At 42.5% G+C, this 268,984-nt stretch overlaps 1 protein-coding gene across 1 annotated transcript; it reads right to left on the reverse strand.

Annotated features, from left to right (window-relative positions):
* Positions 1–20,308: 20,308 nt before the first annotated feature.
* DRC11 (dynein regulatory complex subunit 11) lies at positions 20,309–205,851 on the reverse strand. The gene is made up of 20 exons (XM_090041693.1): positions 205,840–205,851; positions 203,841–204,190; positions 180,950–181,277; positions 174,977–175,096; positions 173,325–173,516; positions 170,807–170,878; positions 150,466–150,671; positions 108,029–108,113; positions 95,861–95,998; positions 86,023–86,098; positions 72,250–72,356; positions 71,678–71,764; positions 60,474–60,544; positions 57,505–57,587; positions 52,378–52,485; positions 46,655–46,854; positions 37,476–37,562; positions 31,344–31,521; positions 27,356–27,594; positions 20,309–20,901 (listed from the first exon to the last, which is right to left on the reverse strand). The coding sequence occupies exons 1-20, from the start codon at positions 205,849–205,851 to the stop codon at positions 20,764–20,766; spliced, it is 2,877 nt and encodes a 958-aa protein (XP_089897819.1). The 3' UTR covers positions 20,309–20,763.
* Between the last annotated feature and the right edge of the window lie 63,133 nt (positions 205,852–268,984).

Here is a 268,984-nt window from a genome sequence, read left to right on the forward strand (position 1 = left end):
ACAAAAAACTCTGAGTAGAAAGCAAGAGCACTGTCTGGGCCTGAGCTGAAGATATTTGCATTATCTCTATTACTTCTTTCAGTTTGTCCAATCTATTCCTAGCTCCAATTATTCATAATAAGAATGCTGTATTCTACCCAACCTCTAACCTCTGTGCACTTTGTTCAGGGCTTGGTCTATATTATATACTTTCCAATCTTAAACATCCTTTCCCAGGTCTCTGCATTTTCTCTTAATACCCTTTGATTTTTTCCCCCTCTCCCCACCATCCATAGTCTTTCTTCTAATTACTTGACTTTTTGGTACCCAATATCAATTAATTTTTAGTCAGAAAACAAATGATTCACTCCTTAAAATAGCTCTCATGTTCAGATACAGTGTTTTCTCTCTGCATTTCAATAGGATTTTTGACAATTTATATTCATAAGAGCAAACAGCATGGTTATGGGACAAATGGCATTATATAAGAGAATCAAATAGAGATGTGTTGATTCTCTCCAGTATAAATTAACCTCTTGATGTGTGGAATCTGGGCACTGGGGCATGGAGTAAATTATGGAAGTAGGAAAGATTAATGTACATGTCACCCAACTTAACTTCTGTTGGACTGAGATTCTTGTAAAGTTGGGTTCAGTCAGCCATGTTTTCAGTTTATACTTTGGCCAAGTATTATCCTTGTGCTCTAGTCTGACATGAGGAATAATATCCACTCTAGTTTTGAGCTTGGATCACTGGTCTGCGTGGCTTTCAAGCGTCGATCACTTTTAGATTCCTTTGATATAATCTAAAACTCTTCCTTCTCCCTTTAATATATTCCTAGTACTGTGAGAGGATTAACATAAAGCCTCTGTATTATAAACCTATGAAAACGTGTGCAAATAATAAAATGCATCGAAAAATCTGTTCAATGTCGTGTGCTAAATCCACTGAATCAGTTATTTGGAATAGGTGATGCGACTATCTTAGTTCTAATGTCTTGTGATAGACAAGGTCCCCAGTGATCCCATTTTATAAGTAGAAGTGGGAAAACTCTTAGGTCATCACTGAAATAAAAATCTCTAGTATTGCCACTGTACAGGCAGGAGCATGTGGCAAATGAGCCCACCTTCTCCCTACTTCTGTGAGTGTAAGAGAATGTTTTGGATTTGAAATTTTGGGTTGGAATCGCCTGAATTTCTATACCAGACTTTCCAAAATCTTGAAATCTAAATGGAAGACATTCAGACAACCAGAGCTGCTTCAGATCACTTAATGTTCTGAAATTTCTCTGCTTGGAAACACCTCATGGGCTACATAAGCAGATATAAAGGGGAAGGGAGATGGTAGAAACAAATGTAATTAGTAATTATTATTGTAGTGGTGAGGAGTCCCATCACCACAGGACCCCTTGTGCTAGGCATTGTACAAACACAGAATAAGACCATCCCAACCCTACAACTGTTTGCCTAGGAAGTGTTTACTTGGCCCTGATGAGGCCGCAACTGGAATACTGCATCTAGGTCTGGGCTCTGCAATTCAGAAAGGAAGGAGAGTCCAGAGGAGAGCCTGTTGGCATGATCAGATGGCAAGAGAACAGGCCTTATGAGGAGAGGCTGAGAGGCATGGGACTCTTCATCCTGGAGAAGCGAAGGCTCAGGGGAGATTTGGTGGCAGCCTGTAGGTATATAAGGGGTGTACATCAGGAACTTGGAGAATGTATGTCTGTTCACCAGGGCACCCCTAGGGAAGACAAGGTCGAATGGTCACAAACTCCGAGAAGAAGGTTTTAGGCTGGACATAAGAAAAAACTTCTTTACTGTCTGTGTCCCCAGAGCCTGGAATAGACTCTCTCCGGAAATGGTGTAAGCTCCTACTCTGGACACATTCAAGAAACAGTTGGATGCCTGTCTTGCTGGAATCATTTGACTCCAGCTGACTTCCTAGCCTTGGGGCAGGGGGCTGGACCTAGTGATCTTGTGAGGTCCCTTCCAGCCCTAATGTCTGATATCTGTGATAGAGTGTGTGCCTTGCAAGGGACTAATCTGCTCAATACAGCCTTGATGGGGGCCAGGGGAATCAGAACTACATTTCCATAGCCCACATCATACCTTTAGTCGTAAGTCAGCCAGTCACTCATTGCTTGTTTATGGTGAACTCTATCCTGATGGCAAATTCTTTCCTAATGTCAATATTACAGTTATGATTCAGTACTGGAATTTGGCACTCCCCAGTGGATGGGGATGGGGACTAAGAAGACAGGGCTTTGGGAGAAGGTCAGTCTCTATATGTGATTATCAGCTATCACATGTGATTTCAGATCTCAAATCTGAACCTGCAGAAAGAGGTTTGTTTTGTTTCAGTAGGTGAACAGATTCAATCAGACCACAGGCTGTAATGAGGCAGCCATGAGGATTCTAATTAAGGAATCTGTTTTCTTCAGCAAGTAACAACTGGCCCCATATACAGCCTCCTTTGCCCAAATGAAAAAATGAATTCCTGGCTGCTGAAGAGATTGATACAGATTGTGCAAAAATGCGGAGGCCATGTTAAATGTTAACATTCTCTGCTCATCCTTTGGAAAAGTCTTCAGTCTCATTACTGCTCCCCCTATCCCTCCAATTCCATTGCTGGTCTTTTCAGAAGTTGTCTAGGAAAAAAGGGAAATAATTTAGTTTGGAAGTGGATTTGCCAATATTTTCTTGGGTGCTTATTCACCAAGGAACTTTGGGAACTTACATAGGGACAAAAACTGTATAGGACCAAGATCAAACTGTAGCTTTGCCCTTCACATTCAGAGCAGTTGTAATTCCAGTCTCCTGAGGGCAGATGGGGAAGGAGTGAATTCCCTTGACTCTGTAACCATGAAGGATGTGAGAAGTGATGAGCTGATTTGTTTCTCAATTCTTGGATTATCTACTATGGCTTAGAGGTGGGAAACAAGGAAGATGAGCAGGTCTAGACAATTGAAAGTCAGTACATCTATTTCATTGCAGCATCTCTGCATGAGCATGTAGTTGCAGGTGGAGATGAGGTCACCGAGGTATGTTTATTGGTTGTTTTAGCAAGTGTTAATGTTCTAGCCCAAAGTTGCCTATTGATGTTTCATTTCCAGAACTCTATTTGCTGGGTTCTGCTGTAAGTTATGTGAAAGATTAAGAGAGAAGTCCCTTTATTGGATTGGAAATAAAACTACAGGACATGATAAATTTAGGCTGCATTTTCTTTAAGTGTCCCAACTGGTTGACATAGGCATGGGCTGAGAATTGGTAAGTAGGCAGCAAGGTTTCTCCTCACTGGGCATGCTTATATGTTTTAAACAGGGTCTCTGTTACTTATGCTCCTGTGATGGCTCAGGGGGATATCACGAAGAGCTGCTGAGACCTCTTGGGTCAATAAAGCCCAAGGATGCATGAAATCTAAATAGCACCTGGGTTTGGTCCTGCCTTTCTGTTTTTTTTGTCTCCCTCCCCCCCTCCCCGCTTTAGCTCTTCAGGCCCTGCAGCAAGACACAGATCCTGCCTTGCTGCACCTGTCTTGAGACTGGAAGGCAAAGGGCTTCTTGAAAGTGCCTCAACTGTTGTTACCAAAATAGCAATTTTGCGTAATCTGAAGGAGAAAAGTAGTAGACAGCATTTTCTCAGTCCTGGGTCCCTGACTGCAGCCAGTCCACAGTTAGCCCTGCCTGGGGGAGCTGTGACAGTTCAGTTGAGAATGTGAATGCACAACAAAAAATACCAATAATATTTGTCCTTGTATATGAAGTAAAAATGGAGGACCTGCTTGATATACAGCCTTATTATGTAATACATTTCTCAGATCAAGGGTATAGGTGCCCCTTTGAAAAAATGTGTAGTAACTTTACTATGTGAGAAGGTTACAGCATAGAAAATGTGTGCTCACTTCCCTAGCCAGCAGCTCCCATGGGGAGCTTGGATGCAAACCAGTTTTCTTGCCATCTGGTGGCCAGATTATGTAGTAGCAGCTACTGTGGTCAGCTAACGTGGGTGAGCTAGTTGTGTACGCTTTCTGCTTACGAGGGAGTAGAATCCAGGGTAAATTCCTTTGTCGAGTCTTGTTGGGCGTGCACGCTTGGGGACCAGGGTGATGCATGCAGTACAAGAGGGGCTAGAACTGGACTTGTTTAAAAGACACAGGAGGGAAAGGCTCACCATAAAACAAGTCTCCTCGGATGACAGCTGGCATGGGTTGGCAAGACGCAGCATTTTCGAGCACTGCACCTGCCCTGGGACCTGTCCTTCATGGGTGTGTGAAGGAGGGAGAAAGTAGACATGGAAGAGGAAATTGATCTTCCAGAGCAGTGTTTCGACATTGCACTTCCCCAGGGAGCAAACTGCAGAGGCTTCTTCTTACTTCTGCAGGAGCTGCAGAAACTCCTGTTGTTCCTTGCCAGTGTCATTAACCAGCATTCTGCCCCATCTCTAGGCCTGAGCAATTACCCATTGTAGCAAGGTCCTAAACCTCTGTAGCTCATTACACATTTAAGAGTCCCTTTCTCCTATGCTGCAGTGTGTTTCAAGCCCTCTCTCTCACAAGGCGATGCATCACATCTAACTAGAACTATATGAGATAGCAAACGGGTGACATAATTTGCAGAGAATGTGGCTGCTGTCATCGGATCAGGTTAAGCGAAGCGGATGGAAATAGCTTGTCCTGGTGTGGAAAGTCTAATAGCTTGAAGAGCTGAAGCTGCTTGCTGGAGCATGTGACAGTGGTTCATGCAGTGGAATCTTGCTGGGGAGGGAGAAGGGGGCATGCCAGCAATCCCCTAGAATTGGGGAAATAAATGAGGAAGACAAACCTTATAATAGCATCTCCCTTAATGATAGCAGAGACTTGCTTTTGACCCCTTATTCAGGTGGAGTAATGCCCCAGTGAGTAGCCCCATTTATTTAAAAAGGATTACATATGAAAAGGTAGGAGGAGGAGGAGGGGCGCATCACAGTAGCATGATTAAGGCATCTTGCTGCCAGACTAGAGACAAGTTCAAGCCTAGTTCTGAACCTGTGCCGGCAGCCATCCCCAGTGGATGAAATTGCAAATGGACACCTGGGTATTCAGGCTGGGAGTCAAAGGCAGCTGAACATGATGCTGGCTATGTTTCTCCCTTGCGTGCTGTTGGCTATAGAAACCAGTATGTTTTTAGCATGCTAGCTAAAGGCGCTATCTGGATTTGAGACAGACCTTCTATAACCTGACTCGTGGAATAAGATACTACTCGGTAGTAGAGCAGCAAGGGCAATAGAAACTAGACCATAGCATTTTACACGTTCAAAGTGTTTGCATTAATCTTCACTCTTGGTAAGGATAGTCCTTATCTTCCTTTTCCAGATGACAAAACTGAGGCAGAGACTGGAGCAACAAACAGATGTTGCATTTGAGGTGGTTTTGATTGATCTGAGGCAAAACCTGGGACAAGAGAAAACTGGCACAACTCTACATGCAGTAGCTTATCCTTGAAATGAATGGCACTTAACTTGAATGAGCTAGGATTGTCCCTGGAAGCAGCAGTTAGCACATTTAATCTTGCATACATCACCAGCACTTTGGCTTATACCTCTGTAGGATCCCAGGTCAAAACAGCTTTCTCCCAGGAGAAATACAAGTTTGTTTTTAGCCCAGGTGTCTAAGGGCACAGACGGAAGTGAAAATTTGCGCCCAGTCTGACCTATCTGGTATTTGATGTATAGCCATGACCAACCACAAAATGGCTGATCAAGCAAAAATCTGAAACCTCATTGCTCACGGGGTCAGATGAAGATGTTTCAAAACATAGTGCCTTCTGTTACATGTGTCTGCGCCTCTCAGCCTCCAGCTGTTTTCAGAATGGGATGGAGGAAGGGAGTGGAGGGAGTTTGGTCTGGGGGTTTTTCAGCCTCCCTTGGAGGGTGGGTCGGATGTATTGGAGCCCACTCGCCAAGGTAGTGAACCCCTAGAATGAGCCCCCTCTGCTCCCTTTCCCCCAGCCCCATTCTGAAATGGGGACAGGCTGGGAAGAAGAGGCTGTTGCTAGGGCAAAACAGCTGCAGGCTCCCAGCCAGCAGCTTGATTCCTGCCCCCCCCCCCCCGGAACCAACAGAGATCTTCTGTTTGGTTTGGGGGATCGTTGTACCTCAGAGCACTTTGTGGAAGGCATTCTCTGTTACAGCAGGGAGCTGCACTTCTGTCTGCATCCCTTAGTCATTCAGTGAGTCAGTGCCAGGGGATGGCTCTAGAGGTGTGTTTGCAGCCATAATCTAATTGGCTGGCTGGGGTTTTGTAATGTCACACGTAATCATTGACTACTACAAGTGCACAACTAGATTTTCATTTCCCCAAAATCCCAAGTTGCCTCAGTGAAAGGGGTCAGAGAAGGAAATGTTCAGTATTAAAGTGCTGCCTCCTTGCAGGGAGTCCAGCTACCCTTGCATCCTGTTTGTGACCTGCCAGGCACTTGAAAACAATTGACTTGTGTGTCTGGAAAATTGTATGTAGTTGAAATTAAGAGAAATAATATAGAAAAATTTTAAGCACCCATTCCCTTCTTGCCTGAATATATGTAAGGCTCATCCCTGGGCAGAGGGGTGGGAATGGCTTAGGCTGACCTTTTCTTTCTTGATCAGATTAGAAAGGCTTGCTAGCTGGGTGGGTGTCTTGAGATGAAGGAAGGGCAAGGATTCTGGGTAGGATTCTTTAAATCTTTCCTGTTTGATGCTGTCCCACTTTACACAGAACAATAATTCTTTGGGCCAGAGAGAGAGTGGGACTCATCTGAGAGGAAGAGATGTTGCTCCAATTAATATCAAAGTATTTTATACTTCTACAGGACAGACCTCCCACATCAAAATACTTAGCAGCCTGTGGTACAAGGCACTCTGAGAGGTGGGAGAGGTGAATTCAAGTCCCCTTAGGAGAGAATGATTTGAACGACATACATCCCAGCTGCTAGCCACTAGGATGTTGGTAGAAGGGTTTCTTATCCTTCTCCAAACGTGCTCTGGAAGAAAGACAGGGTTGGATGTGCTTCAGTTGCACCAGATAGGTTGGGCCTTTTGGGTTAGAGAGGGGGAAGAAAAGTTCAGTGGGGCTTAAGTGTGAAATAGGCCCCAATTTACTTTAGTGTTTTCCAGACTTAATGCTTTCTTCTGCCCAGTGGCAGAAATGGGGTGATTCCAGCACTGAGTAGTGATTTTTTTTTTTTTTCTGAGCACCTGAATTTTTGATTTGGAGGAAACAGGACATGTTGCTTCCAATTCTGAATCTAACCCTCTAAGATTATGGAACTTTTGAAATTGGACACAGGCTGCTCGAGCAGCGTTTTGTAGATCAAAGTTTAAAGCAGAACAAAAATCGTATTAGAAGCATATGTTCTTTCTTAACTATAGATAAAAGAACAAACACTTAAAGAATAAACGAAGAACAACAGCTTTGCAGATTTGCCTAGCCATTATAGACTGTGTAGGTTACAAGTGTTATGGGTGACAGAGTACTATTATATCAAGTGTTAGAGCTATTACAGGTCGATTTATCCCGGCATTTCCCTGAGTGTGTTGGTTTATGGCCTGCTGTAGTAGGGTTGGGCACTCTCATGCCCCCCTTACTTCAGCTAATGCTTTTCCTCACTTCTGACTGCTGCTGGTGAGGGGATAAATTAGTGTCTAGGGAAACTGCCTACTGCCACTGACTACTGCTGATTTTTTTTTTTATTTTTTTTTTTCCTGCTTGCTAACAGTGGACGGAGGCAGGGAAAAGTGGCAGTGGCAGGTGATGTGTATGGGGGTGAGCACATGTTTAGAATCATTGCTTCTAATGTGCCTGTTCCCCGCACTCCACTGTCCCCTGCAACCTTTGGGAAACGTTCATCAAGTAAGCCAGTAAAATAATCTACCTCTGGTTTCTGTATAACATTATAGGCTCAGGCCTGATCCAGACAGAGCCTGTGGCAGGAAAAAAAAGGGTCCTACTGTGGGTTGAATCAACCTGCTATTTCAAGGTATGAGCAATACATTTTCACCGGAGAACAATAGAGGCAAGACATTATTTCAAAACTGTACTGTGTTAGAGGTCTTAGTTGAACCATGCAATTGCTCTTAGCCAGCACAGTGTTTGTTTCATGCATCCTGAAGAATTGAGCTGAATCTACCAAATACACAATGAAAAAAGCAGGATATCCGAGATGTTCAGTTTACCCGAAATCCCATCAGCCCATTAAACACTACTCTGTCCTTGTGAGGGTGGGCTGAAAAATCTGGAGCAACAGCCATCTTGAGACCATTGTATTTTAAATCTCATATTTGCCAGGCTGCGTTTAGTTTACAATTGGATTTTAGCACTTTTGTCTCAGTCCTGGGCCAAGAGGACTTTTCTGCATCTCTCCATCAATGCATTGTGCTTGTTCTGTGTTAAGTAGAGGGAGCTATGGGTTTAAGCTGATAGGAACAGTGAGAACAGGGAGTCTTTATCAGTACTGCTAGTCTAACATGGTAGAAAATTGAGTCACGTCCCTAAAAATGTGACTGGCTTAAAATCTGTGATTATTATTATTTTTTTAAATAACTATTTTAGATCCTCCCCCCCCATTTTCTTTTTTTCAGCTCTTGGGATCTGTAGAGGTCTCTTAAATAAAAGCTGAGAGCCTCAAAATCATTTGACTCCAGCACCTGAGGCTGCCTGCACACATGCCGGGAGGTTGTTCTGGTGTGCTGTAAATACAGGTCAGAGCAGACTTGATGAATTGAGTCTGCTGGAGCGTTCTAATTAGCGCGCTCCATCCAGCCTCCACTTCTCATGCATTAGTATCCTTGTGCTTCAAAATGGCAGGAGGGCACTTTACCTGAAGCTCATTTGATGAGCTTTAGATAAAGTGCCCCGACACCATTTTCAAACGTGGGGATGCTGATACATGAAATGCTGAGGGCACTTTAATGAGAGTGGCCATGAGAGCCCTGCTCGTCAAAGCGCTCCCTTCTCCCCCTGGAGCACTTGGAGAAATGCCCAGTTTTTAAGGGGAACCTCCCCCACCCCCCCAAGTCCCAGATAGTGAAGATATGGAGAATTCATAGTTATACAGCTTGGATAGACTAAGAAACATAGCTTTTCCTATTTACCAAACAAAGCTTACTCCAAATAGACTGCAAAAACTATGTCCAAGCGCTGGAATTAGGTTGGAGAGTGAAATGCTACAGCTGTTGCTCAGCAAGCCGCTACACCATACAACATCAAAGTCTGTAGTAGTAAGCAAGTGCATTTCTGGTTTGTCTGCAAGCACTTAAAATACACCAGGAGTCCATTACAGAGAAGGATGATCTTCTGTTTGAGGCATGAGACTAAAGGCCAAAAAGCCAGGATTAGAAGGCTGAATGGTCTGAGTGGTCTAATTCTGGTTCTGATAAAAACTTCCTAACTGAACCTGCACTCAAAAAAAATCTTCCATTGGCCTTCTACCAGTGATGGCCAGGGCAGACCTGCCTCAGGAGTCTTGGTCAGACTGTTTTTGCAGGCTGCTCATAGCAGGCTTAAGTGACATGCTGGTGAAGACTCCTTCAGTCAGTCTGTCTTGCCCATTCTACTGTGCGCTAGTGGAGATGCACAGTTGACTAACAGAGTAGACCTGTGTATAACTGTCAGTATAGACAGCTCCCTTGTGATATTGGCTCAGTCCCCCAAGCTTTGATTATTTCTGGGAACTGTTTATCATCTCCAGTGTAGTTCCATCAGGCAAAGCAATAACAGTGGCAGGCAGTGGTCTGTGGTTCTGGTAAGGCACATTCCTTTTCCGTTTGCCTCCGTTTGCAGGCCTGTAAAAGGGTGATGATAACTCCCTACTTTACAGGGCCACTGTAAGAAGTACATTATCAAAGAGAACTAGGGATGGAAGGGACCTCCATTGGCCATCTAGTGCAACCCCCTGCCTGAGGCAGGATTATCTCTATCCAAACCATCCTCTGCAAATCTATCATGCTAACCTCTTGGAGCAAGTGTAGACAGTCAAAAAGCCCAAGGCTGAATGGATTCAATTTTCACAGGTTAATCATAGATTGAACTGACAAGCAAGTGAACAGATGCCCAGTTTTGATTCTAGAAATGCAGCCACATGTCTGCAGCAGCCTAGACCAGAAGCCAGGGGGTGCTAGAGCACGCCTCCCTGCTCCACTGGAGCAGGCAGCTTGGGTCAAGGCTAGTCAGGCCACTTTCCTAGAAGGAGGTGTGGGGAGGGACTTGCAAGGGAGGTGCAAAGAATCCTGGGATGCTGGGGGACTGAGTTAACTTGAATCTGGAGGGGATCTGGGACAGAAGAACAATTAGCCTATTTTACTTAAATCAGTTAAGTCTGGTACTCATCCATCCAGATTTATCTTAAACCAGTTTTGGCCATTTTGAAAGTGGTTTATGTGCACTGAACTTCTGTTGTGTTACAGATTTGAACCAGTTTCCGATCCCTTAGACGGGTTTATGCGTAATTTCTGTCCTTAGCTTTAGTAAAACTACTGTCAACCCTGACGCAACATACAACATTACACCCTATTTATTTGAGTTGCCAGCCAATTGATGATAGGCAGTATGGAGAAGCTTTAAATAAAACAATAGCACTCTGTGTTGTGTGGTGTTGCTGTGTTTCTCCTCAAAGGTAGCTTGTATTAAAATGTGTGGATAAACATTTTCCTGCATATAATATTTATGGCTCTGTTAATAAAACATGTTCATCCAATAGCTGTTACATGAATGTGTGTAATTCTCTCTCAAAATGACATTCTTCTTCCTTCAAGGCACTGCCATGTTTGTGCTGCATGTCTCTACACAGAATAGCACCCATTTTATCCTCATTACCCGTCTGTCTCTCTTGGATGCTGTTTTTTTTGCCTTGTCCACTTCCCCTTCTAGTCCCTTCAGAGAGCTAATGCACAACACGGTAAGTACTTCCATGCAGGGAGCAGCATGCCAGTACAGGTATTATGACAATTTTTGTGGCTATTAGTTGGAGATGGCTGCCTCTAACTGGAGAGGGTCACCTGTAAAGGCACCCTTCTGCTGTGCTGTGGCCCAGGAAATCTCTTACCCGCCTTTACAAATCAAGTGATTTTCCAGAGAAGTGGGAATCCAGCATAGAGGTCATAATGCTGAAGGGCCAACAAGAGGGCAGGCTATGCTCTTTCATGAAGGCTAACGCATACCAAAAAAAAAAAAAAAAAAGTGCTAGCATTTGTTTGTTCTGCAGGAGAAAACGCCCCTCCTTTGCAGTGTGAGGGCAGAAAAATATCCTTGCAGGATGCAGTCCTTTCATTACACAGCCTTGTCAATACCTTTTGTTGGAAGAAGAGTTGGAAATTAGCTAGAACCACGTACACTTTTGCCTTTGATTGCTCTGCTGCTGTGATTTTATCAGCCAGCCTCTGAAAAGCTTCATCAGCCTGACGTCGGCATTGTAGGCCATTTTCTGTTGCACATCAGGGCACTGGGAGCAGGCTCTTGTCCGGACCCCAGACTCTGAATTGTGGGAGAATTCTGGAATTCCAAACTAGGCCTCCGCTCCTTGTGAGCTGAGCGGGGTCAGCCCCATGGACGCTGCACAACCAGGAGCAGGCAAAACAAATGTGGAACAGAACAGAGCCCTAAATGATTTGGGGTTTTTATCCAGCTTGTTATCTTATGTATTTTTTTTAATCCCAGCAAGAAATAATCCTTTTTTGTAAGAATAAAAATGGCTTGATGCCACAAGAAAATAAAAGGAAGCCCTACATAGTGCTGTGATGATTTGCAAGGCTAGATAGAGACTCCATAAGGCTTTTTCAAATAGACTCCAATATTTTCAGTGCTTAAAGAGGAGCAAGTATGTGATACTTTTTGAAGTGCTGATTTACAATGGACCCTAGCTGAGTGCATTATAATTTGCTACCAGAAGTTCCAAAGTACCAGTACTTTCAATAATGAGAAGAGAAACCCTAATATGACAAGACTTTTGTATTGTGTTTAATGAAAAGCTAAAATGTGCTAATTTGTAAGTCCTGTTGTGGTAGGGGCATTAGAGGCTTTTGAAATGCATTACTGACTTATGAAGTATTAAGAAAAAGTGACATTTTGCTACTAACAGAAAAGTCAATTATAACATTTCAACATTTTAGAAACTTGCTGATGCAGGAGGGAAGTTAATAGAACAGTCAGTTTCACTTTGTATTACAGAATTTTGTTTTTGCTGCAGAGAAGCATGTTCTGTTTTTTTAATGGCCACTTAAACAATAAGTTGCAACAAGCTGTGCATGAATGAAAGGCAGCTGCATGCCCGTTGGGTGTGCTGTGAAGTCCACATTGGCAGTTAGATTTATATGAGTGTGCCTACAGGCCCCAACCCACTTCTACCTACTGTTCATATCATGGAAGAGACAGTCTATGTTCTGCTGAGCTTCCATTCCAATCAGTAGTAGGGTGCGACTGGAAACCATCCTGCAGGTAAAGGGACTTGCCCAAGATCACACAGTAAATCAGTGACAGGGATGGATGGAAATTGAATTTAGGCCTCACAGTGAGGCTTAAACAGCATTCCATTCTTGGATGAATTTCACCTTGATGTGCACTTAGCAAAAGAGAAATAAGATTTTTTTTCAATGCCCTAGCCCCACCCCTATGCTACTTTTGAACACTTTTTTTCTTTTCTGCCTGGGGAGAACTAGAGCCACACGTTTGTTAAACTTCTTGAAAAATGAACATTGAAAGGTAAGTGGAAATGATGTCAATCTTATTGTAACATTGCCAGAACACTTCAGTACTCCTTGGAAGATCCCTATGAGAAGTAGCTGACTTTCTCTAAATCGCTGTAAGTACCAAAGAAAAATGCTTCATGTGAAGCTGGCAAGGATAAAAGGCAAATGTTGGTTCTGGTTCTACAAGGAGTTATGGTATCTAATTAAATGTTTTTGGCACTGAAGAGAACCAAAAAGCTTGACATAAAAGGAGGGCTCTAATAATACTGTAGGTCTATGTTCTGAAAATATGACTTCATAACATTTACAGTCATATTTAACTAGCTGTTTCTATTATTAATAAATTATTGCTCCTGGAGCAGACCAGTGCTTAGAGCTTAGATACTTTGGTGTTCCCTCTTTTGCTAATTAGGATCTGGTACATGTACCATTTGTCAGGATTATAAGGATATGTGTTATGGTTGGTCAGATTAATGAATGGTTGAATGGGATCTTGAGATCCATGATTAAAGATGGCAGATAAAATCACTCTTGTTATCTTGGCTGTATCCTTGAATTTTCTTCCAAAAAAGCAGCAAGGAGACTTGCAGTAAAGGAGCTAGAAGGAGAAGAGTGCAAAGCAGTTGCACCTGAATCACTCAAACAATGGATACTTTTTAGGTTTCATAGGGTTAGTGCAGGTGAGATTTGCATAGCTACATGGGTCACAGACATGTGTTCCCACCTGGCCTTTCCATCAAATTGCTTTCATTATCTTTTCCTTAAAATGCTCAGTTGCCTCATTTCGAGTTCTAAACAGCATTACTAGTTTAGAACTCATTACTAGTATCTAGATACCATGGCTGAAATTTTGTCCTAATGCTTCTCCCATTGAATGAAATGATTGTATTATTATTGACTGCAATGGGAGCAAAGCTAGTGTAGCACTAAATGCTCCTACAAAACCCATGACATGTATGTGAGAGTTATACCACACTGGTGGTGATACAAGGACTTAGCATGAAGGTAATTGCACCTCTTATTGAGATGGAATTTTTGTGGAGCATTTTTATTTTAAACATTTTCATGAAAAGATAATAAAGCAATAAGTGACTTTTGTTAAAGTGATATTATTATTTGGTTACTATATAACCACGTTATACTGTGGTCATTATGTAAATCTCTTCACATGGGTGAACTCCTGAAATGTCAGGTTACCATTTGTGAGCAATGGTTGCCACTGGAGTTGTAAGTGCTTTAATGCCACTCTTACCATTCAGATATTTTTGTATTTTTTCATCATTTTCATTACTTAAAGGCACCACTTAAAAAAAAAAAAAAAAAAAAAAAAAAAAAGGCAGTGCAGATGATGCTTTTTTGATGCATCTTTCTAGATCTGCAAAAGTTGTGAAAATTTAGTTATTTTAGTTAGTGGCATATTTCTTTGTTTCTGTTTGTTTATTTTACTGATAGCTATGTCAATTTAGATGTATTTACATGATGAAAGCTTATTTCCCTTTCTGGATAGGAATAAGCTATACTGTTATAACCGTTTCCATATCTGCAATTGTGGGAAATGTTCTCCTTCAATTAAATAAATATAGTTAATTAAAACTATACAGCTGTTGAATAGGTAAGGCTTTAGTATAACATCTGGAAATTAACACCTGGTATGCTTCCTCAATATTTAGTTAAAAATTATTTAAAAAAATACTTTCAATATGCAAAGGTATTTCCTAAGCCTTAAAGTATAAAATGCATCATTAACATTTGACTTAAAAGGTGGTACTGAGGTAGGTTATAAGGGTTTGAATTTCTTCATACTTTTTCCCAGTTTAATAATAGTTTGGGAGGAAAATGAGTAAATAAAAAGCTTATTGCTCCTGAGTAGCTCTTTTGTGGCCCTTTGACTTCCCAGCTCTGAGAGATGAATCTAATTTACAGTTATCTAATTACACACCAGCTTGTATAGGAGTCTTGTTTCTGAAATGTAAATAGTGTTGTTTTATGGACTTATCAGCCATCAGAATTATCTTAGGCATGTGCTATCTAAGACAATTTCCTATAATGTAAGGATCCATATGTTTCAGCTTTTTGTCTATCCTTTTTCTGAGTATTGTTGGTAAATTATTTGTATTTTCTGTCTTAAACCTAAAGAATGTTCAAATTTCTTTTTGCCAATGTTTAATCATTTAACACAAATCTAAAGCAACTTGTGCTTATGGGGCCTTTCAAGCAGATAGCCCTTCAAAGTGCTGGACGAGTGCTGACATTTGGATCATTGCTGTGGGGGAGACAAAGAGTATTTCACACAAGAGTAAACTGCAACAGCTGAGAGCATAATTTTCACCAGTCTGGTAGATTTGGTTGGCTTTGTTTTTGGTGCACAGTTTAAAATGGCTAGAAATCTTAAATGAGGCACACAGTATTAATGGGTTTCTTTGGAACTTGGAGCAGCTTTCCTGAAGTTATATAGGTAGGGAGGTGCCTAGCCAAAATTAGACCTCTGGGTTTATGATACTACAACCAACCTGTGCTCTGACCACAGGATAAGCCACCTGTGGAACCATGCAGATTTATCAGACTGAACTGTCAGTACCAAAGTTTGCACTGAATTTACACATTAGCTCTAGAGCTGTTTCTAAACCACATTACAATGCGAAAGGCCAGATTGCGGCTGAGCCTTTAGACATTTTGGGGTTGTGTCCTGCTCCCTGTTCATGACTGCATTTTAATGGTGCATGGGGAGTCTGGAAGAAAAGTCTGTTTTATCTGTTTTTCACCTCCATGTGGTTAAAGAAGAAAATAGGAAGGAAGAACGAACAGTTTAAAAAGTCATGTCATATGCAGTTCTCTTGGGTTTGTGGAAAGCAATTAAACCAATTAATTTATTGGTAAATTATCTTATGATGAAGTACAAAATAACTGCAATGAAACTGACATTCACATTAATACCAAATTAGTTACTGTATTATGACTGTTCTTACAATGAATGCCCAGTAATTTAATAGTAATGGGACATTTAAATAATTTAACTGATAATTCTGCAGATCACTTACATATATAAATGAGCGTGACAGCTTCCTTTCTCTGCTTTGCTGGTGCTTTTGAATTAGCTTTCTCTTGCTAGGACTGCAGAATGAACAGTTCTGGTAGGTGGACACCTTGACACATTTGCATTGGGATTCCACTGGGAGAAATCAGGAGGAGATGGTTCCTCTCTGCCCCTTTCAAATGCCCTTCACTGAATCATTGCACACTACTTAAGAGTGGTATCATTATAACAAATTGTACTAATCCTGTTGGGAATTTTCAGAATGAGGGATTCTACTCCACCCAACCTTTGAGTTGTGATTCCATTTTCCATAAATGCAAAATGTCAACAGAAATGCTGGTAGTGTCTTGAAACGGAAAACCCTAAATGTTTACTGCATTGCCAGATCCATTCCTAAAATGGTATGTGTTACAAGAAGCCTTTGCCACAGATGCATTCTGTTGGGGTCCTGGCTATGACCAGGGCTTCTAGGCATTGCCACAGTACAAATAATTCATGCTTCACGGCATCTACCAGTTGTATATTTAATTATAGTAGTTCTCTGAGCAGAAAAATCAGATCCCCTGTGTTAGAAAAGCTGGCCTTTGTATAGACAAGCCTGCTTTGGTAATTTGTTTGAGCAGATACTGAAGGAGAGCTGGCAGTCCTGACAGCATTACAGTATTGCCACTGTTGGTGAAGACACAGGTGTGACTAATGTAGAGCTTTAAAACTAACCAGCTTGAATACCAGTAGCAGCCAGGCTGCAGCAGTCTGGAGCTCAGCACTGACTGAGATACACTTGAAAGAGCAGGGTAAATTAACCCACCCTTAGCTCCATGCTGCTGTAGCTACAGTTTGTTTAAAGTTATCTTGGATAACCTTTACACTACCCTGTGATTTGTTTTAGCATAGACATACTGACATAGGCAGGCCCCTTTTTCTACAAGACCCACAGTTTAGAGTTCAAAATATTTTCTTAGTAAACTTATTTATAAAAGCAGCTATCAGAATGTTATAAACGAAAACCAGTTTTACATTGAGTGTGGAGTGTAATTACATTGTACCTGGCATACAATTTAGAAGTAATTCAACCTGTAATTTTTGCAAATAATAAAAGCCAGACAAAATACCTTTAGCAGCATTGCTTTTGTGAACACTATTATCCTCACAGTGGGACTTAATGTTAGAAAATGAAATAGGGTCACTTAATTACATAGTTCTGTCATTAACACTGATTGCTGTGTGCACTGCCTTTGCTTCATGCAACAGCTTTTTCTCAACTAGCTACACTTTCCCTAATAATGATTACATCGAGTGCTTAGATAGCATTAAAATTGCTCCCTAATCTTTTTAGAGGACTGAATCGCTTTTAAACGAGTGTTATAGGTATAAGGCTATGCACCTCAGAGTGATCTGGCTGCTTTCTGCCTTTCTGGCAATGCAAGTCAGCTGTAAACCCAGTTTAGCAAACCAGTTAAATGCTCCCACAGTGTTTTCTTGCTATGTGGATATGCCAGTTGTGGTTTCTACACCCCGGTCCTATTAAAAAGCCATAGCTTACAAGAATAGAAGCGGAACAGCATTATTAGGTACAGTTGAAAGAGAAATTGTGAAGATAAAGAGATAATTTTATAAGATGTTGAATACTGGAAGGATATGTGGGAAAACTGGAAGCTAGAGTCTATCCTGACATACACATCTGTGCAAGAGTATAAGAAAGCATAAAGTACTTTGTGCCCCTGTAAATGGAGTTAGGAATGGGGCAGCATATTTTTTCCTGCTTTTGAGTTGAATACTGGCATTATGGGTGAGCTTGCTTGAATATTATATAATATCCTTAGTTACATCTAGCTTAAATTTTAATCTTATTAGATCACATCATACCATCAACCCTGTTGAAGTTGAACATAACTATTATGTTTTAAGAAGTCAAAGGGGTTGAGGGTAAACTTGTCCAAATGAATATTCCCAGTGACTGTAGACAACAAAAGGTTAAAGCCAATATGGCAGTGCCACTTAAACTTCTGACAGTCTTCAAGAAGGATCATTGGCGAATGATTATTTGGAATATGATGTGCTCGGGGCCCCAAAATTTGGAAAACATGCCGAGGCTAGAAGTCTCTGCAAAAAAAAAAAAGACACCAAATTTTGTAGCCATTCTGTGTAAGTAATTAAATACAGGGCAGTATAATTTCATGCTTATAGAATTTCATTGTTCAGGACATGACAATATTTTAGCAGCCAGGGGGCTAATTACCAATGGGATTCTAACTGCTGTAGATTGGGGGGGGAAATCTATACAAAGAAAGGTCTTGCTTTTCTGCTCTGAAATGTTGTCAGGCTCAGGTGGATTTTTGTTGGAATTATTTCATTTCCACTGAATACAAGTGCTGTTGTAGAATAGATGAACCAGTACCTAGGGCACTGAAATAGTGTCCTCTCCATTAGAAAAAATGTGTGTTGAATTCCAGTTTTTCACTGTCACACACAGGTCCTGTAGGACCTTCATGGAGTTGGTCAGTGAACTTTGTCTCATCTCTCATTGGTAGAACTGGGAACACTATTTATATAACCAATTAGAGCAGCTTGTTTTAGCCCTACTTCTAAACTATTCTAGATGCTAGTGACACAAGAGGCTTATTTTTGAGATAATCAATACTTAGCAATTACTAGTAATGAGTTAGCATTCCCCTTCCCCTCTTATTTCCCTTTCCCCACCATGCCTAGTAATATTGTTAAAGTCTTGTACAGTTGATCTTTCACACAAGGCTCGTCAGGCTTTTCCGAAGTTGTATCACCTTCCACATCATCAGCTTTTCCAGCATTATTTTGGGGGTATGGAAACTTGCATTTCCGACCCTACTTTGCTAAGAGAAGTTAGATAAGTAGGTTTTTGCTTTCTGTTCTCTGTCAGGAGAAGTATCTACTGCAGAGCGATCTGTGACCAGTTTCTAGGTAAAGATGAATTTTCTAGGATTTATTTCCCAGTATCTTTTTTCGGAAGTGACTCTTGACATACCTTTTTATGGGTTTGGGTTGCAAATTAAAATAGAAGAATATAATGCGTATTACAGCTACTCCTTGCTTAATGTCATAGTTATGTTCTTGAAAAATGCGACTTTTAAGTGACTCCAATTACATCATAGTAGTTACCTACTAGCAGGCAGCAGCCAAACAATGTTATAACTGAACACTGCATGACTTTAAATGGGTATGTTCTCTAATAGATCAACAATGTAATAGTGAAAAATGTTAACTGGGACAGCGTTAAGTGAGGAGTGCCTGTACAATGTTTTGGCTTTGAGCTAACAAAGGTATGTTCAGGCATTTGGATACCATGGTTATGATGAGGTTTTCATGAGCATGGCATTAAAACTTAAATAGATAAGATTTATTTGTTATGGATTCCCATTGTGAGAGGAAAGATTTTAAGCCCCTAGTCACATAGAGATAAAGGTTGATATTTGTGTTCATAATTACTACAGTATATAGGAATTTAGGAATACACCTGTCGTACCTGTGACCCCCTCCCCGTTGATCCTCAACAGCTGTGTCCACTTAAACAAAATGTAGTTATCCCATTTTTCAGTTCTTTAATGTTTTTTCCTAGGCCATGCCCCTAGCTACAGAGAAAGTCAACCCCCACAGAATCTAGCAATCTGACCATGGGATAAAATTCCCTCTTCAACCCAAAGGTGGCAATAAGTCTGAGCCTGAGAAGAAGGGCAAGACCCTCTAATGAGGTACCTTTGAGTTTTAATCCCAGCGGGAACGGTAACACATCCCAGTAAAAATCCCCAGCTTTGGCTGCAGCCAACACCCAATACTTCTGAGGCAGGTGAACCCTGCCCTTTCCCTCCACCTGCCCCTTGACACTGGTAGCAACAGGAGGGGAAAAAATTCCTTCCCAGCCCCATGGAGCAATGAGCAAATCCAAGAAGTGTGGAAAAAAATCCCCAAACAGCTTCCATTGTGTTCAGCGAGCTGGTGTGTTAGCAATTCAACTTTTCAGCTGTGTAGTTTGATCTAGTCGGTATCACATAACACTCAAATAAATACTGTCAAGGTAAACTTCCTGCTTTGATTCTTTTGTTTGTTTTTTACTCACGTTCAGATGCATGAATTTTTGTACATGTGGTACTTGTGGACAGGCAAGGTGCTATTGGTCCTCATATGAAAAGAAATGCTTTGTGACTAATGGCAAGGATCTTTGGGTAGATGTGATATCTTTTATTAGACCAACTGGGTAGTTGGGGGAAAAAACGTTCTTTGCAAGCATTTGGGCACAAGCACCCTTCTTCGGGCATAGGAAGCCTCTGCCGTTCTGAGGTCCCCAAGGAATGAACAATAGCAGAGGCTCCCTATGCCCGAAGAAAGGTGCTTGTGCCCAAAACCTTGCAAAGTCATTTTTTTTTCTAATGACTCAGTTTGTCTAATAAAAGATATCACATCTACCCAAAGAACCTTGCCTCCCTACGTCCTTAGACCAACATGGCTACAACCAAAAACTCTGTAACTAATGTTGTTTAGTCTGAGAGCAGGCTGCATTAAGAGCCTTGTAATAGCCCCTGGTCAGACAAAGATTAGAGACGGAGTTCTTACAGTATCAACTGTTTTATTGGGAATTATAATCTATTAGACACACAAGTATGTAAAGGGGTTAGTTTTAGAAAGTATACAGTTTGTTAAAATAATTGAAGAACTTTAATGTGACATCAATTTTTAAACAGAATTCCTCATTGAAATAAATGAGGAGTTTTGACTAAATATTGATGGACTGATAGAGTTTTAAGTAATTAAAAAAACAAAAACAGAAACCTTAACCTGTTAAAATTAGTGATACTTGAGAAATTCAGTGGTCATTAACTCTTTATCCTGAGAGTTAGAAGTCACACTGGCGTGTTATTTCATACTGGAACTTTTTTTCTGGAACACATTTAGAAATAATTTATTCGGTGAAGTCACACACATACTTGGGACTTGCTTGCACCTCTCTTCTCTTTTTAACCTCCTCCTTAGAAACATGGATTGGTGACATTTGTCGATGTGTTTCTTGAGGAGTTCTCATCTAGGAAATCACTTCTTCTTTTTTCCTTTCTTTTCTCCTTTTTTTTTTCCTTTATCCTTTCCTTTTCCTTTTGCCTTTTCTGGTTCCTCACCTTCCATTAGTGCTTTGGCTCGTGCTTTTCCCAAGGGTGTCTTGGCATACCAAGCCTGGATAACAAAAAATAAAGCATGGGACCATTTAAGGTATTTTTTTCCTGTACAATGGAGTATTTCTTACAGAACCTTAAAATCCTGCTTGGCTCGTGGAGAAGCAGAAATGAAGTCCTTAGATCTCCCAAGAACACTGTTATAACAAGTGTAGCAACTGTCTGCTTGAAGGGTCCCTCATTAACATGAATACATAGCTGTGCCATTTGTGTTGCTATAGTTATGGGAATGTTAGAACTTCTATGATCAACCCTATTTCCAGGGGTGTATAGTGCTTGTCAAAACTCCCTCTGGTCTGAAACTTGGCATTATAAGGAGCATAATTTTTGGTTGTTCTACAAATCTGTTCATTTGCTTTTAATTTCACTGGGAGAGTAAAAAAATCATTAAAAAGCTGTTTATTGGTTTCAGATGCTTGTTCATAGTCCTGTGACTTGTAAATGGCTTTGTTTTAGTTGCTTTGCAAATTTGCCAGGCTCTCAGGCTGTAATGTTAGCAAGGCCTCACTAAGCTCTGTTAAAATAATTTAAATGGTTGAGTTGGGGATGTTCTAAAATTGGTGATGTGGATTAAATGGCCTTTTCCCAAATGGTACTCACAAAATTGAAGGCTGTACTAGGGACCAAAATGTTACTAGATATTGTTGTCCATAATAAGGTGCTTTTATTTTTGCAAAGACTGGCCATTCCCATCTTTCACATTACACCAGGAATGAATTTGCCTCTCTCCCCTTCAATCTGAAAGAGCTGTATTTTGATGTTTCTGTCTGTTTTTCACTTTAAAACCTCCACCAAAGCACTCATCTCTCTTGTCTTGCACTCTGGTCTTTTTTTGAATTACATCTGCACCTTCTTCATCCCTGTTCTTTCCTTATCAATTGCACACCAACTGTCCACAAGGCTCTCTTCCCATCTGTTGTAACTCAAATACTGCCTGTAAACATAGAGTAGTTTCCTGCAAGTTGTGCTTGATATGGCTGCTAAAAGAAGCTCATTTTGTCTCACTTACCAGTATGGGACAGGAACAAGCAGTAGTGAAAACTATCAAGACCCTCTGGCTGTGAGAAGTAAGGCCAGTGAATTTGAGGAAATGCTGTTCTTAGCTACTCTTTTTCCCAGCCACAGAGCATATTACTCATCTCCCAGGGAACTCGCTGCTCCCAAAGGTGTTCATCTGATCAGAACCTGTAGGGCCTTATGGATTAAAATGCCTTAAAAAGGTAAATGAAATCTAGCATGTGCAAAATGTCCAAGCAGATGCTCAACAGGTACAACTGATTCTGGCCTAGCATCCCTGGTGTACAGGCAATATCATTGTCCAACCATGCTTATCTGACTCCATCTCCTTAACTTCATCTTGCACTAATTCAGGACTTATCTAAACCTAGATGATCTGAATAATTAGATTCTGCCATATCTTGTGGGCATGCAGTGCACATACACTTGGGAAGTACCTGAATACCTTTGAGAGAATGAAAACAACATCTCAAAAACCTTGAGCTCTTGAAACCTGCAGAATTTCTGAAAAGTAATGAAACAATGTGGCAGGTTCCACAGCCCCCTCTATGCATTGGCAACAAAGGCCTTGCTTTATCTGATTTGTAATGTCTGGTTCACTTTTCACTACCTTTTCTGTATTTCCAATTTAATTAAACTATTTTAAACTGCGTGTAGCATGATACATTCTCCAGAAATTCTTTGAACAGGTGGAAATGCTTCATGAAATTATTGACAGCGTCGTCATAGCAAGAATAAAAAAAGATTAGATATTCTTATGAACAACAATAGCCAGAGTTAGGGTAACAGTTTATCAGGGATCGAAACACTCGAGTATTGGGACATAAGATAATAAATAACTGCCTGGAGCTAGGAAAAACTATGTATGGAGTATGCTATTTCAGTAAGGGGTTTCTTGTACCCTTTTCTGACAGATCTTGAAATGGCCACTGTCAGAGGCAGCATGCTGGACTGGTTGGTTATAGCTACCCATATGTCTCTGTTTTAGATATTTGTGGGTGCATCTACATGTCCAATTAGTGTGGCTGAATGAACTCTGGTGCAGTATGAGCCAGAGTTTATTACTCCTGGGCTCACATCTGCACCCAGGACCACAGCATGCTGAGCTGTTGGGGTGGTGCCAGAGGCGATCCAAACAGGGTGTGGGGCCCAGGGCAAATCAGCCCATGCAGGGCCTTGCTCCCACTCCGATCCCATGGGCCATGGATCTGAAAAAGCTGCCATTGCCATTGGTGACAGTGGTGGTGGCAGCTGGGGGGGGAGGGATGACTTTAACCAGCTCCACACTGCTGCTACTCCGCTGGGCTCCACAGGGCCCCCCAAAGCATGGGGCCCAGAGCAGTTGCCCCGATTTTGCCCCCACTTAGGGATGGCCCTGGGCGGCGCAGCCCTGGCTGGCAGAGGGCGAGCTTAACAGTCTGGGGCTGCTCCACCCTGCTCAAAGTGCTGCAGAGGGGCTGGCTGGGGCATGAGGGCACCACAGTGTGGGGTTAGCTGGCAGGCAGCCCCTGCACTGTAGCATACTTGTGTCCCAGCCAGCCCCAGTCGATATCTATGTGTGCACTACAGTGCACTAAACAGCTCCAGCCTAAGAGAGTACTTGTGTTGGGCAGTTCTATTCTACAGTGGCATTAGTTTACTCTGGCCTAATAGTGCTGCATGTGTAGATGGTGACACTTCACAGTGGAGCCAGTAAGTCAACTCCACAGTAGAGCGTACATGTAGATGTCCCCTGGGTTTACATATTTAAAGCAGACATTTTGAGAAAATTCATTTTAAGAAATCATATTATGATTAATGTTTGCATTCTTTATATTCGTTTTTGGGAACAGTGGCAGAATAATAAAGGTCAAATGAGATGAGTATTCAGAGTGAATTGAAATTAAAAGATTTTTCACAGTACTAATCCTCCTTTTGAATACTGCCTTAAGTTTTAGCCATTTCACTTCAAAAAGGACAAAGCAAAGCAACGAAGAAGGTCCAGCAAAGAGCAATGAAAATGATTAGAAGCTATGGGGAAATGGACCTCATATGCAAAGAGATTAAAAGACGTGACTTAATTAACATTGAAGGCTTTCTTGACAATTCTTTCTACTAACCCATAATACCAGGATTACGGCTAAAGTATGTGACATTTAATGGAAACAAATGTTAAAACTGATAAAAAGATATCTATTTTAAGGAAGTAATTAAAGCAAATAAGTAACCACCACAGGATGTTGAAGAAACTATATTTTAGTGAGCTTCAAAATTGAGTTTTATTATTATACTTTCTGTTGTACAAAGCATGTATACTTATGCTAATAGGATTAATGTTTGCCATTTTACCAGTTCAACTAAAAGTTACAACAAAGACCAGGCCTCACACTACAAGGTACAAGTAGATTACTACCTGAGGTTGAGAATTATGATTTTCTTTCTATGCTATAACATTCAGCTATTGTTACCTGAGGTGAGATGCTTAACTGGATGGCAAGTGTGATCAAATCACACAAATGTTGGCCATGTTCAGTGTGGCGGAGCACCTTTTGGGGTGCTCGCCACTTGAGGGCTCTCACAGGCTCCAAGGGGAGCCTGCTTTGGAGCAGCAGCTGGGAAAACTTTCCCCTGGTACCATTTAAAGGGGAAGATGTGTTGCAGGGCACTGTGGGTGCCTGCCACTTTAAGACCAGAACCAAGCGGTGAGCAGGTGCTTAATTGAGGCAGCCATTTTAGATCTCTGACTGCCTATATAAATAGCTCAGATCCCTGCTGGCTGGGAAGGCAGCAACATTGCCTGGCTGTGAGGTTCCATAACATTCTGGAAGTAAGGGAGGACCTGTAGGGGATGGTTAGGAGGCTCCTGGTCCTGGGCTTGACCTAAAACTGCACCCTGCCAGGAGCGGGTGGCCTGGTGGGGCTTTCAGTGGTGCAGTAGCCCCCAGGAAATGCCAGGCCAGTTACCACTCTGGTGCAAGGTGGGTTGGGGGGCCTTAACCCCCAACTCCCACCCTTGGGTGGGTCAGGTGGCACTGGAGGTAGTTGGGGGCCAAGCACAGATGAGGGCACCTGAGCCCACTGGGGAGTGAAGCCCTGTGGCCCCAAGTGAGGGGGCGGTGTAGAGCCCCAGTGAAGAGGGCAGAAATGAGGACCCCAGTGAGGGGGTAGCCCTGAGTGAAGGGGGCAGTGTGGAGACCTGAGTGAGGGTGGGGGCAGAACATTGCACATTGACATGTTGCTCCAGGGGAGAGTGAGAGTCCCCTGTGAGACCCTGGAGCACCAGTCATGGCGCTGGGTAAGAACACCCTGGTAAGGAGTAGCCCCAGTGAGGGGTGGAAAGAACCAGAGGGAGGAGTGCCCAGTGTGTCTACATGTAGTGAGTTGCCCCCAGAAGGTAAGCTTAGGCCTGGTTGGGGAATTGGCTAGCCACTAACTCGGTGAGGGTTGTGGGAGAGGCCAAAAAGATGGTACATCTGCCACCCAAGGGATGGACTAGCTAAGCCTATGGCCTAAGGGGCTTGCTTCAAGAGGGAGCAAAGCAGAATAAGTTGTCGACAGATGAAAGAGACCCTATGAGAGAGCGTGGACTGTGTGAGGTCTGAGTGAGAGGTGGGCGGTATGAGTGTGCATGAGACTGAGGCCTGACAGCATGGCCTAAGCTTGCTCCGGCTGTAGGCTAGGAGCATGTTGTCATCCGGATGGCATCTGCGAGGCATGGGCTGCGGTATAGGGAAGGTGGAGGGGATGCCCAAAGGGAAGTGGGGCAACTAGCAGTCTGACTAATTGGGGAGCCCCACTTCACCACATTCAGAAAACCAAATGTTTCTAAATGGAGTTGGGAATACATTCATCAGGAGGTGGGAGAGTACATGCACCAGGATGATTTTTAACACTAAGATACGAAGGTCTAGACAGATTCCATATCTCATCTGAGCTATCTGTCCAATGATGAGTGACTCATTTTTGTGTGTTCAGGTTGCTAGAAACTATGTGCTTTTTGTTGCTAGAGGAATAAAAAAGAATCACATTAGGGTTCTAAATTAATATTTAAAACAAACGGATGAACCAAATCCCCTTCAGACTGTTGAGAGAGAGTTTTTTTTTTTTTTTTTCTCTGCAGTGCCAGATAAGCTCTATGCCAGGTACAGACATTACACTTTTACAGGTATAAGTGACTGGAAACCAATCTATACCTATAACAGAACAGAAGTTTGGCACACAAAACCAGTCTATACCCATAACAGAAGTTCAGCACACATAGATTGGTTTAACAGTGGTGGAACCCAGTCTAAGATTTGCACCCCCCACTAAAGGATGAATGTGTTTTCTGTTTGCTAGTTATCTAAACTATGCAGCTTACAGAAAATAACGTACCTTAGATCAGTTCTGCCATGGGCTTTTTGAAAGTTTGTACCTAGCCCTAGTGCTCTGCTGTGGGCTGTAATAGAAATACCCTATCTTGCAAAGTGCTTGATGACTGGAATCTGAGCTAGCTAGTTTAAAATTGGCTTTAGTATTTCTACTGCAGTCACTATTGTGTCTTCAGTATGGACATGTGTGTTTTGGTAAACTATCGCTGCCAAGAAAGCAGAAAGTAACTCAGTGGGTGCATCTACGCATGTAGCTTATGTGCAGATATAAACTCAGGTGAATTTTGCGCTGGAGTCAGCTGGTCCTTAGCACAGTATCTGCATGTATACCCAGAACTGCAGCACTTTGAGCCGAGGTGAAGCAGCCCCAGGCTGCAGGGGACCCTGAGGTTCAGCCCCAGGCTCTGGGTGACAGCATCTAGGCTAACTGGAGCACGATGGTACTAAAGTGTGGGGCTAGGTGGCAGGCAGCCCCCACACTCTAGCACTCTCATGCCCCAGCCAGCTCTGTCACTGTCTACACATGTTTTGGTGGAGTAAATTACTCTGCCATAGGATAGTAGTGTCCCTGACGGTACTATTTTATGGCAGAGTTAATTAATTTACTGTGTCCTAATATCGGTGCATGTGTAGACCGTGACACTTTACTGTAGAGCTAATTAGTCACTCCACTGTAAAGCACATGTGTAGATGCACTGAGTGAAAGAAGACTTAATCCCTGTGTAACTATATAATCCTGGTCTACAGAAAGAGAATCCTGTTGCAAAATGTTGCAAGTGATCCATGTGTACTTGATGTGTATGGGGGGGCGGTCTGTGTACCCTTCAAATTCATTTACTTAGTGAAATTTTCTGGTGCAGAAATATTTTTCTTCCTCAGTAGACTAACTAAGAAAAACAACCATTTTTCAGAGAGCGTTCATGCTTTCCTTCTCCCACCCCTCCTCTGAAAATAGTAGAAAGTTATCATTAATAAATAGAAAGAGTTTTTGAAGAGACAAAGCTGAATTCTCTCTATTATTAAGCAAAAACCTCAAATGTGCTGGGGTGACAACATGAGAAAAAAACATTGTTAACATGTTAATTTCACCTTGAACATATCTTCTTCCTCTTTGTACACTGGGTCCTGCCTAGCCAGGGCACCCATGAGTTCAACAGCTGTTAGTGGTTTTCTGTTCAACTGCCTGATGCGTCTTTCAGTGAGGACAGTTTGCGCTGCGTAGATAATGTGTCCCTGGGTGAAACCATCAGACATTTTTGCCAGGCAACTAATGGTTGGTGATTTGGACAGAGAGCCTCCGTTCTGCAGAATGATGTGTTTCCATAAGACTTCATCACCAACGGGAGAGGAAAGAGAAACCCAAAAACATGCATTAAAGAACAAGAGAACCAGTATAGGTGCCTTGACTAATCGCATTGGCTATGGACAGAAATTACACAAAAGTATAAGTGATTTGAAACTGATTTAAATCTGTAACGCAACAGAAGTTCAGTGCACATAAATTGCTCTCAAAATGGCCAAAACTGGGTTAAGATAAACCTGGATAAATCAGCCTTAGTTTAGATCTGTTTATTGAACCTCTTTCCCATCTCCCCTCTAGATTCATGTTAACTCAGTCCCCCAGCATCCCAGGATGTTTTGCAAGCTCCCCCACTTGCAGGGTGGGTGGGCTATCCTTAGCCTAAGGTATCTACTCCAGCTGAGCAAGGAGGTGTGCTTTAGTGCTCCCTGGCTTCTGGCCTGGGCTACTGCAGGCATGTGGCTGCATTTCTGGAATCAAAAGTGAATGTCTGTTCACTTGCTTATCAGTTAAATCTGTATAGCTTAGATTAACCTGCAGTGATTGAACTGATTCAGCCTTGGCTTTTTGACTATCTATACTTAGCCTTTGAGCTTCAAGTTGTGGGAGTGAAAAGAAAACCATGAACTATCAGCAAAACCTGATCTGATTTGTGAGTGTAGGCACACTGTACACATGGAACAATATAGCTTATATATAGGTTATAACATGGATACATGCGATAGTTTGATTGTTTTTCAGAGGTGTTGAGTAGTAAAGTCAGTTTAGTTGTAAGACTTGCTACTTTGATTAGATGTCTAAGGCTGTTATTAGTAGCATAACTGGGGGGGTTGGGGAGATGCAGAAATAGCTAGCACTGTGGTGGAAGCCAGTGCTACCTTGTGAGTCATGGATGCCCCTGTCATGGAAATGTCCTTCTACACATCTGGTCCTGATTCTCAAAGACTGGCGCATTTAAAAAGATGCAAGTTTTTGGGGACAGCACTTATGTTTATATATTCTAAAGTGCATTTATCTCGCATCTGTCTTCTAACTTGTGCCCACTTCTGTTGTTTGGAAAGTACTTAGTACTCGGGGCCTAGTGCACTAGGATTAATATTTTTTTTAATATACCGGGAGCCTCAAAAAATGGAAGTTGCCCGGGCCTCTCTCAACCTCTGAGAGGGCCTGTTAGTACTTTATGGATACAACAGAAAATAAGACTGGCAAGAATTACTTATTTGTAGTTTCATCCTTTGTAAATGAATGCATACATCTCAAAGACATGCTAATTAAAATCTTTATCATACAACCCATGCATTTCTTATATTCTTATGTATCTCTATAATCTTTTCTAATATTTTCCCTCATCTGAAAAATTATGAGATTTGAAATTATTCCTTCATACGATAGTTTAGTTTGTCATCTGAGTAACTGGGGTTTGAAGACACAGTGCATAATGACATGCAAAGGAGAAAGTTAAAATTAGAGGACTGTTGCTGCATCTAGTAATAGTCTTCATGTAACAGAGATAATCTGCTTTCCCTGTTCTTCTATTGTTATGTATATGTTATGGACTTGTACTCATACTCATTGACAGCTTTGTATCACATTTTTCATTCTGGCAAACGGTGATCTCCAACTTGATTTATAACTAAGTTCAATAACTATTGGCTAAATCACTGATTCATAATAGAGAAATTGATGCATAAAGCAGTCGAACATTTATTTTGTATGTCAGGGTTGTGTAGTGCGGGGACCCTCTTTTGAGGTGATGGTTTCAGATGGAGTGAAATCTTTGTTTGCTAATATTGAAGATTTAATAAACTGTGGTTGGAACTCTCCTTTTGATTTCCAAATTCACCATGAATAAAACCCATAAAATAGTGGGCCAGTCCTGCTGGTTTAGATGTATGTGGGGTTTTGTTTTTTCTTCCTTTTCAATTTCCAAGCCATGCCCTCATTCTCTTAAGGGAAGCTTTCTGTTGTTAATTTGTTAGGTGTCCAGAATATTGCAAAATGTTATAGCTCTGCATAGAGTCCATGTCCCCTCTGTTCTACAAAAACTATAGAGTAGGATGGAATTACAAGACACTCTCTTCTTAATACAGATAAAATCTGTATTTGCCTGTATGTTCACTGGAAAGGCAGCATCAAACTGTTTTGACTATTTTCTTCAATGCTGGACTTCACAGGACCATGGAACAATTTAGTAATACGATAAACATAGACTGTAATGCTGCTATTTTATTTAGGGTATGATCATTGTGTAAATGTGTGCCTTGATCTAATTGTAATTGCAGCACAGCTTGGAATGAGGAGGTTTATCTTAATTCTGTTTTCCATTGGGACTAGAGATAAAAGTGATGGCATAAGTATAAAGAAGGACTGTTGTAGCAGTTGTAATCAGCTTAGGGGTTCATGCTTCTTTCTTTGGGCTGAGGTTCTTGATCCAGTATCTTGGTGTGTATTTTTTGTTTTGTTTTGTTTTTCCCAAGTCCAATCCAACACAGCACATCTTTCCAGGCAAAGGTAACTTACTGACAAATTAAGTTGTTCCTGGTTTTTGAACTTCAACTCAGTCATCCATATTAGTTTAATGGCTTCTGAGCCTATGAAAATCACTGGGCTCTTATGAACCATGGGAAAGCGATTTCCAAAGCTGAAAAACTCACCACTTGGAGTGCCTTGTCACCCCAATTCTCTCTCTTTTTAAATGAGGAATCCATTACAATGAGTGATGTCTCAACTGCTGACTTAAATTTAATGGTATCAAAGGGGGAAAAGGTCTTTTTCATGGGTGGTGGGGGGGATTACTGGCAGTTTGCTTTAGTGCTAGTCACATCTTTGAGATGGCTTTTATAAAAGTCTGCTTGCCATATATGACTCTGGTTTGCATTTTGAACTCTGTCCACAAAACTGATAGCCACAGTGCAGAAATGTGCACATCTATATTAATAACTAGAACCTGTTAAGCTTTCAAGAAACCAGAACTCCAGGCAAATCATTGTTAAAACTTATATTCTATTTCACTCCTGCAAGAAGGAGGTCGGCCAGACGGCAGAAATGCATTAACTGAATACAGAGTGTAAATCTTAATTGTAAATATTTTCCGGCATCTGTCAAGTTTGCCTTGGAAGCTTAGACTTTGAGCCAATTTTTTCTCATGCATCTCTGACTCAGTGGCAGAATTTAGCCTTCTATTTTAAAAAAATGCAAGACCATAAAAATAACTAACAATGTGAATTAATGGTAGTTATGAAGCACCTGTCAATCACAGCAAAGATGTCAGATTTGACAGGCTGGATGTATAAAATCTTGAGGTTTTGTAATTTTTTGGTGATCTGTAAACGCAAAAAAGATTTTGATAGTGATAAAACAAAACCTTCTAAAATTTTTTTTTTTTTATAATGGAAAAAACAGCTAGAAATAACAGCAATTCAGATTTCGCTTCCTGCTAAAAAAAAAAAAAAAAAAACCTGTTAAAAATAAAAATGAACACCCAGATGAGTTCTCTTCATTCATACAGATAAAAATAATAGTCCAGGTTCAAAATTCAAGGTAGCTTAAACATAAATACATAAAATGAAGGATGGTCACAGCAGAACAAAGATTTTTTTTTCTCCTTTATTTTTGTGACATTGTGTTTTTTAAGTGATCTGTCACTGTGTTAACTGAAATCTCAAATGCCAAGCTGCACAGAGTGTGTTAATTGAATTGAACACAGCATGTTGTGATGATAAAGGATTTGGATAGCGGTCAGTAGTAAAATGCTATATAGTGACTTAATATACTTGCCAAATCTTGAAGCATAGTCTGGCCTGGGAATCAGTATGATTTTTTTAAACACTTTGCAGAAAGGTCTGAGGTCAGCATCAAAGGGTCGGGTGGTGGTCCCCACAATCAGAACTCTGTCCTCTGCTTTCAAACTTTTTAGAATTTTGGGGAGATTCTTCTTCAAACGCTTAGGCTCCATCTTCGACAGCATGCATATAAATACAGGGAACAATGACATGTTAGCACTGATACTTTAGTTAAACAGATGAAATAACTCTGGTTGATGAAAACAACTAAAGGGCTCAGTATGCTTTGCACCTCTAAAAAGCAAAGGCACATTTACATTTAATGTAAACAGAGTAGATGCTCATCAAAAATCAAACTTATTGGGCCTTTGTCTCCTGGACTTTTCAAGGTGAAGCAGCACTTGATTTGTATTATGGATCTATGGTTTTGGCTGTTAGTATTACCCTGTTCTAGCTGCTTGCACTGACTTATGGGAAAGCAGGAAGGAAGGAAGCCTGTTCAAAGGAAAAGGTCCCCTCTTTGGCCTGTGGATGAATATCACATGGAGCTCTGTGGACTTGGCAAGCTGCAACAGCAAGAAAACTTGTTAGGATTTATCATCTTGTTTGTGCTGCTTGCACAGGTTGGAGATACAGCTTTACAAACAGGTAACTGTATTTTCCATGATGGAAATATGCATATCCTCAAACTCTGCCCCAATTTTACCTTAGTGAGACTCAGAATTTATAACCTGAAATACTTGGCTGCATAAACTCAGTACTTGCTTACCTCAAGTTGTTTGCAATCAGATTTTTATTATAAACGTTCTTACACCAACTTGCAGGGAAAGCAGAACTTCTTATTGTTTAGGAATTTATTGTGATATTCATCCAAATACTGCTAAAACACTAAAATCAAGTTGCTGAGGTGTTACTGTATCATTACAATTTATAAGAAGATATATGTAGGTAAAGTCACAAAATAACTGTGAAGCAAAAAGTGGGGCCAAATTTCCAAGAATCTAAGTGACCTTGAGAGGCAGTCTCATTTTTTCAAAAGTCATTTGGGAGGGCAATCTGGATTTTGCCAATATCCAAAATTTGGGCAACAAAATGCTTAAAAATGAGGTACCTGGCTATAGCGGGGTGATTCAAGGAAGAGAAGTTACATCCCTAGGTTTCTAATCAAGCATCTTTGAAGGAGGGGATGTTTAAAGGTAGCCAATTTAGAAATGCTAAGTACTGGGAAGTGTCTGAACTCTTGCCCCTTTTAGAGCTTAAGTGCCTATATCTGGGCTACACATTAGGTCAGGGATGCCAGAGAATGGCATGTGAAGGCAATGTGCTTTCATATGCACCTTAGGGTGGATGGTGGGGAAGGGGCCAGGGCTGTGCTGTGCTGCCCCTCGACACTCCCCTGCCATCTGCTCCAAGGTATGCTAGCATCTTACAAATTAAGGTTGCAGCTGTTTTCAGCACTTTGCCAAAAAATGTTGCTGGCCCCTGTGTTTGGACATTTCTATAGATTTCATAGATGTTAGGGCTGGAAGGGACCTCAGAAGATCGAGTCCAGCCCCCCACCCAAAGGGCAGGAAGTCAGCTGGGGTCATAGGATCCCAGCAAGATAAGCATCCAATTTGCTTTTGAAGGTGTTCAATGTAGGTGCTTGAACCACCTTCGGTGGCAGGCTGTTCCAGACCCTGGGGGCTCGGACAGTAAAGAAATTCTTCCTTATTCCCATCCACTTGGGACCCAGTGTGGGGTCTTCTGAAGGTGGGTGCCTATCTGAGAAGGATTTATGTGTTAGCAGTATCTGTCTTTTGTATAAAAACCTAGTAGTTACAGTATTTGCCAAGGAAGTGTGTGGAATCTAGATTATGGTTCCCCTCAGCCTGGGAAAGGATTCAAATCCACATACTCCTCCTCCCAGGAGAATGCCCTTATAAACATCAGGCAGTGGAATAGTCTGGGTGAAGGCACTCTTCATTCCTGCTCTTGAAGTATGGCCACTGGGCAGCCACAAATGCAAAAGTCATGGAAACAGAAGGAGAGGAAGTAGAAGAAGATCTGGTTCTCTCAGAGTTTAGGGAACTTGGCTAGTCCTTTCAGGACTTCTTTTTGCAACTTAGGCATGTAAGTGTCAACTAAGTCCTGTTCAAGGATCTACTTTACCACAGCCAGGCAGGCATTTAAGTGCCAAAATCATCTAGGCTCTTAAAAATTGGAATCTGGGTTGCTCTTCACATTTTACTGCATACCAAGCAGCAACATTTTACTGTATACCAACCATGGAATGGTTTCTTCAATGTAAAGTATCTCAGTTTCAGTATTATATAGTTTATGCCATGTGAATCTACATCACACCCTTGTCAGACAATAAGTTATTTGCAGCTCTTTGTAATAGTAACCATAACGCCCACCTAAGAGGAGAAAGTGGGAAGTCAGGGAAACACCCCAAACTCAAGGGCCAGAGGATTCCCCAACTTTTCTAGCTTATTTTGTAAACCCCCCCCCCAAAAAACATGTACCCTAAGACTGTGCAAAGCTTTGGTCCCTGATTCAATTCAGTGGAGATTTGGCCCGATTCAGTGGCTGAATCTGAATCGAATTGGGAGACCCTTTAATCTCTCCAAATCAATTCAGAGATTTGGACATAGAGGCAGCTTTAAATGTTTTTTCTACGTACCTTTAGGTACCAGGCAGCTTGTGAATGCTGAGATGCTAGGGCAGATGGAGCCTCCCACAGCAGCACAGTGGGGTCCCCAGTGTGCTCAGCAGCAGACCTGGAAGTAGACCAGAAGCACTTCTGGGCCACCTCCAGGTCCACTGGGGAGCATGTTGGGGGGCTCCCGTGTCTCAGCAACTGGTGCCTCCTGGGTCTGGGTGTGTGGCACCTGGGGTCCCCCACAGCCAATTGTTGAGCCAGGGGGGTTTGGAGGGGACAGTGCATTCCACAGTGGACCCAGAAGTGGACCAGAAGTACTTCCGATCCACTTTCACGTTTGCCACCAAGCATGCAGGGCGGTGCTCCATCTGCCCCAGCATTGCAGGATTCACGAGCTGTGCCTGGTACTTCAAGGTATGTAGACAAAACATTTAAAGCTGTATCCATGTCCAAATCACTGATTCTCCAAATCGGCATTGAATCTTCAGATTCGGATTCGGCCAAATTGAATCGGGGACAGTGATCCGAATCACTGAATTGAATCACTGTCCTGGATTTGGGACGAATCTGAATCAAATACGGCCTGCTTTGTACACCCCTATTGTACTCTCCCTCTCTTCCTAGGTTGCTTTTCAAAGATATGTTGAGCATCTGTTTCTTAGATTGCTGACTGATTAGTAAGCATTAATAAGCACTGACATGTTAATGGATACCACAGCTTGGGGAACTAAGAATAAGGCCTTTGAACCCCAAGCTTCCAAGTTCTTAGCTTTGCTACTGATATCTTAGGTGCCCTTTAGTAAGTAATTTTATTTCATTGGTCTATCCATATAAGACTGTCACTGAAAGAACTTCAGAAAAGAAGCGTGAGTTAGTAAATTTGTTCTGTTAATAAGGATTGGCCCTTGGTGCATTAAAATGGGCTTGTGCTTAGCTAAAGATATAGAGTGTCTATCACTAATACATAGGGACCTACCAAATTTGCAATTTCATGGATTCCACAAAATCAACAGCAGTCCTTAGCATGCTGTGGCAGCTAGGTGGGAGGGGAAAGGGAGAGGGTTCCTGCTCGAAGGGCTGTGAGCAAGATGGCTGCCATCCCCTGACACCTCACCACTGACTGGCTGTGAGGGCTGCCCATCTCCACCAACTGGTGGTGCAGGGTAGGGCTGCATCATGGGCAGTCTTTGCAGCTAATCAGTGGGTGAGGGGCAGGACAACCTGACAGGCAATCCTGCAGCCACTCAGTGGTGAGGGGCAGGGCCAATGGGCTCCTTTAACTAATCAGAGACATGGGAGTCTTGTTGCACTCTACCTGCAAAATGGCCTGCCTTCTACCTGTGAAATGGAGGGGCAGCCTCTATGAATTAGGTAGATCCCTACTAATATAGCCATATGGGTTGATGCTTGATTACTTTTTAGAGGTGTTGGAATGTTAATGTTAAATTCTTTTGAAGATAAAAACTTCTACATCAGTGAGATAATAATTATTATGATTGCATTCAGTGGGTTTAGAAATTAACACCTCACTGAAATAAGTGGTAGAGGTTAAAGATACCACTTGGTTCACAGGCAAGCAGTACATCCCCTCCACTGGGAAGATTGTAATAGGAAATATCAAACAATTAAATTCTCACCTGCTATTTCCCCTGGGACTCATGCTAAGTCCTAATTTGTCAATTACATCTTGAGCAATCAATTTTGTGACGGATGATATTTTATATATTTCTACTGACAGAGTTGGTTACAGTAAATGCTTATTCTGTAGACATCCTATTCTTAAAATTTAAACAACTCTACCTGTGCCAAAAACGATCTAAATTTTCTCTTCCTGTTAGAAGAAGTTGGGTGTATTGTGAGGGTGACCCTTTTTTGTTCCAAAAGACAGTTGGTGATTATTTCTTGTCAAATATCCTTGGCAACTGGGTTACCATAACAAATGTGTACTTTACTGTCTGGCTGTCAACTATGGGAAGATAGTAAAGAGCTGATCTGGCCAAAGGGACAATGAAGGCCAGTTATATAATGGGCCTTTAAAAAATTAAGGTAATTTATTAATGAAACCTAAGCCACAATGGCAAAATTGTTTCTGGTTGCAAGATTGCCTTTCACTGAATTCATATCCATTTGGGGGCAGAATTTAGCTCACATTCTCCAACAACTTTACTGCTTCTCCATATTTCTTGATTCCATTTTCCTTATGCTGTCACTTCTTTTCTTTTGGGCCTTTCTTACTGAGCCCTGCACTGGATAACTGTTAATGTTAAAAGGAAGAATAGGTACCTTTATCTGGTTCAGATTATTGTATATAGCTCATGCTATGTATACAGGAAAATAAGCTTGGCTGATGAACCTGTCCACTGCCTCCAAAAGGACTGGTGATTTTCTGCTAAATATTAATGCATCTGCACACAATTATGCAAGTGCCTCTAGTACAACATTTCTTTTTGAAGTTGTATATCCACCAGAAGCTTTCCTTTGATCACAAACATAACTGAAAAGTATACAATGACAAACACTCCAGGCAGTATTTGACCTACAATCTTATTTTCAATAGTAGCTACTATCAAGATTTGAGACTAAGGAAATTATTTGCTTTCAGTATAGTATGTTGACCACCAGAGGGCATCAATTACTACATACACAGGTCATGCAATAAGCAATCTAAACAGTTTTCAAATGATAGGCTAATCTAACACAATTAGTATTTCAACAGTTTCCTAATATTATTACTTTTATGTCCAGGTAAAAATAGAGCCATTTTAACTAAAGAGAGACTTTGTAGCTGACATGGGACTCCCAGGATAAAATATATCTGGAGACCTGCTGCAAACTATGTGAATTTAATCTGAATATCCCATCTAACAGATTTTTTGCTGTTGTATAAATTGCTCAGGAAGGAGCATTGTTCTTATCTACAAATCTTTGACATTTCTTGCTGGTGGGAAGTTGCTAATGATGGGAAGGAAAGGAAGTAATTGAACAGTACTCCCAGGTGGCAAAGAAATCTGTAAACTTAACTGTTTAACACGTGTTCTTTGTTTTTACAGTGGGAATTTGTCCTCGCTACGTTATTGTTGACCCTAATTAGGCCCAGTTTCTAAAATTAATAAAGCTGAACCACTTGAGTTTATTTTAATTCCTAGTTTCTTGCTTCATATTTTTAAATTCTCCCAGATTTTTTTCCCTTCTTTTATTCAGCATTATTTCTGTTGCACTTCCATCAGCACTGAGCAGTGACTAGATTACTTTTAGATAAGACTGGTATAAGTGTGCAGAGAGATGTGACTTTTAAAGCCTGTGAGAGGTCACAAGAATATCTTTAAAAAAGTTAGTGAGACAAGCTATTATAAAGTGAGCATTGGCAGGTCTGGTCATACTGGTACATGTTAAGCTAGGAAATGCACCTGTTCTCTTTTTGTCAGTTCTAATATAGCATGTGAAATTTATTATAGGCACTGGAATCAAACAGGAGCATTTCACCTCTTTTTCAGCCTTCGGCACTTTTTTGTAAAACGTTTTTTCTGTGTCTCCAATCCACACGACTGAAGGCTGCAGTTGCTTAGCCACCTGAAAGAATATGGTAGAGGAAATTTGTGAAGTTGATTAAAATGCTTAATATGTCAAATCTGGGTGTCTCAAACTAAGTTCTAAAATTCATGTTTAGGCTGTTACACAAATGTAGTTTGACTTTTTTTTTTCTTCCCAGAAGTGCTGAGCACTTGCAATTACCATTGCTTTACTGACAAGTTAGGCCACTTCTATTTAGGAGCCTACTGTTATGGACTCAGCCGATGTTCAAAAATTTTTGGCTAACGTGTTTACTGCACATCTCCCAACTCCAATTTGATCTTTAATTAACAGGTAACATGGTTTTATTTTGGCAACAGAAGGTCTGTGTTCCAGAGTTGCATAATACGTTTAAGCAAAACAGGCTTATATAAAATGACCATGTGCACAAGGCATTGCAGATTTAGGAGTTTAACATAAGAAATAAAACACCATATATGAAGTTTTTGGAGGTGCTTATCAAAGTCCTTACTAGCTCAAAATGTGGATGCACTATACTGCTGGTTCACAGCAGGATGGCAGCAACACTACAGATTTTTACACATCTGCACGCTGTCTATTGCTATAGTAACACCATTGGTTTAGAAATTTTGCTGCCAAATATTAATCACATTTTTAGTTGCTATTATCACGGCTATGCTAGTTTGCCCAGTGACAAAAGAACTGGTTGTATGAATAAATTGTACCACACACCAATTAAATATAGTTACATTTTTCCATTCTGCATTTTCCAGCTGAAGCTCTTGCTACTGAAAAGGAGCATATAAATATTATAGGTTATATGTATCATAATGCTTGATTAACAACCATTCTAGGATTTTCAGTCAGTGAAAGAAGAATTACATGAAACAAACATTCTTTTCAAAGTGCGTTAGCCTGGTTAGATCATTAAGAACAGTAGGGAAAATGTGATAGGTTAAAGTGCATTTTGTAACTCGAGTTTGTCTTCAACGCTGTTGATAAATAAAGAGGGACTAACGCTATTACGTTAAACAATACTTCTGTTGAGATTATCTAACAATTGTGAAATATGACAAGTGGTATCCCTGAATTCATTACTAATTAAAGGAACAGGAAGCTTCTTCACTCACTTTCGAAAGTGTAAAATAAGTGCTATAATTGAAGAAGATTCATGATTAAAATATCGGAAAATTGTAAGTTGCAAAATTTCTCACAGGCAGATATCCTTGTGTCTATGTATCCATATATAAAGGAAAAGAGAGGAAAAGTCATCAATTGCACAAGAAGAATATTTAACCTATAAGACAAAATGACCTTAAATAAACTAGCTGGTATTTTCATAGGCATATTTTGGGCACCCCACAACTTAAACAATGTAGGGATGTATTGAGATGGTACTCTTGAAAACATAGTCTCTATTCTATTGTAATAGCATAGCCAATTAGAGATACAGGGCTCTTCTATTGAGCCACCTTCACACCAAATATTTGATTCCTGCATTGCTGAATAATACTAGTTAGGTAGATTGTTAGCTCTATGAAAGGATGGTCTGAGGTAGACAAGTCATGGAGTGGGGAGAAAAAATCCTAGGTCTAGCCAAGCTTGCAGAAGAAAATTTAGGCTGAAATTTAAGTAGTCTTATTGTATGTTACCTACAAAGCTAAATCTCCTTGAAGGGATATGTTTGGGCAATATCAAGCTTGTGTACAATTTATTCAGAGATTATGTGGGAATCCTATGTGTTTGTTTGAATATAGCATAAAATCCATAGCAAACTGAACAACTAACCAGCCTGCAGTCATGAATTACTCTATATTAGTTGCAGAGGGAGTTTGTGCTTTGAATTGTAAAAGAACGCAGGGACTGTACTCTCCTTACTTCCCTGGAAAGGCAGCCAGGGAAGATATGGGCAGTGGGATTTAACAGAGGGACTGTGCTAGCCTGAAGTCGAGTGTCTTCTCTTTGTCCCCTATTTGAGGCTGGGGTTAGTTGCTACAATTTAGATTTCTATTTATGGTCATATGCTTGGAGGAATTGTAAGTATGCACTGACTGGAGAGTAATTTTCTGCTGGTATTTTTATTTTACACGGTAAGCTGGTCTGTCTTAAGTCTGGTTATAAGTCCAGTCTTTCTAACTGTTATAGAAAAATATATGCTCTGTACCCCTGATTAGAAGGTACAGAGCATACGAAGCATGTCTAATAGCACTCTGAAGGTTAAAATATGGGGGATAATGATGGCAGTTGCTTAACTGAGAAATGGTGATGGGGCCAGCAGCTGTGGACACTGCCTTTGCGGGGGCATAAGGGCACAGAAATAGCTGCAATCAGTGCTGGTTGATCATGATACTGTGATTGGCACCATGGCAGCCAGAGCTGCCCCATACATGGATGAAGCTGTTCTACCATGCTTCAGAAGGATGGGGATTTACCCAAAGTGTTTGGCAAATAGTGAAACACCCATTACCATGAGTGGGCAGAATTAGGCCAATGCTGGATTCTTCTGGAAATCCCACCGTAAATGTGGTATGTTTTATATATACATGTCCACATAATTCATATACAAAACCCCATTTTGAGATGTTCTCTGGTATCACATAATTTCCTCAGTTATCCTACTATGGCCTTTCTTGAGGCAAAGAACACTGGATGCAACTTCCCCTGGTTCCCCCTTGGTTTTGTCCCTTCACTGAAGATGTTGGAGAGATGAGGAGCATTTGTCTCTTCCACTCACAATTTTAGTGGATTGCTTTTACAGTACCATCAAACTTCAAAAACAGAATGAATGAGACCCATACGTGTTGCAGCACATTGTTTGCTAGCTAGGCAATAGTGCCACCTTTTATTTTCAATAACATTTAACACTATTCTTTCTTTTGGCATCCCCATTACTTTCTCTTCTCATTTCTTTCTCTGCTGCCAAAATTAACTGGAAAAAACAGAGCAGAAAGTGGGTTCACTCACTGACTCTTGAGTGAAGCAGATACTTAAACGATTTCTGCTTGCCAAATCACAGCACTGATTTTTATGAACAGACCAATATATGTGGAGTTTGCTGGTTTCATGTTATACACTGGTGATTTTGATTCAACACACTGCTTTTGTGCTGATTTTAAAAAAAAAAGAAATCAGACACCCATAATCCACTAGTATCTAATTTAAATTGTTGGCAGATATGAAGCAGACTGTATATCCCCATGAACCTGCTTCATTTGAATTATCCATGGGTAGTTTGAATCCATGGCTAATTAAATGCACTTTAAGTAATTAATCTGTAATTGAAATTTTATTAGCATTGCTGCATTCAACAATTTGTTGGAGTCACCAGCAGATGGCTCCTTAACCCTTCTAATACTGCATTAATGTAGCAACAGCATTTGCTAAAAACAGATGCCTATTGTTGTTTTAGCTACTAATCTGATACAGGTTTGAGAACAAATGTTCTTTCCTGTAACTCTTGCTCCCTGAATCCACTCACATTAATAAAAGGTGCATAAATTCAGCATGTGCTTAAACCTTCATTTTTTTTTCATGACAAGCCTTTGTGCAAGTGCCTTACCTGGGTTGTCTTGCACTTCTGTATTAAACGGAATATAAAGCAACAATTCTGGTGATTTTTTTTGTCTCTGAATTTCTTATAAATTACATCCACTGTGATTTCTGCTCAGGGGTTCTCTTGTATTTAAAAAAAATACTGTCACAACATGTTGGAAGGGGTGGACATACGTTATCTTAAAGCTATTGTTTCAGCTAAGCTTTAGATTTGATGCTTCCTAGCTTCAAATAGTATTATAACTGTAAAAATGTACACTAAAATTTTCAAACTTGCATCTCAGTGTCTAGTCCCCCAAATAAACGGCCTGATTTTCATAGTTGGGCAAATGGCAGTTTCCCCAGGCTTGAAGATTTCAGCTTTAATTAAATAGAAAGCTTCTGCAGAAATTGATGGATCACTGAAAATTAGATCAGTGTATCCACTGATTATTATAAATTATACAGCTGCCCTTATTTGAGATGATGAGCCTACATAAAGCAATACTGGGTTAAAACTGATGAAAATCGGAAACGAATATTTGATCAGAAAAACATGAGGCTGCATAGGGCAATTATTTAATTTTTATGTTGATAATTCAGGAAGCTTAAAACAGAGTTCCTTTACCAGGCATTTTAAAAAATAAATAATATCGTGAGCGTATAGAGTGTAATGATTAAAATTCTTGAAAAGGATAAGTTATATTGTGCTTTAACTTTGGGGGAAAAACCCAAGATAAAGTTGACTTCTTTAAAAAAAAAAATTACTCAAATACAAGATGAGGGTGTTTTTGTTACATTCACATACAAGGAAACCTCATTAAATACACTGTCTATCATAAAATTGCTTCCAAAAGCAGCATGTGCTCAGTAATGGAACCCAACTATGAAGCTGATTAAATTCAACCAACACTAAGCGTGATTTTAAAACATAAGGCCCATATTGCATAAACATACTCATAGAGGCGTGTGTGTCTGTGTCCTTGTCCCTTAAAAAAACAGAAGTTGCTCCCTAAGGAAGGAATGAGGACTGGGCCTAGAGGTACTGCAATACTAGGCTGACACTCAGAGAGGCTGAAGCAAGCTCCAATACCCTCTGTGGGTGCCAAAAATGCTAATTAAAAAAATAAAAATAAAATTTGTTTCCAAGGGGCAACCTTTTCTGAATTAAGTTCCAAATTTTGACTAAGAAGAGCTCAATTGTTCCAGTCTGTGTGGTCCTACCACAAGCAAGTAGCCAGACTGACCCAGAGTCATCAGTCTGGGGCTTTTGATACTCCTAAATCCATGCATCCTATGTGCAAGCCCTGAGCCCAGGGGCCTTGCCAAAAATGTTGAAAGGAACCTGTTTTTTGTGGCCGGGGGTTTGGCCCGGGTGTGTATTCCCTTCACAGGGAACTGACACCAGGCCTGGAGGTACTGCAACACTAGGTTAACACTGGGAGGGCCAAAAGCAGCCCTGACACTATCCCCTTGTGCCAAAAGTGCTTGACCTTAGCCAAAAGGCCCAGATTTATTTATTTTTAAATTTTTAATGTTCCATGTCAAATCAGCTAAAATGATTCCAAATCTGAGAGTCATTCAAGAACCACATGTGGCCCTACTAACCAGCAAACATCCTCCATCTTCTCCTGGGGCTTCAGATGCTTCCAGATTCTTTGGCAGGCATCCTGTGCGCAGACCCGAGCCTGGAAGCTTATGGTTCAGATGCCCCCAAGTTTGACTTGCCCTCAGCCATATGGAAAGCTAGAGAGGAATCTCTTATTTCCATAAAGTTGGCATATAGCTGAGATTCTTCCACTGGAAGAGGCCAGTAGGAAGCTAACTATGAGGGTCTCATAGGGAATCCTGTCTACAAGCAGACAAAGGTGCAACCCTCTACGATACAATACCATTTGAATTGCCTCTGTCAGGGTATTTCCACTGCCACCATCGTGGTGATGGTATTTCCCCAGATCATGGTGTCTCCCCTGCCAGGTAGGTTTACTGAAGTATAGATTAATACAGCCCATCTTAACATAATATATGGCAGTGCCCATTGCATTCAGCCCCACTCAGCACTCTCTTTCAAGTCATGGTGAGCCACTACATTGAACACATTTTGATTTCTTCTTTACTCCCATAGATGAGCTATGACTCTGTTTCCCATTTCCAATGATTTCTGTTCCTTCACCAGCCTTAGATGTTGGGAAAACATCACCAAATGGGGCCACAAGCAGTTCACTCAGAATCTCTGTTGCCCCCTCTCTCAACCTGTTGCATATGAATAGTGTGGTCCTACCTTCCCTGAGGTGGAGCCGAACCGGATTGTTCTGCACCTCATCTCCATATATGTTTTTGGAGGGTTCTTCCTTAACAAAAAACACCCACTTCTAGTCATGAATGATGGCTAATTAGCACATGGATCGTTTGTGGGGTGGTATTTGAAGTACATACACATAGTGAGCAGTGTTAAGCTGTGGGGTCACCGCTGTTTGAAATACAATCTTCTAACAGTGAAGCTGTTTGAAATACAGTACAGTAAATTTCAACTTTAGGGTGCATTGTTCTGTATATCTGACTGTGTGATATACTTTGAGTTGCTATACACACAACTCCCATGTTGGTATTTCCTCCTTGGTATTACTTTCCCCACCCCTTTAGCCTGGCTAGGATTGTGTTAGTTGCCCTTTTCCATCCACATGCTATTTGCATTCTTGTCTATTGGTGTTGATCCTCCTGTCAAGGTTGTTAGGTGCAGTGTGACTGTATTTGTGACTTAACCTGGTTGCTGCCCTATAATATTGATGCAATGCCAGTTTTCATCATTTTTCCTGCCTTACAACTTTTGCTTATAAATTGCTTGCTTTTTTCGCTTCCATTACAGACTCATGCCTATTTTCTTGTTCTTTTCTGGGCTTGCTGTTACCATTTCTATGATGCTTTCTTTACTTTGTCAGGCACCAAGCTCTTATTTCTCCCTTGCAAAACTGTGTATATAAGGTGCAACTTTGAAGTTATACTCATGCGCATTAATGGGAACAACGGAGGGCCAATTCCTCAACTAGTAAAAGTTGGCAGGGCTGCCTTGTCTTTAGTCTGGCTCAGTGCATGGAAAATATTCTACTGTATTCTGGTTTATGCTTGAAGGATCAGATTTTTTTTCAGGGCTACTTGGGCACAGTCAAATATCAGATAAAGGACCTTCTTTTTTGCCCAAAACATTGCTACCGCTTCACTATATGACTTTTCTCTGCCATTTAAAGAGTACACAGGAGCTTAGTCTTTGACATTCACAATGCCTTTTAGTACCCTTGCTATTGAATATTTAATTTCTCATGCATTTTTGTGGAGAGGCAGAGTAGAATCTCTGTTTTCCTACAAAGGTAATTTAAGTCAATTCTTCTGTACGACATTCAAGAGTGACTGCTTTGAGTAACATCAGCCTCTCTCTCTCTCTTTCTCTCTTTGGCAGAGCTGGTATACATCTTGTAATAGACCCCACCCAGAAATAATGATCTGAAAAGTATTTGCATTTTTGCATCTGACACAAATTTAAAATCTATTTTTTTCCAGTGTTATTTCTTTCTTTAGCGTGTCTCTCAAGAAATGACTGCCATCTGCCACCAGCAGTTATGGACAGAAAGTATCCCAGTGGTTTTTTTTGTGATCTAGGGATTAGCAGAGTTGTTCAAACTCCTTTGTTTGTAGAAGTGATTGGTAATTATGAGTTCTAGGTTACTGTACCTTCATCATAGAGCACCATACATTCAGAGAAAGTAAATCTCATGTATTAATAGTGATTACATGGATTGCATAATAACATGAAAAATAATTACTGTTATGTTTCCTGTTATTTACTTAGTTATATGTTCAAGCGCCTAATTTTGTTTGACTAACTATATAAGAATTTTTTATAAATGCTTCTTATGCCACTGTCACTAGTGGAAAAAAGTGTGGATGTGTGTAAAATTTATCACTGAAACTATCTGCTACTGAGGCCTGTGAATCTTTCAGTAATCAGGTACATGGACAAGGATCAATTTAATGAGGCACACCGTGTGTCAGGCAGCAAGACCCAGAGCTGTGAATATATATACCATGTGTGCTGCTGTTTTCTGGCTTTTCTCATGTCAAATGTTTATACCGTACATGTAACTACTATATCCTTGTAACAATAGTATAGTAGGATCTTTAATCAGCACTGTGAAGAAACTTCTGATGGAAAAAAATAAGTTTCCTGCTTATTGATTAAGAATTCATTAGGCGGGGCTTGTTTCTCCTACATGCAGTCTTGTTGTGAAGACTTAGAAGAGAGGTACAAGTTGAAGAGCATGCCAGACTACTAAAGGATGAAGCAGGATGGTGATGTTCTCAGTGAATGAGAAAGGAAGTATCTTAGAAAGCTTGGAGTGACAGGAAATTAGGAACTTTATTTTAGCCATATGGACCTGGTGGTGACTACTAGTTATCCCTATGGGGATGTCAAAAACATAAGACAATATTTTAATTTAGACAGAGGAAGACAGGTCTGGAGTATGGAGGTAGATCTGTGAGTCATCAGCACAGAGATGGTAGTCAATTTTGCATTTATGAGATTACACAAGAGGAGAGGAGAGGAGGATCAAGAACAGAGCCTGGTGGGAGCTTCACAGAAAGGTGAAGAGTGTGGGGGGAAAAGGACCCTTTGAAAGACATGCTGAAGAAGCAGGAGGAGAGGAGAGGCAGCAAAAAATGAAGTCACAGAAGCCAAGGGAGGACAAGATTCAACATGTGAAATAGTGGTCAAGAGTTGAAAGTAGGTGACAGGCCAAGGCTAATGAGGGTGGATATTGGTTCTGAGATCTAAGCAAAAAGAACTCGCTCATTTGGCAGAAGCATTTGCAGCAGAGTATAAGGGGTGGAAGCCAGACTGCAGAAAAACTGAAGACTGGCCGTAAACAGTATGTTGCTTAGGAAAAGGGGTAGTGGTTAGAGAGAGAAGGAAATAGGAGCAAAGGAGATTTTATGGAGCCATGTTGATGTAGTAGTCCAATGTGTGGTTACAAAGCAGTTGGTCCAATAAAGAAATCCTTTTCTTTTGAGTTTTTGTTAATGTAATTCTAAGGTAAGACACTGTCTATCAAAAGGATACTTTTTAGATAATCAGACAGCTTTTGCAGTGACTGTCCTGTGCAACAAATATATATAACCAATAGCAGCCAGCATTATTTGACGAAATACTGTTTGTCAAACATTCTCGATTAACGTAAACATGAACATGGAACAGACTCTTATTTTACATAATGCTTTTCATATTCAAGGTAATGCGAGATTGTTCAAATAGTGCTGCAGACAAATGTTACATGAAGTGATTTCCCACAGGGCAGTAAATCCTCCACAGTGGTGAACACAATGGCTGTTCACAAATTGTTTTAAAGAAGTTTGAAAGCAATAAAGGAATCTCAAATATGTGCTGACACTTGTTTGACCGTGGCCAGTTCCACCACTGTATTGAGCTGCGTACCTGAAGAAAATTAAAATTTATTTAAAAGAGAGTATGTGCTGATCTGACAGGAATCTTAGAAAAAGACATCACAAAGAAACCCACAGTAAGATAGGGCTGTTAAAAAGCATAGTACCTTAAACACCATGTTGAGCAGCATTTGCAGGCCACTCTTGCCTGGGTATTTTCCTGCAATGTTAGAGGCAGACAAGTTGAAGAGGTTGGCTCCTGTTTCTGTGCAGAGGGCATGAACTAGCATTTTCTTTCCTACTCCTGCAGGACCAGCTAGCAGTAGAGCTTTCACCAGTGGAGCCTTCTCATGTAGCACTTGAGAGCCTATAAAAAGTCATAAGGAGCTATTATTGGTTTCATTTAAGTCTGCCATAAATGTAATGGTGTATGATTCTTTAGTTTTTCTTCATGATAAATATTTCATAATGTGAACTGTGTCTCATTAACATAGCACAAGTGGTGTAGAATACACTTTTGTATAAACGAGAACTATAGCCATATAGTGAGTTAGCTACACCCCTCTTGTTCCTGAAGAAAAAAGCAATAGTAATGAACTCATTTGAATTTTAACTTTCAGAAAAAACTCGATTTTAGCTGTACACACAAGTCGAGGGCTAGTGCTTCACACTGCTAAGTTATGGAGTATGGGCGGTAGGGAAACTTCAAACTTAACAGGCTAAAGAGCACTGAAATGAAAGTGAGCCAATACAGTTAAATGCAAAAGACAAGCCCAGCTAGCATTATGTATAGTACACATCTGCCTCCAATTACACTTAAACTGTTAACCCACTCTCTGTCAGCTGTCACACAGATGGATAGTTGTAGATATACCTGTGATCTAATTTAAAAAAGACAAGCATTCCACCTCAGAGCTGTTCCCCACTTTCTTTAATTGGACAAGGGCAGGAAATCCATGTCACATGTTAAAAAAGCAGAATCCTTCAAACCCACCAAAATGACACTCTCCAGTTCTCCTTGTGCTTTGTGAAAACAAACTAATTGGAATATTTTCCTGACAGGCATTTGTCAGTATAATTTAAAATCTTCAGTGTTACTTTCTCTCTCTTCCTTTCTGCTGTCACACTTTTCTTTGGGAAACTTCCTTTTATATTATATTGATGCTGTTTAGTAAGAACTGCAGAGTCTGACGATTTGTTTTTTAGAATGTAAGTTATCTGAAATGAGCTAGGCAATGACAGTGCTGTTGTATGTGCCATCAAGTCATCGCCCAACAGCACTTGACTACTGCACTTTGCAGTACAGGCATTTTACAGCCCTGCTTACTGGCTGATTTGTTTTCTGTTTGTTTCCTCTGCTTTTTTTTTGATGGAGGTGGTAGTGTATATAATCTATATCCTATATTCCTTCTGCCTACTTGCTCAGATAGGGTGGATGATGCTCAATCTCTAAGATTTCCCATTTTCTAGGGCTCTATCCTTTGCTTCTTCTGACCTGAAGAAAGCTGGTCGCCCACTTTGCCCTGCTGATTCAAGCAGTGAGTCTTATCTAAGTCAGATTAGGTAGGTATCTGTGTTGTGTTGACAGAACAACAGAAAGAAAAGCAATTTAACTGGTAAGTGAGAGGAAAATGTTTTCTGTGGCTGTCTGAGACTGCAGAGAGTAGATACTCTAGTTGTACTGTATCCTCTGGAAATATCCTCTTGGGAGAAAAGGAAGCAAGCTGCACTAAAAGGAGCTTGTGGACATGAAAGGGTGGTACCTTCAAACTTCATGGTTAAAGGGTACTTTTGTTTTCCAGAGCTGTAGCCACCTTATCCACTTCTTTGGGGGAGAGTCTCTGCTCTGGTGTGTATCAATCTTTCCCTCCCGAATAGCTGTTATCTCTTGCACCTTCAGACATTATTTCATTCCTGTCTGGGGAACTGGAGGGTTCTTCAGTGAAGGTAGGATTAAATGCTAGATGTTCCTCTACAAAAGTGTTGCAAGATGCAGAAGCAGGATTTCTTTTTTTTCTTTCTTTTGTCTTTTTTCATTGACAATTACCATACATGGCACAAGATGCTGCAGTACAGGTTGATTTCCTTTCTCATGCTGACAAAGGAGGAGGAATCAAAGAAGAGAGACTAAGAGCTGGGAAACGCTCAGTATTGTTTGTCATCCTGACTTGTCTGTCAAAATGGGGAGGAAGGATGTAGCACTTGTGCTGTCAGGGAGCAAGTCATTGAAATGTTTTATTTTGATATTACTTTATCTATTATAATACAATGTGTGTACTGGGCAGTGAATGTCAGAGTAACTGTATCAAATGCCTGTCATGCCAATATGTGGTCCATTAAAATGGTTATCATTTACTTGCTAAATAAAAAGGGTCTATATCCTTATACAGTAACTACCATTTCAACATTGCATTTAAACAGTAATACCTGCATCATGTCTAGAGGGCTTATAAACTAGGTGACTAACAGATTATTGGGGTATGGGAAAAAGTCCCAAAGGTGAGAGCCCTCTGTGGGGATATTGTCAGTAGGTCTGTGCGAAGTGGGTAGTATTAACTTCAGATTTGGATTTGGCTGATTTGGGAGACAGTGATTCAATTTGGTGATTTTGAATCACTGTCCTGAATTGATTTGGCCAAATCTGAATCATAGATTCAGCACCACCAAAACTCCAAATCACCCCACTCCCGCCCGCTCTCAATGGCTTATAAAAAAAAAAAAAAAAAAAAAAGGAAAAAAAAAGCCCATACTCGCTGGCTGCTGCCAGGCTGGGGTGGGGGGGGGCGCGAGCTTTTGCTGCCCCCCCACTGCCCTATGCCGCCTGGGGGGCTCTTCCACCTGCCTACTCTCTCAGCCTCGCCCCATGGCTGCCTCGCCCAGCCCCAACTCCCAGCCCTTTAAAAAGAAATTAAAAAATCCCCTACTCACTGGCTCCTGCCAGGCAGGGGGCAATCCCCACTGCCCCCCACTGCCCCATGCCATGGGGGGGGCTCTGCCACAAGCCCCGAGGCCACTGCAGCAGCTGGTGAGTGGGGAATTTTTTTTTAAAAGGGTAGGGAGCTGGGGTGGGAGGGCTGGGACAGCAGGCAGGGGTTGGGGTTTGCGGCAGAGCCCCCCCATGCAGTGGGGGGCAGCAGGGATTGCCCCCTGCCTGGCAGCAGCCAGTGAATGGGGACTTTTTGTTTAAAGACCTGGGGCTGGGTGGGGCAGCCATGGGCGGGGCGGGATGGGGGACTGCCGGAGCAGGCAGGGGATGGGGCCTTGCAAAGGTCCCCCTATGGTTCTCTCCCCCTACTCCAGCCCCATCTCTCCCACCCCCTACTTACCAGCATGGAGTCCAGGTTCAGCTCCCTGCTGCAGCAAGCAGGGATTGCCCGAATCACCGAAGCTATCTGAATATTTTCTGAATTGATTTGGAGAGCTTTGTATTGATTCGGACCTTTTAATAGGTCTCCTGGTTCGATTTGGATTCGGAGGTTTGGCCACCGAATCGGGCCAAATCTCCTCTGAATCGAATCAGCACCTGAAGCTTCACACAGTCCTAATTGTCAGTTCTAGAAAACTTCCAAAGTTCTATTCCAGGCATCAGGAACAAGAGCGACTCTGCTTTCCTACCGCCATTAGGCTTTATCAGCAAAGAAGATGATAGTTTAGAAATGATGTTAGAAGGAAAGCAATAAGCCTACTATTCAGTGAACTAGTGACTTAAAGCAATGGTTTTCAAACTGTGGGGTCTGCACCACTGGTGGGGCGTGAAGGAACTTTGGGAGGTTGCGAGAGGCGCGGACGCCAGGGCAGAGGGCGGTGTGAACAGGGCAGGCAGATGGTAGTGGGCAGCAGCAGCAGTGGCAAGGTAAACTGTTTGCAGAGAAGCAGGCAAGCCCTTCACATTAATTGATAAGCACATTATCTGTGATTTTGAAATGTATAGGTATAGGTAATTTAATTAGATAATGTAAGTTGTATTAGTCTGTTAAGTTTATGAAAGCATATTTTGCATGTCTGTTTTTGTCTGGGTTGGGGGAGGAGGAGCCATGAACAAAATTGTAACTCAAAGGGGGCTCAGCTCAAAAAGTTTGAAAACTGCTGACTTAAGATATTATAAGCCTTACTTCCAGTATCATGAAGTGTGTAGTAAGATTGTTAACCACTAAAGTTTTATGAATATATTTGGTCACCTCATACCAATCTACTATTATTATAAGTAGGCTTATTATAATGAGAACAGTAGACACCTCCAGAGTTAATGCAACTTCTATTGTAACTTCTTTCAGCTTCTTTCAGTCTTCTCAAATTCCTTTTGAGCTGAAGTTTTCTCTACCATCATGTGAATATTTTTAAAGAAACTCTCACCTACAGACACACAATTAACTAGTACTGAGGGCAGTTATCTAAAATATTAACCATAAAATATAATTCAAGGATAAAATAATTTCTGTGATTCTTTTTTACCCTTGGGCTATATATACATAAGTTTCTTTTGCATAAAGGCATTCAGACTGCTATCACAGTCTGAATATAACATGTTTTACTAATTCAAGGTCTTTTCCTCAGTTAATCTCCAATTTAAAAAAAACAGTAGAAAGTATATGGACCCTCTTAACTCCATAGGAGGAGCCTTTGGCTTGATTTAACTTCAAAAATTAGCTACTCCAGTGTCATGATTTAATACAATCTAATTGATATGTGAAATAAGACGGGAGTCTGTGCAGACAGGCAAGAGTCATGCTTAACTTGGTGTCAGTTAGTTGTGGCTAAACCTCTGGCTCCAGTAAGGTTTACCCATGATCAACTGACATGCTCTGAAACATGAAGGTCCTGGTTTACTCTCCATTGCAAAGTCCCTTAACATATTAGTTACCATGATTCTTCAAGGCTGAGTGCTAATGCTGAAGACTAAGCCCTTTGAGGGAAAACTGTCATTCCTCCTCCAAATTCTTGGGTTTGAAGCAGTGTTGTAGGGTCAGCCACCTGCTATCCTGGGCACACCCACTGATATTTGGAAGGGACTAGAACCAGAGAATGCTTCTGAATGTATATTGAAAGAACTGTTGAAGTACAAGGTCCACTATCGATCCTGGTCTTTGTGAAAAACATGAACAGGGAAAGGAAGGCTCCTTCTTTCTCTTTGTTTTGCACACCAGAATGTGAGCCTGGGACAATCTGGCCATCTTGTACTACAAACTGGATGAATGGCCAAGAATGATGCTATGTGGGGCTGAACTGGGTGAATGAGGATTTGCCTCTTATCTGACTGGAAATTTTTCCCAAAGTGAAAATAATAAATACCAAATGTAAAGCCTCTTGCTGCATTAGGAACCTGTACTCCTCAAGGTTGGAATGCTGCAATAAAATATTGGTATAGACTGTATGTTTAAACCCCCCCCAAATATCTTTTTCAATACTAATAGTTGCTAGCACTTAAAACTACAAGAGCAGTTAGAAGTGTGCTCTTTCAAATATATGAAATCTACTCAGACTAATTCTTTAAATACTCATATTGTTTAGTACCAAGTAATATTAGCCAGCTTGTAAAAGGTAAATTGTAACCTTAGCTTTTCCCTTAACTTGATTAATTTTAATCACTGGAGCTTGTTTTAGTTATTATCTTTCCCAAGTGATTTCCTTTATGTGCTGCCATTCGCAAAGTGTTGAAATGCAAACAGAGATGGCAAGTAAACGCAGTACCTGAAAATGACATGTGCGTGCTCTTTTATGCTCTATTAAAATGATATGGTCTTCACTCAAAATGTTTAATTGAAAAACAATTATACTGCAAAATGCTTTAGATTACAATTAATCAACACTGTCAAAGCTAGTAAAAATATATGTTTCTGACAGGAAGCAAACCATTGTATTCTGCCCTCCAGTAATTTTGCTGTGCTCTTACCTAATGGCAGTATTCCATACAGTGCTATTAGCTGTCTGACATCTGTGAGAGAGGGCATTGGCTCTATATCTACCTGACGAAGTGTAGTCCCCAGATAGCTGTACTCGCCTGCAGGGAGGAAGCATGAGCTTAATAAATGTGACACCGTATTGTTATAGAATGCATAACTCAAGCAATGAAAAACTATTATGGAATACAAATTTAAAATGCTCTTCTCAAACCAGTAGTGTCAGGGGGCAGGGATTTAAAGAGGGCAATATTGCCATGGAATGCAGGCCCAGGAAACTTTAAAGGTGAACTGAAAAGAAACATGGAATTAAGCAGAATTTCATCTCTGCTAACCAGGTTCTGGAGGGCATTCAGCAAAGCAGTGCTGTGTTCCCATGAGTGGGAATGTGTGGTTTGCGGTGCCTCAAAGCCTTTTGAGGCATCGCAAAATGCATGTGGTGCACGTGAATCTGTTCCAGGAAATCCCAGTATCTAAAAAAAAAAGACAAACCAAAGGGGGGTGGGGGGAAAGTGGCACAGCACACGTGTCTGCAGTGTGTGCCACCAGAAACCGCAGCCTGGCTGGGCAGAGCCACGCTCCAGCTGCTGGCCAGGCTCCAAGTGGCTAGATTGCTGCTGCTGCTGGGGCCATTTGTCCTGTGTCAGAGCTGGCGTGTCCCCAGGGACAACTAGCAGTGGCAACTATGTGCTGCTGTTACTTGTCCCCAGGACAATGCACATTCCCACTCATGGGGACATGCCTACTATGTCTTAGAATACCCCTTGGAAAACGTTCTTGGTTCACAAAAAAAATCATTAGTGATGCTAAGAATTACAGCACTGGCAAAATCTTGGGATGTGAAAATGTTGTATGTTTGTCATTGCAATGGAGCAATATGACTCAAAAGGATTTCAAGGCTGGAAAAAATGCATGTTAAAAGGCCAGCTACCTCATTCCCTCTATCACATTTTACCTAGTTGGGACACTTAGTTCAACAGTCTTGTTTTCTTTCAAAGTTTGTGTTTTGCTTTGTAGTATACTTTTTATTTTTAAGAAGGAGCAAAATGTACTGATGCACATTGGAGCAAACAGACTGATATGAACAAGATGGAGCAATCTGAAACTCAAGTGCCTGTTTCTTCTCTTATTAGAGCTGTAATCACACTGCTCACACTGTCAGGGTCCCCATCCAGAGCACAATGTAGGACAGGTATCTGGGAGAGTTGGACTGGTACTAGAAAATTTAACAGTGTAGGAAAAGCAACTTCAGTGAGGATTAATTTCTTAAACATAAATAGCAAGTTTTTTAACTAATATTATTTTGTATGCTGATGTAAATACCTTAGAATAAGAAGGGAGAGCACCTAAGTTATCTGGAAGGGATGCAAGATAAAGACAATTGAGAGGTAAAGCTTAGTCATATTCAGGGCAATTTTGTGTGCATGCAGTGATACAATTGCCCCCTCCCCTTGGATGGTTAAATTCATTTCACATTTTTATCTCTTAAGAAGAAACCAAAAAAAAACTTGGATAGGAATTAATCTTCAGAGACTTAATTAGAAGGCATCAAATGGTTTAATTGCAACTAGGCATAAATCACAGTGGATATTCTCCGACTAATTTAGATAAGGTCACCAAGAAAATTAGCTCACTGATGTCAGTTTGTCACATGGAGGGACATTTCAGTACCTTCACTCAGTGTGACTTCTTGCATAATTCCTCCCATTGTGGTTCCCCAAGAATTGTGAGCAAATGACCTTCCTCGGTTTGTACTCTGTATTGGTTACAGCTGAAATATGCACACTTATTTCTCAGTAGGCTTTGAACTGACCTTGTAAAATTCTGACCTTTTTAAATTAAGGGTGTGTGTGTGTATGGGTTTTTTTTTTTTAGCTTGATATTAAATAACAAATTTTAGGGCTGGGCACAGGGTCAAACTTAATTACTCTTTGTATTACTCCAAAAACCATGATTTAAATCTGCCTTAACTGGAAAGCTGAGGATTCCACTATGACAGAATCCTATCCTGGTGCAACATTGGCCTTGAGTAGCAGGTCAGGGGCTATATGGAGACAATGGAGTAGGAAGAGAATGGTTAGAGTATTGGGTGCTCCAGAAATTCTTTACTTATTTAATGACTCTTGGATGATGCAAGTATTATTTGGAGCAGCCTTGAAGCTGCTCTAAGGCGTGGTGGGGCCAAGCTGATGCACAACAGCCTAAATACTGAAGGAATATAAAGTTAACTTGGACATCATTGATGCTCTAGGAAACATCTTCAATCACTGGATGTGAGGAACTAGTGCTTAGTGTATATGAAATTATAGGAGAATGTTTAGATTTTTACAAAATTGCAAAATATCACAAGCTGCTATTTATTATTCTGTTGGCTGAGATGATCTCTTAAAATATCCTTGTTGAAATGTCTGTTAGACTTCAATGACCTTGACAAGGACAGCTGGTACTGGTTGGGAGAGTGCAATAATGAAAAGCTTCCATCATTGCTCACAGTACTCTCTGCTCTTTAACGAGTATGTAATGCATAGAATACTGGTTAATTTAGCTTTTGCTAGAGCAGCCAAGGACTCTATTGCCATGTTACTTTTAACAGTTTATAAAAAAACACCGTGGCACTTGGAGGTGATTTGAAAGACTGTATTTTTTCCTGCTTAGGTATATAGCATTTTAAAGGCCAAATGCATTGTATGTTCTAGGTACTGCCAAATTCTTTTAAAAAAAATGTGTAACCCCTGGCTCTGTTACTGGTGAGGTCAGAGATTGCAGGTGGACTGAGCGTGGTACTAATGAAGGCAGTGGGTTAATGAGTGACTGACTCCACCTGACCACGTGGAGGGGAGGAGGTGGAAGAGAGAGTGGGGCAACAGGTCTGGTCAGGTGACCAGAAGTAGGTTGGATTGGGGCAACATTTCTCAACCCATGGGTTGTGCCCCAAAAGTGGGTTGCAAGAATATACGAAAGGGTTGCAAACAAACTTTAAAAATAGATCAACAAACTTAAAATGGATTCTCCTTCAAAGGAAAAATACATGGGAAATCATGGCTTTTCCCTTGCAGGCTGGCAGAGTTTCAGCTCTGGGTATGTGGGCCCCCCCTACCCCACATACCCACCCACACACTGAGGGGCTGGGGCCTGGGAGTGGGGGGCAGCAGGGCAGGAGCGAGGGGCACTGAGTTGTGACTGGCCATCAATGTTTACAAATAGATCTTGGTACAAAAAAGGTTGAGAACCACTAGATTAGGGGATTTAAACCTAGCACAGTGCTATACTAGGAGGGCAGGAGGAGAGGAGTGTGATGTATGCATTGGTGTGGAGGCAGGTAGGCAGGCAAGTAAGTTACCCAGGGAAACTGGAAGAGGAGGTCTCCTAGACAGGTAAGGCCTACAGGATGCATTTACAAAGAGGGAAACATTTCTTTTTTGGAACAGATGTTTTGTTCTTTTGGCTTACTTTTTGGCTTGATTTGGACTCGTGAATGGGAGGACTGGGTTGCAGCTACAGGGATGGAGGAGCTGTGGATAGGTAGCCCCCAGGGCCCCCCCACTTTTGTTTTGTCATGGGGTTAAAAGACAACTGCAAGCTGAGGAGCAGACCCTAAAGCACACAGAGATGGAACTTTCAAAAGGTGTGAGACAGCTGTTGAGGCCTGGCCTAAAGCCCAGAAGCTGAAATCTTTACCAATGGACCAAGGCAGGCATGGCCATGGAGGAAAAGGGGGATAGGCTTTAACATCTGAAGCCTTGGCAAGCCCTCAGAAACCCACAAGGGCAACCCTATGAAAGGAGGAACACTGTGTTAGGTGCTCAGGGGTAAAAGGACCTGAGTAGGGCAGTGAGTCCAGTGGAGCTGACTTAAACTGCCTATGGAGCTGCTACCAGTCCTAGGACTTCCTTTCACTTCTCAATATCCAGTAACATCAGAGTTGTAGCAGGTGAGTAATGGAGGCATAGGGAGACCAGGAGAAGACAGCAGCAGAGCAGCACAACCCCCCATATCCTTTAAAAAAAAGTCTCTTTAAAACTAGGGATTATTTTTTGGTGGGATGCTACAGTGGAGAATGCATCAGGCATTGGTACCCCATGCAGAATTGCATTTTCTTTTTGCAAGTGCTAACCTGAGTGCACTCGAATCTTTCCTTGGTAAATGCTAAAAGGAACAGATCTAGAAAACTGAAATTCATCCCAAGGTCAATTGGGAAATACAAGGACTGTGCCTCTTTTAAGCCCTATTTTGATGGTTTACATGGCATTTAAGTGATGCATGGGTTTTGCGTTGCTCCTTTGCATAGGGGTGAATTTCACCTATGGAGTATTAGACTATACACATATAATAATTTTTCAATTTTATTTTGTGGAAGGTGTTTTGGGTGCAATATAAAACACGAGGCTGCTATGCAGAAAGGCTTCAGGGTCTTGCAGACATTAACTGATGGCTCACATCTCCTGAGAGCTTCTTGTGATTTTCCTAAAATTCAAGCTTTCCAGATTTGAGTCCATGAAGTTAAGCACCTATTTCTGTATTTAGGCACTTAGTTTACTAGTAGAAGTTAGGGTACCAGGTACCTTTTAAAATCTGGCCGTTGTTAATTTGGGTGCCTAATTTTATTTAAGTTTGAAAATGGTGGCCTAGAATCCTATTGAAATTGCAACTATGCTTCATTTAATTTTGACTTTACTGGTATTAGTAATTAGCGAACCTGAAAAAGTTTGCAAATTAGATTAAACATCTGGATGTTGCAAAGACTCATCAGACATGTGACCTGGACATCCTGTGCAAAAGATTTTTTCAGCACTGTTATGTCTTGACTGTAGACATGCAAACAGCTTTCTTGCTGTACTCTGATATTTCTCTTTCTGGTGCCAGGCTAACTCAGGCATGACAGTAAAAACACACACTGTTTAAGGAAAGGGTGGGGGTGGGAGGTGGGAAGAAGCAGAAAAATGAACTCAGATTTCAAATTTCAGAAAAGTGAGTTCATGCTCACTAGTTTTTTTTGGTTTAGTGTTTCAGTCAGACTTGTCCATTTAAAATTTGTTTCGATTGGGGTTGCACTGTGGATTATGATTATCTATCAAATATACATTAGGTCTGATGCAAAACATTAAAAATGTGTACTTTACCAACATAATCGGAGAGTTTCACGGTCTTCGGCTTTATTAATAATCCTCCTTCTACTAGCTCTTTGTAGAGAGAATTGATGGTTCTATACACAATATACAAAATTTAAGAAAATTCTAGGGATCTGTGAACAAAAGCCCAGTACTTCACTGATAAAACTGTATTGAATCACATGTCCTTAATTTAATAAAAATGTAGCTTTTTATTGGGAGAACAAAAAGATTAGTTTAGACAAAATTTCATCAACAACTGTCTTTTCTCAAGTACTTCCTCAGTATTTTCTCAAGTTATTGTTTTATTTCCTTATATGCCAAATGATTTCTTAATACTCATGACATTACCCATTTTCAGATAGTACTATATCAGTTATGACTTCTTGTAGCAGACTCATTCATTAATATCAATTACTGAGAAATTATTTTTAAATGATATTACAACAGCAATCCTAACACAACTATACTTGTTCACTTGGCATCTGCAATTAGTAGCAATTCATTAATTCTTCCCGAAATTAACTTCATTTTCAATAAACCAGCTATTAGTCAAAAAGATAGGATTAATCTTTTGAGTAAATACACCAGTTGTCACTCTAGTCCAGTACCCTGTGTGAAGGTGACCAGAGCCAGATGCTGGAAAGGAAGGTAAGAGAGTGGGAAAACAGGTGGTTGAAAATAAAGAATAAACCCCCATAGGGGAAGTCCCCTCCCTATTCTGCCGTCTTCTATTAATGGTTGTCTTGTGTCTTAATAAACGAGGATATACATGATTAATTTTGATCCTATGTAAGAGTATCTAATATTTTCTCTTTTCTAATGTCATTAGCCATAGGAATGAAGAAGGAGAAACTTTTCTGATGTTGTGCCTAATAAGTTTGCTTCAGTAATATTTTGTGGCAATGAGATATACAGATCAATTCATATTGTGTCGAGGAAATAACAATTTATTCAATGTGCATTTACTACTCTAAGATTTATTAACATTATTTTGGTATTAGAAGGGTTAATAGGAATGCTTCTATTGACCTCTAAATCTTACGGGATTTTTTATATACATCACTTGTACATCATGTCTAAAAGTTAAATAATTCCAGTTTTTAGTCTTCTAAGAAAATCGTTTTGTGCCTTTAATTATCACTGATCTTAATTTGGGCAGGTATCCGTTTCATTTTCAATAGATTTTTGCTATTTCACTTGAAAAAATTAGTCTGTGTAGTGTTAAGGCTGTGTAGCTTAATCTATCAGCATTCTGGAATATAAAACTTAGTGTACTTACAGCAACATTAATTCTGGCACTTTGATTCGCATTTTCATTGCTGAGAAATATAACTTGATGCTTTTTATGGTAAGCATATATCATAAAATGTACAGAAGGTAGAATGTGGTGTTAATGTTGCTGTAGGAATCATAACTTCTGCATTTCCTGTCTTATTATTTTAACTGTTCAAATTTAATGATACGTGAACATTCAAATAATCCTCCTCTAAATAAAAGTGTGTTTGCGCCCTTCTGTTGACTGAGGCCCCTGTGTTTCTCTACCATTAAAAATGCACAAAGGTGAACATGAGCTTCTGCTGGCTATTTCTGAAATTCTGTCCCCTGCTTTGCACAGCAGGAAGGAACAAAGCATGGCTCTCACAGGCCAAAGAAATCATCCTCACTATTTAGCTACTAAAACCAGATGTGATCTTTATAATATTATAGAATGTATATACTTTAAGTGTTTGTAATCAAGTAAGTCTCTTCTAATTTAGAGAGAACAGAAATATGCATGTATTAGTTACTTGGAGAAACTATGATATGAGAAGTCATTTTCTATATGCAGCTGTACAATTTTTAGTTTGGCTTGAGAGGTTTAACATTTTAAACCAAATATGATAGCATGATTGATTGTATTACTTGGGATGCAAGAGGTCTCATTATATTAGACTCTACACAAATGGACTGGATTCAATATAAGGTACTTCTGCCTACCAGGGGCTAAGCATGACTATCTCTACAATGTTCTTGGTTTCTGCTGCCCTATGAGTTCCCCTTATCCCCATCCTAACTTGTCACTAGATTAGCTGGTGTTAGTTGGTATGTCAGCTTTGGCTTCTGTTTTGTAATGTACAGTTGAAAATGGGAAGATTGTTGTAAATGTATCAAATGAACATTGAAAATGCAGGTGTCAAAATGAGAAATTTGTTCATATCCTTTAAGTAAAAAAACCAACCTTTTGTTCTCTGACCAGGAATATTTAACATTATAAGGTGCCTTCAAGAATTTATATAGATTTTTTAGATAAGTGAGATTGATTTATATAACGTGCACGTTTTGCATGAGAAAATGTGGTATTTCATGAGCTCTTATCTCAGGGACTTTAAATTAGATGTAAAATCTGACGGACACCTGAGACTGGATGTTGCTGCACCTGCTGCACAAAATAGTGATCAGTAACTTTTTAAAGAATTGGGTGAAGATGCTGGAAATGCTTTGCACGTGCATAGTTTTACATATTTAATTGGTATAATTTGAAGTCAGTGAAGTCTGGTTATTGATGGATTGGTTTGTATGCATCATTGAAAACAGTACAACAGGACTATACATTATCAAAGGAGCATTTTGTTATCTTATGTGTGATGCAAGATCATTCCATTAGTCGAGAAGGGAAGTGGTATTTGTTGAGGATACAGTAAAGACTTCTTACTTCGAAATGTTGAAAACATTAAAGGAGGTTATTTGCAGATTTGTGATGTATTGTTTTATCTAGGCTGGCACGTATGTTTCATAGCCGTTATTAAACAGGTTTTATTCATTGTAGGGTCCTTCATGACTGCTAGGCTGCTGACACTGCTAGTTTGAATTTTAAGCTTAACAGCAGTCCACTGTTCTACTATAATTAAACAGATCTAAAAGGGATGACAGCATGGCAAATCTGAAGGATACATAATTTGTCACCTTGTGAATCTTGGGTAATCTGGTCCGATATTTACCTGTTAGGAGTTAGATCTTTCTCTTTCTTAGATTTTTTCTTCCTTCCACCCTTCGTTCCTTTTTTCTTTTTCTGAGGGCCATAAATATGGACAGTAATTAACTACATGCATAACATGACTGTATATTTGTGTTTGACAGGAACTGAACTGACATGAATGACAGAGCAGCACTACTAGTTCAGTAAATGTCAATACATTGGTACCTGTTGTTTACTAACCTAGCATTTTTATATAGTCCTCCACAGCAAAAGATTTGGTTCTTGTCCTTGTTCCACTCCTTGAGGTAAGAAGGTTGTAACCCCATTTCTGAGTGAGAAACTGAGCAGGAGGGATGACTATGCCTGCATGGGAGACTTCCTCCTAACAGACATAAGCAAATCGGTTCCTAATTGTGTCTCAGCCAATGGGGATCCACTGCCTAGGTGCTCCTCTCTGGTAGGTGTTTTCAGAGTATACCTACCAGATTGAGCTAAATACAAAATGTAGTGGTGGTTGCTGCTTTGTTTATTAAAAGATATCTGTCAGAAGAAGGTGGCAGAGGACTGTTTTGATACAATAGCTTACTGATTAGATACTCACCCAGGAAATGGACACAAATGTACTTCTGGATTTCAATATAATTAACTAAAGAAAACCATTTGTTAGTCTCCCTTGTCATAGACTAGTGCACAACATTGTGAAATTAAGCTTGGTATATTATGCCACTGTCCAGCAAGGTATTTAAGCATGTGCCTAACTTCAATGCTTCACATGTTTTAAAGTTAGACACATGTGGTTAAATGATTTGCTGGACTGATGTGTTGCCCTTCAGAAAAAATAGACTATATACATAATAACCTTCTAAGCAGGGATTCATAATTATTTTATTTTCTTAATAACAAATGCCTTAGCAGAGTTTCATGGATTACAACTGTTTTTTAAAATCTTATCTGGCTACCTGAAAAATGTTATTTTTCGTGGAGCAATGCAGCAATAATGAAAAAATATTTGAATTATAGTTTTTCAAAGAGTGAGTTATAATCTATAAAATCTACTGTGCAAACCACCTGTAACAAATGTTGTACAAAAAATTATGTGGAAGCATATGTCATTTAATTAAATCCAAAACTATATAGAGAAGAAAACAAAAAGGTTTAATATTTTTAATGATCCTGTGTTAAAATGCAGATATATCCAAACATGCAGAACTATGTCTCTGGTGTCTTTACATGAACAGGAGTAATTACGTGGCATCATAGGGCAAGAAATATAGACAAGCTGGTCCCATGAAAGATATTGCCAAAAAAATCCTTGCCTTATATATGTCTTGGACCATCACAGCTACAGCCCTGTTATCTATAACATTGTCTTTCCAAAATTTCTAGCATATTAGAAAAGATCACATTATGTGGATTAATTGGGAAGGATAGATTAATTTTTATGTATATGAAGACACTAACCATATGTTGAATTTATTAGGCAACTAGTATCTTCCTTAAGGCTCTTTGACCAGTAAAGTAACGCAAATGCTAAAAAAAAAAAAAAAAGGATTATGTAGAAAAATGTTTTTTGTAACTAAAATGAATATTTCTGGGAAATTTGAGCAAACAATCAGATAAGATGAAATATGAATTGCTAGACTGGCTTCCTCCAAAATATATATCTTACTGAAAACTGCTTTTAGGAAAGGATGGTGCCAAATGAATGAAACAAGTTAATCATTTAGAATAAAAATATATTTGATTCTCTCTTCAAATGCCAGTCCATGGTCCATTCCTTTTACAGTGCCTTTCAGTTTTCTGTACTGCTTATTTTATATTAAAACTGCATTTATTTATTTTGGTTGGTTGGTAACCAGTTCTAATTCTAGGAGTGGTACGTACAGAGTCTTGTTTCTCGCACAATCACTGAACCTGTTTTGGTTAGTTCAGGTACTGATGTAAGCAATGGGCTGTGTGAAACACCACCATTTTGTCTGGATTTCCATTTCGCCATTTTGAAGCACTGTTCCATTTTGTTTCGTCAGAACTATTTCATTATTTCGACACATTTTGACGTTTCGCCCATAGGCTATAATGGGGAATCGTGAAAAAACTTTGTCATTTCTGTCCTGACTCAAATGAAAACAGCAGGGATGGTATCCCCTGCTGAGGCTACAAAGCCTGTCAAGTTTCAAGGAGATGGGTGTAGGGGTTTCTGGGAAACTGCACCTCAAGGTGCTGACAAGCAAAACTTGTGTCAGGTGTGTGTGTTAAGGCTCAGGAGTTTCAGGGAAACTGCACCTCAAACTGTTCAGAGCAAAACTTGTGCCACTAGAGAAATCTCAGTTCAAACAATGCTTTTTAATTTTATGCTGTTTTTCTGTCCCTTCCCCAAAGCACTGGGATTGGAAGGGACTTCAGGGAAGGATCACAGTCACTGGCCAGCTACACTGTCAATATGAGAGCAGCCCTTCCTCCCTCTTCCCCCGCTCTCTCCTTAGTTTCTGTCGAGCTGCAAGCAAGCCTGGCTTTGAAACTCGAAATGTTTGGAAACTTTTGAAAGGTTTTGAGTGCCCTTGTTTTGTTTCGAAGCTGTTTCAAAGCCCTTTTGTTTCATTTAGATTTTGCTGTTTTAAGCTCGAAACGGCTTTGAAATGAAACACCTGTCGAAATTTTGCACAGCCATAGTAAGCATATACAGCAGGGGTTTTCAACTTATTAAAATAAGTATACCCCTTTTGTCTCAAAGTTTTAGCTCATGTACCCCTTTATATTAACATTATTTGGGGGAGCTGAGTGTGTGCATAAGCAGCTAAGTTTGTGGGGAAGGGGAAGGGGCCATGGAAGGGTGCAGATTGAGGCCCCTGTGGTGAGGGAAGGAGCGGGGCATGGGCAGGGGCTGGAGTGAACGGAGGACAATCAGAGCCTAGGCAGCTCATCCAGAGGTCCGGAGGGGAGCTGCCCTGGGAGTGGTGCAATGCCATGCGTGTCCCGCTGCCAGGTGGGCAGAGGGTGCAGCACAGCCCAGCGGTGGCAAGCACTTGGCATTGCACTGCTCCCGGGGCAGCTGCAGCGGTGCGCAAAGCCCACCATGCAGCGGCAGCCACCTCCACCCTGCGCACAGATCGGGGGGCATGTGCCCCCCAGGCTTCTGCTGGCATGTGCACAGCAGCAGGAGCCCCCTGGTGTCTCATGACTTTTTAAAGTACCCCTGGGGGTATATTTACCCCGGGTTGACAACCACTGATATACAGGATGAGTTGCAGCAAAGCTCTACAGCCTGGGTTTTCAGATATCATAAGATGGAGCAGAATTTAACAGTGACATAGAAATCCTTTCCAAGTCAAAATTTCATCAGCTGCTTTTCTTATTTGTAGCTGTGTTTACTACTACAGCAATTGGTAGCTGACGACAACAGGTTATGTGAAAAGTAAGAGAAAAAAACACTTGAATAGTCTTAGGGTTTAGGACTTAGAAACAACATGTGCTCTGAAGCCTGACCATGAGTCTTGCCTAGATGGTACATTAAGAAGATCTTTCTTCTCATGGAAGGTTCTAGAAGCATGTCTCCCAGTAAGTGTGTACCATACCATATTTAATTAATTTTCATGGGAGATTAGAGAAGGAGGCAAACTGTTAAGAAATGACAGCAATTGATTCCAAAATTAAGCTCATTAGCTAACAAGCTCCCATGCAGATTTGAAATGATACTGCAGCAGTTATGTTTCCTCTGCATTTTTCTTAGTGCAGAAAAACAAGATTGTACAGCACTGTGATGAAGCCTTGAATACCCTAAAATGACTTTCGGATCTCTTCCTGGCAAATGCCACTATCCTGTTCTGTGTCCCACTCTGCTACAAGGTTAATTGTGATCCCTTTTATTTAAACCATGAAACAAGTAACACATGCATATGCTGTAAGTGGATTTATGTGTAAACACCTGTCCACTCTTGGAATCATTTGCTTTCCTCAAAACTTCCTGCACATTTTTCCTTCAGACAGATCAGATATTTTGCAAAAATGTTACAATCCTGTAAACTGCATCCTGTTCAGCTGTTAGAGGCACAAATACTTACAAGATAAGAACATGCAGAGAAGGCAAAACTTGGCTTTGTGTGTGCACCAAGTACACTAGGTCAAGGGTGCTCAGTCACTGGATTCATGGTATTAGGTCTGTAGAGCTCTCCACAGGTCTGGAAATTTTGCAGTGGGGAGCAGTGGCACCACTCCCCTGTTGCCAAATTTCCAGACAAGTGGGGAGCCCTGCAGGCTGGATAGTGTGGCCATGCATACACTAGGAAGGGCACGCAGGGTGGCACAGGGCCCAATCCTACCATGCAGGGCTGGGCAGGGGCAATGCAGGGCCTCCGAGCCTGATCGTGGCATGTCAGACTGGGTGGGAGCAGCATCGGGCCCAATCCAGATTGTGAACCAACCCTGTGCCATTCATCTAGCTCATAGGGTCAAAAGACTGAGTATTATTGCTCTAAGTTAATAAAGGCTAAAGATTCTGAAAATGACTAGCACCTTGTCCTATGAGTGCTCCATTTACTATTAAGTTATTTCTAAACTTTGCGACTTTATTTTTGAACATCTTTCAAATCCATTCTTTCCTTGCTGCCCACATAGATTATATATCAGGCTCACTGCTGTGGAATGGAGGGAGCCCCACTACTCTCAGTGCTCTTTTTGCATCTTGCATTGCATAGTCATGGATTAAAATGCATAAACAGCTTTGGGGGCAGAGAACATACTTCTTCACAGGGTCCTTCATCTGATTGCAATTTCCTCCTATGGAGGATGGAAGAGTGTTTCAGTACTTGGAAAGGCTTCTAATGGGAGTCCTCACTACAGTACTTCATGCAGGAAATCCCAATAGAAACACATTACCAAGAATCCTCAATAGTGAAAAGTATGTGCCTGTGTTCAGGGAGAGGAGAATAAAGCCTGGTGTCTGCAGTGGCAGTGATCCCTCATGGTCAAGGATGGTCACTCCCATGGGTCAAGTAAAGGATGTAGATGAGTCTGTTGATGGTTAAGGAGGTAAGATGGCTGATCCTAGAGCTGCAGACTCTCTGGCAGATGCCACAGGTAGTGGTTAAAGGGAGGGAGAATTGAACTGTGGATTTCTTAGTATTGCTTCCGATCCTTCCATTTCTTTTGTTTTTCTGCCTCCAGTGGAAGACGGTTTTCCTCAAAGTAAGATGTACCTTCTCTCTCACAGTGTCACCATGTAGCCCTGTCCCAGGTTAGTTTGTCCCAATTTATGATGTCAATACTACACTTAACATTTGCCTTGAGATTGTCCTTGAAGCATTTCCTCTGGCTCCCTTGTATCCTTTGTCCTTGGCTGAGTTGGGAATATAGCAATTGTTTTGGTAAACATACATCAGGCATGCAAACACAGTGCCCTGTCCATTGCAGCTGATGTTGAATAATCAATGCTTTCAGGTTGATGGTGTTAGCATTGGAAAGGATAACTGGCATTTGTGCCATGATTTTCCCACTTTATGCTAAGGTTATTCCAGGGGTAGTGCTGCTGAAGGTGTTCCAAGCTTTTCAGGATGTCCTTGTAGTTTGTGAAAGCCTGACATATATTGTTAGTAGGAATCCTTAAAGTTTTTGACTTTCCTTTCATAAAAATGAAGTCCGCATACCTATGATATTCAGGACTGTCTAGCATTCTATCACTAGCCCACCCAATCTTACGGGTTCTCTGCCTATTCCCTCCATTGTAAAATATTTCCTGAAACCACACTTCCGTGATGGCTTTCATTGTTCAGCTACCTTACATAGAAGTATGGAGAGAACCTGTACTGAGGAATGTCAGTCCACTTGTTTTTGGATCCTTATTTGCACTGCAGGCCAGAGCCTCCTTTTGCTTGCATTGATACAACTCCCTTGGGTCAGATCCTGCTTTCTATTATGAAACATATTCCAGAGTAATGTTATTACATACAGACTCACATCAATAAGTAATTGAGTAAAATACATAAACAGCAGAGGAGATGGGGCCAGAAAATGGTGGCCACCTCCCTAGGCCAGAGTTACTCGCTTGCTCTTCTGCTAGTCTCATGAATTTTTCCTTTTGGCTGCACAGGGGGCAGCTTCAATAGGAGGTGAGGAACATGTTCTTAGCCATGGTTAGCCCATAGCTTAGTAGTTAGAATACTTTTCTGGCACATAAGAGATGGAGGATTAAGCCACCTGAAACTGATCCAAGAGCATAGAATTCAGGTCTCCCAATTTCCAGGCAAGTGCTCTAATTGCTCAACTAAGGAAGAAGAGAACTTACTTTATGCTGAAGTCAGTGAAGACGGTGTTGCTGTCTGCAACAGGGTTGCTGTTACTTATTCAAGTAAATACCTTCTCATTCAGTACCAAGCCCTGCTAAGATGTCTTATGCCACATGCTGTGACAGAGTCACAGGGCTCAAAAGCACAAGGGCTAAACAAGGGGCCAGTGGCCCCAGATCCACAGCCCCAAAAAGCCTAGCAGAAACCCTCCTTACCCAGGTGTTTCTGGAGGGGAGGGGCTGGGAACTCCAATGCTGGTATAAAGAAGAGCCCAGAACAGGCAAGAGCGGGGAGCGTGGAACTGGAAGGAGGAGGATTGAGCTGAGCCATGCTGCAGGGAACCTTGAGAGCAACATGGAGACCTGGTAGGAGACTCCTGCAGAGAGTGAGCTCCCCAGAGGGAACTTAGAGCAAGGACTGTTGACCCGGCGGGCAGTACTTGGAACTGCTTGTTACCACGCTGGAGCCGGGGGACCCTGGCAGAGTTTGGTACTGTAAAGTCCCCAATAGAGGGGCATTCTAGAATTTTGGTATCGTGAAGTCCCTAAAAAGGGCACAAGCCAAAAACAGTGTCACAGATGGACCTAATAGGATAAGGGGAATCATGACGACCCCAATAAGAGGCTTGGGGACAGCCACCAAAGAGACGGTAGTGGAAGAAAAGAGGGACTGACCTCACGACTGTCAATTATTGTTTGCACTCTGCTAAAAGGAGCTGGAACAATAACCCAGGCCAGCAGTGCTTGGTTTTGTTCTTTTTGTTTTTTTCTTCTTGGGATGGAGGTCAGGTGGAAGGACCAAGCAGCCAATCAGAGACCGGTGGAAAGGCAAGGGTGTAGGGGTGGCAGAGCCATCAGGAACATAGGACCTTTGCGGGATGGCTATGGGATGGCTAATGGAACTACACATACAGGTACTGAACCAACTCCTTTAAACACCAAGTCATGGCAGGCGAAAGCGTGGGTGTGTAGAACTCCAATTAGAAACTGTCTCACTCGAGTCAGCCGGCAGGCAGTGTCCTACAGGCCTGCAAGTGACGGAGATACTTGACACATGCATCAAGTAGAATTGCAACCAGTTACAGTTGTTGTAACATGAGTTAAAACTCCACATTGAGAGAATGGAGAGGTATATGCCTCCTTGGAAAACCAGAATCCATCTCTGTAGGTTCCTAAATGCTGCCCAGTGAAAAGAATGGGAGAGCCCTGTGATTCCATAGGGCAAAGTATGGTGTCCCTTCAGAGATACAATACACTCCCCATTGAAAAAATAGGAGATCTGGACATCTTCACAGGTGACATAGGATTCCTAGTCATACTGGATTAAAACAAGTGGTGGTTATGATGGAGATGTCTTGGCAGTGAAGGAGGACTTGTGCCTTAGTATTTACATGTAGCTTCATGGAATTGGCACATGCAGAGAACTTTGTAGTTCCATGATGCTCTGCGAACTGGGCATACACACTTATTTTACACAGGGACTTGAATTCCAAATAATGTTGGTGTATTAATCACCAAAAGCATATATATTCTACCATGCAATCTTATTTCTGAATGCTAAGGGCAAATGGCCAGTTCTAGTCTAGGGTGCTAGTCTCACTCTTGTAATCCTTTTTGTGTTCAAATACTTAAATCTATGGTACTGCCAGTTAGATATTAGTTATGTTCAGTGAGTCAGTGCACTGGTTGTGCCTGATACTTAAAAACCATCAGACAGGCTTTGGGGCAGCCGACAGGTAGGTTCAGACCCAATTAGGTAGTCACCTGACTGCAAGGGGCCACCTGATTGGAGGGGGGCTGGGCAGGGAGAGTATAAGCCCAGATTCTGGGAGCAGAGTGGCACTTGCATTTGGGGAGTTGGATGAGTGATGTTGTACAGCCTGAAGACTGCAGCTCTGGGATCACCCGGCGGTTAGGAACTATGGGGATGGAGGAGGTTCTTTGTGGTCCTGAGTAAGAATCATAGAATCACAGAATCATAGGGCTGGAAGGGACCCTGAAGGATCATTGGAAAGACATCTGGGGTCAGATGACCCTAGCCAGCTGACCATCTTCTTTTGAAGACCTCTAGGGTAGGTGATCGCACTGTCTCTGGGGGAGCTTGTTCCAGTCTGGAGTTTGTGACCATTGTTTCTAGCTTTCCCCAGGGTGACCTGATGAACAGTTGTTCACCGAGCCCTTGATGTATGCCTCTGATATAGTGGTAAACTGCAATCAGGTCCCCTCTCAGCCTTCTTTTCTTTAGGTTGAAGAGTCCAAGATACCTCAGCCTCTCCTCATATGGTTTGCCAAGTCCCTGATCATATGGGTGGCCCTTCTCTGGACCCTCTCAAACTTTAGCATGTCCTTGTTGAAGTGCGGTGCCCAGAACTGGATGCAGTACTCCAGCTGCAGCCCCACCAATGTTGAGTAAAGTGGGAGGATCACAGCCCTAGCAGCTACTGTGCTGCATTGCCGGCTAATTCATGCTGGGGTCTATTGTTACCCCCATATCCCTTTCAGTTGTAGTACTGGTTAGGTTAGCGATGCCCAGCCTGTAGATGTGCTGGGGGTTCTTCCTTCCTAGATGCACCACTTTACATTTATTTATGTTGGACCTCATCTGGTTCCGTTCTCCCCAACATGGCAGCTTGTCTAGATCTGCTTGTATCTGCAGCCTATCTGTAGGTGCGTCCACACAACCCCATATCTTGGTGTCATCTGTGAACTTGGCCAATGGGCTTTTCAACCCCTCATCCAGGTCCTTGATGAAGATATTGAACAGCACTGAGCCAAGTACTGACCTCTGGGGTATGCCTCTGCCCACATCTCACCAGGATGACACTGATCCATTCATCTGGACTCTCTGTGTCCTATGCCGCAACTAGTTTCGCACCCACTTGACGGTCCCACAGTTGAGCCCAATATCTTCCAATTTTCTGATCAGTACCTCATGGGATACCAGGTCAAAGGCTTTCTGGAAGTTGAGATATATGATGTCAACCGCTTTTCTCTCATCCAGGTGACAAGTCACCTGATCATAGAAAGAAATAAGGTTGGTCAGACAAGACCTGCCCGCGATGAAGCCATGCTGGCTGTCATTCACTATCATTCCTTCTGCAAATTTGTCACATATCTCCTCTTTGAATGTTTCTAGGGTTTTCCCTGGAATAGAAGTTAAGCTAATTGGCCTGTAGTTTCCTGGGTCTTCATGCTTCTCCTTCTTGAAGATGGGCACAACATGGCCCTCTTCCAGTCCTCTGGGATTTCTCCAGAGGCCCACAATTTTTGAAAGATCTTTGCCAGGGGCTCTGTGATTACTTCATCCAACTCTTGCAGCACTCTTGGGTGGAGTTCATCCGGTCCTGCTGATTTTATACATGTCTAATTTCTTTAATTGATTGTACACCAGTTCTATGGCAATGGTGGGAACAGTGTCAATCCCACCCTGCTCGTTCTGTGCCCTACCTGGCATGTTGTTCCCCTTGGCCTTGTGAAAAACCAAGGCAAAGTAGTCATTTAGGAGTTCTGTTTTTTCCTGAGTGGTAGTGACCAGGGATCCTGAGGTATTGAGCAGTGGCCCCACACTCTCATTAGTTTTCTTTTTACTCCCTATGTAGCTAAAGAAGGACTTCTTGTTGTCCTTGATTCTTTTAGCTAGTTTTAGTTTGATTTCTGCCCTAGCTTGCCTAATCTGTTTTCTACAAGTGTGGGCCATTGCCAAATAGTCTTCCTTAGAGGCTGTCACAAACTTCCATTGTTTGTGTGCCTCTTTCTTTTTCTGTAGGAGGGCTGCAACTTCCCTGCTTAGCCAAGAGGGTTTTTTTTAACCCTTCTGCTACTTTTTCTCCATAAGGGAATGGATTTTCTCTGAGCCTTAAGGATTGTATCCTTAAGGAACAACCATTCTTCTCATGTTCCCTTTACCTGTGGTCCTTGGTTTCTCAGGGCATTCTCTACTAGTGACCTGAACTTATTAAACTTTGCATTTTTGAAGTCTAAGACTTTGAGCTTGGTATCTGTTTTGCCAGCCTTGTGACAGACTGAACATAATGATTTCATGAAACTATACCTTGCTGGGGTTGGATGGTGTGGTGGGGCTGCCCCCAGGAAATGACACACCTGTGCCTCCTCAGTGAAAGGCGAGGATGGGGCGCTGGAAAGCCTCAGCCCCCACTGCCTTGTGAGTCACCTGTAGAGGGCCAAGGTCCACTGGGAGGGACCTGAGGCCTGAGGGGTGAGGTGCCCAGTGAGGGGCTAAGGCCCAGTGCAGGTTCTGAAGTCTACAGAATGAAGTGTGGCCGAGTGAGGGATCAAAGTGGTCCAGTGAGGGGCCAAGGCCCACTGAGTGGTGCCTAAGGCCTGAGTGGGCCAGAGGCCAAGTGCAGCTTAGTGAAGGGTTGGGGGAGTAGTATGTTGAACAGGATGCCATATGTGAAGCATGGGACATGGTGCAGGGCTGGTCTGGAGCAGTAGGTTTGGCTTAAGACACCAGGGCTGCAAATGGGGCAGCCTCCTGCATCATATCTATTCATTTTACATCAAAGGCATGGCAGGAGAGGGCAGGGCAGACTGCCCTAAAACGGGGGGAGGAGGGGCATCTATCTCTTTGGGTGCTTGGGGACCCCTGCTGTTACATTTAGAATTGCCCTTTCCATATGACAAAGTGCTGAGCACCAACTCCCCATGACTTTAGTTGGAACTGTGGGTGCCTGTCACTAGACAGTGAGATCAATGTTAGCATTCTTCCTTCAAAATCACTCATCTTGTCCTGAACAATATTTATAATATAAGCTAGTTAGTACTACAAGTTAAAATACTATAAAGAAAATGGCTTGAAGAGAACTTACATGTGACTTAAGGTTCTCCAACCACTTAGGTTGGGGGTTTTGCCATTGACTTCAATGGAACAAGGATATCACTCTTAATATTCAGATTTACGCTGGCTAATTACAGCTTTCTGCACCCACCTTCTTTCCACTTCTTTTCTTCTTGTCCTTCTCTCTGTCTACTGCCAGTTTTAAATTCTTCAGTTCCTGTCTCATGAGCTCATCAACCTATCAAGGCAGACAGATTAAGTGAATCTTTTTCTAAGTCTCCAGACAACTGAATCTTTTTCCACTACTTAGACAAATGTTCAGCCAAACAAGCATATAAAGAAAAGAATGGAAAATGGAATTCTAGAGAAGGCAAGGTTTAGATGTCAGGGTCACCTCTTGCAACTGGAGAGAAACTCTCATTCAAAGAGCTGTTAATACAATTGTCTTGTTATTGTAAGCCGGTGATTTTCAACCAGGGTGTCACAGCCACTGTTAGGTATGCAAACATCTACACATGATTCACAAGATAAAACTAGATTTCAAATGGGAATCCATAGTGTCAAAACATTTTAACCTGTTGTGGTCCTTCTGTGTTCTTTGCAGCAAAGGAATTTCTCTGTTGTTTTTTGATAGTTAAGAAATGAGTGAAAGTTAAGAGCTGGCATTTTCTGGGGGGGATGCCTTGATTCTAAAAAGACTGAGAACTACTGTTGCAAGCACACCTGCACTCTGATTTCTTCCTTCACTTCTTTCCGCTTTTCTTCTTTGACTAGTTCTGGGTCATACTCCTGATGAAAATTCCATCCCTCCTCTCTGTGCTGCCAAACATCTGGCCATAAGAAAGAGAGGGAAGAAAGTTATTGAAAACATTGGCTTTCCAACCATTTCTAATGGAAAATTTGGTAGTTGTAAACATCTATTAAATTAATTATATAAAAGTAGGAAGTGCTAGGGAAGCCAGCTAAAATTAGAGCTCTTGTGTCTGTCTTAATGCCCAGATTGCCATTGCTTGAGGTTATTCATGTATAGTTTTAGATAATGATACAATACCAGGTGAATTCTGTCATTCTCTTTCTTTTGTTTGAATACCTTTACTGCCTCCTTTTTGCCTACTGCATGAAACCTAGAATTTAACTATGGGGAAGTCACAAAATGTACTCCTGCCACAAGAAACATATATTCCCAAAAGACATATACACATAGGAGAAGGCAGATTGGGAGACGAGAGGGTTGGTGTTTAAAACATTAACTGTTCCTGTTCATTATTGAAATTCTTGCCGTTTCATAAGCCTGAGGTTGAATGGACATTTGACTGATGTAAGTTAGCATTTGTGCCTCACTGAAGTAGTCTTAGCAGTAATTTGAAGGAGATGTACCTGTGGCACTGCCATTGGAAACCATTCCATTTTTAAGGGGAAGCATAGAAAGCATGAATGTGAGATTTGACATATGAACAGGGAAGTGAAGATAGCATCAACGGAAGAACAAATGGGTCTCTGAAAAAACATCCAACCTGGAGGTGGAGCAGGGCTATGCAGAGCCTTAAAAAGGAAGACAAAAACTTTAAACCTGATAAAATAGGCAAACTGTGTGTGTCTGATCCTAGGCAAGGGTTCTCTAGAGTTTTTTTTTTTTTGCTCCTGGGAGTGTTGTTTGAAAGTGCGCCTGGGAGAAAAAAAACTCTGGAGCATGTTGCTCTGGAATTTTTTCATGCACAGCATGTGGAGCCCAGTTGGAGCATCCTGGACTGGCAGGAGTGAGTCTGCCAGCCCAGGGCTGCTCTGACTGGGCTCCATGTGCTGCAGAGGGGCTGGGTAGCAGCCAGCCCCCATACTGAAGCACCCTTGTGCCTCAGCTAGCCCCCCCCAGCAGCACATAGAGTCCACTCGGAGCAGTCCTGGGTTGGCAGGGGACCCATGGTGTTGGCTTGCCAGCCTGGGTTGCTTTGACCAGGCTCAGTGTGCAGCAGTGGGATTGGCTGAAGCCTGAGGGTGCTTCAGCATGGGTCTGTCAGCTAGCCCTGTGCCAAAGCACCCTTGTGCCTCAGCCAGCCCCTCACTGTACATGGAACCTGCCTAAAGCAGCCTGGGCTGGCAGGCTGACCCCTGAGTCCCCTGCCAGCCCAGGACTGTTCCAACTGGGCTTCATGTGCTGCAGTGGGGGGGCTGCTGATGCCTCAGCCAGCCACTCTGCAGCATGTGGAGCCCAGGCTCACCTCCAGGTCCCCTGCCAGCTTGGTCTGCTTCGACTGGGCTGAATGTGCTGCCTAGGAGCTGGCTGGGGCATGAGGGTGCTGCAGCGCAACGGCTGCCTGCTGGCTAGCCCAGCACTGAAGCACCCCTGGCCCCAGCCAGCCCCGTCACCATCTACACATGTACTGTGGTGCACAAAATGCTGCCACCACAGGGTAGTATTTGTGTTTAGTCAGATTATGCTATGGCAGCATTACAGTGGTGATGTTTTATAGCAGCGCTAATTAGTCTGATCTGCAGTCTCATATAGATGGACCATATTATTTTTCCTCTACTTTGGGCACGTCTGACATTGCACCACTGCTTTTTAATGCTGCATGTTCAAAGCAATAAGTAGACTGCATTTCAGGCGCAGAAGGAAATCTGCATCTCTGATAAAATTCCTATTTATTTTAAAACATCTAATGATTTCATCTGTATCCTTTTATTTCCATGGAAAGTGTTTTTTTGTTTTCAAGAAAGTACGCTGAAAAGGGCAAGGTGTATTTGAAATGTATGGTATTTACAGGCTATGGAAATTTAGTAAAGGAAACTTCTCTATTTTATAATTCTTGGATTAATTTAAAAGGAAAAGCCCATCGCTCTACTTTTTCCCCATGTTTTGAGCCCTAGTATGTCTAGAGTGACAGCTTACCTCCAACAATAGCTGATAGTTCAATTACCTAGTGATTTAAAGTGACAGTTCTCCAAAACTGAAGGTGTTTTTCTTGGGGTACTTGTTTCTATATTCAATATAGTTTCTAAAACACTACAAATTCAGGGATAGAGTCATAGCTGAGGGAGGATAGGTTTAGGCTAGATACTAGGAAGAACTACTTTACTGTAAGGGTGGCCAGAGCCTGGAATAGGCTTCCCAGAGAGGTGGTGCTCTCACCTTCCCTGGAGATCTTCAAGAGGAGACTGAATAGGCACCTGGCTGGGGTCTTATGACCCCTGCCATCCCCAGTGCTCCTTCCTGCCCATGGCAGGGGGTCGGACTAGATGATCTGTTTAGGTCCCTAATGACTCATTGATTCTATGATAGGCTAGAAATAGATATTGTCGAATGAAGCATATTGGTTATGTCTGCAAACGGGGAAAGCCAGGCAGGCACTCTTGAGACTTGAAGGGCTAATACAGTGCAAGAATTCCTGGAGTGTGCAGGATTGGGCTGCTCAAACCCTGTGAGTCCCTGTCCTGGGTGATAGGAAAGTGCAGGCAGCTCCAGCTACCTGTGCTCTCCTGTGAGGGAGGAAAGGAGCCAGCAGGCTCTGAGTCGCCCTGTCCCAATGCAGTTAGGTGAGCCCCGTGCACACAGGCCCAATGCGCCGGGCGGAAACTCACCTCTTTTAGGTCCCCGGAAGAAGGAAGGCCCGGAACAAGCGGTGGCAGCATAAAGGAAGTGCCGGAGCTGGACGAGGAGGTGGCGGGACCGGAAGGAGCCGGAGGAGAAGCCGCTGCTGGAGAAAGCTCCCGGGCGTGGATGCGAGCCGCCCGTGGGGGCTACAGGACCTTCTGGGGTAAGGGTAATTCCCGGCAGAGCTTGTGAGCTCAATTATCCAGTACGGGGAGGCCGTGGACAGTTTGAAGCCACCGGGAGCAGCTGGAGCCCGGCCAGGCTAGTTACTGTATAGACTGTAATAAAGGAGCAAGCCCCAACTAGGAGACTGCCACCCTGGTAGGGAGGTGCTGAGTGAACTCGGGGAGCCTGAGAGAGAGCTGAAGCACCCTTGGGGAAGTGGGGAAGGGGTCCCAACCCAGCAGCATACAGGAGAAGAGAGGGGTATGGCTGCTGAAGATTGAAGCAGTTTCCAAGCCCTGTGGAACTCCTGGCTGTACCCTTTTATGTTGATCCCTGTTTTCTTTTACAAACGAGCGGGAGTGATATCCTGATTACGTGGCCTGCCCAGATAGGCGGCCACGTACCCAGTAGAATGGGCAAAGGTATAGGGGAGGAGAAGACCTCAGCCACGTGGGACCCCATGCCTACAGTGAGTCTCGTTTCTGGACTGGCACGTGCCAAACAATTTAAACTGAACTGGAACCATCAAAGTCGTGGCAGGAGAGTCAGAGGCACTCAGGAGTCCAGGAACGACCTGTTGCAAGTGGGAAGCGGTCCCTGAGTGGGAGGTGTTGGTGTTTCGAGCCAACCCCCCCACATCTCCCATCAGAAAGCAAATAGACTTGCGGCATAATTACTACCCTTCTCACAGATACAGTATGGCCATAACAAAAAGTATGGATGTATGTCTATTTGCTGTCATTTTGTCCCTTATAAATATTTTTATGCCAGCACAAAGGTGATGAAAGGTGATGTCCGTTTCTACCAGTAGTGCCCATAGGAGATCATTCATGGTTTAGTCTGTTAAATATAATATTGACTGCTCTCTCTCTTGACAATTCTCTTTTATTTCTATGACATGCAAGTAATGCATGTTGCAGTTAAGTAATCTTTTTCTTTTTATAACTAAAAATGGTAAAAATTTAAGGACAGTAAATTTCTGGTAATGAAGAAAGGCACTCAGGGGTATAGGTGTCAATTTCCTTTGGTTACTCCAGGCCTTTCAAATAACATGATAGATGCCACACGGTATTTCAAAGAGGAAAGTTCACTTGCCCTAGACAGAAGGTACCTCATTCAGGGTTATCCTAGTTTGGAATTTCAGCCTTGGGGAATCGGGATATTACATAGGAGTTATGTGAATTTTTGAATGCTTTCCTGGCTGGGTCACCAGGTTGCAAATGCTGTTTTCACAGGAATTAGGCTTTTAAGTATTTATTTTTTTCATAGATGGATCCATACTTTTTATTTATTATTTTCATAATTGTTTGTTGCTGTTCTGTTAATCAATTAGTAGGTCATATTCTGTACAAATAAATCTGTGGTAGCCTCCTTCATACAATTTGCCTTTGACAGTCCATGACAACTGGTTTACTGAATATGAAATTAGTCCCTAGGTTAGAGGTCTCTTATTTTAGAATATTGATCAACAGCTGGTTTCCAAATCAGGATCTTTAATTTTTTTTTTATTATAGTTAAAATGTTTCTAACTTATTTTTAAACCAAGGTTAGAAGGATAAAGATGTTATGCTTACACTGACTAGTCAAGTGTACATAGTGTTTTGTTACACACAGTCATTTTGCTATGGGATTTTTTTTTGGGGGGTGCAATGCCAATACATGCAATTTTCTATATTCATACTTCTGTTAAACCTCTCTATAGATGATAGCAGCTGCTTTTTGAGCTAACGTGACTGCCGGCCTCGGCACCTATGGAGTTACCTGCCCATTCTTAGCAAGTTCAGCTTTTTCATTATTGAAATTTTTTTTTTCTTTTAATTTTTAATGCAGACAGGAGCCTTTGATCAATACAGAGGATTATTTTATCTTCATTATCAGGCCTTCTTTCTTAAATATGAAATTTCCAATCTGATGATAAGAAGATTTAAAATCTTTTCATGTAAGACAAAAATGTCTGAGAAGATCCAAAAACGTTGTCAACTAGGGGAGGAAGGATGGTCTGACAATTAGACCACTAGTTTGGACTATGAAAGAAATGTCTCAGTTTCTCTTCTACTTCAGGCATCCTGTGCGACCATGGGCAAGTGAAGAACTTCTGTTTCCTCGCTGTAAAATGGCACTTTCCTATTTCAGGGATGTTGTAAGGATAAGAGATTTGTCACAGAATGCCTAGGGGAGCACTTGTTTGTGATTCCAAGCCTTACATAGTCTCTTGGAATAGCCCCCGAATCCACCCTAGGCATAGCTTCTAGAGAGGATGAGCCCCTGGCTCCTGGGACTCTGAGACCCAGCATTTTGGTTCCTTACCTTCCTAGTTATTTGTGGCCCCCTTCAGACAGCTACCCTCTGGCTGGGCTTCTGGGGAGGGACTTTACCTCTTTGAGGGGACAGAATATAGCAGAGCAAGCAGCTCTTCTTAAACTCTTATTGAACAGCAGCAGTACAACAGGCAGAGTCCTTATGCTCCAAAGCCCGAGCAGTGCTTTGTCAGGAAATCCCAACTACACATTTGGTTGAGACCCCACTCCCCACCTTGGCACTATTGCCCGCAAGGAGCAGGGCTTGGAGCTGCTGCTAGGAAGCAGCCACCGCGGCAGCAAAGTGGACAGAGAGGAGGGGAAGGGAGGTGGATGGAGCCATTCTTGGCTCTGCCGCAGAGGTAAGGACTGGGGTCCCCCACAACTCAGGGCCTTAGGCATATGCCTAGTTTGCCTATGGATTAATTCAGCCCTGACCCCAACCCGACTACAGTATGGAAGCTAATGAAATTAATTATTTATGATGGAAAATCCACAGTGTGGTCTACCACAGTGGCAGATCCAGAGAGGGTGCAGTGGCATAGGTGCACCTCCCTTTCAGACCATACCATAGGAGCAACAGCCAGGGACATCTTTTAAGTCCCCAAAGCATGCAAGAATGCTCCACTTTCCCTTTGCGTTCGGTGGCATATCTCTTCCTCTGCCCGCTGCTGCCAGTGATCTAGCTGTCTCTGGCTACGTGGCCTGGTCCCCTCAAGTGTTCCCTGCTAGCCTGGGAGCAAATGCAGGGAAAGGGCACCCACTGCTAACACTGCTGCCTCTTCCAGATGAGCTGGGCTCCCTGTGTTAAAGGTTTTTAAATTTTTAAGGATTTTTGCAATTCCTGTGCAGTGCAGCCCTCGCTGGAGCAAGGCAGAAGTGGCTCTGGGGCTTCTCAGCCCTCAGGGCAGCTTGGGACAAGGGTGATGGTGAGCAGGGGGAGGGGTGGGGACATGCTGGTGAGCACAGAGGATAAAGGGAGGGGTGCTGAGAGTGGCAGGGTGGGGGAATTCTTACCTGAATCAGACCCTAACCAAACAAAAAAAAGTCCCCATGTGCTACTTCCACAGCATAGTCTGCCTGCCTCACTGGGGAGAAGGGCAGCTGGGAACAAAGGTGCAGTCACTTTTGCAGTACCAGCTGCTGCTCCTTCACCCCCTTACAAAGTTCTGCCCATGGTCTACCATCTCACCCAACAATACAATTAGTCCAATGAAAAATATCACCAACGTATGCTTCTCCTATAAATATTTCCCAAACCATCAAAGTTAGAACAACCCTCCAACCCCTTGTCAGGAAAAAAGCCTGAGAGAGAGAGTCTTAGCAGTTATCTCTCAAGACTCCCAGCCTCCTTGTCCTGTCTTTTCTCTCCCTCTCCCCCTTGTCTCTGGATACAGCATTTTTCATGATCTTCTCTCACATATGCTGTCCTTCTCCAGTGCCTCCCTGGCTCCAGAAACAGCAGAGAGTTTCCTTAAGTGCAGGGCTTGGTGTGTCAATATTTGCAGAGTAATTCTTTGTTTGATTAATGGCGTATTCTCCCCTAATGGAGCATTGGAGCATGTTCTTTCTAGACCTGAAGAAGGGCACATCATGACAGAAACATTTTCCCAACACATTTCCCAAATACACAGTTGATCCAATAATAGATATCACAAACAAACCCTTGCCTGTTCTTCCAAAAATAATTAATTAGCTGGGTAACTTTAGGCCAGTCAGTCTTATCCCTATCCCTGGGAAAATACTGGAAAAAATCATCAAAGAGCGCATTTGTGAAGGCTCAGCCGGTGAAATGATGCTGAAAGGAAACCAGCACGGGTTCATCACAGGTAGATCCTGCCTGACAAACCTTATAGTCTTTTATGACCAGGTCACACACTGCCTTGACATTGGAGCTGAGGCAGATGTCATCTACTTGGATTTTAAGAAGGCCTTCAACACAGTTTCACATCCTATTCTCATAGGGAAGCTAGCAGGCTGTGGAGTGGATGCCTACACAGTCAGGTGGGTGGTCAACTGGCTTAAGGACTGCACCCAGAGAGTGGTGATGGATGGGTTGTTCTTGGCCTGTAAGGAGGTGGGCAGCGGGGTCCCGTAGGGTTCAGTCCTTGGACCGATGTCATTTAATATCTTCATCAGAGATTTGGATGAGGGTGTGGAGAGCTCCCTCTCCAAGTTTGCCAACGATACCAAGTTAGGGGGCAAAATTAACACACCAGAGGGCAGGGAGCAGATACAGGCCAACCTGAGCAGGTTGGATCAGTGGGTGGAATGAAATAGGATGCAATTCAGCAAAGATAAATGTAAGGTACTTCAGCTAGAAAGGAGGAATCCCCAGCATACCTATAGGTTGGGGGATGACCTCCTCAGCAACTCAGTGGCTGAGAGAGATCTTGGAGTCATAGTTGACTCCAAGATGAACATGAGCTAGCAGTGTAACGAGGCCATCAACAAGGCCAATTGCACCTGGTTGTATATTAGCAGATTTCATAGATTTCATAGACATTAGGGCTGGAAGGGACCTCGGGAGATCGAGTCCAGCCCCCTGCCCAAAGGGCAGGAAGTCAGCTGGGGTCATAGGATCCCAGCAAGATAAACATCCAATTTACTCTTGAAGGTGTTCAATGTAGGTGCTTGAACCACCTCTGCTGGCAGACTGTTCCAGACCTTGGGGGCTCGGACAGTAAAGAAATTCTTCCTTATGTCCAGCCTGAAATGGTCTTGCAGGAGTTTGTGACCGTTCGACCTCGTCATCCCTTGGGGCGCTCTGGTGAACAAACGTTCCCCCAGATCCTGGTGGTCACCCTTGATAAATTTATAGGTGGCCATCAGATCACCCCTGAGCCTGCGCTTTTCCAGGCTAAAGAGTCCCATGGCTCTCAGCCTGTCATCGTAAGATCTGTTTTCCTGACCTCTGATCATGCGCGTGGCTCTCCTCTGGACTCTCTCAAGCTTCTCCACATCCTTTTTGAATTGTGGAGCCCAAAACTGGACGCAGTACTCCAGCTGCGGCCTCACCAAGGCCGAGTACAAGGGGAGAATGACGTCCCGGGATTTGCTCGAGAAGCATCTATGGATGCAAGCCAGCGTTTTGGTCGCTTTACTAGCCGCAGCATCGCATTGCAGGCTCATGTTCATCTTGTGGTCTATGATGACCCCCAAGTCTCTTTCTTCTGTAGTGCTATCCAACGTAGCACTGCCGAGCCTATAAGGGTGCTGCAGGTTTTTCCTCCCAAGGTGGAGAACCTTGCATTTTTCGGTGTTAAACACCATGAGGTTCTCATCTGCCCATTTGCTGAGCTTGTCCAGGTCAGCCTGGATCACCCGCCTGTCCTCTGGCGTGGATGCTTTGCCCCAAAGTTTGGTGTCATCAGTGAACTTGGCCAGTCCACTCCTGACTCCAATGTCCACATCGTTAATGAAGATGTTGAACAGTATGGGTCCCAGGACAGAGCCTTGAGGGTGATGCTTCCCCTCTATGCGGCATTGGTCAGGCTGCAGTTGGAGTACTGTGTCCAGTTTTGGGTGCTGCACTTCAAGAGGGACACAGAGAATCTGGAGAGGGTTCAGAGGAGGGCCACGCGCATGATTAGTGGCCTCCGTGAAAGACCCTACGAGGGGAGGTAAGAGATCTGGATCTCTTCAGCCTTCACAAGAGATGTCTGAGGGGAGACCTTGTAGCCGCCTATAAGTTTATCAAGGGAGGATAACAGGGAATTGGTGATGCACTATTTACCAGAGTGCCCCAGGGAGGTACAAACTAGGAATAAAGGGTGCAAACTACTGGAGAGTATATTTAGGTTAGACATTAAGAAGAAATTTTTTACAATAAGGGTGGCCAGAATCTGGAATGAGCTTCCAAGAGAGGTAGTACTATCACCTAACTTTGAGGTCTTCAAGAGGAGGCTTGATCATCACCTAGATGGGGTCATCTGACCTTGGTCCTCTTTCCTGCCAGAGGCAGGGGGTCGGACACGATGATCCATTGTGGTCCCTTCTGACTCTACAACCTATGAATAAAGCCCTTCTCTCCCTCTGTTCCAGCAAGTTAGGGAAGCTGAGGCATACAACATTATTATAATACTAGTGAATTGCCTGTTAAGAATGACGGGGGGGTGAGGGAGGGTGATGGGGACGGAGTGCTGCCATCCACCACCCACCACCCTGTGCCGCCGCTGCTTCCTAGGAACAGGGTGGGGCAGGGGGGAAGTTACCCCTGTCATTCCCTCCATCCCCCTCTGCCAGCATTCTACACTGCCACCGCCTCCAAGGAGCAGGGCTGTGGGAGGGCCAGTGATGGAGGGCCAAATGCATATGTCTGATAGTATATACTAACTTCTCAAGAACAACTAATGCCTCTGCCATACATATGAATTATGCAGATACTACACTCACTGTAGACAGGCAGAGTTACTTTCTTTAGACTAAACACATAAAATGTGTGTTATAAGTGGAGCTGGAGATATTTTGGCAGTGAATACTAAATTCACCAACAAAAATTGCAATGGGGGTGGGGGGGGGGTTAAATTCCACAAATTGACTTTTCTGGAATTTTTCCCTCCCATTTTCAGCTATAAATAGGCAAATAATTTTGAGATTCCAAAGTCTTTTTGCTGCTTGAAAGCTTGTGAAAAGTTAAAACTATTAAAGTTTTTTTTTTTTTAAATTTTTTGCTTTGAAATTGAACTATATAAAATGGACAGAAAATGATTTAATAATATGAAAATTAGACATGTGTTGTTTCAGATTGCCCTGAATTGAATTTTTTGGGGGGGATTTGTTCACAAAATAAAAATAATCTACTATTCACACATGTCTAGTGGATGGTAGTGACAATTATAATTTAGGTTCTCATTGTAAAGCCTTGTCCTCAGTCATGCATAATAATGCTTGTTTATTAGATTTAAAATGTTTAAGTTTATTCACTGCCAAATGAGGATATCAATGGTAACTCTGAAAGACTACAATCTAGCTTTTTTATGAAATAACAGAACAAAAATAATTCCCAGTCTAAAAAAATATGGATGTGTTCTGAACAGTTTTGTGATGGGAGCAACCACAAATTAAAACTTGAATTTGAAAGATGCCTTAGAATGTGCTGGTGAAAAAGTGTTCTTGAATCGATTTGGAGACTTTGGAAAACTGCAGTTTACACACAAACAATATATTTTTGAGTAATATTAATCCAAACCAGAATCATATAGCATTCTGAGCAAGTATTCTTTGCTTACCTACCTTGTAAGGTAGTAAAATGTACTGAGGGCTAGTTGCAAATGAGGTAGGCAACGTGCAGTAAATAGGAGCCAATAACACTGAAATGCAGAGATATGTGCAAGACCATGGCTTAAATAGTGGATTAAATAGTTTTAAGCATAAGTAAAGAAAACAAACAGAGCAAAAGTGGAAAACTTCAGACTCTTTATGTATGTAAGTTGACCATGCACAGAACCAGAGCTATTCTTTCAATCTTTTGGGGAGTATTGTTCCTTTTTCAAGGATGTTGAAAAAGGTGTTATGTACATAACATATGGGCTAAGTACAATCAAAAAGCCTGAATCTATTCAATCTTTGTGGATTGGTCTAAACTGCGTAGATTGAACTGCTAAGCAAGTGAATAGACATTTACTTTTGAGTCTGGAAATGCAGCCACATGCCTGCAGTAGCTCAGGCTAGAATCTGGGGGGCATTCAACATGCCTGCCTGCTGGGCTGAAGCAGACAGCTTGGGCTAAGTTTAACCCCCCCACACTGTAAGGTGTGGAGTGGTTTGCAGGGGAGGTACAAAGCATCTTGGGACGCTGGGGGACTGAGTTACCTTGAAACTGGAGAGGAACTGGGACAGAAGTTCAATAAACCTATTTAACCTAAATCAGTTAAGTCTGATACTACATCCATCCATGTTTATCTTAAATTCGTTTCGGCCATTTTGAAGCAGTTTATGTGCACTGAACTTTTGTTCTGTTGATTTGAACAGATTTGAACTGAGTTCTGATCACTTATGTCTGTTTATGTATAAAGTCTGCCGCTAGCCATATGGGCTGAAGTTACAGTTACTGACTTGGGCCTGCTCAACAGTTTTGATGGGCTGGACTAAACATTAATGCACAGAATTGAGTTAAAACTGAATCCTAAGTTGCAGTTCCAGTCTTATCACAAAATATCCTAGCAAAGTCTTTGATCTAAAGAGGCTCATTGTTAAAGGCTCCTGGAAACATAAGCAAGTGTGTAATGTGGACACATAATTTATCTGATAATTTATCAAGACTCATAAAACTTCATATTTTGAGCCCCTGAAAACGTATCCTCTTAAGGAGGATTAAAAAATAACATACTTTGGCTACATGTAGAATTTATAGCAACACGTACACATCTGTTTTTAGTTAAGCTTTTAATAATTAACTTGCCCCCTATCAGCTCTCAAGCAGGAGAAATAACAAATGGATATGTTTTGCAAGGGCTAACTGTTAAATTTGGGACTCTGCCCCCACTCCACCCACATCCGTAGAGACTACTCTTATTCTCAGCAACATACATTAGAGCAAATGCTTAAGAATACTATTTAAATGCCTGAAGATGTGTGCACCCCCAAAATAGTGTGCTATTGGAACCTGCCATTCAAATTTTATACACTTTGTAAATGAGCACATATTAATGAAGCTGTCAGCAATCAGTTTGCAAAATTTCTGAGAGCTGAAAAGCTAGCTTTTAAGTTTTTAATTGCCTCCATGGAAGGCTAGGGACCATGGAAGCACAGTTTTAACACCCTCACTCATTAAGAGGGGGCAGTGAAGGTGCTTCATGAAGCCTGACCAGCAGTGACTTCAAGGAGGACTTGCCTTCTCCTTGCTTCCTTCTGTAGAGGCTGACATCAGTAATGCTACTAATGCGTTGTTCCTTACCAGGGAGAGAGGAGGAGCAAGATTAGGAGCCACTGATTGTGCCCATCCCTCTGCCTCTATTTTGAATCCATGCTGGGAGAAGACACAAACTAGCCTTAAGCATGCTAGGCAGGAAGCGCAAAAATACCTCACAAGTTAAAGACCTGTATCTTCTGCCTTTTATGTGTGTGTATACAGTGCATATACAACTCCTGTTGATTTCAATGGGAACCATATGTGTGCACTCAATGGCAGAATATGGAGCTAAGACTCCTTCTTTGATTCTTTGCCATACAGCAACTCTGTTTTATAATATATAAGAGAAATTCCACTTGTTAGTAATGTAGAGGTCAGGGAGAAGTTGGCTGATATAAAGCTGGAAATTAGTTGTGAACTTGTTCTTCCCATGACCTACCCACATCAGACATGAAACTTGAAGCCAGTTATTATAATACCTCTTGAGAACAATGGAGAATTTCAGATGAGGAATTTAGCAAGTCAGTAGCACTGCAGAGTTCTGGAGAAAAGATTTTTTTTAAAATTCCAACTGTCTCATAAGGGAAATATGGATGGAAAGGGGTGATACTTCTAGGGAAACTCAAGAACTTTGATTATGAGTTTGGTCTCAGGCATTTCCAGGTTAGATCCTTATTCTAACTGGCGCTTATCTGAACCTTCGAGACCTTATCCTAGGGCCTAAAGGTCACCTTTTGCATTTACCCACTCCTTTCTTTTTCCCCCTTTGGCCCTTTTGTTGGGGATGCTTAGTGGCTTGTTCATTTGTCTGTTTGGGGTGTGTGTTGCAGACCACTGGATGGGAGACAGGGACAAAGAAGGTTCATGAAGATGGTAGAAAGAATCCTGGAAAATGTCAAACTTTTGAATAAAAATTATCATTTTTTATGTTCATTTACAGAAAAAATGGATTCCTTTTCCATGAAACAATCAGTAGGTCTCTATCTTACAAACATTTTTGTAAAAACAAAACTGTTTCAATTTTTAAAAATTACATAACATTTTAGTTTTAGGTTTGTTTGTTTTTTTTAAGTTGATTTTGTGGCTTCTGCAAATTGCAAATCGAGTCAACCCCTAATCATTACAATGTATTTAGACATGGATGAATTTTTTTATGACATAATAACAACAACAAATTACCTGCAGATGTGCTACAAATACTTTGGGCCAACGCCTGCCACCCGAGCTCTCAATTAATTGTACTTTACTGTGCGACTAGACTCATTTGTTCCTCTGTGACTACTAACAGAGTAAGGGCTGATGTAGTAAATGATTACATAAGCAACTCTCCCTATTGTCAACTGTATGAATAAAGTCTAAGACCTGGGTGACAAAACTAGAATCTTGTCATTTATTTACGATGCTCTGTTGTTGTCAAAAAGTTAAAAGTTAGAGGTGCACATGGCACCTCTGAAAACATTACTTTGTCTGAAATTTGAACTCATGTAATGTTCTAAAACTTGGGCATCTAGGTTATTTTGATATTACATATCCAGACTAAGTTCAGTTGAAAGACTAGTTCAGCTATGATGATGTTCCTTTTTTCTACTGACCTTTGTACTGGTTGTTTCCTTCTTCCATTATAGGAAGAAAATTACTAGGAGCCATTTTCCAACCTTCCTCTTCTTCCTGAACAAAGAAAATATAGAATGTTATTTAATTAATTACTGAATATAAAGTATTTATTAAAAAAAGCTGGTGTCAAGCACAGTTTTAATTCAGATGTGATGACTAAAAACCTGTTTGGTCAAAATCACTGGATGAGGCCAGCTTGTTACAGGCTAATATTTTTGTAATTATCTTAATTACTAGAGCTGGTAAAAAAACAAAACAAAACAAAACAAAAACTGGATTTCCTATCCCTTGAGAACCCCCCCGGACTTTGACATTTCATTAAATCTTGAATTGGGCAGAAAAGCAGGAGTCTTGGAATCTTTGCAAAACAAAACATTCAAAATACCTAATGTTAACTCAATCTGAGTTTTAGATTTCCTGTCATATTTTAACAAAAATATTATCCTCCTGAAAAATGTTTTATTTTAATTTACTCAGCATTTTCTAATGGATTAAAACAACTGCTTTTGTAATTTTTTTTTACCAACTCTGTGGGTATATCTACATGTGATATTAATGCAAATAAATAAACTCCGGTGCATATTGTACCAAAGTTTATTGCTCCCAGGAGCCACATCTTCATGTGGGCCTGGGACTGCAGCATGTTGAGCCCGGGCAGAGCAGCACTGGCTAGCATGAAGCCTGGGGGATCAGCCTGCCAGCCTGGGGCTGCTCTGACCCCGCTCAGCGTGCTGTGGAGGGGCTGGCTGGGGCACATGGTGCTCCAGTGTGGGGCTAGCTGGCAGGCAGTCCTGCAACGAAGCACCCTCATGCCCCAGCCAGCCCTGTCAGTGTCTACACATACATTGCTGAGCACTAAAGAATGCTGCTGAAGGATAGTACTACTTCTATTTACAAGTACTAACCTGTGGTGGAGTTAATTAATTTCCTGTGGCCTAACAGGGCCTCACATGTAGACAGACTTTACTGTGGAGCTAATTAGGCAACTCCACAGTAAGTATCTTGTGTAGATATGCCATGTTAGATTTTAAGGGTATAGACAAATACAAGAATTGCAGCAATATTAAATGAGACCATGCAATATGGACCATTGCAATGTAGCAGTACAACTGAAGCAAAGCCATTGAAACTTTAACTCTGTTTCATTAAGGGTTAAAGTTGCAGAGTTTTAGTGAACTGGTACTGACATGGGATTATGCTTGAACACTTAACACTTAAATCATAACAGCTGAGCATGCCCTTGTGTGGCAACTACCTCTCCTAATTTAAAATGCTTAAAAGTTACTTTTGTCCGTAGTTTTACTGTCATAATAGTCATTGCTCATGGGGAAAGTAGAGGATCCTTGTCAGAGTTTTTAGAAAAGATGTATGGTGAAAAGGATCAGTGAGTGCATAATCTTACAAAAACAGTTGAAAGCATGGGCAACTGTACTGAAGAACAATGCAAGCATGAGAATTCAAGGATGGAACTTAAATTTTGTGGTGCTTTGATTGACTTCCCAGCATCTACAGAGCCTAAGATCTGAGGATCCAGAGTATGCAATATTCAGCCCAGAGTATGCAATATTCAGCCCTTTTCTAGTGCTACTGGTATTTTGAATAGTTTGAGTGATTTTGTACTCTGAAGAAAACAATATTTCAACTATTAGGGTGTAACATATTCAAATGGATTTGTTCAAAGTAACTGTGCATATAAAGAAACGTGACAATGACTGTAGGCCTAGATAGTCTTTCCTTACCTATATTAACAGTGTAAGTATTTTTATTACAGTGATAGAAAGATAAAGGGTTCTTTTTTCTGAAGTCAATTAATATTATGCCTTTTACCCATCTGCATTCAGATAATAGAATAACTAAGAAATCAATGTTAACAGTAGTTAGGCACCTTGAACCAACAATATAGATTTTAGTTTGGCTACAGATATGGGAGTAAGTTGGCTGAAAATTAAATGTGCTCAAATCTTTCCACAAACAGAGAAACTGTGAGAATCTCAGTTGTTTTCCACTGGTTTATTTCAATGTAGATTTCTGCTACTATAAGGAGATTCTAATAGTGAATTTCCTTGATGGCTCCATCCTACGGTGGGAAGAAATTTAAAAATATCATTACTATGCTCATTTTGTTTTATGAACAGGTCAGTATACAGCACATTACTATCTTAAATAGTTCCAAATGGTTAAACATGTGTCTTGGAAACTCACAGGAATGAAACAGTTATAAAGAATGATTATACAAGGCTAGGTTTCTGTTATTTCTTTCTTAATGCGCAATGGGAAATCAGATCAACACCTTACAGAGCTGAAAATGAAGTTACTTTGATTTTAAATGCCCATTTCTAAAGATCACTATCAGACTTCAGGAATATTTAAATTTCCTTTTGGGATCACAACTTTGTTTTCTTAAGCTGAAATTCTGAACAAGGCTTTTTTTGACTGCATCACTATGACTTACAGCCTACACTTATTTTAATAAGGGTCCTGCTGTTAGAACTTTTCAAAATACTTCTCAACTGCTCTTCAGCACTGTTTTTTTGCAGTACTGTAGCCCAGGAAATAATGTGCCCTTTGTTCTTTTTCAATGAACCACAGAACACCTGATATAATGGCCTAGAATTTACTTGACAGCAGCTGGGGTGGCAGAGGAGAGCTATAAAGCCCCCAGAGTTCTGTATATAACAAGACATAAAACCCCCAGGGCTCTGTACTGATCTCTTCTTTCAAATCTTCAAAATTTTATTCTAAGAATGAACTAAGACTGTGAGAAAATTGGGATGTGTTTTTTTTGGTATCACTTTATCCTCTGAAAGATGAGAAGCGAAAGAAGAATTGTTTTATTGCAGAAAAGATTTGGCAGTTTTGTTGTTTAAGTTCATAGGAAAGCAAGTTTCATCTCAATTTTTGAAGCTAAGATTTAGTTTAGAAAGATGACATACAATCCAAACTGTCTGAAGAGCTTCATGAATAGTCAGTGCTATCCTAAGGTTTACAGCACCATAACCACCCCTAGCAGGTTATGCAACTAACAAAAAAAATCTGCAGGTGAGAAGCTAAAGAACCACATGTACCTTGAGAGCCGCTGACAGAGTATTGCTGACGGGTAATGGATCTAATCATGTTTTCTCCTGAACTTTTTCCTGATGATTTTAAAAGCTGATGTACTAAAAGGAGCCTGTTTTGCAGCATGTACAGTAGAGAGGATTCTTTCAGATAGGCTGAGGAACAGGAGGTAGACATAATGGGGATCTTGGTTGGGGCAGTTTGGAAGAGTGGCAGAAAGGAAGTCCTCAGAAAAAACAGTTTAATGCGATTTTTAATTTCTTTAAACTTTCCTTGATTGAAGAGCTACAATAAATTTTAAACTAATTTTTCACTTAGGACAATATTATGGCCTGCATGGAAGGGATGGGCAGAGTAGAAAGTTGCAATGTGGCAGTGCTCTGTAGTTGTAAAAGTAATTTGGGTTGACTTAGGCAAAGGTATCTGAGAGCAGAAGCTTGGTAAGATGGGGTGTTGCACATATTACAAACAAGCTGCCCAAAGGCTGGCTCACATTTTCTGGCTGAAGGAGAGACTGTCCTTCTTAACTCTTTGGGCATGTCTCTACTGCCTCTCTAATGAGCCTGGGACCACTGCTGAGAATTAAGACCTGCCCATTTGCTCCTACTCTTTGCATGACCAAGCAGAGCTATTGGGCAGCATAGACATCTTAGATTGGCCCTGAGTTTACACTGGTAAACATGCCTGACATGGAGCAACTGAGAGTGATACTGGGGCATGTACTTGGGACCGCTCTAAGATATTTACTATGCCCAACTAACAAGCTTGAGTGAATATGGACTGGGGGAAAAGTAGGTATTTTTGTTTGTTTTTCTACACAGATTCACGTATTCACAGAAGTTTAGGGCTGGAAGGAACTTCATGAGATCATCAGGTCCAGCCCCCTTGCTCTGGGCAGGACAGACTGCTGGGGGGCTGCTGCATATAGCCCCAGCAAGGTATGTCCAGTCTCCTTTTGATCTCCAAGGTAGGTGCCTGCAGCACTGGGAAGGACTTCCCACACTGGGAAGTCTATTCCAGGGTCTGGTCATATGAACCGTGAAGAAGTTTTTCCTTATGTCCAGTCTGAAACCTTTGTAACAAACCCCGGCATTGTCAGACACAATCACTACAGCCAATGAGGGATTTACCTTATATTGAGTGTCCTAGGGGTTAAGGTCACAGGCTGACAGAAAGGGACATAGGCAACCAAAGTATAACAACATATACTTAGAGGGCAAGTAAATAGGTAGTGGTCAGTACTACTGGGGTACATGCATTCAGCACATAAGGTCCCATGCCCATCGCTGGAGTTGTCCCCAAGAACCAGTCTTTAGTCCAGAGTTGCTCTGTGCAGGTCTGTAGGTCAGGAATCATATGCAGTCAGTCTGTGGCTCCCCTACACTGTGCAGAGGTTTCACCCTCCTTCAGTCCATCTCACAGCAGGCACCATGGCCCCCAGGCACCCTGGCTTATTGCCAGCCAGGGCTTAGAGGTATCCCCCCTTCCCCAAGGTTTCTGGGATTTGCAGTCCAGAAGCAGGGCTCTGGGTTTTTTGTCACTTCTTCCTGCTTCCAGGTGCCTCTGGGGTTTGTAGTCCATGGTCAGTCAGCAGGACTCCACAAGGTTGCTCCCCTTCTGTCACACACTCATACCACATTTTCAGTGCACACAATGCATTACATTACACAATGCATACATTATAACTTCTTCAGGGGGTGTTTGACTGTTGCTCCTGGTTTTCCCCTGGAGCGCTTTGGTGAATAGTTGTTCACCTAGCCCCTGATGCTCTCCCCTGATATATTTGTAAGCTGCCACCAAATCCCCCCTAAGTCTTTTCTCTTCTAGGCTGAACAGTCCCATATCTATCAGCCTTTCCTTGTATGACTTGCTCTTCAGGCCTCTAATCATATGAGCGGCTCTTCTCTGGACTCTCTCAAGCTTCTCTACATTCTTCTTGAAGTGTGGCGCACAAAACTGGACGTAGTACTCCAGCTGCAGTCTCATCAATGCTGAGTAGAGCAGGAGAATAATTTCCTTAGTTTTGCTTGATATGCATCAGTTGATGCATGCCAGTGTATTGTTTCCTCTGCTAACTGTAGCATCACACTGGTGGCTCATATTCATTTTATGGTCAATTATGACCCCAAGGTCCCTTTTGGATGTGGTACTAGCTAGCATAGCATCACTGAGCCTGTAAGTTTGTTGCAGATTATTCCTTCCCAGATGGAGCACTTTAAAGTTCTCAGTGTTGAACAGCATCTGGTTCTGATCCACACATTTAACTAATCTGTCTATGTCCGCCTGGGCCTAGTGTCAGTCCCAGGGTTGGCAGGGAGATGCTACAAGTATGTCCTTAGGGTCAAGTGCAGACACCAGTACTGTATTCTCTTGGTTCTTGCATGATGAAAGAAGGGGACCTCATAATGTTCAGGAGCCAAAGACTGTGATGAAGATAGTATTCCTTCATACCTCAGTTTCCTACCCAGGCAGACTGAGCTGCTAACCTTTGTAATTTGTTGTTCCATATCAATCAAAAAGACTTTGGAAAAAATGTAGTTGTGCTGCTTCTTTCAAGTTAAAACAAATTCTGGTTTGAAAAATGACTTGAAAAGTTGTGGTACAAGCTAATTTTAGAATCCTTCATAACCTATTATAACTTTATTGACATCTGGCCCTCTAATCATTACTCCTTGATCCTCATCCATGTGGGCACTAATGACTCGGCCAGGAGTAGTCCGGACCACGTCATGTGAGAGTACAAGGCTCTGGGGGCCAAACTTAGGGAGACGGGAACACAGGTGGTTTTCTCATCTGTTCTTCTGGTGAGCAGACAGCACCATGAGGCCTGCATTGGAGAGGTCAACCAGCAGCTTCGGAGGTGGTGTTACCGGGCGGGCTTCAGATTCTTCAGCCACTACCCACACACCTGTGCAGGACACATGTTAGGGTGGGATGGGATACATTTCTCCCTGAAAGGTAAGCGTGTCTTCCCTTCCAGGTTGGCTGATCTCATATGGTGAAGTTTAAACTAGGTTCTTTGGAGGATGGGGATACAGAGGTGCAGGAGGACACTTAGACGTCAAGCCAGGTGACTTGATCAGGAACAACCCAGTTAAGTGACAAGTGCCTGGGCAAGCTTGGGAACAAGAGGGCAGCATGAACACCCATAAAAGGTCTCAATTGCCTCTACACAAATGCTAGAATTATGGGGAATAAGCAGGAAGAACTCGCCCTCCTGCTAGCTAGCAAAAACCCAGACCTGGGTGGGCTTGCAGAAATCTGGTGGGATTCTACCCATGACTGGGCAGTAGACATCAAGGGCTATAGGTTGTATAGATAGGCTAGAGTAGGGAAAAAAGGAGGGGTGGGTTATAGTGCTCTGTGTTAAAGATCAGTACACATTCTTGATGATCAGGATGGGTTCAGAAGGGGGGCAAACTAAGGTGCTCTGGATTAGAATGCAAGGGAGTCGTGGGGAAAGGGTGGGTGTCTACTACAGACCAGTTCACCAGGGGAATGAGCTGGACCTGGAATTTTCAGGTTGGCTCATGGAGACTGTAAGGACAAGGGATGTGGTTGTCACCTAGATGGGTGACCTAAACTACCCAGACATCTGCTGGGAGGATCAGTCAGCCAGGTCTGAACACTCACGAAGGTTTTTAGGCTGCATACAGGACCTCCACCTAACCCAGGAGGTACACAATCCCACCAAATGAAATGGCTTGCTGGACTTGGTCCTTGCCACAGGTGATGACCTGATGAGGGACCTGCGGATGCTTGACTACCTAGGCGTTAGTGACCATCGTCTGCTGGAATTTACTATCTGGCGCAGGGTGGTGAAAGCAAGCAGTAAGTCCTTGACTTCAGGAGTGCTGACTTGAATGAGCTAAAGAGTTTAGTAAGAGAGACATTGGGGACTTGGATGAGATGGGAGTCCAGGACGAATGGTTGTTTCTTAAGGAGACGATCCTCTGAGCTCAGAGGGAGTCAGTCCCAACGTGAACCAAAGGGGGCAAGAGTGCTAAAAAGCCCCCTTGGCTCAGTAAAGGCATCCAGGAAGGCCTGAGGGCAAAAAAGGTGGCATATAATCAGTGAAAGCAAGGGGCTATCACCAAGGAGGATTACACCTCTGTTGCTCATGATTGCAGTGAAGCGGTTAGGAAGGCCAAGGCAGAGATGGCACTAGGGCTGGCGACCAGAATTAAGGATAACGAAAAGTCCTCTTTCAAATACATAGGCAGTAAGAAGAAGGCACCAGGTAAAGTGGGGCCCCTACAGGACAGGCTTGGCAATCTGATGATTGCAGCAAAGGAAAAAGCTGATCTCTTCAACAATTACTTTGCCTCCATATTTCTGAGCAGGGACCAAGACAACTCCTCCTCTAGGATTATGGACAGGCTCAGGGGACATGATGCCATGCCTAGGGTCAGGGATGATCTAGTTAGGGAACTTCTGGAGGGGCTGGATGTGTTTTAAATCAGCAGGTCTGGATGCTCTTCACCCAAGGGTACTGAGGGAATTGGCAGAGGTCATAGCAGGGACCCTGGCACGGCTGTATGAGTGCTCATGGTGCTCTGGCCAGGTCCCAGAGGACTGGAAAAGGGCTAGTGTGGTCCCCATTTACAAGAAGGGGAGAAAGGAGGGCCTGGGTAACTATAGACCAGTTAGTCTCACCTTGGTCCTTGGGAAGACCTTTGAGAAAATTATTAAGGAGCACATCTTCTGGGGCCCAGCTTGGGAGGTAATGCTCAGGGGCAACCAACATGGGTTCACTGCAGGCAGATCCTGCCTCACTAACCTTGTTTCCTTTTACGACCAGGTCACAAAGTCCTTGGATGCGGGCGTTGAGGTGGATGTCCTCTACCTGTCTTTCAAGAAGGCCTTTGACACTGTTTCTCACCCCATTCTCATTAAAAAACTAAGTGACTGTGGCATTGATGCCTACACAGTCAAATGGGTGGCAAATTGGCTCGATGGTCACACCCTGTGCACCGACATGTGGATGGATTGTTTTTGACCTGGAGGGATATAGGTAGTGGAGTTCCCCAGGGCTCGGTCCTTGGGCCTATGCTATTTAACATCTTTATCAGTGACTTGGAGGTGGGTGTAGAAAACACACTGTCCAAATTCACTGATGACACAAAGATCTGGAGAGAAGTGGGCACACTGGAGGGAAGGGACAGAATCCAACTAGATCTAGACAGGTTACAGAGGTGAGCAGATGAATCTGATGATAATCTCTATATTAGATGGATTAACACTTTCTTGCTTCACTTTGTGTAGTTCTTTGTGTAGTTCTTGGCTGCTTAGTATAGTTTCAGCCAGCTTGATATTGCCTTGTAAAAAATACTTTGTTTTATGAATCTTGGAGTCAGAGCTAAAATTTAACTTCTGTTATGAAGAGCGTGTGGTGAGGTATGCCTTGGCCCTAGGAGGTTCCCTTCTTTCTGACACTCTGTGATCATGAGCATAAAGACTAAAGGTTAATGGTATTTGCAAAATAGTGAAATCATTTGAACTTTGTTTACCCTTAAAGTTAATGAGAAACAAAAGTTGCCATTTCAGCAGAACTCCAAAATTCCTATTTCAGAGTGTTTTTAATAAAGATAATACTGTTATGGTACTTCATAATCTTCTAATGAGTGTATCATTTATCAGGTGTCGTCTTCTGTGGGTCTGACCTTGAAAAAATTTAGAGAATAACCATGGAAAAACAAACTCCAAAAGTACAAGCCTTTGGAGGAATATAGGTTCTAGGCGGCTTTATTAGCAGAGAAGTAAACCTGATCTATGGGGGTGTCAACACATTGGTTTACTTTGCATAATACAGGGTGTGTCTACATGTGTATTTACATTTGCCTAAACTTAATGCAACTTTGCTTAAGCCGTGTTAAGGTGATTTATGCATGCACTGACCTGTGGACATGCTAATGTGCATTAAGGTGCATTAAATTTAGGCATGAATAGTTAAGTTGCATTAGCACATGTGCAGATGCGCTAATGTGCATTAACAGTGTGTATCCATTGCACATAGTGTTAATGTGCATTAGCGCGTTTACACGTGTGCTAATGTGACTTAGCTATTTGCACTTTAAAACTGGCAATTTGAGGCTACGCCTGCTTAAGAGGCACGTGTAGACGTGCCCACACAGTTTTCATTAAGTAACTTGGACTAAAAAATTAGTTAGAAATATGGGCAAGTGTGAAGACCAGACTGACAATGTGGAAATAATTTCCTTGTTTCACAGTATAGGCATCTGCCCCCAGCCAGGATGCTGGTATTTCCATTTTCTGCGAGAAGTAGTAGCAGTAGCTAACTTTGCCATAAGTACTCCACAAGCTAAAATGGAAAAGCTTGGGCAGGAAGTTGGCTGGGAAAAGCATATGCTGCTATAAAACATGTTAAAAGTCTCTAAATGTCTTTCCCCCATCTCTGCACCTGGAGTAACACTCTCTGTTTATCAGCATTCTATAGCCAGAAGTCATCCAGCCGCTGAGATAGATATATGTAGCTCCAAAAACGTACGTTCCTCTTATAATTAAGGCTCTGCTTGTGGAAGTTCTAACAAAAGCCCCGTCTCCACTGTCACCACTTACTTGCAGTAATATGTGTGAGGACCTCATCCACTCCCTCCCCTTCTATAACTGGGCCTGAAGCTCTGATGGCATGTCTACAGTGAATGAACAGAGTTTATGGTGACAGGCAGATTACACAGGTTTGGAGATACCTCTGCTTTAACAAATTACTAAACAAACTTATACTGCATAATGCCTTACATTAACCTTCTTTTCTTTTTTCTCTTTTCCTTTTTCTTTGCCTTTCTTCTTTTTCTCCTTTTCTTTTTTCCCCTTTTTTCCCTTGTCTTTGGATTTTTTCTGTAGTTCTTCTTCTTTAGCAGCCAGTTCAGCAGCAACCTGGAAGAGAATCAAAAGAACACATAGGGCCATCCTCATGTTGTTAGAAATACAAGGTATAATGAAGACATGTATAAAATGTAGGGATCAGAACAGGGGATACTTTTTACTGCTTGAAATAAATTTTCACTTTCAGAAAGGGTTATGACCTGATATTTCCTTCCTTCGGTTTCATGTTTCTGGGCTTTTCATTAGTTGATCTATATTTCACAAAGTTCTGTATGGGTAAGTGGCTGTCAGTGAGTATATATACATTGACTGGTTTTTGCTCATTTGAAATAAATAAAATGCAATTGTGAAGTGTTCATCCCATGCTCTGAGTACCTAATCATAAATTACAAACAGAATCAGCAAAGGATGGCCATAAAGGTATCCACCTTGACCCACTCCCTCTGTAATAGTGCTAGAGAAGAAATAGAAAAGGTATGCTTTGTAGTGTAAAGCTAACAAATCTGGGTTTTGGCAGACCACTGAGGGGGGTAAGGAGGAGGTGTGTGTGGGGAGGGAGGGTGGAGAACAGGTTCCAAACCAGCAAATCCTTCAGAAAGCATAGCCTACCTATAGCCCCACCATATATATGAGGGGGCACCAGCTGGAGAGCTTTTACTGATGTCAGCTGTGGCAATATTTAATAGAAGAGAGGTGATTTCTGAGGTCATTTTGGGCTTTATAGGGTAAAACCAAATCCTTGAATTCCACCTAGAAACATAACATGCCAATGGTACATAACTCTAGACCTGGATCATTCTTCCAATTTGATCTAGTGTTTCTAAAGCAGACTGCTTCTATATAGATGTGTCTTTTAGGAACGTATTGGAGGTGTAACATGGGTAGAATATTGACCCTCTTTTAAATCATATTTGGCAGAAGACAGATGTTAGTTAGAAATATAAATGCATAGCTCACATCTTCAGCTGGGCTAAACTAGCGTAGCTCCAAAATCACCAGCTGAGACTTGCTAGCCCTTTATTTTATTTCATCACCAATGATCTTGCACATTTTTCCATGTGACTACTTGCATTTCTATGGCTTCTTTTCTTTCTGTGAGTTTCTTCTTTTACTTTCTTTCCTGTTCATTTATATCTTCCCCATATTTCTCATTTTGTTTCAGTTCCTTTTTATCCATTTTTTTTACTAGGCCTGAGAACCCTTCATAAATCTTCCCTCTATTTGAATTTCTAGGACAATAAAAGGCCACGTAGGATTTGCTTTCTCAGAATTCACCTCCTAAAGAGCTCAGTGAATATTTGGGGTCTCAGTTTCAGTTAGCAGCAAGACAGTCACATGGCTTGTTTAATCAGTCTTCAGTTTTTAGCATAAAATGTTAGGGCACATGGCTTCCGAATCTGGGTCTTATGACCCTTTGTGCAATGTACTGAAGTCTGGAACTGGTCCTTATTTTAAACTAAATGCATTAGTCCCAAGTGTAATCCCAGACTTCTGTCAACCGCAGCTACTTTTGGATTCAAAATAGGTATTTAGTAACTGATTTGCTGTAGCCACATTGAATAACTGCCTTAAATTCAGCTAAATTCTTGTAATGCTGAATTATATTGGTCTTGGTTTCCTTACCTCTATACAAAAATAGGCTATACTAAGGAATAAATGAAAAATGGAGATGTAATGGAAAGCACCAAAGACTGCTGTGTACACAGCAGCATTTGAAGAGAGGGCATATAGATAATTTACCTAAGAAAAGAAGGTTCTTCCACAATAAAGCATGTATTTACATCTCACTGTTCCTGTGTTACAACATAGAAAATTTAAGGCAGTCCCATAAAAGAAGACTAGCAGGAATTTCAAAGGAAGATTACATTTTCCATCCAAATGGTAATGTCCCAGACAGATGAACTGAACATGACATTAGAAAACTGAACATCATGCTAAAGACTACTTCTTGTGGCAGGATTAGTGGCAGCAGTGCAACAAAAGATCTGTGATACTAATGTTTGTTCACAGAAATAGATTTTAAAATGCTGACAGTGCAGCAACATTAAAATAGGGAAAATGGAATATTTCCAAGGCTAAAATAAACATTTCCTATAACAGTAAAAATATTTGTTTTCTGAAGAATGCCTTTTAATGCATAAAAGATTGGGTAGGAGTAAGCAAGGGAGGAAAAAGACATAGCTATACATTGCAGTCAGTGAAATCTCATTAGCTGATTTCCCCAAGCATTTCAGAATCTTACATTTAATTAAATATGGTAATTTGAACCCTAAGCACTGTTCAGTCATATCTTGCAGTGATAAGCAGTGAAGCATTTCATTTGCCTGCATAAATTAATAGATTGACTGGAGTTCAAAATAGATTTTTATTGTCCTAGCTGGGCTGTTGTATCCAAAACAAACAGAGCTACTTATAGTATGATGCCAGGAATCCAACCTTGAAACCTCTACCTCTAACTTCTCCTGTTGTAGGTGATCAGAAGAGAACTGTAATCACTTACAGTTCTGGAGTGGGTTTAGGTAATGGGGTTTATCAGTAACTATGCATGAAATTTCCAAAAGGTTTTAATTTTAGGAATAACTTTGAGTTTGGTTCTGATTATTCAAAAATATTAAATATCTCTAGACTGATTAAAGAAACTTGCTTATGTTTTATGAACATGAATAATGTGATACGGAAAGAGTTTCTGGATTGGAGCTTGTAATACAGGTGAATTGTGCTGTCCTGTTAAGTTTGGCTCATTAGTATGCTGCTGAAAAATAAGGATCTTGGAGGGGGGCATTGTTTTTTTGTTTTTAATGATGACTAGAAGAGCTAGTTGCAATTAATGATAAAAGAGCAAACTTTTCCCGCTGTGCTTAGTTGTTAAGACTCTTCACTATATAGTGAGACTAAATTCCAGTTTCTTGTGTGAATAGTCTTACATTTTCTAATCATGGATATCTTGAAACTCAGTATACCTGAAATTAGCTGCAATCATTGTCAACAAATGTGTGATAAATATGTTTTCTGTAGTAATGGTGGCTAACCATTTTCTCAATGGTTAGCCACCAGAACAGCACAGATAAATCTGCTCTCTGCTCACATCTGAGAAATGTGTACAATACATATGGGCTTTGTAAATTGTCAGTCGTGGTGGCATGGGTTACACAAATCTTAAACCCTTGATACTTCCCTACACTGCCACATCTTTATTGCTATTGGTAACTCAAGTACTGTACCTAAATTAAAGCTAGATCTTGTATGTCTACATGTGCTGCAGTCATACATTTGATTATAAATTAGGTACAGCCTCAGATACTTTCTGAGAGACCAGAGAATGGACAGTAATGACATAGAACGGACAAAGGATATCAAGCCCCAAAATATAGCTGTATCTTGGGTAGATTTTGCCAACTTCCAACAGATTCCTGGGATATTTTCCTCTTTAACAGTTTGGCAACACCTGTACGGTTTTGCCATGGCAATAATTAATTGAGCTGAAACTACACAGCAAGTGACAAAGTACTTTCAGAACTCAGTGACAGGACAAATGCCATCTTTCCTTTTCTACATGAGAAGGAACATTTTCCTTCATATTTCTGAGAGATGACTTCTAGGGCTGTATTTCCACTGCTGCTCTGAGTGTTTATTAGAGATCCCTGAAAAGGATGGATGGCAAAGTTGGGATGTAGCATAAAGTGGAACTGCAAGTCCAAGCTGTTACTGATAAGCAGGGATCCTGGTTCTCTCTGTTTAAAAAAATCCAAAATTCTCGGATAATAATCCAAAATTATCTGATTATATATATAAAATCAGATCATTTTGGATTATTATCCGAGAATTTTGGATTTTTATATATATTGGGGGTGTGTGTGTGTGTGTGTGTGTGTGTGTGTGTGTGTGTGTGTGTGTGTGTGTGTGTGTATGTATGTGTGTATATGTATATATAATGTGTGTGTATGTATATTAGGTATCAGTTGAACACAATGTTTTATTAATATATTTACAGTTTTAAAGTAATTTGGAAGCCTACCAATGCCTCAGTAATTATACTAAAATAAATTCTAAATATGTACATATTTTGTTTTTTTATCTTGGAAAATAAGACCTCCTCCTGCCCCCTTTGCTCACTAGGACACATGTTTTCCCCCCTACAGCCCTGATATGCCATGCCCCTCACTCCCAAGCCACAGCCCCCACATCCCTGCAGTGCCCCTCACTCCTGACCCACAGTTTCCCCCTATCCCAGCCCTGCTGGTGCCTTTCATTCCTAACCTGCTGCCCCCAGGTCCCAGCCTCACTATGTGTGGTGTGGGGCAGGGGGCTGGGTGCCTGACCATAGGTGATGCCATAGGTGATGCATCAACAGGCATGTGCCCCATCAGATACATGTGCCCACAGCGGGGCACAGGGCTGCAGCCTGTCCAGATCTGCACCAGGCAGGAGCCATCTCAGTAGCCCTGTGGGCAGGATGCAGCATGGGAGGGCAGAGCAGGGCGACAACACTTGCTGCTGCTGCTGCTGCTGCTGCCGCCACTGCCAGGACCCTCATGTCAGCTGTGCTTCCAGTAGTATGAGGAGTAATGGACCGGATGCGGGGGTGGTCATGCTGCCCTCACCTCCCCGCAAACTGCCAGCCACTCATGCACCAGGCCATGGCTTTACGCCGGAATGGAGGTGGGATAGGGAGCAAGGCGGGTAGCCTGACAGGAGTGGTGTTGGTGGGGGCTGGGCTATAGTGGCAGGGTAGAGCCATGGCCTGGCACACGAGAAGGTGGTGGTGGGAGGAGGTGAGAGCAGCATAGCCTCCCCTGGCCCAGTTCTGTTACTGCTTGCACTGTTGGTGGCATGGCTGGCACAGGGATTTTGGTGGTGGTAGTGGCAGCAGCAGCAGCAGCAGCAATGAGTCTTGCTTGCAAACTCTGATGTCCTGCACTGGATCCCACTCACTGGGCCACAGAGGTGGCTCCTGCCTGGTGCGGGTCTGGCCAGCCTGCAGCCCCATGCCTCACTGTGAATGCACAAATTGGGGGGCGGGGAGACACATGCCCCTGACTGGTTGCCTCTGGTGCCCAACCCCTCCATGGGCATGCACAAAGCAGCGGCTGATGGCAGGGATCTGGGTTTTCTGTTTCCCACAGAAAAACAGAGAAAACCATGGATTCCCAGTTTTTATCAGAGAAAACACAGATTTCTCTTTCTAGCAGAGAAATCCACAGATTCTCTGCTGTTGCAAAGAGCTCTTGCAGGCTGGCACAGCTCCAGCCTGCAGGAGCCATTTGCAAAAAGGGCAGGAAACCCCCAGCCCTGACTGGAGGCGGAGGGAGAGGGGGCAGGGTGGGGCCTGAGCCTCTGAGGCAGCTAAGGTTGGGCTCAGGCTCAGACTCGCCCTTTGCCCATAGAGCATGGAGGTAAGTGGGGCTTGGGGCAGGGCTGGGGAAGATGGTTGCGGGCTGAGGGAGCAGGGGCTGCTGCTGGGCCCAGGGGGCACATCGCAGCTGGGAGCAGGGCCAGGGGGTGAGGACGAGGTGCCCCTCTGTGGGGGGGCTTTGTGGGAAAGTGATGAGCGGTGCAGTGTGGTGGTGCCTGCCATGTGCAGGCCACACACATGCTGCCCAGTCGGCTGCCTGGGGGATGGGGAGAGGGAAGCTGGCATTCAGCCAGAGCATAGTTCCATGGCCAACGCTGCAGCCATGCTGAGGGATGGGTGCGGGGTGGTGGAGGCTTGTGCTAGTACACAGTGGCTGCTGCCACTTACTTGGAGGCGCATGGTGGCAGTGACGGCCACCGCCTCCACAACCTCCTGCTGCTGCTGCAGAGCTGTGCAGCTGGCGGCAGTGGCGTGGCATGGGGTGGTGGTGGCTGGGCGGCACGCAGCCATTCCCAACCCCACTGCCATGCTGCACTGCTGCCAGCAGCTGCACAGCTCCGAGCATGGCTTCGCAGTGGCAGCAGGAGGTTGTGGAGGCAGTGGCCATCACTGCTCACACGGGCAGCCTCACAGGCAAGTGGCAGTAGCTTCCCGTGCCAGCGGTGATGGCTGCTGCCTCCACAACCTCCTGCTGCCATTGTGGAGCTGTGCTCGGAGCTGTGTGGCCAGTGGCAGCAGTGCAGCATGGCAGTGGGGTTGGGAATGGCTGCGTGCCGCCCAGCCACCACCACCCCATGCCACGCCACTGCCGCCAGCTGCACAGCTCTGCAGCAGCAGCAGGAGGTTGTGGAGGCGGCGGCCGTCACCGCCACCATGCGCCTCCAAGTGCAAGTTAAGTCTTGCTCACCAATTGCTGGATCTATCCGAAATCTTTTAGGTAGGCAAACAGATGGGATGTGGTCACATTCTCAGTAACAGGCTAAGAAGGCTTCACCTTTTTTTGTGCTAGTAAGGAGTGTAGGAGTGCATATTCCTTTCTTTCCTTACCAGCAAGATAGAATAAGGTTCAATTTTTAGGTACTAATTTAGAACATGTGTTGGTTCCCTCTGTCTTAGATACTTATATATCTCTCCTTTTCCAGTGTATTGGTGCATTACACACTCTTCAAATGAGGAAGTGAGGCAGAGAATTAAGTGACTTTCCCAGGTCACATGGGAAGCATTAAATCAAGGAACAAAACCCTCAATCCATGGTTAATACCAAATCACTGGACCATCTAGCCTGCAGAATCCTGACAGTTCTGATTTGTTGCTTAAATTAACTTATACATTGGATATTTCTTTTAAGGCAACGGCTGTGTCAATTTTTCATGGTATCTAAGGGCACCTATATATGAGCGCATAGGCTGCTCCGATGCACTGGAATTCCAGTGCGTTGGAGGAGGCTCAATTAATTGAGTCTACTGGAGTGTGGCAATTATCATGCTCCCAGCGGCCTCCTGTATCTCATGTATCAGTGTCCCCATGCATTCAATGAGCTTTAGTTCAAGCGTCCCCACCACTATTTTTAAGTGAGGGGATGCTGATACATGGGATGTGGTAGTGTTTTAATTAAAGCAGCCTACCTTGTGGGCGGGGCTAGAAGACACACAGGTGGACTGGCAGCCTCTCTCTGCTAGATTGGCTCCAAAGTGGAACTTGATTCCCCCCGTCTCCCCCCGACCAAACAGTGAATGTTCTCTCCCTGTATAAATCCATTTCCATCACTGTCCAAAACACGATATAGGCTAAATGGACCAATGGTCTGGCCCAGTATAGCACTTATGTTCTCAAAGCTGTACGTGGGAAGCTATTTCTCTACAAAAGCTGTCAAGTCAATCGTTCACTTTCTTAGGTATTCCAGTTTAAAAAGTGATAAAGTTACATGTGAAGAATGCTGATGAATGTTTAGAATGACTGTATTAATGTATAAAAAATGCAGTTCAAGATATAAAACCCTACAAATCGGAGTCTGTCATAGGCATAATAGGCATATCTAAAGCACTGCTGTTTATAATTGTGCAAACTGACACTGTGAATAGATTACTCTTGTTTCATGGTGATTTAATAATAATAATGATGATAATTTGTATTATGGCGCTGAACAGCTTACTCAGTTGTGAGCAGGCACATGTGTTTGTGCAATATCTAGTACATATATATTCTCCTCTTCCTCTTACTGCCAGCAGGTTACAAAATAGAAATTACAGCAGTTCAGAATTAACTTCCTAATCCCTACCCCCTGCAAATTTAATCTGCAGGCCAAATCCCAGTAAATGGAGTTTTGTTTGATAAGATACTGAATATTGGAAGTAATTGTAGGAATAATATGATTTTTTTTTTTTAGATTGCAACTTTGATGATGAATTGATTTAAAAATAAAAAAGAACTAATTGGAGAAACAAACTATTCTTTTTGGCAGTAGAATAAAAACAAAGCCAAAAAATGTCACACATAATGATTATCTTCACAGAAGAATCTAAAAGACATTTGGGATAGAAATCTGAACCAGATGCAGTAAGATTACATTGTCTCACCAAAATCTTATCCCCTGAAGGGTCTATGAAGAAATAGAGAAAAATCTTTTCTCAGCCAAGATAACCAAACCCCCCCCCACCCCAAATCAGTAGGCAGAAAAAATCCTATTGGGACATCTTTGGAAAACTGTTTATTTATTTATTTATTTTTACTATTTCACCATTGTGACATAGCTGTAAAAATTAGGCTAAAAGCCTGAAAGTTTATTTTTGTGCAGAAGCCCAAGTTTCATTATAAAGTCAAACAAGGTCACAGTTGTCAAGGGATAGAGAAATAAAAAATGTATAGTAATGCAGTAATGGTTTGTGAAATGATTATTTTTTATGTTCTCCAATGTGCCTTTACCTAAGTCTTATAAAAAGTTCACTTTAAATACATTTCTATCTTGATTTTTCATGGTGCTTAACTTGAGAGTAACAAACCCATTCACAGAAAGTAATACATGCAAAAGATGAAAAACTGACCCACTGAAGTTTACTGGTGAAACTCATATTAATTAAGTGGAGCCAGGACTTCTACTAGTACCTGAAAGTTGAATGAAAACAGTTGCCTTCAGACATACCCAATATGCAGACTGAGTCAAGTGAGAAAAGGGTATCTTATTTATGTGTTTGACAGTCACGTAGCAAATTCATTAACATATTGTAGTACCCTCTGTATATAATAAATTTAATCTAATCTATCTGGGAGACTATGGGACAAATTTTGATCTCAGTTACACTGGAGAGAAAGAAGCCAGAAATATCTCTAAATCAAATATTTCCCACCATAAGTTTGCCAGTAGAACTAGGTATATTTAAGTTCTAGGTATTTTTTCTTTGTGCAGGTATAAAGTAGGCAGTAAAACAATCTCTCAGACTGTTTTTCTGGCTTTCCACTTCCTGTATTTACAATGCAAAGAGGAAGCAGATGCCCAAGAAACATCAAAATAAATGAGATATGAATCAGAAAGCTGGAGGGAAAAACTATTTCCAGCATTTACTACAAAAGTAGGTCTTGCTTTAGTACCATTTCTCTTCATAATTTATTTGTGAATTTTGTTTATTTTTGTTGTTGGCAGGTCTAATTATCCTTGCGTCCCCTGAAGCCTTCTCTAGTAATAAGCAGTACCTGCTGGGCAGCTCTCCTGCTGCTTAGAACAGGCAACAAAGCCCTCTTGACTCCAGCATATGTTTCTACTTTAAATCTGAAAAACTTAACAGACTGGTTGGTCATTCTGTCTGCAACAGAACAATAGAGACACTTAGATACAGAGGGTGGCAGGCTGACCCTAGCAAACTGTGAACTTGATCAGTAGCTAAAGCAGGAGTATACCCAAAGTTCATTTGTAGGGAGGCATAGAGGGTCTTCATGTGATTATTTTCTTATTCTAAGCAAAGTAACTGGCTTTTACAGTGGTCTGCCTTATGCTAAACTATTTGCGGTCAAAACTGCAAAGATACTGCTGACATACCCCAGGCCCTTCCCTGCAGTTTTCTAGAAAACTATTAAATACAAAAGAATGGTTTATTATATTTTCATTAAATAAGATAATCAGCTGCAGGCAGGTAATGCATACAATTTTCTTTAGCAACTGAGAGACTTTACTGTAATAACTACAGAGGCCAGTGGGTTTCCCCCTAACCCACTAATAGTCACCACTAGTTTACTCGGTAGGTCAGAATCTGTGTACTCGTACTGGGTTTCCTAGTAATTCCCTCCCAACAGATTTATCATCCCACTAACATCACTCTTGATGGAGAAAATGGTTCTGAGTGCCAACCTTTGCCTTTACTCCTCCAACTGGGCTTAATGATATTCTCCATGTGACATCGTGGTGAACAAGGAAAGAGATTACAAACATCTTTTATTAGTTAGGGAGACCAAAAGAGGGTTTTGACAGGAAAAACAACTAACAGGGGTTGCAAAAAGGTGTAAATTATATAAAGATCTCTCACTTCTACTTATACTGTCTCTCACTTCTTTATGGCCCTCTTGGCAGTACATTAAAGCCCCTTAATCCTGGCCTCTATTAGAAACGTTTCTCTGGTTTAACTAAATAGATATTTAAAAGCCAATATGATTAGACTATTACAAATCTCCAATGTAAAAACACTCCAGTTTACTCTATATTAAAATAATTTAGCTCAGGGGTGCTCAAACCCTGGTCCACGGACCTGTTCTGGCCTCTAGCATTGTCATCCAGCCCACGGGGTTCCCTGTGGGTCCAGACATTCGGCAGGGTGGGAGTGTTATCTTTGCTGCCAAATCTCTGTACCTGTGGGGAGCCTCAGGCTTTACATGCTGGACTGGGTGCTCAATCCCAGTATCCAGGGTTGGGTGGGGGCAAGGCAGTGCCAGGCCCAGGGCCCAATCCTGACATACAGGAATGGGAGGGGAAAGTGCCCAGGGCCTAATCCCAGAGCTCGGGGCAGGGAGAGGGCAGGAACTGAACCCTGGGGCCCAATTCTGGCCCATGAGGGCTACCTAAGTCCTCGCAGGGTCCAATCCTGGCACACTGAGTTCAATCTGGCCCTTGGACTGGCCCCATGCCACTCATTTGGCCTGCAGGGCCAAAAGCTTGAGTACCCCTGTTTTAGCTTAATTGTGTAATTTACTGATACAAACCAAACTGTTTTAAACCGGGGTTAAACTAGCTGAAACCTGTGTACATCATTCGAACTGAACAGATTCAGTTAAATGCATGAAACTCTTATAAGACAACCGTGCTCATATGTCCCTACACAAGTTTATCAGTCTGCAGTTGTCATACCTGACACAGCTTTCAAGTGTGGCTTATTAGCCATCTGTATTGAAGGGGAACAAATTTCTATTTATAGGAAGTGAATAATGAAACAAATGAAGCTTATTTGCTTGCTTATACAACTGAAATCATTACAGTCAGAATAAATTTTTTAATCATAAGCTTCTTGAATGGAGAGCATGTTATTGTGAGGGGGCCAGGACCACAGGGGACCTGGCCCGAGGGAGGAAGCCCGGGGTTCCGTCCAGCTTCCGGGACCCGATCCGGAAGTCTGGTTGGGACTTTGGAGTTTCCCGGAACGTAAGCCGGGCCGGCATGGGACCGGCCCGGGCAAATAAAAGGAGCACCCCTACCCCGGGCAGAGGAGGACGGAGGCTCCGGCGGGAGCCCGACCCGGGGGCAGCAGAGCGGGGAGCGACGCGAGGGATGCCGGCTGCAGCGGAGCCAGCGGCGGCAGACCCAGGGTCAGCGAAGCAGGGAGTGGCGCGAGAGACGCCGACTGCAGCGGAGCCAGCGGCGGCAGCTCCAGGAGCAGCGGAGCTGGGAGCGTCGCGAGAGACGCTGACTGCGGCGGAGCCGGCGGCGGCGGTACCGGTAGCAGCGAAGCCGGGAGGCGCGGAGCCGGTAAGCGCGGAACCGGGAGCAGCAGAGCCGGCGGCAGCAGGGCAGGCAACAGCGGAATCGGAAGCCATGCGGCGAACCCCGGCTGCAGCGGAGTGGACCGCAGCGGAGCCGGGAGCAGCGAGGCATCCCGCCAAGACACAGGTAGCCAAGGGACCGGTGGCGGTTCCGATGGAGGAACCCGGGAAGGGAACCTCGGCCGGAGGGGCCCTCCTCCGGCGGCTGGTGGCCGGTTGGTCACGGAAGAAGACCCGCGGGCAGGGCGGCGGACTTTGTAGCCCCCCCCGGTCTAGAGACTCAGGCCCGTTAGGGCCAGACAAATCCGGACTAGAGGAGCCCTCAGTATCAGGGACACTAGGTGCTGGTGGGACTCTGGGGCGGGTCCGTCAGTGGGCGGGTACCCCGCCGGACTATTCCGTCAGCAGGGGCACCCCAGTGGGGCCCCATATCCCGGAGGCTCGGGCGAGGGTGTAGGGGAGGAGGAGCCCTCAGGACCCCTGGACTTTGGAGTCGGGGTACCCTTTTCCGTGGACCGTCAGCGCCCTGCCCGGGTGAACCCCTTATTCCATCAAGTCGTGGCAGGCAAGATTGGCGGCGGCGCGAGCGGTCCGGCGCATACCCCCTTCTCTCCAGGGGCCATTCGGGGAATTGGGGAACTCACTACCGGGTGACCTACCCCAACCCCTCACAGTTATAAAATCACATATGGATAGTAACGGAAGCTTCTGTTTCTAATTTCAGCCACCATGCATTCTGTCCTTTTTTCAGGAGAGAAAGAGACTGATACCTGTTCTGGGGTTTTCTGAGAAAAAATAACAGTTGAACCTCCATCCTCTTCATCAGGGTAGTCAGGAAACTTGCCTGTAATGTGCCTGTATGAGAAACAAAGGGAAAATATTAAGTGCATACTTTAAGATACTATTGTTGCTAATTGTATTACCTTAATTATTAATGTCAGTATACTTATTGAGGCACACCTTTTCTTCGTAAGCAAAGACTGACAGAATTGTATTCCCTTGTAAGATGGTTTTAGTTTAGCAAGTTCATTTAAATTAGAAAAATTCAGCTGAAATTTCTCATGACTTAGCCTGTAATAAAATACTAATGTTCTTAGACAAACTTTAACAAATCAGATAAGTGTGTAGAACAGTGGTAACTGGTGGACTTTAGAGGTACTGCAGTGGGACACAAGGGTGGACGTAGTGTTCAGGAAGGGGAAGAGACGTAGTAAGGCATAATTTGATTCTTTCAAACAGTCCCATGGCACCAGCCAGCATTTTCCTTGAGACATGAAGACCAGAAATAACCACCTTAGTAGGCTGTGAGCAGGTTAATTAGGAACTGAGGAACATACAAAGCCAGTTCAGTCTCTGTACTATGCCTGGGAAGAGGAACTTGGTGGTAGTAGGCTGGTCAGACCATGGAGCTTGGTCAGGGTGGTTGGGACATGGCAGTAGGCTGTAGGACTTGTGAGTGTGGTTAGGTGGAGGCTGACTGCAGGGTATAGAGTATAGGTGGATTGTGAGGCACATGGGATTGTATATTGGGTTGTGGGGCTACGGGATCCAATGTGGGGCTGTGGTAGAGATAAGGCCGTGGCTTTAGGTAGAAGTGAGATTTAGTAGGGATAGTTAAATGCAAGGACCCACATAAGGCCTACAGCCTACCTAGTTTCCAGACCCTTGCACTGGTCCTCAAATCACTTTTCAGTTGTTAAGGTAGGCTTTGGCTTTCATAGTATAAAAGCATATACAAATTACATATATATATATATATATATATATATATATATATATATATATATATATATATATATATATATATATATATATATATATATATATATGAAAATCATTTGTTCAATGCAACATTGAAAGATGTTTGAATTCTGGGAGGAACTTGCATACATGTATTGTATATGAAATGTCAAATTTTATACGTTTTTATAGAACTTTTTATTTGAAAGATTTTGACTTATTCTGATAGAAAAAACATTGCATCTGACATTTTTTTGACCAGCTCTGCTAATGACCATTTGTATTTTTGAAAATCCCCATTTTTATTTAGGGTTACTGCTTTTAAGATATGAAAAACATTTCCTTTTAAGGTTTGAGAAAGTGTTATTAAGATGAGTTTTTTATAACAGGTTAATTAAAAAAATAAATGTTGAATGAAAAGCCTTTAAATAGAATACCCTCAATTCTTATTTTTAAATTTTTTTAAAGAATTCTTTTGAAGTCTCTTCTGCTCGCTTAAAGTTATACTGATCTTTCAGGCAGGTCTGAAAACAAATATGCAAGGGCTGCTGTTTGGTTTCTGTGCACACGTCTTCTTTCTGCTTCCTTCGGTTCCAGGTTCTGTTTTTTTGTTACAAACTCATATCCTCTCAACAAAGCAGCGCACAAGTGATGTAACTGACCATCAAAGCAAGAAATGTTCTGCAGCAAGTACTGTTAAAAACACAAAATTCTGTTCTTAAAATCTGGGGAATTAAAGTAACAACAATAGAACATTGCCTCGATGGAAATAAGCTTTTTAAGGGAAACAGTATCACTTTTTCTTTTTTTCCAGGAATATATATTTACATTAGGTGATCATAGTTACTACTTTACACATATAAAATTGTTTCTATTGTTTAATTTTTGCTCACCAGATACTAAATTCTCAAACATATCTCCAGGCCTTTTTCATCTTTGAGTCTCCAGAGTGTTAATGGCCTTTTAATTGGCCTTTCTGAATGTTTCCTTATTTTTAAAAAATATACTATCAACATGACTCTATTTTTTAATACAGATCAGATTTTTGGTACACAACGTTTCAGTATACATTAATACTTTTTATTTAACAAATCAGGACAAATACTAATTCAGAAATTTGGGAGAAACAATAAAAGTTGGTGTTTTTTAAACATTGTGAAGTGAATACACCTTAGGAATTGGGGAAAAATAATCACAAAATCTAGTTTATAGTTTTCAAACAGTTTTTTTTAACAGAAATTTTGGCCTTTCCTGTGTAACTATAACTTTATGTTAAGCCATAGGTTAAATTTTAAGTTAGTATATCTGGTTCTTAGAGCAAAAATGTTGGGCTTTTTTGCTACATTTGTTATAATAGATTCACTATGATTGTGGCCCCTGATTACCACCAAAATACCAATTATAAAATAAAAATGAAAATGAATCTATCATAACTACAGACATTTCTGCTTGTGTACTCAGTGATTATTACTTATACATGCAATGAGACTCAGAAAATATTGCTCCCCTACATTTGCCAGAAACTCCCATAAATAAAAGGATGCACTCACTTGTACTACAGACATGATTTTAAAAAGCAGTTGGAAAATAGCCTGAGAATCCAAAAACAAGTATGTATTATCAGGTCTGTTAAATGTTAGGTCACATTTGATTTTACAGACGCATTTTATCTCTAAGAAAAATAAGGACTCATTCAAATTCTTGACTCAATGAAAGAGTTTATTGTTGTATTAAATTCAACCTCTATGTTTAATCACTGCTAAGAGTTTGACTTAAAATGACAAAAGCCAGAGTATTTAATGCTAAGACTGTCCTCCAACTAACATTTATTATTAATGTTAGTTGGAGGAGGAAAAAATGGGAATGTGCTCTAAAGATAAAGAATCAATTTGAACTCATATCCTAATGTAATTTGCTTTCTAATGCTTGTTACAGAAAAGTTTTAGATTTGGTATTTTTATGTGCTTTTTATTTAAGGCAGATGAGACAAAAATGGATGTTATGCTCTTGAGAGAGAGAATTTTTGTCTGTTGAGCATGTACGCAGTTGAGCGTTAGCGTTCTGAAGTTTTGGTAGCATGGACTAAAATTTAACAAAGACTGTTAAAGTCTTGTACCATCCATCTTTCTCTGTTCTCTGTTTGGTGCATCACCTCTTCAGCCACTTATGATCATACATCTTTCTAGAAACCAATGCAATTATTTACACTGAAAAAATAACATTATGAAAGATTAATTCCTAAGATTAATTATGTTAGGAACTTTGAGATGGGAACCAAAGTTATAAGTGTACTGTATAGTGGGGAGAGGAGAAGGCAAGGAGGAAGATGACTTAGGGGGTCATGTAGCCAAGGCTGGTTAATCGTATCTTTAGTGACCTGGTCACACGTTCATTCAATTAATGGTGTGATAAAATAAGGAATAAGCCACAAAGTTATCACATAAAATATGTGTAATAACTTGTTGGCTGGTTCCTACCACACTTTTAATTGACCTTATGGCCAGTGCTCCCTGCCTCTGGAGCACACTGGAGCCTTTCAAGACTCTGTGTGCTCTGGAGGGAGAGTGCCGGTCAGCTGATTGCAGTTCCCAGTTTCAGGAGAGTACCTGGGAGCTCTGCTAGGGCTCCCAGCTGGGGAGTGCATCAGAGTCGAGGATTCCCCTGTGCGCCCCCAGCTGGAAGCCCTGGTCAGCTGATTGGGTCAGCCTCACTCAGCTCCCCCTGCACCCAATATGGCATGGGATCTGATGCTGCATCCCACAAGCACGGCTCCTGCTGTGCATGTTTGGCATGGCAGGAAGTGTGATTGTTGGAGTCCTGCCTCAGATCCCATCACGCCTTTAATTTAACATCTGTCAGGGACCTAAAGGAATACAAATATAAATTCAAGTTACCTGAAACCATTATATAGCTTAACTGGCTTGTAAAGTATTCGGATACTGAAGTAATGAGTAAAACCAATAAATAAATTTACTTTTGATCTGAAATCATTTGCCACTCTTTTGTACAGCTATATTAACTTTTCTCTGCCATACACATTTTACATGTTTCTGGCTGCCCCTTTCCTTTAGGTTTGGTCTTAGGCACCACTGCTTTTTTTAATGCCCATAGAAGGACTTGGGCTATGTCTACAGTGCCCCTGGAAGCATGAGTTCAGCTTGTGCAGATGTACCTAAGGGAACACCCATATCAAGGAGGCTGTAGCAGCAGAAGTTTCAGCAGTCAAACAGGTACCCAGGGCTCTGGGATGCTTATGTGGACTGTGCTGTGACAGCTTTATTACTTTCAGTACACTGGCTAGGGAGATTACAGTCAAGTTGGGTATGTCTATATGTGTGGAAATTGTACCTTCAGAGTGCAAAGATGACTTGTAAGGTATTGGTTGGTGGGTTTATTTCTTCTTTCTCTGGCAAAATAGTACCAATAGCATGTATGAAATTAGCTCCACCATGATAAGCCTGGGAAAGAGTGGAAAATTTTCACTAGGCATGTGCTACACAGCATTTGTGGAGGAGCATATTTCTCTAAATACTACATACTGATTGTGCTGCTGGCCTGGCCCATGTGCTTTTACGTGCTAAGAAGTAACCCGGTCTTATTCAAGTGTAGCTGTGCTTGGCAGAAAAGAGGATCCTTCCCTTTTCCTTGGTGTATCCCTGCAAGTTCAGGATCTGGCCATAACTCCGCTTGCATATTCACTTTTTCCAAATGGGGCTCTAAAGAAGTTGTTGGGTCTGTTAATTAAATCCATATGCATAGTTATTTTTAAAGAGGCATACTTTACATAATTGCTACAATTATGTAGTTGATCTAAATTGATGTCTTCTTTGAAAATTCTATTTAATATTCCTGACTACAGCAGAGTCTTTAAATGCTCAAAGCAAGCAAACCAAAATATGAAATGCTGTGCCAAATTTCAGTCCAGAAAGACGTTTTGCTTTGCCCGTATTAATAGTTTTGGCTTGAGTGTGGCTTCTATTTCAGGGGTGCAACTGGTGTAACTGTGGCATAAGGTAAATGCTCAAAAGATGTGGCAGCAGAATTCTCTAATGTGCATCAGACCTGGTAATCATAGTAGTTTCTAAAATAACATTATTCTGATACTCATGATATTTCAGGTTTAAAGAGCTTGGTATTGATGACATTTATTGCAGTCCATGACCTTTTAGGGGAGGCTGTTGTTAGCTTAGTCCAGGGGCAGATCTAGGGGGAGTGGATGTGTACTCCCTCTCCCCACTTCCCCCTTGATACCTGATTTATGCAAACATTAAAACCAACTATCTGAGAGGGGCAGCAACATTTCTTCCTACTGAAGGAATTAATTGACTCCATGGCTCATTATAGTCAACTTGATTCCTGTTAATCTCTCTTCACTCCACTGGTGTTAATAACCCTTTCTCTTTTCTAATGGGCTTGATGTTTCTTTCTCCTGCAGTTTTGCTTTATTTTAGCCATTCCTAGTAATATCTTTCTTCTGTTTCACAGCCTTGCAGATTATTCTTAGCTCTGGCTAAAAATCTTAACTCAGGTACAGTAATATTAATTTAGATGAATATTAATTCAGGTATGAAAATGACTGACAGTGGAGTGTCAAGACACTCAAAAGGGCTAGATTTTGTTTTACGAATATGCATAAGAGATGTACATTAAGCTATGACTACAAGACTAATAAAATACTTTCTAGATTATTTTGTCTTGTTTGTTGTGTTTTTTAAAATAATCTATTCAAATTAATATGCATTCCTATAAAGTTATTTGTTTTTGCTTTGATTTTAAGCTGAATAATAAAGCACTAGACCCCTGGCATTTTAGTAAAACTTCTACTTTCTCTGTAAGTGGAGAAAAATGTGTTATGTTATATGTGAAGATTCACCACATCAGCTGTACCTCTCCCTTTTTCAAAATCTTAGATCCATTCATGGATCATTCTGTCTCCTGATTTAAGGATTAAAAAAAAAGTATTTAGTCCATGTTTCCTTCTAATCTATTTAGAGCTCATTTCCAACATCAGCATCACTTGAATGTTTTCTCTGCATCCATAATTATGTCTACATATGGCTGGCTGATCATTCATAAAATGCATGGGCATTGCTACTTTTTTGTTTGTTGTATTCCAAATATAAAGTTGATGTCAGGAAAGAACTGTGTGCTTAGCAGTTTGTGGATGGGAAGCTTTAACTAATGGTAAGAAAAAATCCTGCTTTTCCTAGGTTATATAATATAATCAAGAAGTAATGGGTAAAGTAAGTGATAAATTAAACCCCTAGTTCAGTGCAAAGACCAGGAATTTGCCACTTTTTTTCCTGCAGTGCCATTAAAATAATATCTGGTCTTGCTTCTCAACAGCTCTGCAAACAAAAAAATAATCTTATTTTACACTGATCACTTAATGGGAGAAAGAACCAAAGAATTGCAAGGAGCATAACAAAACTAGAACAAGTCAAACTACATGCTGTTATTTTCATATGTGGGATACAGTTCATCAGAAAATCTGATTATCACATTTACTGAAATACAAGGTAAGTTCCCCACCCCAGTCAGTATGGGGGGGTAAAAGCCATTGTATATCTTTGAACTACTGCTGCTAAATACAGCATTGTTCAGTAATATAAATCAACTATGAAGTTGATTAAATGCAGCCAACACTGACTATGACTATAAAACACATAGTGTGGGCAAACATGTTGATGGGACCTACCAGCAGGATACCAGCTGAATAAGACATATGGTAGTGCGCGTTGAGCACAGTCCCTCTTGGCACCTATTTTTTTTTCAAGTCATGGTGAACTACTATATTGCATGCATTTCAACTTCTGCATTCCCACAGCTGAGCTGTGCCTTTCTGTCTCACTTCCAATGATTGCTGTTTCTTTACCTGTTACCAGACAGTCTTCAATGTCTGGCAAACATCACCAAATGGGGCCACAAACAGTTCACCCAGAATCCCTCTGTCACACGCCCCCCAGCCTGTTGCATATGATTAGTTTGGCCCCACCCTCCATGGTATCTGGACCAGGTTGCCCTGTGCCTCATCTGCACATACATTTTTGTAGGATCCCTGGACTTACGACATGAACACCTGGTTCCAGTTATAAATGGGGCTAATTAGCACATGGATTCTTTGTGGGAGGTATCTAGAGTACATACACTTAGCAAGCAGTGCTGAGCTTTTGGGTCACCGTGCCTTGACTGCGGCCCAGCCCAATGAACTATGTGGTAAATCTTTTTATATGGTTACTGCATGTCACAGTTTAGCTGGGACAGTCCCAGAATTCAGAGGATGGCCCTGGCTGACTGTTGGGGATTATAATGGGCATCCTAGAAATGCAGGTACAGTCTGGCCAGGAGTTGGAGTGGCACAGACTGCCTTGCAGGTGGGCAGGCAGGCACTCCTGCATGCTTAGCATACAGCCCTGCCCCTGCCCCTCCTGACTTGTAAATGTCCCAGAGTTCCAGGATTTCCATATGGTCAGCTTAACCCTTTGAACCACCATGCATATTTTTTACTATATATAAGTAGGTACACAAGTGCTGCTTAAAAGTGTATTTATGGAGTACTTCTGCTAAAACTTGCAGCAGCTTCAAATGCATCAATTGTAGATGAACTAAATCTGTGTGTACTATATGTAAATCATTACAACTTTATTTATTTCAAGGTCAGTTGTTTCAATTTTGCTCCTCACTTCCACGTGCTCAGTGAGTAAAGAGTGGGGAAAGAATTTTGGGGGAGCAGAGGACAAAAGGGAGTACCTAACCCCCCCAGATTTATTTTGCTTGCTGTAACAGTAGGAAGGGGAAACATTGAAGACAAACCTCCAAAAACTATATTCTATACCTGGGAAATCTTATCAAACTTATAATTTTTCTGTATATTGAATCTATTTATTGGGGGGGGGGTGTTCTATAATCAGGGCCATCTTACATTCAAGTAAATATGGTAAATGAATCAAAATAGAAGATTCTGGTTTGCAAAGAAAAGTTTCATAGTATGGTCAATGTGCTGGCTTGTACACAGAAGCAAAAAAAAAGATAGGAATAGACAGGGTTACAGGGAGAGGAAAAATACTCCTCAATAACATGTCTAAGGTGACCAGTTCCAGACGTTGTATAATGACTACTTCCCAGGTGCTGGGCAAGGAGAAAGAGAGTGTTCCTTGTGACCCTTCTTCCACATCATGTACTGACACGGGTCTCCATCTGATGGGATTTCCACCTCTGACAATTTTCTAGAGCAGGTTGGACAGACGCTTGGCTGGGATGGTTTAGATCTTTCAGGGATGATTCTGCTTTGAGCAGGGGGCTAGTCTAGATGATCTGGTGAGGTCCCTTCCAGACCTACTTTCTTATGATCCTAAAATGAAGCCTCAGTGGATAGGGATTATTTCCAGGAGCCAGTCTAGCACTGCTGAAAATCAAACTGAGCTCCAAACAGAGGTCACTGTAGGAAAAGCATGTTAAATGCCATAAATCCAGTGGCTCTGACCCAATGAACTACTAAATGCATTTGTGCTGTAGAAGATGCTGCATTTCTCAGGGATCATGGAAGAATAGGATTTTGAAAAATGATAATCTCTAAGTGAGCAAAAACAGAGGAGAAATCTATTGCATTTCTGAAAAGCAGAGAAGTCCTTTCAGTTGTTCTGTACTATATTTAATAGCTTTGATTTAGATTGCCTTAGAGACATGCTTTGTAAACTGAAATGTTAAGCATTGTAAATCAATAATTACATTAAAATATCCCAACCAGATAGTTAGTTACAGCATGGACAAGGTTGGGAAAAGAGAAGAATCCTTCCTTAAGGAAAAGGATCTGTACAGATGTCAGTCTCTACTCTAGTTACCATGCATTTTTTGTTACTTTTGTGCTTCCCAAAATTATTCCTTTTAAAAAATCACTTAGATCTGTTAGAGTATAATTGCAAAGGAATGCCTCTTTGAGGCAAATGACACTAGATGTTCACTTCTGGACACCTGGGTTGAAATTCTGGTTTTACTGAAATCAATGGAAGGGACTTAAGTAGGGCCAGTATTTCATTCCTCGGCTTAATTTTTTCTCAGGGCACAATTACAATAAATTGGATAGCTGTGATACTTTGACAGCACAAAATTACCACAAGACTTGGCACCAATCAGCATGACTGGCAATCTCTGTGTAGGAAACTCCCATGAATTGAATGTCAGATCGTCTCAATTCTGATTTACAACAAATGCCTGCTGGAGATGGGCGAGGATGCCACACAATGCATGTCTGTACTGTGTTCAGCTTGCTTTGCATCTTTTAGCCTCTCCTCCTCTCTTCTAGGAGAGCTACAATTAATTCCTAATTTTTCCTCTTTGCACCCTGTAATGTTCAAAGATGGTTATAGCTAAGGCTAAATGTGGATATTGATTTATGACAACACAATTTTAACTCAAACATTTTTCTAGTAATAGATTCGACAACTTACTACCTACTCTCTGTACTCTAGTATGGTTTTAAATATGTTATTCTTTCCTTTTGGCCATGACTTCTCTATCTAATTGCACAAAAGGCCCTGTCAGGAAAATAAAAAATCTTCTTCAGAGGAAAAAGAACATGCAACTCTCTTCAGGGTAAGAAAGAATGTGGGATGTGTAGAAAAGAAAGGGCATTAAAAACTGCTGTACAGTCTAGCACTCTGTTTGGCACAGACTGAAACAAATAAGAAACAAAAAAGAAATAAACTCTTTGTTGTTTAATAATTCCTATCAATTTTTAAAAACCAACCTGCCACAGGCTCTACAAAAACACCTACATGGATGCCTTAATTTATTTTTAATCGTTTTTCTTACAGCATTTTCCTACATTTTCTTCTTTTTTATGCTTTTCATGGGTCATTTACAGAAGTCTTTGGAAATAATTTCCAGAATAAACAACACGCACATATATAGTTTTTATACACAGAAAGCTTCATTTCCGCATATAGTTTGTTATCTCTGATGAGACTGGCAGGGGGCCCAATACCATCATCCTCTCTGATGATTTTCCAAACACTTACTCATAAGTAATGTTATACACGCAAGTAGTTCAGCTGAATCTAATAGCGCTATTTATGTCTATAAATGAGTGAAGAATCAGGGCTTATGTACAGTATAGTATCGTATAGTGTATATATAGTATTGTATTTAAATGTGATATTTTAAGACACACAAAATGAAGCATTACCAAGCCAGTCCATCGGAATGCAGTTAAATTCTGTCATGGAGGATGACAGATGATACATAGATTGGAATATGGTGATTATTTGCCACTGTTTTATTATGTGCAACCTTCTTAAAAGTGCCCGAGGACATAGTTCTTACAAGAAAAGCTGCGTGTTTTTTATGTGGACTGATACTGTTGGGAACCATCAAGTCCCCAGGTTTTCCAGTTCTGCAGGGAGAATACTTTGCTAGTTACCAAGCTGGAGTCTGCTGATAATGTACAGCAATGCTCCTTTGGTCCTCTGTCCCACCATCCTGTCAATAGTTGAACTCTCCATTTGTGGCAGGTCTGAGTTGAACCCATTTTTGTTCCTGCTGACTCCTTAAGTACCCAGTTAAGGAAACTAGGATAGCAGGAGGTAAGACATAGGTTTTTTCAGGTAAATCCTATTTCTGGTATCGTAATAGTGGTCATATTCTCCAACTTTTCCTTTCTCTTCTCCCAGGAGATATGGTTTCCCAGCCTCCTAGAAATAGGTGAGCAAAACTGTTTGTTGGCAATTTGAATACAGAAAAAGTTGACATAATTTACACCATTGCAAAATGTTTTGGTGTGTGTGATTTTGATTTTTCACCAAAAGAAGTTTTACCTAAAAAAAAGTCTCCCAGGCATATTCCTGTCCACAATAGGATTGAGAAACAATGTTATCCTGGTACCTGCAATGCCTTAAACAGGTCAGATAATGTGAACCCTTCTGTGAGGATTTAAAGTCCAGCTAAAATTTGCCAGGACTTTAGAGTCCTAGCAAAATAGGACTGGAAGGGACCTTAGGAGGTCCTCTATTCCAACTTTGTGCTGAAGGCAGGATTATTCTTGTCAAAACCACCCCAGAAAAATGTTTAACTTGCACTTAAACTTCCATTGACAAATATTCTACAGCCTTGCTAGATCATCTTTTCCAGAGTTAGAAATGTTCTCCCAATATCTAACATAAATCTTCACTGTTGCAATTTAATGCTATTCTCATTTCCCCTGGACTCAGAACAGTGGGTTATTATTTTCTTTATAACAATCCTTGTTGTAAATAAAATCTACACAAAGCTAGAAAAAAGTATATTAATTTCCCCCAGAACTGAATAAAAATGAAATGTTCCCTGTTTCCCTAGCAAAGTGTTCCATCTTCTCATGTCCAATGACTGGAATAGAGAGAGTAGCCTCTGGTCCAGTCGTGTTTCCATTGACTTCAATAATTAAGCCTTTTAAAAGGTTCTTTACAGCACATACATTTTTTAAACATACATTGTAACACTCTCTCCATCTTAGAGTGTAAGCACCTCATACTGGACCTCAGGACAGCAGGATATCTTACCTATACTATACATATGTGAGCACTGGGGGATAGTGACAGCTTGAGGGGTGTGGAACAAGTCTTAATGTGTTAAATAGCTCCTATCAGAACATCTGAAGGATTCTGCGCTGGAGTAATGTGTCTGTTGAAGCTCCAAAGGCTCATTAAATTCTCATCTGAATTGATTTCCTTTTACCTTTTTTGTTCTCTTCAGGCTGAGGTCAAAAGTGCAGAAACTAGCTCCATGAGATGCCAAGCAAAATTCCTCTATATTTACTGAGTTAGAAAACTCTTGCCTTTAGTCAAATAGAATTTCTTAACAGTCAAAATCATATCTTTTTTATCAGTGAAATGTTGGTGTTAATACTGATGGCAGAGAGCAAAACAGTTAAAATAAGCACAGTTACTTCAACTTAAAAGCTGCAGGAATAGCTTTTATAGAGATTCTGAGAAAGGAAGCCAATACTGTTTTATTAACACAATATAAATTCTGGAAAGAAGAAAATAAAGCATGCAATTTTATAACAAGTTTGGCCAAAATAAATAACCTATAAACCAAACTCATTGTTTCTCTTAGGGAATTTTGGTGGAATGCAAATGATATTATAAAACCGATATAGAATAAAAAAGGTTTTGTTTATAAGAAGTTTGAATGAATACCAAGGCTTCTAGAGCCATAGAGGTTTTAGCTATAGAAACTGAATAGATGTCTTCTTTTTTCCTTCAAAATCTGCATGCCAGGTTTAGGTGGGAAGCCACAGTGAATTACCCTACCTACCACTTGCCTGTACTTCAACCTGAAGGGATTACTTCTTCAGGGGTGAGAAATAGTGCAACACGTTAGACTCACTGCCACAGAGCATAAAGACTAGGCCTGTGCAAAGCAGCAAATATTCAATTTGGATTCAGATGATTTGGAGGGACAGTGAATTGATTTGATGATTTGGATCACTGTCCTGATTCTATCTGGCTAATTTGGACTCGGAGATTTGGCACCAATTTGGAGATTCGGCCATAGATTATAATGGGGAATCACTAAAATAACCATAACTTGTCAGGTTTTTTTAGATTCAGATGAAAACAACAGGGATGTTAGCCTCTTCTGAGGGCATGAAGCTTGCCAAGTTTCAAGAAGATAGGTGCAGGGTTTTTTGTGAAAGGGCACCTCAAGGTTCTAAAAGCAAATAGGTGCAGAGTGAGGAAGGTGGCACTCACTCCATTTGCACGTGGAGCTTGGGGAACCCCTTCAGGAACCCCAGCTGCTCTACCAAACCAGGATCCAAGGAGGTGCAGTGGGGTGTCACAACATCATCAGCAATGCTGAACACTTTCTCGCTTGGAATACTGATTGGTGGACAGGACAGGTGTTCCCAGGCAACCATGGCTAGATCCTGCTACATCTGTGGGTTGCCCAATAGGCCAATGGGTTACAGTGCAGCAGCTCCACATCCTCGGCAAGATAGGTAGCCACCGAGGCCTCCGTACTACTTGCCCAATGGTGGGGTCTGGTGCCTCTGGACCCCAACATTGAAGCCATGCCCTTGGCCCACATTGGCAGTGGCTGTGGTAGAGGAGATTGCTTTGTGGTTGGAGCACTGGCATAGGAAAATGGATCCCCCTCTTCCACATCCCCCTGTCTCTGCCTTCTTGACCTCTGTTCATCAGCACTTCCATCCAGTGATCGAGGGTTTTGCTGCTGCAGACACACTCCCCTTCACCCTCTGGTCGCACATGCCCACCAGCATGTGGACCGTACTGGACTGCAATGGATCTAGCCATTTTTTGATGCCCTCCTTTAGCTGCTTCACAGTGCCTGCACCTCTGGTGAAAGCGGCTTGACTCAGCCAGGAACATCGATCTCCTGGAATGTCTCCATTTTATTCTCAAGCTCCTTCACTATGGGGAATCACCTGCCTAAGGAGGGCATCATCAGTGCTGAGGCTCTTGTGGCCTTGAGGAACAGCTTGAGGACCACCAAGATCTGGGAAATGGTATCCCACTTCATTTTAAGGGGGCCGCTGATTCCAATCTTCCCCGAGCAAGGCCATCTCATGGATGACCTTCTGTTGCTCCACTAGCCTTTCCAGCATCAGGTATGTGGAGTCTCACTGAGTCTCCACATCCTGCATGATTTTGTGCTGTGGGATGCTTAGCTCTGCCTGTTTGTCCCACAGCATCTGGCCTCTCTTGATGCTCCAGTGGAAGTAGCCCACCACTTTCCTGGATTTCGAAATAAGCTGGCTGGTAGTGATAACGCTGTCACCGGGAGCCCTCTCCCCCTCCAAGGCATCCCTGATGATGAGGTGGAACTTGTGTACCACACAGTGGATGCCAACAAAGTTTGCATCATGCATTACCTTGACCATATTGGCCCTGTTGTTGGTGACCATGAACTTGTGGATGAGCTTGCCCTGCCCAAGGAGCCACCCCTGTACCATGCGGTTCATGGCCACCATGATCTCCCTTGCCGTGTGGGACACATCCATCACCTCCGCTTCAAGGAGAGCCCACCAATGCCTGACTGATTGCACCAGTGCCCTGTGAGGGAGAGGTAGGCATGATCTCCACCCCGGCTGCTCCAGATGTCCAAGGTGAAGTGCAAGACAACCTGTGAAACTGCCTTGCTCAGTTCATCCCTCAAGTACTCCCTGCATGCCTCACAGGGAGGGCACCACCATCCTGCTAAAGGTGGTTTGTGTGGGCACTTGGTATGATGGGACCATGAGTGCCATGAGCAGCCTGAACACTGGACGCTCAACAAAGAAGGGCTGGCCATCCAGAGCAAGCATCTCCCCAGTGCTTTAGGTGACCTTGCTCACCTTTGGAACACACCCCCATTTGTCTCCACCTTTCCCCCACTATTCCAGGATGGCCTGCCTCTGCTTCTTGGGGACGTGGGCTTTGGAGCGAGAGGGACTTCTTTCTGGGCATGCTCCCACTGGTGCCAAGCTGAGGAGGAAGAAGGGCAAGGGGGTGCTACCTCCTGAAATGAAGCAGCATTGCTGTGGTGGCTAAGTGTTTCATGTCCTTGCTCCAGCTGATCTGCCTTTGGCACTGCTGGCAGTTAGCATACCTGGGATCATCTGCCACCTCAAAATGATCCCACACTACACTACCCACCTCTTTCTGGGTTGAGGATAGGGATCCTGCCTTATCTGCCTCCTCACCAGGCAGAGGCACAACAACAGAAAAAGCTGAACCGCGGGCCCCCACAACCTCCTCCAAAATGCCTTCCAGAGAAGACCAGCCTTTAGGGGAACTTTGAGGGGTGTGGAGCACAAATTCAGATTCCCCCTCATTCCCCAGAATTTCCTTTGCTATGGCCCTGAGCTCCTCTGCTTCCAGATCCAGATCCAGACCTTCTTCTGGCACTGGAAGGCTAATGCTGGAAACAGAAATTGGGGTGGAGAATGTCATGCTGCTGCTGATTTGTGGTGTTAGTGGTAGTGGTGGTTCAGGTGCAGGCACTGCTACCACCTCCTTGCTCCCACTAGCAGCAGAAGATTCATTGCTGCCAGAACAGAGGGTGCATCTATGTTTGGGGTAGGGGAAACTTGCATCTCTCCCTCTGCCCCCTCTCCCTCCTCAGCCAGAAGACCTGACACCTGCTTTTCCAGCATGTTTCATAATGTTTGGTGTGCTGCAAAATGTGTGTGTGTGTGTAATATATGTTGTGCTTTCCTGCACAGTGATGACACACTGTCAGGGAAAACACAGGAATGGACAGGGATAACAGTAGGGGTTGTAGGCAAGGATAAGTAGGAAAGGATTGGATACAACTTACAAGAAGAGAGACTAGCTACCAAGATACTAGAGAGAAAGCCAGAGCTTTTCAGATGCTGCAGGTCCAAGAGGGAGACAGCTCACAAAAGGCACAGATCACTTCAGATACAGCTTAATGTGTTGTTTCCTTATTCCTCTCCCCAGAGCACTGTCATTGCAAGGGAACTCAGAGAAAGATCACAGTCATTGGCCAGCTACAGATGTCAGTATCAGAGCAGTTTTTTCCACTCTCAGGCTTTTCAAGACATGGAAGATCACCCAATCCCCCTCCCTCTTCTCAGTTTCTGTTTCCTGCAAGCTTTCCAAATCTCTGAATCTCTCCAAATTGATTTGGAGGCTTCTGAATTGATTCAGACCTTTAAATGGGTTTCCTGATTTGATTTGACCCAGAATATTCTTGCATATGTTTTACTACTTGTGCCATTCAGCCAGAAATCTGATTATAAAAAGTATTCCAAGTATTTCCAGGATTTGTGTCTGTAATGACAAATTTCGTGGTTAAGATCCTAGGTCTGACTTAACTCCACACAAATGGGAAAACTTTCACTGGAAAAAGGTGATTTGACATGATCAAAAGGTTTCAGGAAAAACTACAGATTATACTGATATTTTCAATAGGAAATTACCAAGATAATTTTGAAGGGAGTGAAATATTTCATTTCAACTTGTATAAATTATATAAGAATTGAAACAGTAAGCTGAAATGCTGTAACTTTGTCAAAATGTAATGTTTTAGAATATTATATCTTGCAAAAACATCCAAGATTTTGACTTTCTTTTCTTACTCTGGACTGGAATAAAATCTTAAAATCTCAGTTTCCCTTGGAATGGAGATTTCTGGCTTGGGTGACCTCTAAAACAGTAAATGATACTTGCTTCACATAATAATTCTTACGATAAGTACGATGAAAAAATGTTGGCATATATACGCTCTCTAAGTATGCAGCTAAAGTAGTTTCATAGTTAATAGTCTTATTCCCTTATTCCCCAAGCTTCATCTAAGGAAAGATATCCTGATTTTAGTGAGAAATTTAGAGTGCATGAGAGCTGACAAATGATAAATACCATTGAGATAAAAATCTGTCATATTAAAATGACTAAGCCAATAAAAACACTTAAATTTAATTTCACTGTCATAATGGTCCTAAGTACAGTAATCATCCTTAATACATTTCTTACTGTCTTAGATAAGTAACATGAAATCAGTTTTACACCAGTGACTACATTTACTTAATTTAATTTTGGAATTAATATATCAGTATAGATAGAATCAAGTTCATTGTGTTTGTGATGAAAGCAACCCAACCCTATTCCAAAGCAAACTAATTTGAAATTTGATTGTGGAACGAGAATGTAAGAACACCATTGTGCAAACATACAGTGTATAGAGTTTTAAACAAATACATCCAGGTAGGAGGCTTTTACTAACATTCTCATCTACTTAACTTAAAGACATCCAAAGTTCTCTGTAGTCATCTTGTTTTTTAAATGAACTATTGCATCGTAAACCTGAAGCAATATCATACATATGAAAATAATCGCAATGCTTGATTTTCAGTGTTCATTCCAACTGATTTTTGGAACTGTCTGTGAATAAATCGGAGTCAAACAAACAGAAAATAAACAGGGGAAAAGCCTAGACCAATATTGGTGAGGTTTAGAGAGAAGCTGTAGAGAAAGTTAAGAGAGGTTTAAAGACTACCAGTTAGTCCTAACAGCAAAATAACTAGCTTTTAAAATTGAAAGTTACTAACATATGACTGTGGTGAAATAAACTGTCTCAAATCTATGATTTCTTCCATGTAATTCCTAAAATGTGAAGGAAGATAGGGAAAAATATTCCAGATGAATTCTGTTAGAAACCAGTCTCAGTTTAGAATGAAAAAAACCCATTTATCAACATTGCTAATTGAAAAATATAGTCCTCTTTGCAGTCCAAGAAACACGTTACAGTTTCTTGAGATGCCAAGTTCATTAACCCTCACCTCTTTGGTTTATGAATGGGAAATTAGTGCCATATTTTTATTTGTTTGGTATGCCTGTTTTGGGTCACATTCTATTCTCCTTACATAGGTTGACATTTTTTTCTATTCTAGTTATATATTTGTTGCCATGTAAAATGCATGGCAACAAATGCACCCTCCCCTCCTCAGTAATGTTCTATCAAATTTGCATCTGCACGTAACTCGCATTGGATTCCTTTCATATTTCTCGAGATTTCATTTAAATCAAACACAGGAAATGAACCTGAGTTTGACTTTTATCTACATGCTGTGGTTTAATCATGTGCCTTTCAAATTTATTTATAGGCTAGCCAAACTATTGGAGCATTTAGCTCTTGCTAACAGAAAAATTAAAGAAAATAGGTTGGATATCTTTTCTTATGATATAGCTACTTGCACACTCAGAGATTGCTCAGACACTTGGGTACTTCTGCATGAAGATCTTCTTGAGTAGCAGGTCAATAGCATATCTTTCTCTTTTTTCCTAGGACCCCAGTTTGGGTTCTATGAGGGGTTAAGTTACAGTGGGCATGTCTGCATGAGATGCTTAATGCGCAAAAGACTAATTCTACTGCATATGAGCGTGGCAGGAAAAATCCGTGCTAATGCAGTAATGTGCAGTAGAATAAATCTACTGCCATTAACATCACCATAAACCCATTCAACTGCAGTAATGCGCAGTAGTGCCAATTAAGGAGCATTAAATTATTACTTGTCATTACAGGTACTAAACTTAATGTGCCATAATTATGGCACATTAATAGACGTGTAGCTATGCCAAATGGGGAAGAACTGCTTTATTCCCCCCCTTAGTCTCATGGGGTGCCTGTATATGAGTGGGGAGGCTGCGCTGACATGCTGTAATTACAGCATATAAGAACAGACTCAATTAATTGAGTTTACTGGAGCGTGGTAATTACCACGATCCAGCTGCCCCCTGTATCTTACATATCAGCATCTCTGTGCTAAAAAATGGCATCAGGGGCACTTGAATGAGCTTTAGTTCAAGTGCCCTGCCACCGTTTTTAAGCACGAGGACATCAATACACAAGACACTGCAGCACTTTAATTAGAGTGGTTCTGAGAGCTGTTCTGAAGTGCCAACCTTCCCCCTACCCCCCGGCGCAGCACATGTAAAAGTGCCCATGGAGATTACCTGAGAAATGTAATGGACTATGGAGTCTTCTCTACAGCAGGATTCCTGTTGGCACAGGGGGGATAGCTGTACCCAGAAGAAAATTCTGGTAGACAGAAAGAGTAATATATGTTTGGAGGCTCTGAGTTTAGAATGCTATCTGGGACTACTCCTCCTGCAGCGTGACACCTGAAAGTGCAGATTGTGGTTTACACTCATGCTATAATTCAGTTTCCTCAAAATCAGCACCTGAATTTTCCAGAAAACCTGCAGTTATGAGGTTTACAGAATAAAGTAGGTGTCCTGCTCAAGTCATGAATTACTTTCAGTAAGATTACCTAATCCACTGGTGTTCAAATTCTGCCCCATAGGCCAGTTCCAGCCTGGGGGTCCAGAAATTTGGCAACAGGGGAGTAATGGCAGTGTTAATTGCCATGGGTTACAGAGATGCACCAAATTTCCGAATCTGCAGGGAGCCCTGAAGGCCGGACAACATGGCCTCACATGCCAGGTTGTGACAGCACATGGGGTCAGGCTATAGCCAGATTTGGTACACAGGGCTGGGCCAGTGTGCCGGATCCCGCTCATGGACCGACCCTACGCATTGTCCCCATGCTAGATTTGGCTTGTGGACTGGCCCTTTGCCACTCATTCAGCCTGTGGGAAGATGAAGCATCGCTTCTTTAATCTATGAGACCAGGGTATTTAATTAGATTTTAGTTGCAGATAAATTTCCTTATGGCACATATATATTCTCAAGTATTTATATAAAAATGTCAAAACTTCTAGTTTTAACAATGTTATTATTCATACATAACAGCTGTTTTATTCCATAGGAATTAGCAGCTACCAGGTTTTTGTATAAACGGACTCCAGCAAAAAATGGCATCTCACAAAAATACACTGTCAATCTGTCTCCCTCATCTGCAAATGTTGGCTTTTAACAGTTCAACTGTGGGAATCCTAATGAGGGTTGCAACCACAGACAAAATGTGGCTGGTTTATGAATGCTAATGGCTAGGTATATTGAAAGTAAATTACTACAGATAATTAGATTTTCTGTTGTATATGCACAGCACTGAAATACATCATGACTTGAAAGCCATGGACTCTGACCTGGTTAATAAAAACAACCTGTTTGATGGAATCTGACTAATCTACCCTAAACTGAAATTTTTGGTAAACTGAAACATATTGGTTCTGGAAGGAATAGTTGAGACTCAGGTTTCATTCAAGCTCTTGTTCCACCCCTAGAAATACAATCTTTAAACCCTTCCAGTGTTAAATCCCTTACTCAAATTTAGTCCAAATTTAGGAGAACCAATTCTAATGTTAATTTCACCCTGAGGAAAGTTTACCTTAAATGCTTACTAAGGCATGCAACATACATTGAGTAAGGGGGCACTTATCTTTTCTTTTGTTCAAAGGAAAAGATGTGTCTTATCTAGCACAGCCTCATCACACTTGGCCAAGAGTCCATTTAATTTAGTGTCCAGTTACCCTTGGCAGGCTGTACTAGCTTGTTCACAACAGTGTGAGAGAAACTTTCCTATACAGGGAAATAGCTACTTAACCTCCCAATAAACATTAGTTTATGTCCTGAACCATAAGAGAGGTTAATCCCTTCTCAAACTCTTGCTCAGTCTTTAATGTTGCCATTATAAATATAAATACCTAATCTTAAGTATCGTGATGCTGTTGTCCTTAATAGTATCCTCTGGCAATAAGTTCCATGGGTAACTGTATATTATATTTAATCTACATTAGGAGATGAGGCATTTTATTCAGTTAAGTAGAGGAGGGCAAATTAAAATGAGAGTGATGCACTGGGAGAAGTTTCTGTCTCTTGATAATTTGAAATACCAGGTTTGATTTCCTGAATTTAAAAGCAAAGAAAGAACCCACACACGTTCCCATTGGAATCACTGAAAGCTGTGTCTCTAAGGACTGAGTTTGACTGAGAGATTTTTGTGTTAAATGATGTAAGCCTGCTGAACATGATATTCATTTGAAATTCTGTACTAAAATAACTTGTGAGTGACTTGTTAAATAAACAAATTGGCACACCACAATCACAGTGCCCAAATCAGCTCCACTTCCCAGGAGACATTTTTCTGTGTGCACTATAATATAAAAACTTGTTAATTTCAGCTTCAACATTGCACAAAAAGAAACTAGACAATTTTATTGAGAACCAAAAATATCCTCCTGCATCTACTGAAGAAACTGCCTCCTAAGTGTAATAGAGTTTAATCCGTACTTCACATACACAGTCAGATCCTGCATGGTGTCCCTCATCCTAAGCAATCAACTATAACAACCCACCTAGCTAAACTCTATGTGAACCTTTCCTTTATGAGGATACTTCATTCCAGTCTTCTATGATGCATATTGGCATATTGTTCTCTTCTGGTTGCTGTTTTCCTCCCATTGACTATTAATTCATCTTTCTAGTTTTTAAAATGGGCAATTTTATATTTTTCCCCTTCTTCCATTTCGTCGTTATTCTTTTTCTTCTCATTAACTCTTTACTCTTCACTCTGGTTCTCACATTGCTCTTTGTCACATTTCTTTCTCCCATTAGTCTTGTTCTCTTCCAACAGTTTAATTTGACAAACTACACTATTAAAGCATGGTCTCCTACTACTCTCTGGACTGATTCTCAGAATATTCAATTCTGTGAACTGTAGATCTTCATTGGACATCTATGGCCCCATTCCCCTTGTTCATTCTCTGTCTTTACTTCTGGAAAACTATCTGTCCCTGTCAATTGTCAGTCACTCTTCTACTTGCATCTCTCCTATTTATCTATGAGTTGTTCCAGTCTTCTGCCCTACAATCTCTTAATACCTCATTTATTAAATTACAAGTCACCATAGGAACCCATAATCCATTCTCCTCCACTTGCTGGCATGCTCCCAATCTTTCATTCTTCTCGTCTTCCGTACTTCATTTCCATCCCTTTTTCAATTCATTCTTGCAAAGCAAGCAGAGATGGAATTTATTTCATTGTACACTCTCTTTCCTAGCTTACTGTCATGTTATCTCCCCCAGAGAGATGGAAGGAATGAGGAGAACCTTCTGATGCACTGGGCCTGTTCTTTCCAATACATCTTGCTTTGCCTGAATAAGTGGGGTCATGCTTTTTTGTCTAACCTACTCTTTCTCTCAATAAGAGGAACATATCTGGCAAAACAGCAAACCCTTCTCACTCACAGGGTGCTGATTAATTGTAACAAACTTCTAGAAGTCCAGGCAGATTTTCAGAATGGTGAGTTCTTTTGAAAATAAGACTCCGGTTATTGGTAACGAGCACTCAAAAAGCCAGTTTTCATTCTCAAATTTGGCCTGTGTTTGAAGCACTGTTTGAACTAATTACAGACTGAGGGAGAGGATGTTTTGGGATATGGGAGTCATTTCTCAGTATCATTGCTGAGAAGGTTATCATTCTGGAGTAGAAAGGAAGAGGAAGCAGCAAACTCTTGGATACAGCTAAGGGAAAGGCATGATTTAACCCTTCACCAAGATATCTTAGGTTGTGTCATAAGGCCAATAAATTAGAACATAAATCTGACTTTATCTGTGTTCTGTTGCATATCTGTGGCAACAAATATTTGTTGCTCTCAAAGCTTTGTTGAGACTAGCAGAGTTTCATTGACAGTTGTGTTGACAGGAATTTCAACATTGGGAAAACAGACTAATTAATTACCAAATTCTATTAGCTTCAGTGCAAGCAGAAATTTTTACTGAGAGCTGCTAATTGGTGTTAATCTACAATAGACAAGCAGACCAGAAACAAGGGGAACCTGACTTTCCATTAATGACTACTGTTGCATGTCCAGTTTTTCTTATTTAATACAATAGAACCCAGATAATTTGTATCAGAAAGTGGTTCACAGGTTTCTGAATTAAGAACAAGTTGCTCAGCTGTTTTCTGCAATTTTTACTTTAAAGGGTGCTGTGTCTCTAACCAGCTGGAGCTCAGTAATGGTCCTGTGCAACTGCCCGGAGAAGTAGCACCTTTTAAAATAAAAGCCACTGCAAATAGCTGGAGCACCTCAGCAGTCCTCTGCAACTGTTTGCTGCAGTTCTGTATACTCCCAGCTACTTTGCAAACCCACATCTTCACAGATGGGTAAGAACCTAAACCTGTGAAGTACCTAGGTACAGTAGATCACTTCAGGGATCATACTGCTACATGCTAAATTCACATGTTGATGGATGTGCTCAAGCCTGCCTGAATAACGTCAAGCCAAAGGCATCGTCCTTTTAAGGTTTTTCTGTATTCTTGAAAGCAAGGGAGTACCTGCTTTCAAGTACCTGCCACCTAGCACCATTTAAGACAGGTGCTTCTGACCATAAGCAGAAGCAGAAATGTGAGTATCTGAAGAACTATAATGCTGAAACTCAAATGCCTACAGACTCTACGATCATCGTGCATGATGTGGCACGTTCTGAGGATCTAAATATTGGACTTACGTGCCTAGATGGGAGTTAGGTGTAAGTAGGGGACTTAAGCCCCTCTGTACATGTTTCTATGCTCCATTTGTGCTTGCATTAGAATACAAGGACTGTGCTCTATCTGAAGTGCTCTATGTAGGGATTTGCATGACCAGTACCAGAGTACTTCTTGCACATGTGCACAAGCTGAATGTGGAGCTGGTAGCACCATCTATAATTAAGGTTGTCTGACATGTTCTGTGGTAAGATTTTGGTTTCTGTTCCTTGTACTTATGTCAAATGGTAAATGTTTGGGTTGAAATCTTCTATGCCTGGTGACTTAATCCTAGTGAATGATTTGGAAAATTATAGCCCAAATAATCTGGCTGCTTCAAAAAAAGCAGCTAGTGAAAGGCATATGATAAAAAAACCTGGTGACCTTTCCTTTGAGAAGCTCTAGGGAATATGTACACGCCACAATTTTTGCCCTTTCATGTGCTGCAACTGCATGTCTGTTTGTATGAGTGGGATTTCCCAGTGCTTTGAAAGTTTTTTTCTTGTGCATTTAAGGAAAACTCCTCAGATGTAGGTTAGTTTGGTTCACGGCATAGGCGATGCGTGGGGGAGGACATGTGTCCCCCCTGAAAGCGCTGGTGCCCCTCCCCCCCTGACAGCAAGTGCTTTGGCTGGTATGGGGGCATGGAGAGCACTTGTGTCCCCCCACAATTGGCTCTGGTGCTGGCACGTGCTGCATGCGGTAGTGCTGTCGTGCCACATGCGGAAGTGCTGGCATTCCTGCTGCTGCTGTGCCACTGGCGCACTCGGCAACTGGCTGCTGGGGGCCACCCCCCAGTTGTGCCTCATTGGTGCCCCCTCAGACTCAGGAGGTACCAGTCACCCATGGCTCACTAGGAATTAAAGCATCATGTCCATGGATTTGTTGCATGTCAACACAAAGGCACTCAGATGTGTAATTACCCTTTTTCCCACTAGGTGATTTTTTGCAGTTCACACCTTTGTCCACAAGATGCTGCTTTGGATTGCTCCTGCTTTTTGGGTGGGGGGAAGGTGTTTTTTTTTTTTGTTTTTGTTTTTTTGTTTTTTTTTGTGGCATTAGCTGGCTGGTTCCCTGCTGCCACAGTTGTGGGCATTGAACGGTGTGGGGGTCCCTAGCCAGGGGACAGCTCATCCTGCCCAAAGCCTGGAAGCACTGCTTTAGAATTCAGAAAATGGGTGGTCTTTGTAACAGGAATCTGCTTCACTGCTTACCTGTGAAAATTCACTCACTTTAGGCCAAATTACAACATTATGAAAATCTGCAATTGACACACGCTTTATGGCTTTATCAGGGCTTTGCAGCTAAAAACTACAGAAAAGAGGGGGTTTGAGACTAGGGGTTGGAATGAGGAGATTGGAACAAAGGTACAGGGTTAGAAGTTGTATGGCACGGAGCTGGCAGACTGCAACTGACTAAGAAGCTCAAGGTAAAAGACTGGGCCCCCTTCTACACATTACACTTATGGTACAATTAACAAGTTAATCAGGCCTTAAGTTGTAACCCACTACATGTTCACCCAGTTAGTTAATGGTGTGATAAAACAAGCAGTAAGCAACAAAGCTATTCCACAAAAAATTCGTAATAACTTTGTAACTTGTTGTAATCGCACCATTAATTGAACGTGTAGCTGGGAGCCCCATCAGCTAAGAGCATGCAGCAGGGAGAATGCTGGTCCCCCATGAACCTCATAAGGTCTGGGGGTTGCAGTGGGAATGCTGCTGCCACTGTAAGTCTTGTCTGCTGCAGGGCTTGCAGTGGGGGCAGCATCATCAGCTGTGGGGCTTCATTGGGGTCAGCATTTCCTATGCTGCCACCCTGCGAGCTCCACAGCCCACATCAGCTGCAGAGCTCACAGTGGGGGCAGCACTGTCAGCTGTAGGGCTTGCAGGGGGGCAGCAGGGAGAATGCTGCTGCCACTGCAAAGCTTGGTGGCAGTGTTTCCCATGCTGCCACCCCTGCAAGCACCAAACCTGTTAAGGCTCGCAGCAGGGCAGCATTCTCCCCTGTGTGAGCCCTGCAGTCTACAATCCTGCCTCTGCTGTCAGCTCTGCAGCCAATGTTGGCTGCAGGTCTTGCAGGCTGGCAGCACAGGGAATGCTTCCCTCACTGTGAGCTGTGTCAGCTATGGCATCTGTATCTTTGAGAGCCAGTGCAGAGGAAACCTTGGATCATGATCCTGGCGTCTCCTTGCACTGGTGCGATGGGATAATGCATGATCCCACAATTGTACCTCCTGCCATGCACATGTAGGGTGTCAGGAGGCGTGATTGTGTGAAGTGTGTATTAGATCCCATTGCACCTTTACCTGAATGTGTTGAGGGGCCCTGGGGCAGGGAGTCAGTGGGATTACGGTACATCATCAGAGAAGACCGAGTCACAGGAGAGATTGGATAAAAAGCTACACATGGGAACTGGAACAGGTTAGAATGGTTAGTTTGAAGAAAGGAGACTGGGAAGTCGAGAAGGAAATAGAAACAAGGAGCCAATGTGTGTAAGACACTGGAATGGCTATAGTAGTTGTTGGAAGGCACAGAGAAGATGAGGTCATGTTTTGGGGCAAAAAGGCAGAAGAGTCTCTACCAACCTGCGCAGGAATAGAATTGACACCTGGAACTGAAATTGGTGTAATATTTTGAACCTATAAAGTGCTCTGAAAAATCAGATTCTAAGTGACTGAGCATCCAAACTAGTGGATATTTTCTACCTTAAACATGCTCTCCCCATCTGCACATTGCAGACACTTCTTGCCCCACAGGACTATTCTGAAAACATCCTTTGAAACACTCAGATAACTATAATAATGAATTTCAGTAACAAAGCTAATTCTGCGTTTAGGACAAGGTTTGAACAATGTTCAGTAAGTGAAACCTAGGGCCACACATTGAATACAGGGTGCATCTACACAAGATGGTAAATGTGTAGTAGTTTAATTCTGTTGAGTATTAGCGTACCATGGCAAAAGCCGTGCTAATGTGCAGTGCATTTAGTCTACTGTGCATTAGTGTTGATAACTTTGTGACTTAACATATTTGAATGCTTCTCTGGAGAAGAGCAACACAGACTGCAAAGGAGATGTGTCTAGGGAGTCATGCATTTTTGAAACTATCTACAAGCAAACTCTTATATGTGAAGCACTCTGCAGCATACAATGTTGTTAGTTTGTTTTTTACCAAATCGTATGGTTGGGTTTTTTCACCAAATAGTATTTCATTGAAGCTATTTGTTATGCTGAAAGCCTTGTGGAATTTTGATTTGCACCTAAGATGTTGATGAATCTTTCTTTCCTGATTCTTGATTGCTTCAAGGTTTTGAAGGTTCAATTAACAAATTAAGAAATAGTAGTGGAGTCCTTTGCATATGTTTTAAATCATTCAGTAATGCTGGCAGTCATTTTAAATTGAAGTGCAAACTCAAGAAGCTTTACAAGTATGTGAAAGTGGCATGCTTCATAGTCAGTAAAGATTTAGAAAGCAGAGTTAGTGAAATTATCAATTTCTCTCTGGAGGCCTGACATTGGGGTTCAACTGGTCTTCATGTTTCAGACTCATGCCATAGAGATTTATCTATGTTTCACCAAGTATTAAAAATATATGAATCTAGGGGCTTCCGGGTGATCCCCAAAAAAGCCATCAAGCCACCTCCATTAATGTCAGCACACTCATAAATTTGCAGTGTGCAGTGAAGTAAGCAACTTTTGCCACTGCACAGAAGCTTCCTAAGCATCCCCTGCTTCCTGTAAATCTAGTGACACCCCATAAAGCAGATTAACTACACATGGACTTAATTAAACTTGTCTCACCTTTTGGAAATGGAGGGGTTCATACTTTTGAAATGGAGAGTATGGTGAGGGGTGTCCAGGCACTCTTTAAATTGTTAACAAATCTGGACTGACTCCAATCAGTGTGAATATCCTACAGAACTGTAGTGGAAGACTTGTTCTTCTCAACATTTTGTGTTTCAGAATCAACTTGTTTGTTAATCTTCAGTGCTCTTTTTCTTCCTCCCCTACAAAATCATCCTTGTTTATTATAACTTTATTTCTGTTAAAAGGAACAGTGCATTACATGCCAGGCTGTTGATTATGACTACTTCTGCTGAGCAAAGGATGCCTTTCTGTTCCATTCTCATGGTTTTCTGGTCCTAAATATTTCCATCAAAATGAGTTTACAAGCTCTGTAATGGAAGCTTATTGCAGGAGTGAAGGAAAACTCAAATATTGTTTTCAGTTCCATAATTATAAGCTATTCTGTAATAACTGTTCTGCACTACTGTCTACAGAGGCGACTATTAGTAGCAATGTATCACAGAGCTTAGCATGGCTGCCCAAACATTAACACAGAGCCCAAAGGAGCTGGGGGTTATAGGCAGCTTTGAATCTCTCTGCTCCTCCAATTACACTGTTATCAGTATCCAGTTATACAGTATCTGATTAAATGAGTTTCAGCTCAATGAAAGCTTGTGCTATATGTCTATATATCTACTTTTGTTAGTTTATAAGGTGCAAATCTACCCTGCCTTCTGAAAATATCAGAGTTAGCTTGGTTAGAACTGGCTCAGCTGTGTCTATACAAAATGAGCCTCCCTCTTGTAAAGGATAATTTCAGATACTTTGGTCAGTTTAGCAATCTGCATGCTGAAGTATTAAGCTGTTCATGCATTGGCCAAATAATTTGTTTGGAAAATATATTGCTGCTGACCTCAGCATGTTACCAGTTACTGTTACTGGTACTCTGTACCTTCAGAAATTAGTTTTCTGTTAGAGGGGCCATTGCTGTCACAGAATTGAAAACAGTTGTTTTAGAAGCTATTCTACAGCTTTGTGTAATAATAATACTAATAATATCACCAATACCAGGGTCTTTTCATCAGCAGTTCTCGAAGCACTTAATAATACAGGTCAAGGTTACTGTCCCCATTTTACGCATGGTGAAATTGAGGTACAAGTAAAACCCCTTTACCAAGGTCACCCAGCAGGGCAGTGATATAGATGGGAAGCTCTGAGCTACAACTTTAGCCAGACCTTGTGTTATGGATAAGCCAAAGAGTATTTTTTTCAAGCTGTGATTTTTGCCTTTGCAAATACTTAGGTTGTTTCCTACCTGTATCTGAACAGAAAATAATCTATTTAGTCAGAAAAGTTATTAATCTTTTTTGGCGAAATAAAAGAATAGTGGGAGTAAAGACCCCTTATCTCAGGTGTGACATGAACATATTTTACTGATTCTATTGGGAAAAGATCTTTTCTTAACCTCCCCCCCGCCCCCCAATGGGTAAGATACCTGAAAAAGGTGGAGGCTGTGTGATAGAGAATGACCTAGAGTGGAACCAATTGAACAAACCTCATTCTGTTATCAAGCATCTTTTGAGAAGATGGGATAGAATCACTTTAATAAACGAGACTCAGAAATTACCCAGACATTCTGCAAAGGCAAAAAGGGATGACTATAAATTCACAAAAGGCAGTGAGCTAAAGGCTTCAAGGTGTATCTGGCTGAAGAGGAAGCAAAGAATGTACCTTGTTCAGAGAGAAGCCTTCTGTCACATTTATCTCTACCTTTCTGAAACAGATAGCTCACAGAAAGGCTTCCAAGCATGGTCTATGTACTTATATAGGCCCTGTATCTGGAACTTAATCCATTTTTTTTCTTGTAGGAAGTCTTTTTAAAAATCAAGATTTTTTACTTTCCGTCTATACAGATCCAGTTCCTCACATAGAAAGCTCTCAGTTATGCTGTAAGCATCCTGTGACAACCACAGAGCCACAAACATCTCTTCATTGCCATTCCCTTTTGCTCCAAAACAGCTGTAGCAATTGATACATCAAGGTCTGCCTAGAAAATAAACTTCCTTTTTGGCCTTCTAAATCTCTGTGCCTTTTCTTGGATTCTTCTCAAAAATGCTTGTCAAAAGACAGATCTTATCCCAGAATCAAAAATCACAATAGACCAATAACACCTGGTAACTGATGACCTGGAGTTATGATGTCCTACCACAAAAGGATTTCCTCTCCAGAAGGGATATCCTGGCCACCTTGTTTTGTGGGTAGATTTTATTGGATTTTTTTTCTGGCCCTATTCTCTCATTGGCAACTGTCCTGACCAGGAAGCCAGGCAAAAGTGTAACCAATTCATATGTAGCAGATAGATGTAATTATTTGCCCTATAAATATACCTAATTTTATATGGGGACAAATTCCCTTTATGGAGCTAACACTGGTACCTTGGGGGCTTGTCTATCAAAGCTTCTATCATCACTGTTCTATATGATTTAGAACTTCTGCTCTTGGTAAAATCTTGATGAACCAGAGAAGAAACACAGCCTAGATGATTGCCCTCTAGTCAATTTAGAAAGTAAAAATCCACCTGGAAAAGACCTTTAATTAATGTCACCTCTAACTGTCCTGTTGGGAACTTTCCACACAGATCTAAAATACACAGGGTATAAAGGGTCAGGGTTGGACACTGCATGCAATCCCAGTCAAAAAGGAGGGATAGGGATGCAGATTCACACCTCCTTAATTCAGACTGAATTATTTGAACAGACCTGAATTCATCCTTAATGACTGAGACCAGCTCCAGAGATCCTTGGTTTTGAGGAGGTAATCTGCTTGATAGAATCCCGAGGTGATGTCACAGGACAGATCCCTACACAAACAAAATCCAGAAGAAAGAAAGGCAAATAGTAGCAACTGACAGCTTTCCCAGGAAGGATTTCATAGACATTAGGGCTGGAAGGGACCTCGGGAGATCATCGAGTCCAGCCCCCTGCCCAAAGGGCAGGAAGTCAGCTGGGGTCATAGGATCCCAGCAAGATAAGCATCCAATTTACTCTTGAAGGTGTTCAATGTAGGTGCTTGAACCACCTCCGCTGGCAGACTGTTCCAGACCTTGGGGGCTCGGACAGTAAAGAAATTCTTCCTTATGTCCAGCCTGAAACGGTCTTGCAGGAGTTTGTGACCGTTTGACCTCGTCATCCCTTGGGGCGCTCTGGTGAACAGACGTTCCCCCAGATCCTGGTGGTCACCCCTGATAAACTTATAGGTGGCCATCAGATCACCCCTGAGCCTACACTTTTCCAGGCTAAAGAGTCCCATGGCTCTCAGCCTGTCATCGTAAGATCTGTTTTCCTGACCTCTGATCATGTGCGTGGCTCTCCTCTGGACTCTCTCAAGCTTCTCCACATCCTTTTTGAATTGTGGAGCCCAAAACTGGACGCAGTACTCCAGCTGCGGCCTCACCAAGGCCGAGTACAAGGGGAGAATGATGTCCCGGGATTTGCTCGAGAAGCATCTATGGATGCACGCCAGCATTTTGGTCGCTTTGCTAGCCGCAGCATCGCATTGCAGGCTCATGTTCATAGCAGAAGGAACAAGCTATGCTATCACAAATTTATTTGCTGTCTTAGTACCAAGAAAGTCTCAGAAGTTGGGGGCAGCTGGAAGAAATCTCAGGATAATCTCTGCATCTGAATGAGACATTCTCTCTCTGTAGAAGATGAAGATTGATTTAATTAGTGATTCTCCACCAAGGTGCTGCAGTACTCTGAGGTACCACAAGATCTTTTTAAGGGTGCCATGTCACTTGGCTTCTGTGTGAGGAGGTAAGCACTTCTTCCTGGCACCTTTGGCTGCTCCTCTCAAGACTCCTGCTCTTGCTGCCACCCCCACACACTGAGCAGTGTGATCTGCTGCAGGCAGGCATGGGACATGGTGCTGCACTCTTCAGCCTGGCTCATCCACCCAGTCCTTTCATGCTCCTAGCGCAGGCAAGAGGGGTCTTGGAGGGAAGATGGTTCCAATTGCTTGTTTGCAAGTCCCTGGGGAGCACCCACAGTGATGGGGGCAGTGCTCACCCTCTTGGGTACAGACTGGGATAGGGAGGGAGCAGAAAGAATTGACCTTTTTCTTTTTAACAGGAATGCAAAGAAACATGCTTCCTAATTTTTAATGTCTGCAACCTGCAGAAGTAGATGTGAATAGCAGTAAGCAGGAGAAGTTGAAATAAGTTTGAGACACCATCATGAGATACTCAAATGTCAGCTGGACTACTGGACATCCCCAGTGCTCTGCCACTGACTTTGAAATAAGTCAGTTTAACTATCCTTCTATCCCTGAGCGGTGAGGATATTAACACTCCTCCCCATGTGTACTGTGAGGCAGGGTCTGTCATTGTGCAACATTTTGAACATGCAGTGGTACGTATTGTGCCATCTGCTTCTATCAAAACATTAGATAAAATCTGCACTGACCTCAATATCTAAAAGTAAAGATAGTATTTATTACCATAATATTCAAGACTCTATTCAAGGTCAGGGCCCACTGTGTTCAGTGATTACACTCTGAATGTAGACAGAAGGCAGCAAGCTGTGAAAGTCAGAAAGAGATAAAGAAGTGATAGACATGTTATGTATTTTTTTTTAAGATTCATTAGTGGAGTCATCTGCACTGAACTTCATGTTTTTGTTTGTTTAGCTTTTAGTGCAGTGATTCTCATCTCGGGTGCCAAGGGGGTGTGAGGAGATAATCACTGTAATAAACTAAATCAGATTTTGAAATGGGATATTTCTAAATTCAGAAATGTTTTTAGAAGGCTGTCTTGAATCCAGAATGATTGAGAACCACTCATCTAAACGAAGATAGCATATAGACTTCTAATCTAAATTCTTACTGGATTGAACTCTGGACTTTTCTTTACAGGAAGCATCACAGGATGGAGGGTAAAGTTGGGTGGTTCAAAGTTGACTAGAGTAACTTAAAAGATTACCTCCTTCAGGAAGGGCCAAAACTCTGACTCATGTTATTTTCTAGCAAAGACACTAAGACCAGCCCTGCAATCATAGTTCTCATTTGTAAATGCATCTTGTGCCGCTAAGGCCCAAGAGGGGCACCATACATGGGAATCAGAAGCCAACAACTTGTTTTTATTTGTATAATCCCACTGGCTGCCTATGCACATGCTTGGGGTGGGGACATCTTAATTAGAGCAGTTCTGCAGCAATGCTAGAGCGTTCTAATTAGAATACAGGGCAGACTTGATTAACTGAGTCCACTTCCAGGCATTCTAATTAGAATGCATCGGAGCATGTCTATAGGCAGCCATTGGAACCAGTTTTATTTCAGATTCTGTTTTGGAATCAAATTATAACACAAATCCGATGGATGTAGTTGATGAGGAGATACCACCAAAGACTGCCTTGCTCGTGGTCTTGGTTGGATTTTCACAATAGTATTAGACACCCAAATGACTATTATTCTAAGAAAGTACCGAGATAGAAAATATTAACTATACACAAAAAAACCCAATGATAATTGAGAGAAGAGACTAGGAGTTGTATCCTGCAGTGACTGGAAGGATTTCAGGGGACCATGCCAAAGTTTCTTTTATAGCCTGGCTATTAATTTGTGCTTCTGCATGGGATGGCATATGCATATTGCCTGTGATCATGCCACATCCCTATTAGAGGGGGCATTAATAGCCATCTGCAAAATATCTTCTTTTGGGTTGCAAGCCATTGCTTCTGTTGAATACAAGAGTCCAGCTTTCAGGTACACATGCTGGGAAAAAGTCCTGTAAAAAGTTGACCCCATGTGGGTGGGAGAGGAGGTTCAGTAATGACTAAGCAGTTGTAATGAAAGATGGCTACGATGGAGGGACTGCTGTACCCATTTATTTCACTGCAAGACATCCCAACATTTCTCAGGTTGAAGCTTGCAATCCTTTGAAAGAACTGTTCTGTTTTGTGTTTTTACAGCAGAAACCAGAGAAGTAATTTTAACAAAAGCTGCTTGCTGTTTATCATGTACTATTGAGTACTAGTCTTACCCCTGATGGAGGAAATGCTGCCAAAACTTGGAACTGGAGTCCATTCGACGATAGGGTAGACTGGACTGTTTAGCAGCTAGTCTAGAAGTGAAGCTGTGATAGACAGACACATGGATGTCCTTTGCTCTGGCAGCTCCTGCAGCCAAGCTGGTTCCAAATGTAGTGATGTCTGCCTTTCCTTTGGATTAAATCAGCAAGGCCAAGGGAGGCATACTGGTGTGTGGGCAGCTCAGTGTCTCCATATACATTGCTCAGGCTTTTGAACCCTGGAGAGGTCACTCTAGCTTCACTTTATTTTCATGCAAGGATTACATGCAAAGAGCTGACTATTCACTCGAAGTAATTCTATTGTCTTGCGGGACAGACAGATACCTGCCTACTACTACTGCTGTATTGCTTGGTCCTTGCAAACCCGAACATTTCTATTGCATCTCAAGATACACATGAAATAAAAAGTCAGTTCCTCCAAATCGAGCTAGGGTTCAGCAGAGAGGCCACCATTTAGCACTGCCAGAGCTCAAGCTGTATCTGCCCTATGGGCAGGATTTCAGTTGCTTAGGACAGTCACCTAGTACCTTTTGCAAACACTAAAATTACTTTTAGAAAGAGTAATGTGTGGAATGTGAAATATAATATGGCAGCCGACCCTAAACAAATACATGATTTCCTAGTCTGATACTTCTGATATGAAAACTCTTCCTCTATTCATCTTTGTTCTGCCTTTTCCATCCCCTGCTTCCTACAGAATCCTGCAAACAAATGTATTGGTATTTTAAAAAAAGGTAAAATGAGCAGGGGTTGTACCCTGGGCAAATCCTGTGGGAGAGTAGAGGTGGGGCACAGGGGAGATGGAGGTGTCACTGAGCGTCAAAGACAGGGGATTCTGAGAATGGTAGGGAGCAAGAGCAATGCTGTGGGGTTGCTTCTGCTGCCGGGGCACAGATTTTGGGGGAGGGGGAGGTATAGAGAGTGGGAGGGGGCAATGCCAATGCCCCTACTAAGTTGGTGTCCAGGACTGGTGCCCCTCTCACTCACCCCAGGTTATGGTACTGGATATCAAACTCAGCTCAGTGAAACATCCTTATGAAAAAAGGAATTATAACTTAAAAACTCTTATTTTTACCTCCCTTTTGGTCAGTCTGGCCTAGCAATAAAGAGTGCTTAAGAAGAATAAAGAACCCCCTGCTTTAAAATGAGTCTCATTCACTCACCATGTAGCTTGGATGGTTCTTTTTGACAATACTCAAGTCAGCAGGCAGAGAAAGCGGACATTCAAAACTAATCAGTAAAGTGTAAACCTATTATGAGAGCACATTTACCCCTTGCCTCCTCCTTTCTCCAGAAAATCAATCCCCATATCTGTGGGAATAACACATAACATGTACATAAAAGTTGCTATTACTTGGATCCCTTGTTATTAGGTCAGCAAAGCCACTGATGAAAAGCTCCCTAGAGCGCTGCTTGGAGACGTATAAATTCTCCAAGAAATGCACAAAATAAATTGTTACAGCTAGAGGGCATAAGATACATTATAGCGAAGCTTGTGTGTTTAGGCTCTCCCCTGTGATTCTGGAGGCAATCTCAAGTAATAAAAACCTCGTCTTGATTCCTGAATTCTTCATATTGAGTTCTGACCAGCATATAGTCATATTCCTTGGAAGTTTTTTTTTTAACATTAATGGAGGTTTTTGTGTTTGATATAAATGGGACTTCCCTAATATTACTGATTGTTCTGGGGTGATTATCTGAACATTATTAGCCTGATTTTGTAGTTGTCATGTACAAAGAGTTAGTAATGTTACAGAATTAGGAGGACCTAGTATTGCTGTTGTACTTGGGGTGATTATGCAAATTAACAAGAAAAAACATTTAGCATTCTGCTTTTGTTATCCACACCACTTCAGGGATAGTTTTCTGATGGAGAAATATTGCATTCTTGCACACAGTGCAAATCTGCAAAAGGACTCAATTTACAGAAAAAAAACACTTCCTATAACATGAATACTCCAGAAAATAAAATTTGAATTATATAATTCCTCATTTTAAAAACAAAATCCTTTATGTTTTAAACGCAATGGGGTAAGGGTTTCAGTGACAGTTTCATGGCTAAAACCTGAACAACTTGAAGGTTGATTGCAGCTGTTATTAGGTTTGGAATGTTTGTATTCTTGTTGCACAACTCATAGGGTATTTTTGATGTATGAGGTCTTTATACACATTCCATTTCTTTAAAGGTGAGGGCCTATGCTTCCTTAAATTATCTTAAGATTTCAAAAATTCCCTTTTTTCCCAGGGTTGTGGGCAAGGACCAGACAGTACAGAAGCTTGGAAATGTTTATGCTAATGATTCACCAGACTGACAGGAACAGATCCAGGTAAGCAGAATGATGAATAGCGGGAACATAAAATAGATGTGAGTTATGAAAAGCATATTTCTCCACTGAGATTTTAGTGTAATTGCTACAACAAAATAGAACTCTTCATTAAATTTACTCCTTTGGGAAGGTTTTTTAGAACCTCTATAGCAATAAAATCTGTCATAGATTTCAAAATGACTGAAGTCATAGTCACTCTTTTCTGGAAACAAAAGGGTAAATATTTTAGCAACACTCCCTTTTACAAGTAGGGAATCCAATATCATGTTTACTCAAATCAAAGACATTTTCCCCCTCATTTAGCACAAAGAAAAAACCCTTGTCTTAGATTTGAGTATGGGCCAGGCAGGCAGCTGCTGCAGCTCCAGATGGGGTCAGAGTGGCTCATGTGGCAAGTAGAAGGTTCACAGAGCAATGGGAGAGTACGGGGGAAGAGAGTATGCAGTATGGTGGGGGAGCACAGGGAAGGGGCACATGGTGTAGGGAGGATCACAGGGGAAAGGGCAGCAGGGATAGCACAGGGGAAGGGACATACGGAGTAGAGGGAGTGTAAGGAAGGGGTGAAGGGCAGGGGGCACGCAGTGCAGGGTGGAGCATGGGGAAAGGGCATGCAGTTCTGGGGGAGCACAGGGAAAGACACACAATGCAAGGGGTAGCGTGGGGGGAAGTACATGGGAAGGGGCACATGGAGCGACGGGAGCATGGGAAAAGGGCATGGGGAAAGGGACTGTGTGAAGCAAGGGGAACGCAGGGAAGAGGCTAGGGTTTCCACCCATCCCTAAATGGGCATGGCAGTCCTGAAATGGGAACCTGAAATCCCAGTGCCAGACCGCGTGACTCTGGGAGAGCATTTGTCCTGAATTCCCAGTGTTGTGCAGGGATCTAGGTTTTCCATTCACTACAGAAAATTGTGGGAAATAGTGGGTTTCCCCATGCAGACTGGTACCGGAGGACTGGAAGAGGGCCAACGTGGTTCCCATCTTCAGAAAAGGGAGGAGGGAGGACCCGGGAAACTATAGGCCAGTTAGTCTTACCTCGATCCTAGGCAAGCTGTTCGAGAAAATTATTCTGGCACACATCCAGGAGGGGCCAGCAGGGGACTGCATGCTTAGGGGCAACCAGCATGGGTTCATCAGTGGCAGGTCCTGTCAGACCAACCTGGTGGCCTTTTACGATCAGATCACCAGATCATTAGATGCAGGGGTAGCAGTGGACATAGTCTTCCTGGACTTCCGGAAGGCTTTTGACACTGTCTCTCACCCCATTCTCATTAAGAAACTGGGGGGCTGTGGTCAAATGGGTCGCCAACTGGCTGGAGGGCCGCACCCAGAGGGTGGTAGTGGATGGGTCCTTCTCAACCTGGAAGGACGTGGGCAGTGGGGTTCCCCAGGGCTCGGTCCTCGGCCCGCACTGTTCAACATCTTCACCAGTGATTTGGACGAGGGGGTAAAAAGCACCCTGTTCAAATTTGCTGATGACACTAAGATGTGGGGGGACGTGGGCACACTAGAAGGAAGCAACAAGATACAATCAGACTTAGACAGGTTACAAGGGTGGGCGGACGAGAATAGGATGGGTTTCAACACAGACAAGTGCAAGGTGATGCACCTCGGGAGGAACAACTGGCACCATACCTACAGGTAAGGGAACTTCCCTCTTGTCAGCACGGAGGCAGAAAGGGATCTGGGGGTCATCATTGACTCCAAGATGAACATGGGTCGGCAGTGTGGGGAGGCAGTTAGGAAGGCCAACCGTACCTTGTCATGCATCCACAGATGCATCTCGAGCAGGTCCAAAGAGGTGATCCTCCCCCTCTATGAGGCACTGGTCAGGCCGCAGTTGGAGTACTGCGTCCAGTTCTGGGCGCTGCACTTCAAGAGGGATGTGGACAGCATGGAGAGGGTCCAGAGGAGGCCACTCGCATGATCAGGGGGCAGCAGGGCAGGCCCTATGAGGAGAGGCTACGGGACCTGAACCTGTTCAGCCTCCACAAGAGAAGGCTGAGGGGGGATCCAGTGGCCTGTTATAAACTGGTCAGGGGGGATCAGCAGGCATTGGGGGAGTCACTGTTCCCCCGAGCACTGCCAGGAGTGACCAGGAATAACGGTCACAAGCTGGCAGAGGGTAGGTTTAGGTTAGATATCAGGAGGCGCTACTTCACGGTCAGGGCGGCTAGGGTTTGGAACCAACTTCCAAGAGAAGTGGTGCTGGCTCCTACCCTGGGGGTTTTTAAGAGGAGGTTAGATGAACACCTTGCTGGGGTCTTTTGACCCCAGTACTCTTTCCTGCCATGGCAGGGGATCGGACTAGATGATCTGTTCAGGTCCCTTCCGACCCTAGAAACTACGAAACGATAGTAAATTTGTTTTGGTTATACATGGAGGCCTTCCATGGACAGCAAAACGTTAGCAGATGATTCATCATGACTAGTCACTATCGAAACTCCTTATCACTTAGACAGACTAAAACATTGGGCAAAATCACACAAATTTGAGGGGCAATTTATTTACAAAAGAAACTAGCTAAGGGCTTATCTAGAGATGGAGTTGTTTCTGATTACCTGTTCTTAATTAACTCTATGTGCAGACACTCTTATTCTAGAACACGAGTCCCTTAACTGTCTGTCTGTCTAGTCCCTTGATGGAAAAGTACTGACAATCATTACTAGTACCTCTCTTAAAATAGGTTTATGATTTAGTATTATTTAATGTTCTGGGACATCACTTGCAACTGCTACTGATTCTAAAAAACACAACTTAAAATCCTGTTGTTCGTGGGATACTTCTTCTAACCTCTAGAACAGTGGTTCTCAAGCTTTGCAGACTTAAGACACTTCTCATGAGACTCAAGGCATCCCTCAGAAAATGCCAGCACTTAGCTTTCACTCATTTCTTGACTACAGAAAAAATAGAGCAATTCTGCTACTTCAGATAACTCAGAAAGACCACAACAGGTCAGAATGTTTTGACATTATGGATTCCTATTTGAAATCTTAGGATTTATGTTGTGAATCGTATGTAGGTGTTTGTACACACAAAAGCTATTACTGTGTAGCATACCACACTGCCCTTCAATGGATCTATCAGCGCCTCAGGGTGCTGAGGCACCTTGATTGAGAATCACTGCTCTAGAATCAGTTTTACTGGACATGACTGACGTATGCTAGAAGTATTACTAAATCTGAAACTGTTGATCAAAGCTAATGGGATCTTTCTGCACTTCAGAACATGTGCAGAAAAGTGGAAGGAGGTAGGGAGTGACAGAACAAGAAGGGTCCAGGGCAGCCTGGGCTGGAGCCATATCCTTACTAATGTAGTAATGATGTCCTTTGCACAAAACTTGAGATTAGCAACATAGACCATGCTTTTGTGGAATAGGCTAGAAGAGGTAGAAATAAAGTGAAATATGGTAATTTAGGTAAGATATTAAAATTCCAAAAAGAGGAATGGACCATGTCAAATATATCCAGGTATATTTTATATTTGGTTTTCTGATTCTGTTCATATATGTGATGGTAAATGCTTCCTAGAATTTTTATGTCATTTTATTTGTATATTCAGAGCTTTAAAACCCAGCACATGCAGACACACCCACACTAACATTTTTTTAGGGCTTGATCTCATGCCCAGTAAAGTCAACATATAATTGTACGTGGCCTTCAGCGGGTTTGGCTGAGACGCATAGACCCTGATTTTGTTGAGATAACGGAACATACTGGAAAAAAACATGTCCTTTAAAATCTTCAGTTCTATCTATCTATCTATCACACTACTTTCTGTCTTGAGTTTTTTTGCCTGCTGTTTTTGAAAGCCATCGTCCTAATTCCACTATATTCACTCTTACTTGTTTCTAGGATAAGATTCTGCCACTATTGCTCATAGTGGGTGCATCATGACAGTATACACATTCAGGGACATGGGAGCAGATTTTCTGCTCATAGGAGCAGACTGCTTCCACACTCTGTGGCCCTGCACCAGGCCCCTGCTGCAGCCAGCAGAGCTCTAGGCTCCTTGTGGGTGCTAACCCAGGGGCCAGCAGAGAGCACAGGACCAGGAGACAGCTGTCTCCTCGCAGGGGCTGGGACATTGCTCCCTGTCCCTGGGAGCTGCCTGTTGTCAGGGTGAACTCTGCCACTGGAGCCTAGGTGAGGACATTGTCCCCCTGCCCTGGCAGCAGGGAGCTCCCAACCCCCACTTCCCAATTGCTACAAGAATTTCCAAGCCCAGGCCCTGTGACTGCAGAGCTCAGGCTGGGAGATGAGCAACTTCCATCGGCAGCCCTGCAATCATGGAGCTGGCACTGGGAGATGAGAATCTCCCAGCTGCTGCTCCCTGATCGCGATCAGGACAAGTGGACTTGGGAGCTCCCTGTTGCCAGGGCAGAGGGACATTGGGCTCCAGTGGTGGAGCCTTCCAGCAGCCCCCAGGGGGAAGGGAACAATCCCCTGCTTCCTGCTGCCCAGCTGACCAGGACCATATTTGCTCCTGATCGGCCGTCTACATGTGCTGTACTGCACGGTAAGTAATTGAGAGTAAAAATGCTACTTTTATTTACAGGTAGCAAATTTACTCATGGTTAGAGCTAATTACTATGCAGTAAGCATCTGCACATGTAGATGGTGACGCTTACTGCGCAGTAATTAGCCCTAACCTTGAGTAAAGCATCTCATGAAGATGCACCCAGTGAGTAGTAACACCAGCAGTCCATTGTTCTCAAAAGTCCTATTCATTTTTGCATTATGAGTAGAGGCTGAATACGGAAGTAGCTATATTACACTTTATAATGCACTAATCACTGGAACCATTTCCTTACAACTTCCAGAATTTTATGTATGCTTATACCTACTGTTATGTGCCAACAGAACCCTAAATGAAAATGAACAGAAATCCTGTGGGCACAAGAGCTTTTCAAGACCAGGATTTACCAGAATATGAATTTTGGAAATGCATGAAGACTAACAGTGCATGTGATATCTGGATACTGCATTGGAAGCATATTGTGGGCCAATACAGCCAACAGAATAACAGACATGGATCCAGAATACAAACTATCAATTGTGCAAAGTGGGCAAACAGCACAAGATACAAAGCACAGGTAATGATAATGAACAAAGCGTGCAAAGCATTTGCAATGAGGTAAATACCGTGATTTGCCACCTCTGTCAATTTTTTTTATTAATGCATCTTATCAGTCAGATACTGGAGAGAGAGTATTTTGCAAACAAACTATTTCTGTATTATCTTCCTTTCCATGGTAATACCATACTAGAACTTAAAGCAGGGGCAGACAAAATACAACCTGCAGGCCGTATCCAGCCTGCCAGGCAATTGCATCTGGCCCAAGGGGCCCCTCCATAAGCCCTGGTCCTGGGCTGCCCCCCTGCAAGGCAGTGCCTCCCTGCAGGAGGTGCAGCTCTGGTTGCTAAGCAACCACCCCTCCACCACAGCCTGGCCTGACCAGTCCCAGCCCTGAGCAGGGGGGCTCTAGAGATGAGAAGCCTCTGCCTGGCAGAGGCCTTTGCTTGGCTGCCCCATGGCTGGTCCCAGCCTCTCTGCCTGTCAGCCTGGGTATTCAGTGAAGGTCCCCATAGGGCCAGGGCCTCCCACTGGGGGAAAGAGGGTGGGAACACAGGGAGCTGTGTACTGTGGGGCTGGGCTGGGTTTGCTCTGCATACTGTAGGAGCTGAGTGCCGGGTCAGACTGGCCCCACATGCTGCCACAACATGCGGTCAGGGACAAAGGTGGGAGTGCAGGAGCCACATGCTATGGGGATGGGTGGAGCTGGCCCCACATGCTGCTGCCACCTGTGGCCAGGGATTGGGGTGGGAGCACAGAGCTGTGCACTAGGGGGCCAGGTGGAGCTGGCCCTACTTACTGCCACCACGTGCAGCTCCATGGACTCTCACACCCTGGACTCTGAGGCACCTCTCCACCCCACACACATCCTGACACCTTCCCACACACATCAACCCCCAGCATAACCCTGAACACATCCACACACCCTCACTCCAACCATGTACCCCACACCCATAACCCTTCACACCCACCACCCCACCTTCCCCCCATACTCACACGGCACCCCCTTTAACCTTCACACAATATACAAGAGTAAGACTGTATTTTGAGCTATTATGCAATAGCCTCTAATCGCCTCTAGATACACTATGCAAACACACGTAAATCAGGATAAAATATATTTTTACATAAAATAAGTTATTGTAGATGTTTGATTTTTTTTTTTTAGTATATAATTTGGGTTTTTTTCTGGTTTCAAGATGGCAAACCTCCTCCCAAAAGGAGTACTTCTGGGGCAAGAGGAGGGACTTTTGGTGGCAAAGGTCAAGGGCCCAGAGGCAGGACTTCTGGTCCCTTGGTAGGCAGGAGGCAGGGCACCCATCAAGGGGCAGAGCTACCCTTGCAGCCCTCGATAGCTCATCAAAACTCATAAAGCAGCCCTCCAGCAAAAATAATTGTCCAGCCCTTGCTTAAAGTGTAGAATTTAGTCAGCCAAGGACTACTTGTCTGAGTGAAAATTGCTCAGAGATCCTTATGTATCAGTAGCCTGAACTTACACATATGTGCTTAACATGACAAAGGTCCACTGAAATCAAAGGACTAATGATGTAAGTAAAATGAAACGTGCTAGTGTTTGCAGAATTGAAACTGAGTGAATTTTCATTCTGGTTAGAACTGGACCTCATTGTCAGTGACTTGATACACTGTGGCAAATCTGTATTTCTTTATCAGCCGGGAGGTTTCTCAGTACCTCACCAATCCTCTATAGCAGCTGGTATGTTCTCTAAGTGAGCCTCAGGTGCTGAGTTAAAGGGTACACCGGAAGCCAGGGTGGGAGTCAGAGTCAGGAAAGGGGTGCAGATTGGAGCAGCACTGGAAAGCAGCAGGGATTGGGAGTTGGGGGGCCAGTGCCAATTTGAGAGTTCAGCCCTGTGGGAGGCAAATTCTGTGTTGCTACCTCAGGTGGTAACAAGATTCAGCTGCACTGGATAACAGCAGCAGCTGATCATTAAGAGTGGCATTATCTTGTACTTTGGACTTGTAGCACACTTGTCAAAAAGGCTGTACATCAGTTTTCTATATTCAAGCAGGGATAACAGTGTTTCCTCATAACCTCTTATAAAAGTAAAAGATGAAATAAAATGCTATTTAAATACATTCTGAGTTTAATCTTTCTGGGCCTGATTCTGCCATTACTTCTGAGTAGTACCTCTGTTCCCAGTTGAACTATTGGAGAATGAGAAACTACTCACTGTAAGGAAAGTACAATCTAGCCTTATGGCTCTAATACAGTGTCTGCAGTGGTAAATGTGGTTTTTCTTCTCACCGGCACTCAATGAACCATTGGCGTATCTGGTCTTGGAGACTTTCCTTGATATCAGGACCTTCCATTTCTCTCAAATGGTTCTTGATGGCTACCAGAGCTTTCTTGTACTCTTCGTCATGTTTCTCCTGGACCTCGCATCTTGTGGCTTCCACCCTCTGGGCTTGCATTAATGAAGCACTAATTCTATAGAAATGAGGAGGTAGGCTCTAAAAATGGAGAGAGAAAAATAGTCAAAATAGAAGTTACAAATTAAAGAAATATAATACAAATTGGAATGTGATGGTGATAGTGAGTATAAGCCTACACCTTGTTTTATTTGTAGGAAATGAAAAAAAACAAAACATGCTCATAAAAAGTGGCTGGATGCATACAATAGTCTATTGTTAGTGTTTCTACATTAATTAAGAACATTGCAATGTATGAAAACAATCCATCCACCGTGGGATCCTGAGATCTTGCTGAGACAGGTGAGAAGACTGCTGTTCAGAAAATGCCAACTTTATCCATGTCAGAAGGGTGCCAGAGCTTTTTTAATTGAATTTTCAAATGTTTGGACTTCCCATTGGTACTTTTTAATTAGCCGGTATTGTTTTTAATTTGTTTGCTTAAAATTTTATATGCACTGTTTGGTCAGTTGTTTCCTGGTATTTTGTTGCAGCTGTGATATTTCTTTAGGAAATCCACTTCCCTTGAGTAAAAATAAATTAATAAATAAAAATACACTGCCAATAAAAATGCAGCCTTTCAAGTTTCCCATGAATTGATAACTCTGGCAAGAAGAAGGTGTCAGGCAGTAGAAAGAGATACACATATAAACCAATAAACTCTGCTTTCTGAATGCAGTAATGTCAATATAAAAATGAAAGTCTGTTTTACTCATGCAATCACAGAAGAATGAAAAGCAATCCAGGTGGTTAACCAAAAACGTAATTGGTTGTATTTTCTATTTTGTAGTTGCTTATAAGCTTAACATGTGTTTCTAGTTGTACATCATTAAGTATTTGATGCAACTTACTTTCCAATACAGGAAAAAATAAATACTTAGCTTTTCTCACATTTTTGATGTTTTTTAGAATACTTTATATCAAGTTTAGGAAAACTGAATAGAAGAATCAATGGAAAAAGGAGGTCTGGGGGGGAGCAGATACCTTCATGAATGTTTAATTCTCCTGAGTTAGTGTAAACAAAAATCTGAGTGAAAATAAATCCTACAATTCCTCCCCAAATTGGGCACATCACCAGAAACCTGATTCAAAAGCCATTGAAGAAATTCTCATTAATTTAGAGGAGTTTTAAGAAGAGGTCTTAATCTCCCTAGCAGTGTATTTCCTAATATAGTTTCAAGTGAGGATCACAGCTCTAGTGAATATCAGTGAAGAGAGACCCAGGTTTTTACCAAAGCATCAGCCAGCCTCTGTTCGATATATTTCATGTAATTTTCTTCAGTTTTGGACCAGTTTTGACAAGTACCCAGAAGAAAAGCTTCCAAGTTCACTTTTATTTCAGAACATATATATTGTGTTTTATGAAATATCAGAGTATGCTCATAGGTCCAATTTAAGAAAGCAGCCACTTTTCCTGTATCTGCACTCTATTGAGGTGATTTACAGCAGATAAAGGAAATGGACAAGACTACTCACAGAGCAAACAAGTATAAAAAAAACTAGAAAAGCAATTTCCTGCTCCTCTTCTGGGAAGCTGTTCTGTATGTCCTGCACCTAAACCTGTTACCCCAAGACATTGTCTTCAGTAATTTTTAAAGTTCCATAGAAACTGAGTTCTTCCATTCTATAGTAGGAAGCCTCATAAAATACTCCACAATAAATATTAGTCCTAATAATTATTTACATTTTCTTCTAAGAATATTTATGTCCTTCATTACCATTAAACAAGAATCTGAGTACCTCTGTGTAGTAGGTATTTTGCTTCTTTCTCAGTACTGTTCTGTTTACAGAGCCAGAAGTGACCCCAGAACTCCTGTCTCTCAGATCCTGCTCTGACTACCAGACTAACTCTTCCTTAAACAATGTCAGAAATGAAGAAAAACAAGTCTCTTCCTAGAATTTCTCCAATAGCTCCCACCAGATAGATTTGGTTGGATCCTCACTGGAGGTTATTTTATTTAGAGCCATTTTTTTATTTCTCTTGGTGTTTCCAATCCAGGATTAATGAGAAGAAGGAATCAGAAGTGTATTCAGGTGAAAGGGACGGATGTGCTTCTTGGAATGAAGGGAGCTGGTAGAACAGAGGGGATGTAACTGTTTCTTAATGAGCAGAGGTCATCTTCTCACTTCTTTGAGCATAAAGAATTGAGAAACAGAGAAGCCCACCAACTTTTTCTGCCCTGGGCAACTTACTCAATATCTCTTTTTGTAAGGAATGATTCCCATGTTATGGCAAAAACCAGCACTGCTAGGACTGAGGTTGGTCCATGGGTACACAGTAAAGCAAAAGGTGGAGGAAACTATGTCCATGTGGGCACTAACGATGCGGCGAGGAGAAGCCCTGATCGCCTGATGGAGGACTACCACGCTCTGGGGTGTGTGCTGAAGGAGATGGGCGCACAGGTGGTTTTCTCTTCTATCCTGCCAGTGAGTGGACGAGGCAGACGGCATGAAACGTGCATTGCAGAGACCAACTGGCGGCTGCAAGAATGGTGCTTCGAGGAGGGCTTTGGCTTCCTCAGCCATGACCGGCACATCACGACGAGAGACATGCTTGGATGGGATGGGTTCCACCTTTCCCCTAAAGGTAAGCATGTGTGCTATTCTAGGTTGGCGGACCTCCTCCAGTGGGCTTTAAACTAGGCTTGTCGGGGGAAGGGGAAGATGAGGGTGGAAGAAACATCAGACTGCCAGACCAAACAGCGCCCACAACTACAACCCAGCCCAGCCCAACGAGCGAAGCGAATAAACAGGTAAGAGATAGGGGCCAGGGTAATGCTGGGACTAGGGGGTCAGTACACACATCCACAGGAGGCCTCAAATGCCTCTACACAAACACTCGTAGTATGGGTAACAAGCAGGAGGAACTCACCCTCCTGCTGGCTGACACCAGTGCGGACATAGTGGGGATTACAGAAACGTGGTGGCACGCAATGCATGATTGGGCGGTGAATGTCAAGGGCTAAAGGTTGTACAGGAGGGACAGGATAGGAAGGAGAGGTGGGGGCCTGGCACTCTATATAAAGGAGGAATACACATCCTCGTCAATTAGCAAGGAGTTAGGGGAGGGGCACTCTGAAGTGCTTTGGGTTAGAGTACAAGGCAGTCGAGGGGAAAGAGACTTAATGGTGGGAGTCTACTACAGACCTCCCAACAAGGGAGAAGAGCTTGACCGGCAATTCTTGGGTCAGCTCACAGAGGTAGCGAAGGCTAAGGATGTGGTAGTCATGGGGGACCTGAACTTCCCGGACATCTGCTGGGAAGAGGAGTCAGCCAGGTCTGACCGCTCATGTAGGTTCTTGGCCAGAGTGCAGGACCTCCATCTAACCCAGGAGGTGCACAGCCCCACCAGGGGAGACACCTTGTTGGACCTAGTGCTGGCCACGGGTGATGACCTGGTGAGGGGGCTGCGGATGCTCGACCACCTGGGCGACAGTGATCATCGCCTGCTGGAATTCACCATCCAGCGCAAGGTGGCAAAGGCATGCAGTAAGGCAGCGGCCCTAGATTTTAGGAGGGCAAACTTCAACGAGCTAAGGAGGATACTTGGTGAAGCGCTGAGGTCCCAGAGGGGAGGGGATCCAGGTGTCCAAGGAGAGTGGTCGCCCCTTAAGAGACAATCCTCCAAGCCCAAAGGAAGGTAATCCCAACGAGGATCAAAGGGAACAGGAGAGCACACAAGCCTCTGTGGCTCACCAAAAGCATCCGGGAATGTCTCCTTGCTAAAAAGGAGGCTTATACCCAGAGGAAAGAAGGGCTCATCACCAGGGAGGACTATTCTGTAGCTGCTCAGGGATGTAGGGGGGTACTTAGGAAGGCCAAGGCAGAGATGGAACTGGGACTAGCTTCCCAGATTAAGGACAATAAGAAGTCCTTTTTTAAATACATAGCGGGTAAAAAGAAGGTTCCGGGTAATGTGGGGCCCTTGCAGGACGCGATGGGAAACTTGGTCGTCACACCAGACGGCAGAGCTAACATGTTTAACGATTTCTTTGCCTCCGTCTTCCTAAGTAGGGACCAGAACAGCCACCTTCCTGCTGGCCCCCCCCTCGGGCCCTGGGGGAAGCACACCTGGGCCACGGGTTAGCAAGGATTTAGTTAGGGAGCTTCTGGAGGGGTTGGTCGTATTCAAGTCAGCCGGTCTGGATGATCTCCACCCTAGAGTTCTAAAGGAACTGGCCCAGGTCATTGCAAGTCCCCTGGCACGGCTTTACGAGCACTCGTGGTGCTCTGGAGGGGTACCGGAGGACTGGAAGAGGGCCAACGTGGTTCCCATTTTCAGAAAAGGGAGGAGGGAGGACCCGGGAAACTATAGGCCAGTTAGTCTTACCTCGATCCCAGGCAAGCTGTTCGAGAAAATTATTCTGGCACACATCCAGGAGGGGCCAGCAGGGGACTGCATGCTTAGGGGCAACCAGCATGGGTTCATCAGTGGCAGGTCCTGTCAGACCAACCTGGTGGCCTTTTATGATCAGATCACCAGATCATTAGATGCAGGGGTAGCAGTGGACATAGTCTTCCTGGACTTCCGGAAGGCTTTTGACACTGTCTCTCACCCCATTCTCATTAAGAAACTGGAGGGCTGTGGCGTAGACACCCACACAGTCAAATGGGTCACCAACTGGCTGGAGGGCCGCACCCAGAGGGTGGTAGTGGATGGGTCCTTCTCAACCTGGAAGGACGTGGGCAGTGGGGTTCCCCAGGGCTCGGTCCTCGGCCCGCACTGTTCAACATCTTCACCAGTGATTTGGACGAGGGGGTAAAAAGCACCCTGTTCAAAATTGTTGATGACACTAAGATGTGGGGGGACGTGGGCACACTGGAAGGATGCAACAGGCTACAATCAGACCTAGACAGGTTACAAGGGTGGGCGGATGAAAATAGGATGGGTATCAACACAGACAAGTGCAAGGTGATGCACCTCGGGAGGAACAACCAGCACCATACCTACAGGTTAGGGAACTCCCCTCTTGTCAGCATGGAGGCGGAAAAGGATCTGGGGGTCATCATTGACTCCGAGATGAACATGGGTCAGCAGTGTAGGGAGGCAGTTAGGAAGGCCAACCGCACCTTGGCATGCATCCACAGATGCATCTCGAGCAGGTCCAAAGAGGTGATCCTCCCCCTCTATGAGGCACTGGTCAGGCCGCAGCTGGAGTACTGCGTCCAGTTCTGGGTGCTGCACTTCAAGAGGGATGTGGACACCATGGAGAGGGTCCAGAGGAGGGCCACTCGTATGATCAGGGGACAACAGGGCAGGCCCTATGAGGACAGGCTATGGGACCTGAACCTGTTCAGCCTCCACAAGAGAAGGCTGAGTGGGGATCTTGTGGCCTGTTAGAAACTAGTCAGGGGGGATCAGCAGGGACTGGGGGAGTCATTGTTCCCCCGAGCACTGCCAGGAGTGACCAGGAATAACGGTCACAAGCTGGCAGAGGGTAGGTTTAGGTTAGATATCAGGAGGCGCTACTTCACGGTCAGGGCGGCTAGGGTCTGGAACCAACTTCCAAGAGAAGTCGTGCAGGCTCCTACCCTGGGGATGTTTAAGAGGAGGTTAGATGAACATCTTGCTGGGGTCGTTTGACCCCAGTACTCTTTCCTGCCATGGCAGGGGGTCGGACTAGGTGATCTGCTCAGGTCCCTTCCAACCCTAGAAACTATGAAATTATAATACAGGATGGTTGCATCTATACATGCGTTTAATTTTGCAGTAGACTAATTAGTTGCAGAAAAAAAGCATCACCATCTACATGTGCACTGGTGTTAGGTTGCACCAAACTAATTAACGCTGCAGTGAGATAGTACTGTTGGGGTAATTTCCTATGTTTAAATGCACATGTAGATGCTCACCATGGGTGTAAATTGAACTGAGGCAGCTGGGAGCCAGACTCCTCCTGCCTGCCAACCTTGTTATACAACTCCACACTTTCAGCATCCTTGTACCCCAGCCAGCCCCTCTGCCACCACCCAGAGCCTGGAGCTAACCCCCCCCATGTCCTCTGCCAGCCTGGCCTGCTCTGCCTCAGCTCTAATTGCTGCTGTCATGGGTGCATATGTGGATGCTGTGCCTAGGAGTGGTTTACTTTGGCTCAAACTGCTGTGGAGTTTATTGCTTCATGTTAATTGCACGTGTAGATGCACCCAGTGGGTACGTTTACACATCGCCCAATAGCGACACAGCGATGTGCTTTGTTGCTATATAGCACACTATAGCAATGTAGCAATCACGTGTGTCTACACTCGATTGCCAGCTACATCACGGGAGTTATGCGCTCCCTAGTTCTAGTGTGCTACTATGGTGACATAACCAGTGAATCTAAGCATATGCCACCCGTATGCTGCAGTATGGGTGGTTACTGCACCATATTTTAGTACTTCCACAAAGCAACTACTAAAACACAGCACAGTAACAATGTCGCCATACAGCAACACTAGACATGCCCAGTACATATGAATTCCAAAGGTGCAACTACAGAGTGTAAACATACCCCAGATAACTTTAAGCTGACTATCTGGGATGCTTATTACTCTTTAGATGCAACAGCATGGGAGTTATCTCTTGGTTATCTCTGTGTTCTAACAGTTACACTAGGGGTGGGCAAAATACAGCCTGAGGGCTTAATCCAGCCCACCAAATAATTTTACCCTGCCTGTGGCTATTTCTTTGAAGTAGAACTGTATCTAGTCCATAGCTGCCTCTCATGCTTTCCCATGCCAGTCAGCTGCAGCATCAGCAGGCACTCCCCTCCCCTCCCTGGCTAGCCTTTCCTGTTGTGCCCCCTAGCCACCAGTGGAAGTTTCAAGGCAGGGGGTGCTGAGCTCTTAGCCAGGCTTCTGCTCTGCAAGGCTGTTTGCACACCGCTCTGACCCTGTTCCTGGTGAGTCAAAGCTTAGGCAGGTTCTCCCTGCTGATGGGACAGGGGCTGCAGGAGGAAGAGGGCCAGGAGCCACGGGTTATCTAGACTTTGCCAAGTCAGGGTCTGTTAGGGGCATAGGCACAAGTGCTGCAGTGTGTTCATGCACACTCTTTTGGGCTGCACCAAGTAGGTGCAGCTGGAGCAGCTGGTGAGGCCCCTGCCCAACCCTGAATCCCTGGCACATGGCTGGGTTGAGCAGGTGCCATGCCAGCTGCACTCACAGGTCCTAAAGTGGCATGTGGGAACACACACAGCATGGCACCAGCCCGGCCACATGCTGGGGACTTGGGGCAGAGGAAGAGGTGCAGGGAGAAGTGGGGAACACAACGCACCACCAGCCTGGCCAGGTCCAGACAACCTGCAGCTCCCAGCTCTCTTCTCTCTGTGCCCCTTCTCCCATCCTGAGTCCCTGGCACAGGGCCAGGCCAATACTACACTGTGTTCCTGCATGCTGCTTCAGGCCGCGTGGGTGCAGCTGGCGTGGCTCTTGCCTCACCCGGCTGCATGCCAGGGACTTGCGACAGGGAAGGGTACAGGAAGAAGGGGCCAGGATCCATGGGTCATGTGGGCCTGGCCAAGTCCGTGTTGCAGTTTCCCCCCTTCTCCCTACACCTCCTTCCCCATCCCGAGTCCCCAGCATGTGGCCAGTTTGGGCAGGAGCTGGGCCAGCTGTGCCATGTGGCTTGAGTCAGCATGTGGGAATGCAGTGTGGCACTGGTCTGGCTCTGTGCCAGGGACCTGGGGTGGGGTTGTAGGGAGAAGGAAGGAACAAAGGTTACATTTCCCTAACTCTGCTCTCTCTGCCCAGGCATGGAGCAATTATTTGGGCTGGAGGGCCACTTAGAGTGTTTTGGTGAGCTGCCGGGGTTGGGGGGCAGGGGTGTGCTGACCCAGCCTGCAACACTTTGCCCAAACTCCCTAAGTGGCCCTCCAACCCAAATAATTGTCCACCCCTGAGTCACACTGATATCAGTACCCAAGCCAGTTAGTTTAAATCTAGCTTGGGCTAATATATACGGGCTGTAGCCATACCTACAGAAATACCCACAAAAGCGGTCTTTCTGGATGCAAGAGATAGTCTGTTGTTTTTTTTCATTTTTAATTATCAGAGTATTGGTTTACTAAAAAAAAATAACTGCATACTACTTACACAAGAGAGACTGTGAACATTTTCTTTGTGAGTCTTGATAATGAAACAGAGTAAAAGAGGAAATGAATAAAATTTACTTTTTATTAAACTTTATGGTAAACTGTATGACCATTGATCTGGATTCCTTTCTTTTCTTAATATTTTCTTAATTAAGTTACAGTAATTATTCATGTGGAAATCGCTTATTTACATAGAGTAAGAGGCAGGTGTTGACATGAAATGTGTTCCTGCTTGATTGTTTCCATCACTGAGAAAATGGAGCTGGCTCAAATATAAAGGGCCAGATAAACAAGAATTAGAGGGTGTACTGCATGCACTCATACATGTGGAAAGGAGCCAACAAGAGAGTGATAGCAATACAACAAATCCAAAAAGGACACCTGGTTTAAGTGGGAGTTAGTGTTAACTGGTAAATCAATTTGATGAGTAACTGAGATATAAGTTAATAAAACGTGAATATTCTAAAGTTCTCTTAACACTGAATAAGCAATTGCAAATTGTGGGTTCTTTGTGAAGCACAGTGCCTTAATAATACATTCCCAGAGTATAGGGGAGAGACTGAACTAAGAAACAACAATGGCTGTGATAAATGAGCACTGAAGGATTCATAGCAGTCTAGTGTAGAAGACACATAATGATTCTGTTTATTAGTGAAGACCATGAGGTCTACACATGTAAGATGTGAAAGCTGGCTTCTGTTTTCACAGAAAAGGCGTGCTGTTAACTGCAGTAAAAAAAAATCATGTAATGCATACATGTCACAAAAAAACTCCTGATGCAGGGAAAGAGCTAGATGCCCTATCATTCTGAAAAATTACAAAGAGCATGCTAATGTGATTTATCTAGCAACAAAACTGGCTAGTTTTAGGTTCTTCCCCTCCTGAGTACCACCACTGACTTTTGTATATTTATAAATGTATTTTCAAAAATATGTGTCATTTAAAAGACCCACACAACTGCCAGGGAAAACAGAATACACAAGGAAACATGGAAACTAATTATATACAATATATGTTAATTCTTTTACACCAGTTGAAAAGTCTGTTTTTAATTTTAAATAAAATTGACAGTAATCATGACATTTTGAATTAGAGAAAAAAATTCTATCTTCTTCATTTACTGATAACCAAAGAGTATAGTGTATTGCAGCTGTACTTAGACTTTAAGCTGTCAACTTTGTAATGAAAGTTTCTATTTTAAGTCATCTTAAGTTTCACCTACTGTAGGATTCCATATTTCTCAAACCCTTGTATGTATACTAGATATGCAGCGTTAACATTGTCTGGTCTCTGTAAACTGCATTAATGGCCTCTTGTATATCAGAGATAACAAAGAACCTACACAACCCAGCAGGGTGACTCTGGTTGAGTTCTTTTACATACCTTAAAGGAAAGGAGCATGGACCATAACCTATATATGTAGAGCAGTGGTTCTCAATCTTTGGTACCTTACGTACCACCTGCCAATTGATGTGGCAAAAGCAAAACCAGAAGTCCCACCGTGGCACTTCTGGTTTTGGAGCCACCAGCCAAGTCCCACTTTTTTCTTGTGGACCACAACCCCGGGCTAAGCAGCCTGTGCGGGGGGGGCCCCCCCCTCTGCCCCGGCACACTGATGTCAGGGAGTAAAAGCCCCAGTGCACCAGTCGTGGTGGGATGGGTGATGGCTGGAACTTCCAGCCCAAACAGGCAAAGATGTCTCCAATGTGCCAGTCAGGGGGGTGAGCCAAACTCAAAACACGGCACCTGTGTACCCCCTGCCCGTGTCTCATGTACCCCTAGGGGTATGCATACCATGGGTTGAGAAACACTGATGTAGAGCATCCAAGACTAGAGGAAGTAAACAGTAAACTGTTAGAAAGTTTGACCCTCTGTGTCCCCCATGACAGTAATGGTCCCACTAACTCCAGTTACCACAGGTTCCAGCTGAAAAGTCATCTGCTATAATGTTTCAGAACATTATTCCACTCCTAGTCACATTCTTAAAGCGCTATACAAAACAGGATGGCAGGTTTGTTTTCATAGATTTATATACTAAATGAGCATGTTAGTAAAAAAACCAAAAACCAAATTCTATTTCACTTTGTTTCTCTGAATGCCTCTAATGGGGCTACTTCTGAATCTGGGGGAGGTATTCTCCAGTGAGATGTTAATAAATAGCTTTTCCTTGGGGGCAGAAGCATTTTTCCATCTTAAAGAAATTTCTCTGGCCATGTGAAATTCAAATTTGTTAACTTCCCCAACAAACAGCAACTCATTTAAAAACAAATTGCAAATATTAGATGGAGACAGTGAACTTGATAATGCACAACCGCCACATCAGCTGTAGAATAATGCATCTTAATGAAGGCTTCCCATGTGAATAAACCATTATATTTACAAGCTTTCCACAGTTAATGACCCAGAACTGGATAACGAAACTCACATTTTTAGAGAGGTCTTCTGTCAGCAAAAGTATACATATTAATAATTGATGTTGCTGTAAAAATAGGACATAATGTGAAGCTTCCTGAGTTTGTGGGGAAAATAGGACTATATGGTCCATTAACTCAAAATGCTTAGCTAATGTTTGATGGGCTTTGTCTTTAAAATCCTTGTTTAAATTAATAAGGCAAAATGGACATTTGTCTAAAAGAGAATTTTATTCCATCTCATCAGTCACAAGGATACTGATGAGCAAGCTGCTTGCTTCTATTTTTTGCTTCTTTCCAAATAATATTTTAAGTTTCATAGAACAAAAAGGTCTTTCAGTAGGAGGAAGTAGATGCTCCCTGCATTTTTAAGGTAAGACCACATGAAGCAACGTCTCTTCATTTAATACTCTTCACTTAAAAACTCACTTTGGGAGACCACCTTAGGTTGAAAAGACTCACTTTGTGCTTAGTCAGCTTCGAAACTCTTTTTCCAAGCCAGACTGCTTTATTGTTCATTATAAAACACTTAGAGGTGTGCAGGCTGGCTGAACATCCTTAAGGCTATACTTCTGTGTATAGAATGCCCCATGCTGTGGAACTAACTGCTCTTCAATTGTTCCATTAAGAGCACATTTAGGAGGAAAAATAGATTTTGATCAAATAAATAGATATATTTTTCTATGTTATATACCAGGACCAATATTCATATAGTCCCTGAAAGATAGGTCTTACTGTACTTTTATTTACTTCTTTCAGGACAAAGTATTTCAGTTTCTTTTTTCTGTCCTGTGGGTCAAAACTGCAGATTTTTATGGGATTTCTAGAGTGTATATATTTCTCTTTTGTGTAATTCAATGTTTTATAATCTACAAGGTTTTATTCTTTAACTAGATTTAGTTTATTAGATATTTGGGGGTTTTTTGGTCTTTTTTATGTGCTTGACAATACACTTCTCTGGTAGAAAGCCATTTTTCTCAGCAAAAAGCGTATTTCTTAATGGTCAGGTTACAGACACCCTTACCCACACAAACAGTTGCACTGAATTAAATATGACTGCACATATGAGTAACTGCTTACCAGAAAGGGTTAAGCAGTTCATCCTCTAGCCCATCAGAGGTCAATTACTCTACTTAATGGAATGTCAAACTTCAGTCCAATGAAAATTCACTTAGTCTGCTTTCAAGCTTCTCATGCTATTACTTAATTGGGATTTTTTTTTGTGATACTCCTTTATGCCTCCAAACTAAATATGAGAATATACTTTAAACATGTCTCTCTTGTTACAAAATACAGGTTTTCCTCACTTTATGCAGGTTCTGTATGTGCAAATTCACTCTTACATGATGACCCTTTTTATACCAAAAACTTGTTATACGTGAGGTAAATTCACTCTTACACGATCGGTGTGGTGGATGCCCTCAGTCAGCTGCTTTGTGTGCTGCATTTTGGGAGTGACATGCACCAAAATATAGTCTCTGGTGTGGATCTGTGCTCCTCGCTTGTTGTTTGCGATACGTGTTTCTGTAGTTGCCATCCCCATTATGATAGTGACCTGTCTGCTGTTGGCGAGTACCAAAATTGTCTTGTAAGAGTGGTAGAAGTGGGTCTGGGGGTCAGTACAGTCGAGGTCTTGGAACATATCCCTATTTGTTACATTGTAAAGTGGGTTACTTTTATGTGAATTCAAGTTATGTATCCAAGTACTGGATTTTGTTGCACTGGATACATATTGGTAGCCTCAAAGCACCACATACATTATATTTCTAAAGTCCAGGTTAGGCACAAAAAAGAATTGCTAAATGAAATGTACTGTATTCATTAAAATTCATCACTATGTGACCCACTGCAGTGGCTCTGCCAATTAAAATACATGTCACATACAAATATCCATACTTATTGTGGTAGGAGGACATAGTAGAAAACGACTGAAAAAGCCTCCATTTACAGTTTTCATTACTTTTTTCTAACAAAAAGTTTTTATTGAACATTAAAGACTATAAAATGCTTAAAGAAAATTATTTTGGTGTGGAATTGGGAAAAATATATTTTTATTCAGAATGACAGAATTCCATATATGGTTATTTTTACTTCAGATATTATTTTTGAGCATACTGCCAAACTTCTTTTACTACATATATTTTTGATTGCAAATGCCACTTGTTTAGATATTAGCATGGCTTCATAAAACAAAGGCACAATATCAGAGGAATAGACAGCCTCTATTACTTCCCAATAACTTATCATTTTGAAAATAAAAGTTTAAAAAAACCTACCAAAACTAGCATAAATTACTTCAGATTTTGAAAATACATACAAATGGTAAAATGCCATATTTACTTGACTACAAGATGACCTCACAATAATTAGATTCTATGTATGGAAATTTAGAAATTTGTTATAATCTTCCAAAATTTGAATTGTCTCCCTTTCACTGCTACAGGAAGGAAAATAAATCTGGGGGGTCAGGTGGCCCCTCACCCTCTGCTCCCCTAACTTCTCCCTGCAGACTTTGCCTCTGCCCTGACTGTCAGACCCTGCTCTACTTGAGCACATTGAAGTAATGGGCAAATTTGAAAGCACTGACTTTGAAATAAACATGTCTTTAATAATTTACATATAGGCAAATTACCATGGGTATCCATAGACTTCACTTTTTTTTAAATTGCTGCAAGTTTTAGCACAGGTTTTTTTTGGGGGGGAGGGTGTTGACTTAAGGTCAAATTAGTTCTGAATTCCAAATCGACTGAGTCAAGCTCATTTGTTCATGCTGTGTGGCTCTACCACCAGGAAAGTCTCTTCCATCCCAGATCCATCAGTCTAGAACTTGTCAACAGCATTTCAAGCCATGGTTACCCCATAGCTCAGCGCTGCTCAATGCATATGTGTACTCCAGATACCTTCCACAAAGTATTCATGTGTTAATTAGTAGGGATGTGTGAAGTGGGCAGTATTGGATTTGGATTCGGCCTGATTCAGAGAACAGTGATTCGATTCGCTGATTCAGATCACTGTCCCGATTTGATTCAGCTGAATCTGAAGAGTCAATTCTGATTCGGTGAATCAGCAATTCAGCCATAGACACAACTTTATATGTTTTTTCTACGTACCTTGAGGTACCAGGCGTGGCTTGTGAATGCTGAGATGGTGGGGCAGATGGAGTGTCCCATGGGGCAGATGCAGAAGTGGACCAGAAGTACTTGGCGGCGGACCCAGAAGTGGACTGATCAGCCACGGGGGGACCCCGGGTGCCCCCCCAGGCCGAAGAGGCACCAGTCACCAAGCTGGGGGGTGGAGGGATGTCTTGCACGCTCCTCAGCAGACCTGGAAATGGAGTGGGTCTGCTGCTGAGTGCATGGGGGGCCTGGGACTCTCCATCTGCCCCACCATTTCAGCATTCACGAGCTGCACCTGGGACCTTGAGGTACATGGAAAAAACGTATGAAGTTGTGTCTATGGCTGAAACATCAAATCTCTCCAAATTGATTCAGAGGCTTCCAATTTGATTCGGAGAAAGGAATGGGTCTCCTGATTCAATCTGGATTCAGAGATTTGGCCACTGAATCTCCTCCAAATCAAATCAGTGACTGAAGCTTTGTACAGCCCTACAAATTAGCCACCATTCATGACTAGAACTGGGTGTTTTTGTCGTGAGTCCTGGGGTTCCCTAAAAATGTATATGCAGGTGAAGCATGGGGCAACTTGGTCCAGCTCCACCTCATGGAGGGGCCAGGACCACAATAATCATATGTGACAGGCTGAGTGAGGGGGCAACAGAGGGATTCTTGGTGAACAGTTTGGGGCGTCATTTGGTGATATCTGCCAGACATTTAAGGCTGGTAAAAAAACAGGTATCACTGGATATGGGGAAGAAGGCACAGCTCAGGTGTGGGAGTGAAGAGGAAGTTGAACTGTATTCAATGTAGTGGCTCATCATGGCTTGAAAATGAGTAAATGCTGAGAAGGACTGAATGCAATGGGCAGTACCATATATCTTATTCAGGTGGGCTATCTTGGACTTATCTTTTTGATGGGTTTCTACCAGCATTTCAGCCTTTTGCTAAAATCAAGCATATTTAATACCAAGAGGAGGGTTTCACGGCTTAGCTCACTCTGGCCCTCCCAATGCTGGCCTGCTATTGGAGTACCTCCAGGCCTGGTGCCAGCAACACCCTAGGAGAAGCAACTGACTGCTGTTTTGTTTTTTTTTAGGGCCACGCAGCATCTTGGCCTGTTGGCTGGGATCAAGCATTTTTGGCATCAAGGGGAGGGTGTCAGGGCTGCCTCTGGCCCTCCTGGAGCCAGCTTGGTATTGCAGTACCTCCAAGCCCAGTGCCAATTTACTATGGAAGGAGCACCTGCATATTTTAAGGGCCAAAAAAAAAAAAAATCCTATCAGTATGTTTGCCCAATATATGCCACGTGTTTTATACTCACTGTCTATGCATCTGATCTGGGGTGGAGGGGGTGGGAAGCACTTTAATTAGAGCAGTTCTGAGAGCTGCTCTAATTAAAGTACCTGCAGCATCACATCTATTCAGTATCCCATGCTTCAAAACAGTGGTGCGGGCATTTTAACTAAAGCTTGTTTAACTAAAGCCCCTGTTGCCATTTTGGAATGCAAGGATGCTAAATACACAACATGGAGGCTGCTGAAGCATACTAATTAGCACACTGCAGCAGACTTGCAGCAGACTCTATTAATCAAGTCTGCACCAACGGGTGCTAATTAGCACGCTTCGAAGCAGAGCTCCATCACATGTATAGGTGCCCATCATGCTCGGTGTTGGCTGCATTTAATCAATTTCATACCTGATTTACATTACTAAGCACATGCTGCTTCTGGCAGCAGTTTAATGACAGAAAGTGGATTTAATTAGGTTTCCCTGTATGCAAAGTTTTTATCCCCATGCTGATTGGGGGAAGGTGGGAAACTGAAATATGGTAATACAAAAGGCTCTTTATTCTGGATTCGGGAACATCATGTACATGATAAAAGCATTTGATCCTTATGTTTAATACAAACAAACTTTTGGGTACCTCTCAGCTCTTCTCTTTGCCCTTTTTTAGGAGATTGGAATTATTTCATGTTCTACTTATTTATAGAGTTTGCAGTTTGTTATATCCAATGTAATTATGTATTTAGTTCTAGCCTCCAATGTTTACACAGAAGACTATTCTGGGAAATACTGATCTTTTTTTGACTGGTTGAAATGTAATGTATTTTAAGAATTTAAAACATAAAAAAATGTTTGGCAAATCCAGACTGTTTCCTCCAATATAAGTATAATCATTACTCAAAACAACATGCCTAAATTAGGGTAGGCTTAGAAGAGGTGAATAGGAGAGAAAAGTTATGTATTTAAAACCACCTAATATCTTTTAACTTTAAGACCATAGAGAAGAAGGAATAACTATCCAAAAAACAATATGGAAAAGTTTTATGTTAACACACATTGTACCAGAGACTCCCTTTGGATAGGAGTATAAATCCTGCACAGTGTCAAAACTGCATAACAGTATACACTAGTTGATATGCCTTTGAGACCAGGCTGGTATTTATGTATCCACACATCCAGCAAATTGTGGGCCCAATCCCATAAATTCTTTAAATATGTAAAGCACTTAACTTTAATGGGACTGACTGCCTCTATGTTTCAAGTTAAACATGTATTAGTTTTGTCAGATTGGGGACAAAGTGCTTACTGCCTTGTGGGACTGATCCCTCAATCCCCTGTAATGTAGAGTGAAATGGACACACCAACACTAGATGCAAACAATCCCTGCTGCCTATTCTACACTTACAATCTGCACCAACCAGTTATTGTTGCCCAAGGCAATCCAAATTTACAATATCACATTCAGTCTCCAGGGCATACAATACTTCCTATCCTCTTTCTCTGATTTTTCAGACTTTCCCACAGGGTGTACATATGCAGAAGCAGCCAGTTTGCAAATAACCTCTAGTGAAAATCTGTTCTAATATAAGTTTCTTTAAATTAATCTGCATTTTGAGCCTATGAAGTGCAGCTGGAGAACAATTCGACACTTCTGAAAGAATTAATCCAGCCAGGTTTTGAGAATCATCAAAGATGTGCTGACTATCCTCAACTCCCACTGACTTCAGGAGGCCCTTAGTTCCTCAGAGGATTTGGCTATGTTATGAAAGCAGCTCCCCCAGATTTCAGTGAAAACAGGACCTCTGTCAGCAAGGGAATCAAGTAAGGAAATTGAGTAAGGCCAGGTTAATGGTTGATTTGTATCACTGGGGCAACACAAAACCAACTGCAAAACATGGATGAATTTGGCCCCTAATGACCAAAATCTTAACAGCTGTCTGTTTCTGATAGGTAAAAAAATAGACACTGGGTGCATCTACATATGCAATTAGCACATAGGAATAAGCTCCAGCACAGTTCACATTGGAGTTTATTGCTCCTAGGTGCAGTGTTTAAATGTGTGCCAGGGGCCACAGCATGTTGAGATGGGGTGGAGCAGTCCCAGCTGGCAGGGAGACCTGGGGAGGGTGAGGGGTAGAATCAAAAATCTGAAACATGGCACACTTTGGCTGATCTATACCTTTAAAATACTGAGAGTAAGGGAAAAAGTTAGGTTTCCTCTGGATACAGCATGCACTTTCAAGATAATCAAATGTAGTGGACTGAGTAGTGGACTCATCAGAGTTGTAGTTAAAAGAGAGAATATACACTGGAATGTTGGTTGCAGCCTTAACTATAAAGCTGCTAGTACAAAGCTTCATGGCAAAAGTATGAGGAAGAGCAGGAAGCAGGTCAGGATACAGTTATGAAGATATATGTGTTCCTGGTGGGGCTGCTGCCTTTTTGAAATTAAGCACATTTTGTGAATCATGATTTATTTGAGATTTAGAAAAACAAGCGCTGAGGGAATCATGCTGTTCCTGCAATTAAATTCTAATAAATAATAACAACAGCAAGACTTTGCTCTAGAGCCAAGAAAAATCTCTTGAAAATAGGCTACTTTGACTCTGGACAAAATAAACAGAATCCAAACCCAGAAAACATAGAATTTTCCCTGTTTTAAGCAGACAGCAAATATAATGGCCTTTCATGAAGCACTCTGAATTCAAAGGGAGACAGAATGGTTCTTGAATCATCTTTGTTTCTTGTATGTTCACAGTTTTGTTAGATTAATATAACTGAATGCTACAAAATTGTCATTAAGAATTTCAATGTCTATTTTAAAGAATCATCTAAATTATAACACTTTACACATAATTTGAAAGTAGTCACAAGAGAATTTATATTTATTGCAATAGAAGTTGGGACTGCTTTGGAGAGGGTTTAAATTAGTGGATGGCCAGGTCTCTAATTTATCTAAGTCTGAAAGAAATAGAAAAGCAAATTCAACATATTTACACATGAAGTTGTGGGCTCATTTTTTAGAGGCCTGACATGATCATACATCAAAGGGGCTTGACCTCTGGAGCTCACTGCCTATCTATCAAAATGGACTGATGCTTGTTTGCCACTCGTTTCCCTTGGAGGCCACAGAAGGGAATGCGCCATGAAAAATACAGGAAAAATGCAAATCAGGACTATGAAAACCCTGGAAAAAAAGGCAAATTTTTATTTGGTAGATCTGTTTCCCCCATATTCTTTGATTAGATATTTGATAAAGAATAAAGGCTCTAAGTCCAGAGTTGCATTTATCAATTTCTAAAAGAAGGTCAGGATTCAAATAGACTCGATGCTATGTTAGATTTTTATCCATTCATGGGGATGAGAGGGATTATGCTTCCTGAAGTATATAGTACCTGGCTGTCTTCATATCCATTATTTGTCTCACTCTTGATACTAGACCCATGAAAAAAAATGCAGCTATATACCAAATCATAACTCTTTATCTCCTACAGTGTTCTACAGTGGTCTCAAAGTCTTTTAGGTAAACATTATGGAATTTGACAAAAAATGATCTCTTAAATTCCCCAAATCATATTTTCCAAAACTTTTATGTTCAATAAATCCCAGCATTCTAGAAGTTTGAGTCTGCTCCTGTTGAAGTTTCTGGGAGTTTGCTCACAGACTTCAGTGACAAAGCAGAGACAATCAAAACATGCACTGACTCCTCATCTGACCACAAGGGACCACAACATTCATAGAAGCTACAGGAGAAATGAAAGGAAAGATTCTATAACAAGATTTTATTTAAGATGGGAAGACTTTATTTAATGGGAAGATTTTCCCATTCAACTTGATATAACATTAGGTAATTTTAATTTATTTCTGTGGAAAGAATCAGAAGATTCTTAAGTAATGCTCCTTTTCTGTAAATATATTGTTAGGGCTAGAACTTGTTTTCATAAGTGTGATCTTGCTAAGAATAATTTCACTGTTTAGTAAGAAAACTGTACAAACTATGTTTGGAGCAAGTAGAGAGTTTAGTTATAAATGTTAATTCTGATTTTCTTTAATTATATTTTAATAGCTGTAGAATATAAAACATCATGCCCAGCAGACTAAAGCTAACAAAATAGAGTGAATATTATTGTTGTCAGTGAATATTATTGTACGGCAATATTGTAAAAGGGCTTTGTTTGAAATTTAGTTCTAACTGGGTGCATCTACGTATGAAATTAGTGTGCCTGAATAAACTCCCCACACTGTAGCACCCTTGTGCCCCAGCCAGCCTTGTTACAGTCTACACATGCATTTGAGTGCAAGTAAATATTTCACCATTAGATAGTAGTTGTACCAGGCAGATGATTCTATGGTGGAGTTAATTGGGTTACTGTGCCCTAATAGGGGTGCACATCTAGATTGTGACTCTTTACTGTACAGCTAATTAGTTAACTCCACAGTAAAATGCACATGTAGATGCACCCGCAGTGTGTTGTAGCAGTAGTTAAAAGAAGCTTGTGGTTTTGGTACCTGTGCAGTATCACGTGAAATAAAAACCAAAGAGTAATGATGGAGCACAGATAATGGATTTGAAGGAAGAGAATGTCAGTTGTAAAGCAAAAGTCTATTCACATTTCCAGCTGACCGCTAGTAGAAGTTCCATATCCTAGGAACAAGGAAGCCAGGGGAAAGCAACACTTCTCAACCCATGCAAGTAAGACATGATGTTGGAATAGGAAGTTGATTTTCCAGGGCCCTTCTTTCCCCCTACAGGTCACATGGATTTACATCTGTCTTTTGCCTCTTCATGCCATGTAATCTGAGATGATGTTTTAGTTATTTCTACCAATATGGACCAGAGGATATGTTTTGGCACCTTCTTCTATTCCTTCCCCAACCATACACCTGCAATGAGAATGGGTCTGTACAGGGGCATGATGCAAAGATCTGACAGCTTCAACTCTGCTTCAGAATTATGGCAGCCTGAGTACTCAGACATTTTATGCTGAAGACTGATCTAGCATCATTTCTTTCCTTTGCCATGTCTGCCTTAAATTCACCTAAGCCTGGGGCAAATGTTATTCTGGCTGAATCCACACTAGTGTAGACACGGGATCTATGTATAACACAGAAGTTTTCATTACAAGATTAATGGTGTGGTAAAGGAACAATCCATCATTTTAGTTCTTTAATCACAGAGACCCTTTTCAAATAGGTGGACTTCTTTATGAATTAATTTCTTGTTTTCTCCTGTTTAATGATAAAATTCTAAAAGGCAAAATCTTAAAAATATTTTATATACTTTAGGCAGCACAACTTACCATTCCCAGAAATATCATTTCCTCATCTCTAATTTTCTCAGTTCTCTTCTTCTGGATATAACCACGCCAAACCTGAATTGTAAACACAACTCTAATGAGATAAATGGACCTTGTTACAGTTTCCTTACTGCAGCAGGCACAGGAAAAAACAAATAGAGGAAGGAAAAACAGAATATACAATTGAAGCAATTACTCTTTAACAGGTTGCCATCTGCTGTATTTTTTAAAGACGCAAGGATTTCTTAGGGTGCTATAGCTTATCAGGATAGAACTAAACAATTAAACAAATTCTGTAAGTCTGGTATTCTGTTCTCACCCTCAATACCTTACAAAGATTTTATCATAAAGCAGTCATAGTTGAAAACATATTTAGATCTGAGGTCCAATGCTCTCACTGAATTAGTGATTAGGCAAATATATATGCAGTCTAGACAAAAATACTGTAAGATGGATACATCACTGTATGGATCTTTAATCGTCAATGGTTCAATGTCTAAAGGCTCTCAGGGGTCTGTCCTGGGTTCAATATCTTCATTAATGATTTGGAGGATAGGACTGAGCAGATGACACTAAACTCGGTGGAGTTGATATTCTGAAGTGTAGGATTGGTATTCAGGACCTTGCTTAACTGGAAATTGATAAACTGGATTAGGATCTTGATAAACTGGAAAAATGGTCTAAATTAATTGACTTAGAACAGAACAATCACATATATACATACAGACTGGGCACATCTACCTGAGACAACTAAATGCACAGTAGACTAATTCTGTGCATTAGTGCATGATGGCAAAAGTTGTGCTAATGAGCAGTAGAATTAGTCTACTGTGCATTAGCATCACTAAAAGACCATGCACTGGCACTACTGTGCAGTAGTACCAGTTATTACAGGTGCTAAACTTAATGTGCAGTAACAACAGTGCATTAATTTGTGTGTAGACATGCCCCCTGGGGAATAACTGGTTAGACTGCAGTACTGCAGAAAAGGACCTGGGGGTTATAATGAACTAGAAGCTGACCAGTATGCTCTTGTTCAAAATCAGGCCAAGAGCATACTGCACTGCATTAAGAGGGAAGTCACTTGCAATCAAGGGAAGTGATTCTTCTGTTCTATTCAGCACTACTCATGTAGTGTACTGTGTATCTGGAACCCAGTTTTGGGCACTTCCTTTCCTGTAGGATGAAGACAAATGAGAAAGAGTCTAGCAGAAAGCAAAGCAATGACTAGAGGTCTAGGAGACATGATTTAAATGAAAAAGGTTAGAAGAACTGGGATTATTTATTCTGAAGAAGAGGAGATGGGGATGGAGTGGGGGGTTGATAGTCTTGCAATACCTGAAGGGTGATTATAAATAGGATTGAGATAGGACTAGAAGCAATGGTCTTAAATTTCTGCTAGGGAAATTGTGGTTTGATATTAGGAAAATTGTTCTAGCTACAAAGGTGTTGAAGCATCAGAACAGATTTCCTGAAGAGGTTATGGAATCTATCCTTGAAAGCTTATAAGAGCAGATTAGACAAACACTTGTCTGGAAAGGCTTTGATGGGGATCCTGGGAATGGGGTTGGACTAGAGGACTTCTTGAGGCCCCTTCCAACCCTATTTTTCTATGACTTTATATTTGAGTGCCTGCATAAAGCTACTCATACTTAAGGGTATGAAGATTAGCAGTGGCCTCTACTTATTGGCTATATTTTCTCAGTGGTTTTTTTCCCCTTCCTACTGCTTCTTTAGAAAAGGGCTCTTTGTCCACAGAAAACAGTATCTTTTACTCAAAAATACACAACTCACCTGAGATGCACTGGGATCTGAAGGTGGAGGTCAGAGAGGAAAATGTGTGGGCCACAAAAATCAGATGTAAAAGACTGATTAGGTTCTCTAATCGATCTCCTCACTAAAACAGGATTGTTTTATTCAATTAGATTTTAGTGCATAGTCCAGTGTCAATTGAGATGTCCTCAGTGGGCATGTCCAGATGAGCATGCACATGTGGTTTGCAATGCCTCAAAGCAGTTTGAGGTGCCACAAACCACATATAGTGCACATGAGCCATTTTGCCATGCTGCTAATTTGTAGTTAGGTGCCAAAATTTGGCACCAGGAGATCCTGGTGTAAAAAGAAACCGCTGCTGAAAAAAGCAGTCCAGTGTATGCAGCAGTAGCATGTGCCACCAGACATGGAGCCTGAGTCATGCTTTGGCTGCTGGCCAGACTCTGAGCAGCCAGACTAGCACTGCTGCTTCCCTGGGAGGCCCTGAGGACCCCAGGTAAGGCTGCTGGGGCCAGCACAGGTGCTGCCCCAGCCTCCCCTACACCACCTGGGTCAACTTGCTGTGCACCAGAGTGTGTGTGCAAGGGTGTGCCCTGGGACAAAACAGCCCTGGCACAAATATGTACTGGACTTGGGCGACAATTCAGAATTCTATGCACTATAAGCTTTACTTTTGTTCACAAGAATAAAAATAAGCACATTATATCCATTCTGCCAACATTATTGTTCTTACAGATACACATTTCACCTTTTGTATACACACTGCAGAAGCATCCAGATTTGGACTTTTCCCACCGTGGAGTCTAGCTTGTCTTTCTCTCTTTTCTTCCAGGTAGATTTGTTTCATGAATTCAGCCCTTAGGCGACCTTGCCGAGCCCGCTCAGAGATCTGGATTATTCTAATGGCTTCTTTGAAAGTCATGACCTTCATATGTTTCTTCTATAACACAACCAATAATAAATAGATAAATTAACATGTTATTAGGATGCGCAGTTCCTAAGAATTCTTTTCTAAAATCATTTTGAAAACTTAGATGTTACATTTATTCACTGTGTGCTCCAGTGAACTGAACAGATAAGGTTATTTTAGTGGAAGCCCTTCGAGATAAAAGTAGCCCCATTGCAAACAAGGTAAAAGTCATATGTCAGTACCATCTCATGTTAGCAAAAGATCCCTGGATGTGTCACTGGGGCATACAATTCAATTTCTGGAAAGGCAGAAAATTTTCCTCTCTTGTTTTTGACACATGCTGCTGGATATAGTACCACATTTGATACATCTGTAAATAGTTTTTATGCTAAGCAGGCTGTGCTAAACTTTTACATCTGGCTGTCATAGAAGGACAAATACAAGCATATACAAATGACATGCTTAGCAGTCCCTTCCTGAACTATTTAATTTTTAGCATATGCTTTGTAAGTTAGATTCTTTGTAATAGTTTTCTGTCATATTAGAAGTCTTGTAGATGACAAGAAGTCTTGTAGATGGAAATATGAATACATATGCAAGAAGCAAGGGTTTTTTGGTGTTATCTTTTACTGGACCAACTATATAGTTAGGAGAGATGTTAGGCAATCTTTTGGGTACAAGGTTTCCTTCTTCAGGTCTGAAGAAGTGCAGGACATGTAAACTGCTCATTTGGGGCTCCCCATCTGGCAGATTCAACTTTAATTGGTCATTCTTTTGTCACGGAGACGTACATGCCCAGTCATGCATTTCAGGTTATCAGGGAGGGAAATCTTATACGGAATACTGCACATATATAATACTGTATTTTCAAAGGTGCTTAATGTTATCAGATTTAAAAAAATGATTTTCACAGGCACTCAAATGCATATCTCCTGTCTAAAGCCTACCTCCATGCTAAATTTCAATTTTCTTACTCCTACCAACTACAGCTGTGAAGAAAATGCTACATTTTTTGGCATAAGGCACTGAAAGCAAGGGGTAATACCTATGCAACCTAAACTAAGAATGATCTGTTCCTATTACATTTCAGCAAAATACCTAATTGCATGCCTGATTTTAATCACACAAGTAATTCCACTGTAGTAAAGTCAGTCATACACATGGGTAATGTACTGAACTGAGCCCGTAGTGCTATCCCTCCTGTTACTTGCACAGAATAAAATGGAGTCAGATTATTTTAAAGTTACCATTTTAATCCTACTCAGACTGACAACATGATTTCTTGAATTTGGCAGAAATAAATTCATGGTATGTTTTTTCCATTGTGGTTCATCTGTCAATAATTAAATATACAGTATACTACCTAAAATTATTTTCACTTCAATTTCTTTCAGGTTGGTTATAGAGAAAGTGAAGTTCATTCATTCTTACAGGTACAAAAATGTTTAGTTTCAAATGACTAGATAATTACCGAATGTTTGAGTACTAACCGGTTCAATGTCTTGCATGTCAGCATTAACTAAAATCTGAGCAAGAATTTTCTCCCTCTCCTTCAGGACCTTGAGCTTCTCCTTAATAAAGTACCTTGGGATAGGGATTTCTATATGCTCCTAGGAAAGAGAAATATTCATGGGATACTTTTACAGCCACGTCTACAACCATGTAATACCTTTTGGTTTCAGACTGATTAATCTGACCTCAGAATCCTTGAATTTAGGGAAGCTGTGTGACTTGACCTGTGTAACAGCTGCTGTACCATTACTTTGCAATTACTTAGAGTTTAAATCAACAGGAACAACAAAAAATCAATTCATTTTCTGAACCATGAAAATCCAGAAGTTGTTTTTGTTTTCATTCATTTTCCCCAGCCGTCATTTTAAATTGTGCAATTATTTTTGAGCAACTATTTTGAACATTTGGGGGGACAGGGAGTCTGCTAGTCATTTAAAAATGTAGAGAGTGACTTCCATTGAATTTAATAAACATGTTAGGACAATCCTCCACTTCAGCATCTTGGAAAACAAATCAGTTGTTTTTTTTAAATGTTCACAAGGAATTAAATACAGGTAATTCTATTAATCTTTTCTATTCACTGTGATACCTTATGACCTCTCAAAGTTGAAAATGATTGAATATTCCTGTCTTTATTCATCTACATACTAAAAAGTCTAACTGGCTCACATTTCCACTGATTATATTCCTGCAGCATTATACACTGATTCTGGAAGATGAAAGAAGCCATTCTCCTTGGCTACGATCTGCACCACCCATGAAAACATGGCAAGAAATGTGTGTACAGGCATTCAAGTGCCCTTTTGTCTGGAGTGCTTCAAAGCATTGCAAGAGCCCACACAATTGATGCTCCTCATCCATGAGTCTGGTGTGAAGAGATCCTACCATGCTTTGCAGGGGCCCTTGTCTCTGGAGGTTCCCGAGGACAACCCAGTCCAGAAAAAAAAACTGATTAGCTGGCTGCCCATGGAAACATACCCACCAAGGATTCCTTGCTCAGTCTTCGGTACTGGGCTGCCAAAGCCACAGAGCAGAGACTGGCAGCAGGGAAGGGCTCTAATACTGGCTCTACTTCAGGAGGTGGGCTTCATGGATTCCTTTTGGTCTCCACCATGGTCTTTATGAATTACAGCAGCCAATCTCAACACTAAGCACACACAGGTTATGTTACAGTCCTGCAAGGCTCCAGTGTTGCCTCTGTTTCGGAAGAAGTGCCGAGGAGCCTCCCTTTCACTCTGGCCATCACATCTGCCATTTGTAAAAAGAAGGACTTGGACATAAACTCAATCCCCCACGGATGCTTGCTTGGTTTCTGTAGTGTCTTGTTGGTTTCTGTACTGTACCATCTACCATATTTTCCTTACAGAAAGTTTTCCTGGATCAAGACCTGTAAAAGAAACCCCCCTGCTCGCTGCCTTCCCTGCAGCCTGGCTTGTAAATAATGCCAGAGATGATGATTCAGCAGAAATCAGTGTTTTTGGCATGGCAGAAGGGTCTCAGTGGCAGATTCCTGCTCCATTTGTTCGGCATGAAGGACTTTCATGAAGAGAGACAAGGTGAACAATGCACAGCAGGGGAAAAACATGGCTATTTGTGGGCCAGGCTTCACTTCCTTAGGGTAGCAGAGTCTGATGTGAATCACAAAGTCTCTGGAGCCATGGCAGGGACACAGAGCACAGCCTCCTGGGGTGCCAGAGGACCAAGGTACATCCAGTGATGCTCCACATAACCAGACAGGTGTTACATGTGGTGCTGGAAATCCCTGTGCTGCTGAGAAGTTGCTGTTGTAAAGAGGTTCTTTGTGGAACCACCCTGCTTTTTCCACAAAAAAATCCCACTTGAACAGCTTTGCTTTTTACTTAACTAAAAGGGTGTATTTCTTGCTAGACATGTAACACCTATCCATGGCCTTAGTCAGATGCAGAGGAAATTAAGCCCAAAAGATCTTTGAATAAATGGAAACAAAGGCACTACAGAATGGCTTAAACCATGTTAGGGACATGCTTAGGATAGATACAGCTCTTTAAGGATACACTGTTAGCAGCAGTCTTTCATGGCAAGCATAATGCTAAAAAAAAGTTAAATGCGTCTTTCTTGAACTCCTACTAGACCTGGATGAAAATGGTTCCACTACCAAAGATTTTACTGAAGGAATAGCTAAAGTATTTAAAGCAATCAGATTGTTGCTTTTGTTTCTATAGAAGCTTCATTGTCACTTTAAGGAGAGGTAACCATAGGGAACAAAAGCAGGAGGTGAAAAAGCACTGAATCTGACAAAAAGAATACCACTGCCTAGCTCAAAATAACAGGGAAATACTCTGGGGTGGATCCAGCGGTGGTATAGTAGCTTTTCTATGATGACACAGGAACAGCAGCCAGGGATTTCTTAAGTCCCCAAATCAGCTAAGTACTCCCCCCATCCTTTTGCCACCGCTTCTGCTGTCTCTGGCTGAGACTGTCTCTTAGCCCAGCTGGAGTAGGCTCTGGAACTCCCCTAAGCCTCCAGGTCAGCTGGGGACAATTGCAGCAGGGGGCAGGGGACATGAGAAATTGCAGGGAAGAAGAACACGGAGGGTAAGGAAGTGGGAGGGAAGATTATTATCTGATTTAAGAGACTTTAAAAAAAGACCTCAGCTGCTGCTGCTGCTCTTGCAGTGGGTTCTGCCCACCCTGGGGGTGGGGTGGGGGGAGCTGGGAGTGGGAGGCTGCTCTACACCTGCAGCACTGATGCAGTTCCTGCATCCCATTTTACAAAATCCTGGACGTGCTTCTGGATATACTGTACAATTCTGTACCTCATGAACTCTAGCAAAAAAAATATATGAAAGGCTTAGTCACCACTGAAAGCTGTTTCTGTAAAATAACAGCCTGTTGAATGTTAACAGTAATCACATTGATTGCATTTCTGGGAACTTGTGCTTTCCCACTGCAGCAGTGGGGATCTACATAAGGGAAGGCTATAAGCTGGGCTTAAGTCATGGCACAAAGTTTATCTGTTACATCATTGCCTATACAGAGGCTGGGATGTTTTCTAACTGTTACTGCTCTCTGCTCCTTCCAACATCTTAATTTTTGACTGGCATTCGACCTGCTGTTTCAAGCTGTCCTCTTGGTTATCTACAGATGTTCTTACATGAGTGTCTCATTCATGCTTTTTTTCCACAGAAGGGAAACGTATGCTCTACTGTTTTCAAGTCCATAAGCAGACTTCTGTCCTGAGGGCCCTAGAATTGGTGAGATAAGCCTCTCCATACAACAGGTTCAGAAGACAATTTCTGCTTCAGCAAAATTTTTGGTTGTTAAAACATGAAATGAGATGTACACGCTATGTTTATGCTGTTATTCAAAAGCTACCACTGAGAATGTTCACATATTTCAAGGTTGTAAGACACCTTCTAGTAAATTATAAAACACTCTGGAAAATTTCTGCACAGTTTAAGGAGGAATTAAGAGCATTAAGAAGCAAAGAGTAAATCCTTCTTTTCATTCTGAATCACTACGTAGCACACAACATTATGAAACATCAGAGAAGTTGTTAATATAAATGCATTTAAAAGTACCCATTACAAGTTCCAGAGACAGGCAGAGCACATGTTTGAAGTTAAATTATAAAAGGTGATGCAAAGGATGGGAGAAATATAATGCCTGAATTCTGAGTGGCAAAGAAATAATAACACCAGCTTCTTTTTGGCATTATACATACAACAGAAGATGCCCACAATTTTGAAACTCTGTACTGCCCACTATTGCTATTGGTATATTGGGTTTCAGGCCCTTCACCACTAGTGAAAATAAGGGCCACTGCATGAAGTTACCTCTGAACAGGTCACTTAAGGAACTGGAGTCATTTTATGAGCAATTAGCACAACTTTCTATGGAAACCAGTGTTGCTACAGATGATATAATAGAAGTTAAGTTGCATTCACTGATAAGAACAGATTTAAAAAAAATATCTTGGGAGTCTCAGTGGTACCTTTTACTTGTCAGCTATACCTTAGTGATAACATCTGGAACAGAGTCAAGAATTTATCCTGATTTTTTTTTTTTTTTTTTTTAACACTGGATGTTAAATATTTTATATTTCAGATTTTCAAACTCTTTCCCCTTAGTGGACTTAGAAGTCATGAAAATACATTAATCTTTTTAAATATGGTAATTTTAATCATGTAGTTTGAATTATCAACTGCAGTGATGTCATCACATTCTTTAATATTCTGCCTGATGGCTAAAATAGTTGTCATATGATTAAAGTAGCACAAAAAAGATTAGATTGAAATATACACATTACATGATTTGCAAGACAAAATGAATACATAGTTTAAAGCTGCAGTGTTTTTAAACCTAAAAATGAATGTTATAATAAGTTAAAAAGATACCTCTAGGCAATTTATTTTACATTAAAGCTAAGATCTAGAAATCAGTACTCATTTGAGCTACAAATCTATTTTTCTTTTAGAAAAGCTACTCTCAACAGTACCCAACTTTGACAATAGGTGGAGCTGTCTGAGAGAAAAGGAATTATCAAATGAATGGCCTTTATTTCTAATCAGTTTTTATTACCTGCACTTGCAAAGTTCTGTGTTACAACCATATTCATCTGGGTTGAAGTTTAGTCAGGTTGTTTTTCAGAGCTTTTTTTAAAGTTTTTATATGGATTATTCCAACAAGGCAGAAGGCAAATCTTTTCCCTAGAAAATAAATGGGCTCCTAGCCTAGCCCCTACTTGCTTTGCATTTAAAGATATGGCCCAGATTTCATATATGGCAATTTGGAAAATTAACTACTGGATCACAACCAATTTTATTTTTCCCTTTTGAGGGTGCATTCAGATAAGCACAGCCATGCAGTGTGTGGTGCTGCAAACATGTTTGGAGTTCCACGTATCTCACAGTCAGGTGTTCTCCACACTGCAAGGATGTTCTCCACATGTGTGTGCTGCTCTGTTTTTTTCCCCAGGTTCTTTTTTTGACCTAGGATATCCAGGGGTCAAAAAAACCCCTGGAAAAAAAACCCGGAGCAGCACATGCATGGGCAGCGTGCACTGCTGAAAAGTGAAGCCGGGTCACCCAGAACCATGCTGCGGCTGCCAACCAGGCTCCACCCAGCAGGATCACCACTGCTGCAGCCTTGGGAGGCCCTCAAGATCCCAGATGCTGCTCCCATCCTCCCTTACCACTGCCAGGGTAACTTGCTGTGTGCCAAAGTGCGAATGGCACAGGTGTTCCCTAGGGACAAATAGGTGTGGTGCAAGGTGTGCTGCTGATACTTGTCCCCAGGGAACCAAATGTCTGTGCTCATCTGGATATGGCATGAAAGAGGCAAGTGCTCAAACTAATTCACCTTAGGCAAGAAGCAAACCAAAGTGAGATTTCAAACTGGCTGTCATTCAATCATAAGTGGCTCAGCTTCTCCAGTTTGATCCTACAGTAAATTATGAATGAATTTGTGATGCTATTACTCTCACTGAAGCTTACTGTGGTATTTTGATTTCAAATTAGCTCAGAATGAACAAGTTAAATAAGGAAGGGGAGCACCATCCTCAGTGTTATTACAGATGCATAGAAACAGAGGATATTGATTAAGCAGCCTGACTTTTAGAAGCCTGCTGCAGTGCAAAAAGTCTCTGCTAGAACACATACATTCTGCATATTTTTGAAGTACCATAAGTACCTATCATGCAACAAACTAGTTGCCATATAACAAGCCATGTCCTCTATTAAGCTACGCTGGTGTAGCTTGATTCAAGTAGATGGTGCTGTGCTACTTATACTAACACTCAGTTTAGCTTTTATATTTTACTAGTACTACCTTTCAGATATACACTAGCCTAGATCCTTAGATGAGATGATATCAGTGCATCTCATGTAGTTGACTTCAGCAGAACTACATGGATTTACATTACAATATAGGACTCTATACTTCTAACCTATTTATGATAAAAATATACATACAGGGCAGAGTTTCTGATCCTGCAGGATATCATCAAAGTAATGGAATTCTGAGTTCTCCAACTCGACCATTTCATTTTTCAGCTCCAGGATACGGCCCATTACTCCTTCCAAGACTTGCCGAATCACTAACCGTTTTTGTGGATGAACAATCTGGTCATAGGCAGTTTCCAAGTTACGGAAGATTTGCACATACTTGATGTAGAAAGTGGCTAACATTTGGAACACTACTGGGCGATCTTTCAGTGGTTTTGGGGACTTATCTTCTATCTCTGTCTGGAGCAGATCGTTGAGGCCTTCCTGGGCTTCTGCCCACATCTTATTGTAAGTGCTAATAGAAAAGAGAAGAGAATATTTTAGCTTCAGATATAGTTAATAATTACCACATAAGACATAGGGGTTGAATGTGCCCAGGACTCCAGAAGCTTAGATATCAAATAAACGCAAGTCCTGATACTTCCAGAAAGATTTTTCAATGTATTTTATTTCCAGAAAGATTTTTAAACACGTATTTCAAATGTATTTTGAAGGATACTGGCAAAGAGGTACTTAATAAACAACAGCTTCTTCATTTTTTTACTCTACTTGTAAAGCAGTTTAGAAATATAATGCTTAATTAATGTAAAACTGAAGGTTTTCAGTGGCACTGCGTGTATTTCCAAGCAGTTCCTCTGGTCGTGGCAGTATCAGCACGCTTCTCTCTCAGACCACCCTTTCTAGAATGGCTGCTTCAGAACTAAATGTGCCTTTGTGGTGTCTACGTCAGAAAGCCACTGTTGATGCTGTTTGTAAGATGAAGTTGTGACAAATGGAATATTCCTCTTCAAAAAGTCCACTTTAAGTCGTGTCAGAAATCTTGAACTGTAAAAGGAACTGCCTTGTCACAAAGGTTTGTATCTCTGTCTCCCACATGCTGATATACAGGTTTCCCTCACTTTATGTGGATTCTGTACGTGTGAATTATACGATGACCCTTTTTATACCAAAAATTTGTTGTATGCGAGGTAAATTCACTCTTATGCAGTCGGTTTGGTGGAAGCCTGCAGACAGCTGCTTTGTGTGCTGCGTTGTGGGAGTGACGCGCACCAAAATATAGTCTCCTGTGTGGATCTGTGCTTCTCGCTTATTGTCTGCGACATGTTTCTGTATTTTCCACCCCCATTACAATCATCCCCTGTCCTTGTGTGTACTGTCTGCTGTTGGCAAGTACCAAAACTGTCCTCTAAAAGTGGTAGAAATGGGTCTGGGGGTCAGTACAGTTGAGGTCTTGGAACGTATCCCTATTTGTTACGTTGTAAAGTGGGTTACCTTTACGAGAATTTGATTTATGCGCTGTTTTCCAGGAATGCACGTTACAGCATAAAGCGAGGGAAACCTGTATAACAACTAGTTAAACAGGAAGACAAAGGTAAGAAAAGTTTTCAAATGAAGGAAAGCATGATTGTTGTGGTTAAGATGCTGGGTTGAGAGGCAGGTGATCTGGTTACATTTCTTAACTTTTACATAGACTTTATTACCTTATTCAAGTTATTTAATCTCTCTTTGCTTCAGTTCCAAATATGCAAAATGAGGAAAATAGTACTGTTTTTACCTGTCTTGACTAAGTTCTTCAAAACTGGAGGTTTTACTTAGATATATGCATATATGAGGTAGTAGGGATTCTGTCCAAAGGTCCTGTTTGGTTCTCTATTTCCTACAAGGAGATTTCCTAGCTTTAGTGAAGGATTTAAACAGGAGGCCTGCTTGAGATATCACTAATGGAGGGGTTGATCTGACTCCTGGAAAAGGCCCTTTTGGCAGTCTAGAGCAGATTGTTTTACAGAAAGTCTTGGCCATCTTACTGTTAGTATTACTGAGCTGTTTTGACAGTGTTTCTGACAACCTAACTGGTGGAAGTGAAGTTGAAATCACTGAACCAGTCCTGGCAGAGTAATTTTCTGAAGACTGAAGCTGGCCAACAAAGGAGAGCCATCCCACAATATTTTGGTTACCACTGAAGCCACCTGTCACAGGACACTGAAGTGCCCTGCTCCTAAAAAGGCAGGTGCTGGTTGCCGGGGCAACAGCAGTTTGGTCAGTTGACCAGAAGGGGGCAGGGCCTGGCCTATATAAACAAGCCAGATTGAGACCAAGGTAGTTCCCCTCTGGCAGTTGAGGAAGAGGGAGCTTTGCTGGGAGTAGGCAGACCAGAGAAGCCTGATGGCCTGAGCAGCGTCTGCTTGATGATACTGGGTGGAGGAAACCCTGGTAGGGAGATAAATGATGGATAACCAGTTGGCTTGGAATTTTATGTTGTAGCACAGGAGTGTGAGTTTTCTGTTTTGTAGTGGTGTAAAACCAGAGGACTGGGTGAGGCTGTAGGGGTTGGAGGAGGCCTCATAGGGGCTCCACAGTAGCGTGGAGACCCAGCGCCGGAGAGGACACTGCGTTTTGGGGGGGTATTGACCCCAGCCCCAGTGTGGGCAGTGTCGTGAGGGAAAAGCCCCAGTGCGGGTGCAGGCAAGAACCCCAGTGGTGCGCAAGAACTGAGAAGGGAGTCTGGGGGGCCAGGCATGGCTACGGCCACCTGAGTCTTGGTGAGAAGCCCCAGTGGGGTGCAAGACCTGAGAAAGGTGTCTGGAGGCCAGGCATGGCTACAGCCACCTGCGCCTTGATTGTGGGATGGTGAGCGGCCCCAGTGCGGGCAACAGCGCAGGGAAGAGGCCCTAGTGCAGGTGTCGACCGCGAGGGAAGCCAGGAAGCGCCCATGAGGGCGCAGGCAGACAGCTGAGACAAGCCTGAGCGTGTCCGTGAGGGCACAGGCAACGGGGAGAGACGAGCCAAAGGACCCACATGTGGCCCCAGAGGCTATAGTGAACAGTGTCAGCGAAGGCAGGGCACAGACGGCGATATCTCAGGGCAGCGTGCCAAAGACGGTAAAAAGGCAGCCTCCCTTTTTACTATATCAACATCAAAGATGTGGTGGGCGATAGTGAGGGTGCACTGAAACCAATTTGGCACGGTAGGTAGGGGGTGCTAGGGGAGTTCATGGCACTCCTAGGTCGCATCCTGCCACACCACCACAACCTGTGAGTGAGATTTTTAATAAGTGGAATTTGTAGTGGGAAAAGGTCCTGGATCTCTCTAAACTGGATACTTACTATCAGAGAGAGGGTATTGACCAAACTGTTGGTGTATTAATTTGGGTTGCTCAACTTCTTGCATACAAATTGTATATACTGTTGTTTCATGGGTTTTTTTATTTGCACTCCCCTTTCTTTCTAGATTGAAAGGATTCCCCTAGTCCTTGTTCCCAAAGGACTCATGTGTGCTTGTGTGGAAGGAAAAACTGCCTGTAATGGCAACCAGGGAAGCTTTATTATTATTTCCCAGAGCTTTGAACCAAGAATATTCCAGGAGATAGGGGTTTGAGCCAAAGATATTCAACAGAAGGACCCTTAAAGGCCCTTGTTACAAGTTGCACATTGAACTGCTCAAATGTTGATTGGCCAGTGTTATGTTCAAGTTTGGAGCAGATGCATCTGAAGACTAAAAACTTTCTCTGACTGTCCACAACCTGCACAACTATGAGTTGCTGCTACAAAGCTGGTGAGCCAGGATAGGCTTCTATCCCTGCTGTAAATGGGAGTCTGGTGAGAGATGGGTTGTGGGGGCAGGAACATGAATATGGGAGCTGGAGAGTTAATGGGATGCGGCATAGGCAACTGGTGCCACCTTAGTCAGGGAGTGCACATGCCCCCCCCAGCAACCAGTCAGTGACCAGGAGGGTGCCCCACCTGCAAGCGCCAACCGGGAAGTGGCCGTGGGGCTCCCAGAAGTGGCCGCAGTGCTTCATCCTGCGCTCCCACTCCCCGGCTGGCGCTCGCAGATGGGGCACTTTAATTCCTGCCTGCTCTCCTTGCCCACTGCCTAAGCGGGGAGCGCAGCCTGTCAGGGGGTGCACCAATGCTGTCAAAGAGTGCACCACACTCTCAGGGGATGCACGTGTACCCCTGTGCATCCCCTATGTGTCGCCACTGGGATGTGGATAGGTAACAGAATGGAAGGTGGAAAGGAAATGGTGGTGAGGGAAGGGTGGTAAAATGAAGGAAGTCAGCCACTGAAAGATAAAATAAGAATTAGAAAGAGGAAAAAAATTAAAGGTGTCATGCTATAATACATTGGGATTTGGAACCTGGGTGTAGGGAGTGTTGGTTGTGCTTCTCAGAGTGGCTGGGACCAGTGAGGGAAGGAACTTTAGGGTTAACTACTACCCCTTTCCCAGGAAGGAAGCCTCAGCTTATCGGCTCCCATTAGATCCCACTCCTAGACATGTCCATGTTCTGTGACCTAACAAGCAGGCATGTGCTTTGCAGACTGTTTGCACAGGGTTGCACCCCTGGGAGTGGGACACCCCCAGGAACGGGAGGGGGAGTTTGCTTGGTGCCAGAAAACTCCCCCCTCCCAGCAGTGGAGTTCCAGGGGTAGAAAGTTTGTCAGCACAGAACAGGAGGGTGGGGGAGGAGACACTGCATCCTCAGATGCTGGAGGACTACAACTTGGTTGGCTCATCTGTGCGGAGTGGGTACATATGAGTTGAGTAACTTGGATCAGAGATAAACCTGCCCTGGAGTGGTGTAACTTTAAGCTGCCTAAAGTGTGCTTAAAACTTTTTAGGTGTTAATGGGTGCATCTACATATTGCCGTATGGCACCATTGCTACAGCGCTGTGCTTTAGTACTTTCTTTTGGAAGTATTAAGGCATGGCATATGACGTAGCATGTCACTATGTCACTGTAGGGCAACATGTAGACACACCCAGTGTGTGGCCAATCCAGGGGTTAAGAGCTTCAGGAGCTAAAATTAATGTATAACAAGGCCCTTAGATATGCTTAACCCAGCCCTTGTTGCTATCACTTGTATCTATAAATTGGATTGTGTTAACAAATACAAGAGTAAGGGAGCAGCACAAAGATATGATTGAATTATCTGTCTCGGAGCCATTTTAGAAAGGACACTTTGCTGGTGGGATAGGTAGGTACCAAGAATGTAGTTTCTGTATTTAATCTGATAAAGTTGTGAAGCCGTTGTCACCTGCAGGGTTATCATCAAGTGTATATGTCAGAATCTGTATTAACATTATACTTGCAGCCCTACCAATTTTAGAACATGATATAATGTTAGAATATAATATGATGCATTTGTAGCAAAAGTGAGGCTATGCTGCTGATAAGACAATATGTAGAAATTTCTTCTATCTTGAACATAGTAGCTTAATGGTATTTATTATTTCTTTAGGACATTGGTGGAGATGTGTCTCAATCTGACTGGTCAGCAAACATATTAATAATCTGTGCCCTGTTACTGAATTGAGACCTTTTTAATTTTAAGTATATACTTCTTGTTGACCTGGGTGTCTGCAGGATGCAGCTGGTTTTGCATTTCTGAATGTATGTATAGCCCACCCAGATCTTCCCCCCCCCGCCTTTCTTCGTACTTCATTTACATCCCATTGCACCAACTGAATTGGTAGATTGCAGCAATTAACCCAGGTGCAAGAGATAAACAAAATGAGACCAGTAGAGTAAGGAAGATTGGCACAAACAAGAGCACCATTAGCTTTGACCTGACAGCTTGCCCAACTGATCAATGGGGGTTTTGTATACTTTCTTAGAATTTAGGACTCGGATGAGTGTATACCAATGAGATTCATGGGGTATTCTAGCACAGAAGAACACAATACAGCATTGTACTTTGCTAGCTATGTCTACCCAGAATCAGTTCTGTAGCAGGAAGGTTATAAATCTTTGAGGATGTCTGGTCTCTGGGCTGTCCCCACAACTAAAAGGCTGATTTATGAACAGTGGGTATCCTCAGGCTAAAACATTTCAAATGCAGGTTGTTTCTGAGCTGACAATAGACAGCAATGCAACAGCAACGGGCTATGCAATTGTCCACTACAATTTACAATAACCTCTCTTTATCTTTCTCCGCTTCACACTCTGGAGAAAGCCAAATGTCCCCCCCACTGTGACAGCTAATGTTTAGTTCTCTTTTATATTTCTGAATGATTCTTAAAAACCCCCCAACCCTTTAAGGCATGTTAACACAAGGGAGATAATTCGCTCCATAAAATGTTAGATATCGGATAAATGTAAGATAATTACTATGAGCACATTGGTATAGATTGATTTCAAGTATGTGCAAACCATGATATGCTTGTGATTTTTTTTTCCAGCTTTAATGATCAATGTCAATAAAAGTGAAAAAGGAAAAACATACCAGGAGACGCAGAATGAACTATAAAATACTGAAGAAAAGAGAGAAGAGTTAAAAACAAAACCAGAACAATCAGAGCTAAATCTTCAGCTGGTGCAATTTGATACCTTCATTGAACCCACTACAGGGAGGCTGATTTACTCCATTGAGTATTTCACTCTAGTCTTTGAGGTGGTCAGCCTACTGGCCTTTAACCAGAATGGCAGACATTCAGACATTGCTGGAGGAAGAGTGATGTGTTTGTGATTCGTATCTTAGATTACTTTGAGAAAATAGGTGGAAATACAGCCATTTGTTTCTAAAATCTAACCACAGTTGAGAAAATAATCAGCTACTAAAGAGGAGCTGGTCTATGGCTAGACCAGCGGTAGGCAAAATACGGCCCACCAGGCCGTTTTATCTGGCCCACAGGGCCCCTAAAAATGTAGAAAATTAAATAGTTATCTGCCCCTGGCTGCCTGTCATGCAGCCCTTGATGGCTTGTCAAAACTCAGTAAGCAGCCCTCCACCTGAAATAACTGCCCACCCCTGGGTTCAAGTTTACCTGATTGCCTTATCCCTACTCCAGGGTATGTCTGAACCGCTGCGTCTCAACAGAGCCCCAGGAACTAGTGTGCTTTAGTGAGGCACAGTCTCCTCTTGGCCTTATAGGCACATAAAAGGAGCCCATTCACTGCACTGTACCTTAGTTTCTACAATCTCCTCTCCTCCTGCATGAAGGCTAATGTTCCCAAGAGTGCAAGGAGGGAGCAATCCTTGTGTTAACTAGAGCAAGGGAAAGGCAGAACAGAGTCTAAAGATCACAGGGGAACAGTGAAGCTTCTTGAACCCTCCCAATCTTATTCAGTAACCAAACATCATATGGCTCTTAATTCATGGTGTACATTTGCCTCTGTGTTAAGCTTTTCCTCCAGCCACCTCTAAGCTTAAAAGGACCTCTATTTTATGGAGAAAGAGGCACATGGGCAAAGAAGGGTTCTACAAAAAACGAAAGAGTAAAGAAAATCCTATATAAAGTAAGGCTTTTTTTCTTCTACATTTAAGCAGCAATCTATTCGAGTTGTATTGTACATTAGCAACTGCCATTGAGTTATTATGAAGGTTGATCTTTCATTTATTACTAGGTAGTAGGTCGTATCCATGACTGGTGAATAAGTTTACATCAGCAAGAGAAATTACACCATTGGAGTAAAGAGCACAAATATGGCCTCACTACTGATCACATTCCTACACACGCTTAACTTTAATCTTGTGGCTATTGAAACAAATGAGAAGGTAAAATAAAGTAAGTATTTGCAAGATCTGGCCTTGTGTGTATATATACATGCATGATTAGGGAAGCATTCTGCATACTTTGTTCCAGGAGGAATCAGTTGCAAAAAGTGCTGGCAACTGCAAAGAGAAAAATAATTGTGTTCAAATACTGAAAATGTAATTCAGTAGGAAACAAAAGAAGGTAGAGTATTTAGGATCGTCTGGAGGGCTAGCATGAAGGAACTAACATATTTGAGAATAATTTTCATACTTAAAAGACTAGATTATGAAGTCCAGGGAATGCACTGACTCAGACTTTTAGTTCATCTCTGTATCTACATACAGTATAAACAGCAGTATTGCTAATTGCCATAGCAACTACAGCACAGGACTATTACAAGGGAAAATGAGCAACACTGTGTAACAGATGAGAAGAACATATATGTTGACTTAATTCCAAAGTCCCTATAGAACTTCCTGGCAGGCAGCTCTTATGGCTCTGGGGACAGAGCAGGGTCCTGCATTCCTGATCAATATGTCTGCTGAAGTCTCTCTCCTCCCAAAGAGAGTAAGGAGACACCAGGTAGTAGTAGTAAAAAATACTTCATTAATTATCCAGCATTTTTGCCATATGTCAATTTCTTCCAGCTAGAGCTTCAATCATTTGCTTATACTATAAAGTATGACCTTCTTCTTTAAATGGGCATAAAGGTGCATTTTATACTCTCACTAAACAATGTTGTTGAAAACGTTGCCAAGTGTAACATATAACACATTTATTCCAGAACCCTTTTTGAAGCCTGACAATTCATTTCTGTCTAACAAGCTTCTGTTTCAAGTTTTGGGGGAAAAATTAATTGACATGATGTTTTTCTATGGAACTTAAATTAGCCTGCTTATTTTTTTTTGGACAGCTTTTACTGCCTCAAGCATAACTTACATGTTTGAGGGATTAATGTTAACCATGCCCGTCCTAATTTGCTCCCAGTTTTTTGTATGTGTGTGGGTGCATCTACACATGCAATTAATGACTGGACACAATTTACACCCATTATCAGTGTCTAGACATGCATTTAATTGCATGTTATTACCCCACTGTAAGATGGTACTGTCCCTGACAGTAGTACCTTACTGTGGTGTAAATGAGTTTACTGCAGCCTAATAGTGTTGCACATGTAGATGGTGATGCTTTACACTGCAGCTAATAGTCTACTTTGCAGTTAAGCGTGCGCGCGCGCGCGTGTGTGTGTGTGTGTACACTAGCAGTAGTGCTGGTAGTTAACTGTAGCTGCAGAGCTGGCAGGAGGATTACAGTATAGTTTTGGCCATACAAGGGCTATCATTTGCAACCCTCTCTGAGGGGAAAAGGAAGAGGATGAGTACTGTACCAGAAGTTAATATAGTGTCCAGTAGTGTAGCAAAAGGAAGAGGTAGCTGGGTCTACAGTATACTGCAACAGTTACTTTGTTATGACTTTGCAGGCTGCAACTTTCATTCTGTGCTGTCTGTTTGTTGATGCGTACACAGACAGGACTGTAGCTCCCCAGTGGCAGGGTCCTCTCTCAGGCATGAGGAAAGAAATGCCTCAGAACCTAGGTTTCCTGAGTCCCCTGTTCAGTACTGTACCCACTGAACCTGCTGCTTTCTCTCTGTTCTGTCTTAACTTTAATGGAATGTTAGAATTATTCAAAGACACAGAGTTTGCCATACTGGACTGGTAATCTAATGAGATCAGATATTTTTGGGTGATTGTCAGTGCTGTATAGGCTGGAAATACAGGACAGCCTCATTATAACAAACTGTTTATGATACACCCTTGCTTCTAACTATTCTAACAGCAGGAACCATTTTTTCCTTTATGATGATACAGCAAATTGATTAACTCTGGTCCCTGACAGATGTTAAAGTAATGGTGGGATTTGGATTCAAGGAATTTTTATGCTACATCCCCAAAATCATACTTCCTTCCATTCCAAAACAGGACCTGCAGATCAGGCTGTGGGGGAAACTCCAAGTCTTAAACTGGAACCCAGAGCTACCCTGGTTCAACATTCAGCTGATTGCTGGCATTAGCCTTGGGCAGCCCCAGGTCTGGTCCTGTTCTTGGGGCTGTCTGGGGCAGATGCTGACAATTGGCCTGGGACAGCCTGGTGTGAGACATATGCCACGTGTTCAATTTAAGGCCTTATACAGTCCAGCCAAAAAGATGTTCTACATTTATGTGCGTGGAATTATGCATTATATGTGAAACATAGTTGTGGCTGGTTTACCAGTTTATGGTGCCATAAATTGGTTGAACATGTGGCATAATACAATTTATGGAATGATTAATTTGCTAATTGTGCTGTAAATGCAATGCCTGCCAGGGTCCTATATTATAGTAAACCCTTCTTTCAGTGAGCTTTTCTCCTAGTCCCATGGATGTTCATTATAATGAGGCCATACTGTATTATAACAGCAGCAATCTTTTTATAATATTTCTGCTTTCAATACCAGAAAGAACCAGGGGATCTAGAAGCTTATGGAAGTGGGGGGAAAAAAATGACTAAAAGAGTGTCATCCAAGCCTCGGCTGTTCTAAACCTTTCACATCTAGTTTGGTCCATTGCTTTGGGAAGGGTCTTATTTTGTTTAACCTTGCTCATCTTATTCCTGAAATTCAGAATGATTTTATAATGATTCCAAAATTTATTCTCAGATGATGGGGCACACAGTGTATAACCACATGAACTCCCTTACATATTTCTATGCTGACCAATTATGCTTTAGAGATTTAATAGCAAGAGCCAAAATAGAAGTAAAAGCCTGATAGGCTATAACTATTACTAGAAAAAAGTAAATGCAGCACACTGGCATTGTTAACACAAACAGTCATGCACTTCCACCTTCTCTGGTTTCAAGCTTTGGTAATATAACAGAGAGTAAACACAGGATAAAAGATTTTGTGGCATAAATGTAATGGGAAACCACAGCAAAGGCAAGGAAGCCTGCTTCACTAAGCACCAGCTGTAACACTGCACCTCAGTAGCTTTCAAGCACCTGCTCTTACCCAAACTCACAATACTGATGAAAAAGACACTTCTTCTCTCACAGAAGGGCATTGTGCTGGTGAATTTCAATACACTGGCAGGAACAGAAACTTCAGTCATTAAGGTGGGGAAGAGATTGCCATATGCTGAACTTCACCTTATCATGTTCCAAGGTGCATCTTTTTATTGATCAGGCTGCAGCTCATCTGGCTTCAGCATCATATGAAGGTCTCCGCTTTGAGGCAAAATGAGGAGAAAATGTATTCTCTCTCTGGCAAAATAAGAAACATATTTTTTATGCTACCTGTGGCATCAGGAATGTGGTAGGATAGGAAGTGACGGCAATGCAGCATGATACTGGTATCACACCCCCACCCCACAGGCAATAGTAGCATCTCCACATCTGGCACATCCAATATGGTATAAATAAAGCACATTGAAATCATGAATGGCATATGGCTAGTCAAAAAGGGTCCAGAAATAGACAGCAAACTTTCATACCGAGTATGCTACATCTCCAAGAGTCCTTGACTTACAATGTAATTAACTAATACTGATGATGAGCTGCATTACAGAATTAACTCCTTTCTGTATCCTTTCCCTGCTTGGAAGGGGAAATAGTGCTCAACTAGCATGTTGGCTTCAAATGTCACTGCAAAAAAAACCAAACAAACAATCCTTATGAAAATATAAGAATCTATAGGCATGTGCACCTTCTGATACCTGAAACTTTCCTGATGCCATGAACTGATTTATTAGTAGGAGTGTGTGAAGCGGGCCCTATTCAGTTCGGATTTGGCCTGAATCGGGGTGAGCGATTCAATTTGTTGATTCAGATCACTGTCCCTGGTTCGATTTGGCCGAATCTGAAGAGTCAATGATGATTCAGAGAATCAGCGATTTGGACATAGATACAGCTTTAAAAGTTTTTTTCTACAGACCTTGAGGTAGCAGTGCGGCTCGTGATTGCTGTGATGCTGGGGTGCATAAAGCATGCCACAGGAGTGTGGGGGGGGGCCTCCACATGCTCTGTGGCCTCCCTGCATGCTCCCCAGAGGACCTGGAAGTGGACTGGTCTGCTGCCGAGCATACTGGGGAGCCCTCTATGCCTCTGTGGGACACCCCAGCACTGCAGCACTCATGAGCTGCCTGCTACCTAAAAGTATCTTAAAAAAAAAAAAACAACACATTTAAAGCTGTATCTGTGTCTGAATCTCTGAATCTTTCTGAATCTCTCTGAATCAATTTGGAAGGTTCTGATTTGATTCGGAGAGATTAAAGGGTTCTCTGATTTGGAGATTCGACCACTGAATTGGGCCGAATCTCCACTGAATTGAATCACGGTCTGAAGCTTCACACAGCCTATTAGTCATAGATTCTATAGCCAGGAGGAATCGGTCTGATCATCTAGTGTGAATTTCCGTATAACACAGAACTTGGACTTCTCAGGACTTCCCTAATTTAATCCTTCTTTGAACGAGATCATGGTTTATAGAAAAAAAAATATCAACTTTATTTAAAATGTCCAGTGGAAGAGCATCCATGACAATTTTTAGTAAGTGTTTCTAGTGGTCAGTTCCCCTATCTGATATTTCTAGTTGAATTTGTGCAAGACCAACTCTCAGGTACTATATCTTGCTATGCCTTTGCCAGCTTGCCTGAAGAGCCCACCAAGCAGATTTCTGTTTACCATGCAGATATTCACAGACTGAAATCTTAGTCTACATTACTCTGGTTAGGCATTGGTAGTTCTCATTAGCCTTTCAACAAAACTTCAGGTCTGTTGATTATCCATATAACACCCAGGTCCTTTTTCTATCACAGTTTTTCAAGATAGAAATGTGAATTGCATTCAAATTCTTTGTTCCTAGAGCCTTACATTGGCCATATTGAAACACAAAGTACTTTATACACAGAATTTCAAGCAATCCAGATCACTTTGTATTGTACTTTCGTTTTACTGAAGATCTCTCTCCCAGTCTGTACAACATCTGCAAAACTGTGAATAGTAATCTTGTTTTCTTCAAATGATAAATGGCATGGGGCCAATGATAAATAATGGAGACCACTAGAACTGCATCCACTTGTTGACAGTTCTCCATTAGCAACTTCATTCGGTGACCTGTCAGCCATTTTTAAAATCTATTTAATAGGTACGTATTGATTTTTGTAACAGCCTACCTTGCTAAGAAAAACATTATGTGGTACTAAGAGATGCTTTACAAAAGTCTAGTTATATTACGTCAACACCATTACCTTCATCAACATTTGTAATCTTATAGGATAAAACATTACCAAGGACATTTGAGAACATTTTTTTTTTTTTATAAGCCCAGGTAGAAAAAGCATAAATTACCCCCACTTTGAGTCTTTTATTAATCCTGTTCCATATCAGCTGTTCCATCTTTTTGCCTGTGATGGATTTCAGGCTGTCAGTTCTTTAGGTACTCAGGTCATCCCATTAGTATCAGGCATACTAACTGACGAACTTATTTTCAATTCTCTGGAATGTCCCTAGTGCTCCAACATTATTGAAAATCATCATTTAATAGATCAAGAACCTCATCAGCCAATGCTTCTAGAACTTTTGGGTGAATCTGATCATACTACCTAATTGCCCCTTATGAATGATGGGATGTTTGAGGGAGTGTGTACATGCCTCCTACCCTGCTCACCCTTTGGGGCCAGCCATGTAAACAGTCCTTCCTGTTGCCACTACCTCATCCTCCAGCCTCCAGCATGGTGGCTGTCTCCCCCTGCCTGACTCCACCTCCTCCCATGAAGCAGTGGGGCTTCCCTCTGCCTGAGGCAGTGGCAGTGGCAGTGGCAGCAGCAGCAGCTCCCTCCCCCAAGCCCACTCACCTTTGCTGCCTCCTGAGGAGCAGCAGGGCTTCCCTTCAACTGAAGCGGCAGTGCCCTCCCCACCACACTCACACCTCTGCCTCCTCCTACAGAGCAGTGGGACTTGCCTCTGCCTGAGGAGGTGGCAGCAGTGGCTGCGGCTCCCTCCCCAACCCGCCCTCCAGCCTCTGCCTGTGCATCCTCCCACAGAGCCGCAGGGCGTCCCTCTGCCTGAGGCAGCGGCTCTCTCCCCCCCGGCTTGCCTCTGCCTCCTCCTGTGGAGCAGCGGGGCTTCCCTCTGCTTGAGACGGTGGTGGCTCCCTCCTCCCTACCCACCTCTGCCTCCGCCTCCTCCTATGGAGCAGCAGGGCTTGCCTCCATTTGAGAAGGTGGTGGTGGTTGCGGCTCCCTCCCCCTGCCCAGTCTCCCACCTCTACCTGCGCATCCTCCCATGGAACAGTGGGGCTTCCCTCTGCCTGAGGCAGTGGTGGCAGTGGCTCCCTCCCCCCTGCCCATCTTCACCTCCTCCTGCGAAGCAGTGGGGCTTGCCTCCACCTGAGGAGGTGGCGGTGGCTGCGGCTCCCTCCCCCCTTGCCCAACTTCCTGTCTCCTCCCGTCTCTGCCTGCAGATCCTCCCGAAGCAGTGGGGCTTCCCTCCACCTGAGGAGGCGGCAGTTGCAGGTCCTCCCCCCACAGCCTCCACCTCCTCCTGCAGAGCAGCAGGACTCCCGCCTCCCTGCCTTAAGCAGTGGCAGCTCCCTCCCTGCTTGAGGAGGTGGAGCCCCCACATCCAACCATTGCCAGCCCTCTCAGAGGCGCATGCACAGTTGCCCAAAAGCATTACAGACAGACACACAGACAGAGTAAGCCCTTTATTGTATTAGAATATCAAGCACTAGTAGCTGCTGCTTAAAATTCCCTCTAGTTACTTTTGGAATGGGAAGTGTTTTATTTCATATGAAAACCTCATCTAGCTTTTTCTCAAATACAGCACAGAAACAGCTGCCAACATATCTTAATATAAATAAAGGGTTTTGTTTCCAATAAAACATCAGTAGTCTAGCTGAAAACAAACAGGAAAGCTCTGTTACTGCCTTCCAGTAGAAAAAATAAGCACTGAAAATGCCAGTGTTCTACAACTATCTTCATTAAAACAGAAATTTAATATGTCACCAGACTAGCTATTTCACTTATTTGCAACAATGTCCAGGAATGTCTTACTAACAACATTTTCCCTAGGAACATTTTCTCATACCATGTATTCAGATGACACTCCATCTAAGGTCAACAGCTGCTTAGGAGCAACGTACCTACATGATTCTGACCTGCTGATGCTGCTAACAGGTGTCAACTTTATTAATGAATTACATTTGCAACTAATTCTGAGTAATTTTCTGAATCCAGAAAAATACTTTGAAAACCTAACATAGGGGTCAGCAACCTATAGCCTATGGGCTGGATGCAGCCCATGAAGGTCCACCCTGGCCTGGGGCGACACAGCAAACTGAGAGGCACATGGCTGTTCCATGCCACCTGTTCCCTCCACAGCAGCCTCTCTGTAGCTTTCATACCTGTGTTTACCCTTACTCCTGAGTGGCCAGTTATCTGTGAGAGTATTATTCTCTAATGTGTTTGTTCCTTCACCAAGTATGTGCCCTCCAGACTATCCTAAGTACTCGACCTTCCTTTGTTTCCTGTTGAATTACACTTTCAATATTGAATAAAATTATTTTTCTCTCTACAATTGCTAGCACTTTTGCCACTGGTTTCTCCTGGAACTAAGTAAGCAGAATGCTTTCCTAATCAGATCTTGCAAATACTTACTTACTTACTTAATTTTACTATAGTAAGCATTCTCATTTGTTTCAATACTCACAAGATTGAAGTTAAGTACATGTAGGAGTGTTATCAATACAGGGGCTCATATTTTGAGCTCTTCAGCTCATGGAGGGAGGGGTGAGGAGTAGGGGGAATTGTGGTTCACAGCAAGGGGCTAGGCTATGGCAGCAAAAGGTTGCCAACCCCTGCCCTAACACAATTAACTCTGAGTTGTTTTAAAAGTTGTGGTAGATACAGCCCAAAGCGTGTGTTTCCCCCATAGCTGAAGGGCTTGACGTAAAGATGGTATATTGCCTAATTTGTATTACTAATAGATCAGCTTTCCTCATTCATTAATGTATTAATTGTACAAAGCTGCATGAATACAGTAAGCATTTGACTGTGCATTCTTTGTTTGTGTTGATGCTTTCTCATATAAGTCTTGATTGCACAACCTTCAGGAGACAATGCTAGTGTTCAGAGTCTTGTTGTGGGGAGAATGGATAGGAAGGAAGCAGAGGAAGGAGAGTAGAGAGAGCACCTAGGCAGGAGAGATGGCAAATGAAAAGGAGTAGTGGGCAGAAGTCAGGATGGAGGTAGATAAGAGTAGAAAAAAAGAGGAGGGAGAGGAGAGACAAAAATAGGAAAAAAAAGACTTGGAAGCGACCTCTGGGGTCATCCAGCAAGATTATCCCAGCCCGGTGTTTGTCTAACCTGCTCTTCTAAACTTCCAAGAATAAAGATTCTACAATCTCCCTTTTGATAATTTGTTCCAGATCTTAACCAACATCAAAGTTAGAACTGTTTTTTCTAATGTCCAATCTAAATTTTCCTTGTTGCTATTTAAGGTAACTAATCCTTGTCCCATTCCCTATGGCCACAGAGAAAAGTCTATATCACCCTTTTTGTTATAAGAGTTCCCTGTTTTTGCAGATGGATTTCAAATCCTTCCTTAGTCATCCTTTTTCAAATTAAATAATCCCAGTTTCTCCAACCCCCCCCTTGGGAATCATGGTTTCTAGACCTCTAGTCATTTTGCTGCTCTCTGCAGGACCCTTTTGAATATGTTCATGTCTTCGATGAGGTGCAATGCCAAAAGACATACTGAAGCAAAGCAAAGAAAGGACTGTAACAACTAGACATATATATTTCTAAACTTGGAATTAAATCAAGAAGTTTTGTCTCATAGTTTTTGATTATTTTGACTATGTCTCTGTTTCTCAGTTGTAAAATATTATTAGAGAGCTTTGTGACAGTAAACACAATAATATTTGTGAAGCACTCAGATGTTATAGGGAGCATAGCATAGGAATGCCCAAGAGCAAACAAACAATTTTGTATTCGGTGTGGAATTTAAGTGGCGTTTTATAAATAAGTCTTGAGGGGACACAGAATGAGGAGGATGAAGAATTTTGAATAACTATCTATTCACTTAATAAGGTAGGAGATCTAGGGGAAAAGGTATGTGGTTATGAAATTAAAGTTTTTATCATAATGCAGACATTGCAGTTGCATTTCCTACCTTTTCAGTGTTGTCTTTGCAAGCATAATGTGCCATTAATTTTTTTTTTGGATGAAATGCAAAATACGCTGTTGATTTATTTTGGTTACTTAGCCAGAAACTGAAGAGGAGACACTAATGATCCTCTTAATCTAGGTGTATAATTATCTGCTTTACATACATTCTTAGTTATGACAATTAGATTATGTTTAATAGTGATGGATGTTTAAATGTCCTTCATTGTGTTCTTTTCATGGCAGCAGCAAATGCCATAGAGCTGAATAATACTGAGAACAATTAATACCATTGTCAAAGGTCTGTTTCAATTATGCCTGAATTAGTGCTGGTAGGGTAAATCAAGAAGTTACTGGTCAAACATTTACAAGTTATATACAAGATGAAGGAACTGTTAAAAGTAAAAGGCTCCGCAGAAAAATATGCAATTCTAAAACATTTATGCAAATTTCCAGCTGAACAAAAGTATATCTGCATGCAAATGAAATGTTAGCCCGTGGAATATTTTAGGAAGTGTGACACATTGCATATTTCCTGAAGACCCTAAGTAAACCCCACTATAGGATGTTCTGATTACAACTGTCCTTCAGAAAACCTTGAGCATGTTCAGGCACATCAACTCTTCTTTCAGCTATTTCTGAAAGGTAACTAGTCTAAGTAGCAAGGTGCTGGTGTCTCCAGCATGTAGATCAAAGTCCCCTTAGGTCAATGGAATAATTTACTTCATTGGATCTGTCCTCAACTGAAGTTAATGGGTGCTGAAGGATAGCGAGTGCCTCTCAGGATGTGCTTAGTACTTTATGGGATTAGGTACCCATAAAGGTTCCCTCTGACATGCCCATATTGACTAACTGTCCTTTCCAGGAGGGGCAATTTATATTGCTTGACAAAATACTGATATTTCCCTTGTTGCTGTCACAAAATAATTTTGCTAAATCTATTTCATTTTAAAGTTGTGTTCTCAAACACTACAGTGACTACACGTTTGCTAACTTTTCCCATAATTGCCTTCAGATACTGACATTGGGTTTTAACACTTAAGATCAGCCTTTGTTTTTGCATTGGCTTGCTTCTTTGGTCTTTTGGTTAGGAGCAAGCCTGACTGTGGGGTGGGAGGGGATCTGAACTCCAACACCTTTGGGTTTGGGGCCTGCACATAGGATGCCTACAATGGATTTAGGAAGTAGCCGAAGTCCCAGAGGGAGGAATGTGCCTGGCGGTAGAACCACATAGACTTGAATGACTGATTTGGAATTCAGAATTAATTCAGCCTGAAGCCAAAAAACTATGGTAGTTTCCCAACAGCATATTCACCCTATATGGGCCATGTGTTTTATAGTCATGCTCAGTATTGGCTGCATTTAATCAACTTCATAGCTAGTTTCCATTACTGAGCACATTCTGCTTTTGGCAGCAATTTAATGAGGCTTCCTTGTAAGAGAAGCAGGTAAGAAAGGCACTTTCCCTTCCATGCTGATTGCAGGTGGGGTGGATGGTATTCATCTTGTATTCAAGTAAATAAGGTACATTTTCAAATATCTCTCTACAGTTATTAGAGATTCAACCATTTTTTTAAACAAAATCTGAAATTATCAGGCAATAATCTGATTCTAAAAGGTGAGGCTCTAAGGAAATACCAACAAATACGAGCATTGGCCCCAGTGATTTTCTGACGTGTAATGGTCTAACTACCCAGACCTGTACTGCAGACCCGTGGCCATTTGGACTGACCTACAGATCTATCACTTAATTCAAATATCCAAGGGCGCACAAGTTGGATGACAGCATATTCAGATGTCTTCTTGTGCTCCATTTTGACTGAAAACTACGGTCGAGCCCATAATAGGCACAGCTTTGTATAGCTTCATACAGTGGTCACACATACTGAGCCAAATAACAGTAAGTAAAGCTGGAGTATCTCATCAGCTTTGTTATCTAGTTTGGAAAGAAAACTGTACAAATTCTTACCTTGTGGTGGCCAGGCTTTATAACACATTTACTAGGAAGGACCAGTCAACATTGTTCTATAATAAACCTCACAAAAAGTCTGTCCATATTATAACTAAACTGCTCAAAGCTAAATGTTGCCTGACAGAATTTTGTCAGAGGCTATGTCTTAACTGCAATTAGCAATACTCTGTGTGAAGCTTCGCTGGCTGTTTCATTTCAATGCTGTTTTGACTCATTTCGAGCTCAAAACAGTGAAACCAAAGTGAAATGAAGGGCTTTGAAACAGACTCGAAATGAAACGAGGGCAGGCAAAATGTTTAGAAAGTTTCAAAATGTTTTGAATTCTGAAGCAGCCTGGTGGTGGTGGGAGGCAGAGGTGGGGAGAATCAAGGCTGTGCTCCGAGTGGCTGCACAGCACCATGTGGCTCAGTCCCACAGGGAGTGCAGTCCTGGCTCTTCCCACCTCCTTGGATTGGCTCTGGTGTGGGGCCCAGGGAAAATCAGCTCATGAGCAGACCTGCCACTTCCCTGATCCCGAGGCAGCGGCAGGTCCCTGCACAAGCTAATTTTCCTCGGACCCCGTGTCAGAACTGATCAGAGGAAGATGTGGGGCCTGGGGCAAATCTCCTTGCATGGGGACCCACCACTGCCCAGGGATGGGATCCCTGCATGAGCTGATTTTCCCTGGGCCCCACACCAGAGCCAACTGGAGAAGGGTGCAGGGCCCAGGGTGAATCAGCTCATGCACAAACCCATCGCCACCCCAATCCCGAGGTGGTGGTGTGTCCCCGCGTGAGCTGATTTTCCCCGGGCCCCATGCTAGAGCCAATCAGAGGAGGGTGCAGGGCCCAGAGAAAATTGGCTCGTGTGGGGAACTGCCCCTGCCCTGGGATCAAGGTGGGTCCCCAAATGAGCTGATATGCCCTGGGCCCTGTACCAGAGCCAGCTGGAGGAGGGTGCAGAGCTTGGTGTAAATCACCTTGTGCGGGGACCCACCCCCACCTCAGGATTGGGGCAGAGGCACGTCCCCACACAAGCTGATATGCTTTGGGCTCCATACCAGAGCCAGCCCAAGGAGGGAGTGGGGCCCAGGGCAAATCAACACATGTGGGAACCCACTCCTACCCCAGGACTGGGGCAGAGGTAGGTCCCCACACAAGGTGATATGCCCCGGGCCCCATACCAGAGTCAGCCCCAGGAGGGTGCGGGGCTCAGGGCAAATCAGCTCGTGCAAGGACCCGCCTCTGCCCCGATTCTGGGGTGGGGGCAGATCCCTGCACGGTGGGTCCCCACATGAGCTGTTTTGCCCTGGGCCTGCCTGCTGCTGGTCCCAAGCGGCAGCACCAGCCTCCTGTGATCTGGGAGGCAGATCGGAGGCCCACACCCCCGGGAGCAGTCTGGCATAGCCCCTGCAGCCTTCCCAGGGGTGCGGGCAAATCCCCAATCTGCCTGCTGGATGACAGGAGATTACTGCTGCCCATGCTGGGAAGATCGGAGCTGCTAGGTGAAGCTAGGCGTTGCAGCTGCTGGCTGTGGGTGAAACGTCAAAACAGCACTGAAACAGCCAAAGAGTTTCAATGAAATGGAACACTGCTTTTGAAACGAAACTCAAAATGAAACACTGTTCCATCGAAACGTCAAAACAGAAGTCTAAGCGGAACACTGTTGTTTCGCATAGCCTTATTAATAACCTTTTGTGTTAGCTTAGCTGGTATGAGAGCAACCTTAATGACAAATTACTGTATGGTTACAGAGTAGTTTTCTTAGCTGCTGATGAGTGTTGCTAATACAAGCTGTACTTTCTTTTCCCTAAGGATGTCTGTACATGTGCTCTGGGGTGGGGGTAGGGGTGCGGGAGCATTTTAATTAGAACAGTTCCCAGACAGCAGCTCTAATTAAAATGCCACCATGTTATTCAGCATCCCACTTTTCAAAATGACCATGGGGATGCTTTAACTAAAGTTAATTCAACAAGTTTTAGTTAAAGCGACCCCCACTACTATTTTCAAATGCTTGATACTGAATGCACGTGATGTTGCAATGCACTGGAGCCAGAATTTGAACTTGTCAGCAGAGACTCAATTAATCGTGTACATGTATGGGCACCCTACCAGAACAGCTAACTTGGTAAAAGCACTAGTCCACAGCATGAAAAGGTTTTTGCCTGGGCTCAGATCTGAAAAAGGACTTGAGTGTTTAAAGTGGGACTTAGGCAGAACTTAAGGATGTTTATATATGTGCTCCAGGAGTAGGGGGAGTGGGCTGCTACATTTTGGGCTTGGAGAGCTGCTCAAATTAAAGTGCCCACAGTGTCTCATGTATGAGTGTTCCTGCACTTAAAAATGATGGCAGGGGCAATTTATCTAAAACTCCTGGAACAAGCTTTAGATGAAGTGCCCGGCCACCATTTTTAAGTGCAGGGATGCTGATGCTCGAGACACTGGCTGCTGCTGCTGCTGGAGCACTGTAATTACCATCTGATGCGCTGTAATTACAGCATGTCAGAGCAGCTTCGCTGTCTAAATCCAAAATGTAGATCCTTTAAACCCCTGCTCAGCTGCAGCCTAATTTGGACACGCCTAAAGTTTTTAACTATGAAATACTTCCAAATACCAAATATTCTCCAAATACCTAAAGTTCTGCTTCTGGGCATGTCCTGCTGAGACCCTCAAAATAGGTGTACATTTACTTGTCTTGCCTGCTAGGTGTTCAACAGGATAGGCACAAAATGTAGCAGCAGCCAGCTTCTTTGAAAACTTATTGCTGTTATGGTGATAGTGGTGTTTCTCCCTAGAGTGAAGTGGTTAGAGTGTTTGATCAGGATGAGTGGAGACATGAGCTCCAGTCCCTGCTCCAATAGTTATTTCAGTATTTTATCTTGAAACTATTTAACTTAAAATACACAAATAGTCCTTGCAGCAAGGTCTAAAACTGCCATCTCCCTGTCCAAGAAAAGCGTACACTCTGGTAGTTAAAGCCACACTTGCCATATTTTGTATACAGCAGGGGTGGCCAAGTGTATGCCAAGTGTAATATGAGCACCCTCACTATGTGGCATGCAGATCAGGGACAAAACAGAAAGTAGAGGAATAAATCAGGCAGGGGAAGGGGATTGAAGTGGCACTTAGAGAGGATGCTAGGCTCATCTTGTTTCATGTCTACCAAAAAGGTTGGCCCCTGCTGGTGTAGAGCCAAATCTAATGAATTAAACCCCTCTGGCAACACAGGTGGAGAAACACCTACTCTGTTGATCTTGATAGGACTGGGGTGAGCCAAGAGTGTGAAAGAGACCAAACTGGGACAGGTACTGTAGGAAGGGGATGGGGAAAAAAAGTATCAAAGAATATGTGATACTGTAATTAAGACGGTCTCATAATGCACTCATAGAAGGGAAATAAACTAAAATGGAGCAGACAACTTAACTCTGGTCTTCCCTATGCTCTAAGTCAGTGGTTCTCCCCCCTTTTAGACTTGAAACAGCCCTGGATGCACTCAAGGCACCCCTCCAAAAATGCTAGCTCTTAGTTTTCACTCTTCATTGCCTACAAAAAAAATAACAGAGCAGTTTTTCTGTTGCAACAGACTCAGAAAGACCACAACTCTGGATTGCTACGTTACTGTAGGATGGTGTCTAGACATGCCCACAGAGACTTCTCCATGGCAGTGGAAGAACGGGGGCCTGTACCACGTTGCAAGTGATGGCAGAGCGCAGCTAATACAAGAGGGAATCAGCAGAACAGACTGTTGGGGTAAAACTGGGGCCCAGAGACGATAAAAAGAACAAAACTGCAGGGAATAAAGGAGGTTTCTATCTCGGCTCCTGCCCAGGGAGTTGCATTGCAGGTGCTGCCTGGGCCAGCCAGGGGTCCAAAAAAAAAATCTGGCTAAAGTAGGATCTGGAAGCTGAAGTATTAACCCACGTGCCCTTTCCCTTGTGCCCTCCAGAGCCTGCAGGTACTGAGCCCACGGAGGGAACACACAGGAGTGACAAAGGGGGTCACCCCCCGCCCCCAGTGCTGCCAGGGGTGCCCCACCAGGCACTGGGCTTACTCACGCGTGAGACATGGCTCCGGTGCTGACTCCTGTCCTCGCCGCCCTGCGCTGCCGCACACACACAGACACCGCCCCCCCGCCGGACACACAAACACACTCAACCCACACAGACACGTTCCTTCCCCGCCCCACGGGCTCACACACACACACAGGGATGTACACAGGCACACAAACACCTGCAACAACACTCGTGCCCCCGGGCGGCGCCCGGCCGCAGCTGAGGCCGAGGGCGGCGGCGGCGCCGGCGCTGGCAGCGCGGCGCTGGTTGGCGGCCCGCTCCGCTTCCCTGGCGACCGGGGTCGTTGCTATGGAAGCCAGCGGGCCCGCGGCGGCGACGGTAGGCCCCGAGTGCTGGTCGCGGGTCGCCGCCTCCACCCCGGGTTAGGGCAGTTGCAGAGGAGCCGGCCCGACCGAAGACACACGTCTCCGCCGCGGAGCCCGGCTGCTCTGCTGCGAGCTGCCCCTTCGCCGCGCCCCGCACACCTCGCCCAGGCCCCCGCCTAGGAGCTCCTCTGCTCCAGCTCACCTACATGGCTCAATGAAGCGGGGCCCACCACACGTGCCCAGCCCCGTGTCAGCCCTGCTACAGGGGCAAAGGGCTTATCACGCAACTGGGGAATCGTGCAATAAGTTGACACCGGCTGCAGGTGCAAAGCCATTATCGCCCCACAAAAAATGACTCCCCAGCTATAAAAAGAGAGCCAGCCGGCTGTAAAGGGAGCACTTGAAAATGTCGCTGGTTTCTATCAAGCTTTCATTTGAACATTTGTAGGGCCCTAGTCAGGGGGTCATTTCAGGCCCCTGCTATGCATTACCTATATTACACAATTTGCTGGGGAATCTCCAGAAATATTTAGACTGGCTGCATGTGCTAGGTAATGGTCACGCAGCTGGTCAGTCATGCAGTGAATTCAGGCCAGCCATGCATACAAAGACTAGTCACCAGGGCAAAGCAATTGTCACACAATGAACTGGTGGCCTGAACAATACATTTAGACCAACCACACCTGCAAAGTGAGATGGGCCAACAGTGCAAAGTAATTGTCTGTCATACACTTAACTGGGCAACTGCACAATACATTTAAACACTTGCAAAGTAAGACCAAAGAAAAGTAATTGTCACACAATGAACTGGTTAATTGCACAATATATTTTGACTGGCCACAGATGCTAGGTCATTTTCACACCATAAAATGACTATCCCCTTATAAAAACAGCCATCTGGCCACAATGTTAGTGCTTGAAAATGTGTAACAGCTCCATAGCTGGTTTCTTTCCAGTTTAAATTTGAACATGTAGAAGGGCCCTTAGAGTCCATTAGGAAGTTTGCTTGGAAACATTTTCTTCCCTTTCATTCCCAAAATGCTGCACATCAAATCTCAGTCATTTGTACCCAGACTCAGAGCTTCATTTATTAAGCAAACATATTGGGGTGAAATCTCTAATGTAAAGCTCATTCTTTTTCATTCTCATATTATATTGACTCTAGCAATTTGGATTGTACACCCTATTTCAGCAATGGTAGGCTGGCCAGTAGAACCAGTTCCTAATATACTGGCATTCCAGGGATCCTTTCAAATCATTTCAGTGGAATGCTTTCCATAAACAAGGGGGGAAAAAACACATAAAAAGAATGCAAAATATTTCTTTGCTAATAAAGCAGAGTTACAACCTCTTTCTGAGGACACAGACGAAAAAACCCCCCCTGATGAAAACCAAGCAACCACTTCCTTAAATTTCCATTCTTCTCTTTATGAGTTAGGAGGGAAAGCAAAATTGAAGGAACCAGAATAGTGGTTCCCAAACACACAGACAGATTGCGCACCACCGATTTAAAATGATACAACCTTAAATACTACCAGCAAATTTTTGTCATATAAAGTAATTATAATACATCTGTTAATGTGTACCACTGACAGGTTAGCTGCGTATTACTGGTGGTATGCATACCACAGATTGGGAACTGCTAGACTAGAAGACTTGGGCCTTTTGCAAAGTTATCACAGATTTTTTGATGCTTGGTGGGGGGTTTTAGTCGTGTAATTATGTGAGAATCTTGGCTTTTTTTTAAAAAAAAAAGTCTCTAACCCTTTGGGATTTGGAAAAAGCTTGAAAGCATGAACCCTAATAAAGAGAACCACAGTTTATTATGTTTCAATATAATGTGATACTTACTGGCAAGCTCATGCTTTTGGGGATGATTATTGATTTCAAACAGGTTGGGGCAACAAGCTTGATTGGGGATCAGTTACATTTTATTCATAGCGAGGGAAGTAAAATCAGATCACAGTGGTTTCAGTTAAATTCTGAGTAGCTCTATTGAAACAGTACAGTCACTCCAAACTTACACTGGCACAATTTATATAATTTATCTTTACCCTTACACCATCAGGAGAGTCTAGTATTATAGTTGAACCAGTTCATAAGTTTTAAGGTGATGACAATTACCAGAAAATTATTCACTGGAGCTCAAATAGGTTACCATTAGAACCCTTGCAGTTTTCATATATTTTCCTTGTTTTCATATATTTTCCTTGCATTGATGTAGCCTTTTGGATAGCTGCCTTTTTTAGCTAAAATAATTTCAAAGCTACAGTTTGTAGCAGATTCCTTTCCACATGTAGTTTTAAAGGCCAATTTGATCTCATTTCCTAAGCAACATACCTTTTTCATAGGTCTCAGAATACTTGCTGTCTATTACCATATATCCCAGACCTCCAAGAGAAAAAGAATGGCCCTTACTTGTTTAATGAGAAACTAAAACTTGCAGGAAACAAATACAATATCTCCAAACTATGTTTAAAATAAAAAAGTCCCCCAAACCAAAATAAAGAGAGTATAGAGCTAGCTTGACCCCTGCAAACTGCCACCTCATTAGCTTTGTGTTCAGTTCCCTACCCCAAACCTGTTGTCATTCCTGTCTATCTAGCTCTTCTGCCAGAGAACATGTTTTGCTTTGTGACCTCACTACTGCAAAGATATGTTCATATATGCTGAATTTTTTAAGTCAATCTTTGCAGAACTGTTGTATATGCAGTACTTTCAAGCAAGGCTCAGGAACTCTAGGTTTTACTACAGTACAAACACGAGAATAGTTCTTCAAATCAAAAGCCGTTATGTATGCTACAAACAAGGAACGCATACTCCAGGTTATTCTGCATTACAAAAGCAGAACTGCATGCAGAGGCTAACTGGGAAACTCCACAACCTGGGCAGTGGAGGTGTATGGGACACTACTGACCGCTGTGCTGCAAGTGGCAACAACATAGCTGGTCACCAGCTGCAGCAATGGCTTTTTCTGCACCTCACCCAAGGGCAATGGTGTCTGGGACTGCCTACCCTGTCACCCCCGCCTCATCTCCCATCAATTATACTGCTGATTGTATATTTATAAGGCTTGAATATATGAAATATTTTTACAGAACATTTCTTACAGGGTCTGCAATTATTTAGGCTCTTGTAAACCTAGGTTTAAAAATACTGCTCTCCAGGAAACTAGTTGCTATTCTTTCCCAACTGGCCATTATTGCAAGCTTAATATCGGGGCTAGTGAGCTTATGAAGGGGTAGCTTATAAAACTGGAGGGGCTTGTTTCTCTAAATTCAATTTTTTGGCAAGGAGCTTAGTGCACCTGTCTTTTATTGAGAAAGGGGCTTAAGGTGAAGGAAGGAATATAATAGAAAAAATGTTATGCCTCTGTAACTCATATTTCAAAGCCTTTTACAAAAGGCTGGACTGTGCCTTTAGGCGCAATCCCAAGGAAGGAGTGGTTTGAAAATTGCACACCCCGAGAGTAGCCTCAGAGAGTGGTGGGCTTCAGAGACACCAGCCCCCATCCTCCCTGCCAGAAGGGGAGGGGGTTAGAGTGTTAGACTCGGCTGTTTGGTGACCTGGGTTCAGTTCCTTGATCTGCCGCAGATACGTTGCACTTCACTTATATGCTTGCCAGATAAGTGAGTGATTCACTTCATAAGCTTACTTGCCCCCTGTTAAGTTTGCAATAAAGGCTAGTTGGAAAAGGATGGCACCTAAAAGTTTCTAGGGAGCAAAATTTTAAAACTTAGGCATTGTATAATGCAGAGCCAAGCCCAATTTCTTACATGTTGTTAATCAGTGCTTCTTAAAAGGTAACCTACATATAGATTAAGTGCATGGCATCTTTCAGTCAACCAATTTACTAAGTAATTGCACCCGGGTTAACTGCCTTCTAATTGTAATTCTCTGCATTGTAACTAAGCAGACTCCATTTAACTAGCCAGAAAAGGGAAGCATCGCTGTTGTTCCAAGCCTTGGACATGAGGCCCAGTTAGCAGAGTAACCTTGTAAATAACTTTCTCATTTTTAAAGCTACTAATAGCAGTCATGCAACTGACTAGCTCCTTCTGTCATTTTCATGGCTTCCAGTAGCAACTCCAAAATTATTAGAAGGCTTGAGAATGATTCAGTTCCATGGCTGTTCATGCCACATCATTATGGTACTTAAGGAACCTTGCTTAAAGCTCTGTCACTGTTGGGGATATTAACCCTGAAACTATTAAAAATTTTGAAAATACTGGACTCTAGTCAGCTTTAAGCCTGCTAATACTACAGATAAGGCTTCTGAGGTATACAATGCTGTCAGAGCTGTATCTTAATACACATTCTTCCCATTAAGTTTGGATAGGCTGTTCTCTGGCTTCAGGGGACAGGGCAAGGAGCAGTGTTCTGAAACTGCAGCAAGAGGAATGTAAACTGGATATAGGGAAGAACTTTCTCAGTGTGAGAATGGCAAAGCATTGGAACAGGCTACCCAGACAAGTTGTGGAATCTCTATCCTTGAAAGTTTTTTAAGAGCAGGTTATACAAACACTTGGCTGGGATGATTTAGTCACAGTTAATCCTGCCTTGAGCAGGGTGTTGGACTTGATGATCTCTTTGAGGTCTATTCTAGCTCTACTTTCCTGTGATTCTAACTGCATGGGCCAGGTAAGTGTGTAAAGCCTTTTTTTGGTTGTATGCACTATAAAAAAGAGGTTATGCATTTTGAGGGAGCTCAGGGAACTGTTGCATAAAGATACAGCCTACAGTGATGATTTGTACTCTAATTCTGGCACTTTCCCCGATACTCAGAAGTATTTTGCTCATCAGGTATCCCCACTGATATCTTTGGGGCCTATCCACAGGGTGAAGTGCTGGTCAGAGTGTGCAGGGGGAGCAGGACAAAGTGGTAGTGACTTGAAAATAGTCCAACCAAACAGCTATAAGCCCTCAACATTGTGAAGAACAGCACCTGACAAAAGCATGTATTTTACTGAGATAGTGTGCTAGGCTTAGACTCCACTAAAAAGTTTTGATGGCAGAGTCTGAGTTCTTTGTAGTGTATCAACACTCCAAGCTTCTCCATAGTGGCAGGTGTCTTCTTTCTGCTGGTAGAGTTAAATCACTTGTGCTGATCAGAATAAGGGTTCTGGATTTGTCTGGCAGTTGTCAGAAACACATGTTGACACCCCTGTGCTTTGTGCAAGCAGGCATAGCTCCTTTAGCAACTTGTGCCTTCCCATTCAGGAGTGTGCATGTGTGCTGGCAGAAAAGCAAGCTTAGACAGGTCTCAGGTGACATTCTCTAAACCCTTCAAAAGCTATCAGGGATTCTTATGCCTTATTCTAGATATTAAGCATAGGAATTCTCTCATATAACCACCCATTAGCATGATAACATCTCTAGCACTGGATAAACCTAAGAGTTCCCAGCAGCAATGCTTCTGTGCCTCTAAAGGCCACCCTGAAGTGAGTGGATGAGCTCTAGCTTCATTGTGGAATCTGGTACTGTAGCAGTGGCACTGATTTTGAACTCAGGTACTAGTATGTCCAAATCTTTGTGTCTAGAAATAATAGTGCTGCCAGAAATAGCAATGCTGAGCAGTTTATTTAGTACTGTAACGAGTATCCAAACTGTTGTCCATGAAAGGGAGTGGTTGCTTGCTATCACTAACTACCATAATCTATGGTAGGTTTGCTGCTTTCTTCAAGCCTAAATGAAGGGGATTTGTAGCTAAGTCTACTGGACTTTGATGCAGTACCAGCATGTTCATTGGGCCTATGTACAGTACATGGAGGAGGAGGATTGGATGAGAATTAAAAGGTACAAAGTTCACATTTAATTTGAAGATTTTTCCTCTGCACTTAAATGTGGGAAACTGTTCCTGTGGTTTCAGGTATAAAATGTCATACTTCATAAGGAGAGCGTGTTTTAAATCTCAGCCAGATATGAAATACCATGCCACACTCCACTTCTTTCTGTTAAAAAGTAAAACCCCCAATTGATGTCTTATGAAATAATTTGTTCAATAAAATTAAAGCTTCCAAAAATTGACTCCATGGTACATGAACTCCTGATGCCCTGTCATTAGGAACCAGCTGGTAGTGATATATCTATTGATTTTATATTGTATCGACTACTGCTTATCAACATTCAGTGACTTCTTCATTTAGGATGTTACTCCAAAAGATATCTATCACCATGAATATTACAGTTGGTACAGATTGCAATTAACATACACCAGATGTTTTTTGTGAGAAAAAAATAGAACTAGGGATTGAACCTAGACCTCTGGCTATTATCCAGATAATTTGTTGGCAGAGGTTTTGGAATACTAGTTGCTTTATCATTTGGCTTCAGTCAGTATTATCTGTAATTATACAGTTGATCAATAAGGGGGATAAAGGTCACTACTACATTATATAGTAAAACAAGTATTAGAAACTAAATCGTTTTATGCCAATCTATGCAACACAAAAGATTTATTTTGTGCAGTCTATAAAATAGCACTTTTAGATCTGTCATGTTTCAATCCATTTAATTTAAGCAGACACTATAACAATTTTTTTTGCTTTCAGTAGTCACCGGACAGCACATTTCACAGATTTCATAGACATTAGGGCTGGAAGGGACCTCAGGAGATCATCGAGTCCAGCCCCCTGCCCAAAGGGCAGGAAGTCAGCTGGGGTCATAGGATCCCAGCAAGATAAGCATCCAATTTACTCTTGAAGGTGTTCAATGTAGGTGCTTGAACCACCTCCGCTGGCAGACTGTTCCAGACCTTGGGGGCTCAGACAGTAAAGAAATTCTTCCTTATGTCCAGCCTGAAACGGTCTTGCAGGAGTTTGCGACCGTTCGACCTCGTCATCCCTTGGGGCGCTCTGGTGAACAGACGTTCCCCCAGATCCTGGTGGTCACCCCTGATAAACTTATAGGTGGCCATCAGATCACCCCTGAGCCTGCGCTTTTCCAGGCTAAAGAGTCCCATGGCTCTCAGCCTGTCATCGTAAGGTCTGTTTTCCTGACCTCTGATCATGCGCTTGGCTCTCCTCTGGACTCTCTCAAGCTTCTCCACATCCTTTTTGAATTGTGGAGCCCAAAACTGGACGCAGTACTCCAGCTGCGGCCTCACCAAGGCCGAGTACAAGGGAAGAATGACGTCCCGGGATTTGCTCGAGAAGCATCTATGGATGCACGCCAGCATTTTGGTCGCTTTACTAGCCGCAGCATCGCATTGCAGGCTCATGTTTGTCTTGTGGTCAATGATGACCCCCAAGTCTCTTTCTTCTGTAGTGCTAACCAACGTAGCACTGCCGAGCCTATAAGGGTGTTGTAGGTTTTTCCTCCCAAGGTGGAGAACCTTGCATTTTTCGGTGTTAAACACCATGAGGTTCTCGTCTGCCCATTTGCTGAGCTTGTCCAGGTCAGCCTGGATCACCCGCCTATCTTCTGGCGTGGATGCTTTGCCCCAAAGTTTGGTGTCATCGGCGAACTTGGCCAGTCCACTCCTGACTCCAATGTCCACATCGTTAATGAAGATGTTGAACAGGATGGGTCCCAGGACAGAGCCTTGAGGGACCCCACTGGTCACAGGGCACCACGATGAGTGACTGCCATCGATCACAACCCTCTGGGTCCGACCACGAAGCCAATTTCCCAGCCAGCGGATCGTGGTGGAGCCAAGGCCACAACTGGCCAGTTTGGCCAAGAGGTGATCATGGGATACCAGATCAAAAGCTTTTTTGAAGTCAAGTTATATGACATCAATCTCTTCTCCCTTGTCCAGGTGATAGGTCACCTGGTCATAGAAGGAAATGAGATTGGTCAAACAAGACCTACCCACAACAAACCCGTGCTGGCTGTCCCTTAGAATGTTAGCCTGGGCCAGTCCCTCAAGGATGGCCTCCTTAATAAACTTTTCTAAGATCTTCCCCAGGATAGAAGTCAGGCTAATGGGCCTGTAGTTAGCCGGATCCACTCTCCACCCTTTCTTGAAGATCGGCACCACATTGGCCTTCTTCCAATCCAATACATCCAATGTATACTTTCCTCTTAGTGTTTGTGATAGACCTGAGGGCCAGATTCAGCTGTTCTTTTTCTATATGAGTACTGTATCGTGTCAGTCTACAAGACCCCAATCCTGAGTGATCACAGATACTGAAACTATAATTAAGTTTTTGTTAATTATCATAATTCATAGGGTCCATAATTTTCTCATTGACACTTCTTGAGGTAAAAAGATAACTGATTCTGTGGGTCTTGTAAACAGTAAGGAAACAAGAAATGTGTGTACAGTTGGGGGTGCCTGCCAAGTTAGAAATTTGGTGATGGGAGGAGGTGATGGGAGCTGCAGCAATTAACACTACCAAATTCCAGCCTCATGGAGCAGATGATACATCTCTGTGCTCCAGATCCAGACTGCGGACCAGCCCCGTGCCACTCATCTGGCCTGTTGGCCCACATAAGTTGGGTACCACTGTATTATGAGCTACATTATCATTTGAAATTCTATGTGCATCATTTCTCTTATACTCTTGCTTCTTCTTAGTATAATGATTTAAAAATGTGTTCTTAAGTTACGTGAGGCAAGGATTCTTGTAAGTGATAACTTTTATTGGACTGATTAAATGGTTGGATAAAGTTAGACAAGCTTTTGAATGCAAGGCATTCTGTATCAGGTCACTTCTCTTGAGTTAGTAACTCTCAGAGAGTATTTTCTGGAAATCATTCTGTAAATGTTGTCACTCCCATTTTCTGCAGGGTTGGGTGTGGTTAAAGTGGGAAGAAAAAGGTGAGAAAGGCTTGTTGGAAGCAAAGCTATATACACAGTATAGGAAGTTTGTAAAAAAAATGTTGAAATAAGACTCGGTGGGCTAAATATTCCTTATTAATCTTAAGCATCTTTAAGTGTGCTGGGATTACCAAATATAGTACTGGGTCCAATATATTTCCCAATAACGTGGTTTTAGAATCATCTTTTTAGAATGAGCACTACTGCAAATTTTGCTGGTATGAGGGTATCATGTGAGCTGATTTAGATGAGATCCAAATTCTGGAGCTCCGTGGTCAGTCTTTGAATACACTCAAATGCCTTCAGCAGTTTTGGACACACACGACCTAATTCTAGCCTCAGACACAGGGGTGCAGTTACCATTGTATTCAGTCTAAATGCTTTACACTGATGAAGATAAGAAAAGGTTTGAATGGGATAAAGAGACATAGAGAGAATCCGCAGTCTCACTAGGCTGGTGAAATCTGGAGATAAAATATAGCAGCCTCAGGGTTCAGTTTGTTAGAAAAACCTCTCACAACATAAACTGCATTGTATTTTATTCTGTATAGTTGAATATGTAATTAAGGGCAATGAAAATGGGTATGTACCTAGCTTGACGTCAAGCTAAGTACAGACAGTCAAGAAGCTTGAGGCTGAATAAATTCAATCTTTGCAGGTTAGTCTAAGCTGTATAGATGGAACTGATAAGCAAGTGAACAGACAATTCACTTTCAATCCTGGAAATGCAGCACATGCCTGCGGTGGCCCAGGACGGAAGTCAGAGGGTGCTAGAGTATGGCTCCCAGCTGGCTGGAGCAGACAGCTTGGGGCAAGACTAGTTTGCACACAGTGTGAAGACAGGTGTGCGAGGGAGATGCAAAGCATCCTGGGACACTGGGGAACTGTGAGTTAACTTGAATCTGGAGGGGATCTGGGACAGAAGTTCAATAAATGGATTTAACCTAAATCATTTAAGTCTGATACTACATCTGTCTAGGTTTATCTTAAACTGGTTTTGGCCACTCTAAACTTCTGTTGTGTTTCATATTTGAATCAGTTGCCAACACTTATACTGGTTTATATGTAACTTCTGTCTTTGTCCTTAGAGTTAGGCGGGGAAGGGAGGTTGGCTCTAGCCAAAGTGAGGCTCCCTCCAACTCTTCCAGAGGAAATTCTAGGCTGCACCTCTTTCAGACACAGCAAAAACCTAGCAGTTCAGTAAGAGGGCTAGTGTGACAGCTTTAAGTCACCCATCCATCCTGAAGCTTTGTTGCTCCAGGAGAGGCTCTTGGAACAATTTGTAGGGCTGTGTGACATTTCACCAGCCATTTCGTTTCAACACTGTTTTGACTCATTTTGAGCTCAAAACTGAAATCAAAATGAAACAAAGGGCTTCAAAACAGCCTCAAAATGAAACGAGGGCAATCAAAATGTTTTGAAAGTTTCAAAATGTTTTGAGTTTCGAAGCAGCCTGGCTGAGTTCCCCTCCCCAGTGCTGCGATCAAACTGGGGAAGGGAACTCAGCTGAGCTGAGCTGAGTTCCCTTCCCCAGCCCAAATGAAACCTTGAAACAGCATTGAAACAGCGAAACTGTTTCCAGGAAACAGAATTAAACACTGTTTTCAAAACAAAACAAAACAAAACAAAACTTGAAACCGAGCACTGTTCTGTCAAAATGTTGGAACGGATGTCGAAGCAGAATGCTTCTGTTTCACACAGTCCTACAATTTAGCTAGTCCCAGGAGCTGTTTCATTTAAAAGAAACAGTGCTGCCCAACATTTCTGCAATGTTGAATGCTGTGTCCTCATCTCCAGCATGTGCCTTCCATCCTCCAACTCCACCCTTTATGATGGAATTGGCAGGAATATATTCAAAGGGCAGCCCTCAGGGCCATCACTGAAGAGTCTGTTGCAGAACAATGCTTCTTAGGTTGGTTGTGGGTTTATTTAGGTCCCTATGTTCCTGCTCTAGTCCTTTGAATTTGTGCAAAGGGATTGGTGGGAAGTGGAAGTCACCATCTCTGTGTACCATAGTTCATCCATTTATACACTGATCTTTTCCAACCACAGAAAGAGCCTCACAGAATTTAGGACTAGAGTATATCACTCTTATTCAAATTAAGTAGTACTCCATTAATGGTCCCATGAGCTGTAGTCAGATAATACACACACACACACACACACACACACACACACACACACACAAATTATGGTGAGTAAAGGTGGCAAGATTCATTCCTGGTTTAATTAGTTATTGTAAAGTGATTTGAAATTGTTGTATGATACGTGCTAAAACAGAAATTATGATGATTAGAAGGGGCTGAAATTTCAAAATTAAATTTTTTTGATGAAAAAATGTAATGACTAGGGCTGTGCAAAGCTTCGAGTGCTGATTCGATTTGGAGGAGATTTGGCCGGATTCAGCCTGAATTGAATCATGATACCAATTAAAAGGTCCAAATCAATTTGAAGCTCTCTGAATCGATTTGGAAAAGATTCAGAGAGCTTTAAAGATTCCGGCAGTCCCTGTATTGGTAAGTAGGGGGTGGGCGAGGAAAGGCTGCAGGTGTGGGGAGGGAACCATGGGGAGGGCCCCCACCAGGCCCCATCCCCTGCCTGCTCCCCCAGCCCTCCTGAGTGCCCCCTGACCCCCTCCTGCTCTCCCAGTCCCCACCATGGCTGCCTTGCCCAGCCCAGCCTCAGCTCCCGGCTCTTCAAAAAAAGAAGTCCCCACTCACCAGCTGCTGCCAGGTTGTGGGGGGGTGATCCCCGCTGCCCTCCACTGCCCCGCTCTGCATGGGGGGCTCTACCAGAAACCCCCAACCCCCGCTTGCTCTCCCAGCCCCACCTATAGCTGCCTCACCTTGCCCAGTTCCCAGCTCCTTTTTTTTTTTTAAAAAAAAGCCCCACACTCACCGGCTGCTGCAGCAGCCTCAGGGCTTCTGGAGGCTGTTGCAGAGTCACCCATGCAGTGTTGGGCGATGCGGGGAAGTGGGGGTTGCCCCCCTACCTGGCAGCTGCCAGTAAGTTGGGGCTTTAAAAAAAACCCCAAAACATCTGGGAGCTGGGGCTGGAAAGCGAGTTGGGGATGGTGGCTCATGACAGAGTCCCCCATGCAGTGCGGGGCAGTAGGGTTTGCCTCTCTCCCACCTGGCAGTAGCTGGTGAATGTAGGGCTTTTTTTTTCAAAGAGCTGGGAGCTGGGGCTGGGTGGAGTAGCCATTGGCGGGTCTGGGAGAGCGGCCGGGGATTGGGCCAATTCAGAGATTCGGCCTATTTGATGGCAGCCGAATCTCTTAATCTGATTTGGCTAAATCAATTCAGATTTGAATCACCAAATTGAATCATTGTCCCTCAAATTGGCCGAATCCAAAGTGAATACTAGCCACTTTGCACAGGCCTAGTAATGACAATTTTTGCAGAATACACTAATATTTTTGAACAACACAAGAAAAACTGAAACCATGTTGATATTCTGTTTTCAGCAGTAGGTTTACTAGGGATGGATGAGCGGGGCAGTAGCTCCTGGTACCAATTTAGAAGAGGCACCATAATCACTCCCCTACCTCCCCCAAGTCTGCACTCTGGCAGCAAAAGCACCTCTATAGTGTTGCTCTTGCAGCAACATCCAGGTGCACTAACAATAAACTGCTGCTGTAAGAGCAACAGCTGGGATTGGGCAGACCACAAGGTGGCTGTAGCAGGGGACTGTCACCAGCATAGGTGAGGTATCTACATATGACCCAGAACTCATACCCCTCTGGTACTCAGCATCACCTTCTGTAGGCCCCTTCCTGCTCTCTGAACCTGTGTCCCCCCAGCACTGTCACTGCCCTCTGCCCCTCCCACAGGGGATGGTCCTGCTTGTTACACCTCTGGTTCTCTGTGTTTCTTTTGTCGGTTTTGTTTCTTTATCTGTTACCCTCCTTTTTTAACGGCAAAAAAGGGAGAAGGACAAAATCCTGAATCAAAAAGGAAAAAAAAAGTTTAGTTTTGAAAAGGAACAAAAATGCTTTTTTTGGGTTTAGAAAACAAAAACAGTGTCATTGAAATATTGGGACCTTTCACCTTTTTTCAAAGAAAATTCCTTAAATTCTAAAATTTTTATGAAAAAAAAATCCAGCTGCTTCTAATTATTATAGCTCTTGAAGAATTTTTTAAAAAAAAATTGAAGACAATTTTTGCTGTTGTTCCAGCTAGAAATGAATGCTGGGTCATGAAATCTAGGTCTGGAACAGGGTGGGGAAAACCATTTGGAGGTTTGGAAAGTGCATGAAAGTTCTGGATCCAAAGGTCAGTTCCCATTTGTATGCATCTTAAATGAGAACACACTTTTTTTCAAAAAAGATGTATATTCAAATAGAAAAAATATGTTAAAACATAGAAGATTATAAAAACACACTATTACATTGGAATAATGCATTTAATACTGAATTTATATGAGCTAAAGCTCAGCATAACTGAAACTCAGTTCAGTTTTTCTGCCTCTGTGCCTATATGTGAATGTATCGATCGTGTCCAGTTCTATGGATATATGGCCATAGACATAGGTGTAAGCAAAATCCAGTAGCCATAGGTTTCATCCTCTTGAGAGTTCCAGTACTGATAACATTGAGAAGCTGGCTTTGATTTTAAAAACACGCACACATAGGCTTGACTTATCTAAAATAACAGTGCAAGAGTTAACAGCCTAACCAGAGTTGAAAGAACAATGTACACTACCCCCGCAGTGGAGAGCCCCTCTTTACGTTTCATGTGCGTCACTTCCAGATGGAAGCTAATATGAATATTTTCCTCCTCATGGTTCAAGTTTATGTTCTATAAATAAAACAACAGTGTGAGAAAAAAAAAGAATAACAAGGAGCTATAGTTTTTATGTTCCAGTGGCAGGATGTTTTTTGATTATCCTGTTTCTTGTAAACACTGAGACAGCTTTTGTATCACAGATGCAAAGGAGGCTGAGGCTCATTGTTTTAACACCTGCTGTCCTTTAAAGTGAACCTAGCATAAGCCATTGATAAAATTCAGATTCAGAAACCTTCAATGCAGACTGACCTATCACGGATAATTTGATAAAACCCTTGAGAGTCTAACATCCGTTCAGTTTTCATTATATTTGATTTGCGGTGAGGGTGGGGAAGGGAAACCTCTTTTTTTTTCTTCCTTGTTCACACAATAGTTATACAAACAATGCTTTGAGGCTGCAAGGTGTCAAACAGTGAGAAATATAAATGATACCTATATTTATGGTATCATAACTATGCTAGGATTGAGCCAAATTTATGAATGAAGCCACCAGTTGCATATTTTCTTGGACCTGCTTTGGCATCATGAGGCAAAAATGAGACCTGGGTTTTGGCATCATGAAACTTGTTATTTAAAACTGTGTGATAACTATCTATGTCTATAATTTACATGTTCTTGTTGCAGTTAGACTCATGCAACCCCCCATGGTTAGTGTCATAGGAGTAAATGAAGGCAATATTTTCACTTCACTGCCACCTTAATTAAATTCTGCAGGTGCAGGATTGTGCTTTATCATATAACATACAGATGAGTCCAGATTAATTCTAAATGGATGCATCTACGTATGCAATTAATGCAATGCAATAAGGGCAGGAATACTTTGAGCCAGAGTATACTGCTCCTGAGTGCAGCACCTACATGTGCACCTAGGACAGCAGCACTTTGAGCTGGGGTGGCATAGACCTAGGCTGGCAGCAGGTTCGCGGGGTCAGCTCTGGGCTTTGGCTGGAGATGTTGGGCAGTGGAGGGGCTGGCTGGGGCACAAGAGTGCCTAAAGTGCAGAGGAATGTGGCTAGTCAGCAGGCAGGAATCTTGCTCACTGCTGCATGGGCTGACTGGGTGCAATTTACACCTGTGGTCACCATCTTCATGTGTGTTTCACTGCAGTTAATTACTGTGCTGTGAGATAGTACTGCCCCTGACAGTACTACGTTACAAAGGATTTAATTCATTTACTGCACCCTAATATTAGCACATGGAGATGGTGATGCTTTACTGTGGAGCTAATTAGTCTGCTCCACAGTAAAACACATGTGTAGATGCACCCAATGAGCAGTAAAGCTTCCTTATGGATCTGTTTTGCAGTATCAGAAAATACATAATAGTAATTATTATTTTATATAAGATAGTGTGTTTATTTATATAGCTATTTTCATGTTATTTTGCACATTGTACAAAGTATTCAGCTCTGAGTTGCACCATGGCAATTAAATGGAGCACTGGTGTTATGGGAAGGAGGAAAAAGTTAGAACAGGGACATCAGGTCAACATCCTGTTTTTATAAACAGCTCTATGGGAACTTTATAAACCAACTATATATCTCAAACTGTTTGGTTAGGCCTGGAGAGTAAAGTCAGTGATATGTTTAGGATATGTTTGTTCGAGTTCATTCTAGGGTTGTATTCCTTTGGCTTCTCCATAGGCAAACACTGTATTTGTTTAATTCAAATAGCTTCAGTTAAATCTGTGCACCATTTGGGCCTGCACTCTCCAGTTTAACACTGGCAATATAGGTTTAAGTTTTGCCTGTAAATTTGCAGAAGCATGCTAAACCACTGCAACCCAGGCCTAAAACAGTAAATGTCCACCTGCAAAATTACACCAGGTAAACTAAGTCAATATAAAAGCTCACCCTACAGTAAATCAGTATTATTATGTCTTGTATTTGAAAGCTCATCTTACTTTATCACATTGACATAGTTGGTCCAATAAAAGATATCACCCTAAGAAATTCTTGCCTCTTGTACTACTCTGAATTAACACCAGGCTTTAGTTTAAAAGATCCTTTGTTACTTCCTGATAAAAGGCAAAACCTGTGTCCAAAGCAGAGACTAGGTTCTCAAGGAATTCATAAGCATAGCTTGTCTGTGCACATGCTTCCTGCATGTTCTCCTTTCCTTCCTCACGTCCCAGGGTTTAAAGGGAGGTATTAGGGCTGTGGGAGCTGCTATAATTTAACTGAAGAATGGTTTTAAAGCCAGCAGGGATGAACCTCTTCTTCTTTCAGACTTACCTGCCACATAGACTTGCCCCCAGCCAACTTATTACATTTATACCACAATGAAAGTGTTAATTGCAGTGTAAATATGTGCACTTAATTTAAAGCATAAAATGAGGAATGAGCTATAAAAACGTTCCACATATAAGGTAGAACATTTTTATGGCTTATTTGTATGATGCTTTAAATTAACATATCATTGGTGGCTGATTGTTGGCCCAAGGGCTTCTCCAGCTAAGGACGTTAAACCCTGCACTGGGCAGTCCTGACTGGGGACTTTAAAACCCTTGCCAAGCAGCAGCGGTCAGGCAGCCTGGGGCAGGCGAAACAGAGGTTCCAGGCAGGGAGGAGCAGGGGCTTCCATTCTCTGTGGACTTTAAACACCAAGCCAAACAGCCCTGGCTGGGCTGCTTAGCATGGAGAAGCAGAGGCTCCTGACTAAGGGGAGCCTTTGGTTTCCTCTGCCCAGGTTTTTAAACCCCATGTGGAGCAGCTCTGGCTGGCTGGATCCAGGACCGCACCAGATGCTGTCAGTGGACTCAACTGATCTCATTCTGAATGACAGCTACTGATTCATCACAGGATGTCTGAAACCTACCAGCCTAAACAGTGTGTATATGCTGTCTGGCATCGCTCCATCTGACGTCACAAGAGCACTGGCCAGCAAAACAGAATGATCAAGACCAACTGAAGCGGTAAGATAACCCACTGCAGAACCATCCTGTAGCACACAAATGTCTGAAGTCATGTAGGAGTTTTCTCACCAGCACCCAACCTCTCAATGCCACACCCAACGAGCTATAACTATAGATGTGGAATGAGAGGCTGAAGAAAATAACTGACAGTGAAAAAAATGTACATTCCAGTAGTCAAGTCCTTACCACCAGGGGCTGATGAACCATGGCAAAGCAGGCAATGTCTCAATTGCCCATGTATTAGGCCTGTGTGAAGCAGCTAGTATTTGCTTCGGGTTCAGATTTGGCTGATTCGGGGGACAGTGATTTGATCTGGTGATTCGAATCACTGTCCCAGAGTGATTTAGCCGAATCTGATTCAGAGATTCGGCTGCCACTGAATTGGCTGAATCTCCAAATCGAACAGGCCCCAGCTCCCTCCCACTCTCCCAGCCCTGTCACTGGCTGCCCCGCCTGGCCCCAGGGTCCTGGCACTTAAAAAAAAAAAAATAATAAAAAAAAGCTCTGCACTCACTGACTTCTGCCAGGTGTGGGGAGGCAACTCATGCTTCAACCCACTGCCCCACACTCTGTGTGTGGGCTCTGCCACAAGCCCCCAGAGGCCCCGATGGCTGCTGCAGCAGCCAGTGACTGTGGGGCTTTTTTTTTTTAAAGTACAAGGACACTGGGGCCAGGCAGGGCAGTCACTGATGGGGCTGGGAGAGTGGGCGGGGTCAGGGGGCACTAAGAGGGGGGTGGGGGAGCAGGAAGGGGATGGGGCCTGGTGGGGGTCCCCCCCATGGTCCCTCCCTCCCTCCTCCAGCCATTCCCCACTGCCCCTTACTTACTGGCATGGAACCTGGGTCCAACTCCTTGCAGTGGTGAGCTGGGACTGCTCGAATCTCCGAATCTTCTTTGAATCTTTTCTGAATCAATTTGGAGGCTTTGAATCAATTCAGACCTTTCAGTTGGTCTCCTGATTTGATTCAGCTGCTGAATTGGGCAGAATTTCCTCTGAATCGAATCAGCAACTGAAGCTTTTCACAGTCCTATTATGTACCATAGTTTGACTTCCCAGGGAACTAATGAAGAAGTGGGTCTATACCATTGGTTCAGTTGCCTGTGACTGTAACATAGAGCCTCAGACTATGCAACACCTGCTGCAGTTCCCACAGCTTGAAGCATATGTACAATGAAAAATCTTGCAAAGTACAGTAAACAAGCACAAGCATGTGTAACAAAATGGTCAAACATGGTGTAAAGACAAGAGAAGAAGATCAGCTGATTGTTAGCCTGGTGGGGACTGAACTAGGGCTGGTTCCAGACCCCAGTGCATTCTCCTGACTGAGGGAACAATCAGCTGATTGTCAGGCACCTAACTTACAGCTTGCTCAGTGAAGGGGGAGTTCAAAATCATGATCCCAGGCTCCTCCTGCATTGACAAATATGGCATGATTGGGATCTCATCCCCAGTCTCAAAACCACATGTCCTGCCATATGTAGCATATGTAGAAGGAGGTGTGTTTGTTGGGATGGGGGATTAGATCACATTGCACCTTTAAATTAATATCTGACAGCAGGCTTGGATGTCTGCTATGCCCAAAAAAGGATAAATGCACAATGAAATATCCATGTACATATGGATATACCTAATCTGTGAACACAAATGTGGGTACATGTGCAAACTTCAGTCTTAGCTTTTTGGAAGTGGAACCCTTCAATTCACATACTAAAAAAATACTATGATGGAAGGTTCACTTTCAGGGAACCTGCCTAGATTGAAAAATTGATTTATAACTGCTGTGTCCCCATGGACCAGAGAGCTCCACAGAAAGCAAACTGCAAGCAACTTAATTTATCACAGAAGGACAAGGCAGTGATTCATTAGCTGGCCTGAATCCATAGGTCCAAGGAATTTCCTGCTGAACCTCAATATGTTAGGTGTTTATTCTGTTATTGGGGCTTATTCAAAGGCTGCTGAACTCAAGGGGGAGACTCCCATTGGATCAAACATACTAGAATTAAATTTTGTTTTGTTCATTTTACTCCCTTGGATTAAGATGAACATTCCTTTCCACTCTTCTCCATTTACCCATTGGGTATGTCAGTGGCAAAGTATTGGTATACATATTGTGACAGAACTCCCTTTTGGGTGTCTGTCACTGTAAAGGCTGGAGCGGGGAGCTGCCAGGTGGCTGATGAGGGCAGCCATTTTAGGGCCCAGCTCTGAGAGAGTAGAGAGTAGTTCGAGATCAGCCAGCAGGGAAGAAACATTTCCCTGCTGAGCTCTGACTCCAGGAGCAGCTAGGAGGTAAGGGCAAGAGCTATGTTTTAGAGGCTTCTGGTCCTGGGCATGACCTAAAACTGCACCCTGCTGGGATAGGGAGGCCTGATGTGGGGACAGGGCCAGTCAAATGCCAGGACTGAGAACCTACCTGGTGTAAGGTAGGTTGGGCACCTAAACCCCTACACCCACCTTCGGGTGGGTTACTAGGAGATTTAGGGGGAGCCAGATAAGCTTAGGAGATGTGTCTGAGTCCCATGGGGTGTTGGACCCTAGAGGTGGACCAGGAATGCTCAGGAAGGAGCACCTGGGCCCAAGGGGTACAAGAACCCATGCCCTGAGGAAAGAGTACTGTGAAGATCAGGCACGCTTAGGGAGAGAAGCACCGAACCTGTTGGGGTGGAAGACTCCAGGCCCCAGTGTAAAGGGTAGAGTTATGGCCTGAGAGAGGGGCATAGTGGTCCAGTGATGGGGCAGGAGCAAAGTAGGCCCATAGTTGAGCAATTGCTCAGTCCCGTTCAGGTGAGGGTCATGGGAGAGGCCCAAAAGACTGCACCAGGGCTGACCAGGGGTAAAGAGCAAAGCCCAAGGATCTCTTTGAGTAGGGTAGAGTGAATGTGACCTGGATAGGCAGTGGAGTCCAAGAGGCCCTGGTGAGAGTGAGGTGGTGTGTGTGTGGCCCAGAAGAGAGCAGTATGCTAAAGATCCAACTGTGTGCCCAGTTTAGCCTGGCCTTGAGACAGACTATCATCACCAGTGTAACATCTGCGAGGCATGGGGCACGTATAGGGATGGTAGGAGCATATATATATTGCCCATGGACATTCAGGTGCATGAAGGGCAGCCTCCCTCCTATTTAACATCTTAATCATTTATCAACATGGTGTGGCAGGAAAACAAAGTAGGTGGTTTGCCCAGAGACAGGGGCAGGCCTATACTAGTACCAGGCCTGGAAGTTGCCCTTGTCACACATATTAAAAGGACAGATAGGTACCAGATGGTACAATGATGTTCTCTTCTTTTTTGTGATAGATACTTGAACCATTACAAAGAAAGAGTCTGAGGGAGTTAAGTCCCCAAATCCAAGGGAATTTAGGGATCTGCCTCTTCAAAAACTTCAGCCTACCTTGTCAGCTGGAAGTCATGCATTTGCTTTTATTTTGCACTGGATGAGTGTCTACATGAGATGTTTACTGAGGATTAATCAGCTCCTCAGTAAAACATCAATGTCTACATATGTGGTGCTATTAGAATAGAGTAAAACTAACTCTACTGCAGGATGGTACTGCCAAACACAAGTACTATCCTAAGGCAGAATTATTTACTCCAACACAGTGCATATGTAGACGCTGATGGAGCTGACTGGGACATGAGGGTGTTTCAGCATGTGGCTGTCTGCCAGCTAGCCCCACACTGAAGCACCCTTATGCTGCAGCCAGCCACTATGCAGAATGCTGAGCTAGGTCAGAGCAACCCTGGGCTGGAAGGCTGACCCCCAGGGACCTCTGCCAGCTGGGCTACTTTGCAATAGCTCAGTGTGCTGCAGTCCCAGGTGCATGTGCAAGTGGCATGCCCAGGAGCAATAAACTCCAGCATGAATTGCACCAGAGTTTATTCAGGCACATTAATTGCACATGTAGATGCACCCACTGAGTATTTTTCTGTGTATTTGCACTTCTCTTTCCTGGCTTTATTCACAAACAAGATGGGAGTGAGAAATTGCAACGTAATACATCGACCTTACTCCTCTAATTACACGTAGTTTTCTAAGCAATATCCTTTGCCTGTATTGTCCCATACAGTAAAACGTCAGTGTATTGCCATGATATTTATGAGGAACTTCTAACAAAAGCTAACCGTATGAAATGATTTTATGAATTTACCTAGACTAGTCAGATGACCCTGATAACCTTTCACAGTAATTACAGTAAATCTGAGATGTTCGTCCTAGAACCTTAGATCTGTAGACAGGTACAATTTTTTTTTTACATTAGTCATCAAATAAGCACTCTGGCCAGTATTCTGTCAGTTCATTCCATAAACTCTATGGATTACTTCTGGAGGTAGTTAAAATGACTTGGCATTTTTACAGAGACTCTAACTATGGTTTGGGGGAAACACTTACATTTATTTTTATGCTTGTACATTCATGCCCTGATTCTAGGAGTTATCTTTGTTCAGGAAAACATTGATGCCCCATTGAAGTATAGCAGTTATTTTTTCAAAGTTAGTTTAAAAACGTTTTTTTTTTTAAATGCCACAAAAAACAAGATTTCTTTCAAGAGCTTCTGAGCAGAATTGATACCCTATTCAAGTAACTTGCTATAAATTATTGCCTGCTTTATTTCCTGTGCAGACTCTCTGCATTATGCTTTTTGAATATATCTAAGTGTATTTTCTGTGTGGGTATTGGCAGTCGGGTAAAACCAGAAGGGAAACAACAGATGAGGGTATTTGAAAGAGGGGGGAGTAAAATTTTCTATTTAGAATATTAATGAAAAAACTGATTTCTGCAAATAGATTAATGCAAACTGAATAGTTGAGTACTGATAAAGAATCACACTAAAATGGCAAAAAACAAACACTGAAAATGAAGAAGAATAGAAACCAGACTAGAAAATGAAATTCACTAGGACCATTAATTATGATCCAGACTCTACTGTTCTGTGCAGTTGTAAAAGGCTTTATTTATTTTTTTAATTTTGGCAATCAGCAGCCAGGCCATAATGCAACTGCTCTATTGTGCCCACCAAGTATAGCCCTGGAAAGCTGAGATTTATTTTTTATAGTCAAATTAAACCTTGTTTTCAGATAGGACTTATTCTAGCTGGTACAAATTTCAGCTTTCCTAATTACGCATGGGATTTCTACTGGTGCAGGTACATTGTAGAGAGCGCCATGAAAATTAGTTTATGGTGATGCAACTGGCTCATGAAAATTTGTTTAGGCTAATGACAGTGCCTTTGCCACCCAAGCTTGTGACTCTTCAGGCATGAAACTCATACTTGATGGAGACGTGAGACCGATGTCAGAGTACTGCCTAAAAGGGTGTCTCAAACCAAATATCTCAAAGACTGTTTCAAGTGCGTAATGCCAGTGCTAATTGTGAACTATCACTTTAAATGGTCAGCCTCTCAAATTCGAAACCCATTCAGTTTATCTTGGGATCACCCTTGACTGGACTTTAACTTATAAATCACATCTCCAGAAAACTGCTTTAAAAAAAAAATCAAAACAAGTAATAACCTACCTGCTAAACTTGCAGACTGCACTTGTGGTATCAGTGCCTCCATGCTATGTTCATCTCCTCTTACACTGTTATTCAGTTGCAGAAAACTGTCCCCCCTGTATGGGCTCATTCATCACACAGCAAACTAGTGGAACCCCAACTGCATGCTACAATGCATCTTGTGTCAGGCACATTCATAGTTTCATAGTTTGTAGGGTCGGAAGGGACCTGAGCAGATCATCTAGTCCGACCCCCTGCCATGGCAGGAAAGAGTACTGGGGTCAAACAACCCCAGCAAGATGTTCATCTAACCTCCTCTTAAACACCCCCAGGGTAGGAGCCTGCACCACTTCTCTTGGAAGCTGGTTCCAGACCCTAGCCGCCCTGACTGTGAAGTAGCTCCTCCTGATATCTAAACCTACCCTCTGCCAGCTTGTGACCGTTATTCCTGGTCACTCCTGGCGGTGCTCGGGGAAACAGTGACTTCCCCAATGCCTGCTGAACCCCCCTGACTAGTTTATAACAGGCCACAAGATCCCCACTCAGCCTTCTCTTGTGGAGGCTGAACAGGTTCAGGTCCCGCAGCCTGTCCTCATAGGGCCTGCCCTGTTGTCCCCTGATCATATGAGTGGCCCTCCTCTGGACCCTCTCCATGCTGTCGACATCCCTCTTGACATGCGGCACCCAGAATTAGACGCAATACTCCAGCTGCGGCCTGACCAGTGCCGCATAGAGGGGGAGGATCACCTCCTTGGACCTGCTTGAGATGCATCTGTGGATGCATGCCAAGGTGCGGTTGGCCTTCCTTACTGCCTCTCCACACTGCTGGCCCATGTTCATCTTGGAGTCAATGATGACCCCAAGATCTCTTTCCGCCTCCGTGCTGACAAGAGGGGAGTTCCCTAACCCGTAGGTATGGTGCCGGTTGTTCCTCCCGAGGTGCATCACCTTGCACTTGTCTGTGTTGAATCCCATCCTATTCTCGTCCGCCCACCCTTGTAACCTGTCTAGGTCTGATTGTAGCCTGTTGCATCCTTCCAATGTTCCCACGTCCCCCCACATCTTAGTGTCATCAGCAAATTTGAACAGGGTGCTTTTTACCTTGTCGTCCAAATGAAGATGTTGAACAGTGCGGGCCCGAGGACCGACCCCTGCGGAACCCCACTGCCCACATCCTTCCAGGCTGAGAAGGACCCATCCACTACCACCCTCTGGGTGCGGCCCTCCAGCCAGTTGGCGACCCATTTGACTGTGTGGGTGTCTACACCACAGCCCCCCAGTTTCTTTGCGCCCCACTCCACTCCCAGGGTTGGTTACATTGCACCCCACTCCACTCCCAGGGTGGTTACAGGTCTTCAGTAATATTGCTCCCCTTCATCTCTGCCACACAAATGCTGAAGCAAACTTACTAGCTAGACTTTGTGAAAATCCTACCCTGCCAGTGCACTGGGGCATATTCCACCTACCAATAGCTTGGCTTCCTTCAAGATGCCCGATATGGTCCACCCTCTCAAAATCCTTTGACTTTTCCTTACTTACTCAATGGCATGAAGAATAGTCAGCGCAAGCACCAATCAGTCACCACATCATCTCTGACCCTACAGTCAGTCAACCAGGATTTACCTGGCTACATTGTTATTGGGCTCTTCTCAACTGTTTTTTTTTAACTGGACAGGGTCACTGTGCCTCAAACCTGTACCAATGAGGCCTTCACAATGACAACAAATGCCTTTGTGGACAAGTTCAAACCATGTCCCACATTGTTGACTCATGTCCATTTACAATGCTACCTGGTGGCCCTCAGGCTCTTCACACTGGTGATGACATTGCCTTAAGATGGTTAAAAGAATATGTTGAAACCACATATGGTAAATAGACAGAGCTAGATACATAGTGGGTGCTGTTGTGCAGTTTCACCCCCCCTTTTGCTATGTTGCAGGTGAGCTCCTGGTGTGGGGTCTGCTCAGAGCCCCTATTTCTGCTGAGCTGCAGACCCATGAGCTAAGTGCTGCTGCCTCCCTTCCCCCACTCAATCCTTTTCCGTTTAACAGTATGGGGAGGGAGGGAAGGGAAGGATGAACAGCAGCAGCATTTAGTCACATGAAAGCAGGGACTCTGGCCAGGTCTTGCCCCTATCAACTATCGAGTCCAGAGCTCACTGCTCACGTGAAACTTAGGCAGGAGCCTGTGGTGATAAGGCAGTGAGCTTAGAGCTCACTATCTATGTGCAGCATAGCCAAAGTACCACCTATCCCATTTCTAGAGCTGCTATGGTTATAGAGAAGGCCAAAGTGAGATCACAGGAGGCTCTTTCTCTTGTGCAAGAGGCATATGCACTATCACAATCTTTATGCTTCTGCGAGGATTCCAGGATAGTGTGCTAACTCTCTAGACACACAGGGAGAGTATACATGCTTCAACTGCTGTAATATATGAAGCAACTGCTGTATTCTCATTTCTCCCCCAATATATATGTCTGCTTAAGACACAGTGGCTATTTTTACATAGTAAAATTATCCTCTATGGCAGCAGTACCTGCAGTTATGCTATGCTGCTTTTGATGGGCTCTCTCTAAAATGAAAGCAGTGTAGCTGTATGGTGGTTCAGATGGACCAGTTGTCACTGGTGAGTGACAGGGACAATTAACCCATCCCCAAGCTAATCAGCATACCTCTAGCCCCACTGGGATGCAACTATACTGCTTCCAGGAGGCAGCCCACCCAGAGTAAGCTTTACTGTTTAGACATAGGCAGCATTTCTCATGGTGGGGTAGTCTGCAACATTTCAGTGTAGGGCTTTGACTAAGAGCCACATTCATACTGCATATCATCATGACATAAACCAGCTCTTCAGCTGGGGCAAATTATTACAGCTCTTTGAAGTCAGTGGAACTATACCATTTTACATTTGGTAGGGATCTGAACCCACTTAGCTTGTTTTACAGCCATTTTAAGCCAATATGAGTCCTTCTTGCTTAACTGTAATGTGATTTGCACAAAAAAACAAATAGGAGGATACAGTCAGAGCAAAGCAAGTGAGGGACGGATGTGATATGACCTCTTTGCTTAATGTTTATGAATACAGCACCGTGATAGATATGTACCTAAAGATTAGAATGGTGTTAGCTTTAAAATGTATTGGATTGCTGAAATTGTTCTGGCCTTAAAGTTCTTAATTAATTTCTAGCTCAGTCACTGAACAAGAGCACAAGCTATATACTCCGGCTATGAATTAATGTATATATCGTTTTAGTCTTTTCCACTCCTTAACTTTTTTATTATGCCCCTAGAAAAGTGCTATTTTTACCATACATGACCTCCAAAACCAAAAATTTTCATTTGAAACATCACCTTCATTTGTTTGTTCACCAGAGCGCCCCAAGGGATGACTAGGTCGAACGGTCACAAACTCCTGCAAGACCGTTTCAGGCTGGACATAAGGAAGAATTTCTTTACTGTCCGAGCCCCCAAGGTCTGGAACAGTCTGCCAGCGGAGGTGGTTCAAGCACCTACATTGAGCACCTTCAAGAGTAAATTGGATGCTTATCTTGCTGGGATCCTATGACCCCAGCTGACTTCCTGCCCTTTGGGCAGGGGGCTGGACTCGATGATCTCCCGGGGTCCCTTCCAGCCCTGATGTCTATGAAAAAAATACCTACAATGTCTAAGGCACAACAATATATTTAACTTCAGTATCACTAATATACCTCAAGGGAGACTACTGCCTCACCCCAAAACCACCCCCAACCAAACAAAAAACCCCCAAGGACATAGCACCTTTGATGAACAAAAGGCTTTGGCCATAATTTGCAAAAACAAGTTCATGCATTTAGGAATCTACACATATATATTCATCTCAATGAGAAGTTAACTTATTTTCACAAATGCTTAATGTTGATGATTATAAATCAGAGGAGAGATTCATTCTTTTCTGACTGCAGTGTGCTGACATGGTACAATCTTGCTAATGCACGTGCTTTGTGAACAAGGTTCTGGTTTCAGTAAAAGCATACTACTCATGAGTGCGTTAGCATGGCAAAAAGTAAAACCTAAGAGTTTACTTGTAAAGGTTAAATACAGAAAACAATTGGCAAAACTTTGCTTAACCTCAAAACACCTTTACTTTTTAAAATCAAATTTTGTGGGTAATTAATCTTTTCCCCAAGAAAAGTGACGCTTATGCAATGGATTTTGATCTTATCACAGGCTGCTAAGGAGAAGAACTCACAAGAGTACATTTTTATATAGACTGTGCAAAAAAGGGCCTCAAACTGCAGTGAAAACATTTGGCACATGGCTCTTGATTAGGCCAGTTAACTGCTCCTTAACTCTTTTTAATGTTACAATACTGAAGCAGGAATGATTTATTTATTATTAAACAGTGCTAAGCGCTAGAGTTTTTACATTTGTTAAACTCCATTGCAGGCTGCTGTCAGGGCAGTGTCAACATACTTCCATGGGGAATAATGATGTGTTGCCAAGAGTCTTCCAATGAGTTGTACAGAGATGACATGAAACTGTCTCAGTGTTTTTGGAACTTCTAAATGGACAGCCCCCAGCACTTTCACTAAAGCAGGTAGGGCTAAGATTGATTCAGTTTTCAGTTGTTTAAAACAAACTGATTATATGCTACTCCCCTTTTTAATTCTGAAAACAGGGGACTTGAACATAAAACTAAGTGAATGTTATAACTGGAGCAATGATACGCTCCTTAAGGCCCATTTTAGGGCTGCGTATTTACTTCCACCAGCCTTCAAGCTCTTTGAGGTCAGTAGGAGTTCTGCCTGGGTAAACAGAAGTGCCCTGGTCCGAAGTCTGTTGAAGACAATAACAGTTTTCCTATTGATTCCTATTATTATGGTTTGTTTGCTTTGAAGTAGTTTCCAGGGGCTCCAACCACTGTGCTAGGTACTGTACTAACACACCACAAAAGGATAATGCTTGCAGAGAACAGTACTAAAGTATGGGACTCGGGGTCTGGATCTGAAAGACAGCAAGGAAAGTATTGAATGTGACCCCACCCCTTTTTCTTCCCCAAAGGCACACCACTAAAAGGGACTGGAAAACAGGAACCAAACTAGTTCTGCACATTTTCCCCAGAACTTCCATAAGCATATCCTTGATGAAATGTAAACTATAAGAAGTTTTGGGTAGGGGAGTTGATCAAAAATGCCAGTTATGTTAATCCTTGGATTCTTCCTTGTGCCCTTTCTTTTTTAAATTCATGTTTCCAAGTGTCAACAGTTATTTCTTTTAAGACTATGAAATTGGAAAAATGTTGACCAATTGTAAAAAACATTTATCGTGGGCTGGATTGCAAATCCTTTTCTTCTATTTGTGATCAACTACTTGCATGACTTCAGTAGAGCTACTCATCTGAGTAAATGCTCGCTATACAAATTAAGACATTTTGATGGACCTTTGGGGGAAGTCATGTGACCTAATTACATTAGTATCATTGTATTTTATTAAGGCCAGGATTATAAAAAAGGAAGGAGTTAAGGAAAGGTTTTAAGTTTGAGTTTGTGCTTAAGAGCTTTCCTGACTTGGGATCAAAAGGCTTTTAAGTCTTTTCTTACTCTTTCTTTTAAGATACATATTGCAATCTCTCAACTATTTTTAGCAGGAAATAGGGATTTTATTTAGTTACAAGTGGCAGATTAATAAAGGGTAGAATATGTACAGGATTGTTCTGCAGGCTAAGAGTAAGATATATGGCTTAGTCTTTTCTTTCTCTAGGTTTTGGAGTCTTAATTATATTCTAAACAGATTTGTTTAGATTAGCGTGTTTTATTTTTATACATATACTTATATTTATTTTTAAATCTGCCTGTGTAAAATGTTACTAATAATTGTAGATATTGTTACACATTAACATGCTTGCCTGCACTGTACTAATGATGGGGCACTGGGGATATGTAAATCAATTAATTGAATGTAGCTAATGTGGGACCTATTTGGTGGCAACTGTTGAGAAGCACCTGCAAGATGATCTGAGAGACATTTGGAAGCATTGAAAGAAAGGGGTCTTACAATATTGAAGGGAGTCATGAGTCTACTCTTTAGTTTCAAAGATTTTTTTTTCACCTAGGAATGTTGGGCAGGATTTGCTACTGCTTTGCCTGAGCTTTACACTGATATAATTCCAGTTAAATGTTTCTAGGGTTTTCAAGATTATCAATCTATTTATAGTCTATTATTAGAGTAATTGGAGAATGTATTACATCCCGCCCAAATAATTCAGAAACATGAAGAATATCTCTATTTTTTTGAGGAATGGTTTGGGGTTTCATAAATATATATATTTTCAATGGTCAGACATCAGAAAAATGTTCAGCTTTTGGGTGCCAATTTGGTTGCTAAAACTGAAAATGTTCTAGTTCATTTCTTCAGCTGAAAAAAAATTCAGCTAAAAATTTTCAATGGAAGTAGAAATTTTCTGTGAACATTTACGTCAGGTAATTTGGGCACTTTTCATTGGCATCTTAGAATATACTTTTGATCTGTACTATATAACATATTATCCTTACATTTAGAACAGCTGGAGTCTAATTCCCACTTACTCCATTCCTTGGGCTGGGAAAAGCCATGGACGGACAAAAAGGGTATAAATCACCTCTGGTCTCTCCATATTCCAGGTCCACAGAAGGGGCTTCTGCAAATCTTAGTGTGAGTTAGAGTAGCCTTGGTACAATCTGTTTGTCGCATAGAATTGTACTGTTCTCTAATCATCCCCCTAAGCCACCATCAAGAAAGATGTTGATAATTTGGAAAGGGCTCAGAGAAGAAGCACAAGAATGGTTAGAGGATTAGAAAATTTGCCTAACAGTGGACAACTCAAGGAATTCAATCCATTCAGCTGAACAAAGGGAACATAAGAAGTGTTATTCTGAGTCAAGACCAAAGGTTATCTAACCCAGTATCCTGTCTTTGACAGTGGCAAGTAGTGGGTGCTTTAGGAAGAGTAAAAGAAATGGGGACATATGTAAAATGATCCATTCCCTGTCATACTCTCCTAGTTACCATTAGTCATAGATTTAGGATTGTCCCAAGCTTGATGTTACATCTCTGGCTCTTGTGTTTAATAGTCCTTGGTGGACCTATCCTCCACAAATTTCTCTAATTTCTCTTGGAACTCTTACATTATTTGTCTCTAGTGGTAATAAGTTCTACAAGCAAATTATACAGTGCATAAAAAACAGGATTTTCTGTCCTGTCCTGTCCTTTCCTCTTCACTTTAAAACTTCTGCCTAATGATTTCGCTGGGTGAGTCTGGTTTTTTTGATTGAAGGGTAACTTGATAGTAGTCCACAGTACCTGTAAAAGATAACAGAACTTTGATCATAGAAGGCTCTTCAGTCATATACACAGAGGTATGAGGACAACACCTTGGTGGAAGTTAAAACAGGATAAATTCAGACTAGAAATAAGGTATACCTTTTTAGTAGGGTGATGCTGGGTTCTTCATCTTTGCAAATCAATTTTGGATGTATTATTTTTTTTGAGCGAGAGATGCTCTAGTTTAAACAAGAATTAAAGATTCAGTGTTATGGCCTGTGAGATTATGGTCTCATATTCTCTTATTACTTATGACTCCATTTTAGGATCAGGGTTAGCAGCAGAGGTGTAACTAGACAGGACTTTCCCTGGGACATTCCCTCCTCCAACCCCCTGTGCCTTATTACAGGGCTTTGGCTCTGGAGGCTCTGGCAGCAGGCAGTGCGGAGGTGCAGCAGTGGATTTCAGGGCTACTGACAAGCAATGTAGTCTCATTTTCTTGCCATAGTCAGGCAGGTAAAATATCACCTTATTTTTTGCCATCAAAAACAGGAGGCTGTCTCCACCAGCAGCCCAAAATCCACTACTGCTGCTGGACAGAACTGCATTCCCCACAACTCCTTTCACTCAATGATGCACACTCCTGCACTGCTGTTGGTACTGAAGCCAGAGGTGGAAGGGCAGCGAATACAGAATCCTTATGCTACTGGGTGGTAGAAGAGCACTTTCCCCCAATATTTCAGTAACCAGGGAAGCCACCTACACTGGGTATTTTCCTCTGTTTTAAAGCCCCTTTACATTGCCAGAGAGACTTTAGGTGGCTTATTTGGGCCTTGTTGCACGTTACATTTAGGACATGTTAACTGCTTTTAAATCACAAGCATCTGCATGCTGAAGCAGTAAAACAACTGCCAAGTGCAACTGTATTGTGCTAAGTGTGATCATATCATAGCAAAGTTAGGACTTTTGGGGAGAGGAGTATCTCCAGATCATAGTAAGTAACACATGCTCAGTTCTCATCCAACCGCTCTAAGAAAGGACCAGCACAGCTTTCTGGTTGGTCCTGGCCCTGGCACTGCACCAGAGTCTTAAACCAGCTCTAGTGCAGTCCTGGGGATGGGACTGACAATCAATTGATTATCAGTCCCAGCCCTAGCACTGCACAGAGTTTTGAACCAACTCTGGTGAGATCTTGTACCATGTCTCACGTTACGCTTAGACGATGTTGTAAACATGACTATGCAACTGCTTAGAACATGTTCTAACTTTTAATATGGCACAGTAATGCTTACTATGATATAAATAAAACAAGTGCTATCCATGTGACAAGGTCCTTTGTAAATGGAAACCAGTGTCATTGTGCCTATTTATGCCAATGTCCTTTAATTGGCCCTTGCAGTAAAATGGGGCCTTAAAGTAGATGGGAGTATAATGTAAGGCCTATTTACAGATCTTTTTAAAGATCCTTAGAGTAAATGAGAATTCTCAGACTCTTGCCCACAACCCTCCAAAAACAGATATTTGCTGCTCCCACCCTTGTGCCCTATTATTTAATATACTTTTGTCTCTGCTTTCCCACATTATTGGCTGTAGCCTGTGAGCTCTGGGGTGAATTTTCAATGTGCTGCACAGATGGTATTTCCATAAACCCTGGTACTTGTTAAGGGGATTTCTGCAGAACATCTTTTCTCTATGATTTTAAAATGTACTCATGTTTGTGTAAATTATGTCTAAACTATTCGGTCCTCATGTTCACCCTGTGAAACATCCCCTCTCTTAGAGCTGACATTTCTTTCCTAATCACAAATTGGTTCCTTTTAGGAGAACAAATAATTGCAGAAACTGGGCAGCCCTAGGAGGTTGTGTTTTCTTCCTATATAGAAATGTTCCAATTCTGACTGCAGGATTAAATAAATGGGTAAAGGGTTCTTTCCAAATCACCTAAATGAATCTCAGAATGTCACAACCCTGCCATGCTTCACAGCCAACTCTGCTGGGGCACCATACTCCCTCACTGAGGGTGCATGGCTCTGTCCATACATTTTGCCTTATTGGGTGGTGGAATTACTCATCCACCCACCAGCTTCCCACAGAATTGAAGCCAGAAGTATCAGACTTATGTAATGCTAGCCATTATGCAGGTGGACCCCATCTTCATTCCCTATTTTTTCAGGACTGTGTGACAGGGTGCCTGAAGCACCCTGCCATGGACAGAATGAGAAAGAACCAAAAGATAAAAACTTACTCTGAGGAGCAGGAGGAGCTGCAGCAAACCCAGAAACATCAAATGCTGCAGTTGAAACAACTGGGGGAATTTGCTGGGGCCATGGCAGATCAAAGGCTGCCACAGCAAACCCAGCTGCCGGGGTTCAAACCTGAGAAGAGGAAAGTGACGCAGGAAGACAAGAAGGAGAAAAACAAAGAGAGAAACTATGCTGGAAAGCTAAGGAGGAACAGCTGAGTTGGACAGGCAGTGACTAGGAAGCTGCCATGATGGACCCAGCTGGGGAGAGTGAGATTTAAGGCACACTGAGAGAGTGTCCTGGAAGTGGAGGAAGTGAGGATACAGAGAAGAGAAGAAAAGAGGCATGGGAAGGAGATCGATTGAAGAGCCAAAGTGAAAGCTCTGGCCTCACCACTTACCTGATAAGCACCAGTGGGGAATTGGAGTCAACGGAGAGGCTTGAACGACTGGTGAGTCTGGTACCGGGAGGTAAGGAGAACCACTCTGGGGACCTAGGGGAAGAAGAAACCATAGGCAGAGTTTCTCCCCAGAGAGGGGAGGAAGAAGAGAGAGTGGGTCCCAGTCACAGGAGGGTGACGGGGGACCAGAAGAAAGAGAGAGAGCTGTTTTGGGTCCTGTGCAGGGAAGACTGGGGCAAGCAGCTACTTAGACAAGGGCCTTAGTCCAGGATCCTTCAAACAGGAATATAATTGATCTTAGAGGCAGTCAACAATTCCCAGAACATCAGGTGTGGTGAAGGCAGGGTATGGAAATGGTGGAGCCATGCGAAGCACTGCCGACACCTTGAGTCTGTAGCCATTATCAGTTGTCTCCTAGAAGTGTCTAAGTATATCTCACATAACATTGAAGGTGCGGCAGGAAACCTACAGCAACGAGACACTACTATCTCAGCCAGGAGGTGACATTATTCTGGGTGGTGTGGCAACCTCCATACAGACTGTTTAACCTTTTTGTTGAATTTACTACTAGTTTCAAAATGGGGCAAGTATAGCTTAACTTCTGGACAATGTTACAGTCATATGAGACAAGGCAGAGGCTTTGGCAGCCATATTCACTAACAGTCATGACATTGTAAAGATGTTTCAGGATATTAAGTGTCCATCTGTTTACTAACACAACACAGGCTGTCTCCTCAAATCCTTCTCAAGTCTGTACATAAGCAAAGAGAAAGACCTTTGGGTCACCATAAAAATTTGTATGGCAACTCAAAGGCCAAGCAAACAGACATCTGTGCCCCTTATCACACCACAAATGCCCCAAATCTGTGACTTTGACATCGGTGGTATACATTTGTGTTGCTTTTTTGCTTTATGCTGGGAGAGACCGGGCAGCCCAGAACCGTCCATCCACATCCTCCAGCCACCCTAGGGAGGTTCTCACAGAGCTCCTGAAGCCTCTGGAGCGCTTGCCCAGGTTCCCCTGTTTGTCGGGATGCAAGGTAGGTATCCTCCCACAGGGGATTCTCTAGGCCCAGATCATGCTGCTGCACCCCAACTCAGGATATACCTCTGCAATTGAGGAAAACCAGGTTAACCCACTTGTAGAGGCATATTCAGGTATTCTGATTTGGGGCATGTCTCTGCAAGTGGGGAAATCTTGGGTTCCCCTATTTGCAGAGGTGTACCCTGAGTGTCATCCTGCAGGACTATGCCCTGCCTGCTCCCAGGTGTGGCAGGGGCTTGACCCTGCAGGACAACAGGTGAAGTTACTTCTCCCAGTGAAGCAGTTCAGCTGTACCAGGGCATGTAACAACATCTGTTTATAGCCATGGACTCATCCCTATTACTGAAAAGGGATACTAGGTGGTTATCTCTGTGAGGCTGGTCTTTACCACTGATGTCACAGGCTCATCACAACCACAGTTTGGAATGCATACCTAATTATAGGAAAGGACAATTACATAGGTTGTACAGGTTCCTGTTGGGGGGATATGATCTCAAGCTAGATTATTTTGGTAGTTGGAGCCTGGCAAAAAGCTGCTGAATATGCTAAGATAAGGATATAAGTCTGTGTCTGTTTTCACTCATCCATAGACTGGGTGGACTCTTCTGACAAGTTTTTCTGGAAACAGCTCCAGTTCAGACACTATGATGTTTCTTTTGAGTGGACACAGAAAAGCCCTCCAGTTGCCCAAGTCTGTTATCCATTCCTGCCTGAGACCCCCAAGAAAATCACGCTAAATTAGCAGGAAAAGATGATAGCACAAAGGCGTATACTCCAAACCATACTTTATACTTTATAAGGCATAGGACTCACTTAACTCTTAACCAGTTCAGTGACATGATGCAAGATCTGAAACATCAGTATACAAACCTCCAAAAACCCAAATAGGTCTTGTTTGGTTTTGAGGTAATTTTGTAAAAACAGTGCTACCTATTACAGACAACCTCATAAGCACTCCATACGTAACCCTGGTGTTTATTTCTACTGTTGGCTATTTAAATTCAGTTTTTAAAATACTGTTAGGATATAAGGTGAGGTCTTCCTTTTCAACTTCTCTGATATATTCATTTCTCTCTCTCTCTCATTTGCATGGGAGTTTAACAGTATAGACACTTGCTATGAGCCTCACTGTGCAAGCTGCATTTTCAGTGGGCAGGTCTATGAAATGCAGCTTTGCTGCATGGTAAATTAATCAAATGCATAGTAAAGTGTCACTGCCTACATGTACTTAGTGTGCACCACAGTAGTGTGATTTGCTAGGACCAACACACAGAGGTATTAGATAAACAGCACATTAACTCATGTGCCATAGCACATGTGTAGACACTAACTGGGAACAACTTGCTCCCAGTCAGCCTAGGCAGCAGGGGGACTGCTGCTGCCTGGTTAAACCTTGATGTGGGGGGAGCTGTGCCAGCTGCAGGGGCAGCTGTTTCCACACCATTTGGGTATCAGGATGAGTTGGGCCATATGGTGGGAAGACAGCTTCCCCAGCAGCTGGCACAGCTGTCCCAGCCATGTGGGGATCGGGATCAATTCCAATTCCCACATGGCTGGGAAATAGCTTTCCTTGCAGCTGGCACAACTCTCCCAGCCACATGGAGATTGGGACCCATCCTGATACATAATTTCATAGTTTCATAGTTTCTAGGGTCGGAAGGGACCTGAGCAGATCATTTAGTCCGACCCCCTGCCATGGCAGGAAAGAGTACTGGGGTCAAACGACCCCAGCAAGATGTTCATCTAACCTCCTCTTAAACATCCCCAGGGTAGGAGCCTGCACCACTTCTCTTGGAAGCTGGTTCCAGACCCTAGCCGCCCTGACCGTGAAGTAGCGTCTCCTAATATCTAACCTAAACCTACCCTCTGCCAGCTTGTGACCGTTATTCCTGGTCACTCCTGGCGGTGCTCGGGGAAACAGTGACTTCCCCAATGCCTGCTGTTCCCCCCTGATTAGTTTATAACAGGCCACAAGATCCCCCCTCAGCCTTCTCTTTTGGAGGCTGAACAGGTTCAGGTCCCGCAGCCTGTCCTCATAGGGCCTGCCCTGCTGTCCCCTGATCATACGAGTGGCCCTCCTCTGGACCCTCTCCCTGCTGTCGACATCCCTCTTGAAGTGCGGCGCCCAGAATTGGACGCAATCTTCCAGCTGCGGCCTGACCAGTGCCGCATAGAGGGGGAGGATCACCTCCTTAGACCTGCTCGAGATGCATCTGTGGATGCATGCCAAGGTGCGGTTGGCCTTCCTTACTGCCTCTCCACACTGCTGGCCCATGTTCATCTTGGAGTCAATGATGACCCCAAGATCCCTTTCCATCTCCGTGCTGACAAGAGGGGAGTTCCCCAACCTGTAGGTATGGTGCTGGTTGTTCCTCCCGAGGTGCATCACCTTGCACTTGTCTGTGTTGAAACCCATCCTATTCTCATCTGCCCACCCTTGTAACCTGTCTAGGTCTGACTGTAGCCTGTTGCATCCTTCCAATGTGCCCACGTCCCCCAACATCTTAGTGTCATCAGCAAATTTGAACAGGGTGCTTTTTACCCCCTCATCCAAATCGCTGATGAAGATGTGGGCCCGAGGACCGAGCCCTGGGGAACCCCACTGCCCACATCCTTCCAGGTTATACCCACAAGGCTGGGAGACAGCTGCCCCTGCAGCCAGCACAAATCCCTCTGCCTGGCAGAGATCAGGACTGGCCCCCATGCCCCTGCCAGACCCTGGGGCTGGCACCTGGAGGAGCCTGGATCTCCCCTTGCCCAGCGCAGGGGGGCAGGGCAGGAGCAGCCCTGGACTGGACTGCTCCAGATGTAATTTGTTCCAGATGGGAGCACTGCATGTAGATAAACCCAAACTAGTTCTAAGCTAGCTTGCTGAGTACCACTAAAAGTACCAGCTGAGTACCAATAGAAGTAGCGGTAACAGCACAGAACACAGATTAACTGTCCAAATATTTACTTAGCATTTAGGTACTTTTTCTGGTTGTGGGGACCCGAGCAATACTCACCTGGGGCACGCCCTCAGCCAGAAGTGCAATCCTTATCGGATGGAGGCATTGGTGCTGTGGTGAGAGCTCCCTATCCACCCTGCCTGTCTTTGCCACCTCGGCAGGTGAGGCAGATTGGTGGAAGCCCGCAGCTTTGCAATGTCCGGGGGCCAGAGACAGGGCAAAAAGAGGAAGAGGCCTGATGGCAGACATTCAGGAGAATGGAGCTGGGGATCCCGAGATGCTGGGAGAATGCCTCACTGCTAGGGTAAGCATCTGGCAGCGTGCTGAAGAGGCAGTGATGACCCAGCTGCAGGAGCGAGCAAGAGGGGAGAAGGACATAAGAGGTGACCTGGGAAGGTGGAGGGGCAGGTGCCCCAAGCAGCCAGCTCTGTTTTTTTTTCTTTTTCTTTTCCTTTGACCCAGAGTTCATCCGGAGGCGGTGGATCATTTGCCGCCAGAGCGAGAAAGGCGGAGAAAGCTTTCCCTCGAGCCGCTCGGCTGAAGACGGGAGTTCCCGTGCTCATTAAGTGGTTGTGTGCCGTCAATGAAGCCAAGGGTGGCTGCAATTAGAAAAGAAGAGCGGGGAAGGAACCCCAGAGCTGCAGGAAAGCCCAGAGCTGTGGAGGAGCCTCTGAAGAGCCCCAGACAACATCTGGGACCCAGTCCTTCTCCCCCCGCTCCCCCTGGGACTGAAAGAAAACCCTTCAGACTTTCATGGAAAAAAAAAAAAGCAAACAATAAAGAAAAGGAGAAAAGAAAGAGCTGCTTCGGGCTGGTTGATTCAGGTACCATCCCTTCTTCCAAAGCCTTGGAAGTCTGGTGGTACTCGACAGTGGGTCTAGGTGGAGGTGGATGGTCACCACCTGCCTCTCATTGATACCTCTTAATCCTCAAAGTCATGGCAGGCAGAAAGAGAAAGCACTGGATCTCACTTAGACTGATCAACCCAGGTTCCAGTCACCCTGAGGGGATCGGTATATGTCATCAGGACGTAAGAATGCACATCCCTACCCAATGGCTTGACACTGGTCCATACCAAATTCCTTACTGGAACTCACACTAGCCTGGTTAAGGCTAGTGGGAGTATGTCTACTTGAACTGCTGTCACAGGAATGTTAATATATCCTTGATTAAGGTTAAATAGCAAATCGGTGACACAACTGGGTATCAAACTCAGACCACCCAAGTCTCAGTGACTAAACCACAAGGTCAATTTTCTCAAAATATAGTTTGATGAACAAGCCACAGATAGCTGGACAAGAACCTTGTTGAGCAGAGAGGCTAACTATGTTATAGTGACAGATGTAGGTTTTGTGGTAGAAAGTATATAAAACTGGGCTGGCTTCTCTAGTTTATTTCTTTAAAATAAAATGTTTTGTCTGAGTTCTTCCCTCCATTCTAAACCATAGTAGGCAAGTATGGGAGAATGGAGGTAGCTTGGATTTTACCCAAACTTTAAATCTCTTAGATCCTATTGTAAGCTTGTACAATTTTAATTTCTTTCTTGATTTTTAAAATCTGGTTGTTAAAAAATGTTTAGGAAATTGAACAACAAGAAACTACACTAAAGTAATATTAAAGGTCTCAGAAAAGCTCACAAAGCCAGGAAATACTAAGTAAAGTTTGAAACACTATTCATACCCCAACCTATTGAGATTAATTGTTCACTGGTTCAGAACAATGGATGATCTTACATGCAATATGGCCTGCAGTACTTAATTATAACTGGGCCAAATTCATTCCTGGAAGAAACCTGCTATTTACAATGGGTTTATACTAGGACTGAATTTAGTCCAATATGTTAAGAATGGAGTTTCAGTCTTCATTCGAATTTCCTGGCTCTTGTGGATTTAAGTCTGGCTTTTATTGCTGTTGCATTGTTTTTTTTAATGTTATGTTTTACTATTGGGGATACACTTAATATGAAATAAACTATGCAAAATTAGGAAAAATAGGTATAAAAAAAAAGCACCTGACAATTACTGTTGTCATATAATTTTCTGTTCATATAGTCAGGCCAGACTTTCAGACATTAGGGTAATTAATGCACTAATTTAATGGTCATGATGATGATTAATTGTATTGTACCACTCCACTGCAGTAGGCATGATACTTGCATATAGTATATACTTATATACTTGCACAAAGCATTTATGTTTTAATCAGATGTATTTTCCATTATCTAGGTTAAATTGGGATTATAGCAACTCAGACAAACATACTAGGTTATACCTGGAATCCCACTGCTGTCTGGATAAGCCACATGAACTGCTCAGTGTTTCTCTTCAGCCCATTGTAAAATTGGGGATGTTAGCATTCTGTTGACCTTTGTAAAATGCTGTGAAGCCTTTAGGGAAAAAAGTATGAGTAGGTTTTTGAAGTGAAAATAAAACTGACTTATTCTTTTGCTGCCACTTTTATGAGCCTAGTAGAACAGTTGCACTTTGTACTGGACTATCCTATTTTGCTTGTATTAGAGCTAGCAAAGAAAAAACTAACTCTGGTTTAGTTAGTCTTCTACAAAAATGTTTCTTTTAGAGTTTTCAAAATGTTTGATGAAATGATTATACTCCAGTTTTAGAGAAGTTGCCTAATCATTTTAAAGTGTTTTTAAAATGTATTTTGAAGTATGTCTTGATAGCTAGCACTTTCTGTTGTTTGAATAATTTGTATTAACATCTTAAATGACAAATCTATATATCACTCTCCTTTTGTGGGTAGGGGTAGAGATACTGTACCAGACTCAACTGTGCTATAAACCAAAGTAACTCCCACTGAAATTTGAAATTCTGCTTGTTTGTGCCAGGGATGAATTTCATCTGGTTTTTGGCCTGACTTCTTAATTTCTTTGAAAAATTGTTACACAAGGCTACATACAGCTCCCATGAGCCTGTGCTGAGTAATTTTTTGGTCAACAGAACAAAACAGAACATTTGCCAAAACTTTTTTGTAACAGGCCCTTTATTTTTCTAGGGGGCATTGTCAGAACCGATACCAGCTAGAACCATAGTCCTAAAAATGCTTAAGGTGTGCCCATGAAACTTTGTGCCCATGAAAAGTCTCATTGAGCTCAATTGGAATATTTAGGTATGTAAGGTTATCATATGCTTAAGTGGTTGCAGAATTGGGCTGTACAAAATACTTTCCTTACTAGAGAGAGAGTACCTCAAGTTAAAAGCAATACCAAACTCTAGGCCACTTTCTGCTAAAATTCCCTTCTGTTTATAATTAGCTGTTGTTGACTGTTGACTGCAATCATGATTCCCCCTTCTCTTCAGCCCGGTCTCTACTTTTGGTATGTTTTCATTTGCAATCACAATTCCCCCTTCTCTTCAGCCTTGTCTCTTTTTTTTGGTATGTTTTCATTTCTTTACCAATTCAAGCGTATCTAACATTTTCTGGCTGGTATGAGAGAGCTTCATGTGATACAATTTGAACGTAGCTTAGTGATATCTGACTGAGGCTGAATTTTCACAGACTGGATCAGTAAATTTTGGCAAGGAAATGATCAGCTTTCAATCAGGAAAAAAGCAAATCATAATGCAATGAGATGGTAAATCATAATGCAATGATGCCTCTGATAAGGGAATCAGGGAATGGGTCAGGGGATCATGACAGGGTCAGAATGCTCAGAATGAAAACAACTTTGGCACAGGTACGCTATACAACATTAAACTTATTTTAGATGGATGTGGTTCATTCTCAGTGAATGGCTTTTAAATCTAATTGGGTTTGGAATTAGTCCCTCTATTGTGTGTATATTCTTCAGAAACCCACATTGCCATTTCCTACTGCATATCACTCTTGGTTCCGAACTTTGGTCTTCGGTATCAGGTCTTTAGCAGCTTCTCCTTGGCAGTGTGCAGTGCTCTCTTCAAATCTTTACCTTGACTATTTCAGGGTAATTTGACTGTGCTAAGCATTTCTTAGCTCTAAACTTAGATCTAAGATAGCAATCTTCAGCCAGAATGACTTTTCAGAGAGACTCTCAGTCACCATGTGTTTAAAATATTTAGCCTATTCATGGCTTTGCTATGTAGTTTCAAGCAAAACCTGTATCAGTTAAAAACATCCATAATACAGGGTAAAAATCCTTACCTGGTCTAAATTTGCATAGCTCTTTTACCTTAATTGCCGTTTTACACCAACAGAAAACCTGGCCCTACTTATTTGATTCCTCTGAGACCAGGTTAACTTAGAGAGTTGCAGTGACTTGAAGCTATGGTTTGTTCATGTGAGAGGCAAACTACCCACCACATATGCAAGATGTGGGTAAGTTGTCCCAATGGTTAATTACTGTCAAATAAAATATGTGCATTCTTACCAGTCTATATTTGTCTAGATTTGCCTTTCAAATGCTGGCTTTCATTGTGCTAGATTAGAAAGCCACTTCCTAACAGAAATTTCCTTCCTATGTAGGCATAAAGACTATGATCAATTCTTAAGAGTATAACTATTTTAAATTAATGGAAGAGGACTTTACTGCAGCAGTTTAATTGCATCTGTTTGTATACTATAAATTGTAAACTATAGTATTCAGCTGTTGAAAGGCTGGTGGCATATCTTTATTTATAATATATTGCAAAAATCTCTATGGATAAAATTGCAGTTCTTATTAGGATATTGGACAAATTCTGGAGGAGGTTGCTATTTTGTCAACAGAACATTTAAATCTGGCATTCACATAGGTAAGGGAATCTCATTGATGTTTCTCACTTCAGTGCTTCATGAAGTCTGAGTGCAGCATAAAGTTAATGAATTTGGAGGAAGTGAATGTATAGCATGGGAGCCGTTTTTGCAATCTGGTACATTTTCATATATTAAAATTGAGAGGCATATAATTTATTAGGCTTATAAAGCTAAGGGCCATAGCTCTTAATTGTTTGTTTTTACTCTGAAAAGCTCCCACGTCCCTCTCATTAATTTATATTAGTGTTGCCTTTGGCTACATCAAAAACTCATGCATTAGTGTTAAAATTAAGCAAATCTCCACTATGAGAGAGGCATGTTGTTCCACTTCCAGGTTTCCTTTTAACACTTCAGTTCTTTAATGATAGGCCTGATAGATACAAAATAATGTTTCATGCCTTGATTTCTGGGATTTATAAAGTTTAGCAGCCTGTGATCATATGCAGTGAACAGCTCCTAACCCTCACTGTGGCTCTTTATGTAAATGAAAAGGGTCAAAAAGTGTTAGGTGAGCCTAAAATCCCATATCTGGCCAGGGAAGGATTATTCAGGCAAGGCACTATGGAAACAGCCATAAGGCTGTCTTATAAGGACTCTCCTCTTGAAAGCCCAGGTCTACACTACAATGTTTTGTTAATGCCATAGACAAATTAGGCAAAAACGGTGGTGTAGGGCAGCTTGGCTGACAGAAGAGGGCTTTAGTTGGCTTAATTTATGTAATTTGGAGAGGTCATGTTGGTATGCTGGCAGACAGAGCCCTCTTGCAAGTAAACACTATGTCTTCTGCTGGGACCCTGTTGACATAGCTATAACAGCAGAGGCTGTGTAATGCCGGCAAGACATCAAAGGACATTCAAGAAGTAGGGCTGGGGACAAGAATGCTTCCTGTTAAAGACACAAAATAAAATCTCACCCATGTTATTGGTTGAGGTTATTCTTTTTTATTTACGATTTAAAAATTTTAACTTTACCTGTTTGTTTTGTTGAAAAATATTGGTTCATTGAACAGTGCTGTAGGGTGCCTGCAAAAACCTCCAGCCCTTATTATTGAAAAAGATTGTTCTAGAGTTGTGGGTATCATCAATTATAAACTCCTATCCTCATCAGAGTGAATGTTTCCATGATGAATGTAATCAATGAGAGTTTGATCTAGGAAGGTACTGCATGCTGTGGTCCTGATTTTGCAAGTCAAATAATCATGTTTCAGTTTAATCTTCCTGATATTGAGCACTTGTACACATGCTTTGTTGAGTCTAGTGCCTTGTAGAATCAAGTCTACAGCTCACCCCCCATTTTCTATGAATATTAGTAGTCTATTCAGTTCTATAGCTTCTAGCTCTGCAGCTAGTTTAGTTGAGGTACATAGTACTGCAGTGCTAGAATTGATTTCCAGTATGCTTGCGTTTCTTGCAGCACACATCATTAGTGGAATATTGGCCTGATTTGAAGCCTAATGAAATCAGTGGAGTCAGCCCTGTGACCTCTGTTTGGTTTAAAGGGACTCTCTTCTGCCTTATAGTGCTGAATGAGACCTTTAGCATCTGGTCTTATCCTGAAGAGTAACTGAGACTACCTACTTCCAAAGATCTCTAAAAGCTCTCTGTTTTCACCAGGTGTGAATCAGAAATTATAGAGAAGAAGGGCTGGAAGGACCATCTAGTCCAACCCATTGCCTGAGGCAAGGTCATCCCTATCCAAACCTCCCTATACAATCCATAATCTAAACTCTACTTAAGTAGTATTATGTGGAGTTTAGATTATGGATATATAGAATGACTCAGATAGGGATGATCCTGCCTCAGGCAAGGGGTTGGACTAGGGTAGGCAACTCCCAACATGGGTGCCAGTGTGTGGCACGAGAAGGCATTTTGCTTGGCATGTGCACCTTGGGGCAGACGGCATGGAAGAGGCGAGGGCTGCATTGCCACAACAAGGACTGGGCCCCTTGAAGAGGACTAAACCGGTCTTTTTCCAGTCCTCTTGTACCTGGCACATCTCCCAGAACTTCATGAACATCATTGCCAAATACTCCAAGATCTCCTCTGAATATCTGTATAAGTCAGTAGGGATGTGTGAAGTGGTCCATATTTGAATCTGATTTGGCCCAAATTGGGGACAGTAATTCAATTAATTGATTCAGAGCGTTGTCCCTGATTTTGATTCAGCCAAATACAAATCTGAAGATTCAGCGTCGAGCCAGAGAATCAGTCAGCGATTCAGTCATAGACACAGCTTTAAATGTTTTTTCTACATACCTTGAGGTAGCATGAATGCTGCAATGTTGGAGGGGATGGAACTTCCCACAGGAGCGCAGGGGGACCCCCCGCATGCTTGGCAGTGAACCTGGAAGTGGACCGGAAGTACTTCTGGTCCACTTCCAGGTCTGCTGCTGAGTGTGCTGAGGAGCACTTCCTGCTCCTGTGGGATGCTCCATCCACCCCACCATCACAGCATTCATGAACTGCCTGCTACCTTGAGGTATGTAGAAAACACATTTAAAGCTGTGACTATGTCCAAATCTCCAAATCTTTCCAAATCTCTCTAAATTGATTTGGAGGGTTCCGATTTGATTCGGAGAGATTAAAGGGTCCCTTGATATGATTCAGAATTGGGCTGAATCTCCACCAAATTGAGTCAGGGACCAAAGCTTCTCACAGCCCTGTAAGTCAGGATGGTGGTAGTTCCATTCTTTTCATACAAACCCATTTTTTTAAAGCCTTGCACCTGTACTCCTAATGGATAATAATAAGAGCTGGTTGGTTGGAAAAAAAAAGTAACAAAGTTGATAAAACTTTATTAACATTCAGTATTTTAATAAAAATTGCAAACTTCTGAACTTTTATTTTTGACAAGCCATATTATGATTATACATAGTTTCATAGTTGGTAGGGTTGGAAGGGACCTGAGTAGATCATCAAGTCTGACCCCCTGCCATGACAGGAAAGAGTACTGGGGTCTGACAATCCCGGCAAGGTGTCTATCTAGCCTCCTTTTAAAGACCCCCAGGGTAGGAGCCAGCATTACCTCTGTGGAAGTTGGTTCCAGATCCTAGCCGCCCTGACCATGAAGTAGCGCCTCCTGATATCTAGCTTGAATCTACCCTCTGCCAGCTTGTGACCGTTATTTCTTGTCAGTCCTGGCAGTGCTCGGGGGAACAGGGACTCCCCCAGTGCCTGCTGGTCCCCCTGACTAGTTTGTAAATGGCCACTAGATCTCCCCTCAGCCTTCTCTTGTGGAGGCTGAACAGGTTCAGGTCCCGTAGCCTCTCCTCATAGGGTCTGCCCTGATGACTTCTGATCATACAGGTAGTCCTCCTCTGGACCCTTTTGAGGCTGGCCACATCCCTCCTGAAGTGTGGCACCCAGAACTGGACGCAGTACTCCAGCTGCGGCCTGACCAGTGCTGCATAGAGGGGGAGGATCACCTCCTTGGACCTCCTTGAGATGCATCTGTGGATTCATGACAAGGTACGGGTGGCCTTCCTGACCATGTCCCCTCACTGTCGGCCCACATTCATTTTGCCATCAATGATGCTCCAAGATCCTTTTCTGCCTCTGCACTGATGAGACGGGAGTTCCCCATCCTGTAGGTATGGTGCTGGTTCTTCCTCCCCAGGTACATCACCTTGCACTTGTCAATGTTGAAACCCATCCTGTTTTCACATTATCATGTGACTTAAGTCCTGACGCTTCACAATTATAGTCAATAGGAGTGTTGTTACTGACTGCAAAAGCCCTTATTGACCCTTTGACTGAAGTGATTGCCATTCATAGAAACAGCTTGGTGAATCAGTTTTTATTTTATTTTCCTAATTACATATATTTGTGGCCACAAGGAACCAATAGGCTATCCAGTGTGATTTCTTGTACAACACATTTCTAAAATTCCCAACATTATCAAAACTCAAGGTGTATGCACTATATTTTTTTAAAATGTACAGTTGCACAATGCTGAGTAGTCCCTTATTGCCTAGCTTTCCACCATTTTATTGGGTACACTTTGTCAATTATTGCATCAAATGAAATCCATTTAGTAAAATTCATGAAGACATTTGATTCAAGTCTAAAACTTTGCCTCACAAGTGTTGGGCAAAATGACTATTTCTGGTTCAGTAAAGAACTGGTTTCTCTCTTTGTTTTTTCCTGATTATTGGCATTCTAGAAGGATCCTGGAACGTAAAAACTAGACCTCATCAAACCAATTTAAAATAAAAAAAATTTTTTTTGATTCAAAATTAAATTAGTAGTTCAGAAAAAAATGTTTCATATTTTGATCAGCTCTAGTAAAGAACTGGAAATGCAAATAGGTAGGGGTGGGGCTTTATCTAGTGTGGATTAAATAAACAATGTTAACTCTTCACCAGCTAACAACTTTGCCTTCTCAAGGAAAACTAAACATTTCTGGAGATTTATAAGAGTTTGGTCAGCTAAATATTGTTGTGTCTACCTCTCACTAGACCCAGAAGAGAAAGCACCAAGACAGTCTTTTCTTATTGTATCTCTAGGCTACCAAGAGTCAGAACAAAGTAGGAGTAGAAAAACTTCCTTCTCTTCATTTGTATCAGTCTGAATCAGTAATAACTCCATTGCTGTCATTTGCATTGCACTGGTGTAAAAGTAATATCAACAAGAAATTGGGCCTTGGCTTCTGAACTGAACAAATGCCCTATTCCTGCTGTCTTTCTCAAGCCAGATTTTTGCTCCCCTGGAATCTGGTGGGAGTTTTTCCTAACTGGAAATTATAGGATAAATTGTAAACCTATTGAGGATTGTCCAACACTAGTAATATCCTGCTTTTAATAATTTATAATTTTTTTTAAAGAATGTAGGGACCAAATCCAGCAGTCCTTATTCAGGAAAAATTCTCCTTGGTTTTGGTGCAATATGGGATCCCATAGTGTAAGTCCAGTATGTTGTTTAATGGTACTGTTCACTTGAATTGATACCAAGCTCACATCTGGAAGGTGCTCGGTGCCCTTTACTATTACCTACTTCAATGAGAATTGGAAGGGCTCAGCATCTCTGAGGTTCAGAACTTATATTAAGAACTGCCATTGACTCAATAAAATGAAATCAAATAATTTGGATTAAGTGGGATTCCCACGGGCAGGAAGGCTTACACGGATCAGACACAACAGTTCTCTCCAACAGCTAGGTGATTTACTAAAGCCTTTTTTGTTGACACTTTACTGTGTATTTGCATGCATTCTACAATTGCATGACATGAATTATGTGCTGCAAAAGAAAAATAACAGCAAGACTTACTAGGAAAGAAACCAAACTTGTGCAGCTGTATCCTCTGAATATTATGATTAGGAGTTAGTGGTTTTTAGTAAACCCATTATGCATTTTCTAGATGTGCAGGAAGGAATGGTTCTTTCCATAAGCAACTGAGACACATAGAGAGGCAAAAGATTAAGAACAGGAATACAACAAAAGGGATTTTTAAAACTAGTCAATAGGAGTCACATCCAAGCAACATGATGTCTATGGCTTCTTAAGAAGGACTTTAAAGAGGCTTATGGATGAGCTCAGGGATGTCTGGTCATTAGGGGTGTGTGAAGCGGGTCCTATTTGATTTGGATTTGGCCTTAATCAGGGACAGCAATTTGATTCATTGATTCAGATCACTGTCCCTGCTTTGATTCAGCTGAATCTGAATCTGAAAATTTGATGCTGATTCGGAGAATCAGCAATTTGGACATAGACACAGCTTTAAGTGTTTTTTATACACACCTCAAGGTACCAGTGTGGTTTGTAAATGCTGCAATGCTGGGGTGGATGGAGTGACCCACAGGAGTGCGGGGGGGCCCTCCGCATGCTCAGTGTCAAACCTGGAAGTACTTCCAGTCCACTTCTGGGTCCGCCAGGGAGTGCACCAGGCCCCCCCCCCCCCCGCACCCCACCGTGGCTCAGCGATCAGCTGTGGGGGGGATCCCGTGTGCCCCCCAGACTCAGGAGGCACCAGTCACCAAGCTGAGGGGGGGATGCAGGGGGACCCCCAGCATGCTCCCCAGTGAACCTGGAAGTGGACTGGAAGTGCTTCTGGTCCACTTCTGGGTCAGCTGCCAAGCATGCAGGGGAGCCCCAACACTTCTGTGTGACACTCCATGTGCCCCAGCATTGCAGCATTCACGAGCTGCCTGGTACCTAGAGGTATGTAGAAAAAACATGTAAAGCTGCATCTATGTCTGAATCTCCAAATCTTTCTGAATCTCTGTGAATTGATTCAGAGGGTTCCAATTTGATTTGGAGAGATTGAATGGTCCTCTGATTTGATTCAGATTCAGAGATTCCACCACCGAATTGGGCTGAATCTCTGCCAAATTGAATCAGGGACCGAAGCTTTGCACAGCCCTACTGGTCATATAGCAGGGGCTGTATAGGTCAGGCAGAGAGACATTTACTCCACAGACAGATGGTTAGACCATGGGAGAAGGGAGTGAGGGTTAATAACATAGAGAAAATGGGGATAATGTAAAATTTGACCAAAAAGTAGAGAAGAATAGATGTACACAGAGTTTGGAGGAGGAGACAACAAGTGAAATCTTGAAATTCTGCCCAATTGAAGTCAACAAGAGTTTTGCCATTAACTTCACTGAATGCATCTACATGTGATATTAATATGATGCAATAAACTCTGGCGCAATTCCCAGCAGAGTTTATTGTTCCCGGGCATAGTATTTACAGGTGCATCTAGGACTGCAGCATGTTGAGCCATGGTGGTGCAGCCCTGGCTGGCAGGAGGTGCGGGGGGGGGGGGTGTCAGCCTACCAGCCTAGAGCTGCTCCCCCTTGGCTCAACAGGTTGCGGAGGCAGAGGCAGCCCCCACACTATAGCACTCTCATGCCCCAGCCAGGCCTAGTCACCATCTATATATGCGTTGTAGTGAAGTAAATAATTCTGCCATAGGATAATACATGCATCAAGCAACACTATCCTACAGTGGAATTAATTACATACTCTGGCCTAATACGACTGTACGTGTAGATGGTGATGCTTTAGTGTGGACCTAATTAGTCAACTTCACAATAAAGAGTATTGTGTAGATGTACATACCAGCACTAGGATTTCACCCAAAAAGATTCAATGTGATGTTGTAGCAAATGGGGAGCTAGTGAAGAATTCAAAAAGAAAAAGGGATATGATCATATTTATTAACAAAGAGACTACTGATTTATCTACATGACTGCCAGTTATATCCTATGCGAGGAAATGTAATAATGCCTGCAAAGTCAGCACTGCAACTCAGTGCAATTTTTCCCTAGACTAAAATATAAAATGTTTGTTTTCAAGATTTTTTAATGGTTTGAACATATGAAGATTAAACATCTCACTGCAGGTTTGATTAAGGAGACTGATTCTCTTAAAACATAGCAACAGGCCAGCAAAGCTGGGGAAATTATTTCCCATGACAGGAATAAATGGAAGGTAGTGTAATTTCAGCCTGCTGCTTTGGCAGTGTAGTAAACCTTAGACTCTGTGGCAGAAGATAGGGGCAAGTCCAGCAGTGGGATTGTGTCTTCTCCACAATAAATCTTCACATCAGTATGATTTATAAGTTGGTTGAAGAAGAGATATAGGTATTTAAATGAAAGTGTCTGCATTCAGAGGGCAGATCTTCTTAGACCTTAATTTATGTATATGTAGGATGGATGTGCCAGCTGGAGTAGAGTTTCTTTGTGACTGCATTCTTGGGTCATTCAGCAAGTGCTGAAAGGACTTTAGCTTAGTGACCCTTTGGCTCACAGGCTTCAGAAATGGAACAAGCAGAGAAGAGAAAAATCTATAGCAATATGAAACTGCATTTTCTTGCTATCCCACCTCAGTTTGCCAGTTGATCTTAAGTCCATGTTCTTCACAGCTGTGCTTCACCAAAGGCAATTCTCCTCACCCACTTTGCTTATGCAGCTGGTTTAAGCACACTCCAGAAAAAGGTACATTTGATACAAATACTTTTTTCTGATACATTCTGTCCACATTACTTCTTGTGAGACCAACGGTTTACAAACTACAGCTTAAGCCCCAGAAGAGCATGTTCTCTCCATAAACACCACAATAAACATATTTTAAAAATCTTCCATTGTGCTCTTTAAAAGAAAGAGCAGTGAAGCTAGGAAAATTTAATGTTCATGGGCTCAATCTTACATGACCTACTTTGAAAGGGAAAGAGATAGTAACTGGAAATATATTTCAATCTGTGGGGGAAAGTGTAAATGCTGAGAGTGCTGGCTTGTGCAGGTCTTATAATTCCATGTGTTGATTGGATGTGTTCCATGACAGCCCTTAGCTGAAGAATATTGACTTTGTCTTTTCGGCAAAATTAAAAGTATTTTTATGCTGATTAAAGAATGTGTCAATGGAAAATTGTAGAGGAGACAAGGTATAGTTCATTCTGAACCCCAGTGTAGCTAGTTAGGGTCAACACAATATCTCCTACCAAGGCTTTACTTTAATTACTTCAAGGTAAAAATTACAAAGTCTTGTGTACACCAGGATTTTCACTGAAACAGATATCTTGAATGAGCTAGCTTAGTGTAAAAACACTCTTCTTCTGAAATAAAGACAAAGGCTAGACAGTCAGAGCTGACTAAGTTTTCTACAGTGTCCCCACCATTCTGCCATTGTGATAACTTTGAAGACCCTCAATCTATTCTCCATTGATCATTCACTGATGTGGGCTGGCTTTGAACCAAAAATGTAGAGGTAAAAGCCCAGTGTCGCATTACTAGGTCCCTTCAGCTCTTTCTTCCTTAACACCAGCTTCCAGTATAAACCTTTCACCACATTTCCTACCCATACAACTTCCCATGCCTGCAGGAAATGGCCAACACCTGTGCCTGGCAACATTTCCCCTCATGTATCAGTTATTCAATGGTGATAACATTGTAAGTCCCCTGGCTAGACTTTTAGCTGTGAAGGGTATTGAGTTCCACTTGAGAAAAAAAGCATTAAGGATGACTTGGAACATGCAGATTGGTGTTGCCATTAACTAAATCAATACGATTGTAAAATGGAAACCAATTACTTTTAAAGCTTCATTTTCTTCCCTTAGCAGTTGAGGGAAGTACAAGTGTGTGGAAACATACAGTTTCTCAGATTCTGGAGTCTGTGTGTATCTGCCTATCTTACCATAGAGTATATTCTCCCTTTGATATGACAATTCAAAGCCAGAAGACCTGAAAAATGCATTCAGGTTAATGTATGCTCCCCATGGATTAAACTAGAAGATCATAACCTACTCATAAACTTTAAGTAACAGCAGCTTTAAAACAGCTCTCTTGCATTGATTTACAATTGCTTTTGTTTCTCTGCAGAAACAGTATATTTTAAAGGTACAAGGGATTTGTTAATACAGTCATAAATTATTCTTGTAAATATCTTAGGTACATCATGGGAATCCATTGTGACTTAGCATGATTTGTAATTTACTACTTCTTGTACTTTTTTAAAGTGCAATAAAACATTTGTAAATGTCCAGTCATATGGGTATCTACAGATTTCATCAGCAACCCCAAGGTGCATCTAAAACCTCTGCAGGAAAGCAAAAAAAACCCCTTAGCAGTAAGGGGCCTAAAACTACCCCTGCCTATACTGACACTGTTGAGCAGTACCAATACACAACTTTTGCTCTATGATCTCCAGTCCATGGAACTCCACCACAGAAAACTTCCATCCCCTCTTTATGGAATGTAGCCTTGATGGTCTGTAGCAGATTCCTGGTATAATCCATAGTTAACCAAAGCAGTTATCTGTAGGAAAGGTAATGCTCCCCACAGAAATTAACTTTCATTCTGTACACTATCCCCTCTGGCTTTTCTGCCCTTACCTGTGTATTCCCTGGTGATTTGAGGGCAAATGAGCTAATAAAGTAGAGCTCCTTCAGGAGAAAAGGGAGATAGCACTGTGCAAAGCAACCTCTTTGTAAGGTACATGCATCTTTTCTTATTGCATTTCTATGACTAGCTGAATAAGCAAGCCACACAATTGCCTTCCCCTTTGGGAACTCCATTGGGAAGCTCCTCTTTTAGTAGATGACATATTTTACTGGTGAAATGTTCAGGAGCATTTAAAAAGGTGTGCCTTACAATTGGCAATATTTTCCCCCCCGAGATGTAACCCTAATACATTCAGATAAACTCAATTTGCTGCATTAACTGGAACAGCACCAGCTGGCGAATCTCAATAATGTTACTGTATCTGCAACCTATTTGGTGAGTGGTTTGGTGAGAGCTACTAGCCTCAGTTCATTTCTTAGTAAATGGTTGTATCAAAAAAGGAATATCTCAAATAATACTCTCTTAGGCAATATTAACAAAGAGACCAAAAACCAAACGTGAATGGTAACCGGAATATCTTTTATCCTCAGAACTCCCTCCAAAACAGAATTGAAACCACAATTATGAGGCACAATTGCCAATCATGCCATATTTGTTCTGTGAATAAGTAAAGAATAGGGGGCACTGACAGATGTACGCTCCCTGCTGTAACTCATGGCACATTGTAGGAAGCCTTGTGAGTTACAGTGATTTCCCCAGACCTAACAGATGTTCGCTGTTGGGTCTCCGGGTGGGGGATTCAATTTTAATGAAGATTCAGATTGTCATGTGATCAGGCACTTTTAAAGCACTCTAGTTTGCAGCCATGTGCTTCTGTAAGGGCACAGCTGAAGAGTGCTTCAGGGGCCCAGTTGCACAACAAACCATCACTTCTGTGAGCGCCCATTGTGAATAAAGATGGGAGCTATCATCAGCATTAAATTTCTGTCAAGGGTTTTACTTCTGCTTTGGTCATTTCCATCTTTTTAGAACACCTGTCTGATATCCTCTACTATGTATCAATTAAGGTTCCTCTTATGTCATGATTAATTTATCAGTTACGATCTAATGGTAAGAAATGGTACCTGATGTGGTCCTATGCAGAATTCGTGAAGACCACTATTCCTGTATAAAGGTAGATTATTAACAGTTGAGATCCAAACAGCTCATGGCATCTAACATGCTATTTTGTTTCCAGATTTATGCCTCTAAGCTACCACTTTCCTTCCCAATCCTTTTCAAAATCCATATTCTACACTGTTAGCCATGATGGTTTCTAAAACACTTTTAAAGGCTTCAGCTGGCTTCATTCCACAGTTACAGCTTTGTAATGGTCTAAATGGATCTCTTACAATAAGTACCAATTGGAATAACATAGAAATACATAGTTTTCTTGACTGAGAAGACCCAGAAATGGCTGCACAGTAAGTAAATACACTGAAGTGGCATTTCTTTCTTCCTTGACATTGGGATTTCTAGTTTCCCTTTCTACTACCTTTACTTAATGCCAACAATTTCTTATAGAAATGCATGGCATAGTAGGGGTCTTTTGACAAAACAGATCTTGAGGGGTTGAGATATCATCAGCATACCACAGTCTGCTTATATTAGCTCACGCAGAACTGGCAGAAGTTATATTGCTCATGGCATAAAGTAAATACCAGCCACAAAAGAACATTAATCTTCTTCATGAAGGAATTATTCCTGGCACATTGACCTGTCCTGAACTTGCAGTAAATCAAAATGCATTATTGATAGTTTACCTCATTTTCAAGATACAGCATAAGTGGTATCTTTTACTCTGTGATAATACATGGTGCACATTTTCAGTCATAATTATGAGTTGCATGCTAGGTGCTGCCCTGGATTCCCCCTGGTTTTGTTTTTGACATCCCAGGATGGCCTTCCTAGGCGTGTCCCCACAAGTAGGTATGTGTGTTCCCTCGGCACACATAGCAGCGGCACATATTTGTGCTGCTGCTAGTTGTCCCTGAGGAATGCCCCTGCACAAGCGCCCTGGGTTCCTGGGGGCCTCCTGGGACTCCAGCAGCAGTGATCCAGGCAGCCCGAATGTGGCTCTGGACAGCCAGGGTCCAGTTTCAGGTGGCACACGCTGCTGCCCTGTGCATCGCCCCACTTTTTTCTGCTGTGGGTTTTTTTGACACTGGGATCTCTTGACATTGGGTATCAAAACCCCTTGCTCCCACACTGATAATTAGCAGTGTGATGAACGCCTGCCTGTTAGCATGTGTGGGGTGCATACTTGTGGGGACACACCCCTTGTGTACAGTATGCTATACTGAAACTGACTGATCATTGGCTCCACATATTTCTCCAACTGTTGCTTAGTTTTTATCTGCAAAAAACTATCTCAGTAAACCAAACAGATAAGTACCAACACATATATTTTTTTTATAAACCCTAAAGAATAAAAAAGATGCCTCCCTCGAAAATGAAGGATGGGGATGAAAATAATTTAAAATAGCATCTTTTGTGTTTATTTTAGAAGTAAGATAATAGTTGATGCCTGGGCCTCTTTATTGGACACTTAACTACTCTATGGAGCCCTTTCAGTTCACTTGGATTTACCTTTTGACCTTACGTTCATCAATCTGGCCACTAGTTATTTGTTAAAGAATCCAAATTGAAAGCAAGGCTAGTTCAGAACGGGCAGCATGAATGTCAGTTGGCCAGGTTGCAGCCAACTGCTTGTCCTGGCTTCCCTGATGTCCCTTGATTCTATGTACAAACTAATAATAACCTCAGATGACTTTCAGAGCTGTCTGTGGGTGTGTGGTGCTCTCACCATTGCAGTTACTTGCACATTTTGATTGCATGCACCATAACATTTGGAATGCTTCAAACCTAACCATAAAAATCTGATTGATTGTTTATTTGCTTTGAGAATACAGTTCTGCCATCTGCTTTTGTGAGCAAAGAGCACTAGTTTCATTCAAATCTGCAGGCAGAAAATATGAGCAATGTAGAATACTTACCTTGCATGAGATCCTCCATGGGTGCTGTGTAGGAATTGGACTCCTGTGAAGAAGGGGTCACAGCCAAGTATAAGGAACAGGGGAACAAGCACCATCCTTAGCATTGTGCCCATACTTAAGTCCCACAGGGCATACCCAGGTTAGTTCATGCTAAATTGTACTGTCGTGGATCCCTTGCTGTAACCAAGATACAAAATTCCTGAAGGTGGATTGGCAGGGACATCACAGGACTTCACATCATTTCTGGAATAAGTCTGAGCTCTGCACTGAGCCTGGGTCAAATCACCATCTATCTAAGTCCTGTATATAAAATGTGTTACTGAGGTGACTAAATTTGGGAGCACAAAAACATGTTTCCCTCTCCTTTCCTCCTTGACAGATAAATGCAAATGTGTGTAGGGGATGGTTTTATTCATAGATTCATAAGTTATATAGCCAGATGGGACTACTGAAGTCATCCAGTCTCATCTTCTGTGTAATCCAGGTCATAGGGTACTACTGAATTAAATATCTGAACTTGAGTTAAAAATTTCCAGGGACAAAGAACCTACCACAACCCTTGGTCAACTGTTGCAGTTATTAATTAACTCTGCCCATTAAACGTATATACTTTACTGCTTGTCTGAATTTGTTTAGCTCCAGTTTTCAGCCACTGGCCCTTGTTATACTTTTGTCTGCCAGAATAAGAGTTCTCTATTATCAAATTTCTGTTCCCCGTGTAAACGGTGATCAGGTCACTCCTTAATTTACCCTTTGTTTAGATTCAACTAAACAGATTGAGCTCCTTCAGTCTTCCACTATAAGGCCTGTTGTCTGACCCTTAAACTATTCTCATGGCTCTTCTTTGAACCCACTCCAATTTAACAGTGTCCTTCTTGAACTATAAACACAAGAGCTAAATGCAGTATTCCCTTAGTGTTCACACCAGTGCCAAATACAGAGGTAATCTGACCTATTTTTTTCTTTTTTCTTTTCCATTGTTTTTATATCCAAGGATCACATTAGCCCCTTTGGCCACAGTGTTACACCGGGAGCTCATATTCAACTGGTTATTCACTGTGACCTCTAAGTTCTTTTCAGAGCTACTGCTTCCCAGGATACATCTCCCCCCACCTCCCCATAAACATGGACTACATTTTTTGTTCCTAGACATATGACTTTACATCTTTCGTTATTAAACCACATATTGTTTGCTTGTTCTCAGCTTACCAAGTGATCCAATTGCTCTGTGTCAGCTAAAGGGCTTTGTGGAGGGCTGTGTTTCATGCCATGAGTTAAACTTTCTCATGACTGGGTTCACTCTAAGCCAGTGGTCTTCAACATTTTTAAGCTGAAGATCACTTTTTGAAGAAAAGAGCAACCCAGGATCTACCACCCCACTCCCCCTCACGCAGCAGGTTAGTCAGAGGGTGGTGGGGGGTGGGCAGAGGCAGATTAAGGAGTACTGGGGCCCTTGGCAAGCACAAAATTGGAGGCCCCCTCCCTACATGGGAGCTGAGCTGCAGGGATGGAGAGGGACCCCTTCACCTCCTAGTGCTGGCGGGGGAGGCTGGGTGGACCCTGCTGAGGTGAGGGGCACATGCCTGCCTCTTCTCCCTGCTCCCTGCCCCCTCTATGGCCAAATGTACACACACACATGCACACATACAGGCATGCACACTCTACTCTCACTTTCTGCTCATGGACATAGACAGACACGGACACCCATGCACACACACACACTTTCCTCTCACAGGACCTCCCCCGTCCCCGACTCTTGATTACATGAAGGCAGCCTTCCCCCCACACGAGCTGCCTGCGGCTCAGTTTCACTCCTTGCCCGGCCCCTGTTACAGTGACCTGCAGGGAGCTGCTGCCTGGCTGTCCCGTGCAGCCACACAGATGCAGAGGGCCAGGCTGGGCTGGGTTGGGCTGGGAGCACCGAGACATGTCTCTGCAGATGAGTGGCAGCATTGGAGGGGTAACTGCAGGGTGGGGCTAAGATGAATTCTGACCCTCTCAGTGACACGGTACTCCTGGCCCAACCCCCCCCCCCCCCGCCCAGGTGGGACACAGCTCTCCCAGCCCAGCTCAGCCCCCTTCCTTCTCAGAAGTGGTGCCATCTGGCCTTCCCCCTCCCCCAGGTGTGGAGCGGCTCCGCCAACCTGACCCCAGCCCTGCCCCCCCTTCCCTTCAGCCCAATTCAGTGGTCCTGAGGGGCACTGCTGCTGCAGAGTCAAGCACCACCCGCCCCCCATGGCTTTGGAGGGAAGCACCAGGCCCCCACACAGCTCAGGCAGGTGCACATGCACTAGAGAGGAAAAAAAATCAGGCTTGCTGCTTTTTTTTTTTCTTTCTTCAGTGGAGCCTGCTTGCATGGGATACCACCAGGTCCCACAGCCCCTGAGCTGCACAGGACCCACCAAGCCCCAAGCATGTTGGCTTCCAGCACCCCATGCACTGTTGTACTTCGTTAGGTAGCAAACTAAAATGCTTTGAAGGTGTTTTATCTTGTTACGTACCACAGGCATTTAAAGTGGAATATGCCATCGAGCCTGCAAACAGCACCCCCATTAAAGTGGAATATGCTGCAAACACAAATGTCATTAAAGCAGTGCAAAAGGGCATTTAAACAGCTTTAAAGGCCAATTTTGTGGTGTGTACAAAGGCCCATGAGCATTAAGCATTACTTAAACTGCTGCTCTTTGGTTAATGCACATTAAGACAAGCTAATGCACATTTTCCTTTAGTACCTCATGATAGAGGTACTGGATTTAATGCGCATTAACTAAAGCACATTAATACACATGTAGATGTGCCCAGAATGCCTATTGCAGGGCTAGTTATTCTTCAGTAGGATACAGTAGAATAGAGCCTAGTTTAAGCAACCAGGGTGCTCCTAGAACAGCAACTGCCAGTATCAGGCCCTAATGAGAAACCCCTTCAGGTGGCTGGGGAAAGCCACCTGACCAGAAAGGGGCAGGGCTTGGGAGGCATTTAAGATCAGGGCCTGTGCCAGGGCAGTCAGTCTGGTCTTGGAGGTTACAGCAGAAAGAGCTCTGTAGTAGGATGGCTGAGACAGGATTATGCCTGTGGTCCTGCTGCACCTGGGAACTAGAAGCGAGGGCTGAGGGGCTTGCAGACTCAGTGACCCAGGAAGAGGAAAAATCTGTATGCAGCCAGTAGGCTTAGAATTTTAGTTCAGCCCAGAGGCTTATATTTTTGGTCTACAGTTATACTGGGAAACTAGATTGGAACTAGAAAGTGAAAAGGAGGTCTTAGTAGTACCAGACCGGCATAGGGAGGCTTGATCCTGCTGGAGGTAGGGTCCAAGCTGCAGGATAGCTCAAGAAGTTGGGAACCATGGCCATAGGCCCAGAGACAGAGAAAGAGAGAGACAGGGTCAGGGGCCCTAGAGGGGCAGAACAAGGACCAAGGGCCAGGGAGGCAAGAGATGGGGGCAGGGGCCCAGTGCTTGTGAGGGGCTAGACAACAAGAAGGATGAGGCAAGAAAGTATGGAGGCATAAGGCTGGATTTGGGCTGTAAGCCCACTGAGATGATTTCTTGTTAACATCTGTGAGGCATGAGCATGACTGTAGGGGAGGTCAGAGGCCTTGAATATCCCATAAGGCTACAGGTGCCCCTGGGGCAGGGGGGCACACCTAGTGTGAAGGCTGTTTTGAGGACAAGCAGGGTCCAAAAGGGATCCACTGGCAGAAAGACAGAGTGGGGCTGTCTCTGGGACCCTTGGGAAGCCTCCCTTTCCAGAATCACGGCAGGAGGGGGAAAAGGGAGCATAACCTAGAGTTAGAAGAGAGCAGGAGCCATGTGACCATCAGGGGGCATCACAACCACCCAGGAGCACCAGTCCTACTACAGGCCCATTTAGTGAAATAGTCTGAAGTCTTGAGATATTTTGTTTCTTCTTGGTTCACTGGTAATCTGCATCTGCCTGAGCTGCTCCAGTATCTCATGGGAGAGGTAGTTTGGCTAGCCTGGCTCGGCCCAGCTCAGACTTCTGAGGTCTCCAGCCATTTAATTTTCCAATATACACTATGATGGTGAGACTTCAATGATGCACTGCAACTGCTCACCCAAAGGGGATATTGTAATATCATATTTACCTGAATCTAACACAGCACTGAATTTATGATGACCCTTCCAATAATTAGATACTATACATGGAATATGTATAAACTTGTTATAATTGTCCATGTATAGAATTTAATTAATGGAGGGTAATTTAAAATTCATCTCCCACCACTGCTGCTGCATGAGGGAAAGCAGGGGTAGGGGGTGTATGGATGGGGGGGCAAGCAGTTGCGGGGGGCAGTGAGGGGGCAGGCAGTAAGGATCAGGCAGTGTGTGTGTGTAGGGGGGTCAAGCCTCCCCCCCAATTTCCCCCTGCCGCCTGTCCCTCTCCAAGTACCGCCCCCCCACTGCATGTCACCTTGTGTCTGGCCCCCTAGCATTTCTGCCCCACCAAGCCTCAAGCCCCCTGTCCCCTTTCTCCCCATCTCCCCTCCTGCAGCCTTTCCTCACCACACTTCTCCTCTGCAGCCTCAGGCCCCTGGCCACCACTGCCACTGGACCAGGCAGGGGCCAGAGCAAGCACATGGTCAGTACACCAGGCTGGAGCAGGGGTGGAGCCTGCAGCGCTAAAGCAAAGGTAAACAGTGGGTGGTGGGAATCAGGGAGCATCTCCAGGGAGAGACAGGAGAAGAGAGTGGGAGTGAGGGGTTTGAGGCTGCAAGCAGGAGCAGCTGAGGGGAGGCAGAGGCTGTGGGAGGGCAGGCAGCAGCTGCTACTCTGGCTCTGATCCTACAGATAAATGGGGGAAATTTTAATTGGCGGGGAAAAACCCTCATTTTAGAATCAAGTAAATATAGTATGGGTAATGTAGTCTCATCTGGGAGCCTGACCCATCCAGGAGAATGAGGCATCCAAGCAGCAGTTCCCATAAGGCACCATGGCAGCCATGGACAATTGTGCCACCTTAGTCAGGGAGGGCATGTGCCCCCCTGCAGCAACCAGTCAGCAACTGGGAGGGGAGGTCCCCTGCAGCCAATCGTACTGATCGGGGGTGGGGGGTCTCCCATGGCCAATCACGTTGGCTGGGAAGCAGCTGCAGTGCTCCTGCTCCCTGGCTGGTGCTCACAGCGGGGGAGCCGGCACTCCTGCCTGCCCCCCTGCTCATTCCCTGAGCGGGGAGCATGGCCTGATAGGGGGTGTGCCGACGCTCTCAGGGGGTACACATGTACACCCTACACATCGCCACTGATGGAAGCTCAGTCAGTAAGTAATGTCAGCCTGAAATGGAACTAAACAGTCTATTGGATTTTCTTGATGGAAAATTGAAATATTTTCACAAAATCAATATTTTCCCCTGGAAATCTCAGGTATTTTGGAAAACACATTTTCTGTAAAAAAAAAAAAAAAAGAAGAAGAAGAAAAATAAGGATTTTTTGGAAATTTTCCAATCAACTCTACTGGTGGGCGAGGGAGATTTCCAGGATTAATGTGTAGCTTCCATTTAGCTATGTAAGGTTATTTTGTTAGGCAGCCAAACCAAAATAAAGGAAGAAAAAACAAAACCCAAATGCTAGCTACAATTTAAGTGCACAATTTTTGTTTATAAAAATTTCTGCAAGGAGAGAAGGCATTTGTAGTGCTAATTAGAAATACAATTGTTTCACTGTCCAAGTAGGAGTTATTACATTGCTTTGCTGTTTGTTTCTGTCTGAATGTCTTATTAGCATTGAGTTTGCCTTGTTAAATTCATACTGCAACCCAGTAAATCTGACTTTTCTTTACAATTCTTAAATGGTTCCTGTCCCCTTTCAAACATTATCTTTATCTTTATATGTGTGTGTGTGTGTATATGTGTATATGTGTGTGTATAGATATAAGCTATCTATAAATAATATGATACTTACAATTCCTGTAAAATTAGATATCTCAAAGGCAAATGGGCCCAGTAAAATCAGTGGTGTAACTTCACTGCTGATTTTTCACTATTGCAACTGAGATCAGAATTAGGGTGAGGGTTCTGACTTCATTTTTTTAACATCTTTTAGTGGAAGAAGACCATTCCCCTACTAAGAAGGCTACTGTTTGGGGAACCTGACTCCCCCACTTTTATGTAAATCAGTAATATAACACTTTGAAAACAACTACATTTATTTTTCTTTCTTTCTTTCCTCTCCAGTGAGTTCAGTGCTGTTGAAAGGTGCTGGATTGGCGGCAGCCCTAGAAGCTGAAGTGTTCTGCTTACCCTCAGAGTACTATAAGAACAGTTACCTCCTAGCTGGAGAAGGTGGAGTCAGCTTGCGAGAATAAAAAGGGAAGAGGTGATACAGGTTCTTTGTCTAGCTTTCCATTGCGTCCAGACACCTTAAAACATAACACTCTTCTTTCTCCTTGTTACAGTAGTCATCTAAGTCCACTAAAACTCTGGGTATTATGTAGTCTATGGATGACTTAATACTCATTGAAAGATGGGAGTTAGATAAATTACACTTTTATGCTCACTATAGACACATGTTTCTCCAAGCCTGGGGCAGCAGTGTGCCTATTTGCATCAGGGAGTCCATAATATAGCAAAAGGGGTATCTTTATGCTTATAAAAATGCTTTGCTTTCATGGCAAACTGAGAAACAACAACAAAACAGACCTGAAAATATATTAAGATTGAGGATTGTTCCTCCCTGTGCTTATGCAGCCCCCTTGCATTTTTCCATAGTTCCTGTGGTTTAGATTAATTTGAGTTTAAGCACAGTTTTGTTGGTCAGTGTTGGGCCAAGATGGGTGGAGAATCACAGGACTTAGTTTTCCCAGTGTTGATGTAGGATGGCTTGTCAAACTGAATTGGTTTAAATCTGGTTCAGTGAATGTAATTCTTGCCTTAATATAAGAGTGGGTCCAAGACTGCGAACAAAGGTATCAACTGTGGCTACATGTTATTGTGATGTGACTCTGTGCATTAGACAGGCAGCATCTTCTAACCATAATTGGCTACAGCTACACCTGTCACAGCAAGCTGTTTTTACACTGTAAGAATAAATGGATGCTAAATGAATATGGAAGGCAGCAAATACAAAACTGATGAGGAAATATTTTCATGCAATACAGAATTAACTTGTGGAACTTGCTGCTACAGGATTTTAGCAGGATTAAAAAAGAATTGGAAATTTGTTGGGAGAATAAGACAATCCCTGTTATTATAAAGATAATGGAAAGTATAATGGAATGTAAAGTCTCTTGCAAGGTATAAGCTCAAGCTGACTGCTAATTTATTTGGGTTGGGAAATAACATTCCCTAGCAGCAGATTTTTACAAAAAACTACCTTCCGAAGCAGCAGGAGTTAGCTATGGCCTGAGGCAAGATACTGGCTTAGTGGATTTTTGGTCTGATTTAGTATGCTAGTTGCTATATTTCAAATATATCTTGGATATACTCAGTGTTCCAAGGTGGTTTTAAAGTAACTTTTAAAACCAAATATTGATGCAGTTTCGCATTTCTCAGAACAAAATAATGTTCTATAGAGTGTGGATAAGGATGTAGAGAGCTTGCTAACAGTTTCTCATTCGTCCCTCTATCCCTCAAGGAAAGATTCGTTCTGTGAATTTCTGTACTAGAAGGCTGATCAGCTGTGAATATTCAAGTGTAATGTACATCTGGAATGAAGCACCAACTGCTGTGAGATGCATAACAGTACTAATTGCAATTTAATGTGTTAATTTTCACACTATATTTCAGGCAGTAGTAAAAAAAATCCCAATTAGTTAAGATTTAGCTTGAATCAGTACTGAAGTTATCAACAGTTTAAATTATACAGGCATGTGAAATGCTGAGTTCGAGCACTGCATTCCTTAAACATATTTTATCTCCTCTGAAAAAGTCAAGATTCTCTGTAGTGTTACAATGGCAATTCTAACCTCTTTGAATAACAAGTAAAATCCTGATGTACTGTCAAACCGTTATTGTTGCTTTGTCTCAGTTTATGTATTTCAGGTTCAAGTGTTATGCCATGTAACTAGGAATTGTGTAGTCAATCAGGAATGGAAAAGAGTGGAATAATTTATGTTTTAATGTAAATGAGACCTTTGCTTAGAATACAGCTGCATTAGTAGAAACATGTTTTTAATAGAAAAACATACCAATAGTTTCCTTGCTCAGGTTAAAAAAGGGCATATGTGGCATTGTGTAAAAGAGATTATTACAGAACAATAGGCACTGACATAGCCAGTAAAATGAAACCATAAGGAGGCTTTTTCCATGCTATAATTTTGAAGGGAAATCTTCCCATGGTAGTATGGTGCAGTTCCATGGAGGAGTCTAATCACTGGGGTAGATGAGACATCATGTCATTTAGACATTTTTTCAAAGAGGTGTACAGTCATTTTGTATTTTTGTTAGCTCTGATGGAGCTATCCAAGTAGTAGTGGAAGAGTTGCAGATGTCCTAGGACAGATCACTTGTAGAGGGGGTCTGTTTCTTGCTTACAGGGTTTGGGTAGATGTGGTACTCCTTGAAGCCCAGTGCCAGAGTGGCTTAGGTGTCTCAGATCCACAGGTAAGAAACTGGACTTCGGTTGATGGCAGCTCACAGCTGTGAGGCAGCTGTGAATGTGTACCTGGTTATTCAGGCAGGGGAGTCAAAGGCAGCCAGACATCACTTTCCTGTGTGCCATTAGCTTCAGAAAAGGGCATGCTTTACCCATGCTAATTTGATAGACTACTTAGGCCTGAAAAACGTTATTCAACACTGCCCAGCCTGATCATCTTTACTAGTACAAAATGAATGGGAAACACTGCTGTTTTGATATAATAAAGTTTACAGCTATTTTGCATAATGAAAATGACAAGTGTAGTGTAATGGTGCATTGCATGTACGCAGCCTTAGAAAGTCTTTTCCACAAAGTAAGCTTGGGTGATTAGTACCAAGGTCTGAGCCTCTGAATTAGCCTTATCCAAGTGTGAGGAGCCATGTTCTCCAACTTGCTGTGTCCTTACTGATGCTGCATTTTCCTGTATATTTTGGTAGGGCATGTGGGGGACATCCCGTGGATCCTTCTGCTGCAGTAAACTGAACTGCTCTGAATCTTTTCCAGGGAATTGTAGAAGTATTTGTCTAGTCCCTGAGCATGAAGGGAGGGCACTAGAGGACTATCAGCACTCAAGATTTAGTTTGCATTCTCACTGAAAAGTGGGTGGGTTACTAGTCGGAGTAGAAAGCCTAGCTTGGATTTTAAGGCATGTTCTCAGCTGAGTCAGCTGGCATGGTAGCAAGCCTGAGTTAATTTTTTGTTGCTTTTAGTATCTTCAGTTGTTTTCTTGTATACAGAGAACCCCATTTTCTATGGCAGTTCTACTTTGCTGAAATTACTTCTGATTTGTACCTGTGCAAGTAAAGGGTTTATCCTTCTTTTGCTTCTCAGAAGAGTAATCACTTAAAAATCTGTCACAGGTAGATTGAATAAAAGATAAAGGATTTAAATATGAAGTCTCTCAAATCAACATTTTTGCTGATATTTTGCAAACGGGGAGAAAATACAGTGGCTTAATGTTACGTTACTTCACTTGTGGGTTGAAAAGGTTATCTCCCATTATCTCCACAATATGGAACTGGTACATGCTGGATGGTTTATATATACCTTTATTCAACAAAAATAAAATGCACAATAAAGAAGGGGAAATCACGTCCCCATTTAAGCTGATGGGGGAGTTCCTCTTGGCTTCCACAGGGTCAGGTTTTCCCCCTTGGTTGCCTGACCATAAAACAAAATGATTAGAGTTATTGCACACACGTGCACAGAGTACTTAAGGCATGTCCTCTAAGATCTTTCCTTAGGGATCTATATAAAATACCTCTCACAAAAACTAGCTTATATGTAAACAAAGGACCACCATCCAGTCACTGTAACAAAAAGTCCCATACAATTCCATACCTCTTGTCTTACTGCCAGCCTGGTTAAGACATCAGCATACTACTTAACAGAATCAAGATACATTTACCATATGTGGTACTAAAATTGCTACTCAGAATGCTCTGAATTCTGCCCACATAAAAAACCTCCCCTTTATCATATAGTGGATTAATATTGTTCCTTTCTCCTTAAATTTATGTTAACTTTAGATTTATCTGAGCTTGATCTCTCCCATTATTATATTGCAAACAGTAGTCAATGGGTTGCTGGCTTGAAATTGCCTGGATTTATTTTAAGGTCAAGTCAACCATCGTTGACCCAAGTCTGAACCAAAATACATTTCAAGAAGATTCTGCCACAGGATATCTAAGACAGAGTGACATTGTAATGAGCTCGTGGATTCAGTTCAGTACAACAGAATCCCTAAGCCATTCCTTTGGATTCATAAAAGAGCCCTCACTTGAGGAAACTCAAGGACTGACTTCTACACCTAGCTGTGACTTCTCATAAAATGAAATTTATTGATTGCAGTCCTTTGTTTGTTGTATAGAAGAGGGCAGATATGTATTTATGTGTGATGTGCATGATCAGTGTGTTGCCTTTATGGCTTTGTGCGTAAGAGCTGAGAAAGACCAATAAAACAATCTTTATTCTTGCTTTTTTTTAAAAAAGAAACAGAAAAGTAGAGAACTCTTGTGATGTCCTGCTGGATACAGTGTCATTACAGACTGATGTTGTAAACCAACAAAAATACTTTGAGGTTTCAGAACTCAAACATCACTAGTTTAGCTTCCTGAATTTATCCTGGAAAACAAACTGTTCTTTTTTTAAAGATAATGTTTCTTTCTTGCATGTAAAAAACAAAGAACCATCTCCCCCAATATGTCCTCCAGAATGTAATGTCTTACGCTAGCTAAATTTGGGTTTGCAACAAAAATAATTAATTTTAAAAAGTGTTAAAATTGAACATTTTGACTTTTTCTAAATATTCCACTTTTGACTGAAACTACTTGCTGGATTTGATCGTTCCCCCTTTTCTCTATTGTAATTGGGGCTGACGGGAGATTTAGGAAGAGACTGGTGCTGGAAAGGACCCAGTTGACATTGAGGGAAGAGAACGTAGGGGAATGAGTCCAGCAAGAACTGGTAACAAACCCTATAGGGCACTGCAGAGGGGAGACAACATGCCAGGAGACCCCAAAGGGTGCTACATCCTGTTAGGTGCAGTGGTGTCAGGACAGGTAGGTACGGTCAAGGACTGACCTTTGAGGATAGGTGAGCCAGCTGGCATGGTACAATTCCCTCTCCCACTGATATCTAGGTGTGGCGGGAAAGTGGGAGTGAGAGAGACTTGATTTGTAGGGGGACCATGTGGACTGCTCCATGCCTGAAAAGGGGGCAGCAGTAGGTGATCACAGGGGGTACTAATCTAACTCTACATTCCCCTAATGGTGGGTCTGACACTAGTTACTATATAGTCCAAGTTTCAATATGAACCAGTCTACAGTTTCACTGGGTTTGGGGATCTCCCAGACCAGCTAGGGCTCAGACAAGGCAAGGCCCCTCCCTAGCAAACAAGCCTGAAAACATGGCCTTTAAAAATTTCTGGGAAATGGGTGAGCCTTCTCAGATGCCAGCCAACCTTACCCCAAGCTCTGCAAAACCAAACCTGCCAGC

This window comes from Crocodylus siamensis, chromosome 4, assembly GCF_052110815.1.
Source record: "Crocodylus siamensis isolate JL-2025a chromosome 4, ASM5211081v1, whole genome shotgun sequence".
Classification (NCBI taxonomy): Eukaryota; Metazoa; Chordata; order Crocodylia; family Crocodylidae; genus Crocodylus; species Crocodylus siamensis.

Bases quoted from the DNA above. Each gene is read 5' to 3' on its own strand.
- DRC11 (XM_090041693.1), bottom strand. The intron at 57,588-60,473 runs GTAAATATCGGA...TATTGTGTATAG, and splicing joins AAAGATCTAACTCCTAACAG to AACCATCAATTCTCTCTACA. The intron at 46,855-52,377 runs GTAAGAGCACAG...GACTTTTTATAG, and splicing joins GTATGGAATACTGCCATTAG to GCTCTCAAGTGCTACATGAG.